The sequence below is a fragment of the Neovison vison genome, chromosome 1, assembly GCF_020171115.1.
Source record: "Neovison vison isolate M4711 chromosome 1, ASM_NN_V1, whole genome shotgun sequence".
Classification (NCBI taxonomy): Eukaryota; Metazoa; Chordata; class Mammalia; order Carnivora; family Mustelidae; genus Neogale; species Neogale vison.
The window spans coordinates 275878186-276124307 of record NC_058091.1 but is presented as its reverse complement, the minus strand read 5'-3'; the positions used below and the strand labels follow the sequence as shown (position 1 = coordinate 276124307).

The 246122-nt window shown below is 48.0% G+C and overlaps 4 protein-coding genes and 1 long non-coding RNA gene across 10 annotated transcripts; 4 read left to right on the top strand and 1 right to left on the bottom strand.

Annotated features, from left to right (window-relative positions):
• Nucleotides 1-25483: 25483 nt before the first annotated feature.
• Nucleotides 25484-29161, bottom strand: LOC122894252. Its single transcript, XR_006381759.1, has 2 exons — nt 28515-29161; nt 25484-26499 (listed from the first exon to the last, which is right to left on the bottom strand). It is a non-coding gene; the product is annotated as an uncharacterized LOC122894252 (long non-coding RNA).
• A 2803-nt stretch (nt 29162-31964) lies between these two features.
• On the top strand, nt 31965-143114 carry ABLIM3 (actin binding LIM protein family member 3). 5 transcript variants are annotated; one of them, XM_044231809.1, is made up of 24 exons: nt 31965-32124; nt 32484-32583; nt 69877-70014; nt 79932-80115; nt 82128-82240; nt 90236-90362; nt 94159-94252; nt 102970-103057; nt 115737-115795; nt 118002-118073; nt 122021-122176; nt 123721-123750; nt 124227-124356; nt 125054-125152; nt 126556-126603; nt 128953-129087; nt 130601-130665; nt 131900-132047; nt 133274-133303; nt 133870-133928; nt 134757-134817; nt 135530-135537; nt 136075-136155; nt 140967-143114. In XM_044231809.1, the coding sequence occupies exons 2-24, from the start codon at nt 32571-32573 to the stop codon at nt 141078-141080; spliced, it is 2052 nt and encodes a 683-aa protein (XP_044087744.1). In that variant the 5' UTR covers nt 31965-32124; nt 32484-32570; the 3' UTR covers nt 141081-143114. The 5 variants fall into 5 exon arrangements, with proteins under 5 accessions (XP_044087744.1, XP_044087720.1, XP_044087710.1 ...); XM_044231775.1 differs by lacking the exon at nt 125054-125152 and having other exon boundaries at nt 31966-32124; XM_044231785.1 differs by lacking the exons at nt 125054-125152; nt 126556-126603.
• A 10452-nt stretch (nt 143115-153566) lies between these two features.
• On the top strand, nt 153567-212633 carry AFAP1L1 (actin filament associated protein 1 like 1). Of its 2 annotated transcripts, none has more exons than XM_044231760.1 (19): nt 153567-153605; nt 178799-178927; nt 179969-180052; nt 180823-180920; nt 182030-182138; nt 186012-186110; nt 186775-186986; nt 188686-188865; nt 190805-190897; nt 193707-193800; nt 194043-194195; nt 195563-195774; nt 197401-197546; nt 198137-198209; nt 199989-200100; nt 203458-203622; nt 206445-206623; nt 208653-208781; nt 211403-212633. In XM_044231760.1, exons 1-19 carry the CDS (start codon nt 153590-153592, stop codon nt 211424-211426), a joined length of 2307 nt encoding a protein of 768 aa, XP_044087695.1. In that variant the 5' UTR covers nt 153567-153589; the 3' UTR covers nt 211427-212633. The 2 variants fall into 2 exon arrangements, with proteins under 2 accessions (XP_044087695.1, XP_044087688.1); XM_044231753.1 differs by having other exon boundaries at nt 185985-186110.
• A 4119-nt stretch (nt 212634-216752) lies between these two features.
• Nucleotides 216753-228762, top strand: GRPEL2 (GrpE like 2, mitochondrial). The gene is made up of 4 exons (XM_044231746.1): nt 216753-216915; nt 219337-219490; nt 220590-220671; nt 225557-228762. The coding sequence occupies exons 1-4, from the start codon at nt 216839-216841 to the stop codon at nt 225919-225921; spliced, it is 678 nt and encodes a 225-aa protein (XP_044087681.1). The 5' UTR covers nt 216753-216838; the 3' UTR covers nt 225922-228762.
• A 2414-nt stretch (nt 228763-231176) lies between these two features.
• On the top strand, nt 231177-242332 carry PCYOX1L (prenylcysteine oxidase 1 like). Its single transcript, XM_044231732.1, has 6 exons — nt 231177-231277; nt 235155-235361; nt 236808-236982; nt 238366-238577; nt 240825-240965; nt 241440-242332. The coding sequence occupies exons 1-6, from the start codon at nt 231190-231192 to the stop codon at nt 242099-242101; spliced, it is 1485 nt and encodes a 494-aa protein (XP_044087667.1). The 5' UTR covers nt 231177-231189; the 3' UTR covers nt 242102-242332.
• The last annotated feature ends 3790 nt before the right edge of the window (nt 242333-246122 follow it).

Below are 246122 nucleotides of genomic sequence, written 5' to 3'. Positions count from 1 at the left end.
GATATTGGAGGGCCAGTATAGACAATCGATTTTATCACAAAAAAGACGATGAAATTAGACCCAGTTAGATCCAACTCATTTCTGCAAAGAGAGCTGTGGGTATGTTTCTAAACTCTCGAGCAACAGCCAGCTTGGAGATTATGCTAAGAAAATGCTGGCCGAGATGCAAAAGCTTATAAGAAAATTATAAAATCTGACACCTGTCCCACCATCCAATTAGGATGGTCTCTCAAGTTACCACCAATAATAACCACAAAATAAGAACTAGCACGTATTGATCATACACATACACATACACACTGGGCCAGGAACCACACTAAGGGTCTCACACATTAGCTCATATAGATTCATGACAATCCTATTAGGAAAGTATTAATATTACACACATTTTACAGATGAGAAAACTGAAGCATAGGCAGAGAAATCAATGTGTCCTAAGTCATACAGCTGGCGAACTGATGGAAACACATGACGTTCTCACATGGCCCCCAAATACCTTTGAGGCAGTCTGAACCTTGGAGGATGTAGATGATCCCAGGTGAAAACATGACAAAGGGTATCAAAAGTAGTGGGAAAAAAATGGATGAAGACTTGGCAGTCAAATATGCAATGTATGCTTAGCAGATAATACAGAGTCTATATGAGCTATGGCCAAAAAAAATTATATGGAAGTATCATGAGTCATGATGGTAGGGGGTGGAACATGGCAGGCAGATTGGGCTGCATTTCTCATGTCAGCCTGAAGAGATTTAAATTAACCTTCTAGGCAGCGGTGAGTGATGGAAGATTTATAAACAAGTAAATGTCATAGCCAAAATTAATTACAACGATGTATTTGGTTGTGGTGTCTAGACCGTATGCAGATGGAGTATGGGTCATATTCTTCCACACATTTTGTCTGTCTCCATAAAGGTACCAAGTGCAGGAAGAAAAAAAATATCTATGATGATAAGATATAGTGTTCTCTAAACATTGATTATGTCAAGATGATTGTTTTTTGGATGACCTTTCCTTTTACTGATTTTTTTGTGTTCTTTCAATTGTGTGTGATTTTTGTTGTTGTTGTTCTTTTCATTACTGAAGGTGTTAAGACCACCACTGCGAATGTAGAATTTCTATACCTCCCTTGAATTCTCTCAATTGCTTCTTTGGACTTCAAGGATCTATTACTGAGCCCACATAGTAATGATGGCATATCTTTTCATTACCACGGCCACTCCAGCCTTGTTGCTGCTTACAGTTTACCTATCTTTTCCAATCCATTTGTTTTTAATCAGTTTTTATGTTTAAAGTGTATATCTCATGAAGAGTATTTGTCAGGTCTCAACTTTTTCTTTAGTTCTGACAATCACTCCCTATGAATCAGAGTGTTGTTTTACAGGGTTCTGGCCCCCATGGTTTGTGATGAGAAATCAGATGTCTTCGGAATTATTTTGTAAGGAAAAACTCTTCATGACACTTGTTAAACATGATAAGAAACGGTCTATTCAAGAAGGGACTATTACAATGGGGTTTTGCAGTAGGGAAGAGAGATCAGCCTCAATCCCAAATACAACAAAGGAAAGTGAAAAGTTATAGCCAGGTAGTAGTATGGGGGAAGTAAGTGGAAAGTTACTGAGACAAAACATCAGGAATAGGATTCTCGCTAAGCTTGCGCAACAGAGTTCTTGCTGAAGGCAAGCCAGAGTGATAAGATATTGAGGGTAGATGAGGAATTTGATCAGACATCAAGGGTGATCAGATACTAAGAAAGGGATTTTTGCTAAACCGACTTAGCAGGATTCTTCTTTTTATTATTATTATTATCATTATGTTATGTTAGTCACCATACAGTACATCATTAGTTTTTGATATAGTGTTCCAGGATTCATTGTTTATGTATAACACCCAGTGCTCCATGCAATACGTGCCTTCCTTAAGACCCATCACCGGGCTCACCCATTCCCCTATCCCTACCCCTATAAAACGCTGGGTTTGTTTCCCAGAATCCACAGCCTTTCATGGTTCATCTCCCGCTCCGATTCCCCTCCCTTCACTTTTCCCTTCTTCTCCTAATGTCCTCCATGTTATTCCTTATGTACTGCAAGTAAGTGAAACTATATGATAATTGACTTTCTCTGCTTGACTTATTTCACTCAGCATAATCTCCTCCAGTTCCATCCATGTTGATACAAAGCTAGGTATTCATCCTTTCTGATGGAGGCATATTATTCCATTGTATATATGGATCTTATCTTCTTTATCTATTTGTCCGTTGAAGGGCATCTTGGCTCTTTCGACAGTTTGGCGACTGTGGCCAATGCTGCTATGAACATTGGGGTTCATATGGCCCTTCTTTTCACTACATCTGTATCTTTGGGGTAAATACCCACTAGTGCAATTGCAAGATCATAGGGTAGCTCCATTTTTAATTTTTTTTAAAGATTTTATTTATTTATTTATTTGACAGACAGAGATCACAAGGAGGCAGAGAGGCGGGCAGAGAGAGAGGGAGGAGGAAGCATGCTCCCTGCTGAGCAGAGAGCCCGATGCAGGACTCGATCCCGGGATCCTGAGATCATGACCTGAGTTGAAGGCAGAGGCTTTAACCCACTGAGCCACCCAGGCACCCCCATTTTTAATTTTTTGAGGGATCTTCACGCTGTCTTCCAAAGTGGCTGCACCAACTTGCATTCCCACCAACAGTGTAAAAGGGTTTCCCTTTCTCCACAGCCTCGCCAACATTTGTTTCTTCTTGTCTTGTTAATTTTTGCCATTCTAACTGGTATAAGATGCATCTCAGTGTGGTTTTGATTTGAATTTCCCTGATGGCTAATGATGAGGAAGATTTCCTCCTGTGTCTGTTAGCCAATCAGCAGGATTCTTCTTAACCCTGGACTAGGTAGGTGGACCAAGAGCCTCAGGTTGGAACCTAATCAGAAAGAAGACTCAAAGGAGCTTGATTCAAGTTTGGTCAGAGAGTTTGTCATATTCCCCTGTATGTCGTATATCTTTTCCCCTAGCGCTTTCAATATTTTCATTTTACCTTTGGTTTATAATGCTTTTACTATAATGTGACTACACATAGTTTTCTTCTAATTTATCTTGTGGAGCTTCTTGAATTTGTACCTTTGAGAAGATGTCTGCCTCATTCTCTCTCTGCTCTTATTTGAGGAGTCCAGTTATGCGGGGAGTCTATAGTCTTACAGCTTTTGATATCATCTCCCATGTCCGTGAGGCTCTGTTGATTTTTTAAAACTTTTTTTGCAAGAGTTTCAGGTTTACAACAAAGTTGAGAAGATGACACAGAGATTTCCTACATACCCACTACCCACCCCCACATGCACAGCCTCCATCGTTAACATGACTCAACCAGAATGGTACAATTCTTACCAAGGATGAACCCACATTGACACAGCATAATCATCCTAAGTCATAGTTTTAGGACTCAATTCTTTTTTTTTTTTAATATTTTATTATTTATTTGACAGAGAGAGTGAGATCACAAATAAGCAGAGAAGCAGGCAGAAGCAGGCACCCTGCTGAGCAGAGAGCCCAATGCAGGGCTCCATCCCAGGACCCTAAGATCATGACCCAAGCCAAAGGCAGAAGCTTAACCCACTGAGCCACCCAGGTGCCCCAGGACTCATTCTTGGTGTTGGATAGGGTATGGCTTTTGACAATGTATAATGACATAGAGCCATCAATATAACATCATATAAAATATTTTCACTGTTTTAAAAATCCTCTGTGCTCTGCTTATTCATCACAACCCTCCTCCTCCATAACCACAGATCATTTCACTGTCTCCATAGGTTTGCCTTTTCCAGAGTGTCATATAGTTGGAATCATACAGTTCATAGACTTTTCAGAGCGAATTCTTTCACTTAGTGATATGCACTTAAGTTTCCTCCATCTTTCTATGGCTTGATAACTTATTTCTTTTTAGCACTGAACAATATTCTGTTGTCTGGATGAGTCACAGTTTATTTATCCTCTTACCTACTGAGGAACATCTTGGTTGCTTCCAACTTTTGGCAATTATAAACCTATTATAAACATCCATGTGCAATTTTTTTTCTTTTTTTTTTTTTTAAAGATTTTATTTATTTATTTGACAGACAGAGATCACAAGTAGGCAGAGAGGCAGTCAGAGAGAGAGGGGAGGAAGCAGGCTCCCTGCTGAGCAGAGAGCCTGATGCGGGACTCGATCCCAGGACCCTGAGATCATGACCTGAGCCAAAGGCAGCGGCTTAACCCACTGAGCCACCCAGGCGCCCCTCCATGTGCAATTTTTTACTGGAATACAAAATTTCAACTACCTAGACCAACTACCTTTACACCAAGAGGTACAATTACTGGATCTGATGATAAGAGTATATTTAGTTTTCTAAGAAACCACTAAAGTGTATTCCAAATTGTCGGTACCATTTGCATTTCCACTAACAATGAAAGAGAATTCCTGTTGCTCCACATCCTCACCAGCATTTGGTGGTGTTAATGTTCTAGATGTTAGTCATTCTACTACATACATAGTGGTATTAATTTGCATTTCCCTAATGACAAATGATGAAGAACATCTTTTCATATGCCTATTTCCTTCTGCATGCCTTATTTGGGGAGTTGTCTGTTAAGGTCTTTGGCCTATTCTTTAATTGGGCTGTTTTCTTATTGTTGAGTTTTAATAGTTCTTTGCATATTTTGGACACCAGACCTTTATCAGATACATTCTTTGCAAATGTGTTCTCCCAGTCTGTGGCTTTTCTTCTCATTCTCTTGACATTGTCTTTCCCAAAAGCAGTTGTTTCATTTTGTTTTTAACTTTAATATAGTCTAGTTTATCAATTATTTCTTCCATGGATCATGTCTTTGGTGTAATATCTAAGAAGGTATCACTATACCCAAGGTCATCTAGGCTTTCTCCTATGTTATCATCTAGGAGTTTTATAGTTTTATGTTTTACGTTTAGGGCTGTCATCCATTTTAATTAATTATTGGGAAGGGTTAAAGTCTGTGTCTAGACCAGACACAGATCTAGGTGTCTAGTTATTCCAGCACCATTTGTTGAGAAGACTATCTTTGTTCCATTCTTTTGCCTTTGCCCCTTTATCAAAGATCAGTTGACTATATTTATAGGAGACCATTTCCTGGGCTTTCTATTCTGCTCCATTAATCTATTTGTCTTTTGCCAACACTGTCTTGATTACTAAAGCTTTATAGTAAGTCTTGAAATCAGGTAATATCAGTCCTCCAATTTTGTTCTTCTCTTTCAATATTGTGTCAGCTCTTCTGAGTCATTTGACTCTCCAAAAAATTTTAGAATCAGTTTATCAATATCCATAAAATACCTTGCTGGGATTTTGATTGAGATTGCATTGAATCTGTAGCTCAAGCTAGGAAGAACAGACAGCTTAACAATATTGAGTGTTCCTATTCATGAACATGGAATATATCTCCACTTACGTAGTTCTTTGATTTCATTTATCAGAGTCAGGTAAATGATTTCATTTATCACATTTCCTCATAAAGAACTTGTACATATTTTGTTAAATTTAAACTCAAGTATTTCCTTCTGGTGGATGCTAATGTAAATGGTACTGTGTTTTTAATTTGAATTCCACTTGTTCATTGTTAGTATTTAGAAAAGCAATTGACTTTATATGTTAACCTTGTATCTTACAACCTTGATATAATCACTTATTATATATTGGTGATGAATGACAGTTTTAAGTATTCCTTCCCAACCTGTATACTTTTGGTTTCCTTTTCTTGCCTTACTCCTTAGCAAAGACTTCCAGTATAATGTTGAAACAGAATTGTGTATAAAGGTATGCTTACCTTGTACCTGATCTTAGAAGGAAAGTCTTGAGTTTCTCACAGTTAAGTATGATGTTAGCTGTAGGTTTCTTGTAGTTTTTATCAAGTTGAGACAGTTTCCTTCTACTCCTAGCTTACTAAGAGTTTTTATCATGCGTGAGTGTTAGATTTTATTAAATGCATTTTCTGCATCTATTCACATGATCATGTGATTTTTCTATGAGATAGATTACACTAATTGATTTTGAATATTAAACCTGTTTGCATATCTGGGATAAATCACAGTTGGTCATGGTAAAAATATCTTTATATACTATTTTGATTCAATTTGTTAATATTTTGTTGAGAACTTCTGCGTCTATGCCCATGTAAGATATTGGCCTGTTTTTGTCCGGTTTGGGTATTGAGGTAATGCTGGCATCACAGATTGAATTGGGAGGTATTTCCTCTGCTTCTATCTTCTAACAGATTTTAGAGCTTTGGTATAATTTCTAACCTAAAAATCTGGTACAATTCACCCATGAACTCATCTGGGTCTGGTTCTTGCTGTTTTGGAAGGTTCTTAATTATTGATTCAATTTCTTTAATAGATATGGTCCTATTTGAATCATCTATTTCTTCTTGTGTGACTTTGGACAGATTGTTCATTTCAAGGAATTGGTCCATTTTGTCTGCATTATCAGATTTGTGGGCATAGTGTTATTCATGGTATTCCTTTATTAACTTTTAATTTCCATGAGATCTGTAAAAATGACCCCTTTTCATTTCTGATATTAGTGATTTATGTCCTCCTTCTTTTTCTCATCTGTTTTACTTTTTATCTGTTTAATAATCTTTTCAAAGGCCAGTTTTTGGTTTCATTGTTTTTTCTCTATTGACCTCCTGTTTTCCATTTCACTGATCTCTGCTCTAATTATTATTATTCCTTTTCCTCTACTTACTTTGGATTTTAATTGCTCTTCTTTTTCTAGTTTCCTAAGGTGGAAACTTAGATATCAATTTTAGTCTTTCCTTTTTTTTTTTTAAACATTCAGTGTTAAAAATTTCTCTCTAATCCTGCTTTCACTGCATTCCACAAACTTGGATAAGTTATGATTTCAATTTCATTGAGTTCAAAATATTTTTTAAATTTCTCTTGAATTTCTCTTGAGATTTCTTCTAGAATCCATGTATTATTTAAAATTGTGTTGTTTAATCACCACATATGCTGGGATTTTTCAGTTATCTTTCTATTATTAATTTTTAGATTAATCTGATGGTAGTGTGACAGCAGAAATTGTATGATTCTCTTAAATTTGCTAAGGTATGTTTTAAAATTTTTAGAAGTATACCTAATGTTAAATATAATCATTAAAAAATAGTCAAACCAAAAGAAGGTGGGAAAAAAAGAAAAAGGAACAAAGAACAAATGGAACCAAAAAAATAATAATAATTGGGGCATCTGGGTGACTCATTCAGTTAAGCATCTCTTCTTGATTTCCACTTAGGTCATGATCTCAGGGTCTTGAGATCAAATCCTGATTTGGGCTCTGTGCTGAGTGTGGAGCCTGCTTAAGATTCTCTCTCCCTGGGGTGCCTAGGTGGCTCAGTGGGTTAAAGCCTCTGCCTTCAGCTCAGGTCATGTTCCCGGGGTCCTGGGATCAAGCCCCAAATCGGGCTCTCTGCTCAGCAGGGAGCCTGCTTCCCTTCCTCTCTCTCTGCCTACTTGTGATCTCTGTCAAATAAATAAATAAAATCTTTAAAAAAAAAAAGATTTTCTCTCTTTCTGCCCCTCCCCCAAATGCTTATAGGTGTGTACATGTGTGTACATGTGCGCTGTCTCTCTCTTTCTCTCTTTAAATACTAACAACAACAATAACAAGTAGACCCAAACAAATAATAATTACATTAAATGAAAATGGCCTAAACTCTCCATTTAAAATTCAGAGATTGCCAGAGTGGATAAAGGGAACCAAATATATAAATATAAAGACAAACTAGGTTAAAAATAAGAGGATAAAAATATGTCATTCAAACACCAATCAAAAAAATACTAAAACACATTAAAAAAAAAACAATCAAAGGAAATGCCTCATATCAATTAAAGTGAATTTCAAAACAAGGAACATGACCAGCGATAAATAGGAATATGAATAAAGGGGTTAATTTATTTTAAAAACATATCAGTCTTCAAAGTTGGGACATTCGGTTGCTCAGTCATTTAAGCATCTGACTCTTGATCTCAGCTCAGGTCTTGATCTCAGGGACATTAGTTAGGCCCTGTATTAGACTCCATGCTGGGTATGAGGCCTGCTTAAAAAGAAAAAAAAAGTATATGTACTGGGGCACTTGAGTGGGTCAGTCAGTAGGGCATGTGACTCTTGATCTCCAGGTTGTGAGTTTGAGCCCCACGTTAAGTATAGAGATTACATAAAAATGAAATCTTAAAAAAAAAAAAAAAAAAAAACCACTGCCACCAAAAATCAGTAAGCATACAGAAGACTTGAACAACACTTTCGATCAACTTGGTCCAATTGACACTCATATAACAATGCCCCCCCAAAATTGGAAAAGACAGTCTTTTCAAGCTCAAACAGAACATTCACCAAGAAGAACATATTCTGAGACAAAAAAACAAATGTCAAGAAATTTTAAAAATTGAAATCATTCAAGAATGTTCTCTGAACACAAAGGAATTGAATTGGAAACCAATAAAAGAGAAATATCAGGAAAATCCCCAGATATGTGCAAATTAAACAAAACACTCTTAAATAACTCAAGGGATGAGGGAGAAATCACAAGGGAAATTAAAAAATAGTTTGCAATGAAGTCAATCTATGAAAATTTGGGGGATACAGCAAAAGCAGTACTTAAAAGGAACTTCAGAACATTACATGCTTATATGAGAAAAGAAGACAGTTTCAAATCAGTTGTTTAAGCAACACAAACAAAACAAGGAAGGCAAAGGAGGAAAGAAAATAGTAAAGATAAGGAAGGGCAGGAACAAACATAGAGACATTTAATTTAAATTTATTGCAATTTGATGATAAGTCAAATCCTTGTGCTATATATCTTCATCTTCTACAATGCTGTATGTCAATTATATCTCAGTAAAACTGGGAAAAAATAGAGAAGACCAATAAAACTACACAGCTGCTTCTTTGAAAAAACAAAAAACAAAAAACAGGGGTGCCTGGGTGGCTCAGTGGGTTGAAGCTTCTGGCTTCGGCTCATGTCATAATCTCTTGGTCCTGAGATCGAGCCCAGCATCGGCCTCTCTGCTCAAGGGGGAGCCTGCCTCCCCCTCTCTCTCTGCCTGCCTCTCTGCCTACTTGTGATCTGTCTGTCAAATAAATAAAATCTTTAAGAAAAAAAGAAAAAAAATAGTAAAAGCCAACGGACAGAGGACAGACTGCTTCCTGGGAGGCAGAAACAACTGTCTGTGTCTACACCATACTTCAGGGGTGAGAGACCAAGGGACATGAGCTTGAACAGGCTGGTGGGGGCACTTTTCTAACAGTGCCCCTTCTCCAACCGCCTAGCAGACACGGGAGGGACCCAAAGCCAGCTCAGTGCACAATGGAGCCTTTGAGATCCGGCTGCTGCAGGAGGCCCAAGGAGGAGGAGGGGTGCAGCCCAGCCCTCAGGACCCAGAGTCCTTACCATGCCAGCCCTCTGACTGAGGAGCCGCGCTCCTCCCTGCCTCTCTGCAGATTGCTTCAGGCCTATCAGGCTCTGGCACATTCCTCACATTCTAGGATTGAGATACACAGTTAGGTTCTTGCGGGGGAGGCCAAGGTGGGGGAGGAGGGCAGAGACTATCCCAGACATCCAGGCTGCTGTTCTCGTTCTCCCCGGACTGACTGGGTCCACACTGACTCGCCTGCCAATGAGAAAGCCAAGCCCACCCAGCGTCTCTCTGGGCACACCTCCCTGGGCTCTCTGGGTGAAGGTGGGGCTGTGAACCCCAGCAGCACCGGGAGCTACTCCTGGCCAATGAGTGTGTGGGGCCCCACCCCTGCTCCCAAAGCTTTGGTCAGAAGGGATCTGAGAAATGGCCCCGATGGAACCCAGCACCTAAGAGATGGAGCATCCGGTCTGAGAAGAGCATGCGCAAATCTACTTGCACAAAAAGAACCTCGTTTGCCTTGTGGATAAGTCAGCAGAGCAGAGGAATGCAGCTGACGTAGGAGCTGAACTTCAGAAGCCTCCGCTGAGATCTCACAAAGGAAGCGGAAAAAGTACGCGCTGAATCCCAAACAAGGTTAGACAGGTGGATGACTAATTTAAAGACCACTAATAAATTACTTAATGCTTCCTTGGGCGTGGCTTTCTTTCTTTCTTTTTTTTTTTTAATTGATGTGTAGTTGACATACAATGTTATGTTTGTTTCAAGGATACAACGTAAAGACTCAACCATTTTATACATTTTGCAGTACTCACCAGGGTAAGTGTAGATACCGTCTGTCAACGTATAAGGTTATCAAATATTACTGACATATTTCTTATGCTGTACTTTTCATCCCTCTGACTTCTTTATTTTACAACTGGAAGTTTATACCTCTTAATCCCCTTCATCTATTTTGCCTATCCCCTACGCCCCCTGGCCACCACCAGTTCATTCTCTGTATTTAAGAGCTGTTTCTATGGTGTATGTTTATATGTGTGTTCATTTGTTTTACTTTTTAGATTCCACGTATCAGTGAAATCATATGGTATTTGTCTTTCTCTGTCTGACTTATTTCACTTAGCATCATACAATCCAAGTTCATTCATATTGTCAGAAATGAGAAGATTTCATCTTTTCTATGGCTGAATAATATTCCATTGTATGTAAATACCACTTCTGTACCCATTTATCGATCAATGGGCACAAGCTGATTCCATATCCTGGCCATTGTAAATAATGCTGCAAGCAACATAGGGGTGCATATCTTTTTAAATCGGTGTTTTGTTTTCCTTTTCTTTGGGGAAGTACCCAGCAGTGGAATTTCTAGACCACATAGTATTTCTAGTTTTAATATTTTGAGGAAACTCCACAGTTTCCCACAGTGACTGCACCAGTGTACATTCCCACCACCATGAATCAGGATTCCCTTTCCTCCACATCTTGGATGCTATTTCCTGAGCACGTTCTTAGACCAGTTCTTATCCCATTCCAGGCCAAAGTTGAATAAAAAGTTGAATGAAGTTTTGGCACAAGTTCAGGCTTTTAAACAATATTGAATGAGCACCTACTCTGTACGGGGCGCTAGTAAGTGAAAACAGAGCCCCTGCCTTCACAGAACCCATAATCCATCGGAAACCTAGAGGTCAGAGTGTCTCATAAATAATTATACAATAAGGGCTATAATGAGGGGGAAGGAAGGCACAGTAAGAGTATATAAAAGAGGAGGCATCTAGGCAAGGGTATCAGGGAGGACTTCCCCACAGAAGTGACTCCAACTAACATCTGAACAATAAGTAAGAGTTACACAGACAAAGATGGGAGGGAGGGGCGCCTGGGTGGTTCAGTCTGTTAAGCATCAGCCTTTGGATCAGGTCATGATCCCAAGGTCCTGGGATCGAGCCCCACGACCATCAGGTTCCGTGCTCAGTGGAGAGCCTGCAAATCTCTCCCTCTGCCCTTTCCCCTTGCTTGTGCCCCACCCCTTAAAATAAGTAAGTAAAATCTTTAAAAAAAAAAAAAAAATGAGGGAAGGAAAAGAATTCCAGAGGGACCAGCATGTCCCTTAGAGGTCCTGTGCCTGGAGGGAAACGACAAGTGTGAGGGAATGAAAGGCCACTGAGCACTGTGCAAGGAATCAGGAAGAGCCGCATTAACCTGCTAGAATGTAAGCTCCATGAAAGTAGAGAATTTTTATTATTTTGCTCACTGCTGTGTCCCCCAGCAACTCCCACACAGTAGATACTGAGAGATCTTGAATGAATGAGTGAATGCTGGTGTAGGAAGCTGGCAAAGTACTTGAGTTATAGGGGACAGGAACAATAGAAATGGTATAGGGTTTTCGGCAAAGGGATGTTGTGAACAGATTTCTGTTTCATAGCTTCTTGTTTCTTCAGAGATTTTATGATGAATGGGTGTTGAATTTTGCTAAAATACTTCATCTGCATCATTGAAATAGTTATTTTTTTTTTCTCATCTGCTGATATGTTAAATTACATTGATTGATTTTCAGATGTTGAACCAACCTTGCATCACCAACTTGTTCATTATGTGTTAGTCTTTTAATACATGGCTGGATCTGATTTGCTAACATGTTGCCAAGGACTTTTGCATCTCTGTCCATGAGGTATATTTGGGATTTAGATTTCTTTTCATATAATGTCTTTGTCTGATTTTGGTGTCAGGTTAATATTGGCTTCATAAATAAATTGGAAAATATTCTACCCTCTTCCATTTTTTTTTTTTTTGGAAAAACTTCTCTAGAATGGTATTATTTCTTCCTTTAGTATTTGCCAAAATTCACCACCAAACTTACATGGCCTACGAGTTTTCTTCTTTGGAAATCTTATAGCTACAAATTTAATTCTTTAAATACATATAGCACTACTCAGCCTATATTTCTTTGGGGTTTTTTTGTTGGTTTTTTTTAAGATTGATTGATTCGAGAGAGAAAAAGAGAGGATGTGCATGAAAGAGCACAAGTTGGGGAGGGGCAGAGGGAGAGAGAGATTCCTCAAGCAGACTCCGCACTGAACACAGAGCCTGAAGCAGGGCTGGATCCCAGGACCCTGAGCCCATGACCTGAGCTGAAATCAAGAGTCGGCTGCTTAACTGACTGCATCACCCATGCATCCCTATTTGTTTCCTTTTGAGTGAGCTTTGGAAATTTCAGTCTTTCAGGCAATTTTTCCACTTCATGTAAGTTCTCAAGTTCATCAACATAAAGTTGGTCATAATATTCCATCACTAACCTTTTAATTTCTGTAGGATCTATAATAAAGTCCTCTCTTTCATTTATGATGTTGCTAACTGGCATATTCTCTCTTCTTTTTCCTTGATTAGACTGTTAGAAATTTAAAAATTATGGTTCCATTGACTTTTCTCTATTGTTTTTCTATTTTTTACTTCATTGATTTCTGTTGTTTCCTTCCTTTGGCTTCCTTTGTGTTTAACCTGCTTTCCTTTTACAATTTCTTAAGGTAGGAGTGAAGATCATTGTTGTGAGACTTTCCTTCTTCATAAGTAATTCTATACATCTTCCCCTGAGCATTTCTTTAGCTACATCACATTTTTTTGTGTTTCCATTTGTTTAACTTAAAATACATTAGAATTTCCTTCATGATTCCTTCTTTGATCCGTGGGTTATTTAGAAGTGTATTTTTTAAATTTCTAATTATTTAGAGCTTTTTGCTATATCTTTCTTTTACTCACTTCTAGTTTAATCTTATTATTATCAAAGAACATGTTTTGTATTATTTAAGTTCTTATAAATTTATAGAGATTAATTTTCTGGCCCAGAATATAAATTACCTTAGTAAATGTTCCCATGTATATCTGAAAAAAATGCTTATTTTGCTTTTTTTTTTTTTACTTTGCCATCAGGTTCTATATATGTTAATTAAGTCAGGTTGACAGCACCTTTCAGCTCATCAACCACAAGTTGGTTGATCGTGTCCTCAGTGTCCTTCAGTTCTTCTGATACATTTCAGGCCTTGACCTTTAGGAGTGACACAATCAAAAATATGTATGCACTTAATAATAGAATTTGAGAATACGTAAAGCGAAGTGATGTAACTAAAAAAAAAGAAAGAAAGAAAGAAAAAGACATATCCATAATTATATTTGGAGGCATCAACACTAATTGGTAGAACAAGTAAATGAAGAGAAGTTGTCAAAGAAAAGAGTAGATGAAATGGAAATTTGACTCCTTTCTACATCATCATTAGTACATCATCATTATCAAACATTTATTGTCTCCCTGGTATATACTTGACCACAAGAGGCTGCAGACTTCTTTGTTTACGAGAGCTTAGTGGAGCTGCTGAATGACACCAGCTTTAGAAGAGATCAAGGAAACACTAGGAAGAGGTATAGCCCTGAAGACCTAGGAGAGGACATTCCCAGTCTAAGGGGAAAGGCCCAGTTCAGCTGTCAAAGAATGAGAAACATGATGTAAAATATGACCAGAACTTCTGTTTTTGCATAGAAAGCAGGAATTCACATCTTCAAGTGAAATATCCCCCATATCTTAATGCTGGAAAGATAAATCAAAATAGTACTTAAAACATGGTGTGCGCCAATAGCCTACTTAGCCTACTTGCCTGTAGGCTAAGTCCAGCCTAAGGGTTTCTGCCTTGCAATCTCAGGTATAAATGCTAATTATTCCTCTTGGAGAATGCACTATTTAGTTGGAGTATGAGATAAACACTTGGGTTATATAGTTCATGGAGGGACCCATTGAAAACAAAGCAGGATATATTCAAACATTTACTCATTCAACAAACACTTATCTACCATATGCCAGACATTATTCTAATGGTGGATATTTATCAGTGAAAACAGATGAAACCTTTGCCTTCAAGGATCTTATAATCTAGTGAGAGGATAAAGATAGTGAAAATCACAATAAATAAGTGAAAAATAAGTAAATAACATCATGATAAGCATTACTTTTTAAAAGGACTAAATGCCAGGGTAGAAGGGCTACAATTTTATTAGAACAAAGAAACATGATCCCTGAGAAGGTGACAACTGAGCAAAGATTTGAAAAGAGGGAGGGATCCATGGACATCCAGAAGAATATACCAATGCAAAGACCCTAGGGCAAGAGTGTGCCTAGCATGCTAGAGGAAGACCAGGATGGAAAGTAAAATTCATTGTCATACCAATTCTAGCATGGGAGGAGCGGCGCTTCCCACACCCCCAATGAGCAATTCTCAGACACAATCAGGGTGTCCAAGAATTCAACTCAATTCAAATACTGTTTACTCAGAAACAGCATCAGATTCTATAGGTTAAGGTTTCAGTTCTGCAAGACTGCACCCCACACACACCAACTTCAGATGCCAGTTGCAAACCCAGGTTATTACCTGCGCTCTGACCACCTGGCTATAAAACAGCAGTTCCCAAAACTTCCTCCTTGAATTTGACTAATTTGCTAGAATGGATCATAGAATGCAGAAAAACATTTTCCCTACTAGACTGCTAGTTTATTATAAAAGGATATAACTTAGGGACATCCAGATGGAAGAGATGCATAGGGAAAGGTATGGGGAAGGTACAGAACTTCCATGACCTCTCCAGGTACATCATTCTTACAAATCTCCAGGCGTCCACCAAACCGGAAGCTCTCCCAGCCCTGTTCTCTTGCATTTTTATGGAAGTTTCATTACATAGTCATGACTGATTAAATCATTGGCCTTTGGCAATTGATTTAACCTCCAGGCCTTCTCCCCTCCCCAGAGGTCAGAGGTGGGATTGAAAGTTCAGTCATCTAGGGGCACTTGGATGGCTCGTTCAGATAAGCGTCTGCCTTTGGCTCAGGTCCTGATTCCAGAGTCCTGGGATCGAGTGCTGCATTGGGCTCCCTGCTCCTTGTTTTTCCCTTTGCCACTCCCCGTGCCTGTGCGCTCTCTCTCTCTCTCTCTCTCTCTGTATGTGTCAAATAAATAAATAAAATATTTTTTTTAAAAGTTCCGATTGTCTAATTACATGTTTGGTTCTCCTGGCAACCCGTCCTTAGGTTAGTTTCAAAAGCCACCTTATTAACATAAAAGAGACATCTTTATCACTTTCAGCACCAAGGAAGTTCCAAGAGTTTGGAGAGTTGTGAACTCCACACGAAGACCAAATATATATGAGAAATATATTTTGATCATCTTAATGACAAATATATGTTTTTCTTATAAATCACAATTTCCCTAAAGTGTTGCTTAAACGTTAGGCCGGGTAAGAGATCATTCAATATTAGGCAGGAAGCAAAGAGCACCTTAATAGGAGTAACTGAAGAGTGTTAAGTATAAAGACTAAGAAGCTGTGCACGGAGGTAAGGTAAACCTGCCAAGGTCAGGCCCTTGAGAGTTAGCAATAGCACTCCTCAGCCAGAAGGGGCCAGCAGAGAGCAGGATTCCTGGAGCCTGGAGAAGGCAGGCTGTAGGAGAGGGCTAATAGATGGGGTCTTTGATAAAGAACAGAGTCATGGCCATGACCAGGCTTAGGAGGGAAGGAAACAGAGAGATAAATAACAACCTCTCTCAGGTCCCATCTCCCCATGGCAAACCAGCACCTGCCATCGACTGACCAGACTACAAGCCAAAGACCATTGAGAAAGTTTGGAGATTTCTGGAACCAGTCTCCTGGAGAAGAGAGTAGGATAGAAAAGGCTGAAGAATGAATCTGGGAGGGACAAGAAGAGAATGTCCAGGACCGAAAGAGCAGTGGGAGAGGATGTCAGAGAGATGTATGGTTTTGTAAAGCCTGCTAGGCTGTTTCAAGAATGTTGGCTTTTGCTTTAAGTGTAAGTGAAACGTGGAGCTCCTGTGGGATCTTAAGCAGGAGACTGATGGTTTGACCTATATTTTACTAAGACTCACTCTGGCTGCTCTGTAAAAATGGATTGTGCGTGAGGGGAGGGCAGGGGTGGAGTCCACTCGCCCCAATTGGGACTGTGGTGGTAACAGTGGAGGTGGTGAGAAGTGTTCCAATTTTGGATATTTCCGAGAAGATCTGAAAAGATTTCCAGATGGACTAAGAGTAGGATGTAAGAGAAAGGCACGCATCAGGATGACTAATGTTTTGTCCTGGGCACCTAGAAAGATCGAATTGTCTTTAACTGAGATGGGAGAGCCTGCATAGCTGCGTGGGTGGAGGGGTGAGGGGTGGACAGATTACATTTGAGTCTATTAGGCATCCAGATGAAGATACTGAGTAGACACTTGAAGACACTAGTTTGGAGCTCATAAGGAAGATTTGGACCAAAAATATAAATTTGGGAATCATCAATGATGAAATATGTTGCAAATATGAGAAGGAAGAAACACTACAAAATAGAGAAACAGAGAAAGCTTCACAGAGGAGGGGGCATGTCATTTGCCTCTTGAAGGATGAAATTTTGACAGCAGAAGTAAATGAAAAGAGCTTTCCAGATAGAGGAAAAGCTCCATGGAAAAATGCTAGGATAGGAAATTAGAGGCAGGTTTGGGGAAGGCCGATAGTCAGGAGGAGCTGTAAGCTTGGTGGTAGATGAAGTCAAAGGTAGAAATAGAGCTAAAATGTGGCTCCTCATTTCCAGCTCATCCATGCAGCTGTTATATACTCATCAAACATTTCTGGACCACCTCTTTGGTCTAGGTGTTATGCTCTGTTCTGAACATTAATAATAAAAACACATATTGAGCAGTAATTATGCACTTGAAGGGGGGAAAAGTTACCATCAATAAAATGAAAAGGCAATTAATGGAATGGGAGAAAATGTTTGCAAATCATGTATCTGATAAGGGGTTATTATCCAAAATACATTTTTTAAAAACCTCATACAACTCAATAGCAAAAACAAACAAACAAACAAAAAAAACCCACAAGATTCTGATTAAAAAATCAGCAAAGGAACAGAACAGACATTTTTCCAAAGACAGACATTTGGCCAACAGGTACATGAAAAGGTCCTCAACAACACTAATCATGAGATTAACACAAATCCAAAACCACAATGAGATATCACCTCACACCTGTTAGAATGGCTGTTAGCAAAAAGATAAGAGATAACAAGTGTTGGCAAGGATGTATAGAAAAGGAAGCTCTTGGGCACTGTTGGTGGGAATGTAAATTGGTACAGCCACTACGGAAAACAGTATGCAAGTTTCTCAACAAATTAAAAATAGAACTACCAGCAATATGATCCAGCAATTCCGCTTCTGGGTATTTACCTGAAGTAAATGAAATCCCTCCTTAGAGAGAGATCTACACTCCATGTTCACTGCAGAATTATTTACAAGGGCAAAGACGTGGAAACAGCTTCAGTGTCTATGGGCAGATGACTGGATAAAGAAAATGTGAGGCATAAATATATATAAAGAAAATGTAAGATACATATGTGAGATATATATAAATAACAATATTAGCAAATGTATATATTTAAATATCTATTTTTTAATGAAATAATATTCAGCCATTAAAAAAGAAGGATATCCTGGAGCACCTGAGTGGCTCAGTGGGTTCAGCCCCTGCCTTCGGCTAGGGTCATGGTCTCGGGGTCCTGGGATCGAGCCCCACATTGGGCTGTCTGCTTGGCGGGGAGCCTGCCTCCCCCAGTCTCTCTCTGCCTGCCTCTCTGCTTACTTGTTGTCTCTCTCTCTCTGTCAAATAAATAAATAAAATCTTAAAAAAAAAAAAAAAGAATAATAAGAAGAAGGTTATCCTGCCATTTGTAGCCAACAGTTGTTGCAAATGGTAACTCAAAGAAAGACAAATACTGCACAATGTCACCTATGTGTGGAATCTACAAAAACCAAATTCATAGAAACAGAGAACAAATTGGTGGTTGCCAGAGGCAGGAGGAGGGGTGTAGGAGAAACGGGTGAAGGTGTTCAAACAATACATTCTTCCAGTTACAAGATAAGTAAATCCTTGGGATATGACACACAGCATGGTGACTATAATTAGCAACACGCTATTGTACATTCAAAAGTTGCCAAGAGAGTAGATCTTAAAACTTCTCATCACAAGAAAGAAAATATTTAACTACCCAAGCCGATGGATGTTAACTAAGCTTATTATGGTAATCATTTTGCAACATATACATATAACACATCATTATGTTGTGCACCTAGAACTCATACAATGTTATATGCCAATTATATCTCAATAAAGCTGGAAACGAAAGTAATAAACAAAAGATAAAAGAATATAGGAACTGTGAGATTTAAATACGAACACATACTTATAAATACCTACTTTGTGGTATAGGTGCTCTTGAAGGCACTGGGGATAGAGAAGTGAATAGAGCACAGACCCAGATCTGTGCTCCTGGGTAGCTTTCAGAGGAAGCATTACCAGCTTTAGCAAAGACCCACCTGGCAAATAGGTCCCTCTTGGAGACTCACCTACAGCCCTCGTCTAAGAGTTTCTTACCTCCCCACCCACTTTCTACTCCAGCCTCTGCATCAAGTCTCCCAGATGCCAGCTTTGGGGGTTTTATAACTAACCTTTTATTTCAAATTTTATATTTTCATGAGAAAATATATGGACTTTTTATGTTATATGAACTTGCTGGAATTAATGTTCTGTCAACAAAGAAAAAAGCAAAGGGAAAAAAAAATAAAAAGAACTTTCTTTGAATCCTTACAACACTCCATCAAAGCTATATTAACATTATCCCCAGTTTAAAGACAAGGAAACAGGAGTCTGAGTCAGTGGCCCCAGGTCACTCAGCTGATAAGGCACAGTAGGGTCGGGGTTCGAGCCTGGGCATTGGGACTGCAGGGCTTCGTCCTTACCGCTCTCGTTAGTGCCTGTCACTCTGGCAAGAAGAGTCAAGCAGAGTCTGTGGCCGGGTAGCCCTCAGAAGGTAGCCGATTACCAAGCCACGCGTGGGGTTGGTGTTCTCCAGGCTTCCCTCTGCACAGATGCAAATCATGCCCTTGCCAAGGAGCAGGGGAGGAACTGGCTGCCGCAGCTCCGGGGAAGGTGGGGCTGCTGACCTGCTGACCGGGTAGAGGTCACCAGGGGCTGGCTCTGACCTCACCCGGGAGCAGCTGACGTTCTTTCAACATGTCAGTTTCCTATTTCTTGGCTCCCACATCCAACCTGGGGTCAAGGGCGGGCGACCGAAGCCTCACCCTGGAAGGCTGGCCGTGCAAGTGTCCGCTCCTAGTCATTCTCCTCCCAACCCAGTTTAAGGAGGAAGAAACGGAGGCTCAGAAAGAATGGATCATCTCTTCAACACTTTTAGGTAATTTTTTGGCAAAGCCTATTTTAGAACTCAGACCCAGGACCCCTCAGTTCAGTGTCAAATATACTAACACTCACCAACTCAGGTTTTAAAATTAGGTTCCCTAGTGAGCAGGCTGGGATAGGATGGGGTGTGTGTGTGTGTGTGTGTGCACGCGTGTGAGTGTTTTGGCCAAGCGCAGGACATGAGCCCAGGATGGACACTCGCCACCAACCCCAGGGAAAGGAGTTTCCTTCCGTCTAGCTTGTGTCTCAGGGAGATCCAGGTTTGCAGTCTTCGGACCCAGTGAAAGGCATGGGAAGGAGGAGTCCTGCCACCAGCGGTCCATGTCAGGTGTCTTTCCTGGGGACACTTGTATCTGGGTAAGAGGCCTGGGCAAGCAGCACGGCTGGACATAGTGCAAAACAGAAGGAACTTCGACACCATCCATATGGGATCCGTCACACAACAGCGGTGTATTTAGTCAGTGGTGTGTGTCCAGATGTCAGCCACGGGAAGATCCCCAAGGTATACTACGAGCAAAAAGTAAAGACATGTGCCTACAGTGTGAACCCATATATGTACAAAAGTAGACTGTCTCTAGGACTTTGAATGCGTAGGAAAGGAGCACATCAACCTGACAGTGGCTGTCCCTTTATTCACTCCACAGATGCTCCAAGTGCCCTCTCTGTGCCCTGGGACCTTTGCTGGGTAAGGGCGTCAGCAGGGGGAGCAGAGCCACCACACCACAGCCCGCCCTCCTGTAGCCCAGTAGGGAGGGGGAACGGGAAGGAAAGCGCTCTCTTTTTTTAATGACTCTGTTACTTGAAATTTTTAACAACAGTAATTCACTTGTGAATTTGTAATTATAAAGGCGTAAATACAGAAATAAACAAAAGAAGAAGGTGTGGGGAGAAGAGAAATTCACGGCTAAGTGCGGCGCGTGTAAGGCGCCTTAACCAGCAGGGGGCAGCACAGACAGAGTGTCTGCGCTCCTGGGACCATCGGCGGTGAGCTTTTTTATTCTTTGCAGGTACAATGATCACAACTAACGACCCATGATCGTACAGGAGGTCCTTGCTTATAGAGCTCATCCAAAGTCATCGACTCCTTCCGTGCTCGCTCCGTGCCTGTGAAGCCCACTTCGTGTACGCGAGGAAAATGTCCGCTGGTTTCTCGGAGGTCTGATTCCTAATAGTTGGCAGAGACTCGCTTTCTCACATATGGGGGTGGGGACCCCTGTGACAGGAAATACACACACAGTAGCTTCATCACTTAAAACTTATAAGAGAGCGTAAACCAGAAACACACACACACATACATCCCACAGCACAAACCTCACGTCCATCTTCATCAATTCTGCTGAATACTAAAGTCTCGATGCTTCTAACCTACCCAAAACCACTTTCCTATAGCAGTGATGCAAACAAGCAAAACAGACTTATCATCCACACACGCTGATGCACCGACAGCAAAAGTGAGAGCGAGAGGACCTTTTACATGGAGAGGCGAGGTCTTCTCAGTTCTTACAGTGTATCTTAATACCATAGCCTACTATTTCTCAAACATGAAAATGCCACCAAGCCACTTGGGGATCTTAATAAAATGCAGATTCTGATTCTGTAGGACTGAAGGAGGCCCCAAGTGTCTGCATTTTCTAGCAAGCTCCCCGGGGATCAATGGCTGCTGGTCTACGGACCACACTGTAAGTTGTAAGGTCAGAGCCCCAGTCACCCACTGCCATTTCTCTCCCTCCAGTTAGCCCGAGATGGGAGCAAGGGAGCTCCCAACCCCTCAGTTCCCTGCCTTTCACTGTGTGAGCATCTCTCCCCACTGAGAGTAATTCCAGTGTTTTGTTTTGTTTTGCTTAATTCTAGTGCTTAAAGACACGTTTCACTCATACATGACTCTTAGACCAAGCCCATCAATTAACCTCAACTTCACCTGAAGAAACATATCATAGCTCCAGGCTCCTAAGTCACCCTAAGGATTACCTTCACCACTATGAGATTTTGAGGTTCGGTCCTGTGACATGATGTGAGTCCCATGAAGGCAACACTGCATTGACTTAAAGCCAAGAAAGAATTTTTGTTTTATTGTCCCTCGGTTCCCATGGTTCTTTTCCACCAGGGGCAATTTGCCTCCTGGCAATGTTTGGTAATATCAGGAGACATTTTTGGTTGTAGCAACATGCTACTACATTCTTGGGGGTCAGAGGTCAGAGAGGCTGTTGAACATCCTCCAATGCAGGACAGTCCCCACTTACCAAGAATTATCCAGCCCAAATATCAAAGGGTCAAGAAACCCAGCCCTATAATCCACTCATACTAATCCTTATCTTTGGCAACTTCTTGAAGGATGCCTTGAATTCTGCCACAGATTCAGGGAAAGAAAAAGATCATAGGCAGCCTTTCATATCGGACCTTTGAGGTCTTGCTCTCTATGACACCAGGAAGTTGAGTTCCTGTGGGGTCCCGGGTTGACTTGCATTCCAGTCCTGCCGCAGACAAGCTGGATAGAATGGACAAGTTACACAAAATCTCTCAGCTTTAACTCCCTCAGTTGTCAAACAACCAAAAGACCCATGAGGGCAGGGGTCTCTATAGAAGGGTCTCTATTTGGGATAGCAGAGTATATGCATTCTCCTTGCATATACTAAGCCCTTGTATACTTCTTGAAGCAATGAATGATACCTGACCTGCTTATAACATAATCTTTTTTTAGAACTCTGATGTTGACTGCTACTTTTTCAATCTTGATGAGAGACTTGATTGTTAGGGATTACTGTTATTAGCTGCACCTTCTCTTGGCAGAGTCAGACAGGTACTCCAGGATCCCATACTGTGTGCGGATAGCACTGGCAGTAGGAAAGACAGAGGGTTCTAGAATCAGATGGCCCGGGTGCAAATCTTAACTCCCCTACATGAGCTTAGACATTTGATCTACCCTCTCTATGCCTCAGTTTCTCCATTTAAAAAATGGAGGTGATAACGATTCCTACATCACAGGGCACTTGGAAGAATTAAAGTTAAATGAGCATAGCGCCGGGCACCCAGGCACCTCTCCATAAAAGGAGTCTTTATCGTGCTTTTGGCCTCTCGCCTCCAAATCAAGGGCATCTGCTCAGTTACTTCTCCAAACAGAAGGAGAGACACTGCACTAAAATCAGAACCGGGCCCCAGAGACCAAGCTGACCCAGCTCCTTTCTGCTGCATGGAAAGTCAGGAGCTCAGCCTCCTCAGCTCCCATTCCACATGCCTGAATGAGGGGTTCTGGAACAAACATTCCCTACTCTTCTGCATGCCCACTTGGCCATGTTCAGAATACAGCCCAATGGCTAGACATTCCGCATTCTCATTCTGCTAAAAGGCCAAAGGACACTAACAAAGATGTCAAAGCTCAAAATTACTTGGAGAGTGAAGAAACAAATGAGGAGAGAGAGCTACAGACTTTGATTCAATAATGAATTTTACATCAAGAGCTCGGGATTACTGCTCACCAGAGACCACAGTGCCACACACACGACATTCCATTTTTTATGAGAAAGGAAAATGGGGGGTGGGGAGACACAAACTGATATTAAAGGCATATTAAAGAAAGTGTATTCAAGCATATATCTTGATTTGAGCCTGTTAACCCAAACCATCTATATTTTATAGCATAGTAAAAGCTTGGAGCCAGAAAGAAGCATGTAGTCCAATCTCTTCTCTTCTAGATGAGCAAACTGAACCATCTGGGTGTTAAGTAAAAGGCCTCACACTTTCAGCCTTGTAGCAGCTGACTTGAGAAGAAGACCCATGGGGTCTGTTCCTTCAGCCACTCCTGCCTTACTCAATGACTTGACTCTTGACTGGAAGGGACTGGAAGGAACCTTGGAATCCTTCTTCTCCTGGTGCACTGTTTTCACTGGGCTTGCAAAAGTCATACATTCATTCACATGATTTTTACTGAGCACTTCCTATATGCCAGGTGCCATTCACAGTTCTTGGGCTCCAGAGAAGGATAGGGCGGGTGCCCGCTCCCCAAGCACCTGCCTTCCAGGGAACCACACAGTTCATAAGAGTGCACAAATCAGTTAGACAACATAATTCTGGTGGTGTTTCCTCCTCTCAGAGAAGTAAAATAGCATGGATTGGTGGAGAAGGACTGACAGGGAGGGCACAACTCAGAAGAACCCTCTGCGAGGCAGCATCACTGGAGAGGAGATCTGACCCCTGAGACGCAGCCAGGCTTGTGAAAGTCAGAGGGAAGAGGGCTCTGATGGAAAGAAACAGCAACCACAAACACCAGAGGCAAGCGAGGGAGGCAGAGTAAGCAGACAGGAGGTCAGTGTGTCTGGAACAGAAGGAACAAGGAGGAGGTGGTAGGAGAGAGAGGCCAGAGCCTGCTGCACTGCGGGCACTTTTCCGAGGACGCTGGGCAGTGGAAGCAGGACTGAGATTCAGACTGGAGGCTCCAGGCTCACAATTTTTATGGGTCTATGTGGACTATATGGTGCAGACCCTTTCTGTCATGTTGAGTCGCATTATAGGTCAGTTACAGGAGGAACCTGGCCACGCTCTGCTCACACTCAGCACCTGGCATGGGACAGGCTTCCAAAGGCCAAAGGAGCCCCCCGGACCGGCCAGCACAGAGATGGAAAGCGAACCTACCTTCACCTTTAGGCACCGTGACTCATACATGTTTAATTAGTCATGAACCAGACAGCCCGGAGAAGGGGCTCAAGAGAGCCTAAGGCTAAATTTTTAAATCACTATTATTAATTTCTAATCACACAAGAACTCATGAATACATTTCCCTTATTTTATTTTTTTAAATAATTTTTATCTCTTTATTTGACAAAGAGAAAGAGAGAGCACAAGCAGGCAGAGTAGCAGGTAGGGGGAGAGGCAGGTTCCCTAAAGAGTGAGAAGCCAGACGTGGGGCTCGATCCCAGGACACTGGGAACATGATCCGAGCCAAAGGCAGTTGCCCAACCAAGGGAGGCCCCCAGTCACCCCCATTTTCCTTATTTTAAAAATATGAAATGAAACATGGTCCCTCTAGGACACCTCTCCCCCAATCCTGGCCATCTGTCAGCAGCCCATGTCTCTCCCACCCAGAGTTAAATACTATCATTATTCCAGACCACATCTAACGCCCTTAAATTTACTCTTAGGGAAGACAGCGGACGTTCTAAGTGTTTGTTGTCATCACGTGTGGCGCAGAGTACGTGCGGGTCTGCAGCTTGCCCGGGCCCCCACCAGACACTAGGTCTCCGCAGCTCTCCAGGTTATGACATCATCGGGACCCACCCCATTTTGCTAATTGCTGCCTCCTATTCCTTCGGATGGCAGGCCCCTGTTCACGCCCCCTGCAGTGTCATTTACACTGATTCTCTTCCCATTACAAATACAATCCCAGGGCAATGCAACGTCTCCGCCCACCTTGTGAGGATTCCTGAATGGCGGAAGGAAGCCTTCACTCTTAGATGCAATTTTCAAATGCAAGCAGAATGGGTCATGGGAATTTATAAGCATCTGGTGATCCCCTAGACAGCCCCCTCCTCCCCCAGACCTTGTTTTACTGTTACTGCCCTAATCCCCCAGTGCCACTGGGGCTCCGTGGGAGGGACTTCTTTACAATGAGCTCCAATGCTAACGCAGCAGGGACAACCTAAAACACATGACGCCCAAGAGTCCACTGTGGGATTCTCTCCCAAACAGAGGTTTGCTGCCATTTCAGGGGTCACAAGGTGTTTGCAGGAAGCGTGTGGATTGCAATGCCATGCCAAGAAGGGCAATGTCTATTAACGATGTTTCCGGGGAAATGACGAGCACATCCATACCACAGCCTTCTGCTCGCCCTTTATTTACCATGGCCTTCCTGGGGATTGAGGGACAGGAGATTACCTCCTGCAAATTCTGTGTAAATAACTGAGCTTGAATGGCTCATTTGTAACGAGATGAGGGAAAAATAATCATCACCTACTTTGCATAGACTTTCATTCACAAAGCACATCGTTTTTCACTGCATTCCCAGAACAACCCTGAGGTAGACACAGGACAGGGATAGTTATAATATGTATTAGAATAATGTTTAAAGGCAATTGTTACTCCTTACTGAATAGCGGAGTAGATTCAGGCAACAAGAATTAATTGGTCGCCCAAGGTCACGTAGCGAGGAAGTGAGGGCAAACCCGAAACTCGTGTCCTCCGATTGCTGATGCTTTTCTCTTGCGCAGGACAGCACTGGACGCTTCCGTTGCCCCACCACGAAGACCCACTCGTAATTTTTAATACCTATGAAAGAGGTGCGCCCACAGCAGATCCTAAAGGATATACTGGAAGCTCATATCCAGAGATAGAAGTTAGGTCTTAAAGAGCCAAGTGAATAAAGAGGGAAACGAGCCAGCTTAGGGTAGGAGGGCATGGGAGTTAATTCAACTGAACTCTGAGATGAGTAAGTCCGTGTTGTCTGAGAGGCTTTCACTCCACCCATTAATTAAAGATTCTCTCGGGATACTTTAGCTAGCTGGTCATGCAAGGCCTCTCTAGGGAGGTAGCAATTAAGCGAAGACCTAGAGGGAGAGGAGTTTCCAGCTTTGCAAAGAAACAGGGGCAGAGCAAAGCAGGTGTAGGGAACAGCCTGTGCAAAGTTCCAAGATGGACAATCTCACGGCAAGGCCAGGGACTCCTTCTGTGCAGGGGGCCCAGTGGAGGGGTGGGCAGAAGATACTGACTGGCCCGGGCGGTCAGTGCTCGAGGAGCTCAGAGGAGGGCTTCCAGGAGAAGGCGGGGCTTGAGGGAATCCTGAAGAAATGACTGGCTGTTCGAGGAAGGCACAGCAGGGAGGGCGCTGCGAGGCAGAACTGTAGGCAGAAGAGAGATGACTGGTGAGTAATGAGTAAGGCAAAGTCTCTTACTTTGAGTAGGTTAGAAGACTTGCTGACCTCCCTTTTAAATTCCAATAAGGAAACTGAGCCCAGGGAAGCTTGACCAAGGGAACAGCAGGACTGAGTCCAGCTCCTGGGTCTCCCAGACTCCCAACCGGTGCTGGCCTCACCCCAGCTCCTGGCTTCTGCTGGCAGGTGCCCATCAGGAAGGAGGCTCGAGCTGTGATCAGACGTGAGTGCGAGGCCTCAGCAGAACCTTGTGGTGTGACCATGGGCCCTGGGTTCCCTGCAGTCAACACAGCAGCCCCCAACACTCTGATCTCAAAGCCAGTTCCTTTGTTCCCCCCCCCCACCCCCCGCCCCAGAAGCTTCCTAAAGACCTCGGGAACCGCTTTGATTTTTTAAAAAACATTTCTGTACAAAACAATGTAAGGAACAAGAAGAAAAGCATGGCTCCATCACCAACCTGTTTGGGCCAGAAAAACAGGCCTATCTCCTGCCAATTCCACCCGTTTGGGACACCCCCACCCCGCACCCCAGGGAGGTAAGGGGCATAGACATGGAGTCAGGGAGCACCATGCAAAGCACCATTTCCTGGTGGGAAGTTTGTTCTTTGCTCAGGGCCGGGGGCTCTGCACAAACTCTAGTGGAACCCCTGGGGGATCAAAGGTCTCTATATCAGCCGGGAACATGGTCAGATCTTCTGCCAGACTCCAACCACAGCACACCCAGATGCTGAGATCCAAGAACGCTAGAGTGAAAGGTACGGCAGGACTCACCTGGTCCAATCTTCCATTCCTAGATGTGGCAACGCGGGCCCAGACGGGCACCTCCAAGTTGGTCAGGTTCTCCCAAGGCAAATAATAGCCAAGTATATGAGCAACACTAGATGCCTGGCACAGGGAAAGCCCTTCCACCTGTCACCGACCCTGATATGAACAGTGAGCTAGCCATTACTATGACCCCCGCTTTACACGCAAAGAACCTACGGCCGAGACAGCTTATGTCACTTGTCTGAGGTCACACTGCAATGAAGACTAGAGCTAGGACTCTAGTCCAGACCATTTTATCCCACTGCCTCAGGCTTCTTCACACCCCACTATGTCAGGATTGTAAGCAGGATCCCTCTCTTCCCAGGCTAGGAGGGCATTCCCATCCCAGGTTCCTTCATCTAGAACGTGGTCTTGACCACCGGCACCCCCACTCAGCTCTTCCACAAAGAAGCCTTTAGACTCATCATCTGCATCGGGTTCTGCCTCCCCTTGGACCTGTGGTTCTCTCTTTTGCCACTTAGTTTTGTACCCTCTCCTTCCCCCAAGGCCCTACACCAAATCAGGATGGTTGTTCCTTCTTCTTCGGCTGAGCTCAAATGTCAGCTGTTGAGAGAGACACCCATCATTTTGTGTCAATTACTGCCCTTTCTTTGCTTGCTTTACACTGTAATCCTAAGTCTGTGTGTTTATTTATGTATTGTCTCCTCCCCTGTGTTTCTGGCAGGCAAAGCTCCTGGCATGGAAAGACACTGCATTCGAAGTTGTAGAATAAATGAATGAATGAATGAATGAACTAGAAAACAGAAGAATACCTCAGTTCTTCTTCAAATAAATGTGTGCCAAAAAGTTTACACTTGCCCAAGTGATTTTGTTAAAACTACATAATCCAAAACTTTACTTTGATCCAAGAGCCTGATAATTAAGAGTTTATCTTCCCAGGTCTTTTTCGTATGCATTACAGATACATGTATATGTGGTATCTCTATGGAATCCCACTTTGATTTAACTATTTTATATGATATGTATATTCTATATGGTCTCTATATTATATGATACATATGTACATTACCCCCCAAAAAAAATACTGATCACATTTTTCTGTGATTTTCTGATTTAACCACATGCCATGAAAGTCTTTCCCTGCTACCACATGTAGGTCTGTCTTACGTTGTTAACAATTACATACTATTTTTCAAAAATAAAAATAAAAGTACTCACTCCTGGCGAGATATTCAAATAGTCTAGGGATGGCAAGCAGAAACCACTGGATCACAAGCGCCTCTTCCCACCATTGCCACACCTCATAGGCCAGAAGGATTTTGTGCCCAGATGAAGGTGAGTCAGGGAGTATTCCTGAATGGGCAGGGGGGCACAGGAGTGGGGTGGCGCGGGACAGGCTCACACAGAAGCAAGAAAAATGGGATGCAGCTGGATGGGAGAGAGAGGAAGGCAACTGAGAGGAAAAGCCGGGGAGACTAAGGCTGGGTTCGTCAGGGAGAGCAATGAGAGGGTCAGAAAATGGGGACAAAAGCTAGAAGGCACCCCCGTCAGGGACCGGAAGTTAGGAGACAAGGGGGCTCTTGGAGCCGAAGAGAAGCATAAGGGAGGCAGCCCATTCACCCCTTGAAGAAGATGGAAAATCTGTCTCCCAATGGTTTTCCCACCTGGTTTTCCAACACCCAGGAGCATTTGCCTGTTTCCGAGTGAGACGTGTTTATCTCCCTTCTGGAGTCTCAAAGTTCAAAACAAACTTCCAAACAAAGGGACCCTCCGCTCTGTGGTTTTCAGCTTCATTCTCTTGCAAGGACAGAGCCAAGATTCTGCTTTCCTGATGACTTTCACAGCCAGTTCCACCGAACATCCCACCCCCAGCTTCCTTCTGCGTCTTTCCTGGCTGCCTCCAATTGTTGTGGACATCCTCATGGGTATAGTTTTTTTAGCTCCTTTTAACTCTTTTCTTCCTATCTTTATAATTATGCAGGGAAAATAAGATAATTTTCCCAAAAGATGTAATTTGGGGCTTTTAGGGTGGACCAAAGTTCTCTCCCAAGAGCTGAATCCATCAGCATCGAGTTGTAGATATTATTATAAAGAACCTTAGACGAGAAGAAGCTATCTGTTAAGCTAGCTGCAGTTGGAAAATTCTGAGACATATTTTTATGGCCATCACCCTACGGAAAAACCCACCAGATTTACATAAATAGAAAATGACAAGACTGTCTCTGAGGGTAGGTGTAAGTGAGGGATGATATTAACAATCTGCACACATCATCTTCTTTTGCTAAGCCTTACACTAAGCATTTTAATACACACAATAATCCATGAGGCAGGTACCATATTATACCCATTCTACAGATGAAGAATTTGAGGCTCATAGAGTATCTCACCCAAGGTCACGCAGACACTACCTGATGGAGCTGAGACTGAAAACCAGCCAGGCTGCAAATAGCTTCTGGGATCTTAACCAAGCCACCACTGGGTTTCCCTAATTCATGTTTTGCTAACTCAATTCTTGTCTACCACTCCTTCCCCAAGTAGGAGTTACACTCCAGGAGAGCAGGTCCTTGTCTGCCCTGTTGTATCCCCAGCTGCCAGCACAGGACCTAGCCCAAAGTAGACCCTCATAAATGATTACTGAGTGAATGAATTAATGAATGAATTTTATGTTTTTATTGGACTATGTCCTGTAATCTGAAAAATTCTGAACACTGAGGTTTTGGGTGAGCTTAAATATGTTCATCCAACAGTCCTGTTTCTTTTACCCATTTAACTTACTTGAGCTTTCTCCCAGAAAAAGGAAATATCTCTTTCCAAGCATTAGAACCTAGCAAGTTACAAGAAATGTAGGAATTGAGTAAGGAATCCCAATCTGAAAATGTAAAGAGAAAATGTAAATTTAAAGAGATCATTTGTTAATCACTTACAAAGCTGTTCTAGGCCCCTGCCTTTTTCAGTAGCCAAAGTGGTCTCTGAATCACCCGGGATACTTATTTAAAGGCAGAGCAAGGGCTCCTGGGTGGCTCAGTCGGTTAAGCATCTTCCTTCTGTTCAGGTCATGATCCCAGGGTCCTGGAATCGAGCCCCACATCGGGCTTCCTGCTCAGCGGGGAGTCTGCTTCTCCCTCTCTCTCTGCTGTTGCTCCCCCTGCTCATGTGTGCTCTCTCTCTCACTCTCTGTCAAATAAATAAAATGTTAAAAAAAAAATGTAGAGCAAGAAAACCAAGAGCCTGGGAATCTACCTTCTGCAGTCATCTCCCTTGAAACAGAAACAAAACTTCAACGGCCGCTGTGAGGAGGTGAAGGTTATTCCTGACCCACTAAAAAAAAAAAAAAAAAAACACCCTAACAAGCTATCAAAATGTGTTTCAGAACCAGTGACACTTCCCTGTATCAAAGGATTCCTGAAGCCTGTCACATTTAGGGGTCATGAGCCATAGCTATTTTTTGAACCCTGTATAAGGCAGAAACATTGTATTTACCTATAAGATATTCTTTCCCTATTTTTAAGAAGGTGGTTACCTGCCATTGCCCTACCATACCAACTGTGCACTGAGTCACTCTCATATCTGCCACGACACACGGTGTGTCCAAAGGCAGGCAGCTGGGCCTCTGTGACCAACTGTTTCCCTGTCCGTACGTCGAGGGTGGGAGCATTCACAACATTTTGATTCTACGCATGCTCAAACCAGAGTCATTCTAAGGAAAGGGATCATGGAGTCTCTCGGTCTTGGGTTGCTATACTCAGAAGTCATGCTTCTGTGACCGTGAATTAGGTTCCAAAGGTGAGAGGATAAGTAGTCAGGAGCCCCACCCCACTGAATTCATCGTGACCAAAAGGTCAGAATATAGGTTTCTGTAATACACACCTACAAGAACTAATTACAAAAATAATAATACTTTGGACAAGAGTCAGTCAGCCGGACGAAAACTGGATGAACCAGTGAGGGTGAGTCATGAGGCCATACACCAGCCTTTGCCTCAGTTGGGGAAATAGCTCAAGGTGGGGATTCCTAGACTTTCCACTCTGAGGGCGACACGATACTAGATCCACAGAAGACCTGGGGCATTCTATCAGCAATTGTTTATTGATACCTACTGTGTGCAAGGCACTGTTCTAGATATGGGGGGCTGTGTGGTGAACCCTACTGACGAGACCCATACTTTCACTGAGCCAGCGTTCTAACTTCTCATTTCCCTAGAAATGAGAAACAATTGTCCCCAGTGAAGCAATGATAAGGGGTATAAAGAGGGAGTTAAGGATTCAAGTGAGGACGCTAGAGGAACACCTAACGTCTCACCCACTCGGTCCAGCCGCCACCTTAGACACATGAGGAAAATGAGGCAGAGACAGCAATGACCTGCTCAAGACCAGAGTACAAGGGCCCTGTTCAAAAGTGGAGTTGGAAGAGAGAATTGGCTTCCTGCAAAGCCCATCCTTCCCTCACAGGACCTCCCGCTGACGGCTTTATCTTCCTAAAACTGTTCTGCCCAGAGACCCCAGCACCGAGGGAGGGGAAAGCAGCGCTCGAGCACCCCCTGGTCGGCCCCTGTGCACAGGGGACCCCTCCGTCCCGCCCTCACACCCCAGGACCCCGGGAGAAGCCCGGCGGGGCGGGGCCTGGCCACGAGCCGGCGCGTCCAGCAGGTGGCGGCAGCGAGCAGCCGCGCCCCCCGCGCTGCCACCCCGCGAGCCCGCATCATGGATGTCGAGCTCTCCTATTTCGCTTTGCTCGCCTTGGAATTCGAGACTCCAGACGAGGACCAGGATTCATGAGCCGGTCGCAGGGGCCCAGGCAGGGGCCTCTGGCTCCCGACGCTGGCCGAGAGGTGGGTCCCGGGGGCGGTGGCTGCTCCCGAGGCCGGGCGGGGACGCGCTGCCCCCGCCCTGCCTCCCCGTGGTCCACACCCCCTTTGGGCTCCGGAGCCGCGGGGCTGGAGTAGTCGGGGGTGCGCGCGGGCCGGCGCTGCCAGCCCCGCTTCTGCCGGCCACCGGGGTCCGAGGGGCCGCGGGACCCGGCGCGCGTGTCCTCCCGCCGCCGCCTCCTCCTCCCTGCTCTCACCTGCGCCTGTTAGTCCACTTGCCTTCAAGGCCGGTGGCTGCAGCCCAGACTGCCGAGGGGACGGCAGAGGGAGAGAGAGCACCTGAGGATACAGAGCTGGCACTGGACTGCCTTTTCGCCCCCCAGGTGATGAGTGAGGTCGGAAGATCGCAAGATTTAAAAAGCAACCGGGTCCTCCGTATCGAATGAAAGACCCAGTGCAAAGGCATCACCATGAACACGAGCAGTAAGTGGGTCCTCCTCTCCTTTGCCATGGGAACAGGGTGGGGGCGGGAGGTGCAGGAGCCTGCGCTGGGGCTGCCTGGAAGGAGGAAGGAAGCCTGGCATCGGGGTGGACACATGGCCTCCAGACTCCTTCTTGGTCCTTTCTGTGCTCCCCAGAAGAGGGATGGGGGGGTCCGGCTTTTCATGACAATTTTGCTCATGTTTTATTGGCAGCAACACTTGCCTCTGCAGGGAAGGCTGCTTGTCTCCTTCTAGCAATGCCTGGGAAGGCCTAGGAAGCACTAACGAACGTGGCCATTGTCTGACTGTGGGGGCTCTGAGGAGACCTCCCTGCACACAGCTGGAAAGCCGTGGACAGCCTGGCTTGTCCTGAAGCTGGGAGGAGGAGGCAGGCCAGCCCCGGGATGGTGGTGGGTGGGTGTGGGCAGGCAGTGGGCTGGAAGCGAGCAGTTTGATAAACAAATCATCAGGAAGCCACCTTTGGGTCTAGAAATTGTGAAATATCCTGATCTCATGCCTGCAGCCCCATGGGCCTGGGGCTGATTTCTCCACACACCTACAGGCTGTGTAGCCATCCTGAGAAGAGAGGAGAGGGACAAGCCCTTTGGCCAAGATTGCTAACAGGCCAGAGGCAGCAACTGCTCTGCAGAGACAGGACCAGACATTTTGCTGCTAGGCTGGGCCTCAGCTGCTGAGAAATGCAGGCAAAAATACAAGAAGGCCCCGTTCATTTCTCTTCAGTGTAGTCCCTTGGACCATGGGCACCCACTGTGACCACCACCCTGGAGAGGAGGTCTGGGTTCAAGTCTTCTCCCACCCCGCCCCCCTCTCCCTGCTTCCTCGTCAGCTCAGCTTGTCTGGGTCCTTTCAGTAGCAGGTGAGATGGTTGAAGCAGAGAACCCTAGGAACATTCCGTTCCCTGGGTCTGTGACTCTCTCATCACTGTCCTCTCTGGATCCCAGATTGCTGATCTGTAAAATGAGAACGGCTGGATCTAAATCTGTAAGTTTCTTCTTAAAAAGCTGGAGCTGAAAAGCAAGGCCAGAAAAATCAGCCCCTTCTGAGGCTGTGTCCAGACCAAAGCCACTGTTTCTCCAGCCTCCCTCCATTTCAAGGCTGTTGGCATGGAGGAGAGGAAAACAAAGCAAAAGCCAGGGAGATGGAAATGAAATATATTTATTTACTATGTATTTGTATGACTCATCTCTCTGCTGTCTTCCTTTGTGTATTGCATAGCTCTGCTGAGCAAGGACGGCTGAACTCCCCCTGCCTCTTCCAGCCAGAGAATTTTGCCTCCTGGTTTTGACAGTCAGGAACGGTGCTTTGGCTTCATACCAGGCTCCAGGAAAAAGCCAAATTCCGTAGACCTGGTCACCCAAGTAGGCGACATGTTTGCCTCTGAGTGTTTTCAGAGAAGTAAAGATGTGAGCTGTCTGTCACTGTCTCTCACTGTCGCCAGGGGAAAGACATATTTATGGGAGTCCTTTCTCATCAAATGATAGGAGAGAAAGACGGCTCATCTATTTTTCAAGAAACTTAGAATTAAGTTCCCACGCCGCTGGCCCTCTGCCCTTTTCTCTTGTCCCATTAGCAACACTGAATATTCCTGAATAAAGGAAACAGCTTTTACTTTTTTTTTATTCAACCAATAGAGTTGAATGCTGAGGACTAACAAAAATGTGATACCAGCTTCATATACTTTTTCTAAATAGGGAAAGTGTGTTTATTTTCTAGGAGTAGTGGAAAATAAACAGAGTAGAATGACTTGGGCAGCCACTGAGGGCCCTGTAAGAAGTGCCTCTCTATAAAAAAAAATTAAAATTTTTTTTAAAAAAAAGAAGTGCTTCTCTAAGGGCTACCCCAGGGAACACTTTTGGCCACTCCAGCTCAGGGCTCGGGGGAGGGGCTCCATCATCCCTGCGGCCGCTCCCAGCCCTGAGAGTCTGTGAGTAGAGAAGAGAAATCAGACCTCACATGAGTGAAGCCAAGGTCATAAGGTTACAGTCACTGGGCATTGGCAGAGGCCCTTGAGGTGACCCGATGTCAGCAAAAATGCTCTCCCCTTTGGAATGTAAAATCCTTACTTAACCCTTGTGCCTGAAACTGAACCTAAGAGATAGTCTTAGCCGGTTTTTCTCTCCCTTCCATGTTTTGGGTCCTCACCCTCTACCGGTCCCTGTGCCCAGCATCGCACCTGTATGATCTCCCCAACTGCTACCCTGACCCTGGGAGATGGCATGACTGCTCCAGTTTCATGGGGGATACCTTGTAGCTAATAACATTCGCTCACGTCTTCAAGCCATGCGGTTAGCTTGGGGCTTATGAGAGGTGTTTGGACGCGTTGCGTTTTGACAGCGTGCATCAGCATTCCTGATCGCTGGTTCGGATGGCCCCACTGAAGTGAGGGTAAAGTGGGATGAGGACCAAGGGCCGATCGCTTCATCTGGGCAAGAGGAGTTCGAGGCCGAGGGCTTGGGGCAGTGCGTGAGAGCTGACAGAGCTCAGGCTCTGGGCTCAGCTGGTCCCAGGTTTGGGTCCTCGTGTTTCGCGCGTCTTAGCTGTGTGGTCTTCACCATGGTTGTCTCGCCTGCAAAGTGGAGATGATAGGACATACCTCATGTGGGATGGAGGGAAATAGTAACACGGCCAGAGTGTGGGGCCTGAGCCGTTCGCTGGCCTCGTATCAGCCATGGCAGTCAGGCCGTTCTTGTCACCACCGTGGTCATTGTGGTGGTTGTCGTGGGCTCCGTGTCATCAGCCGGCAGGTCCCTCAGCCTCTCTGATGTCACACTGCGGTCATGAATCGAGGCTACCAGAAGGTTTTTGAGGATTAAGTGGGATCAGGAGAAAATGCTTTGTACACGTATGTGAACTGTTTTTATTCATAAGTGAGACACGCTTGGTTCAGATGGTAACACCGGGGGACATTAGGGCTCTGTTAGCGATCTCTCAGTGCACGTCTAGTGTCTTCCGAATCCCTTCCTCCAAAATCTAGCTGAGCTCCTGTACACCGCAGAGCAGGAATTTGAAAGAAGGGGTAATTCCGGGGAGGATGGAGTGGCAAGCCCTGCCCTTCCAAGCCCTGCAGCTGGGGGCGGGGGTTATCCCTCTGAGGTACGCTGTGGCTTTCGGAGGCCCAGAGCTGAACAGCAGCCCATCCTCCAGGTTGGGGGACATCATGAGCACCATACACAGTTAGGCCAAGAACCATCCTCCTTTAGCTCATTGGCAGTTCCCGTCCTCTGATCTTTTCCTTGGTCTCTGTCATGGAAAGGTTACAGTTTTGGAGTGGACTGTTTTGCTAAAAAGAGCATCGAAGATTCCTAGCACCCCTGTCATGAGAGAAGCAGACACCATCCTGGGGCTGTAAGAACCAGCGCTCGGGGGTATGGATTCCTGACTTCAAATGCAGGATCTGTGGTGGACTCTGTGATCTCAGACCAGAACCTGAACTTTATCATGTATAGGAGGCGAACAGTAATGCCAAAGGGCAGAGAAGTAACATGAGAGGCTCGCTGGCCTCGGGTCCTGGGGGATGAAGTCGAATCTGAAGTTGAATTGGCCATGGAGCAAAGTTCTGGAATGACGGGATCGGAAGAACCGAACCCTCTGGTGGAAAATGAGCATGTTTTGCCACTGTGGTAGCTAGCACTAGGTCCTGTTCATAGGAAAGCCATAGCTTCCTGAAGGAAACCTCTGGGAAGATTATTAACCTGGTGTTGTATAGGGCATGGGTTGAAAAGTGCAAGACGGGAAGTTAGGATCCTAGCTGAGAGGCAATCAACCTAGTTCAGAAAAGGTCTGAGGGCCAGGATTTTGGTGGTGGTAAGAATAAAAGTCAGGGGAAAGAGCTTTTAGAAAATAAAATCTGCATGGCCTCAAAGCTGTTGGATTATAGAGGAGATTATAATATAATTAAAGAGGAGGGAAGGTGTCTATTAGTTAGGGTCCTGGAAGGGAACCCATGGGCAGTTTGAAGGTTAAATAGAAGTTAAAGTTAAATAGAGCTAAATAGAAAGAGTCTATGCGAGTGTGTGAGAAGGGTGTAGAGAAACAAACAAGAAGCCAGGATGGCCCAGTACTAGAAGGCTGGTAACTGCCTGACTGCCCTCTCCCCCCTTCCTCCCTCTCCTACTATGCTCCCCATTGGCCCAATCCAACCAGGGACCAGAGGGCAAGGAATGCAGTTGATGGGCCCATAATATTCAGCCTCTCACAGTGCAGAGTACGGAGGCAGTAGAGCGGGTGTGGAGACGCATGGGAGCTCAGAACTGAAGACGCCAGCGTAAGGAGCGAGATGACCGTCCTCTGCCAGGCCAGGAACTCCCAGAGTTCTTTACAAGAAGGATCCACGACAAACACTAACTTGGTAGGCTGCCCTCTAAAGCAATTTTACATTTGCAAAATTCAGATAAAATAGAGATGATTATATGCTTTATAAGGGTGGAGGTTTTGTTTTTTTTTAAACCATGCTTCTCAAATGAATGAAGCAGTTGTCAACAAATGAATCTTGGAGGCTAGGAGCAGGGTTGAGGAATAACGTAAGGAACAATTTAAAAACCATCCAAAATGAGGGTGCCGGGGTGGCTGGGTCAGTTAAGCATCTGCCTTTGGCTTAGGTCATAATCCCAAGGTTCTGGGATGGAGACCCGCAGAGGGCTCCCTGCTCCACAGGGAGTCTGCTTCTCCTTTTTGCCTCTCCTCCCACGCATTGTCTCAATCTCTCTCTCTCTCAAATAAATGAATAAAAATCTGTAAAAAAAAAAAAAAAATCCCAAATGAGTATAACACAGCCCTGAAAATCACAATGTGATTTCAAGAGTATCTGTAGTGCGCAAAGGAAGTGATACCAATTCTGAGCTCCAGCTGTCCTATCTGGCAAAGGCTTTATCTTGCTGAGATAACATCTGGCATGGTGAATGGTCAGCCCCTGGCGGACCCCCAACAGTGGCTGGATACCATTGTACTAGAACAGAAAACAACCCAAAGTGTGGAAGCACCTCTGACTTTTTGAATATTTCGCCAGTGAAATCTTTCTCCTTTAGCCCTCACGGCTACAGACTGGAACTTACCCTTTACTGGCTGTGTGTCCTTGAGCAAGTCGCTTACCTTCTCTGTACGTCACCTCCTCATCTGATCACAGAAGAGCTCACGATAGTTCCTGTCTCACAGAGCTATTGGAAAGAATACGTGAGCTAATAGCTCTGAATTGCTTCACAAGCCGCCGGGCCAGGCAAATGTTTATAAAACAAATAAAAACAGCGTGTATCAGTTTGCTAGAGCTGCCATAACAAAGCAGCACAGATTGGGGGGCTTAAACGACAGAAGTGTATTGTCTCGCAGTTCTGGAGGCTGAAAGTCCAAAATTAGGGTGTTGGCAGGGTGGGGTCCTTCTGAGGGCCTTGGAAACAGTCTTTTCTAGCCTCTGTCCTTGGTTGTGAATGGCCATCTTCCACCTGTGTCCCTCCTTCTGTCTGTCTCTGTGTCCAAATTTCCCCTTTTGATAAGGACAGCAGTCATATTGGATTGGGGCCCATTCTAATGACCTCACTGTAACTTGCTTACCTTTATAAAGACCGTTATCTCCAGACAAGTCACATTCTGGGGAACTGGGGGGTAAGGAGTCTAACATAGGAACACAATCCATAATGCAGTGTTTGTTACCTAAATGACTCCTCAAGAAGATTTTTCTTTGGGTGGGTTTCCCCTGAATATCATCCACTCCCCAGGGCTCATGGAGGAGGCTGACCTCTGACCAGCGGGAATGGAGCCTCTCCTTGAGAACCGAAAACGTAACGCTCACACGTAGGAGGTCCCCAGAAGGAAAGACGGGGGCCACTTAGTATTCCACACTCCGTCTGTCTGCAGCAAACGCAACTCCCACTCCACCCCCTCTCCAGGTCATTATGCACAACTGTAGCATCTCGGTGGTGTAACAGAATTTATAGTCATGGTATTGGTTTTCAATTGGCCTCATTCCTGGGAATGTCCAACATGGGGAATAAGAATTGGATTGCTCATTTATTCACTCAACAAATATTTACTGACCACCAACTCTGCTCCAGGTGGGATGCTGGGGACATGGCAGTAAATCTAAAAGACAGTGGGGCTCTTGCCTTTGTGGGTCACACAGGCCCTGAAGGATGGGCCACCTGGTGACTAGCATAATAGGACAGGTTTTATTTGCCCTACATGAGGTTTTCAGTCAGTTTGAATTTTTAGCCAACAGTGAGAAATGGGGAAATTGAGATATAAAAATGAGCATTTCTAGCTTCTCTTAAAAATCTGGAGAGTGGGGTACCTGGGTGGCCCAGTCTTTAAGCATGTGCCTTCAGCTCAGGTCATGATCTCAGGGTCCTGGGGTGGAGCCCTGCCTTGAGAACTCCCTGCTCAGCGGGGAGTCTGCTTCCCCCTCTCCCTCTGCCCGGACCCCTGCTCATCTCTCTCTCTCTCTCTCTCATAAATAAATAAATAAATAAACAATCTTAAAAAGTGGGGGCGGGGCAGGAAAGATTTTGCATCCCAGCCCCCGTTTTCCTGCATGACGACAGCACTAGGACTGCCCGCTTTCCGTGGGGCATGTGCTGGTCTCCAGGCTGCCCACTTGCAACACTGTCCTCGTAAACTGCACAAGGACAGCTTTGTATTTTTATGTTCCCTTGCTGCTGGAGGCATTTTAATTTTTAACCCCCAGTCTAGTAGATGATCAATATAACGTCAAACATGGGGAAGAGTGTTTACCTCGAGATGCAGAAACTGCACCATTATCTGCTCGTTTTTACTGGAGAAAGTTCTATCTAGACTTAGCCACTGATTAACAGCGCCATGCTATAAAAGTCCTCTTGAAGTGAGCAGAATCCTGCTGCATAAATAAGGATTTCCCCAGCTGACCCGTTCCCAGAAGGATGATATCATATCCTGTCTGATACAGTTGGGCAAACATGCCTGCCCCTGTCTCCTAGAGGTCAGTTTTGTTTCCAGGGGAACCTAGTAGTAGGGGGTGGGGCATAGACCAAAGGAAGGCAATTCTAGATAACTGATCCCAGCCCGGGGTTACTTTTTCTAGACCAAAGGAAGGTACTGTGCCAGGCTGAACTGTTCCAGGGATTGTTCTGACCTATGGGGCACGCCTGGCCCATTTGAGGACAACTGGTCAGCGGCATTAGCTCTGGGTTGGAAAGGTCGGTGTATCCCAGCTAAGGAGTGATTCATGAAAGGTAATCACTGAACTTGACCCCAGATGGCATTGATCCCATTTGGCTCTTCAAGATTTCTCCTCTATCAGTATGAGGTTCTCCTCCTTGGGAAAGATAGGTACGAGTGAGTGGATAATGTCAACTTAATTTCCACAGCTGGGAGAAGATTTTTTTCTTCATTCCTCTGGAAGAAAGAGAGAGGCAGATAATTCACAAAAAGCAAAGCACAGTGCCCAGCCCTCTAAAGGTGCTCAGGAGATATTTGATGAATCCGTTTGGACGAAAAACCTGCTCTCTTTGTCTTTATGATAAAGGTCTCTCTACTGAGCTCTAGGTTCATCTTTCTGACCATTTGTTAAGTTGCCCACTTGGATATCCCAGGGTACTTCAAATCCAACCCATTCTCCCTAAAAGAAAAAAAAGAAAAATGACTTCAACTCTATGGTCCCAGTTGATGACTAGAACAGTCACTGAAGGTAGTCATTAGAAAGTAGTCCTCATCTCCTTCACGCTTTTGTGTTCAGTCTGTGTCCACCTCTGGTCACCCCCACGTCCCAACTGGACCTCTTCCATTCCTCTGTTCCCATTACTTCCCTTTGTTCATGACACCAGGCATGGCGGCCACTGGAGTAGAAGGTTGGGGGAGGGGACACGTTGGTCTCAAGTTCAGTAGAAAGCAATGGAGCGATGCGGGTTGCTGGACAATGTAATTCTAGGTTTTGTGGACAGGCAAGGTCATAGCATCGCTTCTCAGAACCCTGCTGAAGCTGTGTCTGAAGTGTGGCATTCAGGCACCCTGGAGCGTGCCCAGGAAAGGGCAGCCAGAATAGTAGAGAAAGGGCATTGAAGGAACAGTAGGGAGATGATGCAAGAGTCAGCCCCACACATTGGTTTTGTGTCCCCTGAAGAGTATGACCCCTTGACAATTTCACACAGCGCTGCTGGGATGTGCCCTGCCGCCTGGAAGTCTCTAGCTTCTTTTCTAAGTTTATCACCAGCCAGACAAGGGGTCTAGACAGGCTGTACTTGGCAGTTCCCATTGCTCCCGGTTCTGTGGTTATGGCTGTGTGCTCCCGCAACCATCCCCACCCCCTCTCCTGGCAGAATTCCACTCTCTCCTGCCTGTATCACTTCCAGACCTTCTTCCTCGCATCTGCTTAATTTTGTGCAAAGCGCAGGTCTTTCTCCATGGGCTGTTATCTCTTGCCCTCACCAGCACCAGCAGGGCTAATGAAACAAGTGCTTTGCGATAGTCTGTCTAATGACACAGTTGATCTATTTTAAGCACCTGAAGCACACTCCACCAAGTGAGAATCTTCCCGCAGCAAGCTGCTCTCAGCCTGTAGGGGAAGAGGCAGCCCGAGGTCTTCTCCTGCTCTTTGAAATCTGGGGAAACAGCCCAGGGATCCGGACTCTGCCCATGCAAGGATGATCTAAGGCAACCGTAAAATTAGATATTTTTACGGTCAGCATGAGTTATTCTGGAAGGAGAATCGCCTGTGATGCCAGGATTATATGGGGCAGGCACCTCGAGTGAAGAAAAATCCCTCCTTCAAGGGGACAGAGACAGAGCCTAGACCCATCACCCATGGGGAGAAGGGACCTAGGGAGGCAGCATTTCAGGAACAAAAAGAAGCCCAATGCGCATCAGAGATTTCTTAGCCCCTGACCACTTTTAAATCTCCTTCCTAATCAAGAGATGTTCTTTTCCAGATACAGCCTGAGTGCAAATCTTTTATATATACAATTTAGTTAATCCTTGCAATAGTCCTCCCTGAGCCTTCCCTGTATTCTACACCAAAGACAGGTCCCCGTGTTATGTTGGCTCTCGCTATCCTCCATGGAACTTACCACAGTCAGTAATTGCTTCATCTGTGAGCACGTTTCCTTTGTTTCTGTCTCTTACTGTCTTTTGACTGTAAACCACATGATGACCATGTGACAAGCTTGTCTGTTTCATTCACTGCCCAGTCCTCCAAACTCATCACATTGCTTGACCCAGAGGGACGAAGGCTTAAAATGGTTCACGTTTGTTGAGCATTTACTATGTACCCGACACAGTGTTAAGTTCTTTGCAGACACAAGTGTCTTTGAAGACACTTAATCTTCATGAGGGTTGTAGGAGATAGGTAGTAATAGCACCCTCATTTTCTAAAGGAGGAAACTAAGGCTCCAGGACCAGGTCATTGGCCACAAAGTTAGTCAACACTTCTTATCATCTGGGAAAGGCAAATGAAAGCCACCATGATCTATCACCTCTCCCTTCTCAGAATGGCTAGGATCAAAAAGATAGGAGATAGCAAGTGTTGGCGAGGATGTGAAGGAAAAGGAATACTCGCGCACTGTTGGTGGGAATGTGGATAGGGGCAGCCACTGTGGAAAACAGTATGGCGGTCCCTCAACAGTTGAAAATAGAAATATCATCTGATCCGGTAATTCCAAAGAAAACAAAAACACCAATTTGAAAAGATCCATGAGCCCCTATGTGTATTGAAGCATGATTTATAATAGCCAAGATGTGGAAGCAAACTAAGTGTCCGCTGATACATGAATGGATAACGAAGATATGGCACACACACACACACACACACACACACACATATCTCTATATATGATGGCGTATTGCTCGGTCATAAAAAAGAATGTGATCTTGTCATTTGCAACAACCTGGATCAACGTACAGGGTATTATGTTAAATGAAACAAGTCAGACAGAGAAAGGTAAATGCCATGTGGTTTCACGTATCTGTGGAATCTAAAAAACAAAAACAAACAACATTGAAAAAACAAAAACAAACAAACATCGAAAAAAGCAGAAACAACCCCACAGATACCTCTGCTGGTTCCCAGAAAGGAGGGGGGTTGGGGGATGAGCGAAGTGGGTGAAGGGGAGTGGGAGGCGCAGGCTTCCAGTTGTGCGATGGGTAGGTGACGGGGATGAAAGGCACAGCATGGGGAACATGGCCAATGACACGGTAACAGCAATGTGTGGGGACAGATGGGAGCTACCCTTGTGCTGCATACAGTGTAAGGCATAGAGTTGTTGAGTTGCTATTGTACGCCTGAGACTGATGTAACAGTGTGTGTCAGCTACACTTTAGTTTAAAAAAAAAAAATAAGTAATGGAACCTTGAATGTATGTATATGTGAATGGGTGGAGTTAACGAGGAATATTTAATACCCCATTTTGCATGAAAGGGCACTGAGGTTCAAAGGCGAAGTCATCTGGCCACCCTCATATGAGCAGAAAGCTTCAGACAGATGTTCAAAACCATGTCCATGAGACTCTGATCTCCTTTCACTCCTTCCTGCTCCCTTCTTTTCACCTTCTTTCCTCATTTTACACTGATGAACATCACAGTCCGTCTCCTGTTTGATGTCCCAGCACTGCTGTCCCCTTCACTGGGACCATGACACAAATCTGTGCTTTGGATTTGGCAGTGGGCCAAGTGCCGTAGGTCCGGAGTCACACAGGACAGAGAACGTGACCCCGGATTGCCTCCTTCTGGTGTGGCTGAGGAGTGGACACGATATGTGACTAAAATGCTGGAGAAGCCCATGAGTGTTGAGAGGGAAGGAGTGAAGGGGAAGCCAGGCCAAATTCCTTTGGAAGACCTGGGACCTTCTTTGTAGAGAGGACCTTGAGATGTGAATAAACTTTCGTTAGGCAGATCATAAGAGAAAGCTGGGGCATCCCAGATGGGCTTACTCAGTCCTTCTCCGGCAAGATTCCACAGTCCCCGTTGCACAACGCCTGCGTCCTGAGCCCTTGGCTAGAGTGGAGGGTGAAATAAACAAATGCAGAGTATTCCGGGAAATATCAGGATGTCCAGTTGGTCTGTACTCTATAGAGCATGACTAGGTGGCCAGTGAGGAAATAAGGCTGGGCCATTGGTGAGGATCAGATCTTGGAGAGTTTTAAAAGCCGTTCTGGAAGGTGTTTGTTACAGTCTATGGCCAATGAGAAGCTGTGAGAGGTTTTGAGCCAAGCAGTGATCCGACCAGAGCCGTGCATTATTTAGGACGATCTCCCTGGCAACACATACTTGATGGATGGGAGAGTCCAAGGACAGTGGGAGGCAGATTAAGGGCAGCGGTGCGGTGGGAGTGGCAGGGAGGGGAGGGGCGGGGAGCAGGGAGGGCGGCGCCGGTTCTATAGCCTGCACTACGTTACGTTACTGTTCTTATACCCACAGGTGGACATGTTATCTGATTCTGATTTCTGGGACTGTGAACTGATACTTTGAAAACAAGGTTACTAACCAAATCGAGCTGCCTAGATAGTGTGTTTGATAAACCCTTGAGCTGTGGAGTCAGACAGCCTGGGTTCAAATTCCAGCCTGGCCACTCACTAGCTGTGCAGGTTTCAGTGCCTTGCTTTATCTCCAAAGTAGCATTTTTTTTCTCTCAAGATGGGAATATTGGGCAGTGGGTTAAAGCCTCTGCCTTCAGCTCAGGTCATGATCCCAGGGTCCTGGGATAGAGCTGCACATCGGACTCTCTGCTCAGCAAGGAGCCTGCTTCCTCCTCTCTCTGACTGTCTCTCTGCCTACTTGTGATCTCTGTCTGTCAAATAAATAAATAACATCTTTTAAAGGGGGGGGGCGCCTGGGTGGCTCAGTGGGTTAATGATGGGAATATTGGGGAAGCACTGAGTGAGGGAATGGATGTGTGATGCTGAACGCAGGGCCTGGCTCGTGAGAACACCCAGCAGTGGTTAATAACAGTATAGTAATGAAATACAAATACATTGACTGTGTTAGGGAAACTCCCTTTAAATAAGAAATTAATCAACACATAATTAATTGTGTTGTTACAACACAGTCACCTCTTGGTCATTCCATTGGGAAAGGGGAACGGAAGTATATATTGATATCTCATCATTCTCTTTAGCTGACATTTAAGGAGTGCGTTCTTGTATGTCAGACTACATTCTAAACTGTCCGTGGATTGCCTGTTTTGATCTTAGGCATGAGTCAGAAATAAAATTAATGTTGTAGAGGATAATCCTGACTGAGTAAGGAGCATGTCCTACTAGACCAGGGGTTGACACTTCTTCTGTAAAGGGCTGGGTGGTAAAAGATTTGGAGCTTTGTAGGTCCCACAGTCTCTGCAGCCTGAAAGGAGGCCCAGACAGTGTGTCATCAAATGGACACGGCTTCAGCCCAGTCAAAACTGATTTACAAAAATAAAGATGGAGAGCGATCTGACCCACGAGCCAGAGTTTGCTGCCCCCAATGCTACATGACCTCTACTGTCTCTTCCAGCTTTGACATTGCTCTCCAAAACGATGACACAGAAATGCCTAATCGTCAGTTAGTTCATCCTTTTAATTCCAAGAGGAATTTACTCCAAGTATGACAGACAAGATGCACTGGAAAGATAGACACAGAAAGGCCTGTACGCAGCTGTCTTCAGTCTTCATACTCCTGCATAGACAGCACACCCATCATTCACACTCTTCCCTATGGGCCACTAAACGTCAGGCTGCCCAGGCTGCTCTGGGATCCGCTCAGTAATGGCTCTTGGGCTGCAGAGATTGACAGTGGGGCAAGACACCCAGGTGATGTTCCATGTCTGTGCTTCATGTCTAAAGCAGAGTCTCCTCCCACTTTGCTCCCCATTCACATTTCCTACTCAAAGCCCACGTTCCCTTGTAATGAAATACAGCAGCTGATGGTCTGCTCAGTTATCATCCCTTCTCTGATTCTTTCCCACCAATACCACGTAGTACTAAGAGACTGTCGCGTGTGGGGTTCTGCATCTCCCCCAAATGATCGCCCATGACCTAGACTGGTTGGCCAGAGTTCTCATCTACTTTGGCCACAAGGATTGGTATCATGAGTTCCTGATATGAGACCCAAGAGAAGCCAACCAGAGTATTCCCTGAAATTAAATAGGGCGATGTTGGGAAGGAGAAGTGGTCATTGCATTGAGCTTGTGCAGCTGAGGAGATTCTGGGAGGGTCTAGGGATTCCAGTGGCTGTTCTTGTCCAATATGTGGAAGTAAGAAGCTGTCTGAAAAATAAAGAAAGTCATAGCTCTGACCCTGTAGCAAAGGCCCTGAATCTAGTCAAGACCTAAAACCAGAGACTACCTACCATTCCCCCTCACAGACCCCGTCCTCACAAGAACCAACACATTTATTTTTTGCTCAAAGTAATTTCAGCCGGGTTTCTGTAAATTACAACCAAAAGGATCCTAACTAAGGCACCTCTTTTTTAACTATTCTTCCCATTGGCAGTTACCCCCTACAATTATTCCCATCTGTCAAAATCCTAGTCATCTTTAGGCTACAAGACTCTTCCATTCCCGCTTCCTCTCATGTACTCTTGAAGTGATGTTACTCCCTCTTCTGAAGCCCCCCAGCCCTTGATTTAAAATGTCCTTAAGGTCATTTGCTCTAGGTCCACGTGGTTTATTTATGAGCATTTCCTAGCTCTCTTCTTAGATTATAAGCTCCTTGAGGACAGGAGCCATATGTCAGTAGGGTATATAGTATATTTGCTCCCTAACTACATGCCACAGACCAGTGGGGAGCCAGAGAAATCGTGCAGGGGCTTGTAAACCCACGTGTACTCTCAGCCTCCAATGCATAGCAGTCTGCCAAGTGCATGTGTTTGAGAAAATTCAATATGGCAAAAAGCAACTGTAACTATTACTTAACTGTAAGACTGATACAGAGAGGCTAGCAAATATTTCTGATATTAAGAACAAGTCCTCTGGGCTCCTGGGTGGCTCGGTCGGTTAAGTGTCTGGATGCATACGCGGATGGGCACGTATGTGAAAAACTTTTGAGTTTTACACTCAACATCTGTGCACTTCATGTGAGGCATGCCATGATAAAAAGTAAAACTAAAATTAAAGTAAAGGAGGGGCTCCTGGGTGGCTCCGTCGGTTAAGCGTCTGCCTTCGGTTCAGGTCATGATCCCAAGGTCCTGGGATCCAGCCCCGCATCACATCCGGGTCCCTGCTCAGCAGGACGATCATCTTCTCCCTCTCCCTCTGCCCCTCCCCCATCATGCTTGCTCTCTCTCTCTCTCTCTCTCTCTCTCAAATAAATAAAATCTTTTTAAAAATTAAAAAAATAAATAAAAATAAAGGAATCCTCATATTTGACAAACTTGTCCATCACTCGGCAATACACAAACATTCATCTGTAATAGGTCAGGGACCTAAATAAATTGAATGCCAAAACTTTACAGCTTCCAGAAGAAAATAGAGGGGAATATCTTATGACCTTCAGGTAGGCAATAACTTCTTAGAGCACCGAAAGCAGCCAAAATGGGCAAGCAATTCGAACAGACTCTTCACAAAAGAGCATATACACATGGTCAGTCAGCACACAAAACATGTTCAACATCATTACTCATCAGGGAACTGCAAATTAAAACCGCCAATTGACACCCACTAAAATGGCTAAAATTCCTCATACCTTATTGGTGGGAATAGAAACTAGAACTGGGGAAAACTGTGACTTTCATAAAAACCCAACCTATGCCTACCTACCATTCAGCACCTCCACCCCCTGGGTATTTACAGGTGAGAGAGGAAAACATGTATCTGCAGAGAGGTTTGTGCAGGAATGTTCCTGGCAGCTTGATTCGTAATATCCCAGAGCTGAAAACAACCCAAATGCTCATCTACAGGCAAATAGATAAGCAAATTGTGTTACATTTTACACAGTGGCATACTACGCACCAAAAAAATAAAACAAAAAAACAAAAAAAACCAACAAGTGGTACAGGCCTCAGCATGAATGAATCTCAGAAGCCTTAGTCAAAAGCCGAGAAAAGGTAGCCAGGCATAAAAGAGCACATACTGTCGAATTCCATTATATGAACTTCAAGAACCTGCAAAACTAATCTGTGTGGGTAGAAATTATAAAGGGTTTGCCTCTGGTTGAGGGAAGAGTGACTGATTACTGATTATCAGAGGTGGTAGAAACCACCCTATCTTGATTGAGATGCTGTTTACACAGGTTTCTGTGTTTGTCAAAACTGACTGTTTTTAAGATCCACATATTTCATTATTTATAATTCATACCCAATTTCTATATATGCATATATATTTTATGCTCTATATTTCATATATAAATAAATATGATTATGTAATAGTTATATGTGAGTATGTAATAGGTATATAAATATATAGGTGTATAAATAAATAAGTGTATAAATGAATAGATATAAATATAAATAGGTATATAAATATATAGGTGTATAATACTTATTATATATGTAGATATATAATTACATAAATAAAACTTACACATATAAGTATATAAAGCAAGAGGAGGCCTTCTAAAAGATTCCTAAGCTTAGGAACAGAAGAACTGATGCCAAATCTCAGGTCTCCCATAACTCTGTGATATCTGCTAGTGTCCTCATCAATTCAGTGGACCCATCCTATCAGGCTCGCTTACTTCAAAGAGCTGTTTCAACTATAATAACTTCTGGGAAATGTTTGGAAATCTTCTAATTGTGTATTTTAAGAGCCTTCTCTCATGTAGCCCTCTCCCTGGCCCTGATGTTCTAGCTACACTTGCCCCTTGAACTTGCCTTGTGTTTTCCAGCCTCAGGACCTTTGCACATGCTGCTTCTCCACCCACATGGTTCTTCTCCCTGGTCTTCCATGGATGGCTTCCTTAAATTCTTGCAGCGTCATCAGAAATGTGTTATGTATCCCCACCCCGTACTCATTTCCTTCATTCTACTTGTCCTACTTTGTAGTTATTTGTTTATTTACTTACCATCTATCTTTCCCATACAAACTTTCCCATATCTTTCACATACAAACTTGGGGAGTTTGTGAACTCCTGATGAATAGGAAACGTACTGGTTTTATTCACTGATGTATCCCGAGTCCTTAGCACGTAGAAATTACCCATCCACAGAAGATGGCACAAACTTGTTGCCAAATAAATGACTATACCAACAAACATGACTTTAGTGTGCGGACTTTAAAATCTGTGCTGACTTGGGACTTGGAGCCAGCTCTTCCCTGGGGCTTGGTGGGTGCCAGAGAGTGACACCAGAATAATGCTAGTGTCACTGTAGTGTGCTCATGTGGGAAAAGCTTTCTGTGTCAAAGAACTCGAGGAAACCTTAGGACAGCTTGTCCTTAGGAAGGCTGAGACAGCCTCTCTTCCTAGTTATGCTTTATAGTCCATCTGTTGGGCTACAACTCAGGGTTCTGCACGCACCTTCAGTGGAGAAGAATCTGAACACAAATAAGCTAACGATCCAACATGCAGGGATTGTCCTCCAGCTCTAGGAGGACAACGTGGAGTGTGTCCTCCGCATCCCACACTCAGCACAGGGACCAGGAGAAAATGGAATGAATGCCTGTGTCCATCTCCTTTTTGGGCACTTTTCAGACGTCTGGTTTTTCTCCTGGGTCTTTTAGGCCTAATCCCCTCGCTCTCTCTCCCACTAATAATCGAACCACTATCTTCTTTCAGTTTTCCAGATCAGAATGCCATTGCTGTTACTGAGACCATCTCTCTTCCTGGATTTAGCTCCAAGCTGAGCGGGACACCCCCCAAGCCCAGGGCACCTGAGCATCACACATAGCTAATCTGCCTGTGGGAACTCTCTGCAACCTTCTGTTTTACAACTGGAATGTGTTGGCTGGCCCAGATTATTTTGGCTTCTGTGATATCAGTGCTATGGGGAAATGCTTGTTAGCCGGTTACAAAGTCCACATGAGTGTATGAACATAGAGAAAGCTCTGCTAAAAATGTAGACATTTTGAAATCGGGAAGAAGTCCTCCCTCTGCCCCCCACCTACTTCCTCTATAGCCAAAATTCTACTTTCTCTCTGCCTAAGTCTCTTGAAATCTGTATTCTTTTCAACAGATAATGTCAATAAGCCCTTTATGTGAGTGGGATTTGGGGCTTCTCTGTTTCTCATCTGAGAATCTGTCCTGTGCCAATGAATTTGGGCCTCTGGCCCACATGTTAATTATTGTACCAGGGTTCCTGGAGTCGACTGGGGACAGAATGGCTTTTTGGCTAGAAGAAAGGTAGTCTGGTAGGATTTTTTTTCCCCTTAAAGCATTAATCTAGCTTAGAGAGGCTGAGAGAGTGAAAATGCTTGTATGTTTCATTGATGTTTGCTCCTTCTTGTCTGAGCAACACATTTAACTGGGGTTTGAGAACCAAATGTGAATGAATCTCTAGGATTTCTTGAACTTATATTGATGATCATCATTTTTGTTGACGTTAATGCCAGGAAATTTTTAAAAAAGTATTATAAGATGCAAAAGATGGGAAGGGAATCTAGCAGTGTGTGTGTGCGTGCGCGTGCTCCTGGGCAGAAACACAGAAAAGAAACCTCAGTGGACTAGGGTCAGAAGGCATGTGTAGAAGTCTGGGCACATCTCTCCAGTTCCCTAAGCCTCAAGTTTTTCATCCATAAAACAGGCTACATGACCCTCGCCTCTCCTAACTCCCATGTTGGGTGACTATCAAATGAAGCAGTGAATGAGAAAGCCTTTGAGTTAGCCTCTGTTTTGCTAGCTTCCTCCCTTAGCTAGTCTTTGAAAGAGAAGCGAGCATATATTTGGCGCTTTTTTATTATTATTATTGTTACTTTTGGTTGCTAGCCATGTTTCTTTTCATCACTAAAATTCAATACAATTCTGCACAGCAGTTGAGCACAAGGCAAATCGAGCTTTATTTGGGTTATAGGTAAATGGGGCAGGGTAAAAAGAGTCAGTCCATTGTGGGTCTAGTGTCCTTACGTACAATTGTCCTCATTGGAAATATTTCATCCCATTGTTAGACCACACGTCCAACCGTGCATTTCGGTCTCTCATTGAGAAAGCACAGTCTCTGTAATTAAGTGATGATAAAAAGAGGACACAGGACAGTGAGCACAGGATAGAAGCTTTGCTCTTCTCTTTGTGTCTGGAAGGACAGTGGGCAAGCCAGACCAAAAAGAAAGAGCCCTTTCATCATGCCCATGAAAGCAGGTGACTTGTTTTGGCCAACAGGCCCAGAATTTCACCCTTCAGCTCCTTTTACAATTCCCAGGAGAGTGGTGACACCCGGGTCTAGTTTGGGAAGGACATCCTGTGTCCATCTCTGTAGGCCTCACCTTTTACTGCACCCTCGCTTCAAGTTCTGACACTTTTCAGCTGCTCTTTGGACAATTTCTGCTGGTGACTAGGCTGACGAGGGCAGTGGGGCAAGAGCAGTGAAGACGTCTTCCTGCTGGAAGCCATCTGCCTCCAGATGCATTTTCCAGGACCTGCCACCCGTCTGAATGTGGAAGTGCCCCCTGGCATGTCTGTTTCCAACTGGAAAGTCTGGTGTGGAGAGAGAGCAGGATGCATTTGAGGAAAAGGAAAGCCAGCCAGTGTGGCTGTCAGGTGCTGCTGTCAGGTGCTGCTGGAGGGGGCAAGGGGTCTGGGGTGAGATGGAAAGCTGGCAGGGACCAGCCACACAGGGCCTTGCAGATCATGGCAAGGAGCCTGGCTTTATCCCAACAGCCAAGTGAAACCACTGAATGGTTTTAAATGCCATTGGTGGTGATGGGAGTCAAGGTTAAACATCGCCAGATTTGCATTTTGAAAACTTCACTGTGGTTCCTGAGTAGAGAGTGAGTCAGGGAAAGGTCCAGTCTAGACCTACTAGCATCCTCCAGGCAAGATATGTTAGGGCTCAGATGGTGCAAGGCATCTTCTCCTCCCATGGCATTACATGGTCTTGATTCTCTGACAGCTTTTATACCCTTTAGACTATCTAAAATACTGCTTGCTTTGGAGCCTGAATTCCTTTTCTAGGGCTACCATAACAAAACACTACACGTGAGTGGTTTAAACAGAAGAAATTTATTTTATGATATTTCTGGAGGCTGGAAGTCCGAGATCAAGGGGTCATCAAGGCTGGTTTCTTCCGAGACCTTTCTCCTTGGCTTATCGATGACAGTCTTCTCCCTGTGTCTTCACTCAGTCTTCTCTTAGGCATGCTTACGTCCTGATCTCCTCTTCTTATAAGGACATCAAGTCGTATTAGATGAGAGCTCACACTGATAATGTCATTTTTAACTTCATCATTTCTTTAAAGTCCCTGACTTCAGATACAGCCACATTCTGATACCCAATGTACTTTTATTTTTGGATTCCTTATAAAGGGTACTGAGATAAACTTTAGTGTTTCTAGTATTTGTCATTGTTCGCCCCCCTCCCAGGGCCTCCCACACACACACCCAGTAACCACATTGTGTATAAGGAGAGTTGTATAACCACTTGATGGATTCCATTTGGGTTTTGGTCTTCCACCAGAATATTGAACTTGACCATGTTGTGATTTCTGTTACAGCGTGGTTTAGCCACAGAAATTTCCTGTACTGGCTACAGGTTACTCCTTGGGAGCAAGTCTGTTGCATTTGCTTCTTTTGTGGGTTCCAGAAATACCTGTTTAGGAAACAGCTGTCAAGTTCGTCCTGACCAGAAACGTAACTCCTCATCTCATTCCATGGGTGTGTCTAAACGTTTGTACAGGGGACCCACAAGAATCCTCCAGACTGTAGCATTTCTCCTCAAGTAATTTCAAAGCTGCTGGGGGAAATAAAGCAAGCACAAAAGTGACGTGGTTATAGGGTAGAACATGGTCTGGGTCCGCGGTTCTCCCCACATCAGTAGCGGGAGCATCACGGGGAGATCTTGTTAGAAATGCAAATTCTCAGCCCCCACCCCAGACCTATTCAATAGAAAATCCTGGGGGTGGGGCCCAGCAATCTGTTTTGACAAGACATTTAGGGATTCTGATGCAGGCTCAAGTTTGAGAACCACTGCTTAGTCATAAAAAGTACATGCCATGAGTTTTTAAAGAAGAGAGCTCATATTTAGAGGAGAGTGAGGGGAGAATCTGGAAATAGTTCTAAAAGTATGTTGCATACGAGATAGGCCTTGAGGAGTGGGTTGGATTTTTATATTTATATGTAGATGATCGTATTTACTACAATTGCCATCTGCATGTTTATGTATTTCTTTTACAAAAGTAATTAACAGCCTGGACTCTAACTGGAAAGATCTGCTAGCTGTCCCTTCCTTGCATTTTAACTGGCTCGCTTTGAATTGAAGCTTCCACCAACATATGCTCAGTTATAGAACTGGCAGTTACGATTGGAGGCATTTTGTTGGAGGATAATTTCCATTCCAAACATAGCTTGAATTGGAGGTGGAGATTCTACCTCTCTATCCTTGAGGTAAAATCAGGCCAAATGAGCCTTGAATCTCATAGTGGGTAGGGATCTTTTAAATCATCTAGTCTAAGATCCAGCCAGAGCGCCTCTGAGCTGGCCTAGAAAGATGGGAGGCATCAGGACACTGAGCACAGACACACACACTTCTGCTAGCCCGCTGAACGAGTCTATATAGCACGGCTGGGCAAATGAGGGCTCAAAAGTCAGCTCTGGCCCACTGCGTATCTTTGTAAATAAAGTATTATTGGAACACGGCCATGCCCATTCATTTACCTGTTGTCTCTGGCTTGCTTTTGCAGTACAGTGGTGCAAAATTTTAATCCCCTCCTTAAGACTGTATCTGCAAGAACCCTTAGATTGCAAGTTCCAATTAGCTCAAGTTCATCAGGAATCTGTTGGCTCCTGACCTTTGAGTGGCTGCTCACGAGATCCGAATGGACTGTGCTCTCTCTGTGAGCTGCTCCGGTCTGGTTGACTACACCCCCTATTGCGCCCCTGGTCAGCTTGACTCTCCTGCCTCTGCTGCCCATTTCCATTTCATTCCACCCAATCCATTCTCCTCTAAGTTCAGATCCTTTTCTTCTGGTGCAGCAGATCCTGCCACCGTAGTATGAGCACGAAACATGGCATCAGAAGTCCTGAGTTCTGGTCCTCACTATGCTACTGAAAACAAAAACATGAGATAAGATGTCAGGACGCTGAAATGACTACCAGTGGGTAGGGTCAGGGGGATCGGGGAATGGCCCCTCCTTGAGATCGAGAAAAAATGTGTGGTAGGAAGGTCACTGAGGTCGTCTAGGTGAGAGAAGTTTATGGCTAGGATGAGGCTGGTAGACATGGAGAGAAAAGGCTAAAGTGGGGAGCTCAGTAAGGGATCTATCTATATGCCTTGATAATGGATGGACCATGTGAGTTTCAACAAACCCACGAATTTCAGGGTTCATCATGTGGAAGAACAGAGTCAGGTTTGAACAAATGACACCATCTGAAGCTGGCTCTGAGACCCCAAAGTGCATTCCTCAGAACACACTGGAGAGAGAGGAAACCCCTTTGCTCATGTCTCTGCCCACACAACCACCACCATTCATCTCTGCCTGGTGGGGGGTGGCTCTAATCACAGACCAGAAACAGCTCTTCCTAAAAGAAATGACAACTTGAGAAAAGAAAGGGGCTGAGTAAATTAAATGGATGTTTAATCTACTTGTATTAGGACATTATTTCATTGCCAGATGACTTAAACATTTGTGAAGATTGGCAAACACATCAGAGAAAATATACTTTGTAATGCTCAGAAGGATATTGGCATCAAGTCATCTGTGACAACACTTTTGATATGTACTACTATCAGATATCAAGATTTCTAAAATTTTCATCTTGATGCCAGAGAGTACATGTGTCTTCTAGTCATTAATCCAAGGGTTCTCAGCCTTTCATGAATGAAAGACTCTCCAGAGGAGCTTGTTTTAAAATTTAAAGTCTGATTCAGCAGGTATGGGGGAAAGCCCAGGAATCTGCATTTTGACAATCCATAACAACCACTCCCCCAGTGACTCTGAAGCAGGTCGTTAGCTGATCACTTTGAGAAACACTCAGACAGTAAAAAGCACCGCCATGATGAAATTTGTTCCCATTTCACTTCCACCACTGACTTCCACTCTACAACCACCTTGTCTCACCCCACCTCTGCTCGGTTAACTTTTTCACCTCCAGAGTGGCTCCAGAAATTTTTCCTGACTGCTTGGATGCTCCGTAGTATAGCCCTCTTGGCTCCACAGGGTGTCCACAGCAATAAGTGACAGCGCCCCACCTAAAAGTAGCTTAAAGAGTGTAGCCATGTCTATTTCGTAGACTAGAAAAGCCAACGAGGAGCTGAACCAAGGCAGGTTGATTTAAAGGCTCAGCATCATCCTCAAGCACCTGGATTCTTTACAATTCCAGAATCCCTCAGAATCCATCGTGGGCAGCAGGGATGTGGTTCCAGCATCCAAAGTGAACAAAAACCTCCAAAGGCAGAGAAGAGCAAAGACAACCCTCCCCTTCCACCTGTCCTCCCTTTGTGTCTCCTTGGCGAGGAGTATATCACATGCCTTTGCCTAAGCCAGTCAGTTGGCAAAAGAATCTGTTTCCCCAATCAAGATTCCCTCCCCAGGTGAAGACTGGAAGACATGGCTGCTCAGGGAAGGTAAACAGAAGCAGGTTTCCTCCAGGAGAGAAAAGTTCTGTTAGCAGACAAAGAGAGGCATGGCTATGGAGCCAGCAACAGATTCCTCTTCCTCTCTTGGAGCACTTTACCTGCCATTTTCCAGGCTGGAGTGTGTCACATCCTCGAGGAGAGGGACCTGTCCACCTCATCTGTCCTTGTGGCTTCAGCTAGATGCTGTGAGTCGTGTTAGATCCATGAGGTCCAGCATGAAATGGTCCTGGAATGTGTTTAACTTAAATTGATAACAGATTATGATTTAAAGGGAAAACTGTGATTAATTAAGACATAAAGTAGTCAACTAAAAGTGACAAAACTGCAATTCAAACTAACTCATATTTTTTTTAGAAAGGGACTGTGCTATATTTTTGTTCATATAATTTGGAAGTTCAAAAATGCCAGTGACTTCAGGCCCATCTGGAGCCACAGACACAAGTGATGAGTTCAGCACCTGTTCATTCTCTTTTTCCATCTCTAGTAGGCTCTCCCAACATGGGGGCGGGGTGGGGGGCAAGATGGGCAAGATGGCAGCAGGAGCCCCAGACCACCTCCCCCCACCGTATCCACCCAGATGGCTCCTCAAAAAGTTCCTGTAGAAAAACCCCAGAGATGACATGGTCACGTGCCTGCCAAGCATGTGGAAGAGAATAGGGGTCCTCTGATTGGCCAGGCCCAGGCTGCTTTCCGAACCCGCGTTGGAAGAGGGTCAGCCCACCGGAACTCCACCGAGCGCGTGCCCCACGGGAAAAAGAAGTTGTGTTGCCAGAAGAAGCTGAGCAGATGCTGAGCAGGCAAAACAACAGATGTCCACTACACTTACGGATGGAAAAATCTGTTTGCAGGGCACTCTCCACGGGCCAAATGATAATTGAGAACTACTTGCTGATACACACAGAAAGCAAACATTTCCCCCTCATCCCCCAGATGAAACAGGTTCAGTTTTCAACCTGGAACAATGGTTTATTTCCTGAAGGCAAAAAGCAGCTGTTGCCTGTTGATTTTGGGGTGGGGGGAGATCTTTATTTCTATAAAATCTTTTCTCTCCAGAGGAAGTGTAGTCTTCATCTTCCCTCCTAATTATCTGTTAGTCTTTTTATTCTCCTTGGTTTTGTCTCACTTCTTGACTTCATCCCAGGTACCATGTGTTGACAGCCTACAGGCAAATACAAAATGGTGTCTCCTCCAGTTGTGTTCTTTGTCTCTGCTCCCCTTTTCCATTAGAAATAATTCGCTCGTGCCTGGGTGGCTCAGTCCGTTGAGGCAGGGACTCTCGATTTCCACTCAGGTCATAATCTCAGGGTCCCGGGATGGAGCCCCGCCTTGGGCACTGCACTCAGTGGGGAGTCTGCTTGTGAATTCTCTCTCCCTCTCCCTCTGCCCCTCCCCCCACTAGTGTTTTCTCTCTCTCTCATAAAAGAATCTTAAAAAAAAAAAAAAAAGAATTCTTAAAAATGTTACTGCATTTTTGGACCTCTCTGATTCTCTTACCAAACTCTCCCTGAGACTGTAGCACTTAGGGACTATGTGTTATCACTATTCATTCATTTGGCAAGTATGAACTAGTCCCAGGACTGGGGGGAACATTAAAAAGGTAATTAAAAAAAAAATTTCCCTTCTCCATCCTGGAATTTCCTTTGGAGTGGGAGGTGTATTTAGTTTAGTCTTACATTGCCACAATAGTTAGCTTCATTTTGTTATCATTACTGCTGCTACCATTATCATGATCATGTCATTACAACGGGCTCAGGCTTAGCACTTGCAACGTTGCAGGTGATGGGGCAAAAAGCACTTCCTTGAAGAAAGGCATTATGTCGGGGCACCTGGGTGGTTCAGTAGGTTAAGCATCTGCCTTTAGCTCAGGTGATGATCCCAGCATCCTGGGATGGAGCCCTGCATCAGGCTCTGTGCTCAGTGTTTCCCCCGCTTATGCTCTGCCTCTCTCAAATAAATAAATAAAACATGAAAAAGAAAAGAAAAGCACTATGTGTACACCACTTCTGTCCCATTCAGAACTTCTAAAAGGCAAATATATTATTCCCATTTTACAGATCGGGAAGCTAAGGTCAGTGACATGGCATTCAGCTCAATCTCATACAGCCTATCAGAGAAAATATGAATTTGAGCCCAGATTTGACAGGTTCCATAACTGGTTCTCTCTCCAGTTCCCAGAACCCACCCCATAAATTTCATGGGTGGCAGTGAAAATTTGCTTTTGTCTTTCTGTGGGGGTTAAGGTTCTGATCCACAACCTTGGGTGTAGACTGAAGGATGTGGCCTTTGAGTTGTGGGTCTTGTCATGAGGGGCCACTCTTCATCCTAATTCCTCTTGTGACATTGGCAGACATCTAGGAGGCTACAACCATTTGTCCCCAACCCTTTCATCCACAATTTCAAATGCATCTCTCTGAAGGGCCGTGGGCCTTGGTGTCCTCAGTGGCAAAACTGTGAGGCTTTTTGTAGATGAGGATGTCTAATAGACTTTTCTGCACTAATGAAAATGTTTTATTTCTGCGCTATCCAATACAATTGCCACTTACCACATGCTGGCCATCAAGGTCTTGAAATGTGGCTAGTGTGATTGAGAAATGGGATTTTTAATTTTACTTAATTTTAATTTGAATAGCCACATATAAAGAATGACTACCGTATGGGGCAGGGGAAACCTAGAAGGATCTTTTTTTTTTTTTTAAAGATTTTATTTATTTATTTGACAGACAGAGATCACAAGTAGGCAGAGAAGCAGGCAGATAGAGAGGAAGGGAAGCAGGCCTCCTGCTGAGCAGAGAGCCCGATGTGGGACTCCATCCCAGGACCCTGAGATCATGACCTGAACCGAAGGCAGCGGCTTAACCCACTGAACCACCCAGGCGCCCTAGAAGGATCTTTATCATTCTTTTCCCTTTTGATCTTATAGGTATTATTGGGTTGCAGACAACATTTTTTAATGAAATGGCATGAGCTATTAAAGAGAATAGAAATAGAAAAAAATATCAGGACACATCATGCCTACTAAAAAGAAGTTTTGTCAGGGAAACTTTTGTTTCAAGTATTTGTGTCCTGGGTCGTTCTGCAAAATTAATTTCGCCTAGTGATTCAGGGTCAAAAAAACCTTGAAAACCTTTGCCTGTCCCTGAGTAATGTCACAGAGACCTTGAGAGTGACAGGCTTCTTTGGTGCTCTTTTATCCAGCCTGGGGCTCTGCAAGACCTCATTTTAGGAATATTCTATTCTTCCAGATCCTACAGGCATATGGTGAGCATGTGACTTCTCAGATGGTAATTGGAAGTGACTTTGTGGTCATCTATCTGTCTGGATGCAGAGATCCCAAACTGGTGGCCCACGGGTAGAATACACTCCCACAGACAAGCCTTTTGGGGACCTTAACGTGCCTTTGCAGGACAGAAATCCCCTGGGGCCCAGCAGCTTCTTCTTCCTTTAGGTGAGCCAGCCTCCTTAGTTTCGTCCCCTTGGGTTGATTATACACTAACATTACCTGCCTGGCCCCTGAAGGCATTTTGTGTTGCAACCTTGTTTAGTATGCATAGATTATTGGACCGGAAAGCAAAGTGAGAGATCCAAGAATGCAAGCCTTTTCCTTTGTAGATGGGAAAACAGTGACCCAGGAATGGGGCGTGTCCTGCCTGAGGACTCCTACCGCCCTCTCTCAGGAAAGAGCCCAGATTAACAGAAATCCTGGTAGGACAGAGGAAGGAACTAGTGGAGAAAGGGAAAAGGAAAGAGAGAGCAAGACAGAAGGAGGGAAGGAGGAGATGGGACACAGTGATACTATGTGAGCCATCCCGTCAGCCTGGGGAGAGGAGGACCTGACTGATAGTGCAGATTTCGGGTTGGGGGATGCTCTTGGAGCAATCATGCCCACAGGTGAATGGACAGAGCAAAGGTCATCCAGGAGATTCTCTATAGAACATGGAGCGATGGAACAAGCACTCTGGACACCAAAGAGGGATCTCTGGGGGACCTCTGCCCTCTGAGTGCTGAGGCTGCTTGGAATGACTTTGAGAGTTCCCTAACTTGTGTCACTTGGCTGTCGTTCTGGCGTCCTCTTAGGCAAACTGCCCGATCTGAAGCCAGAGCATTTCCCTGCTGGTCCTGGTGTGGCCAGCACGGCAGAGACGCTGAGCAGGTTCGGCCCCTCTCTGTGCCTCAGGGCTGGAAAGGTGTGCTTGTGTGGGAGAGGGAGCTAGAGGCCAGCTTGGAAAGAGAGGGTCATAAGTAGGTCCGTGTCAGGCCCTCCACCTCTTCAATTATAGAAGCTCTGTGGGCCCCAAGCGGGGACCGTGACACCCTGTGCCTTCAGGTGCCTGGCTGTGAGGGAGAGAAGTTGGCCATGGGTGAGGCAGAAAGGAAGAAGTAGGAACCATGGTGTTCTGGAAGGCTCAGGAACAAACACCAGGCTGCCCAAGTAAAGCATGTCTGGGAGTCCCATGCAGTGCAAGCATCCGCTGGTCTGGCAGCTGTCCCCGAATGCCCACCAGGTGACCGGATGTTTGCATTCTGTGCATGGTTTCCGATGGAATCTGTACAACCTGGAGGCCATTTCAGCATTTCAAGGAAACGTTTGAAGCTTCCAAAAAAGCCAAAAAGGAAAACGAGAAAGAAACCTCTAGATGAGATGTTTTCTGTGTGTCTTCCGCTAAAAACCCATAAGTCAGGGGGAGCCGGGGTGACAGCTGATGTTTCTTGCATTTCTCAATGGTGTCTCAGAGCCTGATGGCCTGCCAGCCTCGGGAAGCAAACATTGTAGAAGTGTTCAAACCTCCGGCTCACAGGCCAAGGGGCGGAGTCACTCAGCACAGACAATCACTGGCTTCCTGGAGTCCCTCTACTCCCAACATGGCATCCAAGACCCCAGAGGAAACCCAAATCGTATTCCCAAAAGGCTGTAGAGATGCTGGAAAAGGTGTGTCAAGGCCCCAGTGCAAGGCAGCCCCATGCTGCCTGCTGGCGATGCTTGAGCAGGTCCCCCTCTTTCCCTCAGGATACACTGGGCAGAAGGAGGCCCAGCTGGAAATACCCCCTGGGAGGGAAAATCAAACCCCTTCTAGATCTACAGTGCCTGCCACAACCCTAGCTCCAACCTTTACATGTGGTGAGAATTCAGGCAAATTAACGAACCTCCCTGGGCCTCAGATTGCCCATAGATAGAAGAGGGATCCCATGGTATCTGTCTCCTGGGGCTGAGAGAATTCAGTGAGTTGGGAGGTATGAAGCCCAAGGGGCATGGCACAAAGTAATTGCCCAATTTGTGTTCGTGTTGGGCTCCTCGTATAGCCCCTCAGTGTCCCTAACTGGGGACTTGGTAAAGGTAGTGAGGAAGAGAGTCAGCAGTGTGACAACAGACTTGGTGTTTGCTGACAGGAGGCAACCCCAGTGGGAAAAATGCCAGATTCACTAGGGGGTTTCCCCTTCTCTGTCAGGGCTCAATAGACCCTCAGCCGTTCGTACCGAGGTCTCTAGATTAGATTTTCAAAACTCATGGCCCCAGTGTAGCGAGATGATATTCTTGAAATATTAACTGGTATTTCCTTCAGCCGCTGGTCTTCATCCTTCCCCCTCTATTCAGGGAGGGAGGCCTCAGGGCCAGGATGGGCAGCAGAAGGCAGAGACAAAAAGAGGTCGCTTCCTGGCTTTTGAGTTTCAAGTCTGTGCCCTCAAAACAGGAAGGATCCATTACAAAGCTAAATATTCTAGAGAAAGTATAAATTAGATAGGGCAGAAAGGGCTCCTTTACCCCCAGCTAACAAAAAATGATTCCCTGGCCCAGAGGTGGGGAGGAGAATCTCAGGGAAAGAAATGAGAACACAGATCTATTTGAGTCCTTAGAAAAGAGGCCCGTGCTGCCCCCGCTGGGCTGAGCCCTGGACCAGACCCCCCGGTGAAGAGGGGAACGGAGGTGCAGACTGCCTGCCACTTAGTTTCTGCTTATCTTGAAAGAGGAACCACGCTGACTTATAGAATTGAGGGCTTTTCTCATTTTGTTTTGTTTTTAATCGTACAGTGTTTTATTGACTTCAATCAGAAGTCTCTTCTTTTTTTTCTTTTCTTTTTTTTTTTTTTTTTTACAATCATAAGATGAACATAGAAATAAGGGGAAACCTAATTCTTTGACTCCGGATCTGGACCAGCTTTCTGAATTCACCAAATCAATAACAAATAGGCTGTTCCCATTTCAGTGAGGGACCGCACTCTCACAGGAAGAATAACTTCCAGCCGCAGCTGCGGGTCAGGCCTCGCCCCCCCTGCCCCTCCAGGGCCCTGGCCGTGCTAAGGGGCCCGGCTGGGTCTAGCAAGTCTGTCTGCTCGAGCCCTGCTGCCAGCCGCACTCCCTGACCGCGGAGCACGCTGCCGAGCCTGGCAGAGAGAGAGAGGCTGGGAAAGGGTTTCTGTGGCGGCGAAGGTTTGACAAGAGCGTCTTGGGGTCACAGGCTGTGTTACCAACGTTCCTGACCTGCTGACACGGGGAAGTGTGGCCAGGCCAGGCCACCTGGGCAGGAACCCGGGGATCCCCAGAGGGCTCCACCTCTGCCCGGCGCCAGCTGCCAGCACCTGCTGAGCTGCCCCTCCGGGGAGCCCCACACACACACCTGCCAGGCCGTCCGTCCTGAGCCACAGAAGTGGCTCCAGGTGGCCATCCCCTCGCCCTGGGGGCAGCCATCACGGCTCCTTCATCCTCACCTTCAGCCACAGATGCTCAGTCACTGCGCCCGGTTTCCTGGTCGGTACCCCACAAACATTATTCCTCAACCTGTGTGGAATTTATGTACCTATCTTAAGTCAGCCAGGTAATGGATGGATGATTACTGGGGAGGGATAGTAGATCCCCCGTAGCCCATTCCCTCCCCAGAGGGAACCCCTCTTGGCCCTTCTGCGTGGCCGGCAGTAGGGCTTCGTGGTGAGAGCTGCCTAAGTTCAGGTCTTTCTGCCATTTACTAATGATATGGCTGTGGGTAAGTGACCTCAGCTCTTTGGGCCTCCGTTTCCCCATCTGTAAAATAGGGATAATAATATCACCCCCCTCCCCGAATTATGAGAACTCAATGAGACAGCATATGTACACTGCTGAGCCCAGTTCCTGACAGAGTAATCACTCTGCAAATACGCTCTCTTAACCTTCCAGACCTTTCCTTGGGCATTCGACCCTGCTGTTTCTTCGTGCATGGCTTCATTCTGAGCTCCCTCCTCATCCTTCTGCATCTTGGACCTCGGACGCCCCACCCCCACTCCCAGCCCACCTAGGCTAATGCTAAGCCTCAGCACGACTCCAGATTGATGGAAGCATATTCTACTGTGAACTCCCTCCCCCACCTGTCTGTGACCCGTGGGCCACACTGCAGGTTGCGCTCTCTTTTATCCTGTTATCCTAGAACACATACCTTCAGACACTGACACGCGGCACGCCTAAGTTCTCTCCATCTCCCTCCGGGCCTTAGCCTTCTCATTTGCTAAATGAAACCATGGGACTCATCTTACTCGCTCTTGTATTTACCCATCAAGTAGTTACTGAGCCTTTACAGACCTGGCACGGACAGTGCAGAGACGGACAGGACACCGTGGTCCCTGCCCTCACGAGGCTCACAATCTCTGTATTAGGTGACCTCCCAGCCCAGGGAGCTCTGATGGGTTCCAGGGATTCGCACGATGAACATAGATGTCATGACACAATGAGATGATACATGAGGGGCCCTTAGGGGTTACCAAAAGCAGCTCTCACGGTCTCCCTAGCAGAGTTTTCAGAAAACAAATCACCCATCTCTTCTAAGTATGCACACACAACTGACACGCCAACACATCCCCCTGGAAACAGCAGATGTGCCCAAAATACACCGCCCCAGGAAAACATAGATCATAGCCTCTGTTTCCCACAACAGGAAACACCCAATTCACACATTCCTCAGCAGGATACATCAAAAGCGTGTCAGCCACCCACCTCTGCAGCCCACAGAAACCCATCAACAGAAAGCTCAGGGATGGGGGCAGAAAGAAGAGGTTGCTTTAAGGGGGTGAACCGGCTGCAGCTGGGGCTTCTCTTCCTGAGCGGCAGCCGGGAGGGACAACCAGAAAACCTTTGCCCAAGTTGGACTGGCCCCAAAACGGATGTGACAATATTTGAGCCAAACCCGGGGCGAGTGGCAAGGGGCAATTCAGAAAGAATTCCCGCACTAAGTTGAGGTGGGGGTGCGTGACTTCAGAGAGCCTTTAATATTAATTTTTGCTTACATTCGTTAAGCCCAAGCAGTATCCCAAGCACTTTTATATAACTGATGCGATTTAATACTCACAGCTGACCTGAGTTGTTCCCACTCTAGAGATGAGCAAACTGAGAGAGGTGTCATCATGCACTTAGCTTGTTCAAGGTCACACAGCCGGCAGGCAGCAGAGCTAGAATACCAACTCAGCCCCCCTGACTCCAGCATCCACACCCCGAACCCCTGCACCCGGTGCCTGTCAACGCAGGGATCCCCTGTCACTGCCGCCTTTTCCCAGGAGACGGGATCAGGGCTGCAGACCCTGGTTCAACTCCAAAACCAAACTCAAGGTCATGTCGTAAAGGACCAGAGACTATGGTCCACAGACCCCACCCTAACCTGTCAGGCAGACTGCTTTCTACCCATGAAATGCCTGGATCCACAGTCGGGTCTCCTCCTCCGTGCTTAGGAAATACCTGTGAACACACTCAGGGTACTTTGGGCCCTAATGAAGCCGTGAGTTGCCGACGTGTGACAGCTGCGGCGCCCGGCTGCTTCCTGGGGCCCGGGGCGGTTGTGAGCTCATTTTGGAGCTGGTTGATTCTCTCTACTTGATGTTGCACTGTTCAGGCAGAAGCCGCACTGTTTCTATTACACTTCCAGCCATTTTTCACAGCGATTTTGTTGTCTCCAAGACAGCTTTGTCACTCTTTCAATTATGCCCCAGGACACCATAGGTGCTTCTACCTCCTAAAGACGAGTTTAAAGATGACGCGATTAGAATGGAGGCACGTCTCTTTCTACAAGGTCAGGCCACCCTCAGAGGGGGAAGGACCAACCGTGCTGGCACCGCATCGGGGAGGGGAGCATAACTTAGGTCACGTGGTCTGTGAGAGGGGAAGCATGGCGTGACCCGCTCTTAAAAGAGAGGAATCTAATGGTAGCGCTGGGGAGTTGAAGCGTGAGACCGGTTAATGGAGAGAAGGGAGTGTGTGGAGGGCGGAAGAGGCACAGAGAAGGACACACAGAGCCAGAACCAGCTTTTAATTGGAGGGGATTTCGTAAATCATTTTGTCCCATCTCCTCAGTGACTACAGAGGGAGGGCGTGTCCAAGATGGTCAAAGCAGGTAACGGCAGAGAGAGAACCGGAACTCAGTCGGGCTATGGCTCGTCGATGAGAAACTCCTGAGACAGGACCAACAGCCCCCCAGAGAGAAGTTGGAAAGCGGGTGCAGGAAATGGGTATCGAGCTTACTTCTAGCTCCTCTGACTCACGCGCTCTCTTTAACTTACCGGGAGGCCAGCTGCCCCTCCCCTTCTAATTTGTGGCTGTGCTCCCACACTTTTAAATTATCTCTGTCACACTTGGGAAGAGCTTTACTTGCAAATTTAGATGTGGAATTAAGTTGTATTTTCTCTTAGAACTAAAGGTCTGCTGGGTGTCTATTTCAGACCCTTCACTTTCCTTTTTTTTTACCTGCACAAATAACATTTTTATTTTTATTTTTTTAATTTTATTTTTTCAGTGTTCCAAGATTCATTGTTTCTGCACCACACCCAGTGCTCCATGCAATATGAGTCCTCCATAATACCCACCACCGGGCTCACCTAACACCCCCCTTCTCCCCTCGAAAACCCTCAGTTTGTTTCTCAGAGTCCACAGACTCTCATGGTTCATCTCCCCCTCTGATTTCCCCCAATTCACTTTTCCTGTCCTTCCCCCAATGTCCTGGGTGTTATTCCTTACGCTCCACAAGTAAGCGAAACCCTATGATAATTGACTCTCTCTGCTTGACTTATTTTATTCAGCATAATCTCTTCCAGTCCTGTCCATGTTGCTACAAAAGTTGGGTATTCATCCTTTCTGATGGAGGCATAATACTCCATTGTATATATGGACCACATCTTCTTCATCCATTTGTCCGTTGAAGGGCATCTTGGTTCTTTCCAGTTTGGTCACTGTGGCCATTGCTGCTATAAACATTGGGGTTCAGATGACCCTTCTTTTCACTGCATCTGTATCTTTGGGGTAAATACCCATTAGTGCAATTGCAACCAACCCTTCATTTTTCATCTCAAAGGTGCTGACTGGGCTGATTTCTTAAAGTATACTTTAAGAAAGTATACTGACAGCCATTGCCAATTGACCTCTTTGCTTCTAGTCTTGGAAAAATTAAGATTGTTCAGTCTCACAGTACCTGAAAAATTGTGACTTTTTAAAAAATTAATATTTATCGCATTGCTCGGAATCTTTTGTTTCTAGGTCAAATTCAGGATGGGTGAATGTGTGTGTAATTGGTTCAGATTGCAAGCTCCTTTTGAGTACAACTTTAAAACTCTTCAAGGATGAAAAGGAATAATTTAAGTCTGAGGTGGTATACACGAATTAATTTGCACATGTTATTTTTATTTAAGTAGGGTTCCAGCAGAGTTCATTTCTTCTTTCCCCAGTCTCAGTGCCTGGTTTTCTCTTTATGGATTTATAAAGTTGAAATGTCCAGTAATGGTACCACTAGCCACATGTGGCTACGTAAATGTAAATTTATATTAATTAAAATGAGGTAAAATTAAAAATTCAGTCCCTCAGTCACACTAGCCATTTTTCAAATGTTCGGCAGCCACATAGGGCTAGTAATTATTATTTTGGACAGTGTAAATATTGAACATTTCTGTACTCAGATATCTGTTGGACAACACTCCTTACAGACTGGACACTGCCAATGTCCCTCCTATGTGCCCTTTCCTGGCCATGTTTTAGAAACATATCCCATGATCCAGGTCTCTAAACTTCATAAATTCATGGATTATTTCACAAGTCATCCGAGCTAATGTCCTTTGAGGCTCATGTCTTCTCTAAAATGTTGCTGTCAAGGACAGGTAGTTGAAAATACAAGTACAAGTCAAACTGGAATTAGACATTAATACATAAGACAAATGTTATAAATCATGTGACTAGCTTCTAGTTCTTTCTGAGATCAAAATTCGTGGAAATAATAACCAGCAGAAAATCAGCAACAAAATTCCAGTGCTTTGGGGGAGTGTGGGTAGAGATTGGTGGGAAGAAATGGCACCTTCCACACACACGGAGTATGGTTTGATTATGTCATTGACTTAATTACCCAAAGATACAAGATCTTGTTGGGAACGAGGTAGCTTTCAGGGCAAGAGCTGATATGGCACAGCTCAGCCTACCTTCCCCTGACCCCTAGAGCTCCTGTTGGCACTATCTAGAAAAGGAAAATCTTCACACGTCTATAAACTTGAATCTTGCTACACTGCTGCCCTTTTATAATCACAGTTTACATCAGCAATCTGGAAGAACTCACACAAACGAGGCCTGCATTTCTATTTGTGGGACGATTTACAAACATCAGACGCTTGTGGGTTTCCAGCCACAGTCAGCAGCACCAAAAGAGCACCCTCATCCTGAGGAAAGCAGCAGAGTTAGGGGTGGGGGCGTCATCACTAACTCTGCACCCAGAAAACCCATTTTCCTAATCTGTCCCCTCCCCCAGATTTTACATCTTTTTATCTGAGTGGGTCAAAGACTGAGTCTTGGGGCATCTGGGTGGCTCAGTGGGTTAAGCCTCTGCCTTCAGCTCAGGCCATGATCCCAGGGTCCTGAGATCGAACCCTGAGTCGGGCTCTCTGCTCAGCGGGGAACCTGCTTCTCCCCCCTGCCTCTCTGCCTACTTGTGATTTCTGTCTGTCAAATAAATAAATAAAATCTTTAAAAAAAAAAAAAGACTGAGTCTTGACTGAAAACCATGATCCCAAGTCAATTTCCCCCAGAAAATCAAATCAGGGGAAAATCTAATTGATCGTGGAAGTTGGTTCTCAAGCAATAAGGCAGGTTAAATTAGAAAAGGTAAATGAGAATTCGGGCAGTGATTCTGTGGAGGGGGGGGGGCTTTTGGGTACTTTTCAGACTTCTCATTGCTGTCGGTGATGATTATCCTGTTAGTTCTTACTTGATTATCAGATTCACCGTTTTGTTTTCCTCAACAACCGTGGATCAGCACACTGTTCAGATACCTTTCTCGCGAACTGGTAGAAGAGGGGAGAGTGAAATGTTTTCCAGGGGTGGTGAGCACAAAGCAAAGAAAGAAGAAGGGGAGATGGGATGAATGGTTATGGACCTTCTGGGGGTGGGGAAGGATTGCTCCGAGCTGTGGGGCAGGTGTGACGGTCATGGTACCGGTGAACATTCGTGGAACACTTCATGCACTTTTTTAAATGCTTCGTGTGTATTAACCCATTTAGTGAGTTAATTAATGATTTAGTTAACTAGCTAACTCACTACATTTTGTCTTAAATTTAAGACAGCAGAAAAGTTGAATAAGGGACAGGGACTCCTCGAGACAAAGATTCTGACAAGGATATTATTCTCCCGCCTCAGACAGCAAAGTTGTCAGATGCAACACTGTCAGGGCTCAGGAACCAGCTTCTTGCCCTATAGCACAAGGGGGATTCGGGAGACCTGTAAGTGGAAGATAATTGAAAGTCCATGGTGCCTGGGTGGCCCAGTCAGTTAAGTGTCTGCCTTCGGCTCAAGTCATGATCTCAGGATCTTGGGATCAAGTTCCATATCCTGCTTCTCCCTCTGCCCTTCATCCCACTCGTTCTCTCAATCTCTCTCTCTCTCCCAAATAAATAAAATCTTTAAAAAAAAAAAGAAAGAAAGAAAGAAAAAGGAAATCCTGCTTTCCTGTTACTTGTCTTTAAAAGGAGGAAGGCGGCTAAGATCAGTTTTGGAGGCCACCTTTGAGAATCTGAAGAGAGCTGTAGCGTAATGCACATAATACCAAATTTTATATTTAATTAGAAATATTAGATCCCAGGCATATCCATCCAGATATGCTGTAGTAACAAGGTCATGACAACAAAAATTACTCCCTGCTAACCATAGATGTTCATCCTGGGTTAGTCTTGGATCTGCACTCTAGGGCTCAATCAGGGATCCGAGCTGATGCACCCGGCATACCATCTGGGATATCCCTCGTTGCTGGGTTATGGAAAAGGCAATATGGCAGATCACAAACTGGCTGGCTCCGGTTGAAAATGACACACATAATTTCCACTCACTTTTCATTGCCAAGCAAGACACCATGTGCCATCCTTCTTTGTGCCTAGAATAAAAGATTCAAATTTCAGTGAACACCCATTAACCATGACCACACAAGGTCAAGAAGCCCTGAAGCAAGTATTTTGTAAATTCCTTTGCAGTTCAAGGTTCATGTGAGTCCAGATTAATTTATAATAAGCTTATTCAAAATTTAGGCAGTAAGCCTGCATGTCTAAATGGTAAACATCAATTCCCCTCCAATCAGGTGGTCATCTTTATAGCCAGGACAAGAGTGAGCTTTCTCCTAATAGAGTATGAGCAAAAGATTTGGGACTGTTGCTGCAACTTGGAGAATTGAGGAATTGAGGAGATCTCTCCCGATCTCCCCAGGGGCTTCTTAGAAGAGAGACTATCTGGTTCCTCATTGGCAAAGTTATCTCAGTAGCTTATACATAATGATGTTGGACCTGAGAGCTGGCAGTATCCCTCCCAACCCTGAATTTTTTTATTCTAAGCAGGTGCCTACTAATATTAAATACTAGAGTCCAGATTTTAGAGTGGCCAAGCAAAGTATATCTCAGGGACAGGAGTTCTGGAAACATGGCCATGGAGAGTCTGGGCAAGATCATAGACCTCTAAGGTAGTAGCTCTATTCAGTATCGTCAAGTGCCCAACCTCCATGACCGTAGGCCCTTCATAATCTCTACCAGATTTTTTTCTTAATTATATACTTTTGACATTTTCTCAGTGTTATGGAAAGTGCCACTCAGATGAGTCCCCTCAACAACCTCCTTCCAACTAGAGTGCCACCCCTTTATGCCTCCTTTGTACAACACCCATACTACCATTGACCACCCTCATTTTATAGATGTCAAAACTAGAGGCCCAGAGAGGGGAATGTCACTTGCTTTGCTCCAAGCCCATTGGAGGTAGGGTCAGTTGCCCCTTTCTTTGAGACCCGTGTCAACTGCAAGAACCAAATTCTCTTGAGAAGTCTGGGACCTTGAGAAGAAATTCTCTTGAGAAGTCCTGGTTTTGATCCAGAATCACCCAAGAGCTGTTATTTCTGAATCATTTACCTTGAAATACTCTACTTCTTTTACTTTACTTTTAGTTCTTCTTTACTTTACTTTAGTACTTTACTTTAGTTCTTCTATAAATTTGACCTCTATTATGGCAAGGAAAGCTTATCCTCACTCATAAGTCTTTGCCTGCTTAAGGAGATTCATGGACTCACATCTCCATGATGACTTAGCTTGGCATATGCGACCTGCTGATGTATTGAAGGTACTTGGCTAATTACCTGCACGTGTTCTGCTTTTTCTCCCAGTTAGGATTATGATAATGTCTTGTAACAGTTTGTAAAGGAGACAGGCCTTCTGGATAGTGATCTCTTTGTTTCTTCCTACAGTTCCTTATCAGCAGAATCCTTACAATCCCCGAGGCAGCTCCAATGTCATCCAGTGCTACCGCTGTGGAGACACCTGCAAAGGAGAAGTGGTCCGTGTCCACAACAACCACTTTCACATCAGATGCTTCACCTGCCAAGGTAGGAAGCCCAGGCTCCCAGCTCCCTTGTCAGATGGCAGGACATGCACGGGGGAGACAGAAAAAACACGGGCAGTTAAGCTACTTCTACAGCCCTAGAGAAACTCTCCTTGAGCCTTTATGAGAATTCTCCTTTGGGCAGTATGGAGGGAAGTGGGAGGGAATATTCTAGACGTGGGAGAGGGAGGGAAGCTGGGGACCTCAGAATGGCAGTGCTGACCCAGAAGGAAAAAGGCAATCCTGCAAGTTTTACCTAAACATCTGGAAAGATTCCTGGCTCATGCCTCTAAACCAATTTGAGAGTGAATGGGCTCTGAGATGAGCCCCTCTTCTATGACCAGTCCTCAAAGGTGAGGCTTAACAGGGGAGAAGGTACATTATGACTTCACTGAGGTCTGTAGTTTGGGAGCAGATGGATGTCGGGTTACCTCTTAAAAACTACAAGTTCCTAAACAAGCGGGATAACTAGCAGCAAGAAGAAAGTAGGACTCTGCTGAAAGAGCCCGGGAGCCCTCTGGCCCCAGGCAGGGCAGCCATCCCTGCGCCGTGGTCCCTGACAGATGCCTCTCTGGGTCCACCTTGAACTCCTCATCCAGGCTTTCTCTTCCCCAGAGCAGCCATTTTGAGTTTGGATGGCCCCGTGGGTTTGGGAAATGTTTGAGCCCAAACCAGTAACTTGCACCTGCAGTTTCTAGATTTGTTCTCACGAAGTGTGATGAGTCCTTCATGTGTGCTGTTCCCTGGGGCTGGTGCTCACGTATTTGCAGCCAAGTCTCCCCAGCCCTGATGACATTGTGGGTCCTCACCTTGAGCTTCATCTGAAATGATTCCAACGTGTATCATCTTAGAGTCTTCTTCCTTGATCCATTCTGGTCTGTGAACTGTCATTGTTAAAGCATGGTGCCCAGAACAGACCACGGTTCTCAAAATCTGGCAGACAGAGCAGGGCCACCGTTTCTGTTAATACGATTGATGCTGAATTGACCTCCGGAGGAGTCGCTTCATGGCATTAACATATATTGAATTTAAGATCAATTGAAACCTCAGATCTTTTCATTTTAATAACTGTTTCCATCCTCAGTCTTATGTGTCTGAGATTGACTTCCCCTGCCACTGAAAAAAATTCTGGATTTCTTTCTCAGGATCTCAATAGACTCTGCATTGAGCAAATAAGTGACATATTCATACGTCCTAATGTTTTTAGTGGAAGCATATATGGAATATATTTTAATTGATGTGATTTGAATTCCATATTGAGGCTTGGCACACCCCTTTAGTGTAAGCTGACTTGCAAAAGTGTCCTGGCGAGTGACCATTTCTACATCCCCAGAAGCTGGGGCAGGACAAAGGGTAAAAACAGTAAAATTGTTCTAAGGAGGCTTGAGCTAGGACTGTGCGATCATATTCTTAAGAAAGTCTATTAGTTACCCTTTGCTTAGACCAAAATTTAATAGTTTTAGGTAATTTTTTGTTTAGCTCATGATTCTCTGGGTTGGCAGGGCAGTTCTCCCAGGCTAAGCTGGCTCTCCTTGTCTCCACTCGCCTCATCATGATGCTATTGCTGGGTCAGCTGGCAGTGGTTTGCAGGCTGTCGGACTGAGTGTCTGCATCTGGCTTCTCATCCTCCAGTAGCCTGGCTTGGACTCATTTGCATGGTGGTCTCAGAGTTCCAAGCACAACCAGGGAGCAAGCTTCGGAAAGCAAGACCTTTTTAAGCCTCAGCTTATGTCATACCTGCCAATGTCCCATTGGCCAAAATGAGTCAAGGGGTCGACCCAGGTTCAAGATCATGGAGAAATAAACCTTGCCCTTGGTGGGAGGATTTGCAGACTTCAAGGGTATGAATACAGAGAAAGGAAGAATTTGGACATTTTGACAATCAACCACAGGGAGGTTGGAAAACATCTTTTCACGGAGATTTTAAGGGAAAAAAAATAGATTTACTTTTCTGACTGTTTTCAATGTCAACTTGCTTAGAAGTGAAAGAAATGAAAGAATTTTTGTTTCCAGCAGTAACAGTTATAGTTACCTTAAATAGCTTCATTTGAAAAAGTTAAAATCTCTATGAATATTTCTTACAGTTCTTTTACCATGCACTACTGTGCTGACATGAAATGAAAGAACCCGCAGAGGTAAAAAAACAAAAGTAAAAGCAGAAATCCTCGTGTGCCTGCCAGCGCAAGATTTAATCCTGATGGTATATGCTCAACCTTGGCAACCTTGAGCTTTTGCCTTGATGGCTGCATAGATGACGGAGACATAGGAAGTAGAGGCTAGAGCCTGGTCTAAGTAGGAATCTAATAGGAGACCTCTGAGTAAAGCTGAGATTTTCCCCTATGAAAATCTTACTTTCAATGTATGGATGGGTGAGAAATAAACTGGAGGAGGAGACAGCAAGGAACCTTTTCTGTACCAACTTTGGCACTGGGTAAAGCAGAATAAAACTTGTATCAAAATGTCTACCCATAATCCACCCTTAACATGGATTCACGTTCTATATTCATGCTATATATTTGGCATAAATATTTAAAAAGGTGAAACAGAATTTAAAAGAAAGTCATCTTATACTTGGCAAATGGCAGAAACAAGTGATATTCCTCTTTGGAGGAATTCAGCTTTACTCCAGGGCTCAAAGAACTCCCACAGGTAACATTATTAGCCATATGAGTAACTCACAGTCAAAAACACACAAATCATACTGGGGGTAGAACACCTCAAAAATAAAGAAGAGAAGAATCAGAACCTCAAAGACTTCATAAGTTGGCATTTTCTGACATTATATAATGACTACATACAATATATTTAAATAAGTAAGAAGAGCCATTTAAAAAAAGAACAAGAACAGAAACATTATAGCAAGTAGCACAGCAGATTTGAAAAAGAAACAAAATTTTAGAAATAAAAATAAATAATATTTGAAATTTAAAAGTCAGTGTATGGATTATATTGCAGATTAGATGTCGCTGAAGAAAGAATTAATGAACTGTAGGATTTAGCCAAGAAATAGATATATACATTTGGTTCAGAAATATAAGAAGGAAGTAAAAATAAAAGAGAAATTTATGCATGGAGAAAATAGTGGAAAGGTTTGATATATATTCAATCAGAGTTCTAGAGATATGTAATTGAATACATCAGTGGGAGGATATTTGGAGACATGACAGCTGTGAATGTTCTAGAACCATTCAAAGACACAAATCGTTGGATCCAGAAACTTAATAAATCCCAGTAGAAAAATATAAAAGAACTCCACTTATATACATCATCAGAGTGAAACCACAGATCACCAAAGACAAAAGACAATTTTAAGAACAGCCAGAGAGAAGAAATAGATCATCTGCCTATGAATGGTAAGTAGACTGACCGCTGAAATGTTAGTAGCAACAAGGAAGCCAGAGACCAGTGGGGTAATACCTGTATATACTAAAAGAAATAACTGTAAATTTAGAACTATGTGTTCAGCAAAAATATTTCTCAAGAACCAAACAAACCTATAGCTAACATCATATTTAACGGTGAAAGACTGCTTGCCTGCCTGCCTTCCTGTAAAGTCAAAAGTAGCAAAAGGATGTTTGCTCTTACTACTTCCATTCAACTCTGTACCATAGGCTTCTTTTGGGTCAGTTACACAAGAAAATGAAGTAAAAGACATCCAGATTGAAAAAGTAAGAATAAAGTTATTTCTATATGCACATCACATGATCTCATAAATAGCAAATCCTAAGGAATGCACTAAAAAGCTATTAGAAATAACAACTAAGTTCATCAGGCTTTGGGGGTGAAAGATCAGTATGCCAAAATTAATTGAATTTCTATACATTTACAATGAATGTTCTGAAAATAAAATTAAGAAATGATTTATTTGTAATAGCATCAAAAATAAAATACATAGGAATAAATTTAACAAAAGTATAAAATTTATACTCTGAAAAGAAATATTAAAGAAGATCTAAATAAATGAAATCTCGTTTTCATGGATCGGAAGTCTTAATATTGTCAAGATGGCAGTATTCTTCAGACTAACCCACAGATCTGATGCTCTCTTACTCAGCTCAGGTTTCCACAATAAATTGCTGTAGGTTGAGTGGCTTAAACAGAAATTTATCTTGTCACAGTTCCAGAGGCCAAAAGTCCAAGATCAAGGTGGCAGCATGGTTGGGTTCTGGTGAGAGCTCCCTTCTTGGCTTGCAGATAGCCATCTTCTTTCTGTGCTCTCACATGTCAGAAAGAGAAAGAGAGAGAGAGAGAGAGAGAGAGAGAGAGAGAGAGATGGCAAGCTGGCTGGTGTCTCTTCTAAAAAGGGCACTAATCTCATAATAAGGGTCCCACCCTTATAACCTCATCTAAACCTAAGTATCTCTTCAAGGCCCCTACACAAATACCATGACACTTGGAGTTAGGGCTTCAAAATACAAATCTGGGGCAGAATAATATTCTGTTCATAGCGAATACAATGCCCATAAAAACCCCAGCTGACTTCCTTGAAAAAATTGACAAGCTGATTGTGAGATTAATATGGAATTGAAGAGGACATAGAGTAGCCAAAACATTTCTGGGCGGAAAAAAAAAAAGAACAAAGCTGGAGGACTCAAACTTCCCATTTTCAAAACTTACTACAAAGCTACAGTAGATAAGACAATATGGTATTAGCACATGAGTAGACATATAGATCAATAGAATTGAGAGAGCAGAAATAAACCCTTAGGTTTATGGTCAGGTGTTTGTCAGCAAAGCTACCAAGACAATTCTATGGGGAAAGAAGAGTCTTCAACAAATGGTGCTAGGAAAACTGGACATACACATGCAAAAAAACAACCAAACAAATGAAGTTGGACTCCTTCCTCACACCATACATAATAATTAGCTCAAAATAAGTCAAAAACCTACCTGTAAGAGCTGAAACTATAAAACTCTCAGGAGAAAATACAAGAGTAAGTCTTTGTGACCTTGAGTTAGTCAAAGACTTCTTGGCATGGATACCAGAAGTACAAACAACAGAAGAAAAATAGATGAATTAGGTGTCATCAAAATTAAACACTTCTCTGTGCTTCAAATATACCATCAAGAATGTAAAAAGGCAACCCACTGAATGGGAAAGGAAATTTGCAAGACATACATCTGGTAAAGAACTTGTATCTAAACTATATAAAAGATTCTTACAACTTACAAAGAATCCGATTTCGAAATGGGCAAAGGATCCAAAGAGACTTTTCTCCAAAGAAGTTCTACACACATCCAGCAAACACATGGAAAAAATGCTCGATATCATTAGCCATCTGAGAATGCACATCAAACCATAAGGAGACACATGTCATACCCACAAGATCGGCCATCTTCAAAAAGACAGAGAATCCGGCAAGTGTTGGCAAGAATGTGGAGAAATTGGAACCCTCACCCGCTGCTGGTGGGAATGCAAAGTGCACAGCTGCTGTGGAAAACCGTCTTGCAGTTCCTCTAGGAGTTCAATGTAGAGTTACCCTATGACTTAACAATTTCAAAGTCATAGGATGTATGCTTAAGATAAATGAAAACATATGTCCATGCAAACACTTGTTCATGACTGTTCACGGCACTATTATTCATCAAGTCAATATTGGAAACAAATCAAATATCCATCAACCAATGAACAGATAAATAAAACACAGTGGAATATTTTGTAGCAATACATCTGCATGGATGAACCCTGAAAACACAAATGGCCCATAAACATATGAGAAGATTCTCAATTTCGTTAATAAGCAGGGAAGTGAAATTTAAAATCACAATAAGAAGGGGAGCCTGGGTGACTCAGTCAGTTGAGCGGCTGACTCTTGATTTCAGCTTGGGTCATGGTCTCAGAGTCGTGAGATTGAGCCCCAAGTCGGGCTCGCACTGGGCACGGAGGCTGCTTGGGTTTCTCTCTTTCCCTCTCCCTCTTTCCCTACCCTCGCCCCCCAGCACCCTGCTTGTGCACATGCACACAAGTGTGCTCCCACTTGGAAGGAAGGAAGGAAGGAAAGGAGGGAGAGAGAGAGAGAGAGAGAGAAAGAAAAGAAGAAAAGGAAAGGGAAGGGGAGGGGAAAGGGAGGGGAGGGGAGGGAGAAAAGAAAGAGTGTGTTTTTAAAAATTAATTAATTACATAAAATCACAATAAGATGACATTTTACAGCCACTATGTCAACGCATATATTATCAGCTTCCAATGGTGATATGGATCGGTGGAAACTGCTGGTGGGAAAGCAAATGGGAAAAACTCTTTGGAAAACTACGAGGCTTCACCTCACAGGTACAAGAATGCCCAAAGCAGCATTTCCATAAAAGAAAAAAAATTGCAAACAGCTCAAATGTCCTTCGGCAGTGGAGTAGATCGCTTGTGATACAGACCATAGGATACAGCAGAAAAACCCAGTTACGGGCGTCGACCTGGACGCATCTCCAGCACATCATCCTGAAAGTACGAAGCAAGCGCGGAAGAATAAATGCAGTGGGGTTCCACCAACATAAAGTTCAAAAAAGGCAAAACTAAACAAGGCATTATTTGTGGATACATCAGAGGTGGTTAAAGTAGAAAGAAAAGCAAGAGAATAACAAACAACACTTAGGGACAACATGGGGAAGGGGAATCTTTCGGGAGATGCAAACAGGCTTCCGAGGCACCGGGAATGTTCTGTTTCATCAAGTGGGAAGCAGGTAGCTGGAAGTGTATTTTATTCTTCTTCTTTAAACCGTGTTTGTTTATTTACTCCTTTTTCTGTATGTATAATGTAGTTCACAGTTAAACATTTAAATGTTAAATAGATCGCCCTCAGGAACCCTTCTAAAGCTTGGGTTTTGAAAACTCCGTCTCGTTTGCAACGTTGAAAACCAATAGAATCCCATGGGAAACCCGTGCGTTCTCAGTTTCTTCTTCATTTCACAAATGAGGCAGCTGAGCTTGAGAGAGGTGGGGTAACTTTTTCAAAGCCACACAGCACCTGAGTGGTAGAACAGAAACATGGACCACGGTCCAGTGACCCGCAACACAGTCAGTCCCTTTTCCCCTGAAATGCACTATGACTGTGGACAAGGTCTCTTTCTGGGCATCTTTTAACAATGAACACTCATTCTAGATTTTCTCAAAGTGATTCTAACTTCTCATATTCTGTCCCACTGTCAAACCCATTGATCTGCTTTTTTTTTTTTTCTCGTTAATAGCCTTCACTTTTTTGATTCACAGAATAACGTCTGCCCTGAGTGTGTTAACTTCCGCATCAGTTGCATGCTGCGGACCCTCTCCAAGGCCTTTCCTGTTATTTGGATGTCAGGCTCTGTTCAGCCTCAGACACATCTGTCGTGCTGTCCAGCTTGCCTTCCATCCCCGAGCTCCCCACTGTATTTCCAGGAACCCCCTGAGAGTCTTATCAACCTTTACATCCTTTCTACCAAAAACTTCCTCCTGCAGCTCCTTGGGGGAAACGGAGGAACCGATTGTTCCAAGTTTTCTAACCGCCTCCTGGGTTTGTCCACTGGGAGAGGTGGCTCTGGGGGTGGAGCTGGCGGGGGAAACAAAGGGGAGAAATGAAGGAAAAAAACAGGAGCTGTTTCCAATGAGGTCGTAGGCCATGACCTCACTAATTCCACAGCCGTGAAGTCAATCGATCTGCCACCTGCACGCCCCAGAACGTCCTGTACTCTGGCCCGGCCTGCTCTTGAGGCATTGTTTGCTGTGATGAATTTTCACGAAGCCTGGTAGAAGATCAACCCTCCCGCCATCAACCACCACCACCCCCTGTGCAAATAGGCCCTGCTTCTCTGCAGGCAGGGGTGGGCTCCAGGGCCCGCCAGCCCCACCTCGTACTGAGTGTAAAATGTTTAGGCCCCTGGTAGACCCCGAAAGGAGCAATGCTTCTCCTAGACTCATGGCATGCTGGTGTCAGAAGAAAAGCTCAGGTCACTTTTTAATCCACCTTCTTCATTATACATGCATGTGAACAGGGACCAAGTTCATTGTCAGCCAGAGAGTTAGCGGCAGTGACAAACCCAGAGCCCAGGTGGTCCAGTTCACAGACTATCATGACTCCCACTGTACTGCACGGTCCCCCCAATGCTGTGACCTCTGGGGCTGCCCTCTTGCTCACTCATCCTGGCCCCATAAGCCTGCCTCTGGCCTGCAAGGTGAACACACACTTGTGCCATGTGTCTCTCTTTAACCTGTCCGCTTTTGCATGACAAGTTTCCCTATGAGCAAGGAGACAATATTTGCTGGGATAGCCTCACCCAATCCAAGCCAGGTCCCCACAATTACAGGCTTGGAATTCTTATCTTATTGGTTTCCATATCATTGATCATGCCTCAGAAAGCTGATCCATGCTCACCAAGACCTCAGGAAACCAATGTATAAAATCAGAGTGCCCTTTTATTAATGGAGAGATGTAGTAGTTTGCATTGCCCTGACCAGCTTCTTCTCTCCCAAAAGTCTACCTAGTAAGTCAAACTGTAAGTCACATAGTGAATACAGACTCAAAACAAGGGGGCTGGTCAAAGGGTTGGAATGGGCTCCCCAGTGGCCTTCCCCTGATGGCTGGTCAGCCTCTTCTGGGCTGCCACCCCTGCTTTAGCCAGATCAATATGTTCAGCAGTTCTGGTGGCCCTAAGAGCCATTCGATTTCTTGGAAGAAACTTTGCCTCTTTCTGTCCTTCCCATTAGGTGTGGATTTTGTAACTTAACCCTCGGAGAGAAATCTCACTTCCCACATTTCTAAGTCCTTTGGAGGTAGGGAGTCCCACATGATTCGGTCGTTAAAGCACCTATAACTACCTCTACCTACTCCTCTGTTATCGGCCCTATGCATCTTCATATTGTCCGCAAGGATATCCCATAAGACCTGGTGACATACGTTGCCTGTCTGTGCAAAAGCTAGCAATGCAATTGGTCATTTTTGCAACTGAGTGATGGGACATCATTATAACCTTCTCTCTTCTTTTGTTTATGTCAGAGAGTTTCAAAATATTTTTTTAAGGTTTTAAAAAAACTAGGAGAAAAACCATCCATGGCTCCTCAATATCCCACAAAGCCTAAACTTCTTAAGCTGGACTCAGGCTCTCCTCCAACTGGCCTGTCAATGTCTTCCTGTTATCACTGCCCTTCACACCCTAAAAATACCACACCACCACACAGATATCACTTGCAACTTCCTGCTTGTGTGCTTTAGCTCATTTTCCACCTTCAGGGTTCAACTTAAGTGCCGCCTCCTCCAAGAAGCCTACCATGATCCCTCCCCCACAACTTTGTTCCCTTTTCCTCCCCACTCCTGGCACTTGCTACCCGCTGCAGCCCATGGCCTGTTGTCCATGATATATATTCTATAAGGTCGTCTTTTGGCGTATACTGTTAGCTCTTCATGGTTCAGGGATTGCGTTTTATCATTCTTGCCTTGGAACAGACCAACTCTTTATGTCTATGGTGAGAGCAGATTATAAATTTCCAACCATTCATCCCATTGCCATCCTAAATTGTCTTCACCTTGCACAGAATCATACACACAGGGAAAGTACCCAGGGACATTTTAACTGATCTTATCCAATTCATGAGATAGTATGGCCTTGTGTGGGCCACACAGCCCTAAACTTCCATCCATGCACGAGAGGGGGGTACAACGTCAGTGGTCTCATCTGAATCAGTTGGGGAGTGCGCCAAAATGCAAACCCCTGGGGCCTTGCCCCCAGGAGGTCTGATTCAGGCCCAGGCATCAGCCTCTTAAGGAGCCCGTGGTTGCTTCCAATGCAAAGGGTCTTCAGAACACACTTTAAGGAACACTAGCCCCACGAGGTCCTATGTGCCACCATTTGGGGGCCACTCATGACCAAGTCACATGCCAGCCTTGTCCCCTGCAAGAACCTCGTGCAGACCAACCTTCCCTGGACTCACCCTGCCCTCGATCTTCTCCTTGTGCCCCGCAGTATGTGGCTGCGGCCTGGCCCAGTCAGGCTTCTTCTTCAAGAACCAGGAGTACATCTGCACCCAGGACTACCAGCAGCTCTACGGCACCCGCTGCGACAGCTGTAGGGACTTCATCACCGGCGAGGTCATCTCCGCCCTGGGCCGCACCTACCACCCCAAGTGCTTCGTGTGCAGCTTGTGCAGGTGAGCAGGTGGGGGAGGCCGGCCCCTCCACCTGGGCCCCGTGGCGGTCTGGGGGCTCCCAGGGCTGGATGCTGGACACTTGGATTTCTAGACTGTCCTGGGCAGAATGATGTGACAGCAGCCAAATCCTGTCTGTCAAAGGTGATCTCCTGCGAAACACTAGTTTGCCTAGAGATCCAGACAGAGCGAGGACCTGAGCCCCCGCCCTCAGCCTCCCATTTCCCGTCAGAAGTCCTCAGAGGAACTACCAAGTGCCCTGAACCCATTCTGGAAATGGGGCAACTGGGCCAGCTCCTACCCCCTCAGCCACATGTAGTATAGAGATATGTTTGTAGCCTTCCCCCATGACCCTGACAAGTGATGCCCTCTCTGTAAGCCTCAGCTTTTTCATCGGTAAAACGGGCATCAAAACCATTGCCACATTGTTGGCTTTTCGTGAAAAATAATGAGATGGTATTTGCAAAGACTGTAGCTCAGTAACGGGGACGTAATTGTGTCTGCTTTTGCTGTTCTTGTCATTATATGACAACCATCTAGCCTCTCGGGCAAGCTGGTAGGCGATAGGAAGTTCATCCTTCCCTCCCCCTCATGCCCTGTGCCCCAGTTCCTTGTTACCTCAGCAGACATATGTGAAGGGTCCACCGTGTGCCAAGCACTGCATTAAGGAGATGCAAAAAATAAAGGAGGCCTGTATTTGTGGGTAGCCTTGCCCACAAATACATTAAAATTTAATGGACTGTTCTGATTCAGTCATATGTAGAAACGTGGTTTGGAATAAATGTATGCTTTTTTTAATTAGGAAAGGAATTTATGGATTATTCTCCCCATAAAATAACTACCTGTTAGTTACCAGTTAGGGTTCCTGCTGAGACTAATGACACAGTGTACAAGAAAATAAAATCACCCAGTGGAATCCATTCACTCATCCATCTCCTAAAACCTGGGTGCTGGGTCCCAGAATCCCAGACTCACTGGAGGCTAGCACAGTAAGGTCCATATGTTGGGGGTTTTTTTGTTTTGGTTTTGGTTTTTTTGAGGAATTTATTTAGTTATTTGACAGAGAGAGAGAGGAAGGAGAAAGAGGGTCCCCACTGAGCAGGGAGCCTGATGTAGGACTCAATCCCAGGACCCCGAGATCATGACCTGAACCAAACGCAGTTGCTTAACCATCTGAGCCACCCAGGTGTCCCAGGTCCAGACAGTTTAGAGTGAAGTTTCTGTCAAGCCCCACACAGAAGCAGTGCCTTCCCCAGCATCATGCCGTGTCCTTTACCAGAAGTCCGTGTCTGGGCCTCGATGAGAAACCAGCTCCTCCAACTCACCCCAGCACTCTCTCCCATGCCCCACGTTGCAAATACAAGGGCAGGCGAGCCCCCGGAAGCCTATGTCCGGGGCTGCCCTCAGAGTCTGTGTAATGGGCTCTCCCAGACTTCATGCGCAAGAGCCCCTGAACGATGGGCTCGACGCTGCCAGGGACTCGATGTACAGTTCATCTTTGTTAGGGAGGCAGGACACGGACAAGTTCAAGACCTCTGAACTCTGAAACCCAAACTGCACAATCACAGAGGAGAGGAAGAGGTTATTGGTGGCTTTCTAAAGGTCCTGGCTAGTGAAAGGAAGACATTTTGGTGAATTTGGTGAGTTCTTCTTGATATTTGGGGATAGAGGAGGTTGGGATGGAAAAAGTCTTTCTGAGAAGATGGGGCAACTCTGGGAGGAATTATTAACCAATTCGTTCACAGATGAGAAATGTGAGCTTCACTAAATGTCACGATTGGCCTGTTGTTAGTCATACCAGTGGTCCACGTGGGCCTCCAGTTCCCGTCGTGGTCCCAACTGAGTTGATTCAGCCAGTCTGGCACTGTGAACAGCACTTGAATTTACCTTGTCTAATAGAAGGCAGGCTGCGTGTGGTGCCAGCGAGCTTCAAGCCCATCTTCTGTCAGCTCACCAATAGACATGGAATCCCTCAAAAGAAGAGGTGTTGAATTTCTCTTCTCTCTCCCTTGCAGGAAGCCTTTCCCCATTGGAGACAAGGTGACCTTCAGCGGGAAGGAATGCGTGTGTCAGACATGCTCCCAGTCCATGACCAGCAGTAAGCCCATCAAGATCCGTGGACCAAGCCGTGAGTGCTCCCCCCAGGCACCTCCGTGTCTGCGGGCCATGCGTCCTAGGGCTCCCTGTCCCGCCTCCGGCATCCGTTCCTGCAGGCCTGGAGGGAAGTGGGGGAGGTTTCCACCCTGGAGGACTCCTGAAGCCTGACCCAGTTGGCATTCAGCCCAGACTCACCAGCTTCCTTAAGCAGAAATGCAGGGAAAGCAGGCTGTTGACTAGAAACAGTGACAGCCTGTACCATGCTTGGCCGCTTGGGTGGGGCTCTTCTGGGATGAGCTAGGCTCCCCATCTCATCTCCCTTCTGGAGCTGTGTTCCTCAGGGCACCCGAACAGGGCTGAAGAAGCCACCAAGGGTTCTCAATTTCTACAAATGCCACTAAAAAGTATACACAGACACATCTTAAAAAGGAGAAATAGGGGAGCAAACCACAAGGGATGGGCTAGTGTCTCTTAGAAAGTGTCCCAGGGAAACCTTCACTGCATAATGCTAAACATACAAATTTTTAGGCCCACTTTGGACTTCTTTTTTTAAATTTTCTTTAATTTTTTTTTAAGATTTTATTTATTTATTTGACAGAGAGAGATCACAAGTAGTCAGAGAGGCAGGCAGAGAGAGAGGAAGGGAAGCAAGCCCCCTGCTGAGCAGAGAGCCCAATGCGGGACTCGAACCCAGGACCCTGAGATCATGACCTGAGCCGAAGGCAACGGCTTAACCCACTGAGCCATCCAGGTGCCCTTTAATCTTTTTTTTTATATTTTATTTATTTACTTGACAGAGAGCAAGAGAGAGAGAGAGAGAGAGAAAGAGCATGAGCCGGGGGAGGGGACAGGGAGGGGCAGAGGGAAAAGCAGAAAAGCAGACTCCCTGCTGAGCAGGGAACCGGATGTGGGGCTCGCCCCCAGGCCTCTGAGATCATGACCTGAGCTGAAGACAGACACTTAGCCCACTGAGCCACCCAGGCACCGCCCCCGCCCCCACTTTGGACTTCTAAGAAAGGAACCTAGAAGTCTGCATTCTTAATAAGCTTCCTGGGTGATGCATTTGCTGCTCCCAAGACTGAGAACCAGTGTTTAGAGATGAAGAGAATATCTACAACACCAGAGTGAATATTATATTTCATCACCAAACTCTAGATTTGGGGGGAAACTGAGGCTCAGGAGTGCACTTCAGAACAGTCATTTGAATTCGTGGAACATCCATTCCACTCAAGTGTGTCTAGTGGTAAGATGTCTAAATTACTGGTCCCAGATGTCCTCGATGGGCTGCTGACGGCAGGTGCCCACCCACACAAGACCCTGGCTCCCAGGGCTTGCCGCAAACCACACTAGGCTCAGGGGTTCTTTCCCATTACATGACAGCCCAACCGGCCCCACAGCAAAATCAATGAAAGTCCATTAGCTGCCTGCATGTGGGCGCGGGCACCGAGAGAGTCAGCAGGCCGGGGCTGCATCCTTCCGAGGGGCTGAGACAGAACACCCCGAGTCAGCAGGGCTGGGCCCCCAGGGGCTCCATCAGAGCCTGCCGTGGGGAGCTGGGGAGAAAGACGATGGGAAGGCTTCCTCCTTCGCCATTCCTTTCTCCTGATCTAATCAGATCTGCTTGCAGAATGCGCAGAACACTTCCTTCAGCGTCCTTGGTGACATTCAAGAAGACTTTGCTGGTCTGAGTAGGTTCCCATCTCAACAGAGTGCACACACTGTTCTCCTTCGTGATTCCTTGAAAGCCTAGTGTAGGATGATAACAGGGCTGGATGCAGGGCCACGGCCCTGTGACTGATGCTGTGAAGGCCCCCAGAGACCAGCAGGATGGCGTGTGAGGCAGTAGAGAGAGGCAGGCTGGAGCCGGGAGCGCGAGCCTTGCTGGGGCTCCGTTTACCCAGCTCTGTGGAAAGCAAATGTGTTAGTATCCAGGAGCCAGACTAGCATACGCCATGGTGTGTAATATGTTTTCTGAATATAAAGTGAGGATGCTGTGGACTTGGAGATTTAATCTGGAAAGCACACCAAAGAGAGAGTACGATTCCTGAATCTGTTACTTTTCTTGGCTCGTGCTGCATTATTACACGCATCAGGGACCTCGGAGAGGTGGGACAGTTCCTTGGCTGAGTGTGGGAATCCTGTATGCGAGCGTGTCCTTGAGGAGAGGTGCTAAATGTCTCCACCATAATTCTGCAAGTCCAAAAACAGAGGAAGGTGAAGACGAGTGAATAATGAGAAGCAAGTATGCATATAAGCAGTCTCCAGGGGGAGGACCCGGGCTCGTGGCTCATCTTGTTACTCACAAAGCAAAGACTGCAAACCGTGGATCTATGGGGATATGTCTCATGGAAGTGTTTTTTCCCGAAAGGTGGTCACTGTCCTTGCTAAAAGATAACTAGAGAGGTTGCTGGGAGGTCTGCTGAGTTCCCAAAGGAGAGACGGAACCAAAACCAGATTCAAAAGAGGACTGAGATGAAGAATGTATCATGGAAAAAGAAAAAGGAGGAAGAAAAACTTGATGTATTTTTATCTATAGGGGTGTGACCTTTCACTCCTGGAGGGTGAATAAAGACGTTCTGGAACAGCAGGAGCAGTTATCTACTCAAAATAGATCAAGAAGAAGACTCGGGAACTATCAAGAAAAAATAACTTTTTATAAAAATAAGTGTTTCCTCACCATCCTCACTAAGAGGAATCAGCAGTGGGAGCAACATCAGCTTCACAGTCATAACTGTCACCACCATCACCACCGTCACCACCATCACCACCGTCACCATCACCACTGTCACCACCAACCACATCCATCAACACTACCATCACAGTTGTCACCACCACCACAACCATCAACATCACCACTGTCACCACCATCACTACCAACACCAACACCACCATCAACATCACAACTGTCACCACCACTACCACCATCCCCATCACCACCACCACCATCACAACTGTCACCACCATCACACCAACACCAACACCACCCTCATAATTGTCACCATCATCACCAACACCACCATTACCATCACAGCTGTCACCATCATCACCACCACTACCATCACAACTGTCATCATCACCACCATCATCATCATCACAACTGTAATCACCATCACTACGAACCATCACCACTGTCACCATCACCATCACAACTGTCACTAGCACCACCACCATCACCATCACAACTGTCACCATCACCATCACAACTGTCACCATCACCATCACAACTGTCACTAGCACCACCACCATCACCATCACAACTGTCACCATCACCATCACAACTGTCACTAGCACCACCACCATCACCATCACAACTGTCACCACCATCACCACTGTCACCACCATCACCACTGTCACCATCACAACTGTCACCACCATCACTCCCAACACCAACACTACCATCCCAGTTGTCACCACCACCACCACCATCACCATCACAACTGTCACTGCCATTACCACCACCACCAATACCACCATCACCATCATCACCACTGCTAACACTGATTGACTGTTACTATTGTCAGGCAATGCATTAAGTTTTCTGTACACAATGTCTATACATAATATCTCATTATAGTTCGATGAGGGAGAGAAAAGTAATTGTTTTATAGATGAGACAACTGAGACCCAAAGAGTGTAAATGACTTGCCCAGAGTCACACAAATAGTAAGTAATGAAACCGGAGTGTGGGACCAGGCAGTCTGGCCCTGGGGCCTCTTCCCTTCACACCCTATACCAGAGAAATGACTGGCTAACAGGGAAGGGTCATGTCTTCCCGGACTCGTTATCTAAAGCAAGGAATGCTTTGACTTGCTATGACTCACAAAACCCCCTCATTTTCGTTGATCTAGATGGAATGTATGACACAGTCAAGAAAAGCTAAAAATGACTGCCGGCAGTCTCTAGAGACCTCAGGAGACTGAGGGACTTGGGGGAACAGGTGGTGGACTCACACTTTCTGCCAGCTGAAGGTTGTAATCTTGGAAGAGAGAGGAGCATCCGAGGAGCGGACAGCTGGCTGCACAGCAACCACCGCGGGGCAGGCGGTCGCTCTCCTGACTGTGCCTGTTTGTTGTACCAGACTCACGGGCTCCCGGCTGGCGCCTGAAGCTCCACCGGGAGTCAAGGCTCAGAGGAGGAGGAAGAAGAAGGAGAACGGGGTCTTGATCAATCTGAGGACCTGCGGTATAACATGAAAAGGAAAACCACCTAGAGGAGGCATCCCAGAATCCTCAGGGAATCCACAGGCCTTTCCGGCAACAGGAAAATTCTCCTGGCCTCAGACCAGAGACAGGACCGAGCACAGAATATGGGCCAGAAACATAAGAACATGAAGTAAGGATGACGGCGACCATTCGCTGGGCTCGCGTGTTGAGTCCTTACAGGCCTGAAAGCAGCACATCTTCACACCAGTGCGGTAAGGGAGCCGGTCAGATGGGGAAGCCGGGGCTGTGAGGTCACACGACCAGTCCGTGAGGGGGCTGGGCTTGTGCCCTCAGCCCGCCTCTCACCATTCACTCTGTCCTCCTGGCCCAGCCTCTAACCACGCCCCCGCGCGGCCTCCTGAATTTTGACTCAAGGTACCACGTCCATCGCAGACGCATCACAGCAACTTAAGGAGATGGGACTCGGGAGGAGAATGCGGCCACATAGGATGCGGTATTCAAATGAGATCCATTGGAGAGGCGGGGCTTTGTGTTGTTGGCTCTAATACACCGAGTCCATGGAGTCAACAATGAAGTTGGTGGGAGAATGACCCCATCAAGCAAGGAAAAGTGAGGTGTAAGGAAGGAGGGAGAAGAGAGAAACTGCAGTTGTCTCTAAATATTTGAAGGCGATGTCAGGAGGCAAAGGAAGTAGTTCTTATTGCGTAAAATAAGGGACATCACAAAGAGTCAGGTCTCAGGTCCATATAAAGAAGGCAGTCATGGGGCCCCTGCGTGGCTCTGTCAGTTAAGGTCTGGCTCTTCTTTTCAGTTCAAGCCATGATCTCAGGGCTGTGAACTCAAATCCCACACCCAGCATGGAGCTTGCTTGGGATTCTCTCTCCCTTTCCCTCTAACCCTCCCCCACACCCACACACGCTCTCTCTCTCTAAAAAAAAAAAAAAGGGGGCAGTCAGGACAAGAAATGACAAGTGTTGGTGAGGATGTGGATTGGTGCAGCCCGTGTGGGAAACAGTATGAAGGTTCCTAAAAAAAAAAAAACTAAAAATAGGGGTGCCTGGGTGGCTCAGTGGGTTAAAGCCTCTGCCTTTGGCTCCAGTCAAGATCCCAGGGTCCTGGGATCGAGCCCCGCATCGGGCTCTCTGCTCAGTGGGGAGCCTGCTTCCCCCTCTCTCTCCCTCTGCCTGCCTCTCTGCCTACTTGTGATCTCTCTCTGTCAAATAAATTAATAAAATCTTAAAAAAATAGATATGTCATATAATCCAGTAATTCCACTGTTGGGCATTTTCCCAAAGAAAACAAAAATCCTAGTTTAAAAAGACATAGGCACCCTTATGTTTATTGCAGTATTGTTTACAATAGCCAAGATATTGAAATGACCCAAATACCTATCAATTGATGAATGGATAAAGATGTGGCAGATATATACCCTGGAATATTACTCAGTCACAAAAAAAGAATGAAATCTTGCCATTTGCAATAATGTGGATGGACCTAGAGGGTATTATGCTAAGTGAAATAAGTCAGACAGAGAGAGAAAAATACTGTATGATTTCCCATATATGTAGAATCTCAAAAACAAAATAAATGAACAAACAAACCAAAAAAAAAACAGAAACAGGCCCACAAATACAGAGAACAGACTGATGGTTTCCAGAGGTGAAGGGGAGAAGGGATGGGCAAAAATGGGTGAAGGAGGGTGGGAGGCGCAGGCTTCCAGTTATGCGATGGGTAGGTGATGGGGATGAAAGGCACAGCATGGGGAACATGGCCAGTGACACGGTGACAGCGGTGTGTGGGGACAGATGGGAGCTACCCTTATGCTGAGTACAGTGTAAGGTGTAGAGTTTTTGAGTCACTATCGTATGCCCGAGACTGATGTAATAGTGTATGTCAGCGACACTTCAGATAAAAAAAAAATCAAATAGGAAATTAAAAATGGAATTACAAAACAAAACAAAAAAGAATAAACCTTTATAGGATACATATTTTTAAAAATGAAAATGAAAAAAAAAAATAAAGAACGCACTTGTGACTATTTTGCCTGTCCAAAGGCAAAAGGGGCTTCCTCCATAGGGGGTGAGCTTCCTACCCCTGGAGGCAGTTAAGCAGAGGACGGTGCCCACCTGTCAAGAATGTTGTAGGTTCCCGCATTAGGTGGAACTGTGACTAAGGGTTCTGTGAACCCTGTGCCCCTGTGGAATTATCTAAGTCTATCAAGGAGGCCCTGGACACAGGTTCAGTATGCAGGGTTCAGTCCTTGACCCCTGAGCCCTCAAGTTCTTCTGTGCTGAGCATGCGCGAGTCATGTCTATAAAAGGAGAGGGGGTGCCTGATAATCTCTAAACGATTACATTCTAAAGGCTGCGATTATTGGGATGCAGGTGGGTAGACTTTTTCCGGAAGAGTGAGGAAGGAGAAGAAATCCCAAAGCTGTTCTCCCAGCCCCCATCTGAAGGCCTGGGGCTCGAAGCATTTTGCAATGGGAGCCCCTCCCGCCCCAGCCTGTGCTAAGGGATGTTCAAAAGGTGCTAGAGAGGGGTGCCTGAGTGGCTCAGTGGTTAAACCACTACCTCTAGCCTGGGTCATGATCCCAGGGTCCTAGGATCAAACCCTGCGTGGGAGAGCCTGCTTCTCCCTCTCCCTCTGCCTGTTGCTCTGCCTACTTGTGCCCTTTCTCTGTCTATCAAATAAATAATAAAATGTTTTTTAAGAAAAGAAAGAAAGGCTAGGGAGCCAAGAGGCGGGAACCGTGGGAGCTGCCTCCTCCAAGCACTTCAATGGGGTTCAGACCCTCCCCGCAGTCAGCTGGGCACACCCCCTTCCTCGACAGGCCGCTTCATCTTCTCTCCCAGGCCTGGCTCCCAGCTGGACACGACGGCTTCTGGCCAGCCTCTCCCAACTTGATCTGCAGTTTCTCTTCCCCCCACCGCCCCGAAGTACGCATCTGTCTGGTGGTGCCAATAGAGAGGCTCGTCCTCTGGTAAACTTTGTCCCATGACCCTTTCCCCCCCCAGAGTGGGCCTGCATTCCCAGCATCTGCCAAGCACCTTGGATGCTGCCTCCCTTTCCTGCCCCCGCAGACAGGGCTTGAGCAACAGGCAGAAGGCCAGCCGCCATGTTCTGGGGCCCTGGCGCGCGTTCCAGGGTGATGAGGATGGGGAGTGAGAACAGCCCCTGGTTGGGGTAAGTCTTACCAGACTCTAACCCTTGGCGAGGGGCATGTTCCACATACTATAAGCATGTTGGGGGAGGGGCAGGCATGGGAAACTCTGTCCTGGGTGCTACGAGGTCCTCTCCTTCATGCTCATCCAGTTCCTACTATGTGTTGAGCACAGCACAGAGAGTGCATTTACGCACAAAACACAGACAGGGTCCTTGTCATGGAGCATACGGTCCAAGAGCAGGAAAAAATTAGATACTGAGCTTATCCCCTGCAGCTGTGCTGCTCGACTTGACTCTGCTTGGAGACCTTCAGTAGGTCTGCAGGCTCCCAGGTGCTGCTGATGCGACCGTTGCCCAGGCCACAAATAGTAGTGCACTTCGTTAGCTGTTTGAGGGCAGGCCAGACGCGGGACAGGGTCTGTCTGTGAGGGATGAAGAGCGGCCGGGATGATAGAGAGTTTTCTGGAGGAATCCTAGCATGTCTTTCTTTCTCCCTCACATCCAGTCCTCCTGTCCAGCCCGGGCTCCGGGGTCCTTGCTTCCACCTGGTAGAGCTCGGGCAGGTGCCCGGGCCAAGCTGGGAGCTGCTATGGGAAGGCCACTTTTCAGGAAGGGGTTTCCATCCCCGGGACTGAGAGGACAGCAGAGGTCAGGGGCCCTGGGATGTTCTTCTCAGTGGCGTCCCCTTGTCTTTGCAGACTGCGCTGGGTGCAAAGAGGAGATCAAGCATGGCCAGTCACTCCTGGCGCTGGACAAGCAATGGCACGTCAGCTGCTTCAAGTGCCAGACCTGCAGCGTGATCCTTACCGGGGAGTACATCAGCAAGTGGGTGTCTCCCCCTTCCCCATCCCTGCCCGGCTTCCAGGACCCCTGCATTTCACCGGCCTGCCCCAGGGGACCTTCACCTGGATCTCCCGGGCCACCTCCTTCCACTTGGCCTCCAGCCACCACACTCCCACAGCCACAAAGAACAGCTCTCCAGCCTCCGGGCCCTTCCATGCCGCTTCCTCTCCCCGAGATGCTCCTCCTGCCTTGTTCTCTCCTCCCCTCCCTCTGGTCTCTGTCTGCAGCCAGCCGCTTCCCCGGAGATCTCCTACGGTCCCTGCTGCCTCCGCTCCCCCAACCCCAGCCCTCCCGGGGTCTGTTCCCTTCACGCAGGCTCACACCGTTTGCAATCATACTCTCATCCATGTTAACTTCTGGCAATGATGATAACCCTAGCTACCGTTCACCAAGGTTTTATGACATACAAAGGATATGCTAATGGCCGTGGAAGGGTTACCGCATTAAACCTCACAACTCCCCCCATGAGGCGTCTGTCCCCATTTTAAAAACTGTAAAAGCAGAGGCTTGAGGAAGTAAGTAACTTGCTCTGTGATGATATTTAATGTCATCCTCGCCTAGGCGGGGTGTCTCTTTTTTACTGCTGTTGCCGTTAGCGCGATGCCCATCCCCTGGCCAACAATACAGTTGTTGAATGAATTGAATTGAGATGAGATACAAGGGACACGGGAAGCTATCAGCAGAGAGGACCCCACCCCCAGGGGCCACACTGGGTCCCACAGGAGGAGCCCCGCCCCCCCCCTTACCTCCAGACTCTAATGACCACATTCCCAAAATCAGGCACCGGAAAGAAGTTGACGGCCACAGCCCCTCACAGCGCTGATGCTGTCTGAGCCAGACACTGCTGGGGCGCAGGCTGACCCACTGCCAGGATAGGGCAAGCACGTAAAACCGTAGCGTGTCTGGGTTTCTCCGTCAGGAGAGCTATTGTCTAACAAGGGAGATAAACTAGATACATAAAAAAAATTACCAGGACTTAGGTGATGGGGAGCTCAAGAGTTTTGTTCTTTCAGACCCTTTGGATTATAAGCAACAGAAAACCCAGTTCAAACCCACTTAAGCAAAAATGAGTTTATTGGCTCAGAAATGGGAAGGCCAGAGGCCTGCTAACTTCCAGCACAGCTGAATTCAGGGGCTTAAAGATGTTACTGGCATTGCAGTGGTCTCTCTCTCTCTCCCCTCCTACCCGCCCTCAGCTCTCCCTTCCTCTGTGTTGGATTTATTCTCAATAAGTCCTCTCCCAAGGGTATTAAAGATGATCACCGGCATCTCAGGGTTCCATTCTACCAGTGTAGCAAGCCCAGCAGAGAGACGGAGGCCCCTTTCCCAAGGACCCCAGCAAGAGTCCCACGGTTGTCCCTGATGTGGCCACCCTTGGGTCATACTCCCATTCCTGACCAATCACTGGCCAGGAGGACGTGACTCCTAGAGCCAGAGAGCAGCCCTCTGTGACTCACAGTAACTGGGAGTGGGAAGGAAAACCAGGTGAGGCTATGGGCAGAAAGGGAACACGGATGCCGCCAGACAGCGCTGTCTGGGTCAGAGGTCCAAGTGACAGTCTCTGATTATTCTGAGAAAGAAAGGAGCACTTCTAACTAGCAGGGAGTGAAATCTGGAATCTGGGAGAGCTTCATGGAAGACAGCACTCTTTGAGCCAGACCTTGAAAACGAGGGTAAGATTTGAAAACACACAGAAGGAAAGCTTGTAGGCGGAATGCCCAGCCTGGGCAAGGGCGGGCTGGTGCCTGACACAACCATCGTGTCTTCCCGGAGCTCCGACGTGTGCGCAGGTGCACCATGGTCCCAGGCTGCAGAGGGGAGCTGAGGTCACGGCACCGAGAGCTTTGAAGGCCATGCTAGGAGGAGGTTGGCATCTCGCTCCGTGCCTGCCAAGTAAGAAGTGCCCTTACTGAGTCTGCAGCCTGGAGTCCTTGAGTCTGTGAGCCTCCGCCAGGGGTGTGGGGTTCAGGCAGAGCTCCTCTCAAGGAGGCCCAGCACTCCGAAGGCCTCTGCAGCCTGGCGCTGGGCTCCTCATCCGGCTGCTGGCGCAGTGGCAGGCACCGGAGAGACACCGCCTCCGGGTTTGATGCCTGGGTTAGCAGCCCGGCCTGGGTGATCTCGGCAAGGGACTTAACCCTTTGGAGTCTGTTTCCTCATTTATAAAAACAGGGATAGGAAGACCTACCTCACAGGGTGGTGCCAAGGCTGAGACACCAGCCTTATAAGTGTCTAGTGAATACGAATTGGACCATCTCCGTGTTTTTAGAATCAGGGCTATTTCAAATTCCCCAAGGTCTCCTGACCCCAGGTCCAAACAAGGCAGGATTGGCATGCATACACAAATTTTGCTGGCTCATTGTACCCACCTCCTGACCAATGACTTTCTCCCTGAGCCCAGTCACCCTCCCACACCCACAGAGGGCAGAGGGTTGGCAGGGGTGGGAGGAGGCTTGTCTCAGGGGCCTTCAAACAACAGTCTGACCACTGGCCTTTGCAGGGCCCTCTCTTTCAGGAGAACACACGCTCCCTGCCTCTCGGGGTGGGCTCCAGCAATCCCAGCATGGCAACAACTTAGAGATGAAACAAGGACATGCCTGTCCTTCGGACCTCTCTGAGTCAGCCAGTTCTGTTACACCCAAAAGTGGGGGAGGCGTCCCTCTCTCTTCAGGGACGCGTTAGCACCACAGAACCATGTCATCAGATTTGGTCCTTAGAGTCAGGCAGGGCCCAGAGCTGGGGTGAGCTGTCTGATGCCCCCAGCTACCACCACGTCCACCTTAAAGGCCCCTCTCCGTCATCACGAGGGTTCTTCTGGCAGCCATTTGGTGTGTGGTCATGACAGGCCGGGCCCTGAGCCTGAGCCTGAGCCTGAGCCCCGGGGCATATGGCAGCCATGTCCTTCAGGCCACATGACCACCTGGGGGTGAGGGGAGGAGGGGACCAGAGTGCCTGGGTTTGAATCCAGCTTTAGGTCCTCTGAGTTGAGTTTTCTCATCAACACGATAGAGGGAGAGGGATAGTTCTGACCTCCCAGGGCTGTGACGATTCAATGAAATAATCTATGTAAAACCCCATCCGAGGGCCCACCATACATACACCGAACCATCCGTGTCAGTGGCTGTTAGTAGGAGGGGGCAGTGTAAGAATGATTCACAATAATCTTACTACTGCTTGATAAGCACATGGGAAGGGGTTAGGGTAGGTTCCTCTTACCTCCTGACCCGGAGCAGTCAGATGATTCACTACAGGCAAAATTTTTTTTATCAGGTGAGGAGCCCTGAAGGCTATGCCCAAAACTTGACCCCATCGATGACCTCCTGGAAGGGGCTGGGAAGAGGGAGAAGACTTCTCCCTTTATGTCTTTATAAGGTGCCAAATGCAACTACCTATTCTAAATAAAATAAAACATCATCCATTTTTACAATGCATTTTAAAAAGAGTCCTTGGAGATAAAGAGAAGAAAGTGGATGTGGAGAACTTGTGGGAGAGAAATAGAAGGGGACTAGAAGAGGGATCTCCGTGGCCAGCAGCCCAGACCAGTGGTTCCCAGGTTCACCTGGGACGTTTGTCAAGAGGCAGATTCCTGGGCCCCCATCCCAAGGGTTCTGATTCCATAGATCTGAGGGGTGTCTGGGGAGTTTGCATTTTTAACAAGCTCCCCCAGTGTTTCTAATCTCGATCCAGTCATCACTGGCTGCAGGTCCAGGAACTTGCCTGTGACAACCCCCATGAACCACCCCCCCCAGCCTCCTCTCCCTGTGTGCATTTCCTCTCGCAGGGATGGCGTTCCGTACTGCGAGTCCGACTACCATTCCCAGTTTGGCATCAAATGCGAGACTTGTGACCGGTACATCAGCGGCAGGGTCTTGGAGGTGAGTGGGTTCAAGTAACTGGGAAGGTGTTTGTGCGGGATGGCCTATGACTCCAAAAGGTCATCACTGAGGACGCCTCCTTCAGTAGCCTACCCCACCCCCGCTGCCATGACCTCAGCTGAGTTTACTCCCTGGCTTGAGTAGATAATTCTGCCTCTCTGGGCACCCCCAAAATGAGAAGCTGGACAAAATTATTCCTGGATCCAAAAATGCTGTGCTGGGACTATCAGTGTCGTCTCTGGACTCAGACCCAAATAGATCACCACGGAGGGACAGTTGTGGTTTTCTTCCCAGCCCTGCTAAAGGGTGGAAGCCATTTTTAAGTTTTAAGCATTTGGTAAGGTGCTGATCTAAGAACCAGCTTGTCTAGCGGTTGGCTCCTTGGCTGGTCCATCGCCATGACAACAGCTGTCCCCTGCCTCTGATGACCAGCTCGCTCTGTCTTTAACAGGCGATGCACAGCTGAGCCCCTGCCCTGGACCCCTGTCTGCTGCCCTTCCAGGCCTTCCTTCCACACCCTGTGGGTCCAGAAAGCTTCCTATGCTTTGGGACCACCTATCTTGAGGAATTAAAAACAGGAAAGAGTTTGATACAACAGACGAACAATAGCCTAAGAGCAGGAACAATTGGGGTCGGATATTGACTCAAGGGCTAACTCATGCTCAGGTTCACGGTGAGTGTCTTTGCCTCTCCAGGCCTCAGTGTTCCCTTCTGGCGGTGGCTGGGGGATGGCAGACGGGGACAGCTCTTGTGGGGGGGCTCGTCAATCATGTTACAGCTGGCCAGTTGATGGCAGTCACCTGCAGTAAGCCCTGTGTTGAGAAGGATTCTGCAGCCACCTCTGGGCCCAGCAGGAGAGAGTGTCGCAACCAGGGAAGGAGGAGCCCAGGAGATGCACTGAAACTGAGCCCCAAGGACGAGAAGGAGACTGTCTGGTGATGCGCTAGGAAAAGAATAGAACTTGACCCCTTCAGGGAACAGAGAAAAAAGCCAGTGTGGCTGAATTATGTAAACTGAGGCTCAGGAAGGATGGTCTAGCACACGGGGCTTACCCCATAGGGCTTTGTAGCCGTTTAGGAATTGGATTTTGTAGTAAGTGCAATGAAAAGGTATTGGAGAGTTTTCAACCAAGGAGCAACGGTGTTAAGACTGTAGGGATTCCAGGGTGCCTGGGTGGCTCAGTGTGTTAAAGCCTCTGCCTTCGGCTCAGGTCATGATCCCAGGGTCCTGGGATGGAGCCCCGCGTCAGGCTCTCTGCTTGGCAGGGAGCATGCTTCCTCCTCTCTCTCTGCCTGCCTCTCTGCCTGCTTGTGATCTCTATCTGTCAAATAAAATAAATAAAATCTTTATAAAAAAAAAAAAAGAAGAAGAAGAAAAGATTGTAGGGATTCCGAATAAGATAAAGGCACAGAGCTGATAAACCATGAACGCTTCCCAGGGAGCAGTAGGAGTGCAGAGTGGAGGAGAAAGAAAGCTACAGGAGCAAAGCTAAGGTGTTGGCCCCGGTTTCCCAGGGGCCCATTCCAGGGTGAGGAGTTTGTTTGGGATTCACTGGGCAACAGAGTTTGTGGAAAGACTGAGCATGAGTGACCCAAACTCAGAGCTGCTCCTCAGAGGGGGATGGTGTGATAGACAGAGGTTACCTTCGGAGGAAAGAACCTGGAAGTGGGAGACCGGCGAGGAGGCCATGACACCGCGGGCAGGACTGGAGACCTGTAGTGGCAGCAGACAGAGAACTCACCTGCCTCCCGCGTGATGACAGTGGGATTCCCACCGCTTTGCTCCGGGGCCACCAAGTAGACATGGGGTTTGAAGGAAAAGAAGTCAAAAGTTGTATCAGAGCATCAAGCCTGGATGGGAGGAAGCCTGGTGCTGCCCTCTGGGGAACTGGGGGCGGCCGGGAAAGGAGCTGATCTGGACAGAAACAGCGAGTTCCATCGGAGACCGGTTGTGATTGAAATTCCAGGAAGCCTTCGAGAAGGCGGTCAGAAATGTGGAGCAGAGCTCAGGAACACAGCGCAGGCGTGGAAGGGATAATCTCAGGCTAGGATTTGAGGAAGCGGCAGCACCAGGGGAGTCACCCAGGATTGACAGGGAAACAGAGAGGAAGGGAGGGAGGAGTGCCTTCAGCTCACTCTTCCCTCCCTTCCTTTCTGTTTCCCTGTCAATCCTTGTGCCACCTGTTGCCCACCTGGGGAACAGGTGGCACAAAGAGGCTGAGGGGTTGTCAGAGAAAGAGGAAGAGCAGTCAGGGCTGTGGGGTGAGAATGGGGGCCAGGCCACAAGACAACAGTGCTTCAGAAAGGAGGGCAAGTTCCACCAGCCTTGGCCAGATTCTGTGGAGCAGGTGAGATCTATGTGGGCTGAGGAAAAGCCAGGAAAGGGGGAGGCCTTCCAGAAAGTTTCAAGTCTGCAGGATTAGAGAGGAGAGGCATCTACACCGTAGTGGGGGTAAAGGGTCTATGGGATGAGAGGTCATAAAAGAAGACTTTTTTTTAAGATTTTATTTATTTGAGAGAGAGAGAGAGAGAGAGAAAATGAGCAGCTCCCTGCTGAGCAGGGAGCCCCTGGCAGGACTTGGTGGAACTTGATCCTGGACTCTGGGATCATGACCTGAGCCCAAGGCAGATGCCCAACAGACTGAGCCACCCAGGCGCCCCAAAACAAACTCTTCTGGAAAGAGGAAATCTGGATCACATGCAGGGCTGCAGACGAGAATTCATCGTGGCATTTCCAGGCGGCTTTGAAACTACGTCTGCAGTGGCTGTCCTCTCCCTCATGTTATTGGGTTTAGCATCATGGGAGCCTCCTCTCGGGCTACTGTTGTAACCAGCTTTCGATTGATTCCATTTGTACGAGGCTCCATTAGCATCATGAACTTATTGATTTTTTTTTTTTCCTTAGCGCTGGAAGAGACTTTTAGCTATCAGCTAGTTAACCCTCCTCGTTTTACAGATGAGAAAAGTGAGCCCTAAGACCTGTGATGTTATTCCAAGGTCATACACAGCATTTCTGGTAAAGCAAAAACTAAAAATCTAGAACTCGAGATTCCTATATCCCATGACACGTGCCCACAGCTCTCAGCCACTCAGGGGTTGGTCTTTGAGGTTCCATGATGTCATGAGATACATGGTTGGAATGAAACAGGTTTGGATTCCAATTTCACCACTTCTAGCCATGAAACCGGAAGCAAGTCACTTTCTCTGAGACTTAGAGTCTTTCTCTAAGTCATTCAACTTCTCATGGATATGTTAGTGTGAAATAATAGAAAGTAAAGCTATTGGTCTCTGTCCCCAGTTCCTGGCACGGCGCTTCTAAAATCTCTGCAATTTCCTAAGTGTTAAGAGCACTATGAGCATCTATTGTTTTAAAATTAGTCTTTGACCCTGGTTCCTGATGCAGAGTTCCTGAATCTCCTGGAATTTCCTGGGTGGGTGGTGATAGGAGTGTCTTTTGTGAATGAGGTGGCTGGATGGGGTCCTGGAGAGATTCAAGATGGGAGCTGATCACCAGGAAGACCAAGCCATGATTGGAAGCTTGGAACTTCCAGCCCCATCTCCCATCTTCCAAGAGGGGCAGGGGGAGGGGCTGGAGCCTGAGGTAATGGGGGATCATGCCTATGTGATGAAGCCTCCATAGCAGTCCCCAAAGGATGGGGTCTGGAGAGCTTCCGGGTGGCCGAACCTGTGGAGGTTCTGGGGGAGTGGTGGGTCAGGAGGGGACATGGAAGCTCCGAGTCTCTTCCCACACACCTTGTCCTACGAATCTCCTCCAGCTGGATGCTCATCTCTAACCTTTATTGTAGGTAAATGTGTTTCCCTGAGTTCCATGAGCTGTTCTAGCGAATTATTGAACCCAGCTTGGAGGGAATGGGGACCCCAATTTATAGCCAGTTGGTCAGAAGCAACCTGGGTCTGACAACCTGGGACTTGGGTTGGCATCTGAAGAGGCAGCCTTGTGAGACTGAACGCTTAACCTGTGGGGTCTGACGATCTTTCCAGGTAAATAGTTTCAGAACTGAGGTAAGCTGTAGGACACCCAGCTGGTGTCTCAGAGAATTGCTTGGTGTGGAAATCCAGCCCCCAACACACATCTAGTGTCAGATGTCTTGTGAGTAGGATAGTCATGTGAGAGTAAAGGACACATACAGGAGTATCTTTATAGGTAGTCAGAAACTTTTTGGTTGCAAGTGCAGAAATTATACTGAAATGGCTCAAGCCAAAACGGAAATTTATCAGCTCCCATAATAAAACACCCAGATGGAGGGCTTGCTTCAGGCCCAGCTGAATCCAGGACTCAGATGAATGCATTTGGAGTATCCTGCCATCCTGGCTCCACTTCGTCCTGTGTTGGTTTTATTCTCAGGAAGGCTGCCCTTCATGATGGGAGAGCTGGACACCAGCTGCTTTAGGATATAAGCCTATCAGACAGCATCTCCAGGGGAAGGAGAGCTTCTCTTTTCTCATAGCTCAGCTTGGGACTGGTTCTCACTGGACAATCTCAGAGGAATCTCCAAACCAATAGCTGTGACCATAGAATTGGAATATACTTATTGGTGGGGTCAGCCCAGCTTAACCACATGGACTGATGTGGGGAATATGTAGGACCACCTGGGTAAACCCTGGTGCTGTTCCTGGAAGAAGAGGGAAGAATATTGGCCAGGCAAAAAACACTTGCCCACTACAGGGCCCAGGGCATTTGTAGGGACATAACAGTACGTAATGAAATTTCATTTCCCCTTTCCCATTCCCTCCCTAGGCCACCCCACCAGCCCTTCCTCAGTGACAGAGCTCAACACGCTGAATGACAGTCACACTCCCTCCTTCCTTGTCTGTGTCCTCTCCAAGGAGAGCCAGACTGCCCAGTACCGCCTCTCCTGACCTTGCTCTGATTCTCAGCCTCTCCGATATGCCCCGTTTTTCTGCACTATTTTCTTTTTTTTTTTTTAAGATTTTATTTATTTATTTGACAGACAGAAATCACAAGTAGGCATAGAGGAAGGCAGAGAGAGAGGAAGGGAAGCAGGCTCCCTGCTGAGCAGAAAGCCCGATGCGGGACTCGATCCCAGGACCCTGAGATCATGACCTGAGCCAAAGGCAGTGGCTTAACCCACTGAGCCACCCAGGCGCCCCTGCACTATTTTCTTGATTTCTGATTCTTAACAGATTGTCCCATCTTAACCTCACTGACTTGGTTTCCCTTAATCTGGTGCCAGCTGGTCTGGCAGCCTCCCTCCCAACTTGCTTCCAAGTTGTCACTGTGATAGTGCACAGCGTCTCTTGGCCTGGGTGGAGTGATGGGGCGCGACATTGAGGAAGATGCCAAGCTCGGCTTTGCCAAGGCACTGTTGCCTCCCTGGAAAAGAGGTCTATAATTGAAATGAAAAAGAGACACAAAGTAGGAAGAGGCTACTAATTAAACCGATTGTCCTTGTCATGGTAGGAGAGGTTCAGTCCCATGACATTCCAGCTTGGGAAAATAGCAGGCTCCTCCCAAAGTTTGAACACAGTTTGCTTTGGTGATGATAAGGGCATTTCATCGTTGCTGGAAGCCACACAAACCAGAGCAAATAAGGAACACTGGAGATTTCTTTTTCCTTTTTGAAAAATCTGCCCTTTCTTCATTCTTGCTAAGTTTTTAGAATAAATCAAGTATTTTTCAGAATAGAGAAGCCCAGGCCTATCCATCCACCACCCCCCAAAAAAAGATTCAGAAATAAGCCTTCGGCGTTATTCAATTATAATTTTTGAACTGGAAAAGGAACCCATTAGCATCCCACCAGACTGGGAAGGGGCCTATAACAATTTTCCAATATCCATTAATTTTCTGCAGGCATATCCCACCCCCACAAATTAACCTTGCCCTATGCAGAATATACACTTGACTCTTAAACAACACGGGGTTAGGAGCACTAACCCCACACAGCTGAAAACCCACGTATTCTTTTTTTAAAGATTTTGTTTGTTTATTTGACAGACAGACAGACAGACAGAGATCACAAGTAGACAGAGAGGCAGGCAGAGAGAGAGAGGGAAGCAGGCTCCCTGCTGAGCAGAGAGCCCGATGCGGGACGCAATCCCAGGACCCTGAGATCATGACCTGAGCCGAAGGCAGCGGCTTAACCCACTGAGCCACCCAGGCGCCCTGAAAACCCACGTATTCTTTTGACTCTCCAAAAACTTAACTATTAATAGCCTACTGTTGACTGGAAACCTCACCCATCACATAACATTGATTAGCACGTATTTGTGTGAGGTATGTGTGGTATACAGTATTCTTAAAATAAGGTAAGCTAGGGAGAAGAAAATGCTATTAAGAAAATCATAAGGAAAAGAAAGTACAATTACAATGCCGTATTTATAGAAAAATATAGTCACCTGTAAATGGACCTACGTAGTTCAAATCCATGCTGTACAAGGGTCAGGTGTACCTTCAAAACAAGCCCCGCCTTCCCACCCCATCGCTGAGCTGAATTCCTCCATAGAAAGAGTCTGGAACCACCACTGAAGGACTCCTACATGCCAAGTCCTCTGGGCTTGGATTGTAGTATCAGAACAGTCAGCATAGAAGCGAGTGCTACACGGGGGACCTGCACCCCAACACCCCCACCCCCATGACCTCTCTTCCCGGGGCCAGTATTTTTTTTTTAAGATTTTATTTATTTATTTGACAGACAGAGATCACAAGTAGGCAGAGAGGCAGGCAGAGAGAGAGGAGGGAGCAGGTTCCCTGCTGAGCAGAGAGCCCGATGCGGAGCTTGATCCCAGGACCTTGGGATCATGACCTGAGCCGAAGGCAGAGGCTTAACTCACTGAGCCATCCAGGCACCCCCGGGGCCAGTATTGCTACCAGTTTCCAGTGACACCTGGAGATGTAACCTTCTCTGAGGCTCTTTCTTCCCCCATAGAAGAATTTGCCTGCTATGGTTGGAGGGGAGCGCCTGGGTGGCTCAGTGGGTTGAGCCTCTGCCTTCGGCTCAGGTCATGATCCCAGGGTCCTGGGATTGAGCCCTGCATCAGGCTCTCTGCTGAGCAGGGAGCCTGCTTCCCCCTCTCTCTCTCTGCCTGCCTCTCTGTCTACTTGTGCTCTCTGTCTGTCAAATGGATAAATAAAATCTTTAAAAAAAAATTTTTTTAAATAAATAAAGTAGTTGGAGGAAAGGAAAGTGGGGATAGTCAATGGGGCTCACCAAAACAAGACTGGGGTGAGCTGGGGGATGGGGCAGAGACACTGGGGTGCAGCCGTCACAGGCCTGGAGCCTCAGTGTCAGCAGGTCCTGCCTTTGTGGGGCCCATTATTTGTCCCCTGAGCCCTAAAAGCCTGTCCTTCATGCGCCACTGTCAGAAGTTTTGCCATGTCTGTAGACCTTACCTAATACTTCCTTACCTAATACTTTCATTGGCTTTAAGTTGGCTCACTTACAAATAATAAATAAATAAACAAACAAACAAACATGCAATAGGAAAACCAAGATCGCTTCCTATATTGCCAGTAACCAAAATAAATATATATATAATATATATGTATATATATATCCTCTATTCTCTCTCTCTCTCTCACACACACACACACACACACACTCACACAGCTCTAACTGGATTCTACTGCTTATGGAGGTGCCAAGTCTCAAAGCTATTCTCATTCTGAGAAAGGTAGGTTCGTAAGTTTCCGACAAATGTTAAAGACACAGTAGCACCAACTGGTACTCTCGATTCCGCTGACTCGGTTAGAAAAGCATATGACTTGATCTCAGGGTTGTGAATCCAAGCCCCATGTTGGGTGTCGAGATTGCCTAAGTAAATTCAATTTTTTTAAAAATGGAAGCATTGAAAGAGGATTGAAAAGAGGTCCTGTTCCGGGACGCCTGGGTGGCTCAGTTGGTTAAGCAGCTGCCTTCAGCCCAGGTCATGATCCCAGTGTCCTGGGATCGAGTCCCACATCCGGCTCCTCGCTCGGCGGGGAGCCTGCTTCTCCCTCTGCCTCTGCCTGCCTATGCTCGCTTTCTCACTCTCCCTCTCTCGGACAAGTAAATAAATAAAATCTTTAAAAAAAAAAAAAAAAAGAAGAAGAAGAAGAGGGCGCCTGGGTGGCTCAGTGGGTTAGGCCGCTGCCTTCGGCTCGGGTCATGATCTCGGGGTCCCGGGATCGAGTCCCGCATCGGGCTCTCTGCTCAGCGGGGATCCTGCTTCCTCCTCTCTCTCTCTCTGCCTCTCTGCCTACTTGTGATCTCTGTCTGTCAAATAAATAAATAAAATCTTAAAAAAAAAAAAAGAAAGAAAGAAAAGAGGTCCTGTTCTTCATTGATCCAATGTTATTAAATCCGGTCCCTGTACCACTCAGAGTCACTCAGGTATAGCCAGTGATAAGGGCCCCATTCTTGGGGAAGTAATGAGATGTCCTCCAAACAAGATTGTTTCCACATCTAGAAATGAGGAGGTGGGACCAGTGGACTCCAAGGGGTCCTTCCACTGCCAAAATAGAAGCGCGGTGTCCGGGAAGTCCCCTGAACTACCTTCAGGGTCCCACGGCATAGAATCACCAAGCTTCCTGGGTGGGTTTTTAGATGGTTCTGGGCTCCTCTGCGTAGACTCCCAACCAACCTTAGAGTCACAAAGGCACCAACAATGCTAATGTGCCTAGGAGATGTTCAAATCCGACCTGCCCTGTGGACAGCAGCCCCAGCTCTGACCTCCTCTTTCCTCTCTGGATCCCCACAGGCAGGAGGGAAGCACTACCATCCTACGTGTGCCCGGTGTGTCCGCTGCCACCAGATGTTCACGGAAGGCGAGGAGATGTACCTCACCGGTAAGCAAACCAGACCTTCTGGAAGCCATCCCTGTCCACCTACGTCTGTAAAGGAGAGACCATCACCTTCATTTCGGTGTTATCTTTGTTTTTGGCTTGTCCTCAAGACTGCAATTAATTCGCCCCACTCTGGGTGGTTTGGGAGAGTTGCCGTTGTGGCTAATGTGAAGTGACATGTAATCTGCCTTCCGTCCCTGTGCGCCTCCACCCGCTGCTCAGCTGGCCTGCTTCCCGGGCCGTGCTCTGAGCAGACTCTCCTGGCTCTGTCCGGGGGGCGGGAGCGGGAGCAGAACCAGGCTGAGGGGTCAGAGAACCCCACAAAGATGGCTGTGTTGCGGGACATCTGCAGCATCACGGCCTCTCCCCCCCACCTCCCTCTCCCGCCCCGCACAACGCAGAGCACCACAGCAGACTGCCTGGGGCTTCCACAGACTCTCGGGGTACACCAAAAGGAATGGAAAGGAACCAGCAGTCTCCAAGAAGTAAAGAGGGACTGGTCCCCCTCTGCCCCCTCCCAAGGCCTAGCCCTCAGCCCCAGGCTTCTTGCAAGTTGGCCTGTTAGTCCCCAGGCTCTGTTTTCTGCTCCAGCCTCGGCCAGGTCCATCCTCCCAGAATCTCGTAGTGTTCTCGGCAGATCCCTGGCTGCCCTGGCTGCCCACCACTGTAGGTACCCTCTCACCGAGGTCTTGGACTGCCTTTCCACTTCTAGCCCTGAATAAACCCAACACGTCGGCTGCGAGAGCCCGCCTGCAAGTGCTTCTCTGTCCACTCAGCAACCATTTCCTGAGACGCTACCGTGCGCGGGCTCTGCCCCAGGGCCCCTAGTGAGTTCCAGCCCCAGCCCCTTGCAGCGGAAGGGGCCACAGTCAGGAATCCCACAGATAACCGGCCATCGCGATAAGCTTCATGAAGAGGGGAGGTATGGGACTCTGAGAGCCCTAATGTGTGGGGTGGGCGATGGGGAAGATGCCCTGAGGAAGGGCCAGGAGCTGGGACCCAAAGGATGTGGAGCTAAGAATCGCCCCCTGAGGAGACAGAATCCACCAGGCTCTAAGGCGGATAAAGAAAGCACAGGTGTGGGGGCCATAGCGGCGGCAGGGCGGGGGACGGGGGGAGTGAGGCCCGGTGGGGGGCAGGGGCGGACAGGGAGCTCATTCCAGGCTGCATCCTAGTCCTCATTGTTACGCTTTGCTCTCCTGCCTGCTGGCTCACTCCAGTCTCCCACGCCCTCCTCTGGAAGTCCTGCCATTCTAGGCTGAGGTGGGTCACTCTGGACTTCACGACCCCCTCTGGTGCCCCCGAACCCGCCCACAACTTACACACTCCCTCCTTCCTGGTCCCTCCAGCTTCCCGTGGAGTCCTCGTGGAGTCCTCGGCCTTTTCCGGGAGACTGTTTGCTCCTGACATGGACCCCACTAAGTCCTCACTCTACAGGGGGTCATTGTTGGCTGATGCGTGGGCTAGGAGAGCCCTTCCTCCACATTTCCCCTCAAAGCAGGACTAAGGCCAGGGAAGGAGTCACAGAGCATGTGTCTTCCTGTCACGCTAGGCAGTGCGTGCTTTGCCTAGAACAGGGTTTCTCAACCTTTGCACTGTTGACACTTTGGGCCAGAAAAGTCTTTGGTGTAGGGACTGTCCTAGGCCATGCATGGTGTTTAGAGGCACACCCGACCTCTACTCGCTCAATCCCAACAACATACTCCTTCCGGTTGTGACAACCCAAAATATCCCAGACATCCGCCCTGGGGAAGCAAAATTGTTCTCGGTTGAGAATTCCTGGCCCAAAGATAGTCAAGAGAATCTCATATCTTCTACTGGGAATGCTGGAGCAGGAATTCTTGGTTGGGTTGGACTAGGTGTCCATTTCTAAGATGCTATGAGCTTACAACTACCTACTTATTTGTACAGTCAGGTAGCACAGATGGAAGGTCCCAGAGGTCACTCTAGACTAGTCGGAACAGCCCTCATTGTACAGATAGGAGCTATGAGGCGCAGAGGAATGTAGAGCATGTAGGGGCAGACTGGCTTTATGATGCCCCCCGCCCCGGGGCTCTTCCCACCTCACCTCCTGGGACCCAGGCTCTGCCTGCTACTTAGGTCCCAACAAGGACTGGGCCTTCATCTTCCATCAGCGCTGATCCCTAGCGCTTCCTGCTGCAGGACACTGGGTTACGTGCGGGGAGTCCCCCGGAGTCTCAGAACCCTGCATGATGTCTTTGTGCACCCCGACCACCAGGAATCTGGACTGTGCACTTAGTTTGGAAATTCTTTGCATGGTGTTCCTCTTCCCCTTTCCTGGTAAGCACATTTCCTAGTGTTGGAGCTACTCTCTCACTCACATCTCTAGAATCTTCAACATCTTTTTCTACCTGCCCAAATTCCCAATCCCGATCTCCCCCATTGAATGGCTGGCTGCACTGCTTACCAAGTTTTTGACCTTGGGCAGGTCTCTTGACACTGAACCTCAGTTATCTAGCCTGTAAAATAGGCTAATAACAGTCCCTATAAGATATGGTAGGTTTGTGACACATGGAAAGTTCTTAGTTCTTTCATTCATTCAGCAAATATCTATTGAGCACTGCCTGTGTGTGCCCAGTGCTCCCTTAACAACTGGAGATGTAGCAGCGAGCAGGTCTGATAAGTTCACTGCCCTCAAGGAGCTCACGTCCTCGTGTATCCAGAATCTCCAAGCCTTGCTTCTGGCCAGAACGTCACAGAATGCTGAAAGGGCTAAGTGATGAGGGGAACAGTTTGGTGATCATTCGAGAGAATGTGCAATCAAACCTACGAGAGAGAGGCCTGCGGGAGGTGGGAGATATTTTTGGTGATGAAGAAGGGCCTGTCACCCTCCTCCTTAATTATCTCCATTCCTACCCTCCTGGCTCCTAGGAGAGTGGGAGTAATTGCAGGGCGTTCAAGGACCTGCCTCAAGGGATGCTGTGTGATTATACAGTGAGGGGGCCCAGGCCTTCCCATGCTGGAGTCATGCTGACTCTGGCTGTGGGAGTCTTAGGGGATGCAGCCACCTGGAGATTCGGCTACCCCTGAGAGCCAGGCCTCTGATTGTCTTGGACATCCGCCCAGGGGCCGTGGGAGGGGTAACTAGCCCTCAGAATGATATTCCCCAGAAATGGCAAGAAAACTCTCCACACAGGCAGCACAGAAGTGAAGAGAGCTGGGAGTCCTGGATTCCAAGGACCAACACGTCTGCGGATGGGCTGTGACCTTGAGAAATGACTTCCTTCTCTGGGTCTCTTCCCTCACCTGCAAAATGAGAATAATTGTTCTCCCTCGTTCATACATTCAAACCGGGGCCATGCTATGTGCCAGGCTCTCTGTGATGTGCTGGGAGCTCAGACATGAGCAAAGCAGCAGTGCCTGCTCTCGGGAGGGGAGGCTGACTTCAATCAAATAGAAGCATAGATATAACGACCAGCTGTGATAAATGCAGAGAAGGGAAAGTTTGGGAGCCATGGGAGTGTGCTTAGAAGGCTCCTGATCTAGTCTGGGAGGTCAGAGGAGGCTCTGCTGAAGAGGGGAAATTTCAAGCCAAGATCTTGGAAATGAGTAGGAGGTGGGAGGGTGAAGAGGGGAGGAAAGATGGTGGAGGCGGGGGGAGCAGCAGGTGCAAAGGCCCGCTGTGGGAGGAAGCATCCTGTGGAGGAGAAACTGAGGCAGGCTCCCACACCCCCCCACCACACCCGCCTACAGAGAGCAGGTGTGCTCTACAAGGTCCTCATGAATATCAGAGACTGAATGCAAAAGTGCAAAGTGCCCCGTACAGAAGCAACATACGAGACAGAAACAGAGAGCAAGCGAGCGAGCATTAGGAAGGTTGCAAAGTTTAAAAACCCAGTCTCGTCAGTTCTGGAGCGGGACACAACAAGGCATTGGCAGCGGGCCTCAGGAGGTTCTTCGGGTCAGTTTGTTTGTGTTTTAATTACGGTGTGATGGCTTTCTGATGAGCTCTAATTGGGAGAAGGCTGACGTCTGTTGAGGGGAGAACTTCTGGGGTCCCCCCGGAAACCAAAGCACATTTTCTTCTATTTGTTTTAAGTTCTGTTGTGCATTCAATCTTTTAACTGCTTCTGTAAAGATGCCAGATTTCTAAACTGTTTGTTGTCCAAACCCTTCATTTGGGTTTCACCAGGAAATCACGTCATTGATTTCGTGCAGCGGAATAATAGCCAAGATGCCACAGGTTCAGGCAAAACACACCAAAATCACAAAGCTTACAGCTGCTGGGTTGGCAGGAGTTTTTCTAAACCCAAAATGTGGCTCATCAGATAAAAATCTGGCTTTATTCTAAAAACATCTGGACCAGGGGAAAAGGAGAGATAGACTTTGTTCCTGTCCGTCTTTCTACGCTGCATACACCCCTGCTCTGAGGGTCTGAGAGAGAAGGACTTTGGGAACCCAGGAGCTCGGCTATGGAGTTTTAAATGGGTTTCTGTTATCATTCGTATAGTGAACTACACAGGCAGGAAATCCTGACAAACCTGGCTCTGCTAAAGGAAGAAATTTAACAAATTGTAGGTCCTGCTAATAATAATAATGGCCCATCAGCTGATACTTAGTATGTGCCAAGCACAGTGCTACTAGTTTTAAATGCAGTCTCCTATTGTATCCTCCCAACAGCCCTGTGAGTTGAGAGCCATGAATATAAAAAAAAAAAAAATTAAAAAATTAAAAAAATAAAAATTTAAAAAAAAGAGCCATGAATATCCCCCATGTAGAGAAGAAGAAGGTTAGAGAGGTTACATCCCTGGGCCAAGGTTAGCTGGCCTATCTTCCTAGGTTTCGTTTAAGGCACTTTCTACCATTTCTTTTCAGAATCCTTTTCTTTTTAAAGATTTTATTTATTTATTTATTTGAGAGAGAGAGAACGAGCAGAGGTAGAGACAGAGGGAGAAGGAGAGGAAGAGGAAGCAGACTCTCCCATTAAGCAGGGAACCGAACTCAAAGTCGGGGCTCAATCCCAAGACCCCGAGATCACGACCTGAGCTGAAGTCAGACCCTGAATTGACTGAGCCGCCCAGGAGCCCCCATTTTCAGAATTATTAACCTGTAGTTTGTAGTTGGCCTTCTGAATCCAATGAATCTCTTAGAAATTGCTTGCTGAAGTTTGCATGTAGGTATATTTCTCGAAGGAGAGGGTCTGTATCTTTTCTCAAATTTTCAGAGATGTCCAGGGCCCAACATCAAGTCAGGAGCCCCAGTTCTGTGTTAACGCAAATCCAAACAGAACCCTGAATGCTTGCTTGGTAATTACCCCAAAACCTTCTCTTCTATAAGGTAGTCTATTTCAGATCACTTTTTTTTTAGTTCAGATGATAGAAGGTTCTGGCACCAGGAGGTGTGTATTTCTGGCACAGCTGGGGATGCCACTGACATATAGGAAGTCTTCTTTTTCCTCTGACAAGTACCTTAAAAGAGGTGCATGGAGCAAACAGATGTTCAGGGCAGGTGCCGCCCATTATTATGGCTTTGGAGAACACCAGCCCTCTGTCATATCTACGTGTCTCATCAAACCACACTTTAAAAGGCACCAACGTACTATTGGTTGCTATAAGCTAGTAGTTTAGCATTGTTACTTTAAATTGGATCTCTCTACTGACAGCTTAGCTTGTAGGAGTAATGCTTCAAAACTTTAAATCTCATGTTTCCCCAATCCTGCTACATAATTTTAGACTCTTCAAACATATCCTGTTACTGTACTAAATTGATACCTCCTAACGTCTGAATCTACTAAGCCTATTTCACTTGAAATAGACTACATTTTCATTTTGGATGAGCTGCGATTTTTTTTTTAGACTTTTAGGGTTACCAAACATCTTGCAGCCTATAGAAAATATTATAGCGTAGTAGTTTGAAGTTGATATTTTAAAGTCTGTTTGCAACTTGCTTCTTCTCTCTGGTAACCTCAAACTCGAGACGATGTGGCTATTTTCTCGAGAGTTACATGTCACATCTACTTCTCCAGCCAATTTGTCCGTGTTGGTCAGAATTAGGTCCTGAGTAGCAATTTCCCTGGCGGCTTCCTCTATTTCCTGAGAAACAAAATTGCCCGCTGGGCAAGTCAAGAACTTGTCAGATACTCGGGTTTTCACTCAATGAGAAATTTTATTAGTCTGGACTTTTTAGGTGGCAAAAACAACATTAGGTAAAAGGGGATTGATCATCCCACAGAACTGAGAAACATCTAGAAGCAGCACGATGGGGTTGAGGAGCCCAGAGGGGTCGGCAGGTGGTTCTGCTCCTTGCTTCCTTCGGCGCGTGACCACGCAGTGTCCAGCCCTGCACCGGCTGCCTCGGTGTCAGGGAAGGAGGGCTCCGTGACCCCAGAGGGGCAGTATTCCATGCCAAATTCAGCACAGAAGTCCCAGAGAGACTCTGTGGAGCCTGAGTCGGTCATATGTGCCTACCCAGGTCAGGGCGAGGACACCATGCTGGACAGAGCGAGACACCCCAGTGTCCCCATCTGAAAACAGGGATAGCACTAGGCCCACCTCGCCAGGCTGTGGGATTAAGTGAGCCAACTGCAGGAGGAAGGCTTTGCACCGAGCCTGGCCCTCCCAAGGTCTGCCCATCTGAACTCATGTAAACATCCGGGAATGTAGAAATGGCCACGCCCCGTGACGCATGCGCTCAAAAATGCCGGTTATCGTCAACATTACCGTCATTAGTAATAACGCTTAGCCTACGGCTTAGCCTCTATGGTCAGTAAACGTTAATTATCGTGGTGAGCCTTGACTTAAGTACCACTGTTCTAAGGTATGTAGCGTAAGGCCTGGCATAGGCGCTTTCTCAATGTTAGTTATAATACTAACAATAATAAGGAAGCTTAGTGGGTGACACGTAGTAAGCACTCCTTGCAGTGCAATTGCCGGCCTCGCGCTTGTGATCAGCAGTTAGAATTTCCCGCGAGGCTCTGCATCTGGGTGCTGCCACACTCCTTCTTTCATCCCGCCTCCTAGCCTGCATGCTACCCAGCTTCCTGGGAGCTGAGCACTTTCTCCCTCCACCTCTTTATTAAGCTTCAAGCCCACTTGATCCTCTCAGCGCGAGGCAAATGAGGCTTTTCCATGTCTCCTGAGCTGCCCTCGTCCCTGGGCCCAAGCCCAGGCTCCCCGAGGGGTGTGCTGGCAGCCAAGCCCGGCTTCTGTTCACCAACTCCACCCACACAGCCAGCCCTGTGCTTGCGGCAGGCCCCTCACTCCCCCGGGGCCAATGTTCCCCGGAGTAGAAGAGTAAACTCTACACACCCTGCCCTCAGGTGTCTCCAGTACTCCTTTCCCTTTCCCCACACTGGATCCTGGCAAAGAGGGTTTTTTTGGTAGGGGAGGGTAGATGATGGTAATTACAACAGCTAACACTTGCATAGTACCCACGCTAACAGACCTTGTGCTATGTGCTCTAGGAACATGAACTCACTAAAGCTCACAACAGACCTCTGAGGCGGATAGTGTTATCATTCCCATTTTATCAGTGGGGAGACTGAGGCACAGAGAGGTAACTGGCTTGCTCTAGACGATGCAGGTAAGCAGTGACGTAACTGGCCTTCAGACCCCAGAAGAATATTATGACAAATAAGGCATAGAGTGCCCAATACGCAGTAAAGACTTACCAGGGCCCAAGATTATACTTGGGCTGTTATTGTGAGTCAGATTTAACAGAAAGGCTCACTCGTCTCCCTATTGCGGAGTTTGGGACCCTTCAGTAATAAGTGAAGAGTCAAGTATCCTGTGGTCTACAGAAGCCATCCACCTGCTGGGGGCAGGGAGTGGGGATTTTCAGGTTCGAGGTAAAATTCATGTATCATAAAAGTAACCATTTTACAGTGTACAGTTTATAGCTTTTAGGATATTGACAATGCTGTACAACGACCTCCTCTATCTAGTTACAAAACATTTTTACCCCAAAAGGAAACACATACCCACTGAACACTTCCCGTTCCCCCTTCCGCTAGAGCCTGGCAACTACGAATGTGCCATCTGTCTCTATAGTTTACCTATTTGAGCAATTTCATGTAGATGGAATCCTACAATACATGGGCTTTTATGTCTGGCTTCTTTCACTTAGCACAGCATTTTTTCTAGACCCATCCATGTTGTCACACGTATCTGTGTTTCCTTCCTTTTTATGGCTGAATGCTATTCCACTGTGTGGATACAGCATGTCTGTGTGTCCGGGCAGATATTTTAAAAGAGCCATTCTATATGGTGAGTGCTGTGAAATGTGTAAACCTGGTGATTCACAGACCTGTACCCCTGGGGATAAAAATACATTATATATTTATTTTAAAAATTAAAAAAAAAAAAAAAGCCAGTCTGAGTCACAGAGGTTGTCCCACTGACATACAGGCAGAACTTTGAGAAACCTCATTCTGCAACGGTCAAGAGAAGTCCAGAGAAGAAAGCTGCTGTGAGAGCACATCCTGGCTTGGATCCAGGCTTGAAAATCTAACCGCCTACTGAAATGGAAGAGAAGGGCCAGGAGGCAGACAGCAGGGAGGGTCACTGACCACCTGCCAGGTCGAAAAGCATTCAGATACTGAAAAACAAAAAAACGCTGTGCTGGGCAAATAGAACCTTTCGGTGAGCTGGGTTCCTTCACTGCTGTGTTCATAAGCCTGACTGGGTGGTCTGGAAGACTGTGGGACCAGGTCTGGCTTCGGCCTTAAAATCTCCACTAATGCGGGGGGAAAAAAAAAAGAAGTTTGGCAAATTGCATTTCAACGTCCTGTGGAGAGACGGGTGGGCTCCCGAACGTTAAGTAACCCAAAAGAATAACCCAAATGTGGGGTGTGCCATCACCGGTTGGAGAGACAAGGCTGATGTTTCCTGTTCTGGGGATTAAGAAGAGCCTTACCGGGCGCCTGGGTGGCTCAGTGGGTTAAGCCGCTGCCTTCGGCTCAGGTCATGATCTCAGGGTCCTGGGATCGAGTCCCACATCGGGCTCTCTGCTCAGCAAGGAGCCTGCTTCCTCCTCTCTCTCTCTCTGCCTGCCTCTCTGCCTACTTGTGATCTCTCTCTGTCAAATAAATAAATAAAATCTTTAAAAAAAAAAAAAAAAAAAAAAAGAAGAGCCTTACCATTGGCCGAGAGACAGCTTTGGAGATTCCGATCTTGGCCTCTGAGTCAGCTCACAAGGAAATAGCTAATCCCTCCACTCCGAAACTTCTACACGAGGTTTGAACCGCAGGACCTGGACTGACTGGGTAAGTGTCAGAGGACAAGGGTATGACTCATGGAACCAGGAGTCTAACCAGCAAAAGGTGTTAACTTCCTACAAGAAGTCAAGACATTCCTCTGTCTTATACAACTGGTTCTTTATCCCATCACATTCCAAAGGAACAGAGTTGGAGTGTCAAGGAGTACTCAGCCCTATAGTTCTCCACTTTGGAATCCTAAATTCCTGGGGAGTTTGTCACAGATTATCAGGCCCCGCCCCCAGGAGCTGACTTCAGGGGCCTCCCAGGAGCCCAGAAATCTGCATTTTACCAGGCTTCTGGACAACTGGGTCACAGCTCCCTCTTGGGCAAACCCCAGTCCAGTGAGTATTCTGATAGAAACTCACTCTGGAATTGTAGCTGTCAAATCAGAGTCTAAATTGTACTGTTTGTCTAAATCTTGGAGCCCAGCTTGGAGAACTTAACTGGCCTAAAACAAAATAATATGTTTCTTTTGTTGTATTCATTCACTCCATGAGTATTTATTGAGACTCTGCAGTCCCTGCAGCTGTATCTACAGATAAGACAGATGTGAATCCCGCTCCTGGTAGAACTTACATTCCAGTCTAATTCACTGGATAGGAGCAAATAATTCATTTTTTCTATACAGAGAAATCTGTGAAGGTGAAAACACAGACTCCCCAAGGGATGGGAGGGAAAGTAAACATCCACTAGGGTAACTACCTCATTATATGTCTCCTCTATAATATCCTTGCTGAGCATGTACCCACCCAATGTGTACTTACATACTTCTAGGGACAGGGAACTCACACTCAGAATGGACCCATTCAGTCCTCAGACAATGGGTTTTCTTTCCCTGAAACTTCTGCCCTTGGTCCTTGTTCTACGTTACAAGACGTGCAGAACAAGTTCATTGCTCTTCCCTCAGAGAGGCATTAAAATACTCAAAACTCTTTTTCACCATTCTGCTAAGTCTTCTCTTCACCACAAGGAAGACCCTGCCTTATGGCCTAATTTTGGGTCCCCTCTCCATCCTGTTACCATCATCTTCGGGGTGCCTTTCATCCTGTGTCTCATTTTAAAACACAGAGGTGGGGCACCTGGGTGGCTCAGTCTGTTAAGCGTCTGACTCGGTTTCAGCTTGGGTCATGATCTCATGGTCGTGAGATCGAGCCCCACATCAGGCTCCATGCTAGTGCAGAGTCTGCCTGAGACTCTCTCTCTCTCTCTCTCTCTCTCAAATAAATAAATAAATAAAATACTAACAAAAAAATAATAATAATAAAATAAAATAGAGAGGTGGGATCCAACCAGTCATTCATTTATGTCTTTACGAAACACACGTGAGCCAGGTGCTGTTTTAAGCCCTAGGGAGAAAGCCCATGGAAGAGAGTAATGGCCTTCTTCACTCAGGATGCTGTCTTTCTGTCTGTGCCACGTCATTGAGCTCAGCCAACCACCACTTCCTAGGGGTCTTCATGAACAGATCACTTTTCTTACTGTAATTTACCTAAGTCTGTTGCTCACAACAAACAAATATCTTCCCTCTTTAGATGCTATCCCGCCAACTCCCAAACTTCTGATTCCTTTCCATCTCTAATATTTCCTTTCTCCCTTTTGATTCTCCCCTCTCACTTCTTCTATAAACCGGCTTTCCTATGAGATGAATACCGAAGTCATTTGTGGCTCAGCTCTATTTCAGAACAGATTATGTGAGCGACGTGGAGAGACCATCAAGTCTGACCTCCTCTCTTAACTCATCCTTGCCCCCCTCCAAGGACTTCCGCCCTACCTTTTCCCTTCATATGCCTCTTTCCCTTCATCTCACCACCTTCTGAGACATCCGTATCCCCCTCACCCATTTCCTGCAGTGACCTGTGACATAGGCTTCCTGCCAGAGCCCCAGGGGTAAACAGCTCCTAGTGGATTCCACAGTATCCCGGGACGGAAATGCTCTCTTGAATAACTCCCCAAAGCAAGCATCCCCACCCACCACGGGCAGCAGACACACCCTGTGATGACCAGGCTTGGTTGAGCCACAGACCGGGAGTCCCTCTACTGGGCTCCAGGAGCCATTGCACCTTACGTTAGCAAGAATTAAACTGCTGTTGAATTACTAAGAACCCACCAGAAAAATCAGCAAACGAAACTGAAAGATCCTGATCTAGCTCATAAATGACAAACTGGACCTAGAATGAAAAGCTTGGAGATGAAAACAATCTCCAGCACCATCCAAATCCCACCTCATTGTTCTATTCCGATGAAGAAACCGGATGCAAGAGAGAACGTGTTAGGAGCCAAGCAGAGACAAGAATCCAGGCTGAGAAACAAGATCCCAGGATCCTTACCTCAGGCCTATCCTCTCTCCATTTGGGGGGCTAATTTTTCAACTTCACACCCTGTCGCTTGGCCAGCATTCCAATCCTGGGGGTTCCAGGCAACAAACCATAATGGAAAGCGTATCCTAAAAACAAAGTCAGACAAACAAATGCCATCTGGGTGCCCAGGAATCCAGCTATTTGCTGGCCCCCTTCCTTTCTGGGCTGGTGATAAGAGCAATGGCACCAGAGGGATAATATGTTCCTACTTTTCCTTCTAATCCACGACACCTGTTTCTTCTTTGGGGAATGTGTAATATTTGGGGCTTCTTCTCAACATGTGACAAGCCACCTGTTGTTCATGCCTTTCCAAATTGGCCTCTCGGGTTTGGGGCTGGCCAACTGGACAGCCCCCCACACAATAAAATGCAGGCATTTGCAATATACTAAATTTGCAGAGTCTGGGGCCTCTTAGGAATTAGCAGGTCAAGGCCATCCTCCAAAGCCAACTCCGCGTCATGGCCCCACCCCCCCTTCCGGCGATAGCTCTCAGACCCTGTCCGACGTCTTTGAAGACAAAGGAAGGTTGGAGGTCAACATGGTCGGCCGCTTTATTTCACCTCCACTGCCATTCATTCATTCAACGAGTATTCACCAAGCACCTGCTGTGTATCACTCACTGCCAATCATGCACTCACCCGTTCACCCCGCAAACATGGATGGGGCCTCTGCCGAGAGCCAGATCCCATGCTGCCTGCTGCAGGAGGCCCAGCAATGAATAAAACTCAGCCCTGCCCAGAAGCGCTTCTAATTTAGTTAGGGCCCTGAATGCACAGGCCACTGTGATTTGAGGTCGTGTGTGTTAGGAAAGATACCAGGAACTATGGACCGAAACGAAGAGAGAAGTCAGTCCCAGCTGGCAGGTAAGAAAGTTTGCAAGAAGATTCTGTGTGAGACCTGGACCTTGAAGCATGGGTAGGATTTGGACAGGTAGAAAGAGCGGGAGTGGCTGATCGATGGAGCTGCAAAGAGCCTGGTTCCCCAGGGGGTCCTCCTGCCTGCTGCGTAGGGGAGGTGCGCTGCCAACAAAATAAAGGGAGGTGAGGGGTGGCAAGAGAACTCTAAGGGTGAAAGGTCTGAACCTTTGTTATTTTGTTGGTCCCCTTAGGTTCTGAGGTTTGGCACCCCATCTGCAAACAGGCAGCCCGGGCAGAGAAGAAGTTAAAGGTAAGCAAGCTGGTAGAAATACCAGACCACACTTCCTGCCTCTGGTTGGGGGCACTGTACTTTAGAGGGGGTCTTTCCTTAATACGCACCCTCCCAGATGCATGCCTATATCACTAGATTTCCTTCATGGGAACACCTGCCTCATGGCGCATTTGAGGGGATAAAGACATGGGATGTGAGAGCACTTTGAAAACTGTCAAATTGTGAGGTTTTAGCATTTCTGGGGCCAGGCCTTCTCAGGACGGTGGCCTTGTTGAAGCCAGCGTGGAGACATGCTGGGGGTTTTCCCCAGCCTCAGGTCATGTATTAGGAAGAATCGAGTTGACAGTGGGAACTGACAGTTTGTAAAGCATCTTCACAGCCACTGTCTGATTTGCTTACTTTAACCCCGTGGATCAGACGGCGCAAGGCATTGTATGTTCTCTTTGCTGGTATGAAAGTCACAGTCTAACAAGGGTGGTGGTTTGCCCACAGTAACGCAGCAGGCAGAAACACAGCCAGTGTCCCCAGGCACGCGCCAGGCCACCTGCGGTCCTGTGTCCCTCTGAATTACTGTGCTCTGACTAGTCCCAGGAAGTCCTGTGAATTTGGAGTTCTTGATCCAAGGACCGTAGGGAGGAGCCCAGCTCCTGAGTCCTTGATGCTGTGGGGGAGAAAGCTGGGTGCATGCTGGGGGCCAGGCACTTGATGACATCAGAAGTGCCTCTACCTTTTGCACCTTTTGCACATCAATAGATGTGCAAATTATACATCAATAGATGTATAATTGATGTATAATTTGGTCTCAGCCATATGTTTTTTCCCCCTGTTTCTTCCAAATCCTCTCCATTTAACATGTAAAAAGACCTAACTGCCCTTTCCTTCCTCAATTTCCTTCCTACCTTTTTGGTGGCATTTCTCAAATTCCGTTATCTTCCTATAACCCCGATGCTTTTGCCACATTCATGCACCACCTGTATCATTACAGACTTAATATTCTTCCTGAAATCAACCCACCACTCTTCACTTAAAGGAGCTTATTTTAATGTAAATCTTGATATCACCAAGTGGAAAACCAGTATTACTTACTCTAAATAGAAAGTAACCATAAAACACCTCCCATGAAAATAAAATGTTTTTTAAAAACAAATCTTAGAAATTCCAGCTGGATGGTGTTGCCTCTACTCTCTTTGTTTAAAAAAAAAAAAAAAAAAAAGGAAATGAACAGCAGTGGAGACAGTTGCTGAAATACATCAGCCCTAAGTTAAGACCTCCTCCTTGATGTGAGGGAGATGAATGACATACAATTTTACATTTTGCTCTCCCATTCTGCAACTCGGTATCATCAAATGCTCCCCCTAAATTCATCTTGCCAGAGTCACCACCCGTTCAGGAGGCACAGTTTGGGAGACGCTGCTGTAAAGCCCCAGGTAGAATGCTTTCATTCTAAACTGTGGCCTGAGACATCTGGCAGGCAATGTCGCAGTCCCTCAGACCAGCCCCTTCATGTTACAGATCTCGAATCTGGGATCTCTGAAATCACATAGTTCATTCACTAGGGACTCTTAGTTCCCCATCTGTTTTTATTTGTTTTTTTTTTTTAATTTTTAATGATTATTCCATAATTTTTTTATGTTATGTTCATCCCCATACAGCACATCATTAGTATTTGATGTAGTGACTACATCATAGCCCCTCCTTCTGCCCAGGGAGCCATTAACACCTCATTGTCTTTGTTCAGGGAAAGATTTTTTTAAGCTTATCACTAAGGCTGATGTCAATTTGCAATGGATACACTGTGAAGAATCAGTACTTTCTGCAAATTACAGGAAGTTGAACGTGCTTGTACATTTCACATAAACAAACTGCTAAGGAATGAGTCCCAACCAATTTTATTCAGTTAAAGTAAATACAATATTGACAGGATAACCCCAAATGAAAAGTTTTATGAATAAATACTTACCTAGAAGGTCAATTACAAATATGTTAAAAAAAATACACAAATCCAAATTCTGTCCAACAGTCTGAAATCCTGCACATTTCCCATTTCATGCACACTCAGACATTGATTACAAAGGCAGAAAATAAAGTACAGAAAGCTGGCAAGTGTATTTAACCGCGTTGTTGCTGTTCCCTAAAGAGCAGCCTTCTTCCTCCCTGCCTGTCCTCCCCTCCCCACTGGCGGGAGATGAGGCTTCTCACGCCTTCTGTATCATCTCTCCCACAGCATAGGCGGACGTCCGAAACTTCCATCTCACCCCCCGGATCCAGCATTGGGTCACCCAACCGAGTCATCTGCGTACGTATCGCTTTTCAGCCCCCCAGAGGTCTTTGTTATCCGCAGGTCTGGTTATCTAAAGAGTTTCTAAGGATAGCCGAAGACAGCTGTCAGGTTTTCATCCAACTAACATCTCGTGTGCACCTGTCATGTCCTAGAGACTCTGTGCTAGGTCCCGAGACACAGCAGGGCACAGGGAGGGCCTTGCCCGCATGGAGCACAGAGCCTGGTAAACACAGAGTTATGGGGGATAAGATCAACTTCACCTGGAGCACAGGAAAGTCAAAGACAGAAGAGCCCTTGGTGAGCTCTAAAACCACCACAGTGGGCCTCCTTCCCCACTGCTTAAGTGAACTAAGAGTGGGACAAAAATCTGGGGTCAGAGTGGTATGCAGAGTGGGGACTAGGGGGAGATATGGCTGTGTGATAAGGAGGTAAGCACAAGCAGGCATCTGCACCCCCCATCCTCAGAGACACTGAAACAGAGACACTCATCATTGCAGAGACATGGAAGAAAGGACAAGAGTGGAGGTAGATGATGTCAGAGGTCCTTTGGCTATATCATTCATCCATTCAATCATTCATTCATTCATTCATTCATTCAACAAACGTGTGCTAAGTGTCTCCTCTGGGCTAAGTTCTGGCTTCTGTGTTGGAAAACCGTGGTGAACCACACCAACCTGATGCCCATCCTCGCGACCTTGAATATATAACCCCAAGGAGAAGCAGTCACAGTTCTGGTGTGTGCTAGGAAGGAAAAGTACAGGTTGTTCTAATGATGCTGCAGAGGGACAGAGAGACAGAAGGACAGGCCATCTAGGGCCACCTGGAAAAAGAGGAAGAAACATTTAAGTTCAGACCTGACAGAGAAACAGAAGTAACTTAAAGCAGGTGAGGGAGGCAGGGCCAGAGAGGACAGAGACGAGCCAAGGAGATGGGCCATCTGACTGTCGACTGTTCCAGCCTTCCCCAAGCCCCCAAGTTGGAAGGGCCAAGAAGACCAAAGCTGGGGAGAGAGGATGGAGGGAGAGGAATGGTCTAGAGCAGGAAGACGGCTCCTGGTTAAAAGTTCTAGATACAGTCCCCAAACCAGCCAGCCCTGGGTGGGCCCTGGCCACCATCGCTCCATTATTATTTTATCCCAAATCCACATCTAGTTTCCTCCTTGATCCCTGGATAATGCCCACTAATGGAGCTGTTTCCTTTCCTTTCTTCCTCTGTTCAAATGAAAATCAGACATAAGAGTTATCACTGACAGCAACTTCCATGTGGTCAATACTGCCTTGCGGCTCCCACAGAAGACAAGCTCTTTGATCACTGGCCGTCCTCATTGAAGATTCCTGTCCAGAACAAGACAGATGATTATCGCTCCCCCTCCCGACCCGGTGCTATGAATGGGGCCAGACACAGCAGGATTAATGAGCTAGATTTCAGGGTCTACACAGTGGAGAAGGTTATTAACAAACTGAGCGTGTCTCCAGGAGAGTTCCTAGGATATGCAAACTTGGGAGATATAGATAGATGATGATAGATAGATAGATAGATAGATAGATAGGGCAGTTCTCTAAGATCAGCTCCATAGAGACGAACAAGGACAGCCGGGCACACCTGCCACTGGGCCGTCCATCTGGGGCTCACACACCAAGCTCAGCGACCCGCGCCTGCTGGCAGAGGCATGCATCCCCCCTCTCATAATCTCCTTTCTTGCCTGTTATAACGCCTCACCTTCAGCCGCTCTGGGGAATGACCCCACAGGTCACGGGGGCCGTATTTTAAATCAAACCGTTCTAAAGGTGGCTTCCCAACTCAGGGAAGAAACCAACTGACCACTTTCGGGGCACGCAATAACAGGCAAAGAGAGAGAGAGTGTGTGTGTGTGTCTGATTTTCATAAATGCTGAGGTTTGGTGTTAAAATAGAATCATCAGTGAATGGGGTGGGGGGCAGGTCTCTCAGACTTTGCCCCACCCCCCACTGATGGCTAGAACCATCTTCGGGAGGTCTGACCTCCACCAGTTCCACATGTTCTCTTCCTTCCTGCCTGCCTAATTATGTCAGGAAGCCTCTGTCCAGTCATTATGCCTCCAAACCTGAGGCTCATTTATAACCCCATGAACACAGTGGCTATAAGAGGAAATAAAATATAGTATTTTTGAGGTTTGGACTGAAACGCCTGAGATGACTATTGATGGGTCAAGACAAGTTTGCAAGATGCTAAGAGCTCTCAAGCTCAAGATCTAACATCCCACGACAAAAGGCAGCAAGGGGACCATCCTAATAAAGTTCCCTTGACCCACACACCCCCAAATTGGCACAGACATGATGTCTAACCTGGGCAAGCTCTGGCAGAAATGAGATAGCACCCTTCTAAGGGTTTTACTGAAGATGGTTTTGTGAGGTGACCACTTACAGAGGTGTAGGTAGGGCTAGGGGACCCACAAGACATCGTGTGGCATCCAGAGTCTACAAAAGCAGGAGCTGTCACCACGCTAGGCCTAAAGAGAATGTCCAGTGAAAGCCAGAGCTGTGAAAGGCAGCCCCGGATGGGAGCTATGCCCACCGTGGCTGCTGACGGCAGGACAGTGTAAGGGGACAGTGTCTCTCTCTACCACTCCCAGTATGCAGGTGCCCCCCACTGGCCCAGCCCAGCAGAAAGCCAGGGAGCCTCTGAAGCAGTCCATGGGGCTTCGGAGCCCAAATCAGGGAGAGGAGGAATGGATGGTGGATCTAGGAGCAACGGAGAATGAGCATCACAGTGTCCAAACAACAGGGGGCTGGGACAGGGACAGAATGGTGGAAGGACCTTGGAATATGTTTCGAATAGCGATGCTTGTAAGGGCTTTATGAAAGTTACTCTCTCTACAGTAGTTTTGGACTTGAGACTCACCTGAGCCCCCAGGCACCGGAAGAATGTTATTTGGATAAATACAGTTTCCTTGGAGTCTCTGTCTAGTGGCCTCTCAATTTCTCTCACATCAAGATCTTGAAAGTCACAGCAGTGGGGATAGATCCTGGCTGACCACAGCAGAAGCCAGGCACAGCGGGAGCAGCTGGAGGGTACCAGCATGGAAAGGACAGGGCTTCGGGAGCCCTGAGAAGTGGTCTGCCCCATGCAAGGGAAACTGTCTCTTAATCCATGCTATTCTAGAGGACTGGGCTCAGCCAAGGTCAGGTAACAGCTAGAGGCTTGTCTCAGTTCGATATAGGGTCTGCTTTCTGAGGGCAGCCCTCTGCCAGCTGTAGACAGTGAGCTCCCCACCCTGTAAAGCCAACAGAGGCAGCTGGGAAGGCAAGTCCTAAGGCTAGACAGGCTGGGCTTGAATTCTGATTTTGCAAATTATTAGTTATGTAACCATGGGCAAGTTCATTGACTTCTCTGTGCCTGTTTCCTTATTCAGAAAAGAAGATGGTATGAGTGCCTGCTAGTAGCACTGTGAGTTGTATGAGCTAAGGGAGTTAATCCCTACCAGGGACTTCAGAGTCGGGCTCATCATAAATGCTCACCAAATGTGAGCTCAGGTTTCACTCTCTGTCTTTACCATCACCTTCAAGGAGCTGTGAGCGAGGATGTCCTCCCCGCATGGGTTTGGAAGGCAGTCCCCACCAAGGCTGGGTAGTTCAGACAGATTCAGACCTACTAAGGGGCACCAAGCCCAGAACCGTCTGAGCTTCACCTGGAAAACAGTAATAACATTGACACGGACCTCACACAGCCATCAGGACACTTGGAGGAGATAATTCCTGCAAAGTTCAGGGTCTCACATATAAAATGCATTCAACCAATGTGAGCCCCCTTGGAAGGGAGGGCCTCTAAGACCTGCCGGGTTCTAATATTCTGTGCCTCTTCCATCCTAATATTCTGTTTTTAGTGGAAACTGGAGAAGCTTGTTTCCCCTGTGCCTGGTTTTTGTTTCCTCTCCTTTCCCTCTTATCTCTCTGCCTCTTTCCTGTACCTCTCCTCCTCCCCAGGCTAAAGTGGATAATGAGATCCTTAATTACAAAGACCTGGCAGCTCTCCCCAAGGTTAAGTCCATCTACGAGGTACAACGCCCCGACCTCATTTCCTACGAGCCTCATTCCAGATACACCTCCGACGAGATGCTGGAGAGATGTGGCTATGGAGAGGTATGGCGTCTTGCCCCTCTCTCCGGGGCTGTTGGAGGAGAGAAGGCCCACACGGTCCCCATCACTCCATCACACACACTTTGGCCTCCACAGTATCAGCCCCTGCACTCTTTTAAACAGGAAATTAGAGTAATCATTTAAAAATGAAGTGATTTCATCCAAAAGTCTGGCTTTTCTTAAAAAATCAGAGCAGGTGTCTTTCCATTATTTGGAGTGGGGGGAAGAGCGCCTCCTATAGGCAGGAAATGGGCTCCCCATTTCCCCTTGGTTGCCTCCACCCCGAGAACCCCAGCATTGAAGCCACAAACCTGTGACTGCTTATCCCTTGAGTTACTGTTTTTCTCCTAGTGGAGTAATTTTATATGCGGCCCACGGCTTTCATCCCTGACAGGCTCAGTGGCCACTTAGGTTTACAATCCCTGGTGCGTAGGTTCTCTGGGCTTTGCACCTGGCCTTAAGCCTCTATGCTCGAAGCAAGAGACGCTTTTTAAGAACTCAGCAGTTCTGAGTTCTTCTGAGTTGTCAAAAGCCAGCTTTTGAAAGAACTACGTGGTTGCTGGACAAGAGAAAGTGTTCTTTGGAGAAGGCAGGTGACCATTACCCTGAAGGTCCTGGCAGGCTATATCACAGGTGAGTCCTCACCCCATTCAGGGCCCCGGAGAAGAGACTGATGAAAGAGGAGCCCTGGCCTGGGGAGCAGGGACCTGGGTTCTTGTCCCCACTCCACCGCTGTCCCCTTCCTTTCTAAAGGAGTTAGCATTCTCTTGGTTGGAGAGCCCAAGGCTGAGAGTCTCGGGGCTCTGGCCCCTGAAATAGACCAGGGAGGGGGGACCAGCTAGAGACTGATGTCCCTGAAGCCAGAAATGACACACTGGGCCCACAGGCCAAAGCCAACTCCCAGATTTGTTTTGTTTCACTAAGTATCTTTTCTTTCAAAAATGTAAATTAGTTGCCCACATTTAAACATGCAGAGATTTCACATAAGAACCTGCATTTCTCACTTGTCTTGGAAACCGAAAGAGTGGGGTTAACATGGCGGGCTGAGCAGCCACTGCCCTCTGCAGACGGAATGCTCCACCTCCAGCCCACCACACCGCCCACTGGCCCAACTCCCACGTGGAAGGCAGCAGCCCAGACCTTGGTTGGCCCAACCTTTGTGTCCCCAGCCCTGCATGTTGTCCTCATGAACCAGAGTAGTCACGAGCTGGTAGACAGGACAGATCACGAAATGGCTCTGAGTTCGTGATAGAGAATCCTGGGTCCAAGTGGAGACCCCACCACATTGTACCCAAGAGTCCCCAAGACACCCCGTTCCCTCTCTGGGCCTCAGTTTCCCATTGGTATGTGAAGGGTGTGATTTTAAGTCACCCTGCTACGTGTCAGCACTGCTGGTGTTCCACCACGCTTGGTGCGACTGCTGTCTGGGGAGGGAGGCCCCAAGCAGCTGCTGGCCCATCTCCGCTCGGCTGCCTAACCCCTCTTCCTCTCTCCCTCCTCTCTCCTCTGCTCCTTTCACGATGGCCTTCCAACTCTTCGCTCCTAAGTCGCTGGGAACATTATCTCCCTACTCCCAGGTAACTGGGTTAGTTTGGGGAGGACCTTTCTATACTTGGGTCCCTTTCGGCAGACCGAGCAGACCCCCAGTTTCACTGCTCCCACCCAGCACCCCAGGGTGCCCCTGACCAGGGCACAGACGGCAGAATTAGGATCATAACCTAGAGGAAGTAGCTGTAACATAAACGGTAGAGGAAGTGCCTTTTCTACCCAAAGGGAGCCTCCCTGGTGCTCCTGGAATCCTTGACCCATGGGTTCTATTCAAGAGACTCTGAGTGATGGGCGGAGGCCCCAAAACTTGTCTGCAGCTTTCCTCAGGCTATGTGTGTAATCCAGGGAGGGGGCCTTGGTATTCGGAAGGGCAGCACTATGAATTTTGGATCCTCAGCCCCCCTGAATCCTGGATTCCACATCACTGCCCCACCTGACTGCTAGACACTTGGGCCACCGGCTTGCTTAATTGCCGGCCTGGCTCATGGCCCACTTCCTCTCCCAGGACATCTACGAGAACCTGGACCTCCGACAGAGAAGGGCCTCCAGCCCAGGATACATCGACTCTCCCACCTACAGCCGGCAGGGCATGTCCCCCACCTTTTCCCGCTCGCCTCACCACTACTACCGCTCCGGTAAGGAAGGGGGAAGCCCCCAAAGGAACAAGAAGAACCAGGGGGACCACGCAGTGGCTGGCTGTTGCCCACAGCAGAGACAGCCCAGGGCTTCCCCCAGGATCTCCATCACAGCTCGGCCCTTTGGAGGCCGGTGACCACCCAGATGACCAGCCAGGCCTAACTGACATGCCCCTGGCCGGGGGAGAGAAGGGGCACCTGGAGTTGAGAAGCAGCAGGAAGGTGGGCGGTAAGCAGCCAGGAGAGGAGAGTGGCGGACAGCCCAGCAGCCCTGGCTGGAAGAAGCCTCCTCTGTCCTTGTCCCTTGGTCTGCCCCAACCGGAGGGCTGGAGGACTGGGCACAGGCCCAGCCTTAGCCCATTGGGTCAGGTCATCCACAACCACATGGAGGTCAGGGATGAAGCAGGTGTTTGGGTGGAGGAAAGAAGCATTTGAAGGGGGGAGGGGAGCCAAGGGGTCCATAGGCACCTTCCTGAAGCCCAGTGGAGTAGACGCTTATGGCCCACGAACCCTGACTTTTGGGGTGAGGCCAAAAAAGAAGGTCGAGCTTGTATCCGCAGACATGGTGCATGAGAGCACAGCCCCTCCCTGCCATCCCTGCTGTCATCACGTCACTGCTGCCTTAACTGCCACCGCGGTAATGCCTGTTTTCTCTGTGCCTCTGTTCTCTCTGGGGACCACTGCCTGCGCGCTCCAGGGCCCGAGAGTGGCCGGAGCTCTCCATACCATAGCCAGTTAGATGTGAGGTCCTCCACTCCAACCTCTTACCAGGCTCCCAAGCACTTTCACATCCCAGGTAGGCTGTCAGCCCGCAATTCCCGGCATGGGTGCATGCTAAATGGGGTCGCCGGGTGCCGGCACCGGCAGCGAGGAGAAGCCAGTCCCTGGGACCCTCCCTAACTAGTCTCCCACACTAACCCTCCCCTCGGTCCCCACGCCCATGGGCTTTAGTCTACCCACTTGACACAGCCAGCCCAGACCAAGCCCGCCAGGAAGCAGCCAGAGAAGGGCCTCGAATGTCTGAAAACCTTGATGGGACACAGCAGTAACCATGTTGAAAGTCACGTACTTTTGCATCAAAACTCTTGGGACAAAATCCCCATTTCCCCACTTGGAAGCCTGCGACCTTGGGCCAGTTCCTTAAATTCCCTGAGGCTTTCTGTTCTCTCTGTATAGCCCAGCACTGTTCTGGGTCCTGAGGCTGCAAATGTGCTCAGACTAGCCCAGATCCCTGCCTTCATGGTGTTTACACATGGGTAGAAAGTTAATAAATGAGTACACAAACAAGTAAAAGGGTAATTTCAGGTAAATGATGTGGGCAGTAAACATAACAAAACAAGGCATGTGATAGAGTGATTGGGGTGGGGAGGCTGGGCTAGGAAGGGTGGTCAGGAAGGGCTTCTTGGAGGAGGTGACATTGAGGTGGAAAGATGAGAAGGAGCCAGCCATGTGAAGATCCTGGGAAAACATGCTGGGCAGAGGGCATAGCAAGGGCAAAGGCCCTGGAACACTGAGCTGGTAGCAGTCCAGCATGGCTGGAAATGGTGAGCAGGAGGGCGACTGATAGGAGAGAAGGGAAAGGCAGGGGCTCAGTGACACTGTAGATGGTCTGGACAAGGTCTCACCCTGAGTTCACTAGAGCTGGGTCTGGAACCTGGTCTTCCAACTCTGAGCTCAGAATTTCACTCCCCACCCACTTTTCCCCAGGATCGCATCCTGCTGTTTCATCCGTACCTTTCTCAATTGCCCCAGAAAGATCCCATCCTATCTGTTTTTGAGGGAGAGGGCGGCGGATCATGCGGAATGCGCGGCTGCAGCATTCTGGGGACTTCCATGTGGAATGAGGCGTGGCTGCTGGGTGGAAGCAAGGGGCACCTCCGTGCATGGGGTCCTGCTGAGTGCGCACCGCCTCATGCATGCATGCCCACCATTCAAGCCCGAGTCCCTTCCTCAGCACCGTTAGAAGCCATCCATTCCTCTCCCCTCACCTTTCTTAGAACCTCACGTGTTGAGGTGGAAAGTTGAGTTTTGGAAGAGCGTGTCCACCAAGGAAAGATAGTGGACCCTCGGGAAAGATGGGGACAGCCTCTCTTTCTGAGATCAGCTGACCAAGTCCTGTCTCCTTCCTCTTCTCTCTCTCTATCTCTCTCTGTTCCTCTCTGTCTCCTCCCCATCGTCAATTCCTTGCCTGCCTGGCAGCTGGAGAAAGTAACATCTACCGGAAACCCCCGATCTACAAACGGCATGGTACGGTCTGGGCAGAGAGGGCGTGGCCAGAGAGGGGGCGGGGCCATTAGCCACCTGTACGGATGGTCTGACGGGGTCACCAAGAGCTACTGTCTTTCTTGGGGGCTATGCCCCAATCACTTGAGGTGACACTGGGGAGGCGTTTGGTGTCACTTCAAAGGAGCAAGGAAGGCCTCGTGTCCCCTAAATGTCTCCCCACCTCCTTTCCAACCACCCTTCCCTGCTGTCTGGTGTCCTAAATTCCAGGCGCAGAGCAACACGTGTCAAATGCGCGGACCACTGGGAGCACTCCCAGGCGTGGCTGCTCAAACTTTGATGGTCGTTGGAATCACGTGGGATGCGTACAGGTTCCTGCGCCCCAGCCCAGACCTACTGAATCGCAATTTTGTGTTTGTAACAGTTTCTCCGTGTGATTCCAAAGACCGACCCGGCTTGGAAACCGCTGCTTTAAGCTATTCTCAGTCACAGTGTCCTGAGAATAAATGAAGGCTTGGGAAGGAGACATGGATAAGAAAGGAGTGGGGCTTCGATAAGGGTGCCTTCATTCTTCCTTTCATTCATTCAATGTTTCGTCGAGAATGGTCTATCGACCCCCTGTACCTGAGAGACTTAAAAAGCAGGTGCCCTGGCCCCTGCTCTGCCCTAGACTTTCATATTAGAAATACTGGGAGTGTGAGCTAGGAATCTACACGGGAACTGGCCTCATTCATGATTCCTACCTGCACTCCATATGAGAAGCACCAAGTCAGGCAGCACCAAGACCCCCGGTTCCTTCTTGCAAAGGCACTTACTGAGCCTCAGCAGACAAAGCACACCCCTTGCCTCTGGGATGCAGAGAGGTGGGGGCTACCCTGTGTTGCCCTCCCTGCAAGTTACCTGGGCAACTGAGGGGAGCACACAATGGGAGAAGCACAGAAACACGGGTGGGAACAGTCCAGGACTGGGATCTGAGCTCACTGAGCTGATTCGGGGGGGAGTTCTACCAATATAAATGATTCTGGCTTAAGACCTGACAATTTAGACAAACGTCCTCGGTTTCAGAGGGGCCCAGGCTGGGCTCCAGCTGAGTCTGTGAGCACGTGCATAACTCTGTGTGGCTGTTGGGTACAAGCCATGCACTCCAAGGGGTCACAGAAAGGTACTGACCCTGACAAAGCCAATTTGTTCAGGAGAAGCCCCCCAGGTCTGCTACGCCTCAGGAATGTGTGTAAATTCTCCAGATGGGCTCTGAGGGGCAGCACCGGAGCAGGCTCAGGACAAGTTTGGAGTGGGGGTAGACTGCATGGATCAGTGGTCACATGAAAAGGCTGAATGGCATCCATTGGGGTGGGCAGAACCACCCAAGACCCTGGTCTAAGAGAATCTGCAAGCTCTAGAAGTTTTGGAAGCCGGTGCTGCAGGGGAAGGGGGCAGAGGCAGGAGCTAGCAAAGGGCCAAACCCAGACCCCTCTGCTGCTCTGGCAGTACAGGGTGTGGGACTGTCACTTCTCTCCTGAGAAACGTCAGGGGCCCGCTTGTTTCCCCAGCCCTCTCTCAGCCCTAGTCATCCTCTTGCCTTGCTTTGGGCAGGGCTAAAGTCACTGCCCTGTCAAGATTGTGTCTGCACTAGGCCTGATGGTCCGTGTGGTGGAAACTTGAAGCTGGGTGGTGCCAGATCCAGCAGTCCAGTTCAGACAGATAAGGAAACTGAGGCCGAGAAGGGTGGGATGTGTCCAGTGTTACAACCAAGTTCAGTGGCAGAGCAGGGGCCAGAACCCAGCACTGCTGATTCCCTGTCCAATGCTCCTTTCTTTGGGACATATTGTCTCCCTAGGCAAGGTCTGGCATTTCAGTGTGAGGAGAAAGTTGAGAGGCCACATGGCTCTCCTTGGCAGCTCCCACCCTAGGTGCGGCTCAAATCCCAGATGAGGCAGGCTTTTAGAGGCTAAGGAAGGTAAGGGCCCGGGATCACCTAGTACCCACCTCATCTTACTTAGGATGGTCGTTGGAATCACGTGGGATGCGTACAGGTTCCTAGAGCCATGGCCCTAATGTTCATTGGGAACAGACCCGGGAGTCCATGGGATGTGGTAGCAGGAGCCCTGAGCTAGGGTCTCATTCAAGTCTCGTCTACTTGCTGTGTGGTCTTCAGCAAGCCCCTACCCCTCTCTGGCAACCAGAGTCCCAGCTGTAACATGGGGGGCTGGGCCTTGGGGCTTTTCCAGCCCTGATGCTCTGTGTCCCAGACCTTGGCCCCAAAGTGTCCTCACCCCCCTGCGCCACAGCCTGGCCGGGACAGTTAAACAGTGTACAGCACGCTTTTCTAGGACACTCTGCTTCCCTGAAGCTCTTCCCTTGTTTCCTTTGCAGGTGATCTGTCAATAGCAACCAAGAGCAAAACGAGCGAAGACGTCAGCCAGGCCTCCAAGTACAGTCCGGCCTACTCCCCGGACCCCTACTATGCTGCAGAGTCCGAGTACTGGACCTACCATGGGTCCCCCAAAGGTAATGTGCCCCACAGAGGAGCCTGGACCAGAGCCTTGTCACCCACGCCAGGGACACAGGGTTAGGACGGCAGCCCCCTCCTTCCACGATCATTGATTTATTCATTCATTTAGCAAACACATACTGAGGGCCAGCCTTGGGCTCTAGGGAATCACTCGAAAGCAAAATAGACCAGGTCCCTGCCCTTGTGGAGGAGATCTAGGTTCCGGCTGGAGAGGGAGGTAAGGTGCAGGAAGGAGGTGACACATGAGAGGTGGGAGACGATGGCAGGGGCGTGCTGTCTAGCCTGGAATGTGCTGAAAGCTTCTCAAAGTAGACACTCAGCTGTCCCAGGAAGAGTGGTGCAGAGGTGGGCCAGCAGAGGACAGAATCACACCTGCAAAGCCCCCAGGTGGGAGGGCAGCTTCCACTGGAGGAAGGAAAGACTGTCAGCTTAACAGGGGGCCAGAGAGAGGGGGAAGCAGGTGAGGGATGAGGGGCCAGATCCCACGAGGCTTCGTGCCCTAAAGCAAGGATTTGGGTCTCTCTCCTGAACAGTAGGAAGCCACTGAAGGTGACAGGGTCAGATGTGGGGGTTTAAGACCTCACTTTGGCTATGGGGTGGAAAACGGTTTGGAAGATAGAAAAGGCAGTTTGTATGAATGGAAGACTTTCGTAGACACCCTGCTGGGGTCTTCATGGTCCTTGGGAGGCCATCCCACCCAGTTGGGCATCTCGAGCTGTTTCTTTCAAGCACAGGGAGTGCATTTCCATCAAGCTCCTTTTTTTTTTTTTTTAAGATTTTATTTATTTATTTGACAGAGAGAGACCACAAGTAGGCAGAGAGGCAGGCAGAGAGAGAGGAGGAAGCAGGCTCCCTGCTGAGCAGAGAGCCCGATGCAGGACTCGATCCCAGGACCCTGAGATCATGACCCAAGCCGAAGGCAGCGGCTTAACCCACTGAGCCACCCAGGTGCCCCCAAGCTCCTTTTTGATTCAGCACAAAACCTGTCCTAAATGAATGTTCATTCTGAGCAAATCTTCACAGGAGCTCAGAGATGGTCCTTTCCTTGCCCTCAGAAGAGTCTGCATTGGGAAAAGGAGCTAAGACACAAGCACAGCTACCCCTGAGGTAGACAGTCTGTCCCTGGGGTGGCTCCTTTCTCAGCCTGGCCCTGCCCCAGTCATGGCAAGATGAGCTCCAGCCCATCTAGGCTTCTGTCTTACCCAGGACAAAAAGAGGACGTCTCTATCCCACCAGCAGCAACCAGAGTCCCAACATCGAAACTCATGAGCCATGTTGGGGCAATCAGTTTCACCTGCTCCTCACACCCAAGAATGGGAAGCGCTGCTGGGCACTTCCATACAGGCGACCCAGGCAGAGGGGTGGTTCCCCAAAGTACACTCGTTCAGGGGCACTCGGCTAGAAAGGAAGCCCCCACCTGTAGAGGCTCGGTGTCCCTCTGTGCCCTCTGTCGGGGGCAGGCTGAATGAGGAGCACAGACAGGAGCTGATCCTAGCTGTCCTTTGGCAGCGGCCCGAGCCAGAAGGTTCTCATCTGGAGGAGAGGAGGAGGACTTTGACCGCAGCATGCACAAGGTAAGCAAGCTTCACCTGGACGAGATGAGGGTCTGATGATCACTTGCTGGTGACTGAAACCAAATTCAAACCCACTTAGGGTAGAAAAAAGAAACATATAGCTTTGCATAACCAGAAAGTTAAACAGTAGGAGGAGTTTCAGGTATGGCTGGATCCAGCTGCTCAGCAAACTGCCTTAGGAAAGCTGTTTCTCTCTTCTCCTGGGCTGGCTCACTGCTTTGTTGGCTCATGCAGGCTTTCCATGCTGGCAAGTGGCTGCCGGCAGCTTTCATGCACTGCTGGTTAGGAGTGGAAAGTGGTACGGTAACTGGGAAAAACGGTTTGGAGGGTCCTCAGAAAGTTAAACACAGAACTACCCTATGATCCAGCAATTGCCCTCCTGGGGATTTACCTGGAAGAACTGAAAGCCAGGCCTCAAACAAGCACATGTCCTTGATCTTCCCAGGGGCACTAGTCACACGGGCCAAAAGGGGGAAGCGCTCAAATGTCCATCCGCCCACAAATGGAGATGCAAAATGCGATACATCCGTATAATGGACTGTTAGACATAAAAAGGAATGAAGGATGGGTACAGGCCACAGTGTGGACAAACCTTGAAGACATTATGTTGAGGGAAAGAAGCCAGACACAAAAGCCCACATATGGGATGATTCCATTTATATGAGATGCACAGAATAGGTAAAGCCACAGAGCCAGACGTAGACTGGTGACTACCAGGGCCTGGGAGGGGAGGGAGAGAGGGAATGACAGTTTACTGGGTCCAGGGTTAATTGGGGGGGGGGCAGGTGGCTTAAAACTGTTTGGAACTAGACAGAGATGGTGTTTGCACCAAATGCAACTGAAGTGTTTAGTCCAAAGTGGTTAATTGTATCTGATGTGAATTTCACTTCAATAAAAAATGTTTTTAAAAAGATGTGTGCTAGGAACAACAGCTAGAGTCCCAAGGAAGACCCTCCCAGGCACTGCTGGAACCTTCTGCCCACCTGCCATGGGCCACTCAGGCTTTGGGTGCCCTCCACCAGACCCACCTCCCCTCCCCAGCCCACAGGACCACTTGTGGAAGAGAGGCCAAGTCCCAAAGGAAGCTGTGAGGCCATAGGGAGGGAGGGACGCTAGGAAGGCAAGAATGACAGAGGTTCCCCGGAATCTGGCCACCCAGCCTTTGTCCTTAGCCTGTTCTGTTTCATGTTCTCTGCTTCCTTCCCACTTCTTCTTGTTCCTCCCGCATGTCCAGCTCCAGAGCGGAATTGGCCGCCTCATTCTGAAGGAGGAAATGAAGGCCCGGTCCAGCTCCTACGCGGATCCCTGGACCCCACCCCGGAGCTCCACCAGCAGCCGGGAGGCCCTGCACACGGCTGGCTATGAGATGTCCCTCAATGGCTGTAAGCTCTACCCTGGAAGTCTGCCGGGCTGGGGGCACTTCCTCTCAACTCCCTCAAAGAGTCTGAACTCCTATGGCCTTGCTTGGGTCTAGCATATGGACTTGGTGAGGTGCTGTATGGGGCACTAAATAAGACCATATTCTGCCAAGAGCAGGCACTTGTTTCTTTGAGGCATCTGAAAGCTGTGACTTGAAGTCAGGTTCGGTGCAAAGGAAAATGTCTTCTAATTATCTGAATGGCTCAAAGATATAAGGGACTGGCTCTTGAGGTAGTGAGCCCCACATCACAGGAAGTAAACAAGCAGAAGCTTGGTACAAGAACTCTGCCCAGAGATCCTCTCATTTGTAAACTTCTCCCTGTTTCTGGACAAACACACACTTCCCTCCTTTTCTTAACCCTGTGAGAGTCAGTCCTGCTGGGAAATCCTATCTCAACTCCATGAGATAGATAATCCTTATTACTCTTGGTCCTCACAAAGACTGGCAAGTAGAGGGATTATTATCACCCACTTTATAGACGAGAGACCGGAGTTTACTACTTGTCCAAGGTCAAAATCTGGTAAATGACAGAGCCAGGATCAGGTCCAAGTCAGAGGGACTCCAAGGCCATAAGCATTTCCCTCTTTACTGTACTGCATCTTGACTTGAGCTGAGACGGAAGATGATGGTGATGGTAAAGACAACAAAGCCAGTTTCATTGAGGGTTTTGTATGTTGTCGAACACTGTGCTAATACCTCATGGTATTATGTGTCTTATATTCTTCCCAATAACCCTATAAAGGAGAGACCTTCCCTCTCCGTTTTACTATGAGAAAAACCAAATCATGATTAAGTTATGTATAGAAGTTATGGCAGAGCCAGGCTAAATTGATGAGCCTATTTCCCTGTTTGACCACTGAGGCATGCTGTTTTCAGTCCCTGGCTCTGGGCTCTGTGCAGTGCACCAAGGCGGCTCAAAGTCCAGTTCTGTTCAATGGCATCTATATAGCAAATACCAGAGAGCACCTGCTTGCTTTGCACCAGGTGCTCGAGGCAGGGGAGAGAGGATGCAGTACAAGTGCGGCAATTGGAAACTGACCAGTGAGAAAGGAGGTAGTGAAGGAGGCTCCTCCTCTCCACCAGCTAGGGTAGCCCAGGAATGGGAGTCATGTCTGTTTGTCCCCATGAACTTTCCACCATGTACATCTGTCCCCCTGAAAGCTGATCTCTGGCTTTTTTCTCTTGCAGCCCCTCGATCCCACTACCTTGCTGACAGCGGTACGTTCCGCCTGCCCTACCTTCAGCCTCTCACGTCCTGTGACAGCCAGAGCCAAGCTGGTTGCAGGTCCCCTGTAGCTGAGATGTCCCAACATAGTCCTGACCTCATGTGGCCTACTCCATTGTGTTTGTAGATCTGGGCCTCCATCTTTGGCCCTGGAGCCAGGGTTGCCACACCCAATAGATCCCAGAGAGAAAGAACATGTGCCTCTTCCACCCACCTGACAGTCTGCCTGTCTGGGCTCTGAGACCAACTCCAAATCCAGGGCCTTTGTCCAGCCACCTGTGGCCAGGACACAAGGGTTCATCACAGGACCATAGATGTGTGCAGGGTGAGGCCAGGAGACTGCAGGCATGGGCTTTGGGTAGGCCTGGAGTTCTGCCCCAGCGAGGCATCCCTGAGACGGTCAGTTGTTTGTAGAGCAGGGGGAAGAGCCTGTGGCCTCCGCCCCTTCTAACTTGCCATGGAGTCGGGGAATAGTACTGGCCATGTGCAGCTGGACGACCTCCGGGAAAGGGACCCCTGGCTTGGGACTCCTGGGAATTGTTTGGCTATTTCTTTTCAGACCCCCTCATCTCCAAATCCGCCTCCCTGCCTGCCTACCGAAGGAATGGGCTGCACAGGGTAAGAGGGGCTGTGCTGAGACGTCGCTCCCAAGATGTTGGCAATGCCGGCATTCACTCCACACGCTCAGAGCCTAGACATGACTTTGGCTCATGCAACAGATATTTGTTGAAAGCTTTCATATACTCTGGGTACTTAGAATACATCAGTGACCCCTGCCCCTTGGAGCTTTTATTCTTGTAGAGAGAAACAAAAGGAGGTAGTAAATAGTATGCGAGTCACACTAGAGAGACTGTAGAAGATAATAATGTGCTAAGGAAAGGGAAAAAAAAAAAAAAGGAAAACTAGCAGGATAAGGATTGGCAGTTTTGGGCAGGGAGCAACTTAAAATTTTATTTATTTATTTATTTTTAAAGATTTTATTTATTGGAGTGAGAGCGTGCACAAGCAGGGAGGAGGGGCAGAGGGAGAGGAAGAAGCAGGCTCCCTGTTGAGCAGAGAGCCTGATGCACGGTTTGATCCCAGGACCCTGAAATCATGACCTGAGCCGAAGGCAGATGCTTAACCGACTTAGCCACCCATGTGGCCCTTGTGATTTTAAATGGAGCTGCCAGGGCAGTTTTCATAGGAAAAGTGGTACTAGAGCAGCAAAAGAAAGCATGAAATGTAGTTCACCAAGAAACGACTATTTATTGAGTCCCAAATGCATGCCAGCCCTAGGCACCAGGGATGTGGCCGTGAGTAAATTCACCCTGACTTGAGACCAAGGCTGCTCTGAGCAGGACCATGTCCCATCCATCCTGGGGCCATATACGGGAGGTGGGGGAGTGCTTCAGGGAGGCAGCTGTGAGCTTGCTCAGGCCAGCCCTGGCTCTGTCTCCCCTGCAGACACCCAGCGCAGACCTCTTCCATTATGACAGCATGAACGCCGTCAACTGGGGCATGCGAGGTGAGTGCCAGCCTCTCCTGGGACTCGCAGCAGCTTTGGGCGCCCTGCTTATAACTGTGGCTTGACCTTCCACCAATAGTCACTACAGATTCTGGCCCCCATGCTGGGCTCCGTCCAAACCCCCGAGTTCCCACACTCCCTTTCACTTCCCATTCCCTCCCTTTTCCCCTCCTCTTCCCTCATCCTCTCGAGTCCCTGGCCTTGGGTGATCTCCAGGCCATCTGTCCCATCTGGGTTCCCAGAGCCATTGCAGAGTCGTACTGCCGAGCTAGAGTTGCCTGCCAGCCCCGGGTGGAGGGAAACACTCAGAGCCAAATGCACATTGTTCCCGGCAAACGTTCCATGAGCTTCATGCTCTCTGCCAGTGACACTCCCCTGCTGGCCTCCCCGCCAGCTCCTACAAGCAGGCTCAGGCAGGACAAGCCTACATCAAAACACGGGGGGACTCCTCCGGAGGATGGAGGACCTTGCCCAAGTGCTTCACAGTCTCAGAGTCTTCTTATTTCTATTCTAATTACCTCAAAAGTCATTTTTGTTCTAAAACCCTGTATCTGGCTCAGCCCAACCCCTCTCTCCAGCCATCTGCTGTGCTCCTACCAGGCTTGGTTCAGGGTGAATTCGACAAGGAGCCTCTAAGACCAACGCTAGTGTTGTGATGCAAAGCAAAAACCAATGTATTTCCATTTTGTGTGTCTCTCTTTTCTCTCTGCAGAGTACAAGGTAAAGGAGATACAGAGACACTGGGGGTCCCACCCCAGATGCTGCTACACTGGGACCCAGCAAGAAGATGTCAGCACTATCTACTCAGGGAAGGGATATCAAATAAATAACCTCAAGGTTTCTCTTCAGGCCAGCATTTCCAGCCCCTCTTTGGCCTCCTTTCCCTGAATTCTGCCCTATCTCTCTTGCCCACTAAAATCAGACAATTCCCTGTGGGCCTCATAGACTTTCTGGAGGCTTGCCAATCACTAGACATTAGACATTTACAATTATGAGGCCTTATGCTGCGTTAATGTCAAATGCCACCAAGCTCATTCCTGGCAGTATTACGGGACTCGGGTTTTCCCTTTGGGGAGAGGGTGCCTTGAGGTCGCCAGGCAACCCCAAGGAGAACAGACACAGCTCTTCCTTCAGACTTTCATTTCTGGCCCTCTCTGGGGAAGGGAGGATGCCCAGACACAAAATGTGGCTAGAGGGACCAGCCCACCGCCTTCAGCCAGCCTGACGCCCCACCCCCACCCCATCCTCTCTCCTCAGATCTACCCTTATGAACTGCTGCTGGTGACCACGAGAGGAAGAAATCGGCTGCCTAAGGATGTGGACCGGACGCGTTTAGAGGTGAGTCTAGAAAACTCAGCAGGAACCTTTGGGTTTGAAGGGATTCTAGAAGTTGCCTGATGTAACCCAGCTTGGGAGGTCCAGCAGAAAGAAGAGCTTTAAAGTCATGTACCTTGTGGAAAAGAGCAGAGATGCCAACCCGGTGTCTTTAGCCTAAGACTAAACATTGCTGTGCTGCCTTCTCAATTCGATTAGCGTCTGTGGCGCACAGCTATGTCCTGTCCTACCTGATGTGTCTATAGACATAAGACAAGAGCTGGTTTTGGTCCCTGCCCACGGGGGCCTGCAGGCTGGTGGATAAGAAAAACACAGCCCTGGTTTCCTGCAGGATGGTACAGAAAGCTGGTGCTCCCTGTGGGGATCATGGGGCAGTCAGCACTGTATACAAGATAAAAGCACAAGATAATCTCACAGCAGAGCCCAGTCCAGCCCTGGTCCTGCCATCCCTAGGCAGTCAGCTGAGCCCAGTAACAGCCTCTCCAAACCGTAGTTCTTTCCTCTGTGGAGAGGGGCAGTTGTGTTCCTTCAAGGTGCCAGTGAAGTAAATGAGACACTAGCCACAGAGCCCTTGGTACAGAGTCTTGTGGTCTCCTAGGTGCACAGACTTTGAAGGAGCAGGTTTGGGGTGGAGAGGGGAAGGAGAGCATCATGATGAGCAGGACAGCATCAATCAAGCACAGAGGGAGGGCTGAATATGGCATGGGGCTTTCCAGCAGTCCGCTCCACTTGGCCTGGAGTTCCAGGCCCTGGGCCCCTGATCCTAGAGCACACTCTGCCCTTTCTACCATGCCTCTCCCTGCCTGTCCCTCTCTTAGAAGACCCTTCCCAACTTGCCAGCCTCCTCATTCCTCAGGGCCCCCCAGTAGAGATGCCTGTGTCCCAGAGCCCCCCAGACCTTCTTCCCAGGAAGCGTCCCTCACCCCTCCTCCAGCCTCGCTCAGCCCTGTCTTGGGAGTGGAGATCAAGCACCTCTTGTCCTTCCTTTGTATCAGATCACTGGGCTGTCCACTTCTTCTGTCTGACAAAGATGGTCAGTCCTCTACCATGAGACCTGAACCAGGGGAAGTACTGGAAAATGTTAAGTTGAATGCAGGTTTCTAAGCGAGGAGGTTCAGCACCCCTTGGGATGAGCATATCAACCACCGTTCACCTGGCTGCTAAGAATTTGTCCAGAATAAAGGGTTGGGGCGGAGGGAAGGGAATGTGAGCAAGCCAGGAAGCTCTGTGAGTCCTTCCAGGTCTAGCACGCTGGGCTAGCAGCCTAGCAAGTGGGTGATTATCCCCACATTTATAACAAGGGCCTCCCTCACCGCCTAGCAGCGAGAAGCTGCCGGTGCTGAAGGGGACAGCTCCCAGGGCAGCTCAGTGGAACCTGCATTGAGGGATGGAAACCTAGTTGTTTCATCCTGGAGGACCAATCGCCCTCTTACATCCTCCAGGACTCCCAGAAGCTCTGGCCAGGGAAGGGTAACATCCCCTAAGAATCAGAAGCTTCCTAAAAATACCAGTACTGCGCCTCAGCCTAGACCAGTGAAATTGCAATCTGGGGAAGGAGCTCAGGCACTGACTGGTATTTTTCAGAAGCTCCCAGGGATGTCTAACAGGGAGCCTGAGGTGAGACCACAGGGCTACAAACACTGCCCTAGCCCCCTGCGTCAGTTCAAGGACGGGACTGAAGAGCTCCTCAGGGAGCTCAGAGTGTAGATTGTCTTCACCCAAAAGATATGGATTAGAAGCCTGTTATATAGACCAGGTCCTGTTCTAGGTGCTTGCAGAACATCAGCGAATAAAGTAAGGTGCATTCTCACTTGAGAAGACAGACCCCAAATGACACAAATCATCTAGAACATGGAACCTAGTAGGGCTGAGGGGAGAAGTAAAAGGAGAGCAGAGAATTGGAGGTTAGAGGGAGAGGTAAGTGGCCGTGTCAAATCAGGTGGTCAGAGCAGATCTCCCTGCCTGACCGAACAAAGACTCAAAATAGGAAAGGGAGTTAGCCATGCTTATATAAGGAGGAAGAGCATCCCGGGCAGAGGCAACAGCCACTGCGAAGGCCCTGGCAAGTGGTGAGTGTGGCTGGGACAGTGAGCACAGGGAAGAGGTTGAGGGGGGGAAATGAAATCAAAGGAAATGAGGACCAGACTCCACCATGTGACAGATACATAAGATCGTTACAGGGGTGAGAGTGAACAGCCTCTGAGTGCTTCCCGAATCTGGGCCAGTGTCCATGACCCACACTATCTCATTCACCCTTGATGTATCCAGGAGGTAGGTGCTAGGATGTTCCCACTTTCCAGAAGGGGAAATCGAGGCTCAGTGGGGTAAAGTAACTTGTCCAAGGCCACACACCCATATCTGCCTGGCTTTAAAGCCTGTGTGCTTCACCTTTATGCTTTCAAGTCTGTGCAGAATGTCAAAGGGAAAGTGCTGGCATTGGGTGCTTTAAACTCACAGGAGAAAGGAGGATCCAGCTGGCCCTTCACAGAGGGAGAGCAGAAGTGCCCCGGCCTCCTCCAGGGTGAGGACACCATACAAAGGTTGAGTCAGCCATTCCTTGGCATCAAAACTCATGAAAAAGATTTTTGGGCACAGCAGAGAAAATGACCTAGAGAATCAATAGTAACCCCATCACCCTCCAACAAAAAAAGAACAGATGAGACTAACTGACAGTCCCCCTCAGTCTTTACAGTGGAAGGAGCCGAGAACAGAACTTGCCCGTGTCCACAGAATTTCTCAGCCCTCGCTTGAGTGCAAGCGAGACAAATACAGACACGGCCACAGCGCGGACGAAGGAAGGCACTGTCTGGCCTGGCAGGGGCTGAAGGGGTCCAACAACCAAATGTGATATGTGGATGCTGTTTGAAACCTTACTCAAACAGCCAAATCATAAAAAGACATTTTTGAGACAATGAAGGGCATTTTATTATGAGCAGGTATTAGGTGATTGCGAGGAATGATTGTCAGTTGTTTTTAAGTTTGCTCATGCCCTCATGGCTACCTAAGAAAATATCCAGTAAGGTCTGCTATCTCTGGGGGAGACATATAGGACCCTAGAGAGGCAGGACTCCACACAATGTCTAAAGTGTGCTTTGAAATACTTCAGCAAAATACAACAGGTGAAGGAAATGTGACAGAATCTTTGTAACTATTGAATCTGGGTAATGGGCATGGGTGTACACTGTGCTATTCTCTCCTCTTTGAGTATTTTTGAAATTTTTCATAGTAGAAATATTTACTTATGAATTGTTAATGGGATTGGCCAAGGGGGCAACCAGAGTGCACTGTATTTGCAAGCCGAAGGCCTGGCCTTTGGTCTCAGCTCTGCTACTCACCCAGGCTTCTTTCTTCCCTCCCTCCCTCTTGGTTAAGTTAGTCATTTTAACTCTTTGACTTTTGGTTTTCTCATCTTTTTTTTTTAAGGATTTTATTTATTTATTTGACAGACAGAGATTACAAATAGGCAGAGAGGCAGGCATAGAGTGAGGGGGAAGCAAGCCCTCTGCTGAGCAGAGAGCCCCATGTGGGGCTCGATCCCAGGACCCTGAGATCATGACCTAAGTCAAAGGCAGAGGCTTTAACGCACTGAGCCACCCAGGTACTCCAGTTTTCTCATCTTTCAATTAGATAGAAATAATGTCTGATTTTCAGAAGGGTTGGAAAGATTAACTGAGAAAATGGGGGCAACCATACAGACATGGGCATGGCAGAAAAGCAATGCAAGGAATTGCTGGTGTTATTAAACGCTCTTGGGTATTGAAAAACCAGGTCAAAGTCTCCAGCAACCAATGATATCTATCAAAAGTATCAAAGTTACCTTTGCTTCAAGATCCGGAAATGTGACCAAAATATTAGTTCACACAGGTGAGAGAATTGGCTCATTATGGTGTGGCCATATACCTAATTCTCAGGGAATCTCCTTCAATATTCAATGAGCTAAGGTGATTGCTACCAACAGATCATCTCAGGGATTCCCGTAGGTTTTCAGGGAGGATATAGACCCTACATATCTCTCTTCAAACAGAATTTAAATTTTTATTTTGAAGAATTTCAGACCTCCAGAAAAGTTGCAAGAAGAGTGAAATGAACATCCTTCTACCCTTGGCCTAAATGCGAATTGTTAACATTTTGCCACATTTCAGGTGCCATATATTTCTAACTGGGAGAGCTTTTGACAATGTATCAACCTTAAAGACTGTTTGAAAGGGCAGGAGGAAGAACAGGCAGAAAGGAGGGGGGAAACCTGCCAAGGAAGGCAGAACGATGTTTCATTATATGGTATATTTGTTTTCATGTAAGATAGATATGAAAGGACATTTCAGTGGGTAGAAAGTAGGAACAGAAGGTTTTTTTTTTTTTTCATTGACTGGAAAAAGGAATAACCTTCCAGCTCATTTGTAAAAAATAGTAACAAGAGGAAGTACACCCTGAAATCTTGGCCACACCCCCTTTACTCCCAAAGTTAGGAAGAATCCTATTAATTCATACATATTCTGGGGCACAGAATGCGAAAAGCTGGATGCAGACAGGTGAGGTCCGCCAGGATGCATCGAGAGGCACTTAGGTGAAGCCAAATTCCCACCTAAGTCCAGGCAGGGGAGGCCCCCATAGACCAGCTACAGAGGCCCCTCCCGGGAAACATCCTTGCACAGTCTCGCATTCACCAACTACTCATCCCACGCGTCTGCGGGTCTGTGCCAAGCACGGCACAGCCAGAGGAAACACCCAAGGTCCCCTTCTGCCTGCACCTGCCCCCAGTCTCCACCTGTCGTCCTCAAGCTGTTCCCTTTCTGTGCTCTCCCACCTCCTTTCAGCGCCACCTGTCCCAGGAGGAGTTCTACCAGGTCTTCGGCATGACCATCTCGGAGTTTGACCGGCTGGCTCTCTGGAAGAGGAATGAACTGAAGAAGCAAGCCCGGCTGTTCTAGGCAGAGGCTCTATAAATATATATGCATTTATATAAAGATACATGTAAAATCTCTATACTGAAGCTCGGTATAATCCTCTCTTGTGTAATGGGACACACTGCCAGCCATGAGACTTGCTTTTCTGTACTGTCAGGCAAGCCCACGTCATCGAGATATTTTTATGCTCCTTACTTTCTCTTTTCTAAGTGCTCTGGGGTTCGGGAAGGGATTGGAGGAGACTCCCATCCTTTTACTGGGGATCCTTTTTATACTGAAACATCTGTTCTAACCTGAGTCCCCCAAGGTCCAACTCTCTTTCCTAAAGGAGGTGCCTGAAGAAGTCTCTCTTCTCTCTGCTTCTCGGCTCTCTCCCCAGTCTCCAGGGTGGATGCTGACCAGGCAGTTTCCACACCTTACTGGCCCCAGAGGGGCCCTCCCACGGGAGGATCCACAGTGATCGCCCAAAGTCACCGAGCACCATGGAGAGCCCGTGAAGAATTCTCCCATCTCCCCCAGTTAGGAGTTCGGTGCTCTCTGGCGGTGATGCCCTTAGCTGTGTGGGCCTCGGATCTATCTACTCACTACAGCAGCAAACGAAGTGGTTCGGGCCTGGGCCTCTCTGCAGCTTCTCAGTCCTCCTCCTCCTGCCCTTGGCCCTAACTTCTCCCTTGTCCAAGTCACATGGTAGGAGGAGAAAAGTCATTTCCCTTCCCTCCAACACTTCCAACTGGTCCCTTTGCCTGGCCCCAATGTGGAGATGAGAGGGAAGGCGTGGGAGCCGGCCATAGGAGCCAGAGCAGGGCACCTGTTGGAATTGGAGCTGCAGGACTTTTTGCAACCCTCCTCCCACCCTCAGTGCCCCCAGCACCTCCTAACCCTTCCCCCCTTCAGAGGAGAGGCCCATTATTACAGCCTTACTACGATCTATGTGCCTGACAACTCAACACACCACAGGGCTAACTTTCCCATCACAGTTCCAACAGGACAGCTAGACAACCTCTAACTCCCCTCCAAACATAATACAGGCCATGTCCCAAAGAAAGCCGCCTGGTCTACATCTGCAGGCCCCTGGGCTAGAAGGGCAACCGAAGCTGTCCCTCACCAGTCAGTCATTGGCTCCCACTGCAAAGTTGGCCATGTTTCCTAGGGGAAGCCTTTGGAAGAATGTCTGCTTATGGAATTCCAAAATGAAGCATTTACCAACAGTGCGCATGAGCACCCTGGATTTCCCCAGTGACTGCCTTTCCTGCCCTCTGGCCTTCTTGAACAGCGATGAAAGCTTGACTTTAACTTCTCTCCTCCCTTCCCCCAAACCTTTGAACCCCGGCCCCCAGTTGGCAATGTGTGGTGGGGTCTGTTCCTCCCTGGAGATGCCTTGATGTAGATCATGTTGAGGTCACGGAGGGAAGACGAAGAAGTGGAAATAACCATTATGACTCTCAAGAGGCTGGTGTCGTGACCTGGCAAATAGAGAACTGACTCCAATCCAGCGAACCCTCACTGAGCCCCTGCTGACGCTGAGCACCTGCTGTATCCTGAGCACTGAAGGGGGGAGGGAGGTGGGGACACTGAGATGATCAGCACAGGATCTGGACTGGGGCACGCCTGCTAGCACTGGGTGTCGTCGGACATGGACTCATATGTGATGGACGTAAGGCAGGAAGTGATGGAGATGGCGTGAGAACGTGTTTGTGGGATTACCGAGAGAGCAGATGCAAGTTGGTGCAGACCAAGGAACTTTCTGGAAGAGATTGCATTTGAGCGACATTCAGGAAGGATCTCTGTAAACTGAGAGGAGACTGTAACTTGAAAGGGTGACAGGGTGAGGGGCCAGAAGGGGGTCTAATATTCTTTCATTTAAAACATCAACCCTCTCTGCAACTCTCCTTTTGGCCAGTGTCTTTCAACTGTCCTGACCCTTTAGAAATGTCCCCAGCCAGACGCAATCATTGAAACTGCCTCATTATCACCGGTTGAGAACTTGGCAAGATGAAGGGCTTTTGTTATTGTTGTTGGGTATTTTTGTTTCTCATAAAAGCACATAATTCCAACCCAGACCCGTGTCCTTCTGTTGTTTCTGGTGTGAGTGGAAATGCGTGGTATAGGAAGAGGCTGAACCATGCACATTTTCCAAAATAAAAGAGTCTAGGGAGCAGCTCTCTCTTGGCCTCAGTTTCTCCTTCTGTAAATTAAGAAAAGTTGACAAGGTAAGCATCACCCAGAGTGTGTCCTGCAGAACGCGGAGTTCTGCAATACGGTGGAGGACATGCCAACAAATATGGCTGTGACCCAGAAACTCACCAGAATAACAGTAGTTTGCTACTAAGTACTGACAGTGTGCCGAGCTCTCCACTGAAGACTTGGCACCCATCGTGTCTTGTCAGCTTCTGTAACAACCAAGAGGGAGGAAATAAGAATAATTCTTTGTATCTCACGGATGAGAAAACAGCATTCAGGAGGACTTATAATTAACCAGGGTGGAGCCAGAAGCCAACTCTAGCCTGTATGGGCTTAGAGAGACCAGCTTAGCCCCTCTTAGCAGTCAGGATGCTTTCAGCTGCAAGTAAGGAGCGCCTTCTTAAGAGTGATTAAACAACGAGAGTCCATATTGGCCTGCACAACTGGAATCCAAGTGCAGGGCTAATCAACTCAGGAGTTCGGGGATGCCATTGGGGGCCCAGGCTCTCCATATCTCTCCATTCCCCCATCCTCAGTACAGTGGCTTTTGTCCCAAGATGGGACACCTCATGTTTGCAAAAATGGTGCCGTGGCTCCAGGCATTGTGTTTTCACACCACAGCCAAATGCAGGAAAGAAAATTCCCTTTATGGGTCTCTTTTGACTAGTAAACTATCCCAGAAGACCTCAGTAGACTTCTCACGTCATACCAGCGGAGCTAGGGAACAGGTTCATGCCCTTGCTTGCACAGAAGGCTGGGAAGTTGAGTATTTGACATTTTGAGCCTCGATAGTGGGTGGCAAGTGCTGTGCAGAGAAAGAAAAGAGACGGGAAGACTAGGAAGGGCCTCTGGATAAGTGAATCACAGTGTCCTTCAGATTACACAGTGTCCCTGCCACAGTCACTGTCCCTGTCCTTAGAGACCCACAATGTACATTGCCAAAATGTCTCACAAAGCTCTACAGTAGCTTTGTTTAATCCAAAGTTTCACAAACTCATTGGACATAACTCTAAGAAATGTGAAACTTACTCTATTTCTACTGTACGTCCTATTTCTATCCTAAGATAAACACTTATCTTACTTCTGACATCTTTGAAGATGAGATGTGGCTTAAAAGTATCTCCTTTCCTGACCTCCCATCGTATGAGTCTTCTAAGAATTATCCCCAACATGGCCCCTCCACCCAGGTGGCTCAGATGTACAAAAGGACACTAAAGAATGCTCCTTTGCTCCCTGCCTACACACACACTCAGCAAATACTTACTGAGCCTCTGGTGGGGGAGGCAGGAGCACTAAAGATTCACCAGGGTGTAAGGCAGTATGTGCTCTCATGAAGCTCTGGCCTAGAGGAGGGAGCAGACTGTAGGTAAGCAACAGCAAAGGAGATGACACAGAAAGATAACAGCTGCACAGACAACAAATGGAGCACCAGAGAGGGGAGCAGAAAGGACAGGCTTCACATACTCACTGAAGGATGAAAACGAAGTATGCAAGGGAAAAGTAGGGGTGGGGGCACTCTAAGCACAGAGACAGCATGTGCAAAGGCACTGTGGTTGGTGAGAGTTTGGTGTATTTGAGGAACTGAATCCTCCAGAGAAGAAAGGGAGGAGTGGGTGAAGGGGAGAATGAGACTCGAATAAGGGAGGAGGGGAGGGGGGCCTGGTTGGCTCAGTTAAGTCGGGGGTAGGGGGGGAGAAGTAGTGAGGAGGGAGGCAGGGTCCAGAACATGCAGGGAGACTGAATGCCTCTCATTCATTCAGGCTTTGTGGACATTGTCTGGATTGTACTGTTGGTTGCTAACCCACCAGATGCAGGAAAAATTGCCCTGAGCCTTGTTCCTTTGTCTGTGATCCCGAACCAGCTGCCGTGGAGTCCCCTTGGGAGTTTGTGAGAAATGCTGAATCTCAGGCTGCACCCCTGACTTACTCAATCCACATCTGTATTTTACTAAGACTGCTGGGTGATTCACACACATAGTGAGGTTAGGGAAGTGCTGCTCTAAACCCTCCTCCTTTTATGGACAAGTTGCCAACACCTTGGAGCCAGCCTTCCTGAAGTTGGAGAAGGGAACCTTTTCTCCCTGCACATGACCTTTTTGAACCACTGGGGGGCAACCTCACATTAATAAAGCAGAACATAAGGGGGAGAGTGCAGAAATCACAGAATGTGAGAGCTTAAAGTCAATACAATGGCCGCTCTTCGCAGCCGCGGAAGCAGGCTCCCTGAGCATTTGAACAGAGGAGAACAAGCAGCCAGCTTGCCTGCACTGGGGCCCATCATCCTCACCAGGCCCCTGGAGCAGAAACGTAGGGCTAGCTGCGGAAGGGGTCAGCAGCTGCTGCTGGCCACTGAACAGAGTCACACGTGGAGAAGAAGGGCTTGAAGTTCAAGGAGGGGAAAGCCTTGCTAAAATCCATAGCAATGAACTTCACAGAACCATGCCAACTCCGTGAATACCCCATGTGGAATTAAGTTTGAAATGCTTCATTTCACATCAAACTTCAAGGTGCTCAAAATCTTGCCTCCACAATGATAAATACCAACTTATATACTGAGCCACGAGCTGCTGCCAACCCATGCAAGAGCTCTGGAGTGAGACTTTCAATAAATAAAATCCTGAAGCTATGAAGACGAGGGCCAGACTCTCATTAACCCCCCCGCCCCAGGAACCCACACCCTCTTCACCTGCCCTGATCCAAGATGGTGGGCACAGGAACACAGACGGGAGAGAGTAAAAACCTGCCGTCTCTCTCTCTCTCTCTCTCTCTCACACACACACACACACACACACACACACACACACACACACACACGGTTAGTCCTCAGGGCAAATTAAGGCCAAGTGTGCAGAAGAATTGGGTCAAAAGTAAGGGGACATCTATGCCCATGACCAAAAGTGTTTCCCAAATCTTGGTTGCTCAAACACAACCTTCTCAACTGTCATCAGATTCTGGTCTTAATGGCTATTTGCCTGATATTTTTCTTTCCATTGACTCATACCTGATATCTCTATTTTAAAGCAGTATCAGGGAAAGTATGGATTTATAAGGACCAGGGATACGCTTTTAACACAAATGCAAATCAATTGGTAACTCCTCAGATATGGTGGTCTGTGTAACACCAAAATCCATCCCACATTTCCAGCAAGAGTTTGAATTCCGTACTTTGGGAATTGCTCTGACAGAAGTGGGAGGGAAGAAGCTTTATATTCCCTCAGTCCCTTCAGGATGACTGGGCTTTAAGGAGCGGAAGGGAAAACAGTCAGAAGATGCTGCACAGAGAAGAAACCACGAGCTACTTTGACAATCAAGCAGGGTCTGACTGACCCCTGCCCACCTCAGAGAGCCAGCCAAGACTCTCGTACCGCTGGCTGCTTCCCAGGAGTTGGGCGGGCAGGAGGTCCCCGGACCTTGAAAAGTGTTCATTGGATACAGTTCCTTCCCTGCCACCCCAGGCTGTAGAGCCTTTGTCTTCATGGGCGCCATGATGAGCTTCAGCAGGGACATCAGGTCTCCCTGAGTGCTACTCCAAGCCTCCCCATTTACCATATGTGGGTTGCAGGCTACCCTGTGTCACCCCAAAATTCCTATGTTGAAGCCTTAACACCCAGTACCTCAAAATGTGTCTGTACTTAGGAGAGCCTTTACGTGAGGCGCCTAGGGCAGCCCCTACTCCAACTAGCCTGGTAACCCTATAAGAACAGGAGATTGGGACACACAGAGACACCAGGTGACAGGAAAGCCCATGTGAAGAAGCAGCAGGAGGGTGGCCTCGGAGGACACCTTGAACTTGGGCTTCCAGCCTCCAGAGCTGTGAGAAAATAAATTTCCATGGTTCAAGCCCCTCTCCCCCCCCCACCCCGCCCTTCCTCCAGTCTGTGGGATTTTTTGGACAGCCCTAGCACACTAACATACCATGAGAAATCAGCTTGCAAAATAAGAATGAAAAACCCTACCCCTGGGTAGGGTTCATGGCGACATTGTGCCGGGGTGGACTTACTTCACAGGACGGTAAGGGTGGAATGGTGTACTTCAGGTTCAGTACCTGACTGCGGGGCAAGGGGCCTCCTGACCGCTGGGCATCTGTCGCTTTCCTAGATCAGGTTGTTTACCCGGACTACAGTGCCCCCTCTGGCCAGTTCTGGAACTGCAGGAAAAGAGGACTGACTTTTTTCACCGCAGCACTCGGTCCCTCTAAGGACCCGCAGGCCTTCAGCAGCGTGACCTCCTCTGCCACAGACTCGGACAGACCACCTGAAGGTGAAGATGAAGCAGAGGAAGGACGAGTCAGGAGCTGGAGACAAAGTGGAGGCTGCTCTGTTTGCCAGCCTCATCCCTTACGCTCCCCAGTTACCCTCTGAGTGAATGAATTCCTTTTTTGGTTTAAGCTGGCTTGAGGTGTGATTCTGTCACTTGCCACCAGAGCAGTTGTGACCAGTACGCCGGCTCCTAGAGGAAATTAACCCTCACAGGGGAGTCTCGAGGGAAGTCTCCCACACCTTCTTGTGGATAAAGAATGTATTGTCCATCTAACTCAGAGACAGGGTCTTTACTCACCTGGACCAGGAGAAACTGTCCTGAGCAATTTGTCCTTTGAACAAAATAGCGCACTGTTTACCTTTTTAAAAATATACACACAAAATTCTACTGTGTGTAACAGTAGCTGGAAGCTCTGTTAGCCTTCTATTTAAGAATACAAGGTGTTGGGGTACCTGGGTAGCTCAGTGGGTTAAAGCGTCTGCCTTCAGCTCAGGTCACGATCCCGGAGTCCTGGGATCGAGCCCCGAATTGGGCTCTCTGCTCCGCGGGGAGCCTGCATGCCCCTCTCTCTCTGCCTGCCTCTCTGCCGACTTATGATCTCTGTCTGTCAAATTTAAAAAAAAAAAAAAAAGAATACGAGGTGTTCTTGCAGGGAAGGCAAAAAATCTGGCAGAATCTATCCCTTTTCCAACGGGTTGATTTACATAAGACCCCCTGCAGGGGGCAGCCTGGGCATGTGGCTGCGGTTTCAGTATCCCCTCGATTTCCAGCAGCATCTGACCACCTCTGCAGAGGAAACCCATGTTGATTACAAGAATAACTCACACTGACAATGGGGCAGGCACCGGACCGGGCCCCTGACTTATCTCATTTAAGCTTCTGGCTACTTCTTTTTACCCTCTTGTTACAGATGAGGAAATTGAGCTCTCGATAAGTAACTCTTTCAAGGTTTCCCAGCTGTACATAGCAAAGCCTGAACCTGAACTCAGGGATGTCTTACCCTGAAGCCCATTATTTGGCCCCTGTAAAACAAATCCCTCCCTCAACAGAGTGAGAGCTGAATTTGGAGGACACTTCTCTGGGCCAGGCCAGGCACCAAGCACGTTACGTACACGGTCGCACTGCAGGTTCACAAGCCCCATGAGGAAGCTATTGTTAGCCCCCAATTTTTCGATGATCTTTAGGTGAGCCATCGAGGGTTCAGAGAGGTTGAAGATCATGTCTTGGATCTTGCTCTTCCCCAGTGTGTCCCACAAATGGCAGAGAATGACGTTATGGAGGCAGGAGTGTGGCTCCCGTGACGTCACGTCTGGAGTCCTGGGCACCACTCCTGGCCCTGCCTCTTGGGCCTTGTGGGCTTTGGGTTGTAGTTTCCGTAACTGACCAACGAAAAGACCATCTCAGCTAACATTTCCGGTTCCTCTCTGCTCTAAAGTTTTTCTGGATTTCCAGGATTCAGAAATTCCCTTTGGACTTCTGCAGCCGGTCTCATCCTGCAGCATGGATGTGAAGATGGGGCACACAGGGCAGCCTTTCAGAATAGAGGCAGCCCCTGCGGCAGTGTTAGGGGCTGGGCCTTACCTTGGGCCGTCGGGGTGGACACACCCAGCTGGACAGACTCCCTGGAAGTCTTCATGAGGCCATACTCTGCCTCGAGGTGCCACAAAGGCAGCTGTGGGCGCCAGGAAGACCAGCTCACAATGGTTTCAAGCAACTGTAATTCATTACCAACCTTTTTAAATCAAGAGATTTTACACTAAAATCTGGATTTCTGGGTTTTCCAGAAAGGTTTAAAAGGGTGGCCTCTTGGGACCCATGTTCCTGCTGGCCACACCGGCCCACACAGCTGGCTACTGGCCCTTCTGAAAGCACAACAGGGCTCTCCTTGGCCATGGACCCAGCACTCCCCCGACCCCTCACACATGCCCACCCCCGGGTTGGCCTTTCAGGCTTTTCAGGATGGGAACCTCAAAAACGGAGCCAAGAGAGCTCTTGTTTTTAAGAAAGGACCCGGAGAGAGGGGACAGGTTTCATGCAGCCTTTGGGCATAAAAACAAAAGCTCTTTTCCTCCAGACACAACCAGAGCACTGGGCTCCGTTCACCACTGAAGCCGAACCTGGTGGCCCGGGTACAGGTAGGAAACCGGTTCCAGGGAACAGGAACCAGAAAGTGCGACGGAAGGAGGGGTTTTCAGCCATGAAACTCCTTCTCTTTCTCACAACAGCCACCACCCAGATCTCTATCTACTTTCCGGGGCCCGGGGTGGACCAGCAGACATGTGTCATTTCCCTGGGTAGGAGCCATAATGGCAACATTGTGCCGAGTGGAACAAGAGAAGTTTTCATCCAGCCACCAGCCCTGGGCAGACACTCGAGCAGGGGGCTCTGCGGCTCACTCTGCACAAAGGAGCTGGGGAGAGGGGCCCCAGGCCCAGGAGAAGCTCAGTGGGCTGGGCTGCCTGCCTCCAGCAGCACGCAGTAAGGCAGGGACGCAGAGACCAATGGCTTGCAGAACACCTCACTGGGATCTCATCTCCCCCTGCAAATAAGTGAGCAAACAAACACTCCCAGAGGATCAAAAGCACCCTCCAGGACGTGTGCATTCAAGGAAGCCCAGGAGCCCTTGAGCAAATATTCACGGACTAGCTTGCCAGTACTTACTCTCACTTACTAGGTGCCGAGAACTGCACTAGGCTGTAGGGGTTTAGTGGGAAATAAAACACAGCACCCATCCTCGCGCTGCTTGCAATCTGGGGGACCAGGAAGAGGCAAGGAGAGAAGCAAGAAGGAAATGAAACATTGGTGACCCAACCAAAGAACTGAGATGCACAGAGCAACAGAGTCAGTTTAAGAAGCCAGGTCTGAACACCCAACCTGTGGTTTTTCTGACTCTTCCCAGGGTCTCCTAAGCTGCTTGTCTGTAATGAAAAAGGGGGTCAGTTAAGAAGGCACCCAGAACACCAAAATAAGGAACTTGGGCTCTACACTGAGGGCAGAGGGGGCCAACACATCTTTTTACAGGGGATCTGATTGGAGTTGTGGAACGTTCACTTTGGTATCTGTGGTACAAACAGACCTAGAGGCAAGATGACAGGGTAGAAGGTGAGAGTATGTTTCTTTTGCTGGGATGCAGAATCTTTAGCCTCCAAATTTTTCATTCCCAGGTCTTCCCAGCTCCACCTGATAAGCTGAGAATGAGACTGGGGAGTATCATTTGTTTTCATAAGACTGGGAGCACGGGAGAGTTGAAAGCTTTCTTCCTGCTATTGTTCCCAGGATCAAATTTGATATCTTTTTACAGAGCCCGGAGCTCTCCACACAGAACGCTTTAGACAGCACCAGACAAATCTAGTACAGAGAGAAAAAAAAATCCTCTCTGAGGGTCGCAGTCATGCAGAGACATGGGAAGGGAAGGAGGAAACAGAGCATCTACAACCTCCGTCCCAGTCCTTCACCGGCACTTACCACCCCACACCCCCCAATCACGCCAAACCAAATGGCTTTGCAGGCACGTCCTGCTGTCTTCCATCTCTGTGGCTCTGCTCCTACTGTTTGCTCTGCCTGTCATGTAATCCCCCACTGTGGGCTCACCCAAATATCAGCCATCCAACGCTGCCTCCGTAATTAGCAAGAAGTCCTCACCTTGTCTTGATGAACTTGAAGAGCACTTTATATCTCCTCTGGCCCTTTTCACATAATAATCTGTTGCTCATTCATTTTGTACGTATTTATCTCCTCTACGGGACTGTAGATCCCTTGAGGATAGAGCCCCTTCCTACTTCGTGTTAGTTCTCCCTAAAAGAACTTGCCCAGAAAGCAACACATACTCATTCCTAAGTGAACTGATGAAACGTGGTGTTGTTTTTATGGTGATGATAGACCCCATTAAATGAAAGGGACAGAGAAAAAAAAAAAAAAAAAATATATATATATATATAGTCATTCCTTGCCCGTGGAACCCACAAATAAGGTTTCTCATTCCATCATCCTGACTGCAACCAAGCTGTAGTCAACTTAGTCAACATTGCCACCCAGTGGCATTATGAGTAATTATCTAAACCAGAACCACCCGCCTCCACAGACAATTCTTTTCCTTACTCCTTAGCAGAACTGCACAACTGCACATGAACTGTGTTCCTCCACCTATACATTTTCTCCAGTTCACAGCTCAGTTAATCCTACTCCATAAATTATTCCACAGATCCATATAAGTTCTCCTTATCTCTTTTTACTTTTCTGTCCCAATTCTCTGAAGAACCTCCAAGGTCCTTGAAAGTGTCTGAAATTTCTTTTAAAAATCTACCAGACTCCATCTGTCTTGCCAATTGTTATATTTTATATTATTTTATTCTTTCAAGTGAAATATCATGTTTTTAAAAGTATTAATGGGCTGGCCTAGGAACTTAACTGCCATTTACAGCCTTGTTTTCAAGGGTTTCAGAGTTCCAACAGTGAACTTAGGGAACTTAATCCACTTGTAAATTGTTGGTTGTCTGCTTTAGAATTTAAACTGACCTTTTCAAATTGGAAAAGTAGGCAGGAACAAAGAGGAACTTGGAAAATAATAATGGCTCACATTTTTATAGCTATTTATGGTTTATAAAGTGGGTTTGTATCATCATTTCATTTGCCCTCTCAACAGCCCTAGGAGGTCAATAAGAGGTCTCCCCAAGCACAAATGAGCAAGCCAGGCTTACGCACTTTATAGAGCAAGACCTCACACACAAGTTTTCAGACTCAAATCCTATTGTTTTCTTCAGTACACCACATTTCCTCTGCATGTTCACACATACACACTACAGACAACACACACAATTTTTTGAAGACAGCATTAATTACAACTTGCCCATAAAAGCCATGGAGAAAAGAAACCCAGGCCAGGAAGTTGCAGGATTCTCTTTCCCAAGCTGTTCCTCCTCTCTCTGCCTCTGCAAAGCCGTTCCCAATGCCAGGATGTTCTAAGTCAAAGGAGTTCCCTAATCAAAACTGAAAACAGAAGACTTGGCCCATCTTGGGGAGGAAGGTTGTCTAGGAGGACAACTGGGCTTGGACTTCACATTATAAAAGGTCTTCAATTTAGACATTTGATATAGTCTGTAAATGAGTTGTACCTGCTTTCACAGAGATAACACTAATAGGATGAAAGAAGTCGACATTCTTCATACACACTTAAACTTAAATCCCACTCCTGGCCCAGCCACACTGGCCACAGCAGTATTTTTTCTATATACTCCAATAATTTTTGGAAAGAGCACACTTATATTGCACTAGCATACAAAAGTATGCTAAACGCATTCACCTCCACACCGTTGTACCCCTCCGTTTTGATATTTCTTCACCCGTTAATACACAAAAGTTCCAGAAGTTGGAAATATCCCAAGCTCTGCCCACCTTTTAATCGTCTCTGTCCTTGTCTTTGGCGATCTTCCTTTTTGGAGATCTTTATTATTCCGCTCTTCTCTCACACCATTATTGACGGTGCACCCGCCTAGCGTCCTGTCCACTATCAGCACTAGAAAGTGCTCAAGTAGAGACCATAAACCCAGAGTCAGGAAATGAGGGGCAGCTGCAGGGAGAGGTTTTGATTCCCCTGGGGGTGGAGGGACGGGGGACAAGTTCTAACAGTCTGGGCAGTCTGCAGATGGAATGGGATGGAAGATGCGACAGTAAGCACCCCCATCCGCAGCCCAGCGCAAGCAGAGGTGCGGGCCGGGCAGGGGTGGGCCGCTCCGGAGAGAGAGCGCGTGAACCTGGCAGTGGGTCCCCGGGCCACCGCGGGAGGGGCGCGGGGGCGTGCGCCAGGCAGGGCGAGGCGTGGGTGTGTGCGGGACCGGGGACACCGGCCGGCCCGCCGCCCAGGGGGCGAGGCGTGCTCCGGGTCTATTCCGGGAGCGGCGTGGAGGGCGGGCGCGGGCGGGCGCGGGCGGGCGCGCGCGGGCGGGGGGGCGCCGGGCGGGCATCCTGTCTGGGGGAGGGGACGTGCGCGGAGGGCGCTCCCGCGGGGCCGGGCCGGAGAGCGCAGCGCCGGCTGCCACCAGCCCCAACCGAGCCGCTGCGCCCTGCTCGGCGCGCCCGGGGACCGCCGCCGGCGCCATGGACCGAGGCCGGGGTAAGAGGAGCCGCGGCAGCCGCATTGGCTGCCGCGCGGGGCGGGGAGGGAGAACGGCAATCCAGGGGCCGGAGGGGAGGAGGAGGAGGTAGAGGGGTGAGGGGCTGAGGAGGGGTCGGAGCCGGCGCGGGGTCGGGGGTGGGAGGCCCGGGGCAGAGTGGACAGGTGCCTCCTTCCGCCGGGGCAGCACGGGTGTAGATAAGTCCCTCGCGTCCCGGGTCGGAGTGGCATCCTGTGTGTAAGACCAGTTTCATACACTCAGAGTCAACTTCATGAGAGAATGCCCCCACGGGATTCCTGAGGACAGCGAGCTCCTCCCACCCCATTCCCCTGTGGAAGGGTAAGATGGGGTTGGCAGGTACACTCCCAAAACCCCCCACCGTGCGCCTCCCTTCGAGACGCCCCTGGAGACCGGAGTTTGCGGCTGCCTAAGGCATTGAGAGCAGGGACAGGCGAGCGTGCCTCTGTGCGCGTGGGTATCTGAGCCCGGGCTCTGCCTTTGCCAGGCTGTGTGACCTTCACCCAATCCTTCTACCTCTCTGGACTAGTGACAAAGTTACATTGTGGTCTCTGCAAGGCCCCTTCTTGCACCCGCCCTTTTTCAGGAATTGAGTGTGTTTGATAAAAGTTTCAGAGATTGGAGAGAGCATGTGTACATTGACGTGAGAAACGATAGCAGCCCTTGAGGGGTGCCCTGCCTAAGAAAAGGCCTAGACACTTCAAAGACATGTGTCTGCGAAGAAGTAGTGGCCTGCTTGGATATGGGGGCAGTGTCGAACGCTGGGGATCGGAACGCCAGGGTTCCAGCCACCCACCTCTGCCAGGCTGAGCGATCACAGGAGGGAATGCGCTTGGTAAACTGGTCAATGCTGTGCCGACATGAGAAGCATTATTATTATTGTTGTTGTTATTATTAATGGAAAATTCCTCTGCCTCCTTAATAATCTCACACCTTTCCTCCATCTGTTTGTTTGCTGTGCTGAGGCCCCCAAGGCGGGGAGTGGGGGGCGGGAAGAGTGACTGGGGTGTGGAAGCGGTTAGGAGAGCACTGGGGTCAGGGATGAGTGCGTGAGGTTTCCAGATAAGCTGGCCGGCACTCCCAGTACAGGACAGCCAGTCTTAAGGACTTCCCAGGGCTCCAGGAAACCCAGCAGCTTCCAGTTCAAGATGCTGGGGAAAACCTTTCCACCCACCTGCTCTCAGCACAAAATACCGCTACACCTCCTTGCGTGCTTGGAAGGGCATGCAGGAAATGGGCGGGGCTTCTGATCCGCGTTTTGGAGACAGAGATTGTGATCCCAAAAGTAGTGCCCACCTGTTGGCGACTCCTGGATAGGTTTACAGAGAACATACACACTCACCAGGGAGGAAAAGTAGAGAGAAGAGGCACCTCTAATGTCCCTCAGTCCTCCCTTCCCACCTCCCACGTGGTACATCTAAACAAAAGAGCCCCCACCTCCACCCCAGAGATAGAGAAAGTTGTCACATATCACACTGTCTGGTCCCCAGCACAAAAATCCCTATCTAGTCTGCTCAGAATTGTGGGAGGACTATGTCGTCCTTAGACTGACCAAGGGTGACAATAATTCAGTTAGCTTTAAATGCTTAGTAACTGACACCTCACTTAAGAAAACTGTCTCCAGAGCACTCCTCCTAGAAAGCCGGACTTCCTGGGGCTCTCTCTGTTGGTACTCAAAACATTCTAGAACTCTCTCCCATGCTGCAGGCTCTCCCCACCTACTCTCCTTCTCCTTCTCAGTTCTTATCTCATTATGCTGTTACTCTAAGAGTTAGTTCTTGCGCTGTATGCTTTGTGCCTACCTTCCCTGCCCAGATGGAAGCTTCTGGAAGGCAGGGAGTGGATCTGTCTTCCTGCTCCTGTAAGGACATCAGTCCTATCAGGCCCACCTCTTATGATCTCATTTTGCCTTAATTACCTCCCTAAAGATCCTGTCTCCAAATACAGTCATATTGGAAGGTTGGGGCTTCAACATATGGTTTTGGGGGGTAGGGGGTAGGGGGGATACATTCCTGTCCAGAGCAGCAAGGTTGGGTCACTGACATGAACTTGCCCAGTCACTTGCTGGGTAAGGGACAGAGCTAGGTTTGAACCAAAGTCCTGATCTTCAGCTTACTGCTGATTGCCTCCACGGTGGCAGGTGACCTGCCTAAGCCCTAGAGCAAGGCTTGGATGCCACGTCTTCCTGCTCCAGCTCCAGGGGCCTCTTCCACACCTCATCTGTGCTGCTCAGATCTTCAGCAGCCATGAAAACACAAAAGCTCAGCACCAAAGTAAACCGCCTTGAGAATGAAAACAAACCTGGAAACTGGGATTTCTCTACTCACACAATGTGTGTCTTTCTGTGAGTAGAGCAATATTTGTAGGACACGAGAACAGAGAAACCGCTTATAATGAAATCTCTTCCAGTAGGAATTCCCGATTCATGAATATCATACAAAGAGAATCATAGACTGATGTCCATAGACACCACCTTCCACACGACAAATTAACTAACTTTGTCTTCATAGGAGGCTAAAAAAAATATGGATACTGATAATAGCTATTTCTTGGGGTTGTTGTAAATATTAAATGCATGGAAGATACTTTAACCAATGCCTAGCATGTTGGACCCACACTCAATAAATGCTATTGTAATTACAGTCTTTTTTCATTAGACTCTGCATAATAAAATTACTTTATAAAGCTTCACTTGGTCCTTCCACAAGCTAGTCTGACTCTGATGACAGATTTTTGAGTCCCTACTCTGTTTTAAGAACTGAGCTAGACAGTTTTGTGCACATCAAGGACAGGGCCTGTGTCATAACCTACTCTGTGTCCTGGAGCTCCTTTGTTCTGCTTATCTCTTGAAAATCCATCTCTGACCTTCAGTAATTGGACCACCATCCAACTGACATCTCTGAGTAATTGATAAAATATTAATACTCATGCCAATGTCTCCACTTTCCCTTATTTATCCTATTTATTCCTGCCTACTGACTGGCTGTGTCTTTATGTAAGTTTGCCTCTGCAAACTTCCCAGTCTTCTCAAGTCATTCTCTTTTTGAAGACTTTGGTCTAATATTTTCCTGATTTTGTCATATGCCTTCTTAATGTCCAAGGTGTTGTCTAATCTGCCTGCCTCATGGAAGTCACTGATTTCCCCCAAGGTTCCTTTCTTTTCCACTTCACAACTAGTTCTTTTTCATCAAGCTGAATTCAACCCAAGATGGGAATTTCTTTTGCAGTCTGTATTCTTTGGGAGAGCAGGTTGTCTTCTGGGGAGCTCAAAGAATAATCTGAAACTCTGCCTTTCATTAAATGAGATTTTTATTGTTCAAGAGATGGTAGAAGAACCCATTCTAACTATCATTCCACTGTTGGACCAGCTTTGAGATCTATGTTAGGAAAGCCACATCTTCCTTATCCAGCTTTCATGGGCCAAGCAACCTGTAGCTGCTCCTAGAATGAGCTCTCCACGGTGACTCACCACCCAACTTCCACCACCAAGGCCATGAATTGCCGTTCAGACATACCTCTTCCCTGACATGCAAGTTCATTGTCTACTCCTGTCCATTACTGGTCTTCTGAAAGGAATACTCAACCATATTCATCTTTTCCATCCAAATAGGTTTTGCGACATCCTCTTTGTCAGTCTGGAGACTCAGTAAAGCTGAGAATGGATAAATGTGGGTTTGAGGTGTTTTGGTTTGTTAAGTAGGCTCCATGCCCAATGTGGGGCTTGAACTCATGACCTTGGGAGAATGGATAAATGTGGGTTTGAGGTGTTTTGGTTTGTTAAGTAAGCTCCATGCCCAATGTGGGGCTTGAACTCATGACCTTGGGATCAAGAGTTGCATGCTGTACCAACTGAACAACCAGATGCCCCAAGGGTTTGAGTTTGGGCTGCAACTTTCTAGCTGTATGATCTTGTATGAGTTAGATAAATTAATTTCTCTGACCTTCAGTTTCATTTCATTTGCAGTGTCATAGGGAAGGGTAATACATGTAGGCTAGCTCTTAAGAAACATTCAGGAGGGATAGCTATTATATTTATCAAATACAGTTGCTTGGATTTCAGCCACTCTTGGCAATGGGTGTATGTGGTCCCATGGGGCCATGAGATTTGAACTTACTCTCTTCCATGTAGAGGCTTCTGCTATCATTGGGCACTGCTTCCATGTCCTTATCCCACTCAGCCTCCATGGTGTTTGGCTTCTCCATTGTAGTCAAGGTTTTTTCTGCCTCTCCCTCAAATATCAGTTTCAAACCCCCCTTCTCACATGGGTGAGAACCCTGCCAAGTAAGTTCCTCCCTCCCTAACCTCTGCCAGAAGCCTATCATTACTCCATTCTGATCTTTGCTTGGGAAAAACAATCCTGTGTTTGGATACCATCCGCTTCTCATACTTCTCTTACCCTTCTAAAAAAAAAACATGCAACTGAACAAAAAATTAAACTCCCTGCCCACGCGCACGCATGCATACACGCCCTCTACCCCTAAGTGTTTTCCTCCTTCCTTTCCCGGCCAAACTTCTCAAGTACACAGTCAGCATGTCAGCCTCCAGTCCCGTTCCCCACACCCCATGCGCTGCCTGCCCTCTCCCTTCCAATCACACCTTCTGCAGAAAGACTGCTCTTCTGGGTCACAAATCGTTCCATGTTGTTTCAACTTTCCCCTCCTCTGAGTCCCATCCCCTGGACTTCTCTGTAGTGTTATTGACCCACTATGGACTCCTCTAAATGTATTCTGCTACTTGGTGGAGATGAAGAAAGCATGCATTTTGGAATCAAATAAGTCTCCATGAAATAACCACTGCTCCAATCCTCCTAGTGTGTCTTGCGTCTCCTCCTGTCCCTCAATCCCACAGCTATCAGTGCTCACAGCCTCTGGACTTCTCCACCCCTCAGGCAAGTTAACCAACTAAGCCTTGTCGCCTCAGTCTGCAAAGCTGGAAGAATGACACCCAGAACTGGGAAACTGGACCGTGGTATTATTTGTGCAGTGCCCAGCATCGGCCCATGGCAGTTGCTCACGAATTGCTATTCTCCATGTTGCCCTCTGGCTCACTTGCTTTTTCTTCTTTAAAGACCCTTGCCCCTCTCTCCCCACACTCCCAGCCCTCTCTCTATACTCCCTTGTGTAGAGAGTCACGCTTCCTCGAGGGTGATGCTCAGGGTCCGTCTTCAGCCATGAGTTGGGTCCAATCCTGCATTATTTACCTCCTGCCTATGGTGCATTTCCATCTAGAAGTCATCTCGACCTCCAAGTGACCCGGTTTTGAACTCCTCTTATTCACCACCAAATCAGATCACCTTTCCTGTTTCTCTTTTTCTGTTAACAACACAACCGCGTGAGGAGATATTGGAGGAAATGGGGCTGTTTGTGAACAAGACCGAATTTGAAAGGGGGACACAGGATCAGTCGGGTAGAAGAGATAATAGAACCACTCTCCAGAAGGCTGTACAGGAGCTCAAAGAGAGGCTGGTTTGGGCTTGATCTAGGAGAAGCACATAAATGAGAAGAATTATCCGCTACGAGAACTGAAGTTGGCCGGGGACATAGGAAGCAGAGGCTGAGTGGCCACAGATCAGGGAATCACGGAATGCTTCCTATGGGGACCATAGTAACATATAAACTAAGAACAGCCGTCACCTAATATTCAAGTGACTTCTCTAGGCATGGCCCCTTTGTGAACTGTAGAGAATGGGACTTCCACCTGAAGTATCCACCTTTTATTTAAACCACACTTTGTCAAGGCACCTGGGTGGTTCAGTGGGTTAAGCCTCTGCCTTAGGCTCAGGTCATGATCTCAGGGTCCTGGGATCGAACCCCACATTGGGCTCTCTGCTCAGCAGGGAGCCTGCTTCCCCCTCTCTCTCTGCCTGCCTCTCTGCCTACTTGTGATCTTTGTCTGTCAAATAAGGAAATAAAATCTTTTAAAAATAAAAAAATTAATAAAAAATAAACTGCACTTTATCATAACTTTTCATGGGTCTTATAAATTACACTCAAGGATTGAATTCGGAAAGGAGAGGACCTGATGCCAGTAAAGACAGTCATTTACACTATAGATCTGATCACATTTCAACCCTTCAGTGGATTCTCAGTGTTTTTAAGATATAAACGAAAATCTCCATGACGGCCCTCAGGATGCTGCCGTGTCTGTCACCTGCTTGCTTTGCGCCCTGTCCGTCTCTGGCTGCGGGGTCTCCACACACTAGGCTTTGTAGCTCTGCTTGCTCAGTCCTGCTCATCCTTTGCTGTCTGCTCAAACCTGACTTCCTCAAGGCCATCCATCCCAATCTCCCAGGCAGGGGCCCTCCTTCCTCCTTGGCTGCTATTTTCATAATTAGAATCATTCGTGGGATTGAATTAGCTGTGAACGTGAGCTCTGTGGGGGCAGGGCCCTTCTTACCCGTGATCATAGCTCTTCCCCTAGCACCCAGAGCTCATGCTTGGCACGTAGTAAATGCTCGAAAAGCCTCTGTTGAGATGATGAGTAAATGAATGAAAAAATACAAAATTTATAACATAGAAGTTGGATATGGCCACTTTCAACTCCAGGATTCTCCATTTCAATGAGTATCACCTTAGGGACACAGAAACGGAGGCTTCATCATTACTCATTGCTTCCTTTGCTTTCATCCTTCATCCAAGAAGACCTTAAATCCTGTTGACTCTTCTTGAAAAATGTCTCTTTGATGGCTTCTTCTCCTCCAGCTGAAGAGAGCTTCCTGTTTCTGCTCTCACCTTCTCTAGCCTGCCCCGAGGACCGCTTTCGGTTTGTCTGACCCCAGCTGGGATCAGAATCCCCTCTGGTGGGGCCCGCTGAAAATATGCCCCCAGAGATCTGATCAGTGGGTCTGGAGTGAGGCTTGGATTTGTGTGCCCTTTGCACAGCTCCCAGCTGAGTCTGATGAGCTCATGGTTTTAAGCAGTGGCCTGCTTTTTTTTTTTTTTTTTAAAGATTTTATTTATTTATTTGACAGAGCGAGATCACAAGCAGGCAGAGAGAGAGGAGGAAGCAGGCTCCCCGCTGAGCAGAGAGTCCGATGCGGGGCTCAATCCCAGGACCCTGAGATTTTGACCTGAGCCGAAGGCAGCAGCTTAACCCACTGAGCCACCCAGGCGCCTCAAGCAGTGACCTGCTTTTATCATGACCCTTGACCCTACCCAAACACCTGCCAGGATTCCCTGCTGCTGTCTCAAACACAGTCTTGTGTCCTTTTCAGCCAAGTGGGACACTAGGGTCTGGATCTTTTATCCAAAGTAGTCTTCTGAAATGTCTCATTTTATCTTTAAAACACCAAGCAATTTTTCTATTGTAGTCCATAATATATCTGAATACACCCCCCCCACACACCCAACAACAACAAATCTGTGCCCAGTGGACTTTTAGGCATGCCAGTGTTAACCTTGGGGCCTCTCCTTCCCTACCCCACCCTGCCCTCTGCTGTGGGCTCTCAGGGTGTGTAAGCTCTAGCCCGAGGAGACCCATCTCCAATAAATGGCTCAGCACACAGTTCAGAGTAGACATGAGTCTGGCCATGGAAGCAGGATCCCACAGCCTCGCCTTGGCTCAGCCACTCGCTCGGCAACACGAGAACATATATTTTTACAACACTTATAACTTTTAGAAGAATTTCTACATTTACTGGTCGTGTCCGTTGCAGCCCAGTGTTGGGATGGTGAGCACGGCGAAGGCTTCGTTCGGAGCCCGCGCAGCCTCTTGTAACCATACCCATTCTCTCTCCACAGTCATACACTCGGGGGTTGCCATGGACAAGAAGGAACCTGTGTCATAGGGATATTCAGACAAAAATGACCACTACACGCCTTTCTCTGCGAACCCCTGCAGCCCGAGTTTCTCTCCTGTGGTTTCTCTCAACCCTGGTAAAAGCCCTGTGGAGTGGACAGCTGAGTCCCCATCTGACAGATGCAAACACTGGGTCTCAGAAAGATGTCTCTGCTGTCCCCCCACCCTCGTCCAAAAAGAGACCAGCTCAGCATCCCCCTGTTGTGCAAACATTTCTGTCACATCCCCCTTCCACCTCCTCTCTGACTTGGGTGACCGCCGCCTTCCTCAGTCTTGGCTTTTAGAAGATTTTATTGCACTAACTGAAATGCCCCTTCTGGTTACCTGTGAGTCCTGTGGTCTGGGACAGTCTTGTCTTCTCGTGGCCAGTGTTGCACACAGAACGGATGTTCAGTAGAAGAGCCCACTGAGCACTCACTGGGAGCTGGGGCATCTACATTTGACAAGGGGTCCTCTCATGCTCGCACTGCCACGAGTTTGATGTATTTTAGCCTTTCTGTACAGCAAACGTGTCGTTTGTTTCATTGTTTCATTTGGATGGAAAATTCCATCCCAAACTGCTGCCTACGGCTATGGTTAAGACTATCTGTACTGCATGTAGCTAGGGCATGTGTGTGAATTATAAAAATATGAATATGATTTTGTATTACAAGTTTACAGCAGGGACACCTGGGTGGTTCCGTCGGTTGAGCATCTGTCTTCTGCTCAGGTCATAATCCCAGGGTCCTGGGATCGAGTCCCGCATCGGGCTCCCTGCTCAGTAGTGAACCTGCTTCTCTCTCTCCTTCTGCTGCTCCCCCTGCTTGTGATCTCTCTCTCCCTCCATCAAATAAATAAATAAAATCTTTAAAAAAAAGAAAAACAAAAAAAGTTTATGGCAAAATCTAGATCTGCAGTAGGCCATTAAGTGTGTTCCCAAGAAGGAACGCGGCTCATGTCAGTGTGTGAATGCGTGGACAGTGTTTGGTATATTTGTGATTCTTACCTTTTTGAGCAGTGCCATCTTACCTGCCAAGGGAATTCAGTAAGAATGTGTATCGTAACTTTGCCCTCTGTTGGATTTTAAGGTTATTTCCCATAATTTACTTTCGCTAGATAACTGAAAGTTTATTGCACATATTTTTAAGTATCCCCATTTTACAGATGAAGAAACTGAGCCTTAGAAAGGTCCTTCTATTTACGCAGCCCTGCCTACCTCCGAACCTCAGGTTTTCACTGAATGCCGGAGGGTCATCCCCAAGTCAGTTATAAGGATGACTTGCTAGATAAGCTACAAGGATTTACTAGGTCCGGATTTCAAGGCCGGGGCAGAGAGGGTGCTGAGAACCGGGGGAGAGAAAGGAAGCACCTTCCATCAGTGAGTGATATGGCCAGGCAGCTGGCATAAGATCTTATCTCTTACCCTTTCCCCTCCTCCCACTGTGGCCCTCCGAGTTCTAGTGTTCAGGATTCAAGAAGCTCTCATCCTCCTGGAACGAAGAAAGAGGCCCCAGGCAGGGCTTGTCCTCCATCTAAAATTCCATTTGGGGAATCCCAGCCTCGCCCCAGATGAGGGTGGAGGTACAGAGCCCGTCCGGCGTGATTCTCCTCCCCAGAGCAGCTGTCAGGCCGCAGCCGGGACAGAATGTGGCACCACATTGCAGTCATTCCAGCTCTGGGGAATTTGTCGACCGCCCGCTCGGTGGCTTTTTATAGCCCTCTTAGAGCCTCGGGGAAAAACTGATCTCTTGAGAGAGAGAAGTGGGGCACGTGTCTTTTCTAGGCACCATGCCCTCAAACATGTAGCCCGCAGTTGAAATTGGGCTAAGAGTCACGGCTAAATGAGCCATTTGGGACCGTGGAAGCAGGTCCGCTGTCTGGGAGACAGGGATCCCAAGCAAACCCAGTTCCTAGAACCCCCTCCGTAGCCTTCAGTTTCTTCGTCTGTCTGGTCGAAGTATTAGTATTATGAGGCAGGGATCTGCGCACCTTGGCCTGCGAGCCAAATCCAGCCCATCACCAGCTTTTGTAAATAAAGTTTTATTGGAACACAGACACACCCCTTCCTTATGCATTGTCTATGGCTTTCTCACTACAAGAGCAGAGTGGAGTACTTGTAACAGAGGTCACATGTGGTCGGTAAAGCCTAAAATACGTACTATTTAGTCCTTCATAGAAAAAGTTTGCCAACCCTTGGATTAGACTACAAAGAGTTGGGGAGTATGGACCCAGAGCACTGTGCTAAGAAGGATTCTGATGGTGTCCCGACTAAGAAAGGAAGCTCTATCCTTTAGACCATACAAGAGTATGTATTCAAGAGTAGTGTTGGAAGGACCCCAGAAGGCCATTTACTCATGTTTTTCAAACTACTTTTAGTCCCAGAATCCTTCTGCAAACAAAATGTTAAGCAATAGGACTGTTCAGAGTGAAGTGGGAGTGAGAACACAGTACAGTCCATTCCAGCCCTCCTACGCCCAAGGCAGCCCTGAAGGAAGCTCCACAGTTCCCATAACTCCATTAGAAGAACATTTGAAGACCACCTATCTTACGCTATGACTCTTGTTTTACACCTGGGGAAACTGAGGTTCAAGGGGCAGTGTCTTGCTTCAGGTTCTATGATGGGCTTCAACGGGCTTTCCATGGGACCACCAGCATGGTCGTGAGGTATCTGCAAGCTCAGACGTAATCTCTGCTGGGAAGAAATCATGTCCATTGGCTTTGGGGGCCTCAGAGCTGCCATTAGCGCATGGGTGGCCATGCCGTACCCGCACCAACCCAGCAGCCCACAGCGCTAAACAGCACTGCAAGGGGGTGAAGACACTTGCTGATAACCTGCCATGTCTCACAGTAGTTAAGCAAGGCTTGGGAGCTTTTTTTTCTGATAATATCAGAGCCAAAAAATATAAAATGAGAATTGAATTGGACCATATTTAGAAAAAAAAAATTAACTGATACCGAGACACCTTTTTTAAAAAATAGAACATGTCTCACAACTGATATATCAATTAGTTCATTTTTCTGTTTTTCCTCCCAAAAGCTGTTATTAGGCAGATAAAACATCTTTAAATCGATGCCATCTTAGAATGGAGAAATTATGATAATTTATACGGCAGCTTTCTTTTGAAGATGGAATCAGATATATTCGTTTGTAGAATAAATATTTATTCTTCCTGCCCATTCTTGTTGAAGAGTTTGCTGAGAGCAGATGCAGCTGATATGAAACCAAGGGGGATTTTTTTAGCTCCACTTGAACCCAGAAGAAAACTGATCTAGGAGTGTGCTGGGAAGCCGGAAAGACAGATCGCGTTTCCTCATGGCCAGCAACCAGGTGCAGCTCTGAGGGGTGGCGGAGGGGAAGCTCAGAGTCCCTGCACCCGAGTCTCCCAGCAAGGCCCCCATGCCTGTGACATGAGGTCCTCTCTGTTCCCTGTCCATCAGGGAATACAGAGCATTGAAGGGGCATTTTCTAGCCAGGAACCTCAGATACCCTGGGGAGGCAGCATCTAGGTAGAGAAAGAGCCAGAGTGAAAAGAAGAAAGCCCCAGAAGTGCGCTCAGTGTGCAACGGGGTGGGCGTGCCTACAGCCCAGAAGATCAGGTAGAGGTCTTCCTTCGATAGAGTAGGGCTTTATCCTCCAGGTCCCCAGCTGGGCGTGTGCCAGTCCCTGAGAAGCCGGGTTGCTGGGATTTGTAACTAATGACAGAGGCAGCATAATGCGAGAGCTCCATGCATTGGCTGTGGTTTCAAGTTGCCCAGGGTTTGAATGCTAGCTCCCCTCATCCACTTAATCCCCCAGGGTCTCAGTTTCCTCAACTAAAAATGGAGATCACAATCTCCTGTCTCCCTAAGGGGTCATTGGCTTCATGCAAGGAAGGCACTCAGCACACAGGAAGCATTTAGTTAAAAAATAATAATAATAATAAAATAATGCCTAATACTTAAAATACAGGTTTGTAAATGATCACTTCTCTTAATGAATGAGGTTGGGATCCAAGTTCCCTCTGTAGCCGTTTTCCCTCTAGATTCTGCCTATCCTGGGAAGGGATGAAACGACAGAGGAATCAGGGATTAGCCATAGGGAGCACATGGGAAGGTCTTCGGTCATCTATGTCACAGAGGAAACTGGTGTTGGGGCCCTGGGGAGCTGTCAATCGGGCAGGTGTGAGCAGGAGGGGGTTCTCGAAAGTGTTGCCTTTGGGGGAAATCGTTAGAGGCAGCAGTGAGCTCACGTGACAGTGGGAAGGTTGAGTCTGGAAGGAGGTGACCAGTTAGGAGCGGCACACAAACAGCAGACTGGGTAACATTAGCTCACCTCTGTGTTTCGGTTAAGAACAGAGAAACTTAAAACTTCAGAGTCTATCCATTTTCAAATAGAGTTAATTGTGTAGATCTGATGTGGACACAGAGGAGATCTTTGTCTCGAGCTCTCTGCAATGCTAGTCCCCCATCCCCAGGACCTTCTGTCATCACTTTTTTGGAGCCTTGCCCTAGCCCTGGGGACAGGAATCAGCCTGGGGGTCCCCCAGGGTCTGCCCCAGGATGCCTGCACTCCCTGTGGCCTGGAGTCCTGGGCACCCGGTAGGCACCAATCCAAAGCTGGCAGTGGGAGGTTTCTGCAGGCAAGGAGGGGAAGGGGAGGGAGGGAAGGAGGGAGAGAAGAAGGGAGGGAATGGCTAGGCTGACCTCCCTTTCCACTTACCACAACCTCTGAGGGAAGCACTCTCATGATCTCTGTGTCACAGATGACAAAACTAAGGTGACATCTCCTACATTGGGTCTCCAAGCTAGGAAAGACAAATCCCAGGTGTTACTCTGGGTGCCCATGTCTCACCTCCCCATTGTACTGACTTTTTCCACCTCCCTGCGAAAGAGCTGTCCCCTGGGGCTCCGCCCCTCTTGGAAGGGACATCTGCCTCTCTTCTTAGTTCAGATTTCCTTAAGTTGGTGTGGTCTTGAGCTATCATGCAGCTCTATCCTCCAGTGCCCCTGGTACCCCCAGGGGACAAGTTTGCTCCCCCTCTTTGCCTCCCTCACCCCCCTCCATGAGCCCTTCTGCTCTTGGAGACAGTTGTCCTAGGTAGGATTTACCTGGTCTTCTCCCTAGTCCGTGGTCCTTCTCTGAGTTCTGGGCTGTCAGTTAATCTGTCCCCAGTGCACCTGCTGTGTACCCTTTACTGTGCTGGGCACTAGACAACAGAGGCAGACACTAAATCAGACCACACAGTATTTGGCAGCAGTTAGAGGAGAACAAGCCATGCAGAGGAAATACCATGAACAAAGAGCTGGAGTGGAGTGTCAGATAGTGAAAATAGGTAAGAAATAGTAAAAAGTGACTTAAAAAAAAAACAAACCATCAAACATAACAAAGATAAGTACAGAGTATGTTCCTAAGAGTTCAGCCTGAGGCATTTACTGATGATTTTCTGGTTCTTTTATCACACTGAGGTTCTGTGGGCTCATTGTCAACCTAATCCTTTGCATTTCTGAATGGGAGCACTGTTCTTCCGACTCATCTCCTGAGTCCTGCAGAGGCTGTGTGGTTCGTTGGGGGAGAGGCAGAACGGATGATATATATACGAATAATCACACTTCACTGATCTGCAAAGCTTCAGCGCTCCACTTTGCACAGACATTGTCGGATCTGAGTTTCCTAAGAGGCGTGAGAGGTGGGTAGGGCAGCCACCATCACTCCACTTTAATCTTAAGGAAACTGAGGCCCAGAGACATGCAGCAACTAGTCCAAGGTCACACAGCCATTAAGTGTGGAGCTGGGACTTGAGCCCTGAGCTTTTGGCTCTAGAGCCTGTGTTTTTTCCTCTACACTTAAACACGGTGGAATGAGAAACCGGAATGTTTCAAATCTGGCACTTGGAACCTCCAGAAATTCCGTTAGCCTCTCTAGGCCTCAGTTTCTTGTCAGTAGAATGGGGATAAGAAGAGCTCCTTTGGAGCTACTGCAAAGATTAGGTGAAGTATAGTAGGCACAAAGTGGCGGCCACAGAGACTATTCCAGTAAAGGACTGTCGTAGAACACAATGAATGAACACAATGAGTGACCACAATGCTAGACAACGATGTGGGTGGATCTTAGCAGGATAATAGTAAAGAAAAAGTCACGAAGATTACTTATAGCATTGTATGCCCTCTTAATAAAGTTAGAAACAACTATAGGTTTTTAAAAAGTTTTTGTGGCTATGTCTAGTTGCAATGGCACTATATATAAGGGAAAACAAGGGTGTGACAAACAGCATTCAGGATGGCCGTTAGGCTGGGTTTCAGCACCAAGAAGCACGGGATCGTAGCTAGATGTAAGATATCATCTGAACCCTGGCTTTTGCTTTGAATGGCAGATTTGTGGGTCCTTACTACATTAGCAAAAATAACCGATCATATAAACAAATAAGTAAATACAAGTGGAGAATGTCTGAAAGAGTGAAGACAGTGTCTCCTGAAGCAAGGGTCAGGATTAACTCAATTCTTATCCACCCGAAGTTCTACTTATTTTTTTTTTTTTAAGATTTTGTCTACTTATTTTAGAGGCCAGGGGAGCATGCATGAATGGGAGAAGGGAGAGAGGGAGAGAATCTTTAAGAAGACTTTCTACCCAGCATGAAGCCCAGAGCCTGATGGTGGGCTCTATTTGGGGCCTGATCCCACAACCCATGAGATCATGACTCGAGCAGAAACCAAGAGTCGGATGCCGGACTGAGCCACCCAGGCGCCCCCTGAAGTTCTATCCTGGGTGGCTCAGTGGGTTAGGCCGCTGCATTCAGCTCAGGTCATGGTCTCAGGGTCCTGGGATCGAGCCCCATATCGGGCTCTCTGCTCCGCAGGGAGCCTGCTTCCCTCTCTCTCTGCCTGCCTCTCTGCCTACTTGCGATCACTCTCTCTGTCAAATAAATAAATAAATAAAATCTTAAAAAAAAGAAAAGAAATCAAAGTGTCAGGCACGGTGCCCAGCTCACGGGAAGCATTCAATAAATGCTCACTGTCATTCTTGGATATCTTTATTATTATCTGCACACACTTCCCCAGATGTCTTAGGTGTCTGCCCCAGGGTATTGGTGGGAGGGGTCCTCAAACTCAAACTTCTCAGAAACAGAAAGCCCTGTTCCATCTAGACCTCAGGCCCGGAACTTGTGAATGGACAGCAGTGGGGAAAGTCCTGAGGCGCTCACTGCTGGTTCTAGCAAGCTTTGGGGGTAAAGCACCCCCGTTAGAAGAAGAAGGCCAGAAGCTCTTATAATGCAGCAATTGGGAGCTTATGCTCTAGAGTTAAGTCTAGGTTTGAATCTGGGTTCTGCTGGCTGTGTGCCTTTAGGCAAATGACTGGGCATCTCTGAGCTTCACGAGTCAGGTGTAAAACAGTATCTACCTCACAGCATTTATGAGAATTAAGTGAGGTCATCTAGACAAAATGCTTAGCACAACATCTGGAACATCACTTAACAGCTTAAAAAATACTACCTGCTTTTATCATTGGGTATCCCGGGCCACTCTCTGGACTGCTTCTGCCCCGCTCTCATGAAGGAGATGGTGCAGACTGCCTTGGACGGAAGCAGCCGCAATCTTGTGCAGGGGACGAGCATGTGTGGGTCACAGTTTTCCACTTCCTCCTGGAACCATTTCCTTTGTGAGCTAAACAGGGAGGAATCTGCAGACAAAGGAACAATTCTGGGAGAGCCCAGTCCCACAGCCAAAAGCTATTTCCTCGGAAGTCAGTGGCTTGCCCCACCCCCTCCTGTCTGGAAATGGCTTCCCTGGTGGCCCAGGGCTGGGACACCAGATGCCCAGAGTGAGGGTGCTGCTGGTGGATGGGGGAGCCTGGGCAGAGCGGCTGCTAGAAAGGCCATTTAAGATTCGGGGGTTCCCTGAGCCTGTCACCCTGGCCTGAATCCTACCAAGAGAGTCCCATAAAAGGCCCCTAAGACCTGCTTCCCAACTAACCTGTGACCTCCCTGACCTCTGGCCTCCCTGTCTTCCTGAAATAACAGATCAGAGACGTGTGCTCCCCTAAGATCCTTAATAATGATCCATGGTTTAAAACCCTTTCCCTCCTCACACGAACCGACACCTGGACCTCCTGAGCCCCTCCTTACAGAGCGGAAGGGGATGCTCGGAGCGGTTGAGTGACTTACCCCAAATTCCTCCCTAGCAGATGCGTGGCCCCAAACCAGTCCTCTCATACGAACCCCCAAGTCCTCCCCCTCTTCCTTCCCTCCTCCCTCCCTTAGGATTCTGCGCTTCTGGCTTGTGGAGTCAAACCTGTACTATTCTCTTCAACATAAAGGATATTGTGTTTCCTGCACCAGCTGTAATGAACATGCACAAAGCCTTCCAAGGTGACCCTCCCTGGCCCTCCCTCACTCAGGGGCTATATTTAACTCCTGGAAAGCAGTCAGCACCAAGACATTGGCTTTGCAGCTGGGTTTCTCTGCTGCTCCTTTTTCATTCTTTTCCAGCCCACATGACCCATGGTCTTCCCCAAACACTCTGAGACAACAGGAAGTGTTTGTTTTAGTGACCTATAATGCTGGTCCAACCAGCGCGGTTCCCTCTGCCATTGTGCCCACTATTTGGCCTTCACCTGGGCTCCAAGAGAAGGGCTTATGAATTCAGAGGAAGTGAGGTGTCCCCGTGGCCCCCAATAGGTAGATTTGCAGCAACTTGGAAGAGACTGTGGGCAGGAGAAGGAGCAATGTCTGCACCCACAAATTAAGGGAGAATTCTGTAGGCATTTGGTGTGCATTTAGCCCAGAGCTGGGCAGCAAGAAGTACTGCCAAGAGGGACCGCTGGGGCGGGCATCCCTGAAGAGCTCCTCCTTGTTCTTCCCACTCTGGAATCTGGAGTTCCCACACCTGCAAAATGGGGCTAGCCCACCTTGCCATAAGAATTAAATTGTGTGAATAATACAAGTAAATCGTTTAAAGCAGAGGGTGACACAGAATAACAATGCGAGAGTAATATAAACAGCCAACATTTATTGAGAACCTACTATGTGCCAGGCACCGTAGTAGGCACATTTCCATGCATTAGGGCTCATTCCCACAGCTGAGGTACATAGGCTCATAGGTCCCTGGTGATGTACATGAGACACATGTGGTAATGTAAGTGTCCCAAAGGTGCACAGCTAGGCCGTGGGGGGTGGGGTGGAGGAGACAGGACTTGAACTTAAGTAGGTTGGGTTGCTTAATATATGTTAGTCATTATTATTTCCCAATTTCTACGTTAGGATTAAAATCCACCAACTACAAAATGTGCATCACTGAATCCGTTGGCAGCCATATTCACACAAGGGATATAAGCTCAACCAAATAGGGTTCGGGGAGTTTAGCCAAGTAGGAAAATGGACCTCTGATTTCTTCTGCTCCCGGGACTATTATTACCTGTATTTTTTTTTTTTTTTAAGCATCTTTTTACAATGCCGACCCACTATTAAAGACATGGTTTTTCAATCACATTAACTACTAGACTAGCAACTCTTAAGTTTGCATCAAGAATTCATTGATTCCACAAATAACTTAAGCATGTACTCTGTCAGGTACTAGCAAAAGCTGGTGCTATTCCTGCCCTCAAGGCATTCAGGCTCAAGTTGTGGAAGCTGATGTTAATTGAAGAAATGCATACTTAAATGTAACATTTCACCATGGCACATACCACAGAGAGAGTAATGCTATCGTACTATAAAATAGGGGGACAGATATGGTGGAGAAGACAGGGGAAACTTTCCAGAAGCAGTCACGAGTGAGCAGAGAGTGGAGAAGGGCATCACTGGTTGGCAGGAGAAGGGAGTTCTGACAAGCAGAAGGAACAGCGTATGCAAAGGCCCTGGATTAAGAGGCTGAGGAAAGGAGCATGAAGGCACAACCTAGAGGAAAGTTTTTCTAGAAGGGCCTGCAGAACTGGAAGTCCACAGGAAAGGGTTCCTCTTCCTTCCCTTCCCCCTACCCAAACATTGAAGTCACACCTGCTAAGTAGACTGCTTGCCTTTTCAGGGTACCTTGCCTCCCCACCCCCACAGTGGAGTCAGACCTCATGAATGTGCTAGCTTATTGTAACACAGGATACAGAAAGTCATCTCTCAGATCATGACCAAAAATTTTTAAAGTAACACATTGGTCCTTTCTCCAGCTCAGGAGCTGGAAATTGGGTTATTTTGCTGTTCAGAAAATGAGAAAGAAAATTTGAGTAAACAAACAAAACAGGTATGCCCTTTGTAAACACCACATACTGACAACTTTCCTGTTTTCCATTTTTGAATCATGCTTGTTGTATGTTCTCTGACTTTGAAGACAAAGAAGGATGAGTTATCTTTGTCCTAGAGAGGCTTGTCAAAAAAGGAGATGGGGGAAAGAGAAATTGTATTTCCTTCCACTGCTTTGCATTTAATGGCGTTGTAACTTGCAAGCTGTTTCCAAGCATTTTTGTAAATTCCATAGTCTGAAAATTGCCCAGGAATGAGATCACAAGTCAGGGCACCCACTAGGCTGACCAGGTCATTGCCAAAACAGGGGTTATTATTCCTGTGGTTTGCAGAAGGTTAATTATTCACTTCTCTTTTGTTTCGGAAATTAGACTCTTCTACCTTTGAGATCTCTATATAATTCCAGCCTTTGTGGTAGAACCCATACCAGCTATGATAAAGACCTTTGGATTGAAAACTTCATTCATAGTGCATGGGGGTACAGTCCTGGGAGCAAGCAACAGTGCTTTCTGCCTGTGGCTTATTTTCTGCTCTGCACCATCTCATTTTGATTTAAATGAAGTGGTGAGGGTGGACGAGCGGAGAGAAAATTGATCTTAGTTGGGTACTCACCAATAACAAGTAAACACTTAGTGGTCTAATCTTAAATATATTTTAAAATAGTTCCTGATTTTATTTGGCAAATTTTTTTGCAACCTAATGAACAATTATCACCCATCTTGGGTTTCCGAGCCTGTCTGTCCACTTAGTGAAAGATTGAAGTTTTATAAACAATGATTAAACCATTTCTTCCTGTTGTTTTTTTTTTTCCCCCTCGCTGGAATTCACTGTACCTCCCTAAGGCTCAGCTAAACCAAACAAGATCAATGAAATGTATTCGTGGTTCTAAATAAACTTTAGACACAAAAGATAATGCTGTCCCGATGCCCTAGTCTGTCCTCAGAAAGCAGGCAAGACCTGGACCAGGAGTGAAGATGGGAGGGGGCTGGTTAGGAATTGGTGAAGGAGATTCTTCCTGACTAGGGACCCTCCAAAGGAAAGATGTCCCCTCATCTGGAATGGGGGGGGGTCCTTGGGGTAGGTAGGAGCCCCCTGAGGAAAGGGGCTCCAGCCCTTCCTACTGCCACAGCTACCCTCAGAGCTATGAACTGTCATTGTGGCAAGGCTTGCAGAGTCTCCGTGTCCTCTTGTCCCTGGACACCCCCTCCCTCCCCTCCCTTGTGGCCCAGTACCCGAAACTCTCTGGAAGTCACACATGAATGGCCAGGCACCTGTCCAGAGCACTGAGCCCCCGTGCGTGGCTTCCTTTCATCTTTACAATGACTGCGTGAAGCAGTTACTGTGATGACTCCCGGGGTCTGCAGATAGAGAACTGGAAGCTTGGATGAGTTAGGAAATTTCCCCGGGGGGCCACCACTGGAAAGCAGCCAAGCGAGGAGGGGCCAGATGGTGCACGGCCCGTGCTCTCGCTCATTCTTTGATGAGTCCGCCAAGTCGCAAGCTTTGTGTGACTTTAACACTAGGGACTTTGATTTTCATTTCATTGTGGTGCCCTAGCTAAGTCAAAGAACCTCTCGGACCTCCACTTGTCACGTCTTTAAAATGAGAAGGTTGGACTAGGTCATCAAAATGCCACGTTGGCTAAACAAATGCTTATCGGAGAGCTACTGTGACTGAGACACGGTCCCTGTCCTCACGGAGCTTGGTACCCAACTATGGCAGATCTGTGGCCAGACAGCACCTGAGCAGTGCTCGGGAGCGAGCACAGTTCAGAGGCGGTCAGGAGATAGCAGCCCTCGCGGCAGCAGGGCCCCGACTGAGTGCAGGCTCCAGGCACTGAAGACCGAGCACTGCACACACTCAGCTGCCTCGCTTGGCAGGGGTCGGTCGGCACTTGGCCTCGCCTTGCCGTCAGGGTGGCAGACAGAAGGCCAGGGCGCGGAGATCCCCAGCATGCCATCTTGCTGTCGCTTGGAAGCAGTGGCTGGAGAATTGCAGGGTGCCAGGTCTGACCGCAAGGTCCCACGCACGGTGCTCCTCTCCGCCAGCCTCCCTGCTCCGGCTAGTTATAATCTGTGGGAGCTCCTGTTCCCACCTGGACTTGCGGTCTTTCTTTTTTTTTTTTTTTTTAAGATTTTATTTATTTATTTGACAGAGAGAGATCACAAATAGACAGACAGGCAGGCAGAGAGAGAGAGGGAAGCAGGCTCCTTGCTGAGCAGAGAGCCCGATGTGGGACTCGATCCCAGGACCCGGAGATCATGACCTGAGCGGAAGGCGGCGGCTTATCCCACTGAGCCACCCAGGCACCCTGGACTTGCGGTTTTTCTAAGGTGAGGTCTGATAACAACTTGGGAGCAAAGGAGAAACGCCTTCCCATGTTCCTTGGGTTCACAAACGTGCCTTGCAGTGTGGGTTTTCTGGCGGAGTAGCTTTCACGGGTTGAACCTCGGAACCACCTGGAGTGCTTATTAAAATGCAGGTTCTGGGGCGCCCAGGTGGCTCAGCTGGTTAAGCGGCCGCCTTGGGCTCAGGTCGTGATCCTGGAGTCCTGGGATCGAGTCCCACATCCTGAGCAGAGAGCCTGCTTTTCCCTCTGCCTCCCACTCCCTCTGCCTGCGCTCTCGCTTTCTCGCTCTCTGGTAAATAAAGAAATAAGATCTTTTAAATAAAAAGAATAAATAATAAAATGAAATAAAATGCAGCTTCTTGGTTCTCAGTAGAGGGTCTGCAGAACCAGAAAGCCCAGGGAGGAGATCCAGGAATCAGCCTTTCCAACAACGCCCCTGGGAGAGTCTCCTTCTTGCTAAAATTTGAGGCTGCTGTCCTGGCCGTCTGTTTGAGGCCTGGCAGAACCCCTCGCCATATGCGCTACACACATACGATTTCTCTCCACATTCAATTCTGCCATCACTTAAATCCCTGTGGTTTCAGTTCTCTGGCACTAAAGACGAAGCTGCCACTGAAGGCACTACCACAGTCGTTGCCCCTGAAAGCCAGTTTTTGGGAGGAGAGCTCGGGACTGCCTTTGAAGAGCCGAGCACCCACTGAAAACCCTTTTGTGCCCAGGAGGTATAAGGGGGTCCCCTGGGATGAGATCCTGCTGTTGAAGCCAGGTAGATGATTTGAGAAGCTTGTTTTGCTTCTCTGAGATCTCCAGAGTGAGGGCTCTGAAGTTCACAAATAGGCCCAGAGCAAAGAGATGGACTGAGCAAGAATTTCAGTCCCCCAGTAAGGGTTATGGTCCCCAGGTCGGGAACCCAGATGAAGTCATGGCCCAGAGCCCTCAGCAGGAGGGTTTTGAGGGGCTACTTGCCTCTTCCCTGCCCCAGCCTGGCCTCCACTGCTGTGAGCCCACGTTTTCTGATGGAAGATTCCAGCACAGGGTGTACACTGTGACGTTGGACAAACCTGGGCTCCAGGGTTGCCCTTACCAATTACTAGCAGCGTGGCCTCGATTCTCCGAGCCTCTGTTCCCTCCCTCGTTGGGGCACAGAGCCCCACACTACTTCCCTCCTGTGCCGTTTATGAGGCTGAAATGAGAAGGTGAGCCTTAAGTGCCCAGCACACAGTCACCGCTCTGCCTTGGGGAAGGGTTCTCGCCCATTTGCCCTCTGCAGGCTGAGACGCCGCCTGTGGTTCACGCTCCCTCCACCAACCAACTCTGGAAATGCTGGGGGACTGTCCCTCAGCCACCTGCTCCCTGCCAGGTCCTTTCAGGCTACAGAAGCTGCCACAGGTCCTGGGCAGCTCCTCACTGCCCATCGGTTCTCCCAGGTTCACTCAGTTCCCTCCTTCTCCTTTGCTCTATTTGGACTTTTGTGATCACGTCTCCATTCAACAAGAACACTTAGAAGTCAGGGTCCCATGTTAAGAATCCCATTAACAATCAGGGAAAAGAATTTAAAGAGCCGTTAACAAAGCTTAGGTATTAAAACTCCCCTACCTTTCCGTGCAGAGAACTCACTCGGAACGTAATTGTTCTTACTTTGGAAACAAACAATTGCAACAAACCTCAAATTAGTAGCAGGAGAGCTTCTAGAAGCAGGAATCTAAGCTGTGGCACATAAGCTTTGGCTGATAAGAGCAGGAAGAAATCGTCGGGACCCCAGAGTGAAATGAGAGACAGAAAGGGCGGGAGGGAGTTGGGGAGAGAGGGAGGGAGGAGTGGACACAGGGACAAGACTTAGCAGTCCAAGGTCATTCATTGAAGGGCCACGATTCTCAGAAAGGTATGATTGGGGATGCTTCCTGGGAGTCCGCAAGGTCAAACCTACTTTTCTATGATACTCAGACCCAATATGCCTTTTTTCACTCCCATTTTCTCGAGGTTTACTGTGGAGTTTTCCAGAGGTTGTGTTGTGTGATGACACAGTAGCTCTGAAGGCTAATGGGATATGTGCTGGTGTGTTCTTGTGGTTTAAAATTTCCTCAGCCTTAATTGTGAATACAGTCGATATTGGTAACTGTAAGGCACATAGGACAAAAGTTTTCTGGCGCCTTGATAATTTCCTAACGTGCAAAGGAATCCTAAAGCCAAAGAGTTTCAGAGGGATAAAGAGTCACTGTATCCCATAGCCTTGACCTTCCCACGTAATATCAGAGCAATGTCATGAATTTTCAAATAGGAACCATGGCTGCAGGCCATGAGAAAGATACCACGGTCCCCCGTGGTGCCTTCCTGGGAGTGTTTACCATGGCCTCCCTCATGAGTAATTAGGGGTGTGTGTGTGTGTGTGAAGTGTGTGTGAGAGAGTGTGTGTTTGTGTGTGTGTGTGTGTGTGTGTGTGTGTGTGGAGCATACCCACTGAAACAATCTTACTCATTTTCTAATCCCCTGAGTGGCACACAATTAGCGCTCAGTCAATATCTTAGAACTGAGTTAACGGACTTTCAGTGTGTCTACTGAGGGTGCCCGAGAAGTCTGTGATTCCATTTGTAAAGATTTCCTTTGCAACAGCTAAAATCTACCTAAGATGTTCTTCTGATTTTAAGTGGTTTCCTACTTTGAGGAAGGAAATCTTCCCATCAGAAGCCTTGCTCAGGGAGCACTGCCAGGGCTGGGGCCGTGGAGAGAGCAGGGCCTCTGGGTCCCTTCCACTTGGGCTGCAAAGTGAGTGGCGCCCCCTGGCGTTGTGCGACTCCACAGCTCTAGGAATCACGTGTGCGACCATCCCGCAGCCTCCCTTGGTCTCGGTCCTCTTCTGGAACAAAGGTTCCCCAGCAGGACCTGCTTACAGATGAGACAGGGCAGTCACATCCCCTCTCTCAGTGCCCAGCAGCAGAGAGGAGCTCACACAGTGGCCGCTGACAGCATCAGCCCTTAGCTCCTTTCCAGCAGGTTTAAGGTGATGACGGAATGCCACAGAGAGATGGCCACATCCCATTTTTTCCAACAACTGCCACTATCTGTGTGTACGATTCTAGTTTTTAAAAATCCTGGCGTAGTCATCCGCTCATGCTCTCTCTCATGAAACACATATGGAGAGCCGGCACTGAGCAGACCCCAGACTAGATGCCGAGGAAGCTGAGATTCCTGGGGCGGTCTGCCCTGTCTAGAGCCTCCCAGCCTGCTGGGGGAGCAGACAGCTCTAGAGACCCACCCAGCATAGACCAGCATGCTAAATACTGACAATGGCAACAGCTGAGCTGGGGTGAGATTTACTCTCTATAGGGCAAGGCACTCCTCATGCATAACCTAATTATCTTCCCAGGAACGCTCTAAGACAAGTGCTATTATTACTCCTGCATAGAGGAGGAAACTGAGTCACAGGCTAAGTACCTTTCACAGGTCTCACCATAATGAATGGAGTCTGAACTTGAACCCAGCAGATTGGCTCCAGCAGTTATTCACGAGGTTATATAGCCCCTCTAACACACCCAGACCCTATAACTGTAAGTCGGAGTCTGGTTGTTTCTTTAGGAGGGTCCAGGGTGGAGAGAAGCCCATGGGGCTGGGAGTCCAAAGACTATAAGCCAGAGGCCTGGCTCTTCGGTGACCTCTGTGTGACTGCAAGCAAGACACCGCTCTTCTCTGAGCCTTGGTTTCTTCTTCTAAAAAGGAGGTGTGCTCGTGGAACCGATCTCAAAACTCGTTGGTATGGTTGTATGCGGTCCTGCAAGGCAGTCTAGTGCCGTGGTTAGAAGGGAGGGAGCTAAGGCCAGGTGAAGTGTCATTGGCTGTGTGACCCTGGAGGAGTTACTTAACCACTCTGAGCCATAAAATGCTCGATAGTAAATTTAAATGCAATTATATGTATGGAAGGCTTAGCACAACTCATGAGAATCGTTCAACATGCTTAGCTTTTAGTATTCTGCACAAGTGACTAGCAAGTCACAAAGCAGGACAGTACTACTACTGTACAAAGCTGGTCTAAGGCGAACCAAGTCCCAAGTTACTGTTTGGGACAGGGACACATCAATGACATCATGGTTGCGGTATGCTCTGGTCTTAAAGGACTGTGTGCTGTGGGGCTTGCCACTCGGTGTGGTCTCAGCCAGCGGCATCAGTGTCAGCCCGGAGCTCGCTGGCAGTGCAAAATCTCAGGTCCTGCCCCAGACCTGAGCCCGCCTCTGCATTTTGATGAGCTCCCCAGGTAATTCCTCTATACCCTCAAGTTTGAAAAACGCTGGTAAAGCACTGAAAGAGTGGTGACAACGGTTTGGGGCCTGGGATGGGAAGGGTTAATGTTTAGTTTGGCTCCCACCAAGGCACCGGAAACAGAAGGTTCCAGAGATTGAAGCATATGAACTGATGGGACAGGAAGGCTCCCTTCCTGCCTGTGTCCTGAATGGCCAGGGGCTCCAGCCCGGGACCTGCACTGAGCCCCGAGCTGCAGCGAGGAAGGAGACCTGGGCCTGGACAGCCGAGGGCATGCTGGGACAAGGGCAGGCCGAGAGCCTCTATTCAGGTTACCTGGGCTCACCAGGCCTAAGCCGGGAGCATCTGTCCTCAGGCCAAGGCCGTAGGAGGTCTGAGGGAGAGTGGGAGGCCCAGCGGAACGTCATGGTTAACTAAGCAGGGCTCTCCCTCGGGAGGTGAGCGGCCAGCCCTGGGACAGCTGTGGGAGGGCTTCTGAGGTCTCCCTGTCACACCCCCCCTGCCTTTGGCCCGGGCTGCCCTGGCCTCTGGTGGATGAGGGCAGGGCTGGGATCCTGACCCCAAGCCTCCCTCCCCCGTGCTTCCTTCTAGTGCTGGAGCAGCTGCTGCCTGAGCTCACGGGGCTGCTCAGCCTCCTGGACCATGAGTACCTCAGTGACACCGCCCTGGAGAAAAAGATGGCTGTGGCCTCCATCCTGCAGAGCCTGCAGCCCCTCCCAGGTCAGCCACCGACCCTCTGCCCCCAGCTCCTCAAGAACCTTCAGGAACTCCCCAGGACCGAAGCCTCACAGCGTGCCACCAAACACTTTCAGGGCCTGACCGGTGTCCTCAGCCACTTTGTTCCTTCTCCATCCCGGCTCTTTGTACCCCTCCCAACTCGAACCACTAATGCTCATGTACACAACACAGCTGCCACACACACTCACACACACACCATGCTCACTCATGTGCACAACACAGTCTCACTGACACAGGACACCCACAGCAAATATGCTGTCCCGTGACACACGCCCCACACGCACCAGCAGCATGCTGTCCCCGACGCAGCTCACGCGATATACGACACACAGCACACCCAGGTACACCTCGTGCACCCTACGAACTCTCATGCCCAACACTCACACGCAGCACACACATTGCACACACCCGCTCCGCAAGGTGTACCCGGCCCTGTGGCTTCCCTCATGCCCCTCCAGGAACCCCATGGCTTCTCTGCCCCACCGTCCACTCTGCAGCAAGGGCTCCCCATCCACTCCTGCCTGTGCTCGACGCCCCAGGTCAGCCCCACACTCAGTAAACTCTGACAAGCCGTACTGTGCCCGTACAGTGTTGTGGGGGTCTGAGGGTTGAGGGCATGGGCATCACTCCTGGGTGACTCTCTGAGGCTCTCCTCCAGGGACAAAACAGGCTGATGTCATTGGCAGGCCTCACAGGACTGTGGGAGGGTGGGAGGGGCGGTCTGCCAGCCATGCTTGGCCCTGCCCCTGGCCCTCCCCAGAGCAGTCTTACGTTCTGTTTTCTGTACCGTGCTCTGAGCATCCTTTCCTTTGGAGAAGGAGACACTCAGGAAAGAGCTAAAAATCAGAACAAAGTTTGAAAACCAGGGAACTCGTTTAGATTGTGCACGTGCTTTGTCAAAGGGGCCAAGTCCTGAGTGGGCTTGTGTCCCGGTGACGGGAGAGGGGGACCCGGCCGTCCTCAGAGTGGGCAGCAGCAGACCACAGCCCCCTCACCGCAACTAGGCTCTCCCACTCCTCACAGCCAAGGAAGTCTCCTACCTGTATGTGAACACAGCAGACCTCCACTCTGGGCCCAGCTTCGTGGAGTCCCTCTTTGAAGAGTTCGGTAAGCGGCCGTCTCCCAACCCCAGCCGGGCGCTGTCCTCTGTCTGCGTGTGCGAGCCCCCTGGCCCCGTCTCCAGAAGGGCCCTCGGATTGGGTGGGAGTCTGACTCTTAACGTCGCAGCACTGAGTCACAGTGGGCAAGTCCCTTGGCCTCTCTGGGCCCTGCCCGGTCTGAAAATCCAGTCAGAATCTCTATGGTCACAGGAAGTCATCCCCAGGATTTTAAGAAAGGTAGGGAGGAACTCCTAAGCCACAGAAGACGCTGTCGCTCTGCTGCTCAGAGCCGCTGGTGGTGGCCGCCTGAACTCTGGGCTGAGCCTCCCTGCCCCCCAGCAGAAAGGAGAGCAGCCAGTGGGCATGGGAGCAGCCACACCGGGCTGTGGGCAGGACGTGTCCCAGCCCTGCTCCCTCCCGAGGGAAGACAGCACTATTCCGCTTTGAGAAAGCTGCAGGTCAGGTGAAAGTTTCAGGGATGGAGAGACTGAGGGAAGACACAGTGCCTTCATGACCTACTTTTTGAAAATCCCCAAAGCACCACACCAGATACCATCTCCTTTGGTCCTCTTGGTAACCTTGGCAGACAGACAAGGCAAGGGATTATTGAGACCGGTTTACAGAGGAGAAGACCAAGTCTCAGAGTGATGGGGTCGCTTGCCAAGGGTTTCTAACGAAGGAGGTGATAGAGGCCTCCAGACCCCAGGTCCAGGTTTCCTCCCATTCTACTGAGCTCATCCCTGGCTTCCTCTGCCCCCATGGCCTGCCCCTCGGTAGACTGTGACCTGAGCGACCTCCGGGACATGCCAGAGGATGACGGGGAGCCCTGCAAAGGAGCCAGCCCTGAGCCAGCCAAGAGCCCGTCTCTGAGACACGTGAGTCATGGCCTGGGTTCCCACACTGTCCGGCCCTCTGTCCCTCTGAAGTGGCCAGGAAAGCTCTCCGGCCAATGCCTAGGACCCCCCCGGCTGTGCAGGACCCTGTTCTAAGGGGAGAAACGGGCTGTGAGAACATTTCAGTGACCCATAGTGTGCTCACCACGCCCACACTGAACAGGGATAATGTGGTGAACTGCCCTGTCCCTTCAGGCACAGAGGACACCCCCCCCCAACTTAATAAACGTGGAGTGAGTGTAGGGAAAGTTCTGGGTCAGGGCTTGGTGGCCTCTGCCCTCCTCCTGCTGCCATGTGGTCTTAGATGAGCCACCTCCACTTTCTGAGCCTGTTTTTCACTTGCAAAATAAAGTTTTGGGTCATACCTGGGGTTCCCTGCCTTCGTCCTTGGAACTAAGGCAAGGGGCTCATAATCACATTGAACACTGCGTTGACTGCATAACTCACTATCCTCCTCGCCGTCCAGTGGTACCAACTGTTGACCCCTCACTGTGTCCTTTTCATGCTCACAATAACTGAACGAGGTTGGCACTGTTGTTATCCCCATTTTACAGATAAGGAAACGGAGGCTTAGCATGAGTACACATGTCACTGCCCACAACTCATGAGTGACAGAGCTTAATCCCAGTGAAGTAGGGGTGCCCTGGCCTCAGGGCCTAAGCTCTGAGCCGTGAGGCTGTGCCACCTCACTGAGTACTGTGTCTTCCACATGCTTGTGCTTCCTCACAGCTGTGTAGACATGTTTGCAGAGCACTGCCGAACTCCAGTGTTTTTTTATCATTCCGCATGGGCTTACTTAATCAAAAGCCTAACGACATCTGTGTGACCTTCCACAAAACTTTTAGATCTTCCCAAGAAGTCCTGACACTGAAATAAATTGGGCAAGAAATAGAGGACCAGGTGGCCTCTCAGGGTTCCCACCTCTGCCCTCTGCCCCTCTGTCGGAAGTTCCCGCTTCACATCTGCATTCCCCCCTCCACCTCCTTGGGGCTCCTGCCTCTCTCTGCCCCAGCCTCCTTTCCATCACCCCACCGACTCCGTCCACTCTCCTGGCCTTCTTGGTCTTACCTGCCTCCTTTGTCCCCCTTCAGTCAGCCGACCTGCCTCCACCGCTTCCCCAACGGCCCCCACCAGAGGACTACTATGAAGAGGCCCTACCCCTGGGACCGGGCAAGTCCCCTGAGTACATCAGCTCCCACAGTAAGTTTCTGGTCTCCCCAACCCCCACAAACTGGGACTCCTCTCCTAAAGCTCCCGTGTGTCCTGCCAGGGCTGGAGCTCCAAGCCCAGCACCCGCCCAGTCCTCTGTACAACCGGGGTAAAAGCTGCCTGAGCCCCCAGCCTCTCTAAGGGGAGGAGGCCAGTGGGCCTAGTCCCAGTGATCAGGGACTTGGTTACAGCCCCAGTTCTGTCCGGCCTTGGACATTCCCCTTCCCTACCCTGAAAGTAAGAAGGGGGCTGGATAACATGCATGTAATTGTGCAGGGACAGAGGTCCACAGCCGAGCACTGTGTCCCAGTTCCAAGCACTGAAGCCGGGGCTCGCTATGTGCTCCTCCTTGGTGTACCCCATGAGCTGGTTCATACTTCAGCCCTACCACGTCCTGTGGGCAGATTGAGTTATTAAGTTAACTCGGAGGATAAAAAAGCATGTGGCCGAAATCAAAAGGTCTCCGAATAGAGTGTGGGCACCCCAGGGAATTCACGAATTGATATAGGAACAAGGACTAGAAGCCTTCCTGACATTTAGCTCAACACTCCTTTCTAAAATTTCTATATGAATGTTTCGGAGTTCTAACATTTATAACCTAATAATAGCATAAGGCCTGTAAGCAGTCTATCCACACACATATAATGGACCCATGCATACATGGAAGTACATTACATGGTTACTTTTTTACTGGTAGGTGAACACAATAAAATGAAATAATTTAGAGGGCGCTGGTACAAATGGCCTCTGAAAAATCTCTTAAATCGGCCACAACAGACAGTCCTCTTTCCATGGATTTCCTCCAGCCCGGAAACGAATGGCTATTTCTTTGCGGATCAGCGAATCCACTGGCTGGGATGGAGGAAGCCAGCAATACGCACCAAGAAACTATACTACGGTTTTTGGATGACCCAACATTTGTAGTTGAACTTCTAGAATGTAATGTTTATGTGGTGTTCCACTCTCACTCAGTAGCACAGTGGATTATACTCCAACTGCCAAAAAAAAAAAGAAACGGGTCTGTCTGTGCTGATCAGAACTGAATTCCAAGATACCTTCATTGATCAAAACCTCAAACACAGAATACTACCTATTATAGGATTCCGTTTGTTCCTGAATGGGGTACGCATGCACTCACGCATGCATTTTAGCAATTTTGCTAGGATGTGCAAGGAACCGTGAACAGTATTCCCCTGTGGGAAATGAATAGACACCTGGGGGAAGGGAACGTAATATTTTCCCATTCATCCCCTTTTATACTGATCGTGCTTATCACCGTGGGCATATTTTTTTATTGTAACAAAATATACATAACATAAAATGGACCATTTCGACCACTTTAAAGTGTCCAATCAGGTGCATTTAGTAGTACACTCACCGTGTAGAGTACAGCTCTACCTCGTTCCCAAACATTTCATCACTCAGGGAGGAAAGCGAGTACCCATTAAGCAGTCACTCTCATTGTCCTTTTCCCCCGAGCCCTTGGCAACTACCAATCTGCTTTTTGTCTCCGTGGATTGGCCAATTCTGAACCTTTCATATAAATAGAGCCGTACAATGTGTGGCCTCTGGTGCCTGGCTTATTTCCCCTTAGTATGATGTTTTCGAGGTTAACCCGCATCACCGCGTGAATCGGTACTCCTCTCCTTTCTATGGCCATGTCGTGTTCCATTGTACGGATAGTTGTTCAGTCCTTTGTCAGTTGGTGGATATTTGGGTTTTTTCCACCCGGGGCTACTGTGGCATATTATTTTTAGGATGAATCAACTAGTGAAAACAAAGTGGAAGGGGGGGCTTAGACCAGGCGGTCAGTGATTCTCTTTGGCCTTGAAAGTCTTGCAGTCTGTGTTGCTGCAAGTGGCTGTTTGGATGCGAAATAGGTGACTTTGTTCTATTTTATCCACTTGAGGACAGGAGAGGAAGGTGAGGACAAAGTGCTGAAGCTCAGATCAAGGCCCTCCGCTGGGTGAGGTTCCTCTACCTTCCCCAGGAGCTCACACTCCTCTCCACTGGGGCAGCGGGGATCCTGGGGCAGGAGGGAAGGGCGGGCCTCAGGAAGGGCCAGGGAGCTTGACCAGGGAGAGGGTGCCAAGCCTGTCGGGGAATATCCTTCCTCTGACACAGTGACCAGCCCTGCCAGGTGTTCAAGTGTGCTGCCCGGGTGTCCCCTCCCTCTTTCCCATTGCGCCCCGCCCGCCCCCCTCCATCTCACAGGATGTTGCCGGCATCTGAGGCCACAGAGGACCTGCTGGGAAAGGCAGGCTCTGATCATCACTAGGGAGATAGCACTAGGTCTCCCTGTCGCTGGGAATTTGAGGGCTGCTGTCCTCAGGAAACAGATGGATGGCAGGGGCTGGGAGCCCAGAGCAGCACTTTGAAGAACAGTGTGATGTGAGAGCCAGTTGGACTGCATGAAGGAAGTCTTCCTGGAAGAGGGGATGTGCATCTATTCCCTGAGCTGACAACCTCAGTTCTCCTGCAGCGTCTGTCCCTAGCAAACGGTGTATGGCCCCAGCATCCCCATCTGTAAAATGGGCCTCATACCTACCTCCCTGCATTGTAGGAGTCAAAGGAAATGGTAATAATCATGACATCTGGCATCTGTCTAGTGCTTTTTATGTGCCAGGCATGTGCCAAGAGCTTGTATGCATTGTATCACTAGTCCAAAGTGGGAACTGCTCCCCTTACTGTAAGGTGAAGAACCTGAAATGCAGAGAAACTGAGACTTTTATGACCAATAAATGGTGGTGACAGATTCATCTCAAATCTGGTCAAACCCAAAGCACATGCCTTTGACCCACCGATCTTCAGAGTGTGCCCCAGGGACCATCTGCATCAAAATAACCTTAACTGTTTAAAAAAAAAATCTGATTTCTTGGCGTTCCATATAGTTTCTATTTGTACAGATTTATAATGTCCTATTAAGTAGGGTTTTTTTTTAAGATTTTATTTATTTATCAGAGAGAGAGAGGGAGAGAGCGAGCATAGGCAGACAGAATGGCAGGCAGAGGCAGAGGGAGAAGCAGGCTCCCTGCTGAGCAAGGATCCCGATGTGGGACTCGATCCTAGGATGCTGGGATCATGACCTGAGACGAAGGCTGCTGCTTAACCAACTGAACCACCCAGGCGTCCCCTATTAAGTAGGTTTTTTTAAAATGTCGATTCCTCAGCTCGGTCCCCACTGGTGAATCAGAATCTCTAGGGAGATAGTCCAGGGATCTGCATTTTAAAGAGACCCCAAGTAAATCTGAGCAGAATACAATGCCACATAGCCCCCTCCCCTGCACTGTGCTCCCCCTGAGTGGGAATGTGCTGGGAACATTCCATGGAACATTCCAGCTGTTGTGTTCACTATTGTATGCTCTTCCATTAACTCCTCTAGTCCAGTTCCTGCCCATAGTCACAGAGGTTTGGGAGAATCACCGTCACAAGAGAGAGCATATATATCAGGAAGGGAGCAGAAGGACCGAGGTGGCAGAAGATGAGGGGGTGCTGAGCCCAGACAGCTAGAGCAACGTAGAGGGAGGGGGCTGTGACCAAGACACACACACACACACACACACACACACACACACCAGTGCTGTGGGATCACTGAGGAGGTGCTGACCATTCTCTGTCTGAGAAGGTCAGAAGAAGGATCTTTGAGTTGGGTATTGAAGGATGAGTAGGAGTTCTCTAGCAGAAGCTAAGAGAGCACACAGAATAGCATGAACACGGCCCTAGAGGTGTGACAGGGCCCAAAAGGGCAGCTCCTGGTGATAGGAGCACAGAGAGCTTCCCCAAGGAGGGGCAGGGTGTCTGGAGTCTTCCCCTGCAGCCTGCCTGTCTTTCTCCAAGGTTCCGCTCCTTCCACCAACCCCACAGATGGCTGCAGCCCAGCCCACTCCATCATGGATGGCTACTACGAGGATGCAGACAGCAGCTACCCCGCGACCAGGATGAATGGGGAGCTAAAGAACTCCTGTAAGTACTGGGAAGTTGTTCAGAATGGCCCTAACCTCAGAGAACAGGCCTTGACCTGACCGTTGGCATGCACGTGCACACCAGCCCCTCTGGGTCACCACAGAGGCCCCAAGCCCTTGTACTCAGTGATCCCAGGGTTCAGTGGAAAGACCACCGGCATGGGAGTCAGGAGCCCTGGATCTAGCCCTTGCCCTGACCCTTGGTGACTGACCTTGAATGAGTCTTATTCTCTTCGAGCCTCCACTTGCCTTCAGTATAAAATAGGCATTTGCGGGGTGCTATGAGAGTCACCTGAGACTAAGGACATGAGGATGACGGGGTATGACAGTAGCTGATGTTAGCAGAGCGCTCACTGAGTGCCAGATACTGGGCTGAATGCCCTGTGGTCACTGATCCTAATAGCCTGATGAGGGAGATAGTGTCATTGACCATGACTGTCTCTCTGATAAGAAAACTGAAACTCGGAGAAGTCACGAGGTCACAAAGCCACCGGTAAATCTGTACAACACAGTGCCCATGTAGGGGTGTAGAGATCACCATGATCACACTTCATGTCCACCCCCTCCTGGTCCCCGAATCCCAGGGCAAGGGCACCTACAGAAAGGTAAGAAGGTGCCTCCCAGGCAAGAACGCAGTAACGGGTCCTTTCCTTTGGCTCCCGCAGACAATGACTCGGACCCGATGAGCAGCTCCTACGAGTCCTATGACGAGGAGGAGGAGGAGGGCAAAGGGCCGCAGCCTACACACCAGTGGCCCTCAGAGGAAGCCTCCATGCACCTGGTGAGGGACTGCAGGATATGCGCCTTCCTGCTTCGGAAAAAGCGCTTCGGGCAGTGGGCCAAGCAGCTGACCGTCATCAAGGAGGACCAGCTCCTGGTGAGTGGCCGCGGAAGTGTGCCTCTAGGCCTCACATGGACTGCGTGTGTGTGTGTGTGTGTGTGTGTGTGTGTGTGTGTACAGGTGTGTCTGCCTTTTCCTCTGGGCTTGCTTTGTGCACACAGGCTCAGTACTTCTGAGATCAGGGCTCTCCCACTGGAGCAGAATGAAAACACACACACACACACACACACACACTCAAAGACCTGATACAGACTTTGCCAAGTTTTTGTTTCACTGGGAATGAATTTTTAATCTGTTTAAAACAATGTTTATTGTCTTCATTATGCAACTAAATGTGTGTATGTATAAATCTAGAGAAAAATGTAATGAAATGATTTTTAAAGCCACCTAAAATCCCATTGACCAAAAACCAACCACTGGTAAGTTTAATATCCAGGTTTCCACTCTCATTTTTTCCACGCGCTTGCCTTTTCTAAAACTGAACCCGTGAAACATTTACTATAGAACTTGGTTTCTTAGATTTTTTTTAATCTTCCATCTCTCATCACCATAATTTCATAGAAGAAAAATGTATCTTTAATTCCAGAGTAGGAATATAGGTATTTAAGAAAAAAAAACCTGATAGTTCTTTACCCCCAAATCCATAGAGAAGCCTTGTCCAGCCTATAACCATTTGAAACATGATTTTTTTTCTCATCCTGGAGCAGTGAAAAGCTCACCCCAGGCCAGAACCACTCCAAAGGTTATGACTTACTTCTTCCCACTCCTTATGCCATTTTTTCTTCTTGGCATATTGCATTGGTTAGGATCTCCAACACAATGTAAATAGAAGCGGTGAGAGCAGGCATCCTTGTCTCAGTCCAAAGCTCAAAGGAAAGTTGCAGTAATTCACTATTAAGGCTGATGTTTGCCATGGGCGGTTTGTAGAAGCTCCTTATCACATTAAGGCAGTCCCCTCTATATCTCTATTTTGCTAAGAGTTTATATTACAAACAAGTGGAAAATTTTACCAAATGCCTTTTCTGTTTTTATTGACATATGTGGCTTTTCTCCTTATTTTCTATTAATATGATGAATTATAGGGTTGGTTTTTGAGAGCTGATGCATTCTTGAAATTTTAGAATAAGCCCTATTCGGTCTTGATACAATATGCTTTCATATGTGTCTGGATTCTATTTGCTGGTGGGTTTTTTAAGGGCTTTTGCAACCATATTGAGATCAGCCTATGATTTTCCCTTTTTGTAATGTCATTGTCAGGTCCTGGTATCAAGATTACCTTGATGCTGGTTTCGTAATAAGAATTGGAAATTGAGAATCATTATTGATAAATAACTGACTTCCTAAGCCCAGCACTCCATCTCTGCTAGGATTTTCTCTGCTGCATTCCTGCTAGGTAACTCATTAGTAGCAGGGAACTGGTTCCCTTCCGAGCCAGGTTGTTTCTTCTCTGGTTCTTTAGACTAGAATGGTTTTCCTAGGATTGTGCTAAATTCTGTCTCTTCCTAATAGATGGCTGTGCCCCTCGCTGGCTCTTGAGATCTAAAGGGTGTCCAAAGGTGCCCCCCTTCCAGGCTTCTCTTCTCTGGGGTGAATAACCACAGCTCCTGTCTTCATGGGAAGACACAGTTGGGCTGGGTGTGGGGGGATAGGTTGAGCTCTCCCAAGCCTTTGCGGGAAGGCATCTCCCTCCCCTGCCCTCCAGTCCAGAAGGGTGACCCCTTCTCTTCCTGTCCAGTGTTACAAAAGCTCCAAGGACCGGCAGCCGCATCTGAGGCTGGCGTTGGATGTCTGCAGCGTCACCTACATGCCCAAGGACAGCAGGCACAAGAGGCACGAGCTGCGTTTCTCCCAGGGGGCTACCGAAGTCTTGGTGCTGGCCCTGCAGAGCCGGGAGCAAGCTGAGGAGTGGCTGAAGGTACATGGCACCGGCCCTTCCTTCACCCCCTTCCCCAGGCCCAGCTTTCAGCCAGGTGAGCTCCAGTCCCTGGAAGAACAGGCCTTGCTCGGGGGAGGGGTGGCGATCAGAGTCCCGTGCACGGCTACGACTGACCTGTGGAGGTGGGCTTCAGACATCTCCAGGAGACAGACCTCAGGCTGGAGGACTGCCTTCCTTCTAGTGCTCTGAAGCCTCTTTCTAACGTCCTTACTGTGGGCTTGTCCAGCCTGGAATATGCCTCCTGGAATGGGGAGCTTAATATCTTCAAAGGAAACACATTTTATCATTAGATAAGCTAATCCTTTAAAAAAAAAATAAAAAAGGAAAATTCCTTCCTGTCTCAGGTGAAATGTGTATCCTTGTAACACCCAGCTGTGGTCCAGCTTCCACATCTTGCCTCTGACTGCAGAGCCGTGAGTTACCGTGTACTGAGCATGTCTCTTGTGCCACGCATCGTGCTAAGAGCATTATATACTTGACCTCATTTACTCTTGGCAGTGGGACTGTTATCGTTCCCCTTTTACAGATGAGGAAGCTGAGGCCCAGGAATCTCCTGTGACTTGCCAAATGTCACCCGACCAAGTCGCTGGGGCCAAGATTAGGAGCTACCAAGGAAATCTACTCCAAAGGTCATAGGCAGGGTGGCACAGTGATGACAAGGGAGGACTTTGGTGGCATAGACTTGAGTTCAGGTCTCAGGCCTAAATGGCACTTACTGGCTAGGTGATCTTCTGCAAATGACTTTGCCTATCCGTGCCTCAGTTTCCTCTTCTGTAAAATGGTTCTTGTAAAGATTCTGGAGACCATTTAATATAGCGCCTGCCAGACAGTAAGTCCTCAGTAAGTGGATAAGTGATCATCTTGTGATAGAGGTGGGGCTGCCCTCCCCAGTCCCTTACCTCCAGCCGGCCAGGGCCAGCCGTGTCCCTGCACCCTGTCCCGCACCCCCACTGACACCTTTCTCCCTCCTCCTCTGATCTTCCTGCTGGAACAAAGGAACCAGACCCCTCCTTCCCTCGCCATCCTCCCTTCCTTCCTGTGATAACCAGCTCTCGCCTTGGGAGGCTTAGTGCTCTTTATCTTTGTCTCAGGAAGGGAAGGAAGGGAGAGAACCTGCCTGCTGGGGGAGCCTCTGCCCTCCAAGGGCCGGGTGAGTCAGAAGAAGGAGCTCTAGACTGGAGCCTGAGACTAGAGTCAAGCGTGGACTGGAGACTGTTGACATCTGATATGGGGGGGTCGTTAACCCAGAGGTTCAGGGCAGCCAACCATGGCTTCAGTTTTCAGAGCCCCGTTATCCTGGTCTGTGATGTAGAGATCACAGTCATCTCAGCCCCTCGAGGCCGCTGTGGGGATACAACAGGGATGGCTGCCATTATTCATAGTCTGGGGTGCTTCTGCGGTGTGAGTGAGCGCCTGGAGTCTCCGCGTCCACGTCTTTGAAATGGTAGGGTAGCCCGGTGGTCTGCAGGCTGTTGCCAAGGTTCCACACCGTCCCAGAAGCGCATCTCTTGTGCTTGCACGGGGCGTCTTGGGTCACATGGCCCTTTACACCCACGATTTCACTGGTCCTCAGGCACCCCAAGGACGAAAGCAGAGGATAGTATTATCCCCATGTGACACACAGGGAAACCAAGGCCCACAGGGGGAATGTGGCTTTCACAAGACCATGCAACAGATCAGCAACAGAGCCCAGTCTAGAAGCCGTGCCTCTTGTTCCCCAGCCCCCTTCTCTTTTCAAGGGGCAGATACAGGAGAAAGCCTGTTCAAACCCCGATGTGCAGGAGGCCACATCAACCCCTCCCTTCTGCTCAGGGATCCCATCCCCGCTTCTTGATGGCCCTGACCACAGACTTTGTTCTTCCTTCTGCCTCCACAGTGGCCCTGCCCCCCTGCTCACAGCCATGCCCCCTCTCCGCAGGTCATCCGAGAGGTGAGCAGGCCTGCCGGGGCAACGGAGGGCACAGACGTGCCCAGATCCCCTGTCCTCCTGTGCAAGCTGGACCTAGACAAGGTACATCCACCTGCTCCAGGTCTCCTCTGTGCTGGGAGGCAGAGACTCTGCCCCAGGGAATCCACAGGTGGGTGGTGAAGCCAGGCACCAGCCTCATGCAAGCCGTGAGTGCCCCACGTGGAGCTGGCACGAGAGCAGCCGTGAATTAATGCGTGCGGGACCGATTGAATGCCCGCGTACAAGGCACAGTGTGAGCCGGAGGAGGGAGTAAGTAACCCTTCCAGGACAGGAGGAGGGCACCGTTGAATGGAGCCATGAAAAGCAAATTGGAAACCGTCAGAGGAGTGTGCCGCACTGGGACAGGAGTGAAGTGGTACTTGCTCAGGCAGCCAGAAATCCTATGTGCTAGTCCCCTTCGCTTTGCCAGGTGTAGCTGGGTGACCAAGGGACTCAGCCCCAAACCTACACACATGTAATAAAGGCTAGTGTTTCTAGAATAAGACTGTGTGGCCGGCATTGTCCTGTAGGCTTCACACGTATTACCTACTTTTATTCCTATGATGACTCTTCAACGAATTCCATTGTCAGGTGAGGAAGCTGGGACACAGAGCGGCTTACCCCGAGTCCCATCGTCCGTATGAAGGAGAGCAAGAATATATACCCAGACATCTGGCTCTTGATGACCTTGCCATCCCATCTCTCAAGGGGGCAGGGGCGAGCTGAGCTCTGCTTGGCAAGTGGTTGGTGAGCCCAGAGTACCAGGCGTTGTGCTGGGCACGTAGGCTCAATGCCAACAGAAACACCGTGCCCCGCCTCCCACTGGGAGGCGCTGCGTGAGCTCTGGGAGTGGAAAGTACCATGTACACTGGGAGCAACTCTTGTCCCAGGCATCTGGGAAGGTTCTCTGAGAGAGGGTATTCATGATGAGGGCGAATAACTCGTAAGGAAGGGGAGGACAAGGGCATTCCAAGCCCAGGGAGCAGGCCAGAAAGCACAAAATGGAAGGTGGCCAGTGTGGCTGGACTCAGACAGAAGGGGGCTCCCTGGCCTATTAAGAGTGGCCCTTTCCATGACCTTTCTGGCAGCCCTGAAGGGGACAGGGGTTCACGCTAGTTCTCCGTTGCAGTGGGGGAGGGGGAGGGAAGATGGCACCTGTGTTAAGCTTTGAAGAACAGGTGAGACTGCATGGGGGTAGAGGTGGGCCAAGGGGCAGGGGCTGCAAGGCAGCAGCAGAAGCAAAGGCGCAGGGTCAACAGAAAGTCACTGGGAGAGGACGGGTAGAGGGCTCTCATGCCAGGCAGAGGCTGGGGAAGATCAACCCTATCTTCACTTGGCCCTTGCCGTTTGTAGGGACTGAAGGAACGCAACGTGGACAGTGTGCACGTGTGTGCATGTGGACAGTGTCTACCTGTGTGCACCTGCACACACCTGCAGGCCATGCCGTGGTGCAGGCCCAGGTGTGTGTGGAGGACGGGGAGGTGAGCCTGTGCAGAGGACACTTCCTACACTCAGTGTCCTGGGGAGGGTTGCTCAAAGGTTGAGGGTGGGATTTTGGAAATGAGTGGGATTGGGGGCTGTGGGTCTCCATGGACTCCTGTATGCGAAGCCCATTCCAAAGGGTTCAGAGTGTGTTTTGTATCTGTGCTCTAGCTTGACGAAAAGCTTGCCATCCCTATACCACTGCAGGACCAATAGAACCATACATTGTTTCACAATTTACAGGGGAGATCGTTTACACTAACAGATCTATCCCAATTCGGACAGTGGCCATGTTTCCAGCCTTTGGAAATTGAGAGGAGCCGAAGGCCTCTCCTGTCTCTCCAGGCCCCCAAATGTCATGCTTAGAGCAAAGCATCCCTGAGCCTGGTCCGGGAAGTCCTTGGCAGGAACGGTGGAGAGCCCTCAGAGCTCCGTTCTACTGTTTAAGTGGGTTGGTGGCATTTTAAGCCTGTCCCAAGTCTGACTGGCACCGTTTAGCTTTCAAAGCGAGGTGGCAGCACAGCCCGCAGGTGTGGGAGAGCAGACCATCTGTTGGCTCCCTGGGAAAGGGTGTGATTCGAGTGAGAAGACCAAGCTTCAACGAGAGGAAAGGATGTTCCTGCATTCCCGCAACTCATAGGTGGTACGAGGGACAGAATCTTCTCCAAGGTCCATCTGACCCTGCCCTACCACCTCCACAGTACCTGGTAGGCACTTAACTGACCTTGTCTGAATGAGCGAACGAACAGACAGACAGATGAGTGATGGGTCCAGAGGTGGTGGACAAGTAAAGCTGCTTTGGGTGCCGTGGAGTTGCTGTCATGACGCATGTGTGCCTCTTCACTGCCCTCTTTACCGATTCAGGGCTATGACGAACCCTCCGTTGTCACCGCTCACATTTCCCGGTCACCAAGTCTGGCCATAACTATTCTGAACACGCCAACTCCTCCCTTTTTTCTACATCTTGTCGTCTTAGCTCCTCCCTTAACCACGTCTCACCTTGCCGAGGATGACACTCTTTAATGTGGTTCTTTTGCTGACAGTCTGTCCCTACGGAGGTCACCTAAACCCAACCTAAGCATGACATTAGGATCCCACCTAAATATCTCCCCAGACCCTGTCACCTACTGAATATGGGAAATCCTAGGAACTTATTACAGCACGTTACAACAAGGTGCCTGGCTCCCCAAACGGACGATAAGAGATTCGAAGGCACAACTGCCCTAAGTCAGCGTGTCCTCCCCAGACCTGGAGTAGAGTCAGGCCCTGGAGAGGTGCTGACAAATATTTGTTAGGTGATCATTGTGTGCAGAGGTTGGGGGGACTGAACCAACAAAGGGCGACTTCTGAGTGTGCCCTCTGACAAGGGGCTGTCTGTGTTCCTCCCCAGAGACTGTCCCAAGAGAAGCAAACTTCAGACTCGGACAGCCTGGGCATGGGTGACAGCTGTTCTACTCTGGGCCGCAGGGAGGCCTGCGACCAAGGTAGGAGCCTCTGGGGGCTCAGGCTGGAGAATGTCAGAGCTGGGAGGGGCCTTGCCAGGGGACACGGTACGGAGCAGGTCCCAAGGGCTCTGGAGATCTGGGGAAGGTCACCTGGCCTCTTCAGACCTGCAGCAGCCGTCAGGCCCCAGGTGCAGGCTGAAAGGGCCGTGGGGAAGGCTGGGGTAGGTGGGTCTGGGACGTGGGGCTCCCTCCCTTCCCCTCACCCATCTCCATGGCAACAGGCAAAGCGAAGAAGAGCAGTCTGGCAGAGCTGAAGGGCTCCGTGAGCAGGGCTGCCGGCCGCAAGATCACCCGCATCATCAGCTTCTCCAAGAAGAAGCCGCTGGCTGACGACCCGCAGATGCCCTGCTCCGAGGAGGAGGTCCCGTGCTGCGGTGGGTCCTGGGCACCGGCAGGAAGAGAGTCACACCCTGGTGCTGCGGGCCCCTGGGCTAAGCAGGAAAACCCTCTAGGCCTCTTCCACCTCGCTCCCAGGGCAGAGGAGAGAATCCCACCCAACCCCCACTCCATCAACAATCCTTGCCTTTCCCTCACTTGTCTCCGGTGAGGCCCTAACACTCAGGAAAAGGAAAAGCCACCTGACTCCCCATCTCTGCGTTCCCTGTGACCTCAGCTCCAGTCACTGCCCATCTGCGGGCCTCAGTTTCTTCCACTGTGATGGGAGGAGAGCCTCTTTCTTATCTTTTCTCAGCACATAACATGCCAGGTGTGTGAGTTACAACCCACTCTCATAGGGAAATTTCTCGGATAAAAATATTTAAGTACCAACAGAGGCAATCAGTGTGAGTTAAACATGGTCATAAATGCCTTCAATGGAAGTTTAATATGGCTTAGAAGGGACGATATATTATTCTGTTCTCGTTAACGCAGTGTTCCGCATACTGGACTCCAATAGAAAATTCTGTATTTTGGGTATGTAGTAATATTCCCTTAAACCAGAAAAAATATTTAAAAACCACATGGCTATAAAGAATTATTTTTTTTAAAGATTTTATTTATTTATTTGACAGAGAGAGATCACAAGTAGGCAGAGAGGCAGGCAGAGAGAGAGAGGAGGAAGCAGGCTCCCTGCTGAGCAGACAGCCCGATGCGGGACTCGATCCCAGGACCCTGAGATCATGACCTGAGCCGAAGAAGGCAGCGGCTTAACCCACTGAGCCACCCAGGCGCCCCTAAAGAATTATTTTTTAACCAGTGAATCAGGGCATGTAGTAGGAAAAAATTATTTAAGTCTAAAATGTTGAGAGTGAATTCTAAACCCATTGGTATCAGCCTTGCTCATTTTAGAATTCTTTCTCTTGGTGAGATGCTTTTGTTCCCGCATGCTGCCACCAGGTGTCAGCATCCCCCATTATTTTCTGCCTCACTAATCAGTTCAGTATTTGGGGAGGAGGAAAGGCAAAAGGGATAGTGTCTTCTTTTGCTCACCTCTACAGTAGTCTCTCCTGCCCTTTTCACCAAGCTGGGTGTGGTACATAGACTGTGTAGCAATATAGGAGTGTGCTCATCATTCCCATTTCAGATAAAGAAATGAAACTCAGGGAGAAGAGGGTGCCAGAGGCCACAGGCCCAGACAGAGTGGGCTGATCCAGGACCCAGAAGGCCTCTTTCCAGCTAGAGAATGAGGGTTGTCCAGGCCCTTGTCCCTAAGGCGTAGACCCATGCAGTTTCATAGTCCCCACCTTGGGTTTCCCCAGGGCCGGGCTGTCAGGAGGTCACCCCGCTGGTCTCCCCCTCCCAGGCTACCTGAACGTGTTGGTGAACCAGGGCTGGAAGGAACGCTGGTGCCGCCTGAAATGCAACACTTTGTACTTCCACAAGGATCACACAGACCTGAGGACCCACGTGAATGCCATTGCTCTCCGCGGCTGTGAGGTGGCCCCAGGCTTTGGGCCCAGACATCCATTTGCCTTCAGGATTCTGCGCAACCGGCAGGAGGTTGCCATCTTGGAGGTGAGAGGAGAGAATCCAGGGGGTTCCTGGTAGTGTTGGCTGAGGAGCTTTGGCCTGAGTGTGGGCTTTTGTCTTGGGGACCCTGCTAATGGACATTACAGGGCCTGAGGAAAAGGGAAAGTAAGCCCACGGGCTGCCAAGTGACCAAGAATGACTACCAGTTAAAAAAAAAACAAAACAAAAACAGGACACCCACTTAAATTTGAATTTCAGATAAACGACAATGGTTTTAATGCAAGTATATCCCATGCGATATTTGGGATATATCTATACTGAAAAAGTATGCGTTGTTTATCTGAAGGTTGAATTTAACAGAGCATTCTGCATTTTTATTAGTTAGATTTGGCAACCCTAGAACCAAAGTTTGTTTACTCTCCCTTGTCTTAAAATACCAAGCCCAAAAGGCATCTAGTCTGATCTAACCTGGATCTGAATTGGAACCCCCCCGAAAACCTTTCCACCAGTGGCCAGCCACTTCAGATAAACCCCCGCCCCTCAAGGCAGCCTGCCCCGCCTATCAAGTGGCTACATTTTTAGAAAGGTGTTCTCCATACTGAGTTGAAATCTTTGAGCTCCGGGAAGGCAGTAACCATGCCTGTTCTACATACTTTCGGTTTTACCAGAAGTCAGCATGATGCCCAGCCCATACTAAGGGCTCAGTTACTATTTGTGAAACAAATGGCTGAATGAAAATGTGATTTCAATCCACCCATTCATGGTCGTTCCTACCCAGCGGCCCTCACCCTCCTCTCTGAGGTCCTGCACCCATGCATGGAGCCTCTCCCCCACATGGCCCTCGTTTAGCTTTTTAGGATTTAAAATATAAACCCTGGAAGGAAAATTAAAGAACTATCCCCTCACATTACAAACAGGGAAACTGAGGCCAGGGCAGCCAGGTGCTTTGTCCAAGGATCCAAGGGTGTCAGCAGCCTCTTGTTCTGATCCTAGAATGAAAACCTGGCCTCTTGATCTTGTTTGCTTTGTCCAGTACCCACTGCCTCACCCAGTTCTTAAATATCGAGAAATATTGCCTCTGTCACTCACTTTTACTTTTGATAAGTTGATAAAGTTCTCTTATTTCTCTTATATTAAACACAGAGCTTTCTGGAAGAAGCATGCTTCTCTTATACAAGTCTAGCATTTGTGTGCCTAGTTGATTTTATAAGAATGCTCTTTAAATGTGAACTACCTAGAACTATGGGTTCAGTTAACCAGCAACTTCTTGGCTGTTTTCCTGTATACTAGTACTACAAATAATTGGCAGTTATAAGCGAGAAATTTCTATTAGATTATGTGAGAAATAGTTTCCTCTAGTAAAAAAATAAATATTTTTTTTAAAATTCAGGAAACACCCAAATGCTGTTTTCACATCTAAATGGTCATGAAGGCTCTGAGGGTTGTGAGTGAGGGTGTGTGTCTTAGAGAGGTGGTCAGGGAGGGCTTCTCTGAGGAGGAGGCATTAGAGCCAAAACCTGAATAAAGAAGGGGTAGAAGCCACTTGGATTTCTGAATGTGTGTTGGAGCCCTAAGTATTGGCTACACAGCAGGTACTGTACAAATACGGGTTTGGCTGAAGTGAGCAGGTAGCCTGAGGTCCTAACATCAGCCGGTGCTTCTCTCCCGCAGGCAAACTGCTCTGAGGACATGGGCCGCTGGCTTGGGCTGTTGCTGGTGGAGATGGGCTCCAAAGTCACTCCCGAGGCGCTGCACTATGACTACGTGGATGTGGAGACCTTAACCAGCATCGTCAGTGCTGGGCGCAACTCCTTCCTGTGAGGGCCGGCACCCCGCAGCCCCCCGCAGCCTCTCAGAGCCCTGGGTGCTGGGAGGGAAGGGAGGAGGAGCTGAGGAGGGCTCTGCTTCCTTGGGAAGTCAGAGGGGGGTGCCTTTCTCCTCCAGCAGGCATGAGCTGGCTAACGGAGGGAGCCCCGGGTAGGGGGGTGGGGTGGGTGCTGGGCAGACCAGTGAGCAAAGGAGCAGAGAAGCCGGGCTGCGGTCAAGACAGGGCTCGGCTTTCGTGCCTGGGAACCTCAGGGTCTCACACCCTTGGCCATCGGGGCTGGTACATGGCCTGGAAGAGCCGGGTTCAAGTCATGACTCTCACGACCAACAGCTTGGGGCAGCTGCTTGCCAGCTTGAATTCTGAGTTCTCATTTACGGAATGGAGGTGATGAGTCACTCACCTCTTGGTTGCTGCAAGAATCATGTGGCTCCTGCCTCTGAGGCCCTGAGCATAGCAACGGCCCCGAGCTGCCTCGGGGGCCATTGTTCATCACAGAATCAAAGGAGGGTAGACAGACAGCTCTGTAAGCCACAAAGTGTCGTCATCGCTGCCATCATCATGACACCTCGTATTTTCTAGATACGCAAGATCCTGCCAGGATCAGTGGCCTGAGCCCCGTGTGTACGATGATGTCCCTTATGAAAAGATACAGGTGCGCTCCCTTGGGAGGGCTGGGAACGTGGCAAAGGCCACTGATTAGCTCTTTCTCTTTCTTTCTCTATCTCTGCCACTACTTCTTTTTTCCTGTACTCAGAGATAATCCTCATTGAACCATCTGCTGGAAGGGGAGGGAGGACCCTTCTTATCATAGATCATGGCTCAGTATGGAATCCTCTGACAGAGGAGGCAGGGTGGTACAGCAAAGAGCCCCCAGATCAGGAAGAGGATAGGATTTGATGACCGCAGAGCACTATGCTGGTCCAAGCAAGGTGTTGGGCTCTCCACCGGCTCACTGCTCTGTGAACTGATGCTGCTGACTCAGGGGTGCCTGGGCAGGGGGGGAGGTGGCCTGGCCACTAACTGGGTGGCCACTCCCAAAGACCTTCACTTGGTGGCATCCACAGTCTGGCCTTCAGCTCCCAGGACAGAGTCTCCCCATTTGCTCACTAAATCAAGGAGATGCCAGTGAGGCCTCGGTAGCCATCACATGAACAGACTGCTTCTGGCAGTGTGTCCCAGGTCTTTTCCTCCCATGGGAGAGCAAGACAGCCACCTTCTGATCAGACACTGGTGGATGGGTCAGGCCTCACAGCTGGGGGAGAATGAGGGAATGAAGCTGTCAAGGAAAGTAGACATTTCTACACGCCAGTCCCCCTGCCTTAGACACAGCTGGATGACCCCTAGCTCTCACCTCTAAGGCTCCCTTTTCTAGAAAGTTCTCCAGCCATCCTTCTTCTGCTTATATGGTCTTTCTTCAGATTCAGATGAACCAGCGGATGCAGCCTGAGCTCTTTCTCAGCTGCAGAGATTAGTAGCCAGACAGCTTAGTACCTGATGGCATGAACTTTGGATTTGGGGCTGAATCTGGGTGACCTTGGCCTTCACTTCACTGATACTCATTTCCTGGCTTCAGATGAATACTATAAAACCTACCTGGTTGGATGACTGTGAGAACCAAATGAAATACTGTATAGAAAGACTTTAGCAGCACATAGACATCAGAAGGTCTCACACTGAGTAGAGTACTACTGTTGTCAATATCATTATTATGTTACATTATTATTATATTCCACTCATGATTCCCTGAGCTCTGACCAGATTCTGAGTGCCCATAATATTCTACATGCACAAATGTATAATTAGTTTAGTGGTGCCTGCGTGGCTCTGTCAGTTAAGCATCTGCCTTTAGCTCAGGTCCTGATCTCAGGGTCCTGGGATCGAGCCCCGAGTCTGGCTCCTCATTCAGCAGAGTCTGCTTTTCCCTCACCCTTTGGCCCTTGCCCTGTTCACACACTCTCCTCTCTCTCTCTCTCTCTAAAAAAATAAAATCTTTTTTTCTAATGCAGAACCAGTTTATTAGGTTATATAACGTCCACCATTGGCCGATGTCATCCATGACTTCTGATCTTAATTGGGAACTCTACATTTAGTGATTTCAGAAAATGTGAAGGATACTTCCAAATGACATAAAGACAGAAGTGTCTATGATGAATCAAATATGCTCACCCAGAGCCCCCTGAGTCTTCCAGATTTTCCTCTCACCAGATATTCCAGTTTAGGGGTGACTTCTGCGGCCCTCGACCCAATCGCGTGATACTAGTAGAAGAAATCTAGAAACTGCTGAGTGTGGCCCCAGTCCAAAAATGTAAGGCCATGATCTCAGAGGTCCTGCAGTGCTCAGCCCCTCCACTCGGAGCAGAATACCCCTGCCTGGGTATTTTGAGGGCTCTGAGCCTACCTGCTCTTCACCTCCTTTCTCCATCTCCCCCAGGACGAGGAGCCCAAGCGTCCCGCGGGCACCCAGGTGAAACGCCATGCCTCCTCCTGCAGCGAGAAGTCCCATCGAGTGGATCCACAGGTCAAAGTCAAGCGCCATGCCTCCAGTGAGTTTTGGGTGGGAGCGAGGAAGGGAATGAAACCATCCACGGGGTTGGGGATCTCCAATCAGATTCCCCCAGGCAGCAGACATGTGAATTAATGAGCGAAGTGAAATATTTTTTTTATATTATTTATTTATTTATTTGACAGAGAGAGAGATCACAAATAGGCAGAGAAGCAGGCAGAGAGAGAGAGGAGGAAGCAGGCTCCCTGCTGAGCAGAGAGCCCGATGCGGGACTCGATCCCAGGACCCTGAGATCATGACCTGAGCCTAAGGCAGCGGCCTAACCCACTGAGCCACCCAGGCGCCCCAGCGAAGTGAAATATTAAGAAAACACTCTACCATAAGAAAAATGACAGCACAAGCCACGTGATAGAGGGCAGTGGCCTCCAGAGGGCGGACAAGAGGGGATGGGCGGGGGAAAAAGACTGCAGGAATCTGGAGCTCGCAAGCTCCATCTAGAGGGCTCGCTGCTACTCAGCTCCAGCCAGCGGCTCCCACGCAGTGGGGCAGCCCAGCTTCAAAGATCATTCAAGAACATGGGGTGCCTGGGTGGCTCAGTGGGTTAAAGCCTCTGCCTTTGGCTCAGGTCATGATCCCAGAGTCCTGGGATTGAGCCCCGCATAGGGCTCTCTGCTCAGCAGGGAGCCTGCTTCCCTTTCTCTCTCTCTGCCTGCTTCTCTGTCTACTTGTGTCTCTGTCTGTCAAATAATAAATAAAATCTTTAAAAAAAAAAAAATCATTCAAGAACAGATACCTGGGCGCCTGGGTGGCTCAGTGGGTTAAGCCTCTGCCTTTGGCTCAGGTCATGATCTCAGGGTCCTGGGAACAAGTCCTACATTGGGCTCTCTGCTTGGCCTGACACAGGCCTGCTTCCCTGTCTCTCCACCTCTCTGCCTACTTATGATCTGTCTTGTCAAATAAATAAAAAATATTTTAAAAAAAAAGAACAAAAACCTTGCCTTCCTAGGAAATCTACTGACTTCCTAATATCAGCAACTAGTTTTCAAAAATTTTAACACTAAGTAAGGCCAAATATGTTTTTATGCTGCAATGTTGCATATGTATGAATACACACATACGCATATAAAATTCATCCTCAAGTTCTGTCTGTTCCGAACTCTAAAAATATTTACAAATTCTGATCTGGGGGAGTATATGGAGAAAGGAACCCCTCCCAATTCCTTCAGGGCAGCTGCCATGAAAGGCATGGCTCACCTCCGTGTCCCAGCCCACACTCTCCCTAGCACCCCATAGATGAGCTGCGTGAATTTTGCCCGATTGCCACACTGCACAATAAAGGCTAAGTATGCCAGACACTGGTCAGTTCTGTTTGACTTCCAGCACTAATCTCTGCTCCTGTGTGATTCACAAGCCAGCCAGCTTCCTGTAAGACAACATATTCCAAGAACCTTTTCAGTTACTGCTTTATAGTTCTTCCCCTGGCCCCTGAACAGAGTCAAGTTCTATTCCTTGCTTTTTGAAGATTCATTTTTAAAATACTTTTCTTTATTAGATCTCCACTTCAGTAATGTAGATTATCTCTTCTGGGGGTCAGAAGACCTGCATTCTGTTCCCCCACTTGATCATTAAATTACTAACTAACTTTGGAAAAGTCCCTTCTTTGTGGTTGTGTCACATTCCTTACACTATGCTCTCTTTGGCCCTGGAAGTACAGGCCTTTATGGAATGCCCATTTTCAAATGGAAAAGTAGGGTTGCCTGGGTGGCTCAGTCCGTTAAATGTCTGACTCTTGATTTTGGTTCAGGTTGTGTTCTCAGGATCTGAGATCAAGCCCCACGTAGGGCTCTGCACTGAGCCTAGAGACTACTTATGATTCTCTCTCCCTCTCTGCCCACACCCGCCACTTACGCTCATGGTCACTCTTTCTCCAAAAAATAAAAATTAAAATAAAATGGAAAAGTAAACTGAAATAACCATGTAAGATTAAAGAAATCATAAAACATTCAAACAACAAAGATCACAAAACATGTATTCTTTCCTCAAATGAAATGCTATATTGAGTGATATAAAAAAAAAGATACAAAATACTGGAAATGACAGATGGTGGTCAGGGGTTTTAAAGTCCTTATCTGATACAGCATAACACTGACAACACTTTGCTGTTTTATGCATTTATTTTTAGCTTACCAGGCTATAAAATCCAAACATCTGGGAGAAAATTCCCCTGGGATGCCACTGGGTACCTGGGAGGTTGGGGGAACTATGGGTCCCCTTCTGTGCCCTCCATGCTTTGTTTGTGATCAGGCTCGAACTGCAGGGTAGTTGACACAGGAATTGATCTTTGCATGCGTCACTGGGTGGCCATTGCAGTCCCTACAAGAGCTAGAGAGACAAGACCCCAATTATCAGTAAACCAAGGCAATCATTCCTAATTCCACACCCCACCAGCTTAAAATGACTGTGAATGACTGTCTGAAACAAAAACATAAATAAATAAAGATTTCCCTGTAACACTGGACTATGGCACAAACCCCCCCCCCACCCACAGCAGTAATGCATGGCACGGAGCCCGGAGTAGACACACATGGGCTCAAACTGGGCTCTGCCATCATTAGCGTTGAGATCCAACCTCTCTGTGCCTCAGTTTCCCCAGCAACAAAACAAAGCTAATCACAGCAAAGTTTTATGAAGACTAAGTACATATAATGGCATACAGGCCTGTTAATGGCCTAGCATATAGTACAAGCTTGATAAATTTTTGCCAAAATTATCTGAAATTGTCCACCATAATGTGGAGCCTGGAATGGATTCCTGGGCTCCTCTCTCCCTCCACCCATTTTCCAGGAATAAAATGGGCAATGCCTGGGTTTAGCCCAGGGTCTTGATTCTCTGCGGCCCTGAGTTATATATCCTGGGATCCAGCCATGCGTTAGCTCTCTGCTGAGCGGGGAGCCTGCTTCTCCTTCTTGCTCTCCCTCTGTGCTCTCCCTCTCAAGTAAATGGATAAAATCTTTAAAAACAAAACAAAAACTTACCACAATGCTAAAGAGGTAAATTTGATCAATGTCCGCATTTACAAATGAGGAAACCAAGGCCTGGGGTGAGGCACAGAAACACCACTAATCACTGTTGCCCGATGTCACCCAACCAGCAAAAGGTAAAAGAGGATACAAACCTTGGTCGGCCTCATTCCAAAGCCCTTGTTCCTAGTTCCCATGCTCTGCTGCCTCCCTTTTGCTCCTGTTTCTTTGGAGAATTTATACACTAAGGATATAGATCTGAGTGTTCCCATTTTATAGATGGAGAAATTGAGGCTGAGAAAGATGCTAAGGCCGCGCAAGTACTTTAACGAGAGATCAGAAGTGGGGGGGCCTTCACCTGCTTTTTATCTCTGCAGGTGCCAATCAATACAAGTACGGCAAGAACCGAGCTGAGGAAGATGCCCGGAGGTACCTGGTAGAAAAAGAGAAGCTGGAAAAAGAGAAGGAGACAATCCGGACAGAGCTGATGGCACTGAGGCAGGAGAAGAGGGAGCTGAAGGAAGCCATCCGGAATAATCCAGGTACCTACATGGACGTGTCCTGGGCACTCAAGTTGGGGGGGAGGGGAGCACGGGCTCAGCCCTGACACCTCCCATGGCAGAGGTCAGCTGCTTCTCCAGGACAGTGTACTTCTCCACCCCATCTTCCTCCTCCTCCTCCTCCTCTTCCTCAACTTCATTGTCATCATCCTTCCTGAGTAATGAAAGTGCTGTCACTCTAGTAACTGCTCTTGGGTAAGGGGAAGAAAAGGCATCACAAAAACGTGTACGCTTAATGTAGTAAAATTCAATCTGTCTTTAGAAATGTTAAAATGTGGAAAACAGAGTGTGCCTTAGAATCAAGGAAATAAGAGACATCATTTTGAACCTCCCATTAAGTCACTCATTCACAGAAGTGCTGAGCACACAACCGTGTGAGACACTGGTTCTGGTGCTGGGAATGATGAACAGAGACATCCTCTTCCAATATCCATGGCCATGACCTCTGCAGGCCCAGCCTGCTCCAGGTTCCTCTGCACCCCACCTTCTGCTCTTTCCTCTGAGTTCTCTCTATAGCTGGAGTTTGGCACACTTTCAGCTTGAGGTTTGCCCACATGCTTGAAGGAACAGAGGCCTTGTCCTTTATAAAATACATCCAAGGTCACACAGCCCTGTGAGAATCTAATGGAACCTATGGATCCTTTTCCCAAGGGGGAAAAAAAACCCACAATTCACAATGTTGTGGACAGTTTCAGCAGCTAGAGCTCATGTGCCCTCAGAGCTCACCCACAGAGTGCCTAGGAATCCATGAACCTAACAGAGAACTTCTAGATTAAAGGATAAGGCTTCTTCTGTGTAGCCAAGAACCAGAATCTGTGGGAGGGAAGCATAAGAAGGCAGTTTGGTCTCAATATACAGAACTTTCTAAGAGTCGAAACAGGGTTTGGAACAGGCTATCTTCCTTTTCCTGCTCAACTTTTTTTTTTTTTTTTTTTTTTTTTAGATTTTATTTTTATTTATTTGACAGAGAGAGATTACAAGTAGGCAGAGAGGCAGGCAGAGAGAGAGAGGAGGAAGCAGGCTCCCTGCTGAGCAGAGAGCCCGATGCGGGACTCAATCCCAGAACCCTGAGATCATGACCTGAGCCGAAGGCAGCGGCGTAACCCACTGAGCCACGCAGGCGCCCTCCTGCTCAACTTTTTTAAACAGCACATCACTTTGTAACATTTGATTATTTATTATATTTATCATTTTTATTTATTGTTTTTTTCTCTCTCATACACACACACACACACACACACACAAATATGAGCTCTGTAAGATTAAGGATCTTGGCCTGTTTTGTTTACTGATCTATCCCAAGGATCCAGAACAGCACCCAGTACAAAGCAAGGGCTTAGCACCCAATAAGTATTTACTGGATAGATGAATGAATGAATAAATCAATGAATGAAAGAGAGAAAGAAACTAACTTTTAAACCTGGTAAGACCCAACACACCTCTTGGCATGAAAAGATACTAATACAGGTTTGTTCATTTAGATTGAAAAGCAACAAAATCCCAGTAGGAGCCCATGGTCGATGTAAAGCCCTGTATTATAACTCAGTTACAAGTAAGAGAAACCAAAGTCAGATTGGCTTAGAAATGAAAAGGAGGGCACCGGGATGGCTCAGCCAGTTGAGGGTTAGACTCTTAATTTTAGCTCAGGTCCTGATTTCAGGGCCATGAGATTGAGCCCAGAGCTCAGCCTAGAATTGGGCTTCACATGCAGCGGGGCATCTGCTTCTCTCCCTCTCTCTTTACCCCTCCCCCTGCTCCCTCTCTCTCTAAAATAAATAAATCTTTTAAAAAAAGGAAAAAGGAATTCCAAAAAAATTAAAAAAAAAAAAAAAGAAGAAGAAATGAGAGGAAAAACATAGGGGTGCCTGGCTTGCTCAGTTAGTAGAGCATATGACTTTTGACCTCAGGGTCATGAGTTCAAGCCCTATATTGGGTTTAGACCTTACTTTAAAAAAAAAGAAGAGAGGGCGCCTGGGTGGCTCAGTGGGTTAAACCGCTGCCTTCGGCTCAGGTCATGATCTCAGGGTCCTGGGATCGAGTCCCACATCGGGCTCTCTGCTCAGCAGGGAGCCTGCTTCCCACTCTCTCTCTCTGCCTGCCTCTCTCTCCATCTACTTGTGATCTTTCTCTGTCAAATAAATAAATAAAATCTTTAAAAAAAAAAAGATACCTATTTTTAAAGAAAAAGAAAAGATAGGAAAACTGAGCAATCAGGTATAGCAAGTTCCAGGAATTGGAACGATGTCACCAGGAAGTATAATTCTGTCTTCTGCCATCCTCTGTGTTGGCTTCATTCTCTGCCCCTCGTGGTGGCATAATGGCTGCACAGCTCTAGCCCTCACCTAATCCCTTCAACCGCCCCTGCAGAGAAAACTTCTCTTCCCAATGGACCCCACAGAAGCCTCAGGATTCACTCTGATTGGACCAATTTTAATCTCTAAACCAACCACTGTGACCAGAAAATGGAGACAGGATTATGGGCCAGGTCTAAGTCATGTACCAACGCCTTGAACTTAAAGTGAGGTCAGCTCCATCCAAACTAAAGGGAATTGGAGGAGAAAGGTGGTTTCCCAGGGGAAAATCAGGGTTCTGGATCCAGAAGGTGGGGAAACAGATACAGGGCGGGTAAAAATGACACAACCCAGCCTGGAGCTGGAATCCCAGGCCCCAAGTCCTTCTCTGAATTGGGACTGAGGGCTTGGAAAAGCCCCCTGAGAGGGACGGACTAGAACCTGAGGTCCTGCCGAATTCCCTGAGGCTTCAGGCCAGGCTCAGCTATTTCTCTGCCATGTCTCTGGACACAGGAACGAAGTTAAAGGCTCTGGAGGAGGCCGTGGCTGCCCTGGAAGCTCAGTGTCGGGCAAAGGAGGAGCGCCGAATCGACCTGGAGCTGCGGCTTGTGGCTGTGAAGGAGCGACTACAGCAGTCCCTGGCAGGGGGCCCGACGCTGGGGCTGTCCGTGAGCAGCAAGAACAAGAGTGGGGTGAGTCCACGCCCATCTGGGCCAGGGTAGCTGCTTCTAAATCCCCTCATGTGCTGTAGATCTTCATGGTCACTCTTTGCGGGTAGAAATAATGGTCGTTTACAGATGAGCAAGTAGATGCCCAAAGAGGAGTGGGAACATGCCAGAAGACAGCCTGCCAAAGAGCAGCTGGCACTGCTAGGGAGGGGACCGTCAGAGCAAGCTCTGGCCTTTGTTGTCTCCCCCAAAGCCCTGCCATTTGACTTTTTATCCTGAATGTGGTCCTAGAAGTAGCCTTTGGGTTACTGGTAAGTATAACTACGGTATGTTGAATAACAAGTGTGTGTTGAACAATAACTGTGTTGTAGGTCAATAACTGTACTGTAGGTCAGTACAGCCTTTAACTCCTGTTATCTCACCCGACCTTCACGGCAGTCCCGGGAGGTAGGACACTAGATGTGCTGGCGCCACTGGACGGACAAGGAAACGGAGGTCAGAGGTGCTGAGGGACTTAGGCCAGGTCACTCAGTTAAGTAAGTGGGAGGCAGGATTCGCAATGCTGGAAGACTGACTCCAGAGCCCGGCCTTAGCCATGGTGCTTGTGCCCTGTCTTAGGGTCCTCAGTGTACCAAGTGGTCCTCTGGGCTTTGCATAGCCATGATCTCCAGGGCTCCAAGCACCCCTGCAAGGTAGATCTTCTCGCCCCGAATGAGAGCTCCTCAGGGAGAACCTGACTGACCTCCGTCTCCATCTGAATGTCTCAACCTCAGCACTACTGATATTTGGGGCCGATAATTCTTTTAATAGGGGACTGCCAGGTACATGTAGGATGTTTATCAGCGTTACAAGCTTCTGCCTGCTAGATGCCAGTAGTTCCACACCCACCTGACAACCAGAAATGCCTTCGGAAATTGCCAAAAGTCCCCTGGAAAGGCAAAATCGCCCATATTTGGGAACAACTGGTCTAAATTGCGAACAGTCCAATGTGTTATTCTTTCTCATAGCACTTGGCCACAATTTCTGTATACGTGTGTGTGTGTGTGTGTGTGTGTGTGTATTTTTGTGTCCTTCCTGGTCTAATGTCTGTCTCCCCCACTGGGTTGTATAGTTTTATTAAAAATTGGACTATGCCTGTTTTATCATTATAACCTTAGCCCTTCTACAGAGTCCGCAAAATAGAAGTGCAACAAATGTTTGCTGAATGAATAAAACTCAATGCCTGCTTTAGAAAAGAACAGGGAGATTCGGATAGATGAAATAGCTTGTTGGATAAGTTTTGAGTTGCCACCGCCTGATCAGACCACACCCCACGTCTCCAAGCCAGGCTGTTCCTTTTGCCTGTTTGCTTCCTCTCCTTGGGACTTTCCAACCTCATTTACAGATGAAGAGCTTAAGAAAACAAAGGCAAACTCACAGAGGGCTGGAGGAGGAGCTAGAAGTGGTTTCACTCATCCCAGCTGCTTCTTCCCACCAATGTGCCCTGAAATTCACATTCCAGATAGCTCTTCCCAAGACTCGTGAACCTTTCTGAAGGCCTTTGGAGAGAAGGAGATGTCTTCTCTAAATTCCCTGCAGGTTTAGCCGTTAGTATGCCACACTTAAAGAATTATATCCAGTAATGTACTGCACAACTATCTGGAAAAGTTAAGGGGTGAGGGCACTGTAGAAGAGAAGGAATATGGGAGAGATGAAAAGAGAGGGCGGTGGGGTTTGAATCCCAGCTCTCCCACTCACCAACTATGTGACCTTGAGCAGTGACTTGACCTTCCCATTTGGCTCATCTGTAAAACAGGGTGACTAATAATGGTACCTACTTCGTAGACTTGGAAAGTCTAAATGAGCTAATCCATGCAAAGCCTGGTGCATAATGAGGGCTCTGTAATTTTAGAGGTCATTACTTTCATTTCAAGGCCCTCAAGGGGCCTTCCTCCCCTCGCCCTATTTGGTGCTAGCCTAACAGCACCTTCTATTTGCATTCTTTGGAGGGCAAGCCAGGTGTGGGAAGCCAGCATTAGGCCTCACCTATGTAACTATTTTTCCTCATCAACAGGAAACTGCAAATAAACCCCAGAACAACGCCCCAGAGCAACCTCTCCCTGTCAACTGTGTTTCTGAGCTGAGGAAGAGAAGCCCATCCATCGTAACCTCCAACCAAGGAAGCGTGCTACAGAAAGCCAAGGTATTGCAATAGCGCAGCAAATCAAAATTCAGAGATCTGGCAGCCCCCTTCCTACAGAACTCCACCGAGAGGTTCTTGGCACCACCTCTTCCGGTTCTAGGTCCCAGGCTCGCTCAGTGAGCCTAGTCCAGTCCTCTCAGGGTCAGCTGTGTTCCAGAACTTTGAGGATTTTAGAAAGATAATATGATACATATACTGTGTATGATGAAAAACCCCAGCAAGTTCTCAGGAAGCACTGTGAAAGCAAACATGTTAAGTATTCTACAAGTATTCTACAAGAAGTCACATGAATATTCACACCATGTGGAGTAGATTATAAACAGCCTCACATCAGCTCAGGTCAGGTTTTGCACCAGTTGTGTTTGTGCCGAAATGCTTGATTAAAAAATTTGGTTTTAGGGTTTTCTGGATTGCAGAATTGGGAATAAGAAATTGTGGACTTGAGGGGCACCTGGGTGGCTCAGCCGGCTCAGCTGAAGGATCTGCCTTTCCCTCAGGTCATGATCCCAGGGTTCTTTCAAGCTCCATGCTCAGCGGGGAAACCTGTTTCTCTCTCTCCCCTTGCTCCTCCCCCCTGCTCATGCTCTCTCTCTCTTTCTCTCTCAAATGAATAAATAAAATCTTGAAAGGAAAGAAGGAAGGAAGAAAGAAAGGAAGGAAGGAAGAAAGGAGAAAAGAAATTGTAGACTTGAAAAACTAACACCTGAGCATAAGGACATGAGATTAGAGAAATAAAGAGCCAGAGCCTAGATCATCTAGACTAGACATCAGCAAACTGTAAAGGTAAATATTTGCGAGCTTGTGGACCACAGAGCTTCTTTCAGAATGACTCAGCTCTGCCACTGCAGCAGGAAAGTAGACAACTTGTAAACAAATGATGGAATGGCTGTGTCCCAATAAAATTTATTTATGGACACTGAGATTTGAATTTCATAAAATTTTCACATGTCAAGAAACAAATTTTTTTTTAAGATTTTATTTATTTATTTGTCAAAGCAGGGGGAACTGCGGGCAGAGGGAGAAGCAGGCTCCCTGCTGAGCAAGGAGGCTGATGCAGGACTCGATGCCGGTACCTTGGAATCATGACCTGAGCCAAAGGCAGACATTTAACTGACTAAGCCACCCAGGCTCCCCCAAAATTATTATTCTTTTGATTTGTTTTCAAACATTTAGAAATGTAAAAACCATTAGTTTTTGATGAACACGTTCTTAGTTGAAAACACACAGTGGGCCAGATGGGCCTGTGGGCCAATTTGTTTCTCTTTGATCCTTGTAGGACATCGGAAGAACTGTAAATTTTGTTCTAACATAATGGAAAGTCATTAGCAAGTTTTGAGCAAAAAATTTGTTGATATGAATTACATTTTTAAAAGACCATTCTGGGGACACCTGGGTGGCTCAGTTGGTTAAGCGTCTGTCTTTGGCTCAGGTCCTGATCCCAGAGTCCTGGCATCATGTCCTGTATTGGGCTCTTTGCTCAGCGGGGAGCCTTGTTTCTCCTTCTGCCTGCTGCTCCCACTGCTTGTGCTCTGTCTCTCTCTGACAAAATCTTTTTAAAAAAATTTTTAATAAAAAATAAGTATTTAAATAATAAAACATAAAATAAATAAAAAATGAAAGACCATTCTGGGGGTGCCTCGGTGGCTCATTTGATTAAGTGTCAGACTCTTGATTTTGGCTCAGGTCGTGATCTCAAGGTCATGATCTCAGGGTTGTGAGGTCGAGCCCTGCATCGGACTCCACACCTGACATGGAGCCTACTTAAGATTCTCTCCCTCCCTCTGCCCCTGCCTCACACGTGCTCTCTCTTTAAAAAAACAAAAGCACACAAAACAAAACAAAACCATTCTGGAACAATGTTGAGAACTGATACAGAGACAGGGGAGACCAGTTAGGAGTCATCCAGATGAGAGATGAAAAAGGTGTAGTGGGGTGATTTGAAGTGGCTGGCTTTGGAGGTAGAGCCAAAGGATTTGCTGATGGGGATGTAAAGGATAAGGAGAAGAAAGGAACCAAGGATGACTCAAAGTCGTTGCCCTGAGCAACTGCGGTTTAGATGGTGAAGACTGAGAAGAGCAGCAGGTTGGGAGTGGGGAATCCTCCCAGCAAGAATGTTCTTCCAACCCTCTCATGCAACCCTGGTTTACACCATCACCTCCAGAGCTGGCTGGAAACCCTATGCATCACTTGTGGGTAAAAAGCCATTCACTAATGGCCAGGACTTCAGTATCCCTCCCAGATGAAGTCCTGCATGGCTCCAGGGGAAACAAGAGAGCCCAGTGGGCTGCCTGCATTCACCCTTCCTTACCAAACTGCTTTGTCTTTTCTTTCATCAGTCTCCTACCTCACCCCACCCTAGCATTAGAGCCAAGCATAGACTGGCTTCAGTTTCCTTGTCTGAGAAAGACAAACTTTGTGACATTTGAGCCCCCATAAAACTCCCCACTCCCCAGAGTGGAGAAAGGACTTACCCATGGCTACCAAAGGGGGGTGAGACTAGGAACCGTGACTCTCTAGCCAGTGGAGATCTTTATGTAATCGGGTGCAGTGGAATGTTTTTATCCTGTAAGTCACACTAGAATGTTCAGCAACCTGATTTGTCTTATCTTTCTGGACTTCAGGAATGGGAAATGAAGAAGACCTAGAAAAAGGATGAAGATTTCATTCCAAAGGAAATACAAGATTGTATTGGAAACACTTTTTTCACAAGGAGATGCCAGGACACTGGAAGTAGTCCCCACTGGAAGTAGCCTCTCCAGGGCACCCAGAAGACCAGCTTTTACATGATTTGCATGATGACAGGGGAAACGGGGAGGGAAGAAATGGGAGGAAGGACATGGAGGGCGTCCTTTTAACTTCCCAGAGGGTGGAAAACGGGGATGGAGGGAGTTAGAAATCTGCACCACTGTAAAGGTTTTGTTAAATGTCTTTGCCCTCATTTCTGAAGAAATGAAAGCCCACGTGAATAAGCCATTCCATCCCATTCTAGCGTCCCACTCCCAGGCGATAGGGCAAAGGAAGACAGTGCTGAAGCATCAGTAGGTAGTACAGTACAAAGAGCCAAGCTTTGATCATCTGATCACACTTGTGCCAAGTGGATTCATGTGGGGCATCACTGACAACCTCTGGGCAACATAAAGAGGCCGAAAAATCAATAGAATTTCCCTGCCTGCATGAACGTGAACAAAAGCTACAGACAACACACAAATTCTGCAGTCATTCCGTCTGTGCTTCAGAGCTGGGCGGATGCGGCTACCAGAACCCTGCATTTGAGGTGCTTTCCAATTAGAAATCTGCTACGCAGCAGGTGAGGGGAGACTCAGCAGGGGACTTGTTTTCAACCCACAGCGATAGTGACAGGAACATGGATTCCTAATGTCCACAGTATGGTGCAGGAATTGTAGGGTGGGGTCATTTGTAGCCAATCAAGTCCTTTACCTATTTCATTTGACACTCGGGCTCCAGGAGGTAGAGCTAGAGAACCATGTGACGCTCTGTATGTCTTTATCCTGATTTTGCACTTAAAGGCTCTCCAGTCTGTACTTCTGTACCTGCTGTCAAGGAAAACTATCAGGGAGAATCGAAGGACGGTGGCTCATTTCTGCTGGGAGTGCCTTTTACTAACACTTGATACTTTTATAGGGGAGCGGGACCTCAAGTCTTGGGCAGTCTCCTTACTGTGCCACTCACCGCTTTCTCAACACTGTAGACACTTTTTTGGTCTTTATATCTCCTTCCAAAGTAAGATAAAACCAGTTAACTGTTAAGAGCTCAAAGGCTGGGACGCCTGGGTGGCTCAGTTGGTTAAGCGGCTGCCTTCGGCTCAGGTCATGATCCCAGCATCCTGGGAAGGAGTCCCACATCGGGCTCCTTGCTCTGCAGGGAGCCTGCTTCTCCCTCTGCCACTCTGTCTGCCTGTGCTCATTCTCTCTGACAAATAGATAAAATCTTTAAAAAGAAAAAAAAAAAAAAAAGAGAGCTCAAAGGTTAGCTCCAGAGAGAGAAACACACACACACACACACAGAATAACCTTTGGACACTTTACCCTACCTAGGGCTTTACATACTTCTGCCTTATCCAAACTTTACCACCCTTTAAGGTAGCTGACAACCAGAGCAGGGAAAATAGCCTGACCAAAATCACCTAGCTGATCCGTGGCAGCGGAAGAGACTTAGGGCCTGTGAGCCTGAATCCAGACAGAGTTGGATTTCAGCCTCTCCTCTGCCACTGTCCAGCTGGTTAAGTCTGGGAAAGTCACCTGACCTCTCATTCTTTTCTTTATCTACAAAACCCAGGTTAACAGTTCCATTTCCTCCCCCCACCCCCAAGACTATTGGGGAAATTCAGTGAGATAGCACAGGGGAAGCATCTTGCACTGTCTGAGAAAGAGGAAATGCTCAGTCAATAGTGGCCCTTATTATTCGCTAGATAAGAAGTATCTGACTAAAAACCGGGCGCCTGGGTGGCTCAGTGGGTTAAGCTGCTGCCTTCGGCTCAGGTCATGATCTCAGGGTCCTGGGATCGAGGCCCGCATCGGGCTCTCTGCTCAGCAGGGAGCCTGCTTCCTCCTCTCTCTCTCTGCCTGCCTCTCTGCCTGCTTGTGATCTCTCTCTGTCAAATAAATAAATAAAATCTAAAAAAAAAAAAAAAAGAAGAAGTATCTGACTAAAAACCCTGTGTTCTTTCCACTGAAGAAATGTTTATATGATAATCACAGCCATCAAAAAGCTCAAAAGCAACTAATCCATAACAGTTTTCATCCAGATTCCACTTATCTTCAATGAAAAAGGAGCTGACATAATCTACATTGTTAATTGCCACTTCCAGTCAGCAAAGAGAGAAGAATTAGGCACAAACAAGTCAGCTGCAAGAGACTGGGAGCAGGGGACAACAGTCGAAAAGGACTCCTGCCACGAGCAACTCCACAGTCTCACTTTTATTGGATAGAAAACAATAGCCAACAGGATTGACGAAGGTCAAACGTTAATCCCGTTTTGCAGACAAGCAAGGAGGAGGATAAAGTTTATAGTTAAACAAGCACATTCAAAGGACTCATCTAACTAACAACGGGCGCTTCAGGGAAAAGAAAGGAGCGACAACGGATAAGGGAAGCAGGCGGTTTTCATTCCACCCTGAGCTGACCAGGCGTTCCCTGGTGCTTGGCTTCCCTGAAGCAGGCGGCGTTCCGCCCTGGGTGGGCCGGGCGTTCCGGGCTGCCTGGCCTCGGTGAAGGGGTGGCATTCCGCCCTGAGCGAGCCAGGTATCCCCAGCTGCCCAGCTTCACGGTCATATATCGTCCTTCTCCCCAAAGACCTGTTGCCAGTATGTGTATTTCTTAAGGCCATATCTAAATGTGCTTGGTAACTAGTAAAATCCTCCAGGGGTTACAGTTTTAAGTAACAAATTGTTCTGAGGGGCAGCAGCAGTTAATGTTCTTTTTTTTTAAATGTGGATCCTGGAATGACACCTAACACCCCAACTCTGTCCTCGGTGTGTATTCTTTCTCGTGCGGTTATTCTGCAGTTGAGCATTTTTCCCCACTGAAAGACCTTGGGAATCCTTGAGAGGGGGAACAGTGAGCACTCCTCGCATAGGTACTGTGTTAGCTAAGGTTCACAGGCACACAACCTGTGCAGTCACAAAGATTAGCGGGGCCCTGACCTTGGTTTAGCGCTCTGCTATTAACCCTCTCAGTAATTTTTGAACAAGGGGCATCACATTTTCCTTTTGCCCTTTAAATTGCATAGCCAGTCCTGGTGCCAACTGCTAATCACTTTCCCAGGCATTTTCCCTAAAACTCTGTGACACAGGCTCTATTACCCAGTTTTTAGTTTGGGAAACTGAAGCCCAGGGCGGTTATGTAACTTGCACGACCCAAAGTGGTTATGTAACTCGCACAACCCACAGTTAGTAAGTGATGGAGCCAGCCACCCCTCTTAGTCCAAGGTTCCATTTCATCCACATCTTAACCCACCACCCGTCTTGCACTGCAGCATTCAGAAGCACACTAGCACTTCATAAACAGACTAATGAAAGATGTACATATGCAGCACATTGGGTATAAGCTAGTTAGCTAAGAGAAGTGCAAACAAAATGGCTAAAGCATAGATGCCAGTCCTCATCTGTTAAAATGCCTTGTTTGTTTTGTTTTCAAGGTATCGGCTCATGGGTCTAGGGGGATTTGAAGCTCCATCCCTTCTGACACTGCCAAGTGTTGGGACTATTAGGATTTCGGGTGTCCCTGAATCCTCAGTGGGGGACCCTGAGCAGGTATACCAACCTCTCTGAGCCTCACTTTTCATAAATGTAAAAGTGGATTATAATCCCTCCTTAAACCATGTTGTTCTTCTACGGAGACCAAAAGAAAACATCAGGTGTTGGTTACAACACATTTGGACTGGGCCTTGGATAGAATTAAAAGATGCAAGTCTCCAGCTCTGTCCTCAGGGAACTCACAGACAAGTAGAGAGAAAACCTGACCCAAATAGCGACAGTATAAGTAAGCCATGCTACAGTGAAGATTTAGAATGATGAGAGCACACTTCCCATTTCTAAAAAAAAAAAAAGAAAAAAAAAAAATATATATATATATATATATACACACACACACACACACACTTGGAATTGTCAGACTAGTTTGTTTTTTTTTTTTTTTTTTTACCTTAGGGAGGTATATATATAAATTTATATATTTTATATATAAAATATATAATGAGGGCAATTCCAAGTGCCCTCAACCCTAATCGCCAATCTATCCTCACTTCCTGACAGTTTTCCACACTAAATCTCTCTACAATTCATCCACTTCATCCTATCTCCACTAACGTCAACCATTAATTCATTCAACAAATATTCGTTGAGAACCTGCTGTGGATACCTACCTACTGTACTAGATGTCAGAAATAACCACTGTGAACAAGACAGACACCCTCTAGCTTAAACTCTAGTTGGGAGAACAAAAAGAAAACAAACGAAAAAACCAAATATGGAAACAGAAATTGCAGGACACACCTAAAATAGTAGCTACTTTAGGTAGCGTGTTACAAAGGTCTATCAAGGGGTCCCCAGGACAGAGTACAGTCCTCCCCTTGCATGGACTAGTACGACAGCCTGTCTCCCTGCCTCTTTGTTTAGACCCAGCAATCTGCATCATACAGGAGTCAAAGCGACCCGTTAAACATGTGAAGGTTTTGTAACATGTTCGCATTGCAATCAGTAAGACTCACGTTCATGGAGCAAAAAATTGGGGTACTACATTAGGAAACTGTTCCACCGTTCATTGGCAATAACGGACTAATCTCTGCCCTAATGGAGCTCACATAGTGAGAAAATGCACATTTTAAAAAATAGCGAAGACAGAAAACAAGGGAACTGGAACAAAAAAGGTAAGAGTAATGGCGGAGTCGGGCTTTACGTTTTTTTAAACCCCTCGCGGGACCCGTTCCGCTCACTGTGTTGTGTTGCCGGCCCCCGTTCCCTCCAATAGGTCGGTGCCACACTCGAAATACATTCTCCCTCTTGACTGGGATTTTGCAGATGCTGTTTACCTCTACCTGAACTACTTTCCTCCTCCTTTCATCTACTCCTTCTTCAGCTTTCCGTCAAGTGTTTCCTCTGGGAAAACTGCCGACACTCGGCCACAACGTATTCTAGGCTTCCGCGGCACCGCGGCCCTCGTTAAACACCGGTCATATTTTGACTTTAAGTCGCGTTTGCATTCACTTATTGTTTACGATTTCACGTAACCTACTCGAGGGTACAGCTGCGATCCCCTCTGGTGACCGCGGATTTCGCGACCAGAACGGAGCCTAACTCCCGCCACCGGAACCCGCCCTGCGCACCCAACTCGCTGGGGACCGGAAGTGTCGCATTTCGTCGGGGACACGGGATAGGCACGAGCACCGCGCGCGCCACGGACAACCGGAAGTGTGGCGTACAGGTTCGGGGTCCTGGAAAGCGAGCGCCCGCGAAGGCTGCCGGGAAGCGTGGTATCTCGCTCATCTCGTCATTTGGAGCAATTGCGCGTGCGCTGCCTCCGTCCGCCGAGATCGGGAATATGGCCGCGCGGTCCGTATGGGCGGTCCGGCGGCTGGTGCAACGCCTCCTGGCCTCGAGTGCCGCGTCCGAAGGCAGGTGAGCGAGGCAGGCCGCGGGTCGCGGGTTGAGGGTAGTGCGAGACAAGCAAGCTGGAAGGGCGGTTGTGGGCTGGCGGGCGCGAGATGACTCACCAGACCTCAGAGCTGTCCGATTCGGCACTCACGGCCCCATTTTACAGATAAGGAAACTGAGGCACACAGCTGCGTTTCCTTGCCAGGCCAAGAAAGAGCCGAGATCACGTTCCTTGGAGGTGGGAACTCTTCAGCCCCGAGCATCGACTCAGTTGGGGATGTACATCTCCTGGCCCCTTTTCCTCCGTCTGGGGTGTCTGCAGTGACATTGAATTCTCCCCGCCGACTCCCTGTGTGACCCTAGGCCAGTCCCTTCCACATTATCTCGGCTTCACTTTACCTCTCGGTAAAAGGAGGGCGGTCGACTTGGTCTCCAAACGGCTCTTCCACCTGAGTCTATGAAGTTGCATTTGCTGCTCTACACCATCGGCTGCGGCACCTTTTTTTGTTTACTTATCATGCCGACTGTAGAACTTTATGGGTAGTTCTTTTTTTTCTTCGGTTCAATCGAGAAAACTGAGGTTTAAAAAAGTTTAGTAACTTTTCCAAACTCAGGGCTCTAGAATCGACTCTTTTAATTAGTGAACAACGTTAATTATCCTCAGGGCGACTCCGTGTTTGCCTGTGTGTTCCTCAGAAAGAATAAAAATGAGTGAACTGTGGGGTGAGTAAGGTTGGACTTCTGAAGTGTAAATTAAGCTGCGGGGAATCCGGGAATTTCGCAAAACTTTGCCACCTTTTTATCTTCACACACTTGACCTAGCACCCTGCCCTAGCACCTGGGTGCGAGATTGAATTCTGGGTTTCAGGCTTTTTAAGTCTTTTTGGCAGTTTGTGATGTAGGGAAGTGACTAGAAGAAAAAAGTTAGCTTCTGATAAAATTTCCCCTCACTCCAGTTCTGGAGCAGAAGGAATTGGAAGAGATCAGCCTCAACTCTTGGCTTCAGACTTGGGCTTTGGCGGTTTTCTCTTTAAACTGGCCCTTGGGAGTATTGTGACCTACTTTCAGTTGGATAAGTGTAGTTTGTTCGTTGAGGAGGAAGGAGGTATTTCACCCTGTGTGATTTGCCCCAAATCTATGGTGACCATATTTTGTGAACCAGAAATGTGGATCCGTTTACAGTCTGAAACGAGATTGTAATAACTGAGTTCAGGGCTGGCCTGGAAAGTCTAGGACATAAAAGTCATCTTGCCCATAGCTTTCTACTGAATGTTCCCTCTCCCTTGCAAAAAGCAAACACTTTTTACCCCTTTTAAATCTTTGCCATGGATGTCACCTCAATGACTGCTCTTCGATATATGCCAGTTCATATGAGTAAATTATTTGTTTTAAAGATCTTTTGTACTCACAGATTGATTTTGTTGATTTTACTTAAAGTTATGAGAATCCAGAAAGTGTAATGGAAACTTCCTTGAAGGAGGAGTGAGAACTGCTACAATCCAAGATTTGTAAAGTAGGCCCTGCTCTTAAGTTCTTCCTTTGTAAACAACTATACGTCAGACATTTGAGCTGTATGAAATTCTGGATTACAAACATGTTTGAATACAAAGATCCATTTTATTCACCTGTTTATAGTTCATAGCCTGGAACTTATAGTGTTTTATAAGTGTTTAACCGACTTGATTTTACACAGACGGTGAGTTCCCAAGTCAGGATTTCTCTTAACACAGGTGCTCTTTCATAAGAGCCTAACTTAGGAGCTTGTGGTCAAGAAAGCTTTAGAATTCTAGGCCTGACTCCAGTTTGACACAGTCCCTTTACTGGGCTTCATTTTCCCCATGTGTAAAATGAAGGATTGAATCAGAAATATATGGCTTTGTGTTTTGATTTCCCACTTCTGATATTGCCCTGCTGGTTCTGGGCATAGGAACTCGGTTTTCTCTTGCTGACTTTTGCGTCCCCACTTCTAGCTATTTCTGCTGCCTTGTGTTCAGTATCCTGATTCAACAGAATACTGATTATGTGGTCTTATGCCAGTCATAAGCCTCTCTGAGCTTCAGTTTTCTCATTTATAAAATTGAGATGATAGGGGAGCCTCGGCGGCTCAGTTGGTTAAGTGTCTGTCTACCGGGTCAGGTCATGATCTCAGGGTCCTGGCGTCCCGCTCCTTGTTCAGCTAGGAATCTGCTTCTCCCTCTCCCTCTGCCCCTTCCCACCACTCGTGTTCTGTCTCAAATAAATCAATAAAATCTTTAAAAGAAAAATTGATAATATAATTTCTCTCACACACTGTGAGATGAGAAGATCATTTACATAAAACCTGACAGTGGTGTTTGACACTTAGTAACTTTATATTTCATAAGTGTTGGTGGTGTTACTGTGACCGCAAGCAGTTTGGCTCTGTGTGATGGCATTTCTTCATGTGCCCCCTCCCTCTCGCTTTAGGGGATGGCCGCATCCTTTCAGCACTGCCACCCAGAGAACTGCTGGTGAGGCCTGCAGTTCTGAGGACCCTCCCGATGAGCTTGGGCCCTCTCTTGCAGAACGAGCCTTAAAGCTTAAAGCTGTGAAACTGGAGAAGGAAGTCCAGGACTTAACAGTGAGTAGATTTTGTCTGTTCTTCACATCCCCTCTCTGGTTGATATATCCACACAGTTTTTGTGTCCGTTTTTTTTGTTTGTTTGTTTGTTTGTTTGTTTTTTAAATTAAATTTCCTCTCATGGGCTTTTTACCTCTCACCCCATCTCTACTCTCCTGCTAGGTATTATTAGGCAAAGTAGTCTATCATCGTTAAAAACATGCTGTCACAGTACTTATATACCTAATGTTGTGGTAGCTTCAGAGGAAGCCCAGGGCCTGACATGTAGTAAAAACTCTGTAGATATTTGTTGAATGAGTATGTCTCTTATCACTGTTCTCTGCCAGTCAGACTGCATCTGGCATACTCAACCCTACCAGGGTTGACACACACGTGTTGAGGGCAGTAATTAGTTAGTTCCAAAGCAAGACTACCCAGAATGGTAAGGAGGTAGGAAAGCATGTCTTGTGAAGGCAATTAAAGGAATCAAGGATTATAAGAATGAAAGAGGAAAAGATTAAAGGAGCTAAACTAACTGCCTTCAAATAGAAGACACACTTTTAAAACTTATTGTTTGTTGTCCTGGAGTTCAGTTCAATGGAAGAAAGAGGGTGGCATTATTGGCTGCCTGTGAAAAAGGAAGCTTTCTCTCAAGATAATGAGCTTGAAAACACCTTGTTAAGTCTTCAGAGTAGGAAGCTAAATGACAGCCTATCGGGGTTGCTCTACAAAGTAGGTTCCTGCTTTGACTCGGGATTTCTAGTAGCTGATCAAAGATTCCTGCAGCTTCTCATTTTTTTTTTTTTTTTATAAAAACCTATCACAAGGCTGGAGTTTATAAAGTAAGGAAAAACGTTCTTGGGAATGTGGGTGGCTCAGTTGGTTAAACAACTGCCTTCAGCTCAGGTCGTGATCCTGGAGTTCCAGGATCCAGTGTCTCATTGGGCTCCCTGCTCAGCAGGGAGTCTCCTCCCTCTGACCCTTACCCCTCTCATGAGTGTTTTCTCTCTCTCTCTCTCTCTCATTCTTTCTCAAATAAATAAAATCTTTTTAGAAAAAATTCTTTTCCACTAGCAAGCATGTATTTTTCTGATCATTTTGACTTTGCTTTTGGTGTCAGATGAGATACCAGAGAGCGGTAGCCGATGGTGAAAACATAAGGCGGCGAACCCAGAGATGTGTAGAAGATGCCAAGATATTTGGTGAGAGATTTATTCATAATAAAAATTAAACTACCTTTTAGTTTGGGGCATCTGGGTGGCTCATTTGGTTAAGCGTGAGACTCTTGATTTTGGCTCTGGTCATGATCTTCATTGGGAGGTTGAGCCCCATGTTGGGATCTGCACTGGGCATGGTGCCTGCTTGGGATTCTCTCTCTCCCTCTGCCCCTCCCCTCCTTTTGTGCAGGTTTGTTCTCTCTTTCTCAGAATCTCTCTCTTTCTCTCAAAAAAAAAAAAAAAAACCTTTTAGTTTAAGGATACTGACAGTATCCTTACAAACTGAACATAGTAAAAAACACAGCTAGGTCCTAAACCAGTCCTACTCTGCCCTTCCACTCTTGCCATATGTCTTGTGAGATTTTTATTGGGAATGTTGCCAAGAACTATTTACTATTTATTTAGTACTTGCCTTTGTTTTGACCAAAACTTTTGTTACTTAATTTTTCAAGCATGTACACTTAACATTCTAGTGCTTACGCAGCCAATTCTGTTTAACTCATTAACAAACAAGTGAATCATTAAGATGTTCAGAGGAAAATCCAAAGAGCGAGACGCATGGGCAATGAGGAATACTGAAATTTGCTTCGTAGAGCAAACTGGTATATAACCATAGTGCAGTAATCAACTGTGTCTCCGCCAGACAGTTTTCACTACTGTGGACAAAAATCACTTGCATTACCAACAGTGTTTACAACTTAATAAGTTAGCAGATAACTCAAAGACAAAGCCTCGGACCATATGGGAACAGGTAATTCTGGAAGTTGTACTAGATCATATCTGTTTTTTCACTGATGACTGGTCTTGGTCTTTCAATCTTTGAAGTCTTTCAGGGGCACCTGGCTGGCTTAGTCAGTGGACCATGAAACTTGATCTCTAGTTAGGTGTTTGAGCCACACGTTGGGTGTAGAGATTACTTAAAAATAAAATCTTAAATATATATATACATTTGAAGTCCACACATTTTTAAAGTCTTTCACAGATATTTCTCTGAACACACAACAACTCGTTCCAGATGTGTTCAGGTAAGTGTTAGTAATAGATTGAAGGGTAGAAGGCAGATCTGTGATTACTCGCCTTACTCACAGTTTCGTTAAGAGGATTATACTTTCATTGCACATAGAATGAAGGTGCTTCAGCAATACCTTGGATTGTATGTAGTCTGGTCTTTTACAAATGAGCTGGAAAAAGTTAATTGGTGACAGAGACGTAAGTCGGTTGGCTCCTGACCCCCAGTCTGTTATTCTTTCCCCCATGTCACACTAGTCCTTGTTCTCTGGATTTTATCTGCTGTTTGTGCATAGAGTTCATTTCATTCCTATCCTGTCCAGCCCCAGTGCTTTGGCATAGCCTCTGCTTTGCATTCAGTGCTAGAGATACCACGTTTCAGGGCTACGATATCAGCTAAGTACTGACCCCCAAATTGTATTACTGATGTTTCATCCAAGTTTTAATGTCTTACTTCCAACCGTCAGGGCAGAGCTTTGCAAACTACAGCCTATGTGTAAGTCCATAAACAGCTCTGAACTTTATTATTAAAAATTTGTAGAAATTGGGGTGCCTGGGTGGCTCAGTGGGTTAAAGCCTCTGCCTTTGGCCCAGGTCATGATCCCAGGGTCCTGGGATCGAGCCCCAAATCGGGCACTCTGCTCAGCGCGGGAAGCCTGCTTCATCCTCTCTCTCTCTGCCTGCCTCTCTGCCTACTTACAATCTCTGTCAAGGGGGCGCCTGGGTGGCTCAGTGGATTGAGCTGCTGCCTTCGGCTCGGGTCGTGATCCCGGGGTCCTGGGATCGAGCCCTGCATCGGGCTCTCTGCTCTGTGGGAAGCCTGCTTCCTCCTCTCTCTCTCTGCCTGCCTCTCGCCAACTTCTGATCTCTGTCTGTCAAATAAATAAATAAAATAAATCTTTAAAAAAAAAAAAAACAATCTCTGTCAAGTAAATAAATAAATAAATCTTTAAATAAATTAATTAAGTAAAAATAAAAATTTGTAGAAATAATCACCTGCATAAGATCCTTGGTTTTTGCCTCATCTCACAAAAGCTAAAATACTTACTATATGGCCCCTAATAGGAAAAGTTTGCTAACCTTTGAGCTCCAAGGAATTGTGTAGCAAGTAAACCAGCTTGGTACCTGGGAAAGACTTTCCTGCTTGAGGGGAGCAGGGTAAATTGGCTTACTAGAAGTGAGGCTTTGATGGGTTATATCACTTACATCAGTTTCCTCAAGAATTGATAAGGTTCCCAGGAACAGAATACTAGCTAAGCTCAAAAATAATTTGATAATCTAATTTATTCATTTAGAGAGCAAAATGTGTCTAGCAGTATGCCACTTAAGTCATTTGCTTGAGTCATTTCTTTTTAGTGGCCAGGAATACTTAGAAAAATTGAAGATTGGTCAGGGAGCATGAGGTTAGGAAAAAAATAGAAAGCTTTTATTATTTAATTAATATGTAATATAGCATGATGACTCTCCTTCCAGGGAAAGTTTTGTCTCAGTAACTCATCTACTCTTAAACAGGTCATAAAGATTCTCCCCCACCCCCACTCCCAAGAAATGGCTCAGACACCAACTTCCTATTGAAGTAACAGTAATTAGAATAGAATCAGAGACTGAACCACCCACTGTACAAACAAAAGAACCTGAGCTTGAGCTTCTTTTTACCCAAATTCATACAACTTGACTGGACAGAAGTCAGGGTTCTCTGTCCCAGGCAATGTACAAGTCTGCCCAGAAGCCTGCCGCTTTCAAATTTCTTTTTTTTTTTTTTTAAGATTTTATTTATTTATTTGACAGACAGAGATCACAAGCAGGCAGAGAGGCAGGCAGAGAGAGAGAGAGAGGAGGAAGCAGGCTCTCTGCTGAGCAGAGAGCCCGATGCGGGGCTCGATCCCACGACCCTGAGATCATGACCTGAGCCGAAGGCAGCGGCTTAACCCACTGAGCCAGCCAGGCGCCCCTAGCTTTCAAATTTCTGTTGGAGTCTATGTCGTCTTTTAGTAGCCAGGAGAATCTGCCTTTAAGTACTCCCTGGTTGATCTTTATGAGACATTCTTGTCTCTTGGGTAGAGTTTTGATCTAATCGGCATACTTCTCAAGCCTGAAGCAAATCTTTTCTACATTTTCAGCTGATTTCATTCATAGCCATTAATATTTATGGCCACCATCCCCAGTAGAGGTGGGGAAGGTGTCTCGTGGAACTTCGTTCACACCAGGTCTGGTTCCCTGGAGATGCCTGCTGGTTTTGCTCTTTCCTCTCCTTTACCTCCTCTCCCACACCAGATCTCTCCCACATTATACCAGCATTCCTTCACTTGGTTCTTCTATTTCTTCTGATATCTTCTCTTCCTGCCCATCTGTCATGTCCTGGCACCCCAAATCCATTATGTACATTATTATTAGTCTAATTTGAATCCTATTACACTTGTTTGCTCAAGATGCTATAAATGGACTCTGTCACCCAGAAGTTAATGAGTTAGAATTCCTACCTCTGTCAGTTGTTCCTTCCAGAATCTAGGCAGCCAGTCTAGGAAATTTCTTCTCTGTCCTCTCTTTTATTGTCTCCCTGTGGATGATCTTCCTTTTTACCTCTGAATACAGTTAAGATGGCTCCCTATTTTGATGCATAGCCTTAAAACTGTCCTTGGATTGGGGTGCCCAGAAATCAGTTAAGTGACTGACTTCGGCTCAGGTCATGATCCCATGGTCCTGGGATCAGACCCCACGTCAGTCTTCTTGCTTAGCAGGGGGTCTGCTGCTCCTTCTCCCTCTGTCCCTCATCCCACTCGTGGGTGCACTCCCCCCACCATGAATAAATAAAATATTTTTTTAAAAACTTTCCCTGGATTAAAACCAGATGAACAAAGTCCTTCATCGTTCACTAGTTCCCAGCACGGCTTTGCTATTACCATAGATATCTATAATGATGACATTCTTGCATTTCTGTAAGAAAAATCAAGATGCTACATTGGGAGTAATGAGATTACTCAACAGGTGAGTTTACTTTTAGAACAGTTCATAAAACTAAAAAGATTTTAGAAGTTTTGTGGCCCATCTTCAGCAAGTATATGTATGTACATATATGTGTAACTTTGGAGTAGGCAGTTGGAGGCTCACCTCCTCTATGGAGCATATTCCTTTCCTATACCGGTTTAACCAGTCCTCAAGAATAAACCTTCCTGAATCTCCCTTAGCATGGTGTTCTCAACTAACTTCTGTATTATTGCCCCCTACCCCATGAAATACCAATATCTTGTCCCTATTGAGAGTGATGTCTTAGCAAAATTAAGACATACAAGAATTTTTAAAACTGTACATAAGTCAGTACTAAAAGTGAATAGCCATCAAAATACAAGAAACAATGATCCTGGATTGTTTTTTTAAGATTTTATGTATTTATTAGGGAGGATGAGAGCAAGCATGAGAGGGGGAAGGTCAGAGGGAGAAGCAGACCCCCAGCTGAGCAGGGAGCCCAATGTGGGACCCAATCCTGGACCCAGCTTAGGATCATGACCTAAGCTGAAGGCAGTCGCTCAACCAGCTGAACCACCCAGGCGCCTGCCTAATGATCCAGTTTTTAAAGCACGGGTTTCTGACATCCTGCATTCATTCTTACCTAGTCCTTAGGTTCTAACCATCTTCCCCTTTTCCTAATAGGCTTCCCAGTCATATGCCTTCCAAGAGAAACCCTGATTTGTCAGTTGGATTAAGGTGGTAATCATTGATGACAATCCCTGGGTCCTGTGCGTCAGTCTTCCCACTCTCTGGGGTATCCAGTATACTAGCCACTCCCCTAGGCATTCCCCATACTCCTCCCCTAGGAGCAAAGTGATTTTTCTTCACAAACAATAAAAGTGTCTGGTTTCTCTAGGAATTCAGAGTTTCTGTAAGGACTTGGTAGAAGTGGCAGACATTTTGGAGAAGACTACAGAGTACATTTCTGAAGAAACAGAGCCTGGGGACCAGAAGCTCACTCTGGAGAAGATCTTCCGAGGGTTATCACTTTTAGAAGCAAAGCTGAAAAGTGTGTTTGCCAAACATGGCCTAGAGAAGATGACACCCATTGGTGACAAATATGACCCTCATGAGCATGAACTCATCTGTCATGTGCCAGCAGGTGTTGGGGTACAGCCTGGCACCGTGGCGTTAGTAAGGCAAGATGGCTACAAGCTTCACGGCCGAACCATTAGACTTGCCAGGGTGGAAGTGGCAGTGGAGTCTCAGAGAAGACTATGAATGGGCCATGAAGAACTGAATGTTCTCCCAGAGTACAGCCACCTGTGTTTCCTTTATTTATTAAACTAGGTTTGTATTGTACATGAGGTACTTCATGTGATCTGTTTTGGATTTAGTCATATTGGCTTTATTTCTAAGATACTCTGCTGATGAATGTGACCTATTTGGTCTCATCAGAAGTCTTGCCATTGGGCATTTGAACAATGTGACAAGTGATCCTATGGCCTTTGTCCAAATATGTTTAAGAAAATTATTTTAAAATTGGTACTCTGATGACTGTCAATTGAAAATCTTTTTAAAAGTGGAAATGAGTATATGTTTATGTATTTTCAACTGAATGTTTCTTTCTAATGGTCCCTACAACAGGAATCTTGTATTTCATGGGGAAAGGAGATGGTAGGGATTGGTTCAACATCTGGGTACTTAGATGATAAAGCTTTAGAGTTACATGAATTTAGATCATTTGGCTTGGTTTTTATACACATAGATTTTTAGGACTTCCCCTTCTTATTATTTTCCTTTTAGCCATCTTTTGTCCTTGTAGCCCCCGCCAGGTATATTCACACTCATTGTCCCATTTACAAGGACTAATTAAGGCCCAGGCAAGATTTGGAAGGCAGGGAGTATCAAGAAATTCAAGATGCCAGGTTCCTTTCAAGCAAGTATGACCAAGAAACCTTGTGCTTTGCTGGGTTACCTTACAATTATTTTCAGCCTCCCTAGGTATATAATCATTTCAGGGAAACCAAGGCAGCATCAATAGCTAGTGACCCAAATCGGTCTGTGTAGGTAATTGACCTACAGCTTTTCTCTCCACTAGCCCCTAAATCTTCCACTTTGTCAAATTTGCCTCATCATCCTTTATTAGATTATGCAAGGAGGTGTTCAGGGCAAAAATGTTAGGTTCCTATGATTTCTCATTTCATTTAGTTAATGCTGAATTTTTTTTTTTTAATTTGGTACCACAAATCACTACCTCTCATGCTGATAAGCTTTATTTTCCAGTTTTTGTATCTGCCTTATATTACATATATTAACATCTAGCTGTTTATTTGTTTATATGTTTATTTTTTATTTTTTTCAGTCTCGCTTATGGCTGGTGTTCTGTAAAAGATTAGTTCAATAAAGGAGCAAGTGAGTGACCTATCTAACTTTAGAAAGGAGGTCAGTTACGGAGACTTTAATGTTAGAAGAGGCCTTAATGATGATCTCATCTCACCCTTTCAGCTTCTTAAGCATGAAGACGTTTTTTTAGGACTGGACTCAAAATGTCTAAAACCAGTAAACTAAATTTCAGTGAGAACTTGAATAAGGAACAACTAGATATTAACTTGAATCATTTAAGATCCAGCAGTTCTGTAATGAACATGCAGATGTGTCCCCAGCGGACAAAGATGATTAGACATCCAGCTTGCATAGGTAGGTTCAGGCTTTTTAAATTAGTTATCCATAAAGTAGATCTGTTTCTACTGGAATTTTATGACGCCATTCTGGGGAGTGTTACAAGTTACCCTCTTAGACATCATAGATAGTTCCAGCACACTCCACATATGTATCAATAAAACCATCCCCCAGTGGGCCCTGCCATCTCCACCAGAATTAGATACTCAAAAAAAAAAAAAAAAAAAAAAAAGAGTGCTTTTAAGAAGCAAACGAAACACTGGTGGTAAGATTTTAAAACCAGAACCTCTTTGGGCTTTCCAGTAAGTGCATACTATAAATTTAATGAGCAGTCAGATTTCACAATAGGAATTTGTCTTTTTTTTTTTTTTTTTTTTGCCTTCATTCCTTTGAGATTGACAGATGGTGACAAACAAGAAAAGGAGCCAATTACCTATGTGTTATTGAATTACTAGCTGTCATTATCAGTGAATTAGAACAAGCATAGTTTTAGGTATGAAATGTTCGAGTACTTGAAGAGTCTTCTAATATTCCTTGCAACCTCCTGTTTTAGCAAGTAGATTAAGAATAATTTTATGTTTTTATTATTCAGTAGTTACGCAGACTTAAAAGTGTAAATTTAGAAGATGGAGGTCTAATGGTAAGAATCTCAAAAGTTGGGCTTTTGGGAGCCAGAGCAGCATAACAGAGCATAGGCTGTGGAGGCATAGACTTGAACATAAATCCCAGCCCAGTCACCTGTGTGATCTTGGGCCCCAGTCATTTCATCCTTCTGAGCCTACTTCCTTGTTTGTACAATGATTATAATTCTCTCACAATATTGTGAGGATTAAATGAAATGTGTAAATTGTCTACTACAGTAGGCCCTCAAATATTTATTTTTATTACTTTCTATTAAACATGTTATTTTGCCTATGTTTTTAATAGCTGTCTAAAGTCTAGGCATAGGGGAAAACTGGTTAAGTGGTGCTTCTATTAAAAAAAAAAAGAAAAAATTGTAATTTAATCTATCAGTGACTTATTTTCCTTCCAGCTTCTGGTTTTTTTTCTGTGTGTGTGTGTGTGTGTTGTTTTAACTAATGCAAGAAATCCACACTTTCAGACTGGAGGAGCAAGAAAATTGTGTCTGCTCTTCATTACTTTAATCTTGTTGGTAAAGTGAAATGTTGTAGGCCTGCAGATACATAAGGAAGCTTTGGCTCACTTGAAGAGGGGATCCTGGTGTTTTAATACATGGATTCTGCAAACCTTTCACAGATTTTCTTCACTGTCATAAGGGAATTAGTTTGATACTGATAAGTTAATTGGTGCTCTTTCATGGCAAAGGATCTGATAAGTGAAGAAAGGTTCTTGTACACTAAAGCAAACCAAATAGGGAAGACTAAGGATGAAATAGAATATTCAGAAGCAACTTCAATAAAACCTGAATTGACATAACTAGTTCCTGTGTTTAGTGTCTTTGTCTGCCTGTATATTGACATTATGGTCACTTCATTGACTCCTGACCCATCTTGTCAACACTCAGCAGAGGTACCTTGAGATCTCACAGCAGCCCAGCCAAATGGATGTGGTGTAGACGTTCATTCTACACCCTGCCTTGGGGTTGAAGTCTTGTCTGTTCTCCTACCTCCTTGGCCTTGCTTCATTCTGATTCTTAGACATATTTCTTGGATCTGGACTTCTGTTTTTGCCTTCCTCTCTGGCATTGCCTTATTTTCTTACACTTGTTTCTCCGTTCTAGTTGTCTTGTCTGCTTCAATCACGTCACTTGAACTCCTGGACTTCTGATCCTCTCAGCCAGATCACTGACATGTGGCCTTACACAGATCTTCAGCTTCCGTGAGTCCTTGTCAAGCTCTGCCTGGCTTTGTCTATACCTCTGCTTAACTGGCTTCCAAATACCCAGCCTCCTGGCTGAGTGGCCAACTTTGGAGCCAGCCTTTTTGGAGCCAGCAATTCGGCCTTGGATTTCATTACTCTTCTAATCTTGTCTCGATATCCTGGCTCCCCAATCCATTGCTTCCCATATTCCCAGTGCTAGGAAGTATACTCTTTTACTTCTATCTGCTCAGACCATCCACATGGTCAAGTTTGCTGTGGAGGTTTCAAACATTGCTCCAAATCTCCTTGAATCTGGACTTTGTGGTTGACCAATAGAATGTAGTAGAAGTGACTGCTGGTTTCCAGACCCAAACTATCCTATCTCTGGATGCTCACCCTTACAACAACTCAGCCTTCAATTGACAGCAAACTGAAACAGACTGTGGAGTGGAACTAGGCCCTAGCTGAGATTTAAACTGATAGCCAACACCATCTTGCCAGCCTCTCGAGTCATTTAGAAATTGGATCCTCCAGCCCCTAGTGGAACAGCCCCCATCCGACACCATATGGAACAGAAATGAGTTGATCTCACGGAGCCGTGCCCAAAGCCCAGATTTATGGGCAAAGTAAATGATTGTTACTTGTAGCCACTAAGTTTTGAGGTAGTTTGTTATGCAGCAATAGGTAACTAATAGAGTCACCCAGCTTCACTCCTGGTCTCCTAGTGTCAACATTACCACTACCTGAACGATAGACATGTTTTATTGGGAAAATGATTTTTCTCTGTTCTATGCTTCTGCACCAGTGGGTTGGTTCAGTAATAAATATGTGAGGCCTTTTGTTTGGGGGGAGAACAGAAGGAATTTTAGAGTTAGTACAATTTACCCTTCAAAAAGCTACAAGAATCAGATTAAGTCAGCGCATAAGAGAACTTGGCACAAAGTAATTGATGAATGCTTATATAACAAAAAAATTTAAGGAATTATCTTGAGTCAAGGGAATGAAGTTAAGGAGTTTTATATTCCGACATAAACATTACCAAAAAGATTATTTTTTAAGATCATAAGAAATGCATGTTTGTCTACTACTTTACTAGAAACCAGCTTGGCCCTTCTGTGACTCAGAGCTGACTTGGAATCTCAGCTACATGCCCTTTTACTAGCGTCTGAATCCTTTCAGTTTCTCCTCTTAGCCATCATCTGACCAAATTAAATATGGGTTTTCCTTATTTATCCTGAAGCTCATGCCCAGCTTTATTTTCTGCCAGAGGAATCTGTCCTTCGCCGTGTAATGAACTAACCGAACTGAGCTGCTCTTCTTTTCTGAGGGTTAAAATGGGAGCTTACTCTTCCCTTCCTACCTCTCCTCCCTGAGAAGAGACTGGATGAAACCCTTCTCTTTTGGTTAAGTAGAAGGCAGAGACACAAAGTGCATGTAGAATCTGCAAGTACACGTCGGTGACAACAGTCTCGAAAGCATCTGGCCTTGCTTCCACGCGCGCGCAGGGGAGAGCCTCGCCCCCACGCCTGCACACGCTTGGTCAGCAATCTGCTGCGCTTGCAGATCCTGCCAGACGGTATCAAGTCTCTGATCTCACGTGACTGTCAAAACCACCCAGAAAGGGAGCGGGAGAGAAGGGAAACCGAAGCAGACTCGGAGACGACCCGTTAGAGAGCTAGGAAACCGCAGGGGGTGGACTGGGACCGAGGACGCCCGCCTCTCCCGTCGATCTCCCCTCAGCGCGGCCCTGGTCCTGATGCTGAGCACCCGGAGCGCGCACACCTGCGCGGGGGCAGGACGAGCCAGCCAATGGAGAACTCGCGTCCAGGAGGCGGGACGGGGAAGCCTCTACAGACCCAGCCTGCCCGAGAGGGATGCAGCTAATGAGCGCCTCGTGCTGGAGAGAGACGGCGGCTCGACCAATGAGAGGCGGAGGCCCGCCGGGCTGAAGGCGGAACAGCCTGTGGGGCGCCGGGGCGGGGCGGCTAGACCAGCGCCAACCCGCCAGCGCCGAACGCCGGCGTGCTGTCCGGATCGCCGCCCGCCATGGCCCGCGCTGCCCGGCTCCTCGCCGCGCTGGCCGCGCTCCTGGCCGCCGCCGCCACAGGCGGAGACGCCCGGCCCAGCAAAATCGGTGCGGGAAGGACGGGGTGGGGGGCTGCGCGGGGGAGGGCTGTGAGGGACAAGGGATCGTAGCCGGCAGCTACCGGGTGGGGGAAGGGGAAGGAAGCTGGGCGAGGGAGGGGTCCTCGGGAGAGGAACGGGCTGGAGAAGAGTCGAGGGACTGAGACTGGGCGAGGAAGGGGAGCGGTGGGAGGCAAGGTGCTGATGCCGGACGGCATGGGCTTGTGGCGACGGCTGCCTGGGGCGGAAAAGAGGCTTGGGACCGAACTGGCCACTGATCTCACCAGAAGGGCCAGGAGCATTGAGCATCTGCGGTGGACCTGGCTCTTTGCCAGGTGCCCCGATGGATGACAGAAAGGCCCGGGACTGGGTGATGTCATTCATAAAGGTCTATTGAGGGTCGTCTGTGAAGCAGGCACAGTGCTCCGTAGTTCCTGTCTGGAGGCGAGACTGCACAATACAGGGAAGTCAGTGGTAAGGCTAAGAAGGTACCCCGATGGGAAGAGCACTTCATCCATCTTCCAGGCTCCGGGAGGGCTCTGGAGGGCTTCCTAGAAGGAACATCTAAGCCAAAACCTGAGAGAATAGGAGAGAGAACGCAGGAAGGTCTGCTGGAGATCAATTTGCTGAATGACAGTGGAGAACTTTTAACAGCAGTCATCTTGGGTTTTATTAAAATATTTTATTTTGAAAATTTTCAGATGTACAGCAGAGTTGAAAGAACTGGATACACAGTGGTCAACTGTGTACTCACCACCTAGATTCTGCCCTTAGCAAACTGCTCCTGTACTTGCATTATTACATAACTATCTTCCCCTCCCTCCATGAATTCAACTTACATCTTAATGCATTTCAAAATAAACTGCAGGCATCAGGACATTTGCTAAATACTTCTTCCTGCATCTCATTGACTAGAGCTCCATATTTGTTTGCTCTTTCTATTAACAATTGTCAATTTTAACTCGACAGGGCTCTTAAAGCTATTCCAGTCCCTCACATATAAAATTCCCAGAGGCAGAGATGCTAGTCTTCTGGTGTCGGGGGACAGAGTCCCCACTCCACTAAGTTGCCCTCTCTGCCCCCTTATTGGCAGGGAAACGTGTCCCTTGAAAGCACCACAGACTTATTGGGCTAGTACAGTGCTAAGGCTTCTTTGGATTACAAAACTGCAGCTCAGGCCATAAAGGGTTAAGACAGATGAGCCTGCCAGAAATCAGTTTGGGACTGAGAGTCTAGGGTTTTCAGAGGAGAGAGAATCCTGAGAGCTAGAGCAGACAGAGAAGACCTCAGGGAGAAGGTGGATTTTGGCTCTGAAGGATGGGGAAGTTAGGCACCCTGTGTCTGGAAGGGCAGGGCACTCCTTTCATCTCCCAAAAAATGGGGAACAAGGCAAGACATTGCACATTGGCTCCGAAGGATGGGGAAGTTAGGCACCCTGTGTCTGGAAGGGCAGGGCACTCCTTTCATCTCCCAAAAAATGGGGAACAAGGCAAGATATTGCACACTGGCCCCTGGGAAGGGGCAGGGCCTCCTCCCAGCACTCCTGTTTCCAGCAGTACATGTCTGGTTGCCTGCCAGGTCCCTGCCTACCTGGCCCAGCGGTCACCCAGGGCAGGACACTTGTCAATGCCAAGATGCTTGGTAGCTTTTCTGATTGTCCTCATCTTGGTGGTTTGGATTCTACACATAAGATTGTGGAGCTTTCCTGTGAGGATGGCTTCACCCCCAGCCTGCTGCAGGGTCAAATCTGAATACTTCTGTGTGACATTGGACTCTTTACCCCCACCCCCACAGTTCCACACACCACCCTGTTTGTGCTGTTCTCTTCAGGGAGAATGTGCTTCTGCTGCCAGGCAAAGCCGATCATCCTCCAGGGCTCTGGTCAGACATTACTTCCCCTGCGAGGCCTGTGTCTCCATGTGCTCATGCACAATACGTTGCTTCCTCCTCAGGATTCCTGGGAACCCTGTTGTCGCACGGGTCACATGTTGTCATAGCTTGCAGTGCTCGAGTCTGTCTGCCCACTCCCTGCCTGAGCTCAGGAGGACAAAAGCCGTGCTTGATTCTCTTGGGCCCTAGCGTGTCTTATCATGGACCAGGGAGTGGGTGTCGGTTTGTGGGCATTGAATGCGCTGCTTCTCAATGAGGTGAGCTCTTCTGCTTCCCCAGAGCCCTGTGGGCAGCTTCGAGGCCTCATGATATTAGTTCCTCTGAAAAATGGATAACGTGGGACTCTGTCACAGACAGGAAGGGAGCGCACTGGTTGAAAAAGGTTAAGGGCACTCTTAGAAATGGCTTTGTAAACACTGAAAAGGAGGAAGTGTTTGGTTTTTTTTTTCCAAGATGCAGCAAATACTTAGCTTTACTGCCTGCCAGGGTCTGGGGGGCCTAGGGAGCTGCTCTCAGTCCTTAAATGGACCAGTGAAGGATAGTGTGTGTGCAAGAATAAGGCCCCGGGGAAGGAGCATGTGCTGGAGGAATATGTGGGAGTGACACCTGACTTGTCTTAGGTGAGTGAGGCAAGCGAAACTTTAATTGCACACAGCGGCCCTAGAAGCAGCAAGGCAAAAGGCGATAGCGTTCCCAAAAAAGGAAGCAACATAGGCCAAAACACAAGTGTGAGAGAGCAAAGTTATGGGCTCCACAGCCAAAGAAGTCGAGGCAAATAAGGGGGAGAGGTGGGGGTGGGGCAGGGAGTGCCCAAGTAAATGGAGGCCAGATCAAAAAGACCTTTGCGTTTTTGCCTTCTTGACAGGACCTAGGCGGTCTGTCATGGGTCCAACAGGGGTCTGGGAAGGAAAAATCAACGCCAAATTTACCTCCTTTTCTATTTAGACAGACTGCCAGATGGGAGGAAGGCTGGGTCTCAAATTGTGGGAGGTGTGGCTGTCCAGTTCAGTAGCTCCATAGCTGCCCTGCTGTCTTGGCACAGTGCTGTTATGAGTATCTAGATTAGGCTGTCTGGACAGTGGTGCCTGGTAACCCACAGAGCCCACATTGCCAGTGAAACATTTTACCAGTGACTTGGATGAGAGTACCCACTGCTTATGAACCAAGTTTGCAAATAGCAGGAAAGCAGGAGGCACAGTGAAGACAGTAGATGATGAGATCCCCAAAGACATCAAAGCTAAAACTTGGATGAACAAGAGTCCAAACCGGCATAGGGTGCCCTGCACAATAGTGAGAGGTCCGTCCCAGGCTGCATTCCAGTCTTGGCAAACAGCAAACGTAGAAGTGATTAAAGTGTCAGGTGGTAGGTTGTCCTAGACAAAGGGTTGGCGGACTTCAGTGAAGGGCCAGGGAGTAAACACCTCAGGCTTTGCAGGCCATAGGGTCTCTGCGGCAAGTACTTTTCTCTGCCACCCTAGTGTGAAAGCAGCCGTAAGTAGGCTCCAGACGGAGGGTGTCCCAGTAGAACTCTGTTTGCAAAAACAGTTGTGGCCTAGAATTGGCCCGCAGGCTATAGTTTGCTGACCCCTGGATTAAGGAGTCATTTCCAAACACTGATCTTGCGTAACAGTACCTGCAGTGACCAGGTTTTCACCAATTCAGAATGAAATAAAAATAGGGACAATGTAGTGAGTTTGTATAAAACTAAATGTATTCTCTTTACATGATCATCCAGAATGTTGAGATTCTTTCCTGCTAATGTGTCTTTTTCATTATAAAATGAGCGTTACAGTAGGTGACAATTTTCAGGTTGTCCTTTGCTCTCTGCAAATAGCTTTACTAAAAAACCAGCCTGCAGATTTCCTTTCTGAGAAGTGATAAGTAGATGAAATGCAGGGGCCTGGGAACCACCTCCCAGGGGGTGTCAGCGTGGGACCTGCGGCCTTACCACCGCCTGCGCTGTCTCTCCCCTCTCTGCCTCCCTGGCCTGCTGACAGCCGTGGTTGGAGCCGGAATCGGGGGCTCCGCCGTAGCCCATTTCCTCCAGCAACACTTCGGGCCCCGGGTACAGATCGACGTATTTGAGAAGGGGACTGTGGGTGGCCGCCTGGCCACCATCTCTGTCAACAAGCAGCATTACGAGAGCGGGGCCGCCTCCTTCCACTCCCTGAGCCTGCACATGCAGGACTTCGTCAAGCAGCTGGGTGAGTGCGTTGCACCAAAGTCCTCTCCCCCCACCCCACCCCCCGTGTGTCTTGCCCAGGGCTGGTGGCAACCACTGGGCTTCTCCCAGATGGCCCTGGAGGTCAGGGCCAGAGGGTCATGTAGCCCCATCTCCTCGTTTTACAGATGGAGCATCTGAGACCAGAGAGGGGAAGGAACTTGCCTGAGGTTACACAGTGAGTTAGTTGCAGAGCGGGGATTAGAACCCAAGCCAGTTTCTTTCCCTTTTGACTTGCTGCCTCTCGGTAGCCATAATTATAATGTCTTCCATGTGCTGTGTGCTTGCCAGGTACCTGGCATCCTTCCAGGTGGGATGTAGGCATTCCGTCCTCCCTACCCAGCCACCCTCCTGTAAGGCAGGTGTTAGGTCTCCTGAGGAAGGGAAGGCTCAGAGGGTTTCCACACCTTTGCTGCGGCCCCACTGCCGAGGAGTAAGAGCTGAATTCAACCCCAGCAGCAACTAGTGAAACCACAGACACCAGTCCTGTTTGACACACAAGCTCTGCTTCTCAGAAGGGACCAGGTGTGCTAAAGAGAGCTAAGTGGCAAACACACATAGATACTCATCGCAGCGTTGCTGGAGGTAGCAGAAGGTTGAAAACATCCCACCTGCCCCCCCACTGGGATCTGAGAGTAAATACTGCTGAAGTGCACAGCAGCCAGACTGGGGAAGTCCTTCAGGCCTAGTGTAGAGCACTTGCAGAGACACAGCGTGTCAGTAGGATGCAGAGCTGCAGAGAGTATGTGGGGGCGGAGGAGGACTGACTCCTGGCTATACCCATCCTTAGGAGTGTTGGCAGAAAATCTCTGGAAGGATGCCGAAGGAATGTGGCCTCCACGATGGGGAACTTGGTGGCTCAGGGACAGGAATGGGGGGGAAGAAACAGAAGCCTGTGACTTGGGGCAGGTCCTAGAAGCTAAGCCTCGGTTTCTACATCTTTAACTAGGGGCTGCTGTCACCTGTTCTGCCTCTTCCCAGGCTGAGAAAGGATGAAGCGAGATGCTAAAGTCCCGGTGCTCTGTAGGCTGTCACGTGTGGACGGTTGCAAAGAGCCGGGACTCTGCCCAGGCGGTCTTGGTGCCGGGGCTTGCCATCCAAGAGCCAGCAGTCAGTCCCTGGCCATTCCAGGATGACAGCTGAATTCCCCGCACTCGTGGCTGAGTGCATCCCTATTCAAAAAAACCACTGTAAACTGGTACATGACTTTAAATCTTACGTCTTTATCAACCAGCCTGCCCGGGGCATGTGTTGACGGTTCCAAACAAGCAGCACAGAGGAGCAGACCGTGGCTAGCTCTTCCCTTTAACGGAGCCAGTCCATTTGCATCCTTCAGGAGGACCCTAAATGTCGCTCAGGCACTGCTAGATCTCCTGGGGGTGAGGGGCGCTCTGAGAGGGACCTGAGGGGCTCCTGCCTGTCCCCTCAGGCCTGAGGCACCGGCGAGAGGTGGTGGGCAGGAGCGCCATCTTCAGCGGGGAGCACTTCGTGCTGGAGGAGACAGACTGGTACCTGCTGAACCTCTTCCGCCTCTGGTGGCACTACGGCATCAGCTTCCTGCGACTGCAGATGTGGGTGGAGGAGGTCATGGAGAAGTTCATGAGGTACGCCAGGCGGGGCTTGCAAACGCCGCCGCCTACAAGGACACCCCCCGGGTGTGCGGAAGCAGAGGCAGCTGGTGGGAGAGGAGAGCGGGCAGTGGGCTGTCCCGAAGAACAGAGCCCTTTCTGAAGGGGGTGTCTAGCACTCTCCCCTGTGGGAATGCCGATCTCCTGTGGCTAGGTCTTCCGGTTTTCTAGAAGATGCCAGAAATCCAGAGTGATGTATGAAATCTCCTGGTTTTTCAGTATATGTAACCAATTCATCTTAGAAATAAGCCAAATGAAGCACATCTAGAGGCCTTTTACAGCGGCAGGCTGCTCCCTTATAAGCCCAACTGACCCCCGGTTTTCCCATGTAGAACAAACTCCTTTTTCGCCACTTCCCTCCTGCTTGGGCCCTGGCCTCCTCCCCCACTCCTTCATATGATGAGGACAAGTGGTCCGATGTCACTGTGTCTGCTTCTCACCGTTCACCCACTCGCCACCTGGCACGCCAGCTCTCCCCTGAGGGTCCTCCTTGCTTCCTGGCCCAGAGGCAGCCATTCAGGATGGCCTCCCGGCCTCCTTGCTGGGTCCTAGTGCTTTGCCACCCTTCTCACCTCCACACCTATGCCCTTCATGGCATCCCTACCTGTTACTTACCAGGAATCCCCCAGACGTAATGTCCTTACCCTTCTGACGTCTTTCCCCCTTGTCCATTTTACCCAACCTACAATGCTGATTTTCTTTCATGGAGAGGAACTCTATCTGGATGTCCCATTATGACCCGACTCAGCACGTTGACAAAGCAGCCCAGGTAGAGGCAGCATTTCAAAGACCAGTGCCTCCGGAACTCCATCAGCTGGTCAGCCCCTGAGACTGGGGCTGCTGTGGAGGGGCGAGACAGGAGCTCGCTGGCGTGCATGGGAGCCCCGTCGGATGAGGCCGGGAGGGAGGCCAGGCTGGCCTAGCACAGAACATGACAACACTGGTGTGAGGCCAGTCCCACCGGGTCCACCGTGGCCCTAGAAGCCAGCGCAGAGTGCACGCTGCTGAAGCGAGCAATGTGACGGGGGGGTGGGCTGTGGCCCACTGCCTGGCAGTCCCCCATGGACGAGAAGAGGATTGTACCCTCAGGCAGGGCAGTTCAGACACCGTAATTGTCCTTTGGCAGTGCCGTGGGGAAACCAGGTCTAGTGGGGCTCCAGAGAGTTTGCCCTGCCCCCCTGCGCTGTCCCTATAGTTGGGGGAGACCCACCAGCGTCCGCAGACAGGCCAAGAAACCAGCCTCCTCTCTTACCCTCCTCGTGGAGAGGCAGGGCGGGGCCCTGCTGGGCCGCCCAGGTGCTGGGAGCCAGGACTGGCTGGTCAGCTGGCATAGGGGCTGCAGCTCTGCGTGTCTTCCAGGATCTACAAGTACCAGGCCCACGGTTACGCTTTCTCCGGCGTGGAGGAGCTGCTGTACTCTCTGGGAGAGTCTGCCTTCGTCAACATGACCCAGCGCTCCGTGGCCGAGTCCCTGCTCCAAGTGGGCGTCACTCAGCGCTTTATCGACGATGTCGTCTCTGCTGTCCTGCGGGCCAGCTATGGCCAGTCTGCAGCAATGCCTGCCTTCGCCGGTGAGCCTCTGCCCTCGGCCTGCCTCCTGCCCTTCCCTGGCCCACAGCACCCAGGATGGGCTGCCACCCCCACCCCACCCCCCGCCAGTGTCAACCCCACACCCACCAGGCTCAGTACAGCTGTCTAAGCACATTCCTGCCTCAACCCTCTTTGATTCTGGCATCGGCCCTCCAGGCTGCCAGGAAATGATGTTCACCCCATTTCTCAGATGGTGGAAGCAAAGCTCAGCTCTTAGTTCCAGTGTGTTTCCACCGCTCCTGCTGGGGCTGGTTTCAGAACCTGGCCTGCTGGGGCCAGTGGGCGTGTACATAACCTGCCACCCTCCAGCTCAGGCCAGGGCCCTTCTCTCCTCCCCGCCTCCTAACGTGGAAGGTGCAAGCTCAGTCCTTGGTCCGCGTCTCAACTACTCACACTTCCATCCACCAACTCCCAAGCACGACTTCCAGCCCTGACCTCCCTTCAGGACTGCAGACTCACGTGTCCAGTGCTACCCTTACGTCCCACTGGTGGGCCTGGTGGGCACTCAAGGTGGCCAAACCTGAGCTCTTGACCTTCCCCTCAAGCCCACCTCTCTGAGAGTCTTCCATAGCTCCTTCCATTGCTCCAGCCAAAACCCGGACTGGTGCCTTCTCTGATATCCATCACATATCATATCTCATCTGCAAAGGAAGGAAGGAAGGGAGGGAGGGAGGGAGGGAAAGAAAGAGAGGAGAGGAAGGAAAGGAAACAAAAAAGGGAAGGAAAGGAATCTGCTTTGCCTTCCACTTAGAGCCAGAATCTTACCACTTCCCAGCACTGCTTCCTCCCTGGTCCAACAGATTACTGCAAGTCTCCTGCCAGGCCCCCCTCCCCCACCCCTCGTCCCCTTCCCCCTGCAGGCTATTCTTAACACATCAGCTGGTTGAGCCTTTTAAAACAAAGACACATCAGATCAGACCTAGGTTGACCTACATTGTAAGGTCTATAAGGGCTCCCACTTGCCTTCAGATAAAAGCCAAGAGTCCTTCCAGTGGCCTGCAAGGCCACCATGGTCCAGGCCCCACCACCTCCCTGCTCCCTCACCCCAGCCCAGCCTCTCTGGACCCCTTTGCATGTCTCCTGCATTCCAGATGCACTCCTACCTTGGAGCTTCTGGGCAGCCATCCCTCCACTCGGAACATTCTTCCCTGAGACACAGTCATGGTAAACTCTTACTCCCTAAAATGTCTTTGTGCAAATGTTCCTTTTCATTGCTGCTGTCGCATCACCCAGTTTTCAGTCCCATGGACACCTCCTCCCACCCCCTGCAGTGCCAGTCCCCCTACCCGGCAGCATCATTTACTTCTTTCGCCTCTTTCCCCTAGAATGTCAGCTTCCCAAGGGCAAGAAGCTCTGTCTCCTTTGCTCACCGACGTACCCCCGACCCTTTGCTCACCGACGTACCCCCGACCCTTAGAAAACCCCAAAGACCCATGATCCCAGGATCCTGGACCCGTGGAGGCACTCAGCCCATTTTTGTTGAATAAATGAACGAAAAGGTGTATATTTGACAAGCATCTTCCTAGTGTCCAGGATGCTATCCCTCTCGCTGCTGGCTTGGCTGGCTCCCTTCCAGCCATGAGGTCCCGCCAGCTGTCCCCTCAGCGAGGCTCTCCTGCTCACTCTTCAGTAGCTTGTGTGTATCCTTGAAGATACAGTTCATATACCACACAATTGACCCATTGGTATTTTTAAAGATTTTATCTTTAAGTAATCCCTGTACCCAACAACCCAGCGCAGAGCTCGAACTCACAACCCTGAGATCCAAAGTCGCACCTTCCACTGACTGAGTCAGCCAGGTGCCCCCAATTCACCGATGTAAAGTGAATTTGAGCTGTGCATCCATTATCGCAATCAATTTTAGGGTATTCTCAATGCCTCCAGAATCCCACACACCTGTAGCCATCACCTCCTGGACAACCCGCCGCCTTCTAGCCCTGGGCAACCATAAATCCACTCTGCTTCTAGGGATTTGCCACTTCTGGGCAGTCTGTACAAACAGAATCTTACCATCTGTGATCTTTTATACATGGTCCTGGCACTGAGCGTGTTTTCGGTTGATAGCCTTGTGAATTTTGCTGTATTTGTGCATATGTTGTCTCTCCATGCCCGTGTTGGGGGATTCTTGGCCTGACGGGGGGAGGCCCAGCAGGTAGGATGGTGCTGGACTCTGCAGCCTCACAGCCCAGTGATTCTGAGAACCCACTGGCCACTCTCCCCCCTCCCAGGAGCCATGTCACTAGCTGGGGCCCAGGGCAGCCTGTGGTCTGTGGAGGGAGGCAACAAGCTGGTTTGCTCCGGCCTGCTGAAGCTCACCAAGGCCAACGTGATCCACGCCACAGTGACCTCTGTGACCCTGCAAAATACGGGTGAGTGAGCAGAGCAGGGTGCATGGCCACTCTGTTTCCTAGACCAGGGGTGCTTCCACCAGCCTGTCCCTAAACCCTGGTCTGGGAAAGGCTGCCGAGTGGTTCCAAAAAACCTGTGGGAAGCTCCAGCACTGCCAAGTGACACCAGAGGGCACTGTCGTCCCGATTCTAATGTCAGAGCCAGAAGGCTGAGACTCCCCTCCAGCCAGCCCCGTTCATTTGACTTTGAGCCTCAGCCTTGCCCCAGTCCCTCCAGCAACTGAGCCGCAGAGCTAGAGCAAAAGCTCCAGACTCCTGACTCCCAGTCCAGTGCTTCCTCTGCAGCCACACCAGTGTGGAAAGCCCAGGACCCAGCATCCGGAGGGTCCTGCTACACCCAAAGCCTCGTACCCTCAGCTCTAGGCCCCAAATGGACATCAATGGGTAGTGGCGAGAAGTAAATTGACTTTTGTACTCTATTCTCTCTCCTTCCAGAAGGGAAACCCTTGTACTATGTGGAGTACGAGAACGAGGTGGGCAACGGGTCTGACTTCTATGACATAGTGGTCATCGCCACACCCCTGCACCTGGATAACAGCAGCAGCTCCATCACCTTTGAGGGCTTCGACCCACCCATCGATGCTGCCCAGGGCTCTTTCCAGCCCACCGTGGTCTCCTTGGTCCATGGCTACCTCAACTCTTCCTACTTCGGTTTCCCCGACCCTAAGCTCTTCCCCTTCGCCAGCATCCTCACCACAGACTTCCCCAACTTCTTCTGCGCCCTGGACAACATCTGTCCGGTCAACATCTCGGCCAACTTCCGGCGGAAGCAGCCCCAGGAGGCCGCCGTCTGGCGTGTCCAGTCCCCCAAGCCCCTCCTCCGGTCCCAGCTGAAGACCCTCTTCCGCTCCTACTACTCGGTGCAGACTGCCGAGTGGCGGGCCCATCCTGTGTATGGCTCCCCCGGCACCCTCCCGCGCTTCGCCCTCCACGACCAGCTCTTCCACCTCAATGCCCTGGAGTGGGCGGCCAGCTCGGTGGAGGTGATGGCCGTGGCTGCCAAGAACGTGGCCCTGCTGGCCTACAACCGCTGGTACCAGGACCTGGACAAGATCGACCAAAAGGACCTGATACACAAGGTGAAAACCGAGCTGTGAGGGGTCTGGGGAGAGCCGGGGAGCGCCCGACCCCCGCGGAAGACGGCTCACCTCCACAGCAGCCCGGGCTGGGCAGGCTGCGCTGGCCACCAGGCCTCGTGTGGCAAGCCGCTGCCCCTGCCGGCCTGGTCGCTGCAGCCCACTCTGCCTTTCTCTCTTAAGGACTTTCACAGTGTTTGCTTCTTGTTAAGGGGAGACTAAGAGAGGGAAGGAAATTCAAGCCTGTGTATTCATTTTATTTATTTTTTTTTAAGAAGAAATAAAAATCCATCTCTCCAGCTGCTTCTAATTTGGTTTCCTAAGGGGAAAATGGGAGTGACTGGGGAGGAAATAAGGGGCAGAGAATGCCAAGTCACATTTCTTTATTGCTTCTCATTGCCTACTCCCAAAATGTATGTGAGGCAGCACCTACAATGAAACCGGGGTGCCTGGATGGCTCGGTTGAGCGGCCGGCTCTTGTTTTCAGCTCAGGTCATGATTTAGAGTCCTGGGATCAAAGCCCTGCCTCAGGCTCTGGGCTCTGTGTTCAGCAGGGAGTCTGCGTAAGATTCTCTCTTGCCCCTCTCCCTGCTTGTTCTCTCTTTCTTTCTCTTGCCTCGTCTCTCTCGAATAAGTAAATCTTTAATAAAAACCAAGACATGTACCAGATGGTTACAAATAAAGTAGAAGACCAGAAAACATAAGACATGGTAATAGCTCCTATTTCCTATGTGCTTGCTAGATATGAGGTACCTAGTTAAATACTAGGGTACTAGGTACTAGGTACCTAGACACCACCTCTCAACAAGCCTCTTAACAATACTGAGTATTAGGAGAGATGACTGTGGTAGGACCCAAGGAAGAGATGGTTACTGAGATATTCACCTCAGTGAAACTGTTAGTATACCTCTGAGCTTCCTGGCAACCAGGGGGAAAAGGGGAATACACCAGGCCATTGGGGAAAAAAAGCTTTTCCTTGGCACCTGGAAGAGTTGACCATTCTGTCCATTATGCAAGGGTTGAAGAGTAACACAGTGGATCTTTCTTGCAAGAATACAAGTTCCCAGGGCACCTGGGTGGCTCAGTGGATTAAGCCACTGCCTTCGGCTCAGGTCATGATCTCGGGGTCCTGGGATCGAGTCCCACATCGGACTCTGCTCGGCGGAGAGCCTGCTTCCTCCTCTCTCTCTCTGCCTGCCTCTCTGCATACTTGTGATCTTTCTCTGTCAAATAAATAAATTCTTAAAAAGAAAAAAATACAAGGTCCCAGATGGGGGAGGGCAGCCCTACCTTACCCACAAACATTCACCCCAGCAGAAGAAAGAATGAAAAAGTGTCAGAAGGAGTTCTGAGATGAAGCTGAGTCTGATGCCCAGCTCCCACCCAGACTGCTAATCTGGCTCTGGAGGAGGGCCCAGAAACCGTGAGGACACGACACAGCCGAACAGCACTGATACTGTGCTTTCCTAACAGGAATGGCTCCCAAGGTCATCCTACAAACTTCCCTCTTTCTGTAAAGATGGTGACAACAGCCCAGCATGAGGAAATTACTCACCCAAGGTCTCTTGGTGAGTTCAGGCAGCTTAAATCTGGAGCGTCTCCCTAAAAATAATTAAATTCAGGGGCGCCTGGGTGGCTCAGTGGGTTAAAGCCTCTGCCTTCAGCTCAGGACATGATCCCAGGGTCCTGGGATCAAGCCCCGCATCGGGCTCTCTGCTTGGCAGGGAGCCTGCTTTCCTTCCTCTCTCTCTGCCTGCCTCTCTGCCTGCTTGTGATCTCTCTGTCAAATAAATAAATAAAATATTTTTAAAAAATAATAATTAGGGACGCCTGGGTGGCTCAGTTGGTTGGACGACTGCCTTCGGCTCAGGTCATGATCCCGGAGTCCCGGGATCGAGTCCCACATCAGGCTCCCAGCTCCATGGGGAGTCTGCTTCGCTCTCTGACCTTCTCCTCGCTCATGCTCTCTCTCACTGTCTCTCTCTCAAATAAATAAATAAAATCTTTTAAAAAAAAATAATTAAATTCAGGAGTGCCTGGGTGGCTCAGTCAGTTAAGCCTCTGGCTCTTGGTTTCAGCTCAGGTCTTGCTCTCAGCGTCATGGGATCGCGCCCTGCCCGGGACTTTGTGCTCTGTGTGCTCTGCTTGAGATTCTTTCCTCCTCCCTCTCCCTCCCCTTCTGCCCCTCCCCTTGCTGGTGTGCTGGTTCCCGCACATACTCTCTCGCTCTTTTGAAAATAAATAAATAAATAATAAATAAAATCTTTTAAAAATATTTTTTTTTAAATTTAGCGTGGACCAAAATACCCTGCACCCCCAAACTGGCCTCGAAGTTGTTTTTGCTGCTCTGGGATGATAGTGGTGGACGTGAAGAATGCCTTTGAAGTGCACCCAGCACTTACCCGTCGGTTATCATAGGATTTACAAAGCTGGCACATCGGTGAGAATGCTTTGGCTTGCAGTAGTAAAAAAAACAGCCTTACGCTGGCCTAAGCAATAGAAAGGTCTTACTGGTAATGAGAGTCCAGGCACAGGGCAAGCGTCAGCTCTGTGCCATGCCAGACCCATTTCTTCTCTCCTGGTCAAGGATGGCTGCCAACAGCGCCCAGGGCAAGAGGTCTCTCAGACCCGCTCTGCGCCAGCGGGGGGTCCCGGCTGACCGAATTAGGATTCGCGGTGACCAAGCAAATACCCCGTGTGCTGATTGGCTTACTCCTCTGCTACACGGCTTGTCAGCTCGGCAGGACACAGGGGAAGAAATGAAGTCGATTGGCTTAGAACAGTCAAGTCCCTCTCCCGGGGCAGAGTCGGGTCTCATCAAAACTACCAATTTGGAGAAGTGGAAAGGGCGTTAGAGAGACCAACCACATGCAGGATGGGGCTGTGCCCTCGCCCTCTTCTCAAGGCCAGTGGAATCAATAGGTAACGACATCCGTTCATGGTTTGTGTTTAAAATGAAGATGCCACGGGCTGTCATGTTGTCTTTGATGAGCATTGGTATTGGGCCAGAGAGAGCCAAGGCCAATTTCAAACTGGTCCCTGATAACCATCCCTCCCTTGCATTCCTAAGGCTGTGCATACAGAAGAGGCAAATGAGGACAGTTCCACCTGATCCCCAGTCCTCATCTGGGGCTTTGTTTGGCTCCACGCCCCGGCCTCAATGCGGTAGAGCAGACCCGTCCTTCAGGAACTTCCTTTGTCTGGGTAGACAGGCCTAAACAGCTCAGAACCAACGCGGGCCAAAATGCCCACACTTCTTGCTGGACCGCTTCCCCAAGCCCCGACCTGGGAGCTGGATCTCACCACCTCTGTGCCTGCAAGGAAAATCCAGAGATTCCTGAAGACAGCAAAAGGGAGCATGGGGACGGGCAGGAAACCTTGGCCCCAGGGCCCAGCCTAGCCTTCTCAGACCAGGGCAGGAAGCTCCAAGGACCCACTGCCCTCCAGGAGAAGAGAAAGCAGTTGCTGGGACAGAGAGAGCCCTATAATCTGCCAAACAAGGAAGGAAGGAGGTCACCCTCATCTGCAATAGTCATGGAGTGGTGTGGTGGACATTTAAAACTCTTCGCAGGGACTCCACTCTCAGAGCAGGTGACCTGAGTGAAACTTCAACACTTGGAGGTAGGGGAGGTTGTGGAGGGTAGAGTTGGGGACGACTAAGGATTGGCAGGGGCAGAGAGGAATGCCTTTAGCTCTTGATCCACCTTTGAAGGAGCAACAGAAGCTGGGGCAGATCTTGAGCTCCCCCTAGAGGCCTCCATGCGTGCGTGCACGCATGCATTCATTCACCAAGCCCTGCAGCCAGTTTAGCACTGGACCCAGAGCTAGTGCTGGAGATGCCTCGCTGAAGGAGGCAGATACGGCTCCTATTCTCATGGAAGGGGCGGTTTCTTGCCAGGCAGTGCAAAACATAAAACACACATAGACTCAAACCAAAGGAGGTTCCTGGGCACAATATAGACCCAGTGCTTTCCCTGGACCTCCAAAGGTCCTGAGCAATTTGCTGCTACCCTTTAGACCAGGGGGCTGAGAAGGACCAGCT

What these genes read in the sequence shown, in the direction of transcription:
- GRPEL2 (XM_044231746.1), top strand. Translation starts at nt 216,839, where the DNA reads ATGGCCGCGCGGTCCGTATGGGCGGTCCGGCGGCTGGTGCAACGCCTC. An exon ending in AGTGCCGCGTCCGAAGGCAG is followed by an intron (nt 216,916 to 219,336) that starts GTGAGCGAGGCA and finishes CTCTCGCTTTAG; the next exon opens with GGGATGGCCGCATCCTTTCA. An exon ending in AGGAAGTCCAGGACTTAACA is followed by an intron (nt 219,491 to 220,589) that starts GTGAGTAGATTT and finishes TTTTGGTGTCAG; the next exon opens with ATGAGATACCAGAGAGCGGT.
- AFAP1L1 (XM_044231753.1), top strand. An exon ending in TGAGTACATCAGCTCCCACA is followed by an intron (nt 182,139 to 185,984) that starts GTAAGTTTCTGG and finishes TCTTTCTCCAAG; the next exon opens with GTTCCGCTCCTTCCACCAAC. An exon ending in CAGGGAGGCCTGCGACCAAG is followed by an intron (nt 193,801 to 194,042) that starts GTAGGAGCCTCT and finishes CCATGGCAACAG; the next exon opens with GCAAAGCGAAGAAGAGCAGT.
- PCYOX1L (XM_044231732.1), top strand. Translation starts at nt 231,190, where the DNA reads ATGGCCCGCGCTGCCCGGCTCCTCGCCGCGCTGGCCGCGCTCCTGGCC. An exon ending in GGACTTCGTCAAGCAGCTGG is followed by an intron (nt 235,362 to 236,807) that starts GTGAGTGCGTTG and finishes CTGTCCCCTCAG; the next exon opens with GCCTGAGGCACCGGCGAGAG. An exon ending in AGCAATGCCTGCCTTCGCCG is followed by an intron (nt 238,578 to 240,824) that starts GTGAGCCTCTGC and finishes CCCCCCTCCCAG; the next exon opens with GAGCCATGTCACTAGCTGGG.
- ABLIM3 (XM_044231809.1), top strand. An exon ending in CAAGATCCGTGGACCAAGCC is followed by an intron (nt 82,241 to 90,235) that starts GTGAGTGCTCCC and finishes TTGTCTTTGCAG; the next exon opens with ACTGCGCTGGGTGCAAAGAG. An exon ending in TGAGATGTCCCTCAATGGCT is followed by an intron (nt 132,048 to 133,273) that starts GTAAGCTCTACC and finishes TTTCTCTTGCAG; the next exon opens with CCCCTCGATCCCACTACCTT.